The sequence below is a fragment of the Mauremys mutica genome, chromosome 12, assembly GCF_020497125.1.
Source record: "Mauremys mutica isolate MM-2020 ecotype Southern chromosome 12, ASM2049712v1, whole genome shotgun sequence".
NCBI classification, from domain to species: domain Eukaryota; kingdom Metazoa; phylum Chordata; order Testudines; family Geoemydidae; genus Mauremys; species Mauremys mutica.
Genome location: NC_059083.1, coordinates 77,176,805 through 77,405,434, shown reverse-complemented (window position 1 = coordinate 77,405,434; position 228,630 = coordinate 77,176,805). Strand labels below are relative to the sequence as shown.

Here is a 228,630-nt window from a genome sequence, read left to right as displayed (position 1 = left end):
TAAAAAAACCCACCTATTTAACTAACACATAATTGGGGAAAATCCTCTCTTTGTTTAAAGATTCAACGATTTCTCTTTCAGTTAGGTTAGGGATAGGCAACCTATGGCACGTGTGCCGAATGCGGCACGCGAGCTGATTTTTCAGTGTCACTAACAGGGCCGGCTCCAGACCCCAGCGCGGCAAGCACGCGCGTGGGGCGGCAGGCTGGGCCGGTGGACCTGCCGCAGTCATGCCTGCGGGAGGTCCACTGGAGCCCCGGATGACAGGACCTGCCGCAGGCATGACTGCGGAGGGGGCGCTCCTCCCGCGGCTCCAGTGGACCTCCCGCAGGCATGACTGCGGACGGTTCGCTGGTCCCGCGGCTCGGCTGGACCTCCCGCAGGCATGACTGCGGAAGCTCCACTGGAGCCGCCGGACCAGCCAACCGTCCGCAGCTGCGGGAGGTCCAGCCGAGCCGCACAACCAGCGGACCCTCCGCAGTCATGCCCGCGGGAGGTCCGCTGCTTCTGGGGCGTCTCCCGCGCATGACTGCTTGGGGCGGCCGAATATGTAGAGCCGCCCCTGGTCACTAACACTGCCCGGGTCCTGGCCAGCGGTCCAGGGGCTCTGCATTTTAATTTAATTTTAAATGAAGCTTCTTAAACATTTTGAAACCTTATTTACTTTACATACAACAATAGTTTAGTTATATGTTATAGACTTATAGAAAGAGACCTTCTAAAAAGGTTAAAATGTATTACTGGCACGCGAAACCATAAATTAGAGTCAATAAATGACGACTCAGCACACCACTTCTGAAAGGTTGCTGACCCCTGAGTTAGGTCTATAAAATTTCCCACTCCAGTTTTCCAATCATTCCTCCAGCAAATACAGAGGAGATCAGACTTGCCATTTACTGAAATCTATAAGGCTACTGAAAAAAAATCAACCATGGAGAAAAATAATTCTGAAAGGAGGAATGAAAATTATCCAGATCTTCCCTTTATGCATCATAAAGAAGCAAAAGGCAGGGTACAAAGACGTTTTCCCTTTCTTCAGGCCTGTATTCAGGAGTGCCCGTCACTGTTATTGCATTATTGATGTATAAAAACTAATCGTGCTTGTTTCCTTACATTTCCTTGACCTCTGTCTTCATACAAAACGTGGTATCCAGGCTGTCAAATTTTATTGTGAAGTCCTCTTCATATCATGGGAATGAATGGCTCTATTTAAAGTCCTATTCCATTCATTTTTTCAGGTGGTGTGTCAAGGTCTGACATACAATTTTTCAGTTACGAAGTTCTTATATTGAGTAACTATTTTATGGAGAGAGACTCTGAACTCAGACAGTCTTTAACCAGCTGGGTGCTCTTCTTAATGTCTTTATCTGACTCTGAAAAAACAAAACAATGTTACGGTATTTTCTTGAAGAGCAGCAAGCCTGCTTTTCTGCTGCAGTTTTATTCAGAGTGATCACGTGTGCTTTGGTTTTGTTTTCCCCCAAAAAACCCAGCAGTTTTCAATAACTGATATGCTGAGTAGTATATTTATATAGAATAGTTTGTAATAATGAGACAGTAGCATTAGCTACATTAGAATACTTTTTAAAACTACACCAGTATAAAAGTTAGGGTTTGATAGTAATGAAGAAGAACCTAAAACATTCTAGGTTAAAGGGGCCTGTAAGTGAATATGGAAGTTTAACACTGTTTTGAATGTGATCTTGCTTCTACCAGGGCCCTGATCCTGCAAAGAGTCACCTTCATGCTTAATTTGAGGTCAGTGGAACTGTTCATGTGCTTAAATTGTGTGTGTGTGCGCGCGTGCGCATGCAGGATTGGGCACAAATCAGGAATAAAACCAGTGAGAGCTGCATCAGGGCCTACGTGTCTCCTCCAAGCCACGTACAACCCAAACATACGTTGGCTTAAGTTAGCCTAGCTTGCGTAAGAACAGTCACGCTGCAAAACACTCAAGTGGCACAGAACGATTTTGTGCGGTGCGCAGAACCACTTAACTCGAATTTAAAACCGCACTTAACACAAGCTAGAGAGTTTTGTGCATGGACAGGAGTTGGGCTATGGGCCACACTGGAGTTATACCTCAAATTAACCCTGCAGTGAAGACGAGCCCTTAATTAAGAGGAACAGAAGGCACAATATAACGAGGAAGGGAATAAGTATCAACTTTAGCTTTTAGTTTCCTGTCTCTTGTCAGATTATTCACTTTTGCTTTGTTTTGAAAACGTCATTCCAAACTTCCAGATCAATATGTAGGGCTTTTTTAAAATCTTCTACTAAGTAAAAAACTGACAAACCCAAATAGCTGCTTATAGGTCTCTTCCAGGCTATCCAGTAAAGCCTTCGTATTGGACAGGTTTTTTTAAACTGCATATTGTATGTTGATATGCTGTATCAATGGCAGCTGGGTTAGCCTGCGTGAAAGCTGTCCTTGTAGTGTGTACAGCATGCTGCTACGGGTAGCAAAATGCCTCTCTTTGGAGTGATCATTCTCCACAATGAGGGTCAGCCGTGGTCCACCTGGGATGAGCAGAGACCTATGTCTACACTGCAATCAAGAGGAACATATAGACGTACCCAAGGTAGCTTTGACTGAGCCAATTTATTACACATAACAGTGTAGCCACGTTGGCATGGACTAGCCACCAGAGTATGTAGCCAGGGGCCTGGGCAAGATTGTGCTCAGCTAGCTAGCCTGAGCCACCCCCAGAGCTGACACTGCTACGTGGCTGTTTTTAGCAAGGGGATGTCTACGCTGCACCTACGCATAGGGGCAATTGCACCCCCTCAGTGTCTAAGCCCACTGCTATCACTCGGGTCCTCAAAAATAAATATTGTTGAGTGACCCTTCTTCAGCCAATCTAGCTGACATTCTTATTCTGGATGCAGATATCAATCTTAGGGATGCGTATTAATGGGAGATCCTTGGGGATGTAACTTTGATCTATTCCTGTGTAAATCTTGCCTTCTCCATCTAACTGATCCATTCCAGAAATTATTTATAAAGCGCCGTAGATTCTTCTTAGAACTTTGCAAACCACATAGGAGCACGTTCATCCCTGGTGTAACTTACTGGAATTACACCAGGGATGGATTTGGCCCCTAAGCAATACAGTTCCATGTCTGGGGAGCTTACACACTCAATTGGGACACAGTACAATCAAATTGTGAAGCACACTTGTGGAAATGCCTGGTGCAAGTAGATCAGAGATGGGATGAGCTCTTATTTTCTCTCTCAGCTGGATAAGATGCTCAAACTTTATTCTGAGTTTGAAATGGAAGAGGCAGTTCAAGGCAGCGTTTGCACCATGCTGATTGCTGAGGCAACTCTGTCCCAATGATCCCATGGAGAATTCCCACAGAGGCCAATGAAGTGAGGAGCCAGAGGCCATTTCGGCTTGTGCTGCATAGCAAATCTTAACAGTGGTGAACAGTTTGCCCCACCATACTGGAAGATAGGGATGGTGGACAGCAAATGGTCTCTTCCTAACTGAAAGGTGGGGACCACTTAAAAAAAGTCTGTTTTAAACAAAAGTAGGGCTTTTTTAAAAGTGGTTCCCACCTCCCAAGTCCATTACCTGCGTGTCATTTTAAATAATGAAGCTGCCTTTCATTATAGGAGTGTAAAAATTTACTTCAACAGTCTAAAGTTTTGTTTTGGGGGCTCTGAAAGCTGTACACGCTTAAAAGACTTGCAGCGAAATTCATGCTGTAACTTTTATATACAAAATATAGCGATACCAGAGGTATGAAGTCCCGCATAAAGGGTTCGGAAGGAACATAGCTATAATTATAAGCAGTGCTACTAGTCATTACTCTAATATGCTTTTTCCATACATTGGAAAATGTGTATTGTAGCAGATTTCTATACCACAGCTTGGTCTCTCTCCTCTTTTTCCTTCCAACATGCCTCTAGTGACTTAAACCATATTATGCAGTAGTCCCTTGGCAAATGGTATTTTTGCCATTTTTCGTTATGAGGGCAAAAATCAAAAAGATATGGCAACGTTCAATTAGCTGTATGCTTGCATAACTTTCTAATGTCCAGGGTGACTCTTTGGGAGGCGGGAGGGCAGGGAAATGCCTTAAAATATACCCCTCTTGGAGATCTTACATGCCAAGTTTCATATTAGAGAAAATCTTTACAACCAAGCAATAATTCCCTGAAATTAGGGGTTTATTGTGGAAATGCTGACAGACCTTTAACTAACATATCCTGAATGGCAGTGCTACAAGACAGTAGCTAAATTAACAGTGGCATGTGTGGCCTTCAAGCATTGCTGTAGCAACTTGGCAGCATTCTAAAATCCTAGCCAATTTGAAGATCTGTATTGAGTTGGGGGTTTTTTTCCTTCTAGTTTGTTTTAAATCCTTGGATTAAAAGTAGGTGGTCGGATTTGGAGGCGTACTAAGTGATATTCCTTTTGATTTTTCACTTCTTAGCTTTTGGACTGCCGCTCAAAGAACATCCACCATGAGACCATGCCAGGCTATCTGTTGTAATGCATTTTTCCTGTAGAAGGTGGAGTTATCTTTCATTGCAGTTTTAGCAACACTTTCTACATGCTCCTTCATCGCAGGCTTGCACATAAAAGTTGATACATCCCAACAGCATTCTGTTATATACCTTGGATGGGAAGGCACAAACAGAATATAGGAGCAAAACTTACGCTGCTGGAACACAATGAATAATGAACTGTAGAGGGGCTTTTTGCTGGTTAATGTCTTTTATTCCCCCATGATGTGTAACTTTTGAGTGGTAATGATGACTGCATTTATTTTAGTGCCGTGATGAATTCATTGTGCATAAAGTTTACTCACTTGAGTATTTGCAATGCATGAACTTAAGTACATATACGAGTCTTTGCAGGAGCAGAGCCCTAGGGTAGGTCCGCACTATAGCCGCACAGCTGTGGCATACAACCTGCCACAATTGCCAACTTTCATGTGGTAAATAAGCACCCCGACTTTCACAATAAGCCAAAAATCAAGCTAATCCCATTTCAAAACAAGCCAATCCCTAAGAACCCCAACACCCTATGTGACTAGATTTTCTCCCCCACCTCAGCGTGCAGTCTGGGACTGTGGTGGGCCCTCTGTGCACCCCTGACTCTCTCCTCCCCTTGCCCTGCATGCCCCCACGCTTGCCTCTTCTTGCCAGGAGCTGATCAAAAAAAAAGAAGCTACAAGCCCAACAAGCTTCAGGCCAAAAACTAGCCAACAAGCAACTCACAAGCCAATTAAGCCAAAAACAAGCCCAATTTCTGCGTTTTTTCCCACAGGTTTGGCATGTCTGCTTCCTGCGTCAATGGAAGCATTTTTTTCATCTGTGTAGTTAATCCACCTCCCAAGAGGCGGTAGCTAAGTCAGCGTAAGAATTCGTCCATCAGTCTAGCTGCACCTACAAACTAACTGTCGCACTGGGTGCAACATTTTTCACCGCCCTGAGTGACATAGCTAGATGGAGCTGATCTTTAAGTGTAAGCCAGGCCTTAGATTGTAAGAAAAGACCGTCTCTTACTACTGTGGAGTAGGTGCAATAGCAGGACCTAATTGTTGATGTGCATATAGGGCCTGATGCATCGACAGTTAACGTCAATAGACTCTCATTCACTTTAATAGGAGTTGGATCAAGCCTATGCTGCCGTAATGAGTTTAATATGCCAACTTTCCAACTAATTGGTACTGTACAGTAGTAATATTAGACACACCAGCAAACAGAAGACCTAGCAGTCTTTACATTTTAAAATAAAGGGACACGGCAACAAGATTGCTCTTGCAAAAGTATTGTCCAGCTTTTATGCCGACTCTGTCTGAACATCCTTGCATTCAGTTTCCCAAGGACAAAGCAGCAGAAGATGCTTGAAAATCCTCCCATCTTTAACTTCCACTCTAACTTCTATATAGGCACTGGTCCAGATTTATAATGCTGTTGTATCTTTGTCATTTTCCAGGATTTGGTCCTGTTCCCAGTAAAGTCAAGAGCAAAATTCCCTTTGCAAAAGTTACCCTGTCTTTTTCGTTTGTTTGTCTGGTTTGGTCAACATTTGTTTCCTCTCACCACCACCACCACCACCACCCCCCTAAATCTTTTTCAGCGGCTGTCTAAGGCCAGGTCTGTACTCAAAGGAGCCCCTCCAGTGCAAACACTTACTACAGTTACAGAAGAGTTACAGCAGCTTTGCCCCGCAGAGCCCCTGCTCAATTGAATTCTATGTCATCCCTCAGGGTGCTTGAGTGACTTTCAAACACAGTTGAAGAGCGGTTATTTTACCACTTACTCCTTTATACAGAACTAAGAAGTAAATGTGGATGTAAAACATAAATGTCTTGTTTATAAGCCCCTACTTAATTTGTAATATTGCTGATCCCTCAATATTGGGCTTCCACTACCATTTTGACAACGGGAGCCCTAGCTCTGAGTCCGGGCGGCCGACAACAGAAAATCGCAGAAAAGTATTAATGGACCTTATTACTGCAAATAACTAGGTCCATTTTTGCTTTTCCACGCTATCCCGTGGCTTGTCCACAACTCAGTCACAATTTTTTGACAATCATCCTGCCATTCAAGTAGGGCCTTACTTATTTGAATATGTGCCAGAGTCTTAAAGGGGAATCACTGCCAGAGCTCAGGACTTCCTGATTCTCAGCCTTGTTCCTAAATCACTGGAGAACATCTTTCATTGTATATTCCCCATGGTGGTAGCTTCTTTGATGTATTCTTAGCTATATACCCTACTTAACCAGGTTTCAGTATTGATTCTGATCAAGATTTGCTACTTGCAAAGTTCACTCAGTACATGAAACAGTTATCTCAGTCTCTAATCTTTGAGCTGAACAGCAGAAAGTGCAAATAAACGAACTGAGCAAGTGAGTGACATACTGCAGGAAGGGGTCATGGAAGGAGAAAAGGCCCTAGGAAATGAGAGAGGAGGACTGGTCTTGTGGTTAATGCAGAGGACCGAGTCATGAGATCTGGATTCTATTTCTGTTTTTCTTCTGAGATTTTTTGAGAGCAGAGCTGGGCAAATAGTTCAGAAATATTCTGCAAAGAGTCATTCCAGTTTTTTACACTTTTTGACTGTTTGTACCTGTTCTGAGTTCGCTTTCCACAGATATTCTAAAAAATGAATTTGTTGGCAGGAGTGTTTGCTGAAATGGCAATATTTTAAGGCAAAACTGCAGAAAGTAAATCTCCAACTTTATAAGCTAGAATAGTCACACTGGAAACTTGGTTTCTTTTGGGAGGCGGGGAAGCTTGTAGAGCCACAGAAATAAACAATGTGATGTATTGGTTCAATCAAAATACAGCTGGAATCTTCAGTATTGAAAATTTGCTAACAACTGCTTGTGAACAAGTGTAGGCCAATAATTTGCAAAAATCTATGATCAGTTGAAAAAACAGAGAAAAATACAATTTGTTGAATATTCTCCTTGCTTTATTTTTCTGTGACTTGGACAAGTCTCTTCATGTGTGTGTGGCTCAGTTTCTGCATCTAGATAGGAAGGATAATATTTCCCTCTATCTACCTCACACAGGAGTTGCAACTTAATTCAGGAACGTTTGTAAAACACTTTTGAGATCCTTTGTTTGGAAGGTGGAATACACATGTAAAGTGCAACAGTGAAGGCAAACACAGAATGGAAGCAGAATTGATATCTGAAACGCAGCCTGAGCTTCTGTATAAGAGGTCAGATATTTGATGACAAAGCAAAACAGTTTAGTGAATGTGCCTCCCTGTCACATAGTGTGAAGAATTGCCTTTACAGTTAGTACGATAAAGCGACTGTCCAAAGGCAGTGTGGATTTTGGATGACTGATACATGCAGGGAGGACAAAGGTCATGATGCCTGGGAAGCGAGATAGTCCAAAAAACAATGCAGATTGTAAATGAAGTCAAGCAAGTGGAGGAGCACTGTCAGCTAGCTTTGGTGGAGCAGAGAGATGGGACGTGCTCCAACAATATCTCAAAGAAGAAGTCAATGATTATTTGTATTTCCTTCATTTCCTTGCATTTTTATTGGAATATGCCACTTCCAGCCATCATCACCTTTCATGGGAATGAGAACCAGGTGGAAGGGAAAAAATAGTTTGGGACAAGCATAAAAAGGTAGGTTTTTTAGGAGAGCGACTTTAGCCCATCACTGTGTATGAGTGTAAATTTGGACTTTTAAATGCGGAGTTTTCTAAATGAGATTTTCACCAAAGAAATATTTCCCAGAATGGGGGTGGAGGAGCCACCAAGCTAGGTGAGGTATGAAGCACCAGTTGCAGGCAAACATGAGCAGGCTGCTTAATTGTTAAGTCTCAAGCTTTTTTTCTTTAAAAAAGAAAGTCTGTAGCTGTTCTAGTTGTAAAGAAAACCTTAAAACCCGGCCCGACCTGAGTGTAACTGATGCAATGATGTCTGAATTTGCAGAGAGCCTGAAACAATAGCTCTGACATGTGAACTGCCCCATTCATCACAGTGGTTGTGAACTCAGCCAGGATTATTTAAATGTCAGAATTGTTAAATATTCACAGCCAGAAGGAATGAGTGGAAATGTCATATTCTCATGATCTACATAGTCTACTCTGAATGACCGTTCAGATTACAACAGTCTTTTACAACAAGCATGTGTGAAAAGGGTAATGGGGGGTGCTTAGCTTTCAAACGTTGAACAAATGTTGCACCAAAAGATGACTGTTATGGACTCTTAAAGACCAGTAAATGAACTTAAGAATAACTGTAGTGAGGCGGGGTGGACAAAGAAATCTTCATTGCTTTAGAAGATCAAGAAGCTATTGAATGTTTGTCGAGAAGAAACTGGCCATCTGGAGGAAAGGATGCCACAAGAGAGCCTGCTAAGGAAAGCCAAAGTGATAGATGGGTGAAGTAGCAAACAAGAACACACTTGCCATACAGTAGAGAAGGTGACAAACAATGAACAATCATGAGTACTGGTGGCTTTTATGGGAGAAGAAGCCATCTGCTCTTTACTGGTGCGAATGGTGCAAAATGATATCATGGATTCCTTTGTTCTCCATTTTGAAGGCAAATGTAGGCTGTGGGTGCTTTTGCCCTTTGCAAGTCAAATAAATGGAGCTCCTGAGAGATAAGCTGCTATATCTTTCGTTTGATTTTAGCTTCCTTTGTCTTTCGTACTCTTACACATTTTCTCTTGCACCCGTTAGCGGTTAATGCACGTTTTCCCCGGTGTCTTCGTTAGTTTAATACCTGCCACCCCCACCCAGACAAACTAAAGCTAACACTGTGAAGTTAAGCCTGGAGATTTGGTTTTTAACCAGATGGCTGAGGAATTCTTGTAGAGGATAAAACCACCTATAAAGTCTTAAAGTAGATCAGGTCATAAAAGTGACAGGCGCCCAATAAATGAACCCCATTCACAATTTAAGTAGTCTAAGCAATAATACAATTTTAGAACTGGAAAAAATTGGCAGGTCAGAATAAAGAACTGAGTGCTTGGTAATGAGAGAGGACTATATTTGTTTCCTTCAACATAACTCAGACATGTAGGCTAAAGAGTGTGCTGCAAGCAAGAATATACCACTGTATGTATCTTGATTTGCCAAACAACACAGAGCTATGCCAACTCAGGGTATAAGAGCCATGAAGGATTTATTAGAATGAATGGCCAATTTCACTCAGACAGACAAACCACGGGGGGGTTTATGAAATTAGAAATCTTGTATTAATTTTTTACATATTCTATATTGCACAGTATCTTTTCTGTGACTATTAATCTGCCAAGATAGACAGAATGAACATGACTGACATTTTGTTTGTTAAACAAAACAAAACTTGAAATTCTCTAGGCTGCGAAAAAATGGATTGACAAGATGTAAATGCACGAGAAGCCCCAAGCCTGTATTCGGATGAATGCATGTTAAGCACACGGCTTTCATCACAACCACGCTTCCTTCTTGTGTGCTGTCGAGGGGGCATGTTCGTGACCGTGTGATGTTGTTGTAATGTGAGAGATTCCCAAGTTCAAAGGTAGCATTGCATCTTTGATTTTTCTACTCTGAATGTTTACATGGATTTTGGTGTGCTTATAGTTCAGCCACTAATCCCTCACTGGTCATTTTCAGTGACGGTTTCCCTCTTAGTCTATCATATGTATAAATAAATAGGCTTCTCTCCTTTTCTTGGTTAAATAATACAAAAACATCTATATATATACAATCTCGGGAACTCAGCTCAGCCTTCATTCACAGTCTTCACAGCCTTTTGCTCTGCACAGTCTGCATTGTTTTCATGGTTATCACAGATTTCACAAAACCATTCAAGCTCTTTGGAAGGTTCAATGACTTCTTTGTTTGCTGTGACAATTTAACTAAACAGATTTGGCCAAATAATAGTCTAATTTAATAGTCTGTCTGGTCAAATCTATGATCATGAAAGTAGAGGTGTTTTGTAATCCTGCAGCTGCATCCATGAGCGAGGACCTTCACACCCTCATGGGATATCATTGATGTTGATGTGGTGGTGATGGGGTAAACCTGCCTAGGTCTAATTGCAAGGTTGGGGCCTAACCACTGTGAAACGTACAAGGGCTGTAAGATATCCTGATTCTCCTCTCACTTCTGTTGGTGTAAATCAGGAGTAACTCCACTGATTTCAACCAAGTTGCCCTAATATAAAACTAGTGTGAAAGGAGGATGAACTGGAAAAGGGGTGACATAATTTGTAGATAAAACAAAATTTGTTTAGGTTAGTCAAAACTAGAAGACTGTGAGAGACTACAGATGGACTTAACAGAGTTTGCCAAATGGACAGCATAATGGTAGGTGAAATTCAGTGTGGACAAATGCAAGGTAATGCATGTTTGAAGGAACTTTGAGCTGCTAATACCTATTGCTGGGTTCTAAATTCATTGTGGCCACTCAGATTAAAAACCTAGGTATTGATCTAGATGCTAAGTAAACTTTTCAGTGTGCAGCAACGGGCACCAAAAGCAAACAAATCTAAAAAAATGGGATAGAAAACAATAAAATCTTACGTCATTGTATAAATCAATTGTACATACTTTATTCAGTTCTCATCACCTTCTCTCAAAAAGGAGATACAAATGTTTTGTCACCCGTCTCATAACACCTCTTATTTCTTCTTATATCCATGAAAAAATTCCTGTATGAGAAGAGTTTTTGAAAAGACTGGGCCTATGTGTGGAGAAGATAGAGGGACATGGTGGAGGCATGCAAAATAGTGAATAGAATAGAAAAAGTAAAATGGATGCTATTTTACCCCGGAAGGGGAGGGGTGGAACAGGAAGTACAAAGGGCGAGGCCCTTAGCGCAGTCAGGGCAGCTCCAGGGAGGGAGGCGGACGCAGACCGCCGGCTGCTCCCTCCAGACCCTGCTGCCACGCCAGGGGAGACCCTGGGCCAGGAGGAACCTGACCTGGAGGAAGGACTGGGGCTACCAGGGCTGCCCGCCACTGAGTACCCGGAGGAACTGGAGGAGCCTGACGCGGAGAGGGAGCTGGAGCTGCCAGCAGCTGAGTACCCGGACGAGCTGGAGGGACTCACTCAAGCAACCAGGTAGGAAGTAGCCAAGGGACAGAACTGCACAGTGCGGTGAGTCTGATTGGTCTGCGTGTTGCGGAAGGACCCCCGCTGACCCAGTGGCGGGACCCTCGCCCTGCCAGGGCCCTGGGCTGGAACGCAGTGGAGTTGGGTGGGCCTGCGTTCCCCTACCCCAGCCAACCCACCTCAGGGAGCAGAATCCCGACAACACTGCCGACCCTTGCCGGCGCCCCCCTGCCCGAGGGGCGCGCTGCCGACCCTTGCTGGCGCTCCTCCCTCCGCTAATTCCCCAGTGACAGAGGCGTGACCCAGGCCGGCCAGTGAGGCAGTAGCTCCCCACCTCCCCTTAGTGGCTCGGTGGGCCAACAGACACACATCACAACCCCCTACTCTCAAAATGAGTCCCAATTTACAAAAAAAATGTAAAAAACAAAAATCCTTTTCCATTGTATGTGGTCTTCTGTGCCTGTCTTCCAGAACCTTTCAAACACTTTACTCATGAGTGGTCTTAACGAAGTCAAAAGGACTACTTGCAGTAAGTGCTGTACTTGGTAGTAAAAATCAGCAGGGTTGGATCCTTAAACTCCCAATCCTGCAATGAGCCCCTTATGAGCACCATGTAGATGCTCCCATTTCATAGCTCTTTGCGGCATCGGCATATCAGCCTGTAAATTCTTTAGGATAGGGATGGTCTCCATTGCTGTGTGTGTACCACACCAAGCACATCTTGGGTGCTTTTGCTGTGGTGGTGTATGAAACCCTTGTTTATGTTGCTGGCACTGTAATAGGATCTGGAGGTAATTACTGGAGCCTCCTTTCTTTATGAATGTATTTTAAGAGTTTGTCAAGAGCTTGGAATAATATAGGTTCTTACATAATAAAATACTAATGTTCATGAATAAATAAAAGATTGACTTGAATGGGACTTAAGCATGTACTTAAAGTTAAGCATGTGATTAAATGCCTGGGTGAACAGGGGTGGACTTAAGAACGTGCTTAATGTATGCTTAAGCACTCTGCTGTCTCAGGTCTTCACCTCCAGTTTTCCCATCTTTAAAATAGTTACACACTTTTCCATTTTCACATCAGTGTCCTAGGCCTGATTCGCCACAGCCTTGTCTCTTGTGGAACCATTTATACTTGTACATAAGGCATGTAACTCGCTACCACTGCTGAGTGTGGAATTCTGATGTGGTATTTTACATCTGCTTTGCACAAGTGTAATTTGCCATATAAGGTGCAAGGCATTGAAGAATCAGGCCTAACATTTGAAAACACTCTAAAATTCCCAGACGAATAGTGCTAAATAAAGTAGAGATTGATGTCTGTCTATTTTCTGCAAGAACATTTATTTGTTTGGCAGCAGGAGGTAGCATTTTTTTAATATGGGTGTATATAGTAATGTGGTGTAATACAAAAGGAGCAAATTAACACTTTTCTAAAAAAAAGAAAATCGTCTGTACAGCAAGACACATTGGGAAAGAAAAATAATCTAGCTGCTCTCATCTGAAAAATACAAGTGTTTGTAAAGTGGCTAAGGGGTTCTCAAACTGGAGCTCAGAACCCCTCGGGGTTGCAAGGTTATCACATGGGGGGTCGCAAGCTGTCAGCCTCCACCCCAAGCCCTGGTTTGCCTCCAGCGTTTATAATGGTGTTAAATATACCAAAAAATGTTTTTAATTTATAAGAAGGGTCACACTCAGAGGCTTGCTGTGTGAAAGGGGTCACTAGTACAAAAGTTTGAGAACCACTGGGCTAACAATGACTGAATTTAGATTTTTAACAAATCTAGAAGAAACCACACGCAGCACTTTAAAAATCAAACAAACAAACAAACACAAAAAGCCCTTTGTTTTCTGTAAATGTGCCAAGCCCCTTTAAATGTACGGGACTCCTTCTCTGCTTCACTTTTTGACTTCTACAGGGGGTCCCCGTTATAGTCTCCCACTTATCTGTTTTGCATATCTGCCGCTCATCAGTAGGGGAACGTGTTCCAATTCACGTCGGTTCTGATCCGCATATCCATTGTTTGCAGTACTGTACTGCAAGTTGCAAACAACGGATGTGCAGACTGACGTGAATCGGAACATGGCTGGAGCACTGGGTGGGTGGAGCGCTTGGCAGAGCGGGGCAAACCTTGCACCCTGACCCCGTTCCCCGGCAGGAGCACCAGGCGGGCAGAGCGGGCAAGCCCCGAGCACCAGGCAGGGGAATGGAGCGAATGGAGGCCACCCATTTTCCAGGAGCCCCTGGCCATAACATCTATTTCTGCCCCCCCACAAGGCTGGATGGAGGTAGGGAGAGGCAGCCAGATCGCTCCTACCATTCTGCCCCCCAAGCAATACCCCCCACATGGGGCCCACCCAACTGTCCTCTCCTGCCTACACCACTGCTGTACCAGCAGGTCCCTGGTATACGTAGTTTCAGTATCCGTCGCCCTTTTCAAGAACACAACCCCGATGTATACTGGGGACCCGCCTGTATAAGCTTTTTAAAAATTCTACCTCTCAACAAGGTTTTATCTGAAAACAAATGTGTGTGAATTAATTCTGTGTGAAGAGGATAATCCCCTTTTCTCCTTCAAGACCCCACGGGCTGTAGATGCAACAGACCTGGTAGAGTCCTGCTGCAGGGCACAAGGGACAGGCTTCCTAGCAAAGAGGGAAGAGGTCACACAGGAAAGAGGCAGGGCTGTGTTTCTGCAACTACATAGATCCGCCAGTCATTCTCCACCTCCGTGTAAAGAGAGATCAACTTTCTGCTTGCTTTGCTCACCTCACAGAAAGGCAATTTGGACTATAGAGTTCTCTTGTTGAGAATACAATAGAGTTCTGCTTATGCTGCAATGCAGGTCTCTCCCCTCCCCTCCCTCTGTGAATGTAAGGTATTGGGCATGGTAGGAATGAATGTTTGTCTGTAGATGAGGATATAATTACAGTATACTATGGGCATTGCATGCAATGTATATATTATAGTGGTAGCCTCTGGCGCCCCTGTTGTTAGGGGTCCATTGATGTTCCATATCTAAAACTTGTTTTTCAGAGATTTTTAACTTTCCCATAAAAGTTTTTTATTTTGGGTTGAAACTTGCTATACAAGGGGTCACACTAGGATTGAACTTTCTGTTTATGACATGGGAGTTGGTTTGAGCATTTTAAGTTATAGGAAGTATTATATCTATTCGGCATTGGTGAGGCCTCATCTGGAGTACTGTGTCCAGTTTTGGGCCCCACACTACAAGAAGGATATAGGAAAAATTGGAAAGAGTCCAGCAGAGGGCAACAAAAATGATTAGGGGGCTGGAGCACATGACTTTTGAGGAGAGGCTGAGGGAACTGGGATTATTTAGTCTGCAGAAGAAAAGAATGAGGGGATTATACCTGTATAATAGTAGAACTGACTGCATAATGGAGAATTTTCCACAGAAAAGTAACTTTTCAGCAAAAATAAATAAATAAAAAACAAAATATTTCAGTCAAAAACTGAAATGTCACAGTGTTGCCTCCTGGGACGTGTAGTTCACATGCCTCACGCTCTCATTCTTCTTTACAGTGTGGCTCCCTAACTGGCCTGTATCTCCCTTGATACACTCCTGGTGAGTGGGAGGCTGTACTTCAGAGTAGAAGATAGGGCCCAGTCCATAGAGGAGAATGGGAGACATGAGGCAACTGTTGCCTCATGGGAGTTGTAATTCACAGTGGCATTTCTGGATTGAAATTTTTGGTTTGGGGGCTGAACATTTTTCAGTTTCCAGGTGTTCTGGTTCTTTGGTATTTTACTCCCCTCCTCACCCCACCCCCAAATATAATTTACTAGAAAAAAACGTTTTGAATGAAAAACTTATTGACCAGCCTCAATAACTACACACATTTTAAATTACACTGGTACATACTAAGGTGTAAACTTTCCCGTGTAGACAAGCCCTAAGCTATTCTCCCACCTCAACAAACAATAGAGAGCAGAGCCTATTCTGAATTATAGCTGAAGTCCATGTTGGTAGGAAATTCCTTGTTGAGTAGCTGTAGTCATAATTGTACTTTGGATGAAGTGTATGTATTTTATTATTTGAATGAAGTTTGAAATTGGGTTTGCTCCAAGGGTTGACAGCTTTGGGTTTGCGCCAAGGGTTGACAGCTTTGCAGTATTTGCGATATTATACAATTAAAATAATAACGAATGCTTTAGAAGTGTTGGTGCCCATGCTATGTACAGTGTGGTTTCAGTTTGCGTTCAAGCTATAGATGTTCAGTGCCTCAGTTAAAGCTGTCTTTTTCTTCAAAGGCACCAGCAGTTTTACGATCTTGTTCTTAAGTTTAATTGTTTGCAGAGATGAATCAAATGTGCTTGAAAAATGCAATATGTTTGCTTGGTATTCTTTTTTCCATGTGAGGAGCGGGAGAAGAGGAGACCCAAGGGGAAACTGTTCTCTAGCTTCATCTTCATTGTCGGATGCATCCAGTTCACCACTGGATACCTTAGTAGCAATGTGAAACATTCCCAATTATCTACTTTTAAGTGCTCGTGTTTTGTTTCCATTGGGAGGAATTTAGTTGGGAAGCAGCAGCAGTTTTTTTATGTGTTTTTCCATTGGACCCTAACAGCCCTGTTTTTATTAATTTGTACTGTACCCCATACTGATTTTCAGCAGACCAAAATCTAAGAACACCACCACACGTGCAAAAGCATATGACTGTAGTTTCATTCAGCCAAGTCTGTGGTCTGTTAAATGATGGGCCGCACAGTGATTGTTGTCTCCAAATGGAATTGGGACACAATGGGAAAGTCAGTTTTCATAAAGAATGTTGTTCCTGGCTGGCACAGTCTCTCATAACGATCCTTCATAGAAAGAAACCAAAAAGTGGCACTTCACGGTAATGCTTCAGTGACACAGCACAAAGTGAAAAATCTGGTCTATTAGCACAGTGCAGGAAAACCTGGCACCTGCTCTCTCCCAGCAAAGTTAAAAATACACAGAGGTAAGTTAATTAGATAATGATTTCTTAATCATGGCATCAGTTTGTATAACTTTGGAACACTTATACCCATCAATGATACTACCAATGAAGCCTTTTGTTTAGTAAGAATGTCAGACAGGAGCCTTCATAGACTGTAACTCAAAGGCTGATTGAGGATTAAATAACAGAATGGCCTAGTGGGGCAAAGGATCATAGTAGCCAAAGATGGGGAGATGCCCATTATGTCACAGTTGCACACCTTGTTTGGAAGGGGTGTGGGGGGAGGAACTGTAGCCTTCCTTGCATAGAGATAGAATCAGTTATTAAATCTGATGACAAGCGTGATCCTAGCCACTTCTGGGAAATCCTGTTGGCCTCAACTCCAGATGCTGAATGGAGGACATGGTGACGAAATAGGACTTTGCATTATCCACCCATAATTGGAGCTTCCAGTGGTTGCCTTTGCTTTGGTTTGAGGGGTTAGTTTGTTTTTTGAGTTTTCCTTTTAGCAAATTATGACTTAGCTTACTTTTTTAGTCCTATAATAATTAGTAGGCTCCCCCCCTTTAAATAATGATTTCCCTCCATTTATATCACAGGTTGGCCCTCTTTCCAGTTCTGTGTACGAAGGGATGGCTCACAGCCAATCTGGGATAACGTACTGGATCCACTATTCTGCAAACCACTATCAGCACTGCAGAAATGGTAAAGTTTGGGAATTGTTTGGTGAATGCATTATAAAATATCTATTCCCAATTTTTTCCCTTGATGGATTTATTTTTAATGTCCCTCTGTTTTCCTGGTCATTAATCAGATTTGCTTGATGATCCTATGGTATATTCATAGTTTTTTAAAGGCAAAAAGGGACTATCAGATAATCTTGTCTGACTTCTGTACTGAGCCTAATAGCGTGTGCCTATATTCATTAATTTATTATCTTAAGTTTCAGAGTGTATCTATCCAAAGTGATTGTACTGCCCTATCGCTGTAGTATCTTAGTGCTGCGCAGCCCCCCTGTGAGGCAGGGCAATGCTATTATCCCCATTTTATAGATGGGGAAATGAGGCACAGAACGGCTAAGTGATTTGTGTAAGGTCACTGAAAACCAGTAGCAGACTGGGGACTTGAAGTGAGGACTCTGAAGTCCTCGGGTAGTGACACAACCACTGGGCCATACTTCCTTTCTGTATGAGTAAACACAGATCCATAATTTGCTCTTGATTATCCTCTGTTGTGCTATGCTGCCATATGTCGAGATACCTTTCTTTGGTCTTGGAAAGCAATGTCTGTTCTGATATGTTCATTTTTGTCTTGTTAGCATTTTCTGTTTTTCTGCTTAGTAATATCAACTGATATTCTAAGTGCAGGACTTATTTTCTGTGTGTATTGCCTAATCCTATTGGGCCAGATTGTGAACCCTGTATTCCCAATGCAATCAGTTACTTGCACAAGTAGTCCTATTTACTTTAAATCATGGGACTAAATGTGTGTGTGTGGGTGTGTGTATGTAACAGCTCACCAATGGGAGTAAAGAGTTCAGAGTATGGTTCACTGCCATTTTAATATGCTAATAAAAATGTTATGGCTGAGCCAAAGAAGGGGAATTCAATTACTTTACATTTCCTTTTAAAAACACCTCATATTAGTTTTAGCTGGAAAACAACTATTTCCATACATCCAACATTGAGTTAACCAGGGGATAATTTAAGGATTGCATGCAACTTTCAGCAATTCCCAGTATTCCATGAAGAGTTATACACAAGAGCTGATACAATGAGAAAATGAAAGAAATGTCCATGAACAGCTTGTCTGGGAAAGGAATATTCCATATGTGCCACTGTATTTCAAAATTCCCAGGACAGCACAGAAATACTTAGGCTTTGTCTACACTACCGGGATAAGTCAACCTAAGTTATGCTACCCCAGCTACGTGAATAACAAAGCTGGAGTCGACATAGCTTAGGTCAACTTATTGTGGTGTCTACGCTGTGCTGGGTCGATGGGAGATGCTTACCTTAATCTTCTCATTCTGGTGGAGTCAACCAGAGAGCACTGTGCGGTCAATTTAGGGATAGCTCAGTGGTTTGAGCACTGGCCTACTAAACCCAGGGCTGTGAGTTCAATCCTTGAGAGGGCCATTTAGGGAACTGGGGTAAAAATCTGTCTGGGGATTGGTCTTGCTTTGAGCAGCGGGTTGGACTAGATGACCTCCTGAGGTTCCTTCCAACCCTGATATTCTACGTTAGCAGGTCTTAACTACATCCGCTAAATCGATTGCAGCAACGTCGATTCCCCGGTAATGTAGACATGGCCTTAGCCTGCAAATGTAGTGTGGTCTGTGGTATGTACTTCGCTCCTAATAGCAAATCAAAATATACTGAATAGAGCTCAAATGCTCACGTGTGCATTTTGAATAATATATTTGAAATCTGAGCTATGGCTAGTTAATTACAGAAGTTATGTCAAATGGCAGCAGCAGTTCACCAACAGGAGGGGTTGCAGCTCTGGTGAATCACTATGCATGTACGCTAGTCCTGACCATTAGCACGCTGACTCTCAGACAGTCCCTTCTTCCCTATCACCCACATAAATCTCTTTGGTTTTCTGACACCCTGCATCAGATGAAGACAGAAGGTCAAAAACATGAGGGATGATGGTGGGAAAACAAAGCCTGAAACTGACAGAATGAGAGTTTCTTCAACCCTCTTCTGAGGCTGTATTACAAACCAAGGGAACATACCTATCAGCTACCATTGAAGCTGTCAAATCCTGTCCTAAGGAGCTATCCAGGGTGTTAAACTGTTTCATCAGTCCTGAGTGCCTACAGAAGCCAGAATGAAGTGCTGCAGATTATCATCATACCTCTCTGAATACATCACACAAGTTCAGGAAAGCTTCTCAAACAGCCTGGATCTGCTCCCCCTATACTGGTCAACAAATAGCCCACCTGCATTCCCAGAGTTCAGTACCGTCACTCCTTGGTGTACTGAATGCCCTAAAGGAGTCTTGAGCCAAAATCTGTTAATCTCACCTGTGCCCTTCCTGAGAGAATCAGTAAGAACTGGTGCCGCTCTTGATTGAAATAGCCAACGTCTCATTCAGGGAAGAAATTTTCCTGTTCCTCCTCCAAACATACAGTAATGCAACTTAATTTACGTAAAAGCCTTTGGTGAGGGACCTTGTCAAAGGCTTTCTGGAAATCTAAGTATACTATGTCCACTGGATCCCCCTTGTCCACATTTGTTGACCCCTTCAAAGAACTCTAATAGATTAGTAAGACATGATTTCCCTTTATGGAAACCATGTTGACTTTTGCCCAACAATTTATGTTCTTCTATGTGTCTGACAATTTCATTTTTTACTATAGTTTCAACTAATTTGCCCGGTATTGACATTAGACTTACCGGTCTGTAATTGTCGGGAGCACCTCTAGAGCCCTTTTTAAATATTGGCATTATATTAGCTATCTTCCAGTCATTGGGTACGAAGCCGATTTAAAAGACAAGTCACAAACCATAGTTAATAGTTCTGCAATTTCACATTTGAGTTCTTTCAGAACTCTTGGGTGAATGCCATGTGGTCCTGGTGACTTGTTATTATTAAGTTTATCAGTTAATTCCAAAACCTCATCTAGTGACACTTCAATCTGTGACAATTCCTCAGATTTGTCACTTACAAAGGACGGCTCAGGTTTGGGAATCTCCCTATCATCACCAAAGGCTTTTATGTAAATTAAGTTGTCATGGGATAAGAGGGAAGAGCCTTTCATGAATTGAGAACTGGTTAAAAGACAGGGAACAAAGGGTAGGAATAAATGGTAAATTTTCAGAATGGAGAGGGGTAACTAGTGGTGTTCCCCAAGAATCAGCCTTAGGATCAATGCTATTCAACTTATTCATAAATGATCTGGAGAAAGGGGTAAACAGTGAGGTAGCAAAGTTTGCAGATGATACTAAACTGCTCAAGATAGTTAAAACCAAAGCAGACTGTGAAGAACTTCAAAAAGATCTCACAAAACTAAGTGATTACATTTCATTTGCCATTTTGTTGTGCAATGTGGATAAATGTAAAGTAATGCACATTGGGGAAAAAAAACCCCAACTATACATACAATATGATGGGGGCTAATTTAGCTACAACTAATCTGGAAAGAGATCTTGGAGTCATTGTGGATAGTTCTCTGAAGACATCCACACAGTGTGCAGCGGCAGTCAAAAAAGCAAACAGGATGTTAGGAATCATTAAAAAAGGGATAGAAAATAAGATGGAGAATATCTTATTGCACTTATATAAATCCATGGTATGCCCACATCTTGAATACTGCGTACAGATGTGGTCTCCTCATTTCAAAAAAGATATACTGGCATTAGAAAAGGTTCAGAGAAGGGCAACTAAAATGATTAGGGGTTTGGAATGGGTCCCATATGAGGAGAGATTAAAGAGGCTAGGACTTTTCAGCTTGGAATAGAGGAGACTAAGGGGGGGATATGATAGAGGTATATAAAATCCTGGGTGGTGGAGAAAGTGAATAAGGAAAAGTTATTTACTTGTTCCCATAATATAAGAACTAGGGTCCACTAAGTGAAATTAATGGGCAGCAGGTTTAAAACAAATAAAAGGAAGTTCTTCTTCACACAGCGCACAGTCAACTTGTGGAACTCCTTGCCTGAGGAGGTTGTGAAGGCTAGGACTATAACAGGGTTTAAAAGAGAACTAGATAAATTCGTGGAGGTTAAGTCCACTAATGGCTATTAGCCAGGATGGGTAAGGAATGGGGTCCCTAGCCTCTGTTTGTCAGAGGGTGGAGATGGATGGCAGAAGAGAGATCACTTGATCATTACCTGTTAGGTTCACTCCCTCTGGGACCCCTGGCATTGCCACTGTTGGTAGACAGGATACTGGGCTGGATGAACATTTGGTCTGTCCGGTATGGCCAGTCTTATGTTCTTATGTACTTTTAATTTTTTGCGCAGAAAAAAGCTTCTGCTGAAAAGTTGTTGCAGTTCTGCCTTATGCCCACCAGAGGGCGCTGTGGCGATGGAACAAAGCCGCTGCTGCCAGCCAGCTGGGGAAGAGAGAGAACCTGCAGAGCCTTCTTCCCAGCGCCTGTAGGGCCAGGTCAGGAGACAGACAGTATGGGGCTGCTGGCGGGGAGGGGAATCACAGACAGGGGCTCATAAGGGCTAGTGAGGGAGGACAGACTGGGGCAGGAGCTGAATGGGAGTGGAGGCACAGGGCCATGGGGGAGGGGTTGCAGGGCCACATTGGGACGGGGGAGTGGGTGTCTGAGCAGGGGTGGAGGGACACATGTGACTGACTGAATGGAAGAGGCTAGGGGTCAGCCAGGGTCTACATGGGCTGTGTCTCTCCTCTCCTTCCACCCCCCCAAAAAAACCCTGTTCCATACTTTTCCCACCCATATTCAACAACCCTCCAAGTTCACACCCAGGCTCCTTCCAAACAATTCTTTCCCTCTCCCTCAGCTCCTCCATTACCCCTGACTGCCCCAAGCCTTTGCCCTGCTTCCAGGGGTGGGTGGGAAATATGGTTCTGTATTGTAGTTTAATTGAATTATTACTCAGAGTTCTGTATTAATATGCCCAGTAAGGAATCTATTTGTTAAAAAACATTTTCTGAATCTGTTTTTGTTGCCTGGATTGGTACAGTCATACGTGCTGACAGGTATTTTGAAATAAATGACCAAAAATAATTGAAGCTAGTGCGATTATATTGTGTCACTTTAACAACCAAAATATGCAGAATTTGAAAATATTGTGAGCAGAATTTTTAATTTTCTATTGCAGAATTTTTAATCTTTTGGCACAGAATTCTCCCAGGAGTAAAGATCAAGGAACAAGACTTCCATTTTCCTAAACTTACCAAAGTCCAGGCTAACATTTATAGATTTGGGTCTTGGTCCTGGAAACATGTATGCTTCATAGGACTGATGCACATACCGTACTTAAAATTAAGCACGTGGATAATGTTTGCAGAATTGGGACCTTGGATGCCTAAAGTTAGGCACCTAAATTTATATTTGGATACCTAAATAAGTTGCATGAATTTCAGGGGTGCTTGAGCATTTCTCTCTCTCCCTGACTTCAGTATGATTTTTAAAACCAACCCTGACCCAGGTAAAATTATGCAAACTAGTAAAAACCCATGGTCTTTTGGTATCTTTCTTTCTTTGGTGAATTTCTGGTCAAGCTGTTAGTATTTTGTCACCATTTTTACAATATGTTGATGGTAATAATGGCATTTCTTGTTCCTGAAGGCTTGTCTACGTTTACCAAGGGGAGAGTTTAGGTAATCCACCTCCCTGAAAGGTGGTAGGTATGTTGACAGAAGAAACCCTCCCATCAACATAGCACTGTCTACACTGGGGCTTAGGTCGGTATAACTGCGCAGCAAGAGAGTTATACTGATGTAAGTTTGTAGTGTAGAGCTTAGAAAGAGGTAACAAAGTCCAGAGTGGTTTATTAGCTCAGTGTCATGGGAAAGATTCTGCAGTTAATGAGCTCTGGGTAGAGATGCAGGTTTCTTTGCACTCACTTGAACAGAAGCAGCATACAAACAGCATACAGAGGTTTGTTGAGCTATCTAAAATGATACAGGTTGGGCAGGGGGGGGATGTTGTGATGGTGTTTAAGGCAGCCAGGCCCTGCTTTAGGGGCACTGGTGGGCAGGACACCCCACCTCCCCCATGGGTCTGGCTATGACTTGGGGGTGGAGGGGAGGGGTTGGGGCAAAATGCCCCCCCGCATTAGCCTGAGGGGGCGTGGTGGGGGGGTTACCTAGGCAGGGTGCCCCCCAGTAGCTTGGGGGTGGGGGGGCATGAGGCAGGGAAGTTACAGGGGTGGGTGTAGGGCGGTTGCCTGGAGGAGGGGGCTGAAGGGGCAGGACCCGCCCCCAAGCAGCCAGGGCGGGGGAGACACGGTAGCCTGACGGGGGCTGTCAGGCCCGGGTGCCCCCAGCCCCTTGGAGCGGGGGAGGGTTGTGTGGGCAGAGCCGCCGCCGCCCGGCCCCGCCCCGGGGGCGGTGAGCGGCGAGCGGGGCCCGGCCCCTCCGCTGGCGCCGGGCGGTGGCTACGCGCTGCGGCCGGGCACTGGCGAGCAGGCGGGGCGGTGAGTGCCGCCGCGGGGGGCGAAGGAGGGACCCGCGCCGGGGTCACACGGGGACCCCCCCCTTTCCCGGCTGGGTGCAAAGCCCGCGGCGCCGGGGGGGCCGGAGCCAGCGATCTCCCCGGGGGGGCCGGGGACCCCACGGCAGGTGGCCTCGGGCGGAGCCTCCGTGCGTTTAAACGCCACGGGGGGTCTGGGGGGTGGGGAGTGTGTGTGGTGAAAGGGCCCTAAGCAGTCTGTGTGTGGGGGGGGGATGTGTGGTGGAAGGGCCCTAAGCAGTGTGTGTGTGTGTGTGTGTGTGTGTGTGTGTGTGTGTGTGTAGGGGGGGATGTGTGGTGGAAGGGCACTAAGCAGTGTGTGTGTAGGGGGGGGATGTGTGGTGGAAGGGCACTAAGCAGTGTGTGTGTGTGTGTAGGGGGGGGATGTGTGGTGGAAGGGCCCTAAGCAGTCTGTGTGTGTGTGTGTAGGGGGGGGGATGTGTGGTGGAAGGGCCTTAAGCAGTCGTGTGTGTGTGTGTGTGTGTGTAGGGGGGTTATGTGTGGTGGAAGGGCACTAGGCAGTCGTGTGCGTGCGTGTTATGCAGATTACAAATAATTGACAATACACTGATCACTTTGGCTCACGTCTCTCCTGTAATACTGTCTGATGTAGGCATGGCCGGTGGATAGCTATGTGTATTTGTAATGGCTAGAAGTAGAGAGGTAATAATAACCCCATCCTCTCCGCTGTCTATCCTGACGGTCCACAAGGCTCCATTTGTTTGTGTTAGTTGTGTGTAATACTTCAATGCTTTTTTGTAGAACCTGTCATCTGAGGACCTCCCTGTGCTGTGCAAACGCGCCCCATGAGGTAGGTGAATATCATTACCCCTATTTTACAGATGGGGAAATGGAGGCACAGAGGCTGGGGATGGGCTGTCAGGTCAAATTATGGGCCTTTAGTCACTTATAAAACAGAGCTAGCAGGTAGGATGCCACATACCCATTGGGGAGGAGACTGATGGCCTTTTCTGTATACATGTTGGTTTAACATTTTATTGTCCAGAGAGTGAATCCCAGATCTGCAAAGTAAGTGGCAGGCTAATATGCTGGACATTGGAACATTAGGGATGTTTTTGTTTTATATTTATTCACTCTTGAAACTCCCCCCACCCCAGTCCACTATCTATCGTAATACATCCATGCTATACTGTATTGACTGATGCTATAGAAAAAGAAGGGCGAGAAGCCTAACTGTAATGCAAGCAAGTGAAACTTTTCATTTCATCAGAGCATTAGCTACTATATGTGTTGTTACAGTCTCCCATAATTGTACAGTAAGCACTATGAAATGTAGTTTATGCATGCATTTTAGTTCTGATAGGCTTGCATAGAAGAGAGAATGTGGAGAAAAAGGGAATCAAAAATGAAAAATGGAGAGGACCAAGATAGGGCATTTTCCACAAGTTCACAGGCAAAGAAACAAAGACTCTGTCAGAGAGAGAACTTGCAGTTAGGAATATGCTAGAAGTCTCTGGGCCATGAGAGCATTTGGCCAGATCAGAGAGGAATAGGAAAGTCTCAGAGCCCTGAGGAAAAAAAAAGAGCCATTGTGTAAACCATTCTCTTAATGCAACTTGGTGGATTATATTTTGAACTGATGTTATCCTGCAATTAAATTGTCATTTCTATCTTGGAAATAAATGTATTGTGTTCTACCAACGCTGAGGTCCGGCTGACATTCATGAGAGAGAGAGAGATGCAGTTCTGAGGAAGAATTTAGTTCCTTATGTAAAATTCTTAAATCGAGCACTTAGCTTAAAATGTTTAGAAGCTGGCAGACAGGATGAGGGCATTTCCCTTTTTTATGGTCATCGTGTCTGATGCCTTCCTACAACTGGATGACCAGCAGGGACAATGAACTGTTTATCTCTTCATCCCTACATATAGTGTCATCTTTTTGTGCCAGGATTTTATTTTTCATTTGGTGCTGGCTTGGTTGTTGCTTTTCAACCACATTTCCAAATGAGGCTAGATTGGCACATTACTTTCAGCCTAAACAAACAAACAAAAGCTAAATTGTAAATGACTATTCTACAGTCTAGCATTTATTTGTTTTTTCAAGTAAAGTCAGTGCAGTTGATGGTGAAAGGCCATTTGGTGAAGAAAAATAATCTCTCTCAGTCCCCTCATCTTCTATTTTTTGTACTCTCCTTGTGCTGCACTGATATAAGCGTCCACCTCCCACATGTGAAAATAACGTAGGAAGACAGTAATTTTCTGGGCACTGCTTTGACTGAAACACTCCAGGGCCGGGTAGAGTAACTTCAAACCACTTTCTTTATCAGTGTTTGCAGGGAAGTCTAATATATTCTCAGCTGTCTGAAATGCAATTTTATTTCATGCACTTTTGTAGTTCTCCATGAGGACACTTTATAAGAGGTAGTGTTAAGGATTAATTTAATGCTTTTGAAGTTATTTTTGTCCCTTAACTAGAACTGGGTAATTTGGTTAACTACCCACTGAATGCATGGAAGTATTTTTACTATAATTGGTCTTAAATGACTATCTGGTTAAATGAGAACTGCCCAATTTATAGGCTACATTTTTATTGATCTTAAAAGAGAGTAAAGTCTCTGATGAAAGAGGGCATGCAGATTTAGTCCCCAGGTCTGCAGATCCACAGGAGTAAGTCAGCAGAGTTGCTTGGCAGCAGAAGTGTTTGCAGAATCTGATGACTTCTGTAATGTTTGAAATTCAAGAGCAGAATGTAAACAACAGTGAAAATAAATACAGCTAGCAATGCCTGTTGTCACAACAGTTTTTCATTCAGTTTAAAGTAGTTGACTTGAAAATCTCTAGAGAAATTATATCTGCACGTTTCCCCATCAGATCTAATTATTAACATAGGTTGGCCTTTAGAGAACTTTTGTTTTGTTTTTCTGTTAACAAAGGGAAAAAATAGTGGAGTTTAAAATATAAGGTGGATTTTTTTTTAAATGTGATGCAGCATATTCTAAATGGAATCCATTCAGGAGATTAGCTTTTCTGTGAACCTGCAAAAATGACCCAAATGCTTCAACTGAATCTGAGTGGATGGACCATTACAGCCTCATGTTGAAGTCAGTGGGGTACTGCACAAATGCAAGAGTCGGCCTAGATGGATTTGAATTCAGCATCAGGGCCTATATAAGCCGGAAGTAGTCTTGTTCCCCCACTCTAACCTCCATACAAACTTGATATATGCATCTGGCTACAAACAGGTTGTTTTACTTTTTGTTTTTGGTGCCACAAGCTAAAATAAATCATGTCAGCTTCAGCTTAATTGAGCCTGTTCTCTTGGTCAGATGATTTCTGTACTCTCAAAAGCAAGTTTCCATAGTTTAGCAGCATAGTTTAGTGAGTACTGTAACCTTAAACTACCTGGTGTCTAAAAGGACAGAGTCGATGGACATCGTTACTTGCACTTTGAATGTACGGCAAATATATATACATACACACCAGTCATAACTATAGAGCATGGACTATAAACCTAAATAATTATTTAGTTTTATTATAACTCTATCAACATTCGCGTTCTGGTGCCGAATTTGAGCGATGTCTATAACTGTTTACACCCTTTTAGTGGCAGAGCATCCCAGTGCTGTGGTCTCTATTACTTTTAAATAAGGTACTTGCCCAGTGTTCCCTTTCCTTTGGAAACTGTACATTTTTCATCAATCTATCGTTTTGAGTTGCCACTTTCTTACGTTGTCGTATCCCTCTCCCCTTTTCCTCCTAGAGGATAGACATATTTTTACAAGTTAGTAGCTAGGAGGATGTTAAACCATGATACATGCTTCACCCTCCTCTTAAGGATGCTGTGTCATCTCTTTATGCTGTCAGCCACCGTTGGCTCAAGGAGATAGGGAGTGAAGATGGTAATGCTAATCATCTAGAGTGGCTTATGTCTTTAAAGTGATATGCAAACATAAACCAATTCTCTTAACATCTCTGTTATAAAGGTAACTACTGTTGTTCCTGTTTTACAACTGAGGAAATGGAGACACATAGAGCTTAAGTGAATTGCTCAAAGCCTGACAGCAAGTCAGTGGCAGAACTGGGAGTAAAAATCCAAGAGTGATCTCCAATCTCGTGTGTAGTCTACTAGATCAGATACCTCTCTGAAGCTGTTTGTTTGAAGAATGTGTTCAGATCTGTTTCTCCAAAGGACAGTGATACCCCATAGAGCCAGCCTAACCAGGGGTCAAATTAAGGAAATAAGAATTGGTAGTCTTCCAGAAATTCACATATGAGATTGTACAGTTTTTATAATTTGATGCTTTTCTCTTCTTCCTTGCATGCCGTGATCATAGTGAAGTAGTTAACAAAGCTGCTTTTTATATTATCATTAGGTTTCAAAGTTACTGCACTATTGGCATGAATGGGAGTAGTTACCACCACCCAGAAGTATTGCTTCAGACTGTCTGCAAACACAGACACACACCTCATTGCATTATTTTATCCTTGGGTTTGAAGGTTTTTTGCATTAAGGCTAGAAGTTTATTTATTACTTTAATATGAAAACTTACTTGCTGGAATAGAAGATTGTATTCTCAGAAAGACATATCAGAATGCCAAGCTTCCATAAGGCAGCCCAGTGCGACATCTGTCTTGTAATTGAAATAATGTGTCTAGGGTGTGTATCTGTGCAAACTTCTTAACGTAATGTGGGATCGGGCTTAAACTGTTTTCCATTGTGTACCAGTGGTATAGAACAATATAATTAGCTGGCACATAGTTTCTCTTTTTTACATTTAAAAAAAAACCTGAATCGGTACGACTAATAGTTGTCACTTCAAATGCCTTTTTTTGTTTGTTTGTTTTTTAAAAAGGCTACTCTTGAAAAATGGCTGCAGAAACTGCAAGGGAGGCAGGGGTGTGGAGACAAACCAAAGCTCTTTTATTCAAGAACTACCTTGTTAAATGCAGGACTAAGAAGAGTAGTGTGCAGGTAGGTTACGCGGTCATTTACTGGCCTCTGTGTCTGTGTCTGATCATGATTGAAAAATTAGCTGACTTAGAAACAAAACTAAGCTTTGTTAAATTGTCTCTGAATATTGAAGGAATAACTGATTAGTTTGAGCTCAGGTCTGAAATATATTGGCTCCTTCAATCATCCTTGTGATCCTTTGGCAAGAAATGGTTTATAGAAATAGTCTTGCTGTGTGTCTCTGTGTATGAATGTGGTAATGTCAGTTTCTCTATTCACTTTCTAGAGAGTATAACTGACCAATTGGGGTAAAATAACATTACTTATTTTAGGGCAGAATTACATGTAGTAAAATAGTACTGATAAAGTACAAGATTAAGTTTAGAATGGCTTGTTACTGATAAGAGCAATTAGGTAATAGAACTGCCTGTTGGGGTTCCTGGTAAGAACTGTCCAAACAAATGTTTACAAATTGTTTAACTGATAATTAAGAATATAGTGTTGTTGAGAATAACATCATAATAATAACTTCAGAGTGCTATCTCATCATTCATCCCTGAATGTCAAAGCATGTTATAAAACATTAATGAAGCCTCGTAATACCCATTTTGCTGATGGGGAAATAATTGCAGGTAGACTGTGGTTCACCCAGTGTCAGGCTGCAGGAGAGTGGCAGAACTAGAAAGAGCATTCACAGCTATAATCCTCCATTTCAGCATATGAACTATATAAATACACATAACTCTGGAAGTCGGGACTGAAAGGTACCATTGTGTAATCATAACACGAGCCCCAAACTTCACCACAGAACAATAATACAATGATTAAAATATTGCACTGGAAGTATTTGTGATGATGTCATTTCTAAAATTTACCTGTTATAAAATTTTGCTTAACACCTCTATTGTGTGACGTACTTGGGTTTTTAGGGGAATCCACAAGGGTCAAATTGAGAACATTTAACTTATTTTTTTGCAAGACAATGCTTGGCTTGACTTGCTTAACTGTTCCATGACTGGAAATATATACAAGTTCTTTTTCATTTTCAGATAATGCAAATGTTAAGTTTATACCAAAAGCCAAATCATGTCCTATATAAGAGACCAGACACCAAAACATATGAAGCCAAATTCTGCCATCAGCTTCATCCATGTAACTTTGCCAATTTCAATGTAGCAGAGCACAGAGATTGCTCTTTGGTTTATAACTTTTTAGGAGTTGGAATGGTGCACTTGCATCCTAAAATGACTTCCCAAATTATCACTGCAGATTAGCAAAATCCTGTGGCTGCGTCACAGCAACAGCCAAGATTTGAAATTATTTATTTATGTAGTTCGATAAATGTGCAGGAAGCTTTACAATCAAATAATTTGAAAAGGACATAGTCACTTCTTGAAGCGTTTATAATTTAAGTAAAGGAGAGATTTTAATTGCTGACTTGGTTTTTGTTGTTGTTTTTTCAACAGGAAATCCTTTTTCCACTATTGTTTTTATTTTGGCTTATATTAATGAGCATGATGCATCCAAATAGGAAGTTTGACGAGGTGCCCAACACTGATCTTGGTACTTTAGATCGCTCCATGCTCTTGGACTTCATTCTTGGATACACACCAGTGACAAACATGACAAGAAAAATCATGCAGAAAGTGTCTTTTGAATACTTTGAAGATGGTATTATATTGATTTTATTCTTCTACATCTCATGTTCTTTTTTTATGTTTAGATGGAAAATACAATATTATTGTTTTGAATGGCTGATCAAACTTGTCCTCTTCAGGTAGATTAGACAGTATTTCTCCCCTCTACTGCTGAGATCTTGAAGGGGCTATGATGTCATCATTGTCTGCTTCAGCTGATGAGCATTGTGTGATGCCAGTCATGTGCTCAATCTTGCAGCCTTACCCACAGTAGTACCCTTTCCTCACACCAGTGATCCCACTGAAGTCCAGGATGACTCATCTGCATGAGGGTTTCAGGATTGGGCTTAGTATCAGACTAAAAAGATTCTACCTCACACCAATAGATTTACTGAGAGCGGTTGTATGGTAAATTAAGGAAGATATCAGTTTATTTTAACTAGGGCTTTCAGGTTTAGAGCCTGTGAGTACTACAAAACAAGTTGTTTTTAATGAATGTTTCATTTAGCACCATGCCAATATCTGGTTTTGAAACTGATTTAAAAAATACAGTTAAGTTGTGCCTCGTCTATAGAACTGGCACAGCTGTGTAGCTGAAACTGATTCTACCCTCAAAACCTCATGTGAACTTGTAGCTTAGATGGTACATGACTGCCAAGAGGAAAAGAATCACAGGTACCACGACCTGAAACTTTCATTTCTTTTTTTGGGTATCCTGATCTGCTGGTTTCAAGTTCTTTCTGATGAATTTCACATTTGGGAGTGATGCGTGGCTTCTGATCGCAACAATAAATGTTTTTGAGTCCCTGCAAAATTTCACTTTTCATTTTTAAAATGTATTTTCCTTTAAAAACTCATACACCTCTACCTCGATATAATGCAACCCGATATAACACAAATTTGGATGCAATGCGGTAAAGCAGTGCTCCCGGGGCAGGGCTGCGATCAAAGCAAGTTCAATATAATGCAGTTTCACCTAAAAAGCGGTAAGATTTTTTTGGCTCCCGAGGACAGCATTATATCGAGGTAGAGGTGTACCAAACTTGTCAAGTGCTGAGACTTAAATCCGTGCTCCATTGAAGGAAATGGGAAAAATTCTCATGAATTTCAATGGGACCAAAATTTGGCACTCAATACTGAAAACAAGTAGCCCTATTTAGAAATGACACAATCTTTGCTTAAAATACATAGTCCACATTTGATTGTTCTTCTCACACAAGCATTCTGATATAATTCTAATTTTTAATATTTTGCAGCTGTAATTACAGAAGAATTTTTCAGTGAAAAAGAATTGCAAGAGGCTAGTACTGTTAACCCCTCAAACTTTGTTGGTGTAGTTTTCAAAGATTCGATGTCCTACCAGCTTAGATTCTTTCCTGTTGCTGTCTCGCTGTCTTCTATCAATGTAGAATCAAGAGGTAAATATACATGCTTAATCTAAGGCATTGAACTTGAAAATTTGACTTACTTTTATTATGTCATCACATGTGATGCTAAGTGCAGACTTTGCTACCTCATGTGTCATCATGGGAAAGCCAAAGAGCATGACAAGTGGTGGCATTATCATCAGTACAATATGAAAGGGGGTGGGGGGGAACTGGTTTTTCACTCTTTGGGGTATTTTGATGCATAGGAGGTGGGGTGGACTGCATTATTGATAGGGAAACTCCCACAAAAAACTAGTAGTCATCTTCCTGTACTGGGAATGGTTGCAGGGATAGTTAAGGCACAAATGAATATCTGCGTTAGGTGAGCATCTTTATGTATTAGTAATAATTTGGTGGTATTTATAGAGTGACTTAATGTTACATGGTTCTTCACAAGGATGTAAAAAAAACAAGCGGTGAAAACGTAAGGCGATGGGAGTTTTTTAGCACCAGGATTTCAGCCTAAGTCCCTGCTTTGGGAAGCTCTGAAAAGTACAAAACAGCTTACAACATGAGACACTCTAGTGATAGCCCCAACATCTTCACCAACTCCTCCACTACAAGAGGGTGTGCTCTTGCAGATAAGCTTGTTTTCCTCTTAACTTTCTAAAAGAACACTGAAAAAATGTTCTTCAAAGGGTAAAGTGTAGACAGTCCAAACTTAAAAAAAAAGTCTGATTTCACACACAGCTTTTCACTATTAGAAGATTGTCTTAAAGTTGCATTTTAATTCTAGGAATGATTACCTGTGAAGTTAATAATTTTCCATGAAAGTGTTACGGTAGAATTCACAGTTCGGTTTCATTCTCACCAATTTGTTTCCTTGGCTTTTTCAGTCGATGTGCGAATCTCTTTTGGAATCCTTTTTGGACTCTCATAACTGCAAAACAGTTTGATTTTCATTAAAGTAACTTTGCAAGTTTCTGTCCATAATATAGAGTAGTGGTTCTCAATCTTCACCCCACAAAGTGGCTGAAAAATTATCCTATGATTGGTCATATCCTATTATCCTTGTAATAGTAGCCATCGGTTTGTGAAGTTGCCGTTGGCTTTATGTATATCTATCAAGTTTTATGTCTGCCTTAGAGAAAATGTCTTTTTATTATAGTTAGGGTGACCAGATAGCAACTGTGAAAAAACAGGACAGGGGGTGGGGGCAATAGGCGCCAATGTAAGAAAAAGTCCCAAAAAATGGGACTGTCCCTATAAAAACGGGACATGTGGTCCCCCTAATTATAACGCTTTAAATGAGATTTTGTTGTTTACATTTTTAACTCCAAAGAAGTTGTTTTTCCCCCAATTAATAAAGGGTTCCCTTTAGATACAGTATTTTACATCATGAACAAGAAACAAGTAACTCCAGGTTTTTGCTTTAAAATGTCTGTATTTTTCCATAGCCAGTTGTTCCAGTTTATCAAAGGGATGTGAATCTGTTACCTACTGGCGCTCAGGATTTGCAGCTCTACAAACTTGTATTGATGCAGCAATAATACAGGTAAATATAGATAAGTAAAATGAATAGGCAAAATTGCTTAAATAGCCTTTGCTTTGGTATTCTTGTAATGAGATTTTTTTGTCTTGTTAGGCTGTGTCTATGCTACAGCCTATGTTGGCAAAACGTATGTCGCTCAGTGGTGTGAATATTCCATCCCCCCAAAGCAATATAAGGGCTTGTCTACACCACGCAGCTTTTAGCGCTCCTGCAGACAAAGCTGCGTTCACACTGCCAGTTGCCTCAGCAAAACTTTTGTCTTTTGCAGGGCGGCTTTTTTAAGTACCCGTGAAAGACAAAAGTTTGTTGACAACTTTTCAGTGTAGATAAGACCTAAGTTAAACCAGTATAAGCGCTTATGTGCACAGCGCTATGTCAGCATAGAGTATCTTTCACCAGATGCGCTGCAGAGGCAGGGTGTATCTGTACAGCTGTGCTCCTGCAGCATTGTACTTAGAGACATGGCGTTAGTGTCTTAATACGAAGTAGGGTACTAAAATTGGTATACAGCTGATTAACAAAATGTTTCTGAGAGATAAGGTGGGTGGGGTAATATATTTTATTGGACCAGCTTCCAATAGATGAGAGAGACAAGCTTTCGATCTCTTCTTCAGGTCTGAGAAGGTAATTAAAGTATCACAGCTAAATAAAAGGTTGAACAGATCGTTAAACATAAGAAGTAACACCTGTTGTAAGAAACGTTCAAAATGAAGTGAGCAATTAACACCTCTGCAGTCAGAGAACAGTGTAGAGGTAATGGGTTACAGATTGTTGTAATGAGACATAAAATCAGTGTCTGTTGAATCCATGATTTTTGGTGTCTAACAGAGTTATGAATGTAAGCTCTGTGGCTCATCTTTTGAAGGTGTTGCTCAGGTGTCCTATAAGGATGAGGACTAAGAGGGCAGATATGGCGTAATTGTTTTGTGAGAAGCGTTCGCACACAGGTGATGTGTCTTCTATTATTTTTCTGCAAGAGCTCATTCAAGAGTGCAGTGATTGTCTGGTTTAACCTGCGTAATTGTTGTTGTTGGGGAATTTGATGAAGTACATCACATTTGATAGCCATGTGTAGGACCCATGGATCTTGAAAGGGGTGTTGTGGAGGTATTGATCACTGTAGCACTGGAAATATGTCTGCAGGGTTTGCAGCTGTTGCTATGATAGGGTTTGGTGCCGCTTCAAGTTGGTGTTTTCCTCGTCTGTGAGGAGCTTGCTTCTGATGATGAGATTGGCAAGGTTGGGGTGTTGTTTGAAGGCTAGAAGAGGGGGTTCAGGAAAGATTTCTTTCAAGATGTGTTCCCCTTCGATTTTCTTGCATTTTTGTAATATTTTTGCACCAACGAGTATTCACATCTAAAGGAATGTTTGTACTTTGTTAATGCTGCAACTCTGGTCTGTAACCAGATGGATTGTTTTAATGGATGCATACTTAATACCAGTCTGAGTGGTGATTGGTGGGAAGGCATGTGTCCCCCCACTGATGGATTTGTAAAGGGTTTGGGACAGAAGGCATAAATGAAACATATTTTTGGTAGCCAAGAAATTGGGGATAATATTTCTCATTCCACAAAACACATTTTTACTCCAGATATTGTAACTGTATGAACTGTATCCAGTGTCTGACTTAAGACCTAGCTATTAATGGGGGTTGTAGTTATTTATACAGAATGGAACTGTTCTTAGAGCTGTGCGTTGGTGATACAGTAAGCTTACACCTCATATAAATAAAAAGATGCCTAGAAAAATCTTAAATTAGTGAGTAGCTCAGACCCTAAGGACGTGAAAATGTTGGACTATGTATCTAACTTGCATACAGCTTTTACAGAACAAAAGTGACAGATATGGACATTTTGAAAAACAGCGTTACTCATCCCATTGCTTTACTTTTGGATTCTTTACACTATGTACCGTAAATAATCACATTGCATTGGTAATATCCGTGGGCAAATGTTAATAGCATTGAATGCAGTTAGTGCTTTGCCATAGCCCTGTTAACTTCACTTTTGGTGATTGCAATGGTTAATAGCTTGAACATAATGCCATTTTCTAAAATTCTTATTGGGGAGTGTGTAACAGTTGTCGCAAGTTGAGGTTTTGAGCCGTTCTGTAATAATCAGACATGCCAATCTGGACAGTGGGTACTGTGGTGTCCTACTAGCAAATGCCAACTTTCTCTAAAGGGGGTTAATCCAGTTGCGTATGCCAGTCTTGCAGTGGGATGAAGCGTCTACCTTGCTGAGCTGAAGTTCTTCATTGTTTTACTACCTAACATCTGTCCAACTGATAATAGGGTGGTAAGGATTGGTTTGATTTGTTCCCGGTCAGTGTTTGTTTTGAATTCTTTTCCACTACTTCTTTCTAGTTCTAGTCACTATTTGACAAATTCGTGCACAGGTCAGTCTCTTTATTAGGAGATGGACATCCCAAAGTTTTGTTCACTTGCTGTCTCCACCTTCCCATAAAAGGTCATGTTTCCCTACTTTTTGAACTGTGATATTCTGGGACTTGGTACAATTTAGGCCCAAGACTTACACACACACAAGCACCTATTTAAAGTCTCAGGGAATTCTGTGAGCCTACTTGTGTCAGTAAAGTATGGCATGTGTGTAAATGCCTCCAGGATTGGGTCTTACACCCAAAAAGAATTTACCTGTTAATGTATTTTGGGGTTTGTTTGTTTTTTTTGGTTGGTGGGGCTGTAAAATCCAAACTGATTAAAATATTCTTTCACTTTGTTCTTAGCTGAAGACTAATCATTCAGTTTGGGAAGAACTGGAATCGACTAAAGCTGTTATTATGGGAGAGGCTGCTGCTAAGAAAATCAGTTATTTTCCTCGAGCAGTTATTTTAATTTACCTAGTAATAGCTTTCTCACCCTTTGGGTACTATTTGGCAATTCATATTGTGGCAGAAAAGGAGAAGAAGTTGAAAGACTTTTTAAAGATAATGGGGCTTCATGACACCGCCTTTTGGTAAGTTAGTGTACAACAAAACTCTCGTTCTAGATAAAAATAGTAAATGTCATGTTATTTTATAATAAATGTTTAAAATTCATCAATTGGTTACTGTTAATCTTTTTAGGCTATTGTAATATTGATGGGAATGTTGGGCAAGTCTTGCTTAAACACAGTTGTAATAGCATAGTAGTTGGTGCCTGTTTGAAAATCAAATGTCACGATGATGCTTCATCTAAAACCTATTTCCATTACTCTTCTGCTTTATGCCACAGAAATGTAGGACTGGAAGGGACCTTGACAGGTCAGCTAGTCCAGTCCCCTGCACTGAGGCAGGGCTAAGTATTATCTAGACCATCCCTGAGAGATGTTTTTCTAACCTGTTCTTAGAAACCTCCAATGCTGGAGGGCTGGTCTACACTAGGTGGGGTATCGATCTAAAATACGCAACTTCAGCTACATGAATAGCGTAGCTGAAGTCGAAGTATCTTAGATCGACTTACCTCGGGTCCTCACGGTGCGGGATCGACGTCCGCGGCTCCCTGTGTCGACGCCGCTACCGCTGCTCGCTCCGGTGGAGTTCCGGAGTCAACGGGAGTGTGTTTGGGGATCGATATATCATGTCTAGATGAGACGTGATATATCGATCCCCAAAAAATCGATCGCTACCCGCCGATACGGTGGGTAGTCTGGACGTACCCGGAGATTCCACATATTTCCTGAATGGTGGTGCCCAGAACTGGACACAAGACTCCGGTTGAGGACTTACCAGTGCTGAACAAAGTGGAAGAATTACTTCTCATGTCTTGCTTACAACATTCCCGCTAATACATCCCAGAATTATATTTGCTTTTTTTGCAATAGTGTTACATTGTTAACTCGTATTTAGTTTATGATCCACTATAACCCCAGATCCTGTTCCGCCGTACTCCTTTCTTGACAATCATTCTATTTGTGCGGTTGAACGTTCCTTACTAAGTGGATATAAAGAAATCCCTCAAAATACACCAAATGCCTGATGTGAATAAATAAGATGCTGCGTGCATGAGCTATATTTTTTTCCTCCTTTTAGCTCAGTAACTCCTTTTTCCTGATGTTGAGTTGGACAAGTGACAGTCTCCCTTCTGCTCACATCAGTTCCAGTATGTGGATTGGATGAATACTGCTGTAGTATTATAACCTATCTGAGAGAGAAATCTGTGCAGAAGACATTTAGATTTTAAAGTGCATCTTCTTTAATGATTGGTACTATACCATGTAATGTCTATTCTTCCACGTCGTGGGTGTGCTCATTTTAATACAGTATGGTTGTAGGGGAACAAATGATCTTAGTTTATCTTTGTATGCTGTATCCTGCAAAAAACTCCCACAAAATATAATCCTTTTTTACTGTGAATAGCTCAATTGATTCAGTTGGATTGCTCTCAATAATAAATGCTGTTTGCATGATCAAGCCCTTAATTTAGAATATTAGCAGACTACTTCCCCCCTACCCCCAGTCACTATTTCTTGATACATGTGGCCAAGTCACTTCCCTTCTCTGCTTTAGGGAGCCCCTCTATAAAATGCATCCCTGCAGACATGTTACTTAAGGGCAGCATTTTGACAATTGGAAGCACTATAAAAGGGCTAATCTAGTGAGTTGTTAGCTAAGTAAAATATGTCACATTTCTTACCCTTGCACAGGCTTCATCTGTTCCCATAGAAGGAAATTTTTCTCTGACTTTTCAACAAGGTTTATTTTGTGTAGAAGAATATTGTATTACTGGACTGACGAGGGTATTAAAATTTAAGTAGCATTTTCTTTAATTATTGAAAGCTGCTCCTCACTAACCCTGTTTCAATTAAACAAGGGAATTAATTATGGAAATTACAAAATTGTAGCTTCAGAACAATGTTTTGCTTTATTTTGATGCAATTAGCATGAAAGTACATGCAATGATGCTTAGAATAATATTTGCACTTAGAAACCTCCTTTCCTCTGAGATTCTGGCACATTGTTTTGCTTCCCTTTTGTGCAGCATTCTGGAATATTAAAGAATTGTAACTTTGAATTATTCCAGTACAATACTTTAGTTAATCTAGGAATTTTCCCTGTTTTTCCTTTTCTTCCAGGCTGTCTTGGGTTCTACTGTACACAACTCTGATTTTTGTCATGTCCATTCTCATGGCAGTCATTGCAACAGCCTCGTCACTATTTCCCCAAAGTAGCTCCTTTGTGATATTTCTTCTTTTTTTCCTGTATGGAATATCCTCAGTAAGTGTTTTGTGAATTCAATTTGTTTGTGGTTCATTGAGGTCACTCTCTCCATTGTGCTTCTTCCCATCTGCTGTTTTTCCCCATTCTAGACATGTTTCCAATGTAGTTTTCCCTACCCCATATGGTAAACAGCTGCCTTTATCGCACCATTCTCTTTCTTCTCACAATTGTTTTGGGAGATTTTATGTAGCTTCTCGTGTCACATGTACTGAGCTGGTTACTTGAACCCCAGCCATTACCGTACCACAATATTCGAATGTACAGAAATATTTACTAAATCTCCTATGCTTTGAATAGGAAATACCACAGATGGAGAAATGTATTAAAATCCAATACCATGGGATTTTTTAAAGGTTTATTATTCCTGCTTATTTTACCCCACTACTTCACGTATGGCTGAGTCTCCCAAAATGCCAGCTACTGTGGTTTGTGGTGGTGGTGTAGCTGTGTTGGTCCCAACATATGAGAGGCACAAGATAGGTGTGGTAAAATCTTTATTAGACCTACTTCTGTTAGTGGAAGGGAAAAACTCTCAAATTTCACAGAGCTCTTCTTCACACAAGAATTGAAGGATATCATCAAATCTTTCTCCAAACAACTTCAAGAGAAGCTCTATAACTTCATACTCCACAAACCCACCCCAGGGACCTTCTGCATGCTCTGCAAGATACACAAACAAGGGAACCCAAGCAGACCCATCATATCTGGCCACAACTCTGTTACTGAGCAAATATCAAGATTTATAGAAACCATCCTCAAACCACTGACCATACAAAAGGGCAGCTTCCTTCAGGACACAACCGACTTCCTCCAGAAGCTATACCACAGAAACTATCCCTGTATACCAACATCCCTCGCTATTATGCCACCTCTGTCTGCTTCAAATATCTACAAGACAATGGACAACACTGAGCAATCCACCCGCAACACATTACCAATCTCATCCATTTCATCCTTACCCATAAGAAGTTTACATTTAACAACAAATGTTTTGTTCATACCATGAGTACAGCCATGGATACTAGGACAACTCCCCAATATGCCAACCTCTTTGTGGGCCACCTTGAAGAAGAATTTCTGGGAAAATGCACCACAAAAACATGTACCTGAAATACATTAATGATATTTTCATCCTCTGGACAAATGACCTGAACTCCCTGGGATTTCCACCACAATTTCCACAGCTATCACATGTCTGTTACTCTCTCTGTAGAACAGTCCTATGTCAGCATCAGTTTCTGGGACATGCCAAGAAATCTGTTATCTACAGCCAGGAACTCGCATCCCAAATAATATGCTCCAAAAGAGACAGGATACACACCTCAGCATGTTTAAACTGCCTTTACTAATCAAAGACACTCCACCAGAGAAGTAGATCACATCATAGAATGGGCCACCCAGATACCCCGGGAGAGCGTGTTACAGTACAGCAGAAAAAAAACCAAACACCAACTGCACAGCCCTGCTTGTCACCTGCCACCCTACATCATAACCTGTACTGGTTTCATCAAATGGGTACAACCCATTCTCAGCGGGGACCCCATCCTGAAAGAACTATTTTCTGAACCCCCTCTTTTGGCCTTCAAACAACCCTCCAACTTCACTAAACTCATCATTTGACATAAGCTCCCAACAGACCAGGACCCACCAACTCAAAGTGGCACCAAACCCTGCCAGAACAACGAATGCAAAATGTGCAGCCATATCTCCACTGCTACAATGATCAATGTCCTCACAACTCACCTTTTGAGATCCATGCGTCCTACACATGCCTATCACAGCATATGGTGTACTTCATCCAGTGCATCAAATACTTCAACAACAACTATGTGGGTGAAATGAGACAATCACTGCACTCTCTAATGAACTCACACAGGATGTTTTTGTCTTTTATCATTTTTCTCTCACCTATGGCAAACACCTTTCCCAAAATGATCACTCTGTATCTGACCTCTCAGTCCTTGTTCTCAACGGAAACCTGCACAATACCTTCAAAAGACAAGCCTGGGAACTTAAATTCATTACTCTGCAGCGCACTAAAAATCATGGCCTTAATAGAGACACTGGTTTTATGGCTCATTACATCAATTTGTCACACTCCTTGCTTCCTACTAACCCTCCAGGGTCCTACTATTACAGAGTTGCTAATTGTCCACCTCATGTTAATTGACTACAACATGCATGAACCCCTTCTGCTTAACAATGTGTCCCACCTTGTATATAGCTGGACACTGGCTACCTTCTCCACACCTGAAGAACAGCTATGTAAAGCCCTAAAGCTTGTCCGTTCAACCAACAGAAGTTGGTCCAATAAAAGATATTGCTTCCACCAACCTTGTCTCTCCCTAGTACTCCGGTTTCAATCCAGCGAACTGGTTAAGCACATTCTTAACTTCAAGTACATGAGCAGTTATATTGACATTAGTGGGACTAGTAATGTGCTTAAAGTTAAGCACAGGATTGAGTGCTTTGCTAGAATCAGGGCCAGAGTATTCAGCATCTTGCGTGATTGAGCCTCTAATGAAGGAAGAGTTCCAGTTGGCAGCATCCCAACACAGGCAGTCAAGACCAAGGGTCAAATCGGGCAAACCGGAGGCAGGGAGTAGTGAAGGAGTGCATAGTCAGGGTTGATACAATGGGCCAGAATCTGAATCAGGTTTCAGGGTCTGAGTCAGATGGCGAAGTTCAAAGGAAGCTGAGATAGAAGCCACCAGTTCAGGAGCAAGGAATCATCGGGGCAGCTCCAGGGAATCTGCATTGTTGCCTGGACACTTCCTGGCACGCTCCTTAGATTTATATAGGGCTGGGAGCCAATCAGGAGTCATGGGACTGCTGTCTGTCGGATCTGTTGAGTCGGGACTTCCCGTCATCTGAATCCACAGTGGATCCTGGGCTGTGGAGTGCAAGCTGGTTACAGCGGCAGCATGGAGATGTCAGCAAGAACACTACAGGCCTGAGTTCTCGACTCCTGGGGCCTTACGTTAGTTTTGTGCTGACTCTCAACTTCCCATGTCTTGTTTCTTCTAAGCTTTACAAAATGTTGTACTACGTTCCTTTTACTGTACAATTGTGGATCACTTGAATAACATTGTGATCCTAACTGAAGCTTGGAAATTCCACTTTATTACTATATGAATCTATACAAGTCACTTAGAGAATTTTAAACAATTGCAATATTATTTATTATAGGTTCTTAATTTATGATTGAAAAAGTTTAATAATGTGAAGAACATTGAAGTATGTCTCCCTTAATTTATTGTTTAATACTTCAGGTCTTCACTCTATGACATGGATAATATTAGGAAATCAGTTGTATTGTTGAAGGCCTATTTTTACCAAAAGAGGTATTGATGTTAACAGGGATAAAGTATTGGCAAAGCATTGCAATTATTGTAAAAGGAAAGTAACTTGTTCATTGAAGATAAAAATGTTAATTGCAGCATTTCTATGCCAGATCTCTTGTGCTCTGTAATGATGTTCTGATTTGTATTCTAGGTTTTCTTTGCTTTCATGCTGACGCCTCTATTTAAAAAATCAAAGCATGTGGGTATAGTTGAATTTTTGGCAACACTGGCTTTTGGTTTTGTGGGTCTCACTGTTGTCCTGTTGGATGATTTTCCAAAGTCTTTTGTATGGATTCTAAGCCCCTCGTGTCAGTGTACGTTCTTGATTGGGATTGCACAGGTAAGTAAACTGTATGTTGTTCTTTACTACCTTTGCATGCACAAACAAATGAAGAGTAACTTGATATAAGGTCTAGCTAAGATACTTATGTGGCTTCCATCACCATCACCATAGCCTTAATGTATTTGTCTTCACAATACCCCTGTGAGATAGGGAAGCATTGTTTTTTTTTCTCCATTTTACAGAGGAGTAGCTGATACACAGAGAGGGTAAGTGACATGCCAAGGTCACACAAGAAGTCTGTTGCAGAGTAATGAATTGAGCCTGGGACTTCCATGTGCCTGTCTAGCACCATAATTACTTCCTCTTTAAGATGTAACTTTTTTTTCCTATTTAAGAACGACTAATATAATGTAATGTATGTAACATTTCACTGAAAGCAGCTTCCGTACCAGATGACTGGAGGGAGCGAATGTAATGCCTATTTTTAATAAGGGTCCAGAGGTGATCCTGGCAATTACAGACCTGTAAACCTAACTTTAATACTAGACAAATTGGTTGAAACTATAGTCCACAACAGAATTAGCAGACAAATAGATAAACACAGCGTGTTGGGGAAGAGTCAACATGGCTTTTGTAAAAGGAAATCATGCCTCACCAATCTATCAGAATTCTTTGAAGGCGTCAATAAGCATGTGAACAAGAATGATCTGATCTATATAGTTTATTGGATTTTCAGAAGGCCTTTGACAAGGTCCCTCACCAAAGGACCTTCAGCAAAGTAAGCTGTCATGAGATAAGAAGGAAGGTCATTCCATGGATTGGTAACTGGTTAGAAAATAGGAAACAAAGAGTAGGGATAAGTTTTCACAAGGGAGAGAGGTAAATGGTGGGGTTCCCTGGTGATCTGTACTGGAACTTGTGGTATTCACCATCTTCACAAATGATCTGGAAAAGGGCTTGAAGAGTGAAGTGGTAGAATTTGCAGGCGATATAAAATTATTCAAGATAGTTAAGTTCAGAGCAGACTCCGAAGAGTTACAAAGGGATCTGACAAAACTGGATGACTGGGCAACAAAATGGCAGATGAAATTCAGTGTTGGTAAGTGCAGAGTAATGCACTTTGGAAAAAATAATCCCAATTATACATACAAAAGGATAAGGTTTAAATTAGCTGTTGCCTCAGGTCTTGGAGTCATTGTGGATAGTTCTCTGAAAACTTCTGCTCAGTGTGTAATGGCAGTCAAAAAAGCTAAGAGAATGTAAAGAACCATTAAGAAAGGGATAGATAATAAAATAGAAGTATCATAATGCTGCTTTATAAGTCCATGGTGCACCCACAACTTGAATACTGTATGCAGTTGTGGTCGCCCCATCTCAAAAAGATATATTGGAATTGGAAAAGTTATGGAGAAGGGCAACAAAAATGATTAGGGTATGGAGAGATTAAAAAGATTGGGACTGTTCATCTTAAAAAAATGATTAAGGAGGGATATGATAGAGGTCTATTAAATTATGATAGGTATGGAAATAGGCAACAGTTTAAAACACAAAAGGAAGGACTTCTTCACACAACGCACAGTCAACCTGTGGAACTTGTTGCCATGGGATGTTGTGAAGGCCAAAAGTGCAACTGGGTTTAAAAAAGAATTAGATAAATTCATGGAGGATAGGTCCATCAATGGCTATTAGCCAAGATGCTCAGGGACACAACCCTGTGCTCCGAGTGTCCCTGAATCTCTGACTAGTTGAAGCATCGGGAACTGGCCACTGTCAGAGATAGGATACTAGGCTAAATGGACCATTGGTCTGACCCAGTGTGGCTGTTGTTATGTAAGATATAACCTTTACTTGTCAAGTTACTAATACACTGCAAATATTTGTCTTACCTCAGTTTCAAATATTTTAAGTAGTTTAATATTTTTCTATAAATTTGTGAATTTTTTATTTTTTATTCATGGCCTAAAGCATGACTTTTTATAATTCCCTGCAACAAACAACTTAATATGAACTAAAATACTGTGTGCTGTTGTTTTTTTTCTTTTGAAACTAGCATTACATCTTTTTTGCATTTGTTACCATGACAACCGCCCACCCTTAGTTCTTATATAATATTACTTTGTAATTTTATTTTTGTACTGTGTTGTCATGTTTTAATTTCAGGTTGGTGAAAATGCAGTTTGTAGCATCTAAACTTTTTCATGTTGGTTTGCAGGTCATGTATCTGGAAGATTATGAAGATGGTGCAATATTTTCAAATTTAAATCACGGCCCTTATCCACTAGTTATTTCTCTTATTTTACTGGTTCTGGATAGCATGTTTTACCTACTTCTAGCTGTCTATCTTGATCAGGTCATTCCAGGTATGTTGTTTAGAATCTGAGATAAATATTGAACAGAACCACATAGATCCTGAATTTCATAACTTGAAATCTGGCAGCTTTGGGTGTTAAACACTTCTGAAAACCAGACCCTTAATTGATGGTTCTAACATACTGTATTTAAATAAAATGTCCAAGACACTTTGGTATATAGTAATGCCACTTTTGTGTTTTTTTTCTTTAACTTCATGTAAAGCAACACTCATGTCAAGCAAAAAGATGAGAAGTGTGTCTGTTAAATATTTAGAAATGTATTTATAAATGTTTTAAATATTACTTTAAAATATATGGTTTTTCATTCAAATACATTTTATTTTTCTGAAATATACTAATGAAGTGGGAAAAAACACAGATTAGGGTTTGATTCTGCTTGGTTATGTCTTGTTATATCTATTTTGTAGTCGTCTCATCTCAAAAAAAGATATATTTGAATTGGAAAAGGTTCAGAAAAGGGCAACAAAAATGATTAGGGGTATGGAGCGTCTGCCACATGAGGAGAGATTAATAAGACTGGGACTTTTCAGGTTGGAAAAAAGATGCGATAGAGGTCTGTAAAATCATGAATGATATAAAGAAAATAAATAAGGAAATGTTACTTAATCCTTCTCATAACACAAGAACTAGGGGTCACCAAATGAAATTAATGGGCAGCAGGTGTAAAACAAACAAAAGGAAGTATTTTTTCACACAACACACAGTCAACCTGTGGAACTTCTTGCCAGAGGATGTTGTGAAGGCCAAGACTATAACCTGGTTCAAAAAAGAACTAGATAAATTAATGGAGGATAGGTCCATCAATGGCTATTAGCCAGGATGGGCAGGGATGGTGTCCCTAGCCTCTGTTTTGTCAGAAGATGGGAATGGGCAACGGGATGGATCATTTGATGATTACCTGTTTGTTCCTTCTGGGGAACATGGCATTGGCCACTGTGAGAAGACAGGATACTGGGCTAGATGGGCATTTGGTCTGACCCACTATGGCCGTTTGTATGTTATATTCTTCTTATTGTTCCAGAATAATTTTCTTTCTTTACTGACCAAGTTGTTATCACAGTCTTTGCCATTGTTGTTCTTGGGAATTGTGTCTGTCCAAGATGTTATGTTAAATTATTGATGTGTTAATAAGTGTGACACATCTAGGAACAAATTTATTAATACCTATGAACATATTCCTCTCTACTGCATGCGTGAGATATTTCAATAGAAACTCCTTTGCCTCTGATCTTTCTCTTTATGACGTGTGTATTTAAATCACTCTTCTAAAGATCCTGATTCTGGAAAGTATTTAAGTACTTGCATAAATCTATCACTTCTCAGCAAAACACATAAGGATAAACTTCGCTGAATAGGGATGCTTTCCTTAATCAGAACCTTAGTGGTGGGTTTAATGCCAAGATAAGGACTGTGGCATGATTAGGTCCAGTTTTGGTAGCCAAAATTCAAACACCGAATCATATTTGCGTTTAACATTCAGAAGGCTTTCTTTCTTTCTTTCTTTCTTTCTTTCTTTCTTTCTTATTGCTTAGGTGAGTTTGGATTACGACGGACATCATTTTTCTTTATGAAGCCCTCATTTTGGTCAAAGCGCAGAAGAAATTACAAGGAGTTATATGAGAGTAGTGTGAATGGACTCTTAAGTTTCAGTGAGATGGTTGAACCTGTATCTTCAGAATTTCAGGGAAAAGAAGCTATCAGGTATAACTTCCTGCTATGGCACAGATTCATTGTCGCACTTCCCCTGTTTCGCGTGTGCCTAGGAATTAACAGTAATTTTCAATCTGTTGATTCAATTAGCATATGGTATGCATTACATCTAGTTCTTTACACATTTAAGTAGCAATTGTCCATTTTCTATGTAGCCACATTTTCCGTTATATGGATGTCTTCCAAAGACAACAAAGTTGGTTTTGGAAAAGGAAATGTTTACCTACTGTATGTCAATCAAATCAAACCTCCTGAAAATAGTTTTAGTCTAGGAGGATGAAGCAAAATGAAATCCAGGTTCTTTGGTTTCAGTGATGCCATAAGTGGTTTCAGATGCCGAAGTCAGGTGGGTTTACAGTTCAAGAAAAAAGTATTTCTCTGTTAAATCTTGCAAACTGGATTCAGATGGGTTTTGTAAATCCTTTTGGTATTCATGTGAAGAATTGCACATTCCACCAAAGCCACACAGGGGAGCCACTAGACTAGCTTTCCCAGGACATGATCTACAACAGCACCATAAAAGAAAACAGTAAAAGTGATCCATTTCCAGCACCTTTTGCAGTCCATGTGGAAAATGACATTAATTCTCTTACATCTGTACCTTCATATATTCCCAATATTTTAATATCAGTGTTTATTCTCAATCTCAATATGAGCTATTAAATCGCTGCTATTGTTATTTGCTGTTATGGTGGCATGATAGACATTGAGAAATAATCTAAATCTCCATTTTTCTTACATGGTTCCATTAGTCTCAAACAAAAATATTTGTGTTCAATGGCCAGAATCAGACTAATTTTTTTTTGTTAATGTCTCAAAAAATTGTTTTGAATAAATCACTTCAGTGTGAAGATCAGGTTTTTTCCCCAGATCTTCCTAAGATGGATCATTCTTACTCCTTGCCTCATTTCACATCAACCAACGCTTTCCCCTGAGTCACTGGTGTCAGCATCATCCTCCCATATTTGTCATCTTCTCACACAAAGATTTCATATCCTTTTCCCCCACCTTGCTCTCTACACATAGATCATACCTCCTGACTTCATCTGTACGTCCACTACACTTTCGGAGTTGAGATAGTTCTCAAAGATCTACCTCTGTCATGGTGCCTTTGGAGAAACTAGCTGAACTACCTTTATCTTAATACATTGGAGGCGTAATTGTGGGGGAGGACTTGGATTTCATATATCCTTCTTAGGAGAGAAAAACATACCAGGGTTAACTTAGTCTTACCACCACTTTGTCCACTCTAATAATACATTTCACCTCTTCTGTCTACCATCTGTCTGTCTCCTGTGAGATGACTGGGCCTTCTTTTCTGTTTAGAAAGTGCTAGTACATTGTTGGTGCCATTAGAAATAAATAACGATATGGGTTACTTAAAGAATTATTCAGCTGCCATGATAGAAAATACTGAAGTCAATGAGGAAACACCCACCCTGCCCCATATTGCCAGCACAGAGAGGCAATAATATAAACAATTCAAGCAAAAGATTGCAAAAAGATGTCCACTCTCTTGGTTTGCTTACATGTTTCTCCAACACATTTTGTGTGATTTCAGCATAGCTAAAAAATGTGTCAAAACCTTCCTGTATCAGCATTGCAGAGTTGTTCATCTTGATCTTTTTTTGCAAAAGAAAATGATATTTTTAAGCTCTTCTTTAATAAAATGGCACGTCTTCTTTCAGAATCAGCTGTGTTCAGAAAACATTCAGAAAAAAGGGTGAAACTGTGGAGGCTCTCAGAAGTAAGAAAATTTCTACCTTCTAAGCTTCGTATCAAAAATGGAAGGAGAAATAACCCATGAACTTAATGTCCTTTGTGCTTTTTCTTTGGGTGGGAGCATGAAGTGTTAAATATGGTTGTGTGTGTTCTCCCTCGTGCCTTTAGCCAGTCTGCCTGTAACTGTATGACAAAGGGGCTCGGAACAGACTCTATAGGATTTCCCTCCTCTTCAGTCCTTTTCCTTGTGGGGTGTCGTCTTTCCCTTCATTCTCTTAGTCCCCTTTTCTGTCTCCTAACTACAGTGAGTATGCACAGAGGAACCTCTTATTAGCTCCTGTGAGCTGGTGGAATGGGAGCCTCTAACTCGGTGGTTCTCGACCCGCGGGCTGCTTGCGGCCCAGTCAGCACACAGTCGTGGCCCATGTCACATCTTCAGAGCCATACAGGAAGTATATATATCGTGTGGATGTGGCCCACATAACACAAAGAGAGCTGCCTATGTGGCCCACAATGGTAAACAGGTTGAGAACCACTGCACTAACTACTTCTAAGCTCAGGTCTCCTCATGGGCAGTGCTCTCAGGGAATCTAATCCCCACTTTTATTTATTGCTGCTGTTGCAGTTTTACCAGGCTGTGTTAAAAAGTTGAGGTAAGATGTTCCTTGGAATACAGAGTAAATGCATAGCCTATATGTCAGTATTTTAATTTACTGCAGTGACATAAGCCTGTGCAGAATAACACAACAGATGTCATTAACTTCTTATTTCACTTGTTCCTTTCTTCTTTCTGGGTTAGGTTTATCCTTTGACATATATGAGGGTCAGATTACAGCTTTACTTGGGCATAGTGGAACAGGCAAGACAACACTGATGAACATTCTTTGTGGACTCTGCCCACCTTCTGATGGTGAGAATTCTCTGGCTTTAAGAAAAAATAGGAAGTGTGTGGCTGTAATCTACTAATTTTAATGTCCTTTTTTCCTTCCTTCAAAACCTGAGGCCACTGACGTTTGAGGATATTTCAAGTTACACTCCTTTTCTCAGGCTATTCTGAAATAGGTTAATTTTAAATTATACATACATTTTAATTGGTGGAGTTAGCCCGTCTATGCTGATAATCAAAGTAGTGGTTGGGTTTAAAAAACATTTCAAATTTTTTTTTACTCTTTGTTCTTTAGGGTTTGCATCTGTCTATGGACACAGAATCTCTGAAATCGATGAAATGCTCGATGTACGAAAGCTAACGGGGTTTTGCCCACAATTAGATATACATTTTGACGTATTAACTGTGGAAGAGAATTTATCAATATTTGCTCATATTAAAGGGATATCTCCCAATGCTCTGATACAAGAGGTAAGTCACTCAGGTAAAGATTCTATACAATGTGTATTCACTGTTTATTAGAATAGTTTTATTGATTGCATAATGGAAGTCGCTTTGCAAGTCTTGTTTACAATAAAAGATCTAAATACACTGTTTTATTGAAGAGGGAAAATATAGGAAGATACTTTAAGTAAAGATTATTGAATTTGTTCTAGAAGAACAAAATATTAATGGAACATCTAAATACTAATGCGTGTTTACAAACATTGGTCTCCTGTAATTTATCCATTCTTGGTAGGTTAAACTTCAAGGCCTTGATCCTGGAATAGACAGTGTGTTGACAGTTGGTACCGGGTTTTGCCTCCAGGAAGCTCATTCCAGGAAAGGGGCTTAAAAATGTTAATGACTTCTTTGTTTCGGTGTTCACAGAGAAGTCTGAAGGAATGCCTAACATAGTGAATGCTAATGGAAAGGGGGTAGGTTTAGAAGATAAAATAAAAAAAGAACAAGTTAAAAATCACTTAGAAAAGTTAGATGCCTGCATGTCACCAGGGTCTGATGAAATGCATCCTAGAATACTCAAGGAGCTAATAGAGGAGGTATCTGAGCCTCTAGCTATTATCTTTGGAAAATTATGGGAGACGGGAGAGATTCCAGAAGACTGGAAAAGGGCAAACATAGTGCCCATCTATAAAAAGGGAAATAAAAACAACCTCGGAAACTACAGACCAGTTAGTTTAACTTCTGTGCCAGGGAAGATAAGGGAGCAAGTAATTAAGGAAATCATATGCAAACACTTGGAAGGTGGTAAGGTGATAGGGAATAGCCAGCATGGAATTGTAAAGAACAAATCATGTCAAACCAATCTGATAGCTTTCTTTGATAGGATAATGAGTCTTGTGGATAAGGGAGAAGCAGTGGATGTGTTATACCTAGACTTTAGGAAGGCATTTGATATGGTCTCACATGATATTCTTATCAATAAACTATGCAAATCAACTTAGATGAGGCTACTATAAGGTGGGTGCATAACTGGCTGGATAACTGTACTCAGAGAATAGTTATTAATGGTTCCGAATCCTGCTGGAAAGGTATAACAAGTGGGGTTCCGCAGGGGTCTGTTTTGGGACCGTCTCTGTTCAATATCTTCATCAACGACTTAGATATTGGCATAGAAAGTATGCTTATTAAGTTTGCAGATGATACCAAACTGGGAGGGATTGCAACAGTTTTGGAGGATAGGGTCATAATTCAAAATGATCTGGACAATTTGGAGAAATGGCCTGAGGTAAACAGGATGAAGTTTAACAAAGATAAATGCAAAGTGCTCCACTTAGGAAGGAACGATCAGTTTCATACATACAGAATGGGAAGAGACTGTCTAGGAAGAAGTACGGCAGAAAGGGATCTAGGGGTTATAGTGGACTGCAAGCTAAATATGAGTCAACAATGTGATGCTGTTGCAAAAAAAGCAAACATGCTTCTGGGATGCATTAACAGGTGTGTTGTGAGCAAGACACGAGAAGTCATTCTTCGGCTCTACTCTGTGCTGGTTAGGCCTCAGCTGGAATAGTGTGTCCAGTTCTGGGCACCGCATTTCAAGAAAGATGTGGAGAAATTGGAGACGATCCAGGGAAGAGCAACAAAAATGATTAAAGGTCTAGAGAACATGACCTACAAAGGAAGGCTGAAAGTTGTGGCATCTCCATCTCTGAAGATATTTAAAAGTAGGTTAGATAAGTCTCTATCATGGATGGTCTACATCAGTGTTTCCCAAACTTGGGACGCCGCTTGTGTAGGGAAAGCCCCTGGCAGGCCGGGCCGGTTTGTTTACCTACCGCGTCCACAGGTCTGGCCGATCGCGGCTCCCACCGGCCCGGCCCGCCAGGGGCTTTCCCTACACAAGCGGCATCCCAAGTTTGGGAAACACTGGTCTAGACAGTATTTGGTCCTGCCATGAGGGTAGGGGACTGGACTCAATGACCTCTCGAGGTCCCTTCCAGTCCTAGAATCTATGAATGTTAATTAGAAAAATTTTAAATGACCAGTAATTTGTCAAACTATAACATCAGATTGCTGATAATTATGCCAGTTATGTTTTAATCACTGTATCTCATTTCTATTGACATGAAACACCTTTGTTGGTATATTTTTAAAGGTGCAGAAAGTGATGAATGATTTGGATATGCAGCCCATCCGAGATAACCAAGCTAAAAAATTAAGTGGAGGGCAGAAGAGAAAGCTGTCGATAGGAATCGCTGTTCTTGGGAGCCCAAAGGTAAGGGGGCATAACCACAGTACTAAGTTACTGCTTGTTCCGTATATATGCATGCATAGTGTACCTGTGCTCATATTACTTGGCAATTACAAGCAATGCAAATAAGGTGCAAAAATATGTCAACTGTTCCTATGTTTTCATACCAACTCTGGCTTAAACAGTTAAAATTCCCAAATTGAAGCATGCAGCCTTTACATTGCAAAGAGTTAACTGTGTTAGTGAATGTAGTAACTGGATTATATCATGCTTTTCTGTAGTAAATTAGCATAAAAAGTTGCACTGCATCTGGAATGGAGGGTAGTGCATTCCACCCTCTAAAAACAGTACAGTGTCAGAGAGAGCAGGCTCATGGCCTGAAAAAGCCATGCAAGCACCTGGGACATGACAGAGAGTATATGGTATTATCTGATTACGGAGTTAAATGGTTGCTATTTGTGACCTATAAGGTGTGATGCTCTTTTAGACTGGGTACATGTTTAAAGGCTGCAGTATACAGATGTGACAATCCCCTTCATGATTTCCTACCTTTTTAAAAAACATACATATTTAATTTCACCAACTATTGGTAAAAGGAACCAATGTGTCTTTTTACCATTGTAGTTTAAATTTATTTATAGTGGGAACTGAACGTATCCAGTTGTGAAGATGCATTTCTGTGACGTAGCGTATGATTTTTCTGTTTATCACAAATAGGTGATGTACTTGTTTAAAAGAAAGTAGTGATGATGGCTGTTTTGCATAGCTTTTAGTTGGTTAAAGTAAGACATTTTTCCCCACCCTACCTTTAAACATATAGAGCATAACTGCCCTTGAATTAATAGTCTCCCTGTGGGTATCTCAGATGTGACTATGGAGGGTTTGGATTTTTTTATTCCCTTTTTCCTAATCATTATGTAGGTTTTACTCTTGGATGAACCAACTGCTGGTATGGACCCATGTTCTCGACACGTTGTTTGGAATCTCCTGAAAAACAGACAAGCCAATCGGGTAACAGTATTCAGTACTCATTTCATGGATGAGGCAGATATTCTTGCTGGTGAGTTTTGCTGTGGCCCTTTGGGACATATTTACTGGGGGCTTGCAGAGTGTAAATTAGAATTGTATTTAGTATAGAAGGTGAACAGGTGCTCCTTCCACTGTCAGTAGACAGCAGAGTTTTCTCTCTTTAGTCATGCCATTGTTTTATGAGTAGATTGAGGGTCCTCAGAATAAAAACACCTGTTTTTGTTTCTAGATCGAAAAGCTGTGATTTCTCAAGGTACACTGAAATGTGTTGGCTCGTCTCTTTTCCTCAAAACCAAATGGGGAATTGGCTACCGCTTGAGGTATTATTTTGTAGTTTATAAGCCACCTTCATTGTGTCATGTTATATTTGCTTTGTCTTCACCTTAAGATGTAGGATAATTTTAAAATATCCTACTAAATTTTTAAAGATTTTATTTTTTTGACATTAGGGAAAGTCAGATATCACTTTCACTCTGTTTTGTTGTTCTGTTGGCTACACTTTCAAAAAATGGCAATGAAGAAACAAAGAGGTTTTAAAATACTCTGTATTTTTAGCATGCATATAGATGGATATTGCAATACAGAAGCTACAACAGCCTTGATCAAACAGCATATCCCTGGAGCCAGCTTGGTACAACAGAATGAACAGCAGCTTGTGTATACCTTACCTTTTAAAGACGTGGACAAGTTTTCAGGTATGATCACATTGTAATTCAGTGCTAAGCGTGTGTGTGTGTGTGTGTGTGTATATAGGGGGCAATCAGCTGATCATAATGGTACCTTCAGAGAAGTATGTATATGTACTTTTCTTTATATATGTACTTTTTCTGATGTTTATAATTAGACAGTGAAAACTGACAATAGTGTTGAAAATTTGTAAGCATGTTCTTTGCCTTAATTCCCAATCACAAATTCATTTCTTGGGCACGTGTTGACTAAGGCCTGCTCTACACCTAGAACTGAAATCAACCTAGCTACTTTGCTAAGGGGGTGTGAAAAATTCACACCCTTGTGAGACAGTTAATCTGACCTAAGCTACCGTATAGACTCGTCTAGGTTGATGGATTGACCTAGTTACCATCTCCTGAGGGTGGCTATATTACAATGGCAGAAAAACCCCTTTCGTCTCTATAGTAAGTGTCTACACTACAGCATCATAGCAGTGCTGCTGGAGCACTTGTAGTGTAGACATAGTGTTAGATCGATCCAGCTAAATTGCTTAGCGGTATGAAAAATCCACACCCCCTTAATGGCATAGATAAACCAACCTAACCCCTGGTGTAGACAGCAATAGTTTGATTTGAAGAATTTTTCCATCAACTTAGATACCATCTCTCGGGGAGGTGGATTATCTACGCCAACGGGAGACGCTTTACCATCGGCGTAGGTAGTGTCTGCAGCGGTGCAACTGCTGTAACGTTTCAAGTGTAGACAAGCCCTAAGACTGCTTTAGAGACTGTGTTCAGCATCTGGAGAAGAGGGGGTCTATCAGCTCTTTCTCCTAGCAGCTGCTGAAGGCAGCCTAGCCTTCCTCGACAGGAAGCCTGGTACGTTAACTGTGAGGTGAGGCTTTGGCAGTAAATACGTAAAGCAGAGGAGGATGGGTTTTAACAATGGAAATGCAGAGGACCCCCCTCTTGGTCCAAGATAAAGCTCTTATACTATGCATGCCCTTTTTGCTTTTATCAAATTGAAATAAAAATAACTTGGACCATTTTAACGTACAGATGGCAAAAGAGATACTAGCCATACAGAATCCGAGCCTGTTGTGAGCTGGAAAGGATATTGTGTCATCACAGGGAAATTTGCTGCTATGAGAGAGGGATTGTGGAACAAATATAATGGATTGAATCAAATCCCAGACAAAAACTGCTTTAAAATGGAGTTAAGGTTGAGAGTATAGATGTAAAATATATTGCAGGGATCTTGCAAGTTTGTTTGGGTGCTCTGACTTTGCACTTCCATACCATAATACTCTGCATGGAGGTAGGACATATAGAGTCAAATCCTCCTCTGAATCAGATGGAAGGAAAACTTGACTCGACAAGTCCTACCTAAGCGGTGAGTGCCTTAAACTCCAATCTAGAGAGTCATTCTATCTCTCTCTATGGTCCAATGAATATTTATTTAGTCATAAAAAGTGGAGCAGCTTCAACAGAAGAGATTGGTAGCAGAATGCCTATAGCCTGGTGATTAGGACCCTTTATCTGAGAAAGGGGAGATCTGAATTCATGTCTCTGCTCAAGAGTGGGAATTCAAACCTGGGTCTCCTACAACCCAAGCAACCACTGGGCTAAAAATTACACCGACACATGCAGTTTCACGGGGGTGTGTGGGGTGGGGGTGGGGGTAGGGACTGTGTGCATCTTTTTGTGAATAAACCATTCAGAAAATTTCACTGAGCTCTATTACTAAGATCACTTGGGACAAAGCATAGGTCTGACAGGTGCTACATTTCTTTAAGGACTCATTTTTAAATTAATTTTAACTCATAAACTATTTGATGGACTTACTTGTAAGTTCTCAAAAGATCGATTTTGGACTTGGAGAGTAAATGCTGTTGTTTTGGGGAGAATGTGCTGTGTTTCTCATACCTAACATACTGATTGAAGATCTGCTTTAAACGCAAAACTCATCTCAGCATTAACTATAGCGCCTTGACCTGGGTCTCTACAATTAACATATTGTACATATATTGTATGTATTCATTAAAGAGTCTCACCTTGTGGGGCACGCTATGGGTTTTTATTAAATCAGAGGCAATTCTGGTGGGCAAATGTAATTTTGTTGCCAAGCAGTCACATTATTTCACCTCTACAGGATTATTTTCTGATCTAGACACTCATTCACATTTGGGTGTTATTAGTTACGGAGTTTCCATGACAACGTTGGAGGATGTGTTCCTGAAGCTGGAAATTGAAGCAGAAATTGATCAATCAGGTGAGATGTAACTATATTAACCTTTTTCTTTGTGATTTGATTAGTTGTGGTTAATTTTTGTAAAATTGTATTGAGCACTTTTCACTATGAAAAGCAGAAATAATAACACAAATGGCCTATCATAGAATATTACATCAAACAGTATGTGACACTTAAGAACACATGCTGTTGTGGGCTCCTTGAAATACCCGACCAGAACAGCAAACAAAGGGCAAAGAGGTTGGAAAATGATCCCTGTCTGAGGTCCAGAGCTGTACAGGTCTCGTGCTGAACCTCTGTACAGGGATACAGGGAATGTCCTTTTTTTTTTTTTTTTTTTTTTTTTAAATAAGGCTGAAAGTTCAAAAATATACATTTCCCTATGGGATTTTGCACTTGCACTCAATTGTGGACACAGGAAATACAATTAGATTTCCAGCCACTTGATTCGAAAAATGTATTTGTACCTCTAAATAGAATTTAAATATCTAACCATCATTTATACCCACCGTTAATTGCACCCCATATGATTGTTGGTGTAAAGTCAGAGGCCTGTTTGAAATGCTTCTTGCTGTCCTTTAGGAGATTACTCCAAAAGTAAGCAATACCCTTCTAGGTTCTATGTTTAATAGATGAAAGTATCCTCACCTTTCTAGGCTGTGTTGTTAACTACAGGGTATTGAACTATCCTATACTCGGAAAGTTGTTTAGAAAGAGTTTAACAGCTGAATACTCCATGATATCTAGCACTATTGGTAGTTGCATAGGCTAAATTAATTAGGCTAATTAAAATCTCCATCTTTTGGGTGTATGCTGGTTGCATAGGGGATCAGAAAGGAGTTTTTCTGCTTCTGTACAACATTGCACAGTTTGTTTAGATGCATTGTATAGACTTTCTACCACCAACATTTGGCTACTCCTGAAGGCAGGATACTACATGATGTGGTCCAGTGACTTGATCAGGAAAGGTAAATCCTATGTTTTGTTTATATCCTCCTCTCTTTTCCTGCAGATTATAGCATATTTAATTCCCAGTCAGCAGGCGAGGAAATGGATACAAAATTGCTCGATGAGATGGAACAAAGCCTACTGATACTCTCTGAGACAAAATCATCTGCAGTAAGCAATACAGCTCTCTGGAAAGAGCAGGCCTCTACTATAGCAAAGGTTCACTTCCTTAACTTAAGACGTGAAAATAAGTCATTGGGACTTATGTAAGTATTAAGATGGCTTCCCGTTTCATTTACCAAAATCCATTTATGAGTGTCAGAAGTTCACATGCTTAGATATGTTTTAGTAGTTTGTTTTATACCTGTGGTGTTTAATGTAGCTTTTCATCATGGTTTTTAAACTGGACATTAAGATCTTTGAGTTGGAGGGCGTGACATTGGAATTAAGCTCTTTAGTTTATGGAGATGATGTCATATAACTGGCAGACGTGTTTGAATTAATCATGGGTCTCTTTGCTACCATGGAAAATCAGTGTAGTAGGCTTGAACTTACAGTGAAGACATAGTGGTTGCATCTTGGAAAAGGGACAGTAGAAAAAGTGTTGAAATGCAGAAGACGTAGAACAAGTGGAATCTTATATGTGCTGCTGAAGCTTGATCAGTGCCGACGATTCCACCAAGGATTAGGCTAAAAGATGTGGCTTAGCCATGAGTGCTGCACAGAAACAGATGAAAATACGGACTGATCAAAACATTATATTTGGTACCAAAGTGAATATTTATCACACCAGTGTACTAACAGTATTACTCTGGGGTCTGGGAGCAGCGGCATTAAATGAAACAGACCTCAGAAAGCTGCAGGCAGTAGTGGTGAGAGTTTTTTGAAAGATGGCAAGTGTAACATGGAATGATTTTAAGACATGAAGTTAAATGGCGGGGGGAGGATGTGAAATTAGGGCATGAGAGTGATTACAATAAAAAAGATTGCACTGGTGAGGACGCTGTAGAACAGGGGTTCTCAACCTTTTCCTTTCTGAGACCCCCCACAACATGCTATAAAAACTCCAGGGCCCGGTGCGGGCAGAAGGGACTTGAGCATCGGTATAGTTTGACTTCTATTTTGGGTGGGCAGGGATTTGGGCTCTGGATTTTAGCCATGGGGCCCCGCAGCCCCCGTGAAAGGGTTCATGGACGCACTGTTGAGAACCGCTGCTATAGAAGACAAACAGCTAATAGGATGCCAAAGACAATAATGCAAACACAACCAAAGTCAATCTGACTAGAGGCTGACCACTGTCTAGATGGTGTGACATCATATGCTGGCGCATGATCAGGCTGGGTTTATTGGAGGAACAAGCCATGAACAAGAATGAATGGTGATGCTGTGCTCCATATATAAGCATGGCTATCATAATACTTGATGCTGCTGATGAATATTTGCTTCCCTGGGTATGAGCCTCTTCTGTAGATAATACTGATGATACGATGTATGTACTGTTTTGGTTACGTTGCTGCCTGCTGTAGCCTCCAACATCACTTGCTTTTTTCCAGAGCAATTTTGAATTATGGTAAGAAGTCAGTAAAGAGCTTTGCCTTTTACATGTTTAGTTTTTGTTAACTGTAGTCTCTGAATGGAATCGAGGTGTTCGTGATTAGACTTCCATTAACCGAAATGATGATGTCTTTATCTATTGTGGGCCTGAGAATGACACCTGAGGGACAACTTGTTTTAAATAATATGAAAATAATAAGGATCAGTTTCCACTGAACTTTACTTAAACCACTTCATTTCTTTCAGGTTGCTGCTTTTTTTAGTGTTTCTTGTCATTCAGATTTTAATGTTCCTTATACATCACTACTTTAAAAACCCTGTGGTTCCCATCAAACTTTCCCCAGATTTGTACTTGCTGAAGCCTGGAGAAAAATACAACAAGTACAAAACAAGTCTCCTCCTTCAGAACTCCACAGGTGAGAATTAAAAAAAGCAAAGACAGTTCTAGTGGGTTACTGCTGTGTATTTAATACTCCAGCTTTAATCATGTCTTTTTAAATGTAACATCCCATTGGTGTGAGACGATAAACTATGCAGAACGCGAAGGGAGGTGGAATGTAGGCTGGATCTTCAAGAATGATCACTACAATGAATGGCTGCTGGTTGAATTTTTTTAATTTGCAATGTAGAGAACATAAAAGCATCTAATATTCTTTAAAATGGAAACATTCCAGTGTTAATCACTCATGGGTGATGACTAAAGCTGCATGAACCTCTATCCAAACTTGATTAAAAACTGCTGTCAGGAGCTATTTGATTAAGATCCAGAAATTTTTCAGTCTTTCCATTGGGTGGCATTCTGACTCTATATGCTGCTATGGGAATGAAAATGGCTTTCTTAAATGACCCACCCATGCAATTTAAGGGTGGGACTTTCAGAAGTTCCCAGCACTGATGTCAGTGGGAGCAGAGTTAGGTCAACATAGTGTAATTAAATTCCATATCCATCCACCCTTATTTTTTTAAGGTTTTGCTGGGTAAAGTCCATGTACCTCTAGTCATGACAATAAGAAAAACACATTGGTCCAATATCTTAGACACACACCATTTGTATACCTTACAATCTCCATTGTTTGAACCCTGTTTTCCAAAAGAGAGTAATATCCTATCCATGATAAATAACTCCAATTAAAACGAGTCTCTCTCACTGAAACTTTGATTATCCAAACTTATCCGTGTACTCCGTGATAGTTCAGAAATGGTTTCTAAAAATATAATTTACTTTAATTTGATGTACACAGGAAACAAAACTTCTTTTTTTTCCTAAGTTTTTTGTGTGGATGTTGAAGGAGGGAGCTGAAATCAAAACATAAGTACTATTTAAAATATTTGAAGAGTCTCTATACATGTAGAGAAACAACAGTAACTTCTCATAAGGAAGATTATATGGGGAAACTACTCTCTCGTTATCTTGATATAAATGCGTTCATAATTTCAGTGTAAAGTTTGCATGCAACGAAATACTTCTGTGATGAATAATCATGTGTGCTTCTTTATTGACTTATATTAGGATCAAATATTGATGATCTCATCAGTGCTCTCAGAAGCCAGCAGATATTGACTGAGATGTTCAATGACAGTGATTACATGTCAGCTGCACCCCACAGTGCAGCTTTAAATGTGTCACTTTCAGAAAAGGTAAGTAAGATGGGCATGTGTTGCGGTGCTGCTGGCCTTTTCTCCATACCTCAGAAGTAGTTTTTGGTGCTTTGTTCTCTGAAAGATGTTTTCAGGAGATGATACTATTGCTCATATTTAAATTAGGGCTGTCAAGCGATTAAAAAATTAATCGCACTGTTAAACAGTAATAGAATTCCATTTATTTAAATATTTTTGGATGTTTTCTACATTTTCAAATATATTGATTTCAGTTACAACACAGAATACAAAATATAACAGTGCTCACTTTATATTTATTTCTGATTACAAATATTTGCACGTAAAAAACAAAGAAATTGTATTTTTCAGTTCACCTAATACAAGTACTTAGTGCAATCTCTTTATTATGAACGTTGAACTTACAAATGTAGAATTATGTACCAAAAAAACTGCATTAAAAAAAAATAAATGTCAAACTTTAGAGCCTACAAGTCCATTCAGTCCTACCTCTTGTTCAGCCAATTGCTCAGACAAACAAGTTTGTTTATATTTGCAGGAGATAATGCTGACTGCTTCTTGTTTACAATGTCACCTGAATGTGAGAACAGGCATTCTAATGGCACTGTTATAGCTGGCATCATGAGATATTTACATTCCAGATGTGCTAAAGATTCATATGTCCCTTCATGCTTCAACCACCATTCCAGGGCACATGCATCCATGCTGATGATGGGTTCTGCTTGATAACAATCCAAAGCAGTGCAGACCGACACATGTTCATTTTCATCACCTGAGTCTGATGCCACCAGCAGAAGGTTGATTTTCCTTTTTGTTGGTTCGGGTTCTGTAGTTTCCACATTGGAGTGTTGCTCTTTTAAGACTTCTGAAATCATGCTTCACACCTCATCCCGCTCAGATTTCTTAAACCTTGGGTCAGGTGCTGTAGCTATCATTAGAAATCTCACATTGGTACTTCCTTTGCATTTTGTCAGATCTGTAGGGAAAGTGTTCTTAAAAATAAACATGTGCTGGGTCATCAGCCGAGACTGCTATAACATGAGATATATGGCAGAATTCAGGTAAAACAGAGCAGGAGGCATACAGTTCTCCCCAAGGAGTTCACAAATGTATTTAACGCATCATTTTTTTAACAAGCGTCATCAGCATGGAAGCATGCCCTCTGGAATGGTGACTGAAGCATGAAAGGGCCTACAAATGTTTAGCATATCTGGCATGTAAATATGTTGCAATGCTGGCTACAAAAGTGCCATGTGAATGCCTTTTCTCACTTTCAGGTGACATTGTAAACAAGAAGGGGGCAGCATTATTCCCCATAAATGTAAACTGACTTGTTTGTCTTAATTGTTGGCTGAACGAGAAGTAGGACTGAGTGGACTTGTTTTACATTTACTAAAGTTTTACACTGTTTTGTTTTTGAGTGCAGTTATGTAACAAAAATATCCATATTTGTAAGTTGCACTTTCACAATAAAAAATTGCACTATGGTACTTGTATGAGGTGAATTGAAAAATACTATTTTTGAATAATTTTTACAGTGCAAATATTTTTAATCAAAAATAATAATTTAAAGTGAGCACTGTACACTTTGTATTCTGTGTTGTAATTGAAGTAAATATATTTGAAAATGTATAAAAATATTTAATACATTTCAATTGGGACTCTTGTTTAACAGTACAATTAAAACTGCAAGTAATCGCAATTAATTTTTTTTCGTTTGCGTGAGTTAACTGCGATTAATCAACAGTCCTAATTTAAATTAGGGTGATAGTAACAGTTAAATATAGTCTGTGCTATGCACCTGAACCTCCACTATCCTCTCCAGACACTTAGGGTTTTTTAAGAATAAATTAATTCTAGAGCTTTTCAAATGTGGGGTAATAACACAATGAAGAAAATATTGCTTTTTGCCTGGCAGAAGATAGTTTGTCTATTAATAGACTGGAAATTTTAGCAAGGTAAACATAACTTCAGTATACTAGTAACATTAGCTTAGTAAAATTTCCATTGCACATTTTCCATATTTTAATCAAAAGTCAAGTGAGAACTTATTTAATTTGTTTTTACCTGCCTGCCAGTATGTAAGTGCATGGCATTATAAATCAATAATTTCATTTGTAAATTATCCAGAATGCTGTGTTTCCGTTCTATGTAACTGGGATGTGAAAACATGAATGGTACCACAAGTGATTAAATTTCTAGCTTAATATAAGGCTCATTCTTTGGTGTAATTGACATTGACTTCATTTAAATAAAAAACAAACCCTCAGATTTGCAGTCCTTCTAAACACCTCTCATTTAAAAAAAAAAAAAAAAAGGAAAATAAAAGATATTTTAGCAAATGCTAACGATGGATTAATACTGTAAATGAGGGAATTTCTTTAAATATATTTTACTTAAATGGTCTTTTTAATTAAACATCAAAAACATCTCGGAGTTTAATATATTAAATCTGTGCACCCAACATGGTCTCTTTTCATATTAGACTGTCAGCTCATTCTCAGTTCACCTTCGCAACTCACCCAAACTGCTCTTGCAACAACGCTCTAGTATGGAAAGAGAAGTGTGTGTATTGGAGTGCGTGTATTAATATGTAAATCAAAGCACTGTCTTTCAAGTCCAACGTGTGATCTGAAGTGGAAGAACATGGTAAGGTTTGAAGAAACATGGATTGTACCTCATGTTACTAAGAGGAAACAATTTGCAACATTAAAGTTCTGCCGTTTGTTCCCATTTCCTGGTAAAGTTAATATCAGATTGTTACAGAACAGGGGGCGGATCCCCAGCTAGTGTAAATTGTTATATCTCTGACTTTAGTGGGACTGTAACAGTTTATACCAGTTGACTATCTGCCCCCGTATGTCACAAGTGTTATCTGAGGAAGAGCGCTGTGTAGCTCGAAAGCTTGTCTCTCTCACCAACAGAAGCTGGTCCAATAAAAGATATTACCCCCTCCCCCCCTCGTCTCTCGAAGACCATGGGACCCAATCCTGCTGTAACAGCACTCCAAACAAGTATTAAAGTTAGCTAACAAACAACCTTGTAGCATAAAGTTATTTTCATTGGAATTAATTTGGTTAAGTTTCTGTCCTTTAGATTGTGAATATTTTTACTGCATTAGGATAAGTGTTAGTAACACTATGCTTTTAGGGAGTTCTATATTTTACAAAGGGTTTTTAATCTTCCAACGATATCTCAGTACTAACCTTCATGCTGCAAATTTAACACTGAAAATATTTTTCTTTGTAGAGCTACATCTTTACAGCTGTATTCAACAGTACTATGGTGCACGCTCTGCCTGTTTTGATGAACATCATTAGCAACCTGTTTCTCCACAATTTAAATGTGACTGAGAATATTCAAATCTGGAGTAACCCGTTCATTCAAGTAGGTGGATTTCAAATCAGGAGGTATCATAGGCTTAAAATTGCATAATTACAAAGGAAACAATAGCAAAATTGCAGTTGTGCATGCAGTTTTGTGGCTTTGAATATTGGGGCACTTCTTGAGGCTAGCCCTATATTGGAGCATGTGAAAAAATGTAGCTGTAAATCAAAATGATTCAATAAAGTTCCAAGTGTTAAGTGTTCCACCATTTTAAGCCTCTAAGGTAATGAAATATTGCATATAATGCAGTACAACTTTGAATTACAAAAATCATATTCAGATTTTTTAATATAAATATTTACTACGTATAATTTATATTATGGTGATGCCTGAGGGCCCCAATCCAGGGCACTCTACAGACATAGACAAGAGATGTTCCCAAACCTAAGGACACAAATAGAGCATTAGTAGGGGGTTGAAATGGGACACAAAAGCAAATTAGTATGGTGATGAACTAGCACAACTTTGTTAATTATGTACTGTAGGGCTGGGACTTTTTAATTGGTGGTTGGGGGTAGCAAGAAATGGAGTGGGAAAGGGAGCGGGCAGGAGGAGTGATCAGAGCTTGTCACCCACCTAGCTTTGATTAGACTGTGGTAGAGGTGCGTTGTAAGGAGGGATTTGGAACAGGATAAGGTAGAATTTTATCAGTGTTTTTCCCACGTATAAGGCACAGTCTGGGAGAAAGCACACAGTTGTCTAGGGTTGAACTAGTGGGCAGTAAAGGCTGGGAATGTTGGCGGAACGAAGGTGGAGGTCAATGTTTTGATGGGTTACTAGATCACCTGGGTGGATCTCAGTTTTGAAGGACTTTAAAGATAAAGACAAAGGGTGATATTCTAGTCCTGTTGAATTTAATGGGAGTTATGCCATTGACTTACCGTAATTGGGGCCAGGATTTCACTCAAGAAGCTTGTATATGATGGGGAGATGAACAAAGAGCCAGAAGAGAGACTCAAAATATGTGATAATGTGATGAGCGCAACAAGATGATCTTAACAGCAGAATTCTCAATAGACTTGAGAGGAGCAAGGTTGCAGTTATCAAGGATAGCAAAGAGAAGGTTACATTAGTCAACTATCCATTTTCTTTTTCTTCTGAATATATTAATTTTATAAACTGCACAAAAATCTACACAAAACTTTATTGCAGTCTTTTTATCTCAGCTGCTGTGCAAAAGGTCTTAACAGCTATGGAACTAAATGGTAATCAGTCCCGTCTATATCATAAACGTCACTTATCAGATAGAATAGGCTTGTGCATTGCCATACATGCTGCATATACAAAAATGATATTTTAAAGTTTTGTATGCTTTTATAATAAGCTGTAACTAAAGTGGCATTGTTAGGAGTCTAGGTACAAGAGCATAGGAAATCATGTTTAGAAACTTTAAAAAGAAAGTTTGAGGAGTTGTTTTTTGTCTCTAGTATATTCTAATTTCCCAGTGTTGAAGTCTAATTATTTTTCAGGAAATTGATGACACAGTTTTCAGACTGGAGGATTTTTTTCAAGTGATGTTACTAGGAATCATTGTAACGGGGGTGCCACCATATTTTGCCATGGAAAATGCAGAAAACCATAAGGTAATCTTCAGTTTGAACTATGCCGTTTGGGTCATTTTAAATCTTCAGTATGTAAACAAATGTAAAACCTTCTTCTAAGGTCATTACTGGATGACTTGGTAATGGTTGTTGTCTGGGACGCAGTGGTGGGATGATTTGTAGAGAATACAACAACTTCAGAACCAAGTGGTCTGTCAGGAATCCTCAATTTTCAAATAAATTTAAATGTGTCAGACTGTTTACTGGATGCACCTACCCCAGGAATAAATGTACGTAGGTTAAATTTTATATAAGACTAACAAATAGTTGCGGAGACAAATTATATGAATCAAATATGAATGTGAGCAGAAACAAGGGGTTTTGGCATATAGAAGAACTGGTTGTAGATTGGAGATGGAATTGGGCACTCTAGTCTTTTCATAAGCTACCACCAGCTGGATGCACAACTGAAACTAAAGAAAGTAGGATCATAGAGGGCACTCAGTCCATATTCCTACTGCGTGTTTTGCTTCTAGGCCTTCTTCCCAAAACTAACAAGTCCTTTTGTGGAAAAATGTGGATACACAGACCTCCTCCCCTGGCACCTAAAAATTGCAAATTGGAAATAACTCCAGTGAAGACACTGGAATGATGCTAGTGTAAAGCCTGTATATTTGAGAGCAGAATTAGGCCCAAGTTGTTTAAGCATTGATAAGAATTAACGTAACTGCCATTTGTGGCATTTTTGACACCTATTGTAATTTTTTTTTCCCTCTAACAGATCAAAGCTTACACTCAACTTAAGATCTCAGGTCTTTATCCATCTGCTTACTGGAGTGGACAAGCAGTCATTGACTTTCCTTTATTTTTCATTAGTCTTGTTCTGATGATAGGAAGCTTATGTGCATTTCATCGTGGTGTTTATTTTGATACTTGGAAGTTCCTTGCTATTGTAAGTCTAGTTTTATTTACTTCTCTGTTCTCATTAAAGTGCTTTATCAAAATGTATACGAAATATGACTTGTTCATTTTTGTTTGCTGGTCGGAAAAATTTCACCCAAACGTTATTTCACTGGACTTTGCCAGATCGCTGAAATCTAAATGTTTCATGGACGCCGTTCAGTTTTGGCAAAGTTCTGATAGAACCTGGCCTGCCAGGCAGATTTCTGTTAGAAACTTGACTAGCTTCCTACCAGCATGCCCACCTGCTAGGTTACTGGGGATTACAAACTTCCAAGCTGCCACTTTCACAGCATCCTGCCTGGCAGATTGACAGGGAGCTGAGAGCCCCAGCTCCCACACTTGGGGCTCCTTGATAGCTGAGGCTAACAGAGTCCCCGTTCTGGGGAAGCTTGCCAGGGTCCCCTGCCCTGGGGCTGAGGATCCCAGGCCTTCCAGGGCCTGAGCTTCAGGACCCTGGAGCTAGAGCTCTTCTCTTAGGTGAGAACTATGAAACTTTGAGTTTTCCTTTTGAGCTTTTCATATTTGGAATGCTGTCATTTGACTGTGGTTCCATCCCTTCCCTCAACTTGCCTGCTCTTGTTTTAATTTCTGCAAAAGGCAGTGAAATTAATTGAGGATGAGACTTGCAACACTTACCAAAATATGCATATCATTAGTGTTTATGTGAGTCCTAATAGTGCCACTTGAGAAATGATTTAAAGAAAAGATTTAAATTTAACTGAGAGATGGGACTTGCTGCCCTGCTTGCATTTTTTATCAGAAAGTTTTAATAGCACATATAATGCTGAGTACAGCATCTCAAAACAATTAAATTAGCTTTTAACTTACAGAGGATCAACTGGAGATGAAAATGTACTCTCAAAGTATTCAGGCATTTATAAAATAAATGTCAATAACAGGTTTGTACCCCTGGGTATACTGAATATTCTGACAGCACAGTATATGATGAATCTTTCTAAGACAGGATTTCTCAAACAGGGGTCGCCGCTTGTGCAGGGAAAGCCCCTGGCGGGCGGGGCCGGTTTGCTTACCTGCCCCGTCCGCAGATCCGGCCGATTGCGGCTCCTGCGGACGGGGCAGGTAAACAAACCGGCCCGGCCCGCCAGGGACTTTCCCTGCACAAGCGGCGACCCCTGATTGAGAAACCCTGTTCTAAAAAATGTTGTTTTTTTCCCCCTTGCAGATCTTCTGCCTTATTGGCTATGTACCATCAGTAGTGCTGTTCACTTACGTGCTCTCTTTCACCTTTAAAAAAGTGCAAAATGCCAAAGAATTTTGGTCGTTTATTTTTTCAATGGTAAGTCAGCCTCTTGTTGTATTTACTTAACTTTAAACATTTTCTCCCCTAAAGCCCAATCAACATTTTTTTCAGTTATCATTTTTGGAAAATAATTCCCTCATATTTAAACCATTTGACATTTCTCTAACTTGCAACTGAAAAGGAAATAAATTAAGCAAATGACAAATGGTTTAAATATGAGGAAATATACTTGCCAGAGCAACAGACACTTTTGAATAATTATACTCAGAGTGGAGTAAGATGAGGGCTTACTTGTGTCACAGTCTCTGGGCCGGCTATTCTTTCAGAGACCATCCTCCAGTCCCTCGAGTGCACCCCTTTCTGGTAGCAGGCCTGGCCCTCCACTTCTCTTTGGTGTAGAATGCTGCAGTCCAACCACTCTCCAACCAGGTCTCTGGGTTACACTTCTCTGGGTGCCAACCATGTTACCTAGTAGGTGCAACTGAGCCAGAGTTCTGTTTTGGCAGCCAGTGGTCAGTAATAATATGCAGAAGCAGTTTCTTCAAAACAAAGATGCTCCGATGGTACACGCAGCTGAGAGAAGTGGATTTAAAAATAACAAAGACCTATATGCATGGTGTCTTACAGGTGGCATTCCCCTAGGTAGGCATGACAACGTTGGTGTCCCCCATTCTCTCTGGGCGCCAAGTTACACATAACTTGCTCCCAGACCCTGGGTCTCAAGTCATTGTGTCTGTATGTCAGCCTTGCTGCATGCTGACTGTGTCCCTGTTAGCTTCCTGCTGAACTGACCACTTCTTCCTTCCGTTTCTGCCATGGCACCTTTTGAACCCTTCAGCGTCTTTTCATATCCTCCCTAGCCTTGAAATAGGAAAACATGCTAATTTGGTTGGTGCCAGCCAGGTAGGTTCTTTCCCCCAGTTGAAGGCTAAGTGGGTACCTGAGAAGCTGTCTCATCTGTGTCATTGTTTTACCCATCCTCGGTACCTTAACAACCCCCCATTAGAGCCTGCTTTAATGCATTGAGTCAGACAGCAATATAAAATTGAACAAGGAAACTGAGTCATACATAACATTCCTAAGAAATAATACAGACAGTTTTCTAACTTGTCACAACTTGTATTAAATTTATGACCATGTCAGTCTGTGAGATAAGCTTGGATAAAAATATGTGGTTTTTTTTCTTTTCTTTTCTTTTTTTTAGACTGCTTTGATCTCTACTGTTGTCACTGAAGTGGCATTCTTTATGAGATATTTCATGATAACCACCATTTTTCATTATGTGTTCTGTGCCTTCATACCAATCTATCCTCTTATCGGATGCCTGATTAGTTTTATAAAGGTAAGATTTTGGGGTATTGGGATGTTGGTTGGTTCCTTTTTATGAGGAATTTAACTTTAGAACTTTGAAACTCCCTTCAGGGGCCCCAGTACATGGGCTAGCAGAATACATAGCAGAAACAGAGCATTTGTTAAATAAATAAAGGCAAATTCCATGTCCCTCTGTCTGTGAGTTGAGCTGTTTTGATTACTGGGAGTCTGAAACTGACAAAATACATTGGTACTGATTCTGATCTCTCTCTTCTTCCATGTAAACAAGGAATGACTCCACAGAAGTCAATGGAATTGCACTGATGTAAAGCCAGTGCAAACCTGAATCAGGCTCATAAAGTATATAAATAAAATGTCTTAAATAGTTCATTATAATCTGCAATTAAATTTAGATGTAAAACGTAGCATTTGATGAAAAGTACTTTGTGTAAATATTTGTCACATTGTCAGGTATCACGGAAACACCTACAAAAGAATGAAAAATACCATGAGCCCTGGGACAAACTCTTGGTAGCAGTTATCGCGGTAAGCACCAGTTATTTGTCAGAAATGTTAGGAAATGTTAACTTTGAATGGAAAGCCACTTCCTAAAGACATTCCTGTTGTAAGGTGTTTAAGATTTTTATTTAATGCTTATAAGAGATAGTGGATTAACTACTGCCCTGCAGCCAAAACATGATTACAGAATAGGCAACAGCAGCGTAGGCTGCCCCACTCCCTCAGCTCAACACCTACTGCCCCCACAGTGTGGCTCAGCCCTACCCTTGGAAGATAAGACGGCTGGTTGGGATCATGGAAGAGTTCAATCTTTGTGTGTTCAGTCATTAACCTCCCTATTGAGTCTGCCAATGAGTGCCCAGTTGAGATGTTGTTTTTGTGATATAGACTCTTGTCTGCTAGGAACTGGACTGAAACATACTGGCTCATTTAACTGAGGCCAAGTTACAGCCTTCACGTAGTAATAAAGGGTCTGGCCTGTGACAGATTTGAGTGGATCCTTTAAAAGAGAAAGTTACCATATCCAGTTTACTTAAAATAACATTTTCCTCTCCTCTCTGTTCTGTTTTGTGGGCCAAACTTCAGAAAACCATTTCTGAAATATTAATTAAAAAGTACTGATTTAAATCATATTTCACTCTTAAATGACTCATTTATATTTTATATATATACCTGGAAGTATATTCTAATTATAACAACACATACCTCATGCCATATGAAACAGTTTTTGGAAATATACCCCTCTGACTTCCAATGGAATTAATTAGTGACATGGTTTCACTGTCATGGAGTCTGTCATGAACACCTTCATGGTGGGAGGAAATCAACATTTCATAGCATTCATCCCATAGACAACCATTTGGCCTCAAGGGACTAGAAATGTTTTGATTAACTGTAATTGTTTTTCTGTCCTAGCCTTATTTGCAATGTGTAGTGTGGCTGTTCCTCCTGCGATATCTTGAAGTGAAAAATGGAGGTAAATCGATAAGAGAAGACCCATTTTTCAGGTCTGTGTTGGTTAATAGTATCTCTTATTATTCTGTATTGAAAAAAACATCTCAAGATAGAATTAGTAGTACTAACTGGGAGTAGCTAATGTGCAGCAGAAGGCACGCCAAAGATCAAACAAAAATCCCTTTGTCACTGGAGTAATATGTCCTGTTGCATTATACTGATGTTTTAAAATTTTAGTATTCACTGGTTTCTGTAGCTAAGAATCAACAGGAAAGGGCTTTGTTTACATTTAAATGATCTGATTTTCTATGGTGTGACCTTGCAGTAGCCTTATTTTAGTGCAGTTTTTTGCTTATTCCCTTTGATAGCAATTCTTTTTAAGTGACAACTGAATTTTATTTTTTTAAAGACTTGTTTTCCACTGATTTTTTTTCTCCCCTTCACATATGGCTAATTGCATGAGTTTATTGCCTAACAAACACAAAGGACTTGATCTTTCTGTCCATAATTGGGCAGCTCTCCAGTGAAATCCCTGGGAGCTTTGTCTGTTTAAAGACAACTGGACATAAGTTAATATTCGTTCCTCTCTTTAGAACTTCTACAAAGATCAAAACATGGAAATTTCGAGATGATCCACATAATGAGAATGAGGATGAAGATGTAAAGGCAGAGAGATTGTGGGTCAAAGAAATGACAACCTGCCAGAGCTGTGATGAGGTAATTGTGTTGTGTAATTATGATTTAATCAGAGGGGATGGGGTGAGATCAGATAAAATTGCTGTCATTAAATCAACATGTGCCAGCTCTGAAATAATAAACTAATGCTTAATTGTAAATATTAGAACTAGATATTGGTTTTGTCTTCTGAATTACTTATATTTGAATTATTTTATATTAAAAAGATTCAGATGTGCAAATAGGATTCTATTTTTTTCACGTGATATCAGTGCTTATTTTCTTTTGTTTCCATTGCCTTCCTTGTGTGTGTCAATTTATTCCACTTACCACCTCTTACCCATGGTAAAACCTAGAATTATTGCCCTAAGAACAGCTCTGTGTCTGGCTGGGTTGGTACTTTTAGATTCCAAGTTAATGGGTACTCACACTTCAGGCTAGTAGGGATTAGGTTCCTCATGCCACTGAGATCAAGCCTAGAGGAGGAGGAGATGTGCTGTGTAATGTACATGAGCAACTCTGACAGCAATCTTGAGCATAATTCTGCTGCTGCTTCTCAATATTTGTTGTCTGTATAGGGGTCAGGTGCAGAATCAGACCCTTAAAACGGTTTTGCAGTGTATAGACAATGAGGACTTAGAAGTGAAAAACAGGGACTCTTGAGTGGAGATAATGGTGATAACCCCTACTTGTCCCTAAGAAAGAAGTGTAGTCATGGTGAAGCAGAAATGTAATGATTTACTAAGAAGACAGGATTATCTAATCTATCTGTCTAACCTCGGTAAATGTCAAAGAATAGTTTGTCCATTTGCGAGAGTGTTTTTGTCATTTATGTTTTAAAAAATAATTAATATATTCTCTTCTGTTTTTTAGAAACCAGCAATTCTGGTCAACAGTCTGCATAAAGAATATGATGAAAGGAAAGATTTTCTTCTTGGGAGAAAAATAAAGAAAGTGGCAACTAAACACGTCTCTTTTTGCGTAAAAAAAGGTTGGCATGAAATGAGTTACCATTGAACTACTATTTTTTCAGGAAAAAAAAACAGTTCCTTTTTGTTCTTGGGACGCATGGGTAACACTTCGTATGTCATTTTTATTTATTTATTTTTATTCAGGAGAAATACTTGGATTGCTAGGACCAAATGGAGCTGGGAAAAGCACCCTGATTAATATGCTGGTGGGAGACGTTGAACCAACTGCTGGCCAGGTACAGTATGTGGCTGAAAATGAATTAGGCTATCTATTTTTTTTTTCCTTACCATTTTGGTCACCAGTATCTATAAATAATTATTTGGTCTTTATAAAGACATGCAAACCCCATAAAAATACTGTTGAGTAAGGACTGTCTTTTCCACAGGTGCTGATAGGAGACTATTCTTTAGGATTGAACAGTGAGGATAATTCTGCTAAATTTGTGGGATATTGTCCTCAAATAAATCCACTATGGCCAGATATTACATTGCAGGAGCATTTTGAAATATATGGATCTATCAAAGGAATGAGTAAAACAGATGTGGAAGAAGTCATAAAACGGTAAAAACTAATTGCAGCATTTTTTGCTTGCACTCCTATTATAGCTGGGTTCTGTTTAATAGTCTAACAATAGCTGTCATAGGTTTCTTGTGCTCTGTTTTTATCTGACTATAGTAGGCTGCTTTTAGCAGTTTGAGCAAGAAGTGACCATGGTTTGGAAGGGAAAAAACCAACAATATGTAATGCCTTTGATTTTTATATACATTTTATTTCACCTTGAAAACATACAGCATACTCAGTGATTTCTAAGTGAGAGGCATAAGATCTAGTAATGTAAAAACTGTTATAAGGATTTTTTTAAAAAACATTATTAGAATAATTTTTGTAATTAGCAGAGTAATCAGTTATTTAACAATTGTACTAAGAGGAATGACAAAGCATATTTTGAGGGTTAATAATCTGTTTGCTTTCTTAAACAACATTCTCAGTGATTTGATGAGACAGATATTGTGCATTGGGTGTTTTGCAGCATTGCAAGGGCCCTTGAATTGAAAACCCATCTACAGAAAACAACAAAGAAATTAGCAGTTGGAATTAAGCGCAAGGTATGAAGATGTTTTTTTAAAAAGTTGAATTCAGTATTTTCATAACATGAAGCCTATTGTATAATCATATTTAACCTTCTTTCTTTCATGTCAGTTATGTTTTGCGCTAAGTATGCTGGGTAATCCCCAGATTACATTGCTAGATGAACCATCCACTGGTATGGATCCTAAAGCGAAACAGCACATTTGGTGAGTGTAACATTATGCCACACTTACAAGAGACTTTTTTTTAAAAGAGACTACATTGTAGGATAATATGGTAGTAATACTCTTACTCCAAAGCTCACAGTGGTAATATGTCATAGATTAATATAGGCAAAGTATTTTTTCTTCTTTCCAGTCATGTGCATAACTGTTGTTAGCATTAAGGACGGCTACCTCTGTGCATTGCCGAGAATCTAGTTTTGTATAAGATGCTTTCATCTGCATGTTGTCTTCACATCATTTGCAGATTAATTGCTTATTTCCCTTTGAAGATAAATCTTTCATTTGATTTATAACAATCAAAAGCATACATTCACAACTGAGTGCTGTCACAGCAACTTAAAATTCATCATAATTAGAATACAATGGACAAAAATAATAGAATCCTCCATAATATCACCCCATTGAGGAATAAGAAACCGAGCTCCTCAAATTCATCCTCTTCCTGCAGCTGTCCCTCCCCGGATGCCTAAGAAACTAGGTAGGCTTTGTAATGTGATGGGAAGGAGAGTTCGTTTCAGAGTTGTGGGACTCTCTTGGGGGAGCTCCAGTCTGAATTCCTCTGCTTGTCACCAGTGTGGTAACAAAGGATGGAGAAAGAGACAGTGCCTCTGAAAGCCAGGTAGCAAATCATTTTGTGTGTTTGGTACACAATATACCATGCTTGTCATAGTAATATCCATGAGATGAATTCCAGAGCCAGCTGACACATTGCAGAACCATGTGATAAAAGAATGTATTGTGCACATTTGATCATTGCAACTGCTCTTTATCCTACTAACCCATCTCTCCTAGAACTTACTCTGACAATCCAAACTTCTGAGCAGCTTCTTTCATCATTTTAAAGAAAAATAACCTACCAAAGAAATGTTTCCTTCTTTTCCCCCAAATTGTGACATTTCCTTCCAGGGCCCAGCATAGGCAAGATTCAATACAGGATCAGTAACTGCTTCTTTGTGCCTACACAGTATTCACTTTTCATTTTACATTAGTGTTTTCTTTTAATAATAAGGCTGTTGGGATTAAGAAACTAGTGGGCATCCAAATCCCTGCAAAATACTTACATTAATATGTTTGTATTGAGAATAAGTGAAAAGAAATAGATACATTTGCTTTTCTTTGCCCTAGAATGAAAAAAGCTGATGATGTGGCTAAGGATTTGTGTTAATTATAACTAAAGTATTATTTTCCCAACATGACATGTCATGTTAAAGGTAATTTGTAGCTGTAGTTATTATTTTTCATTAATTTTCAGGATGGCAATTCGAGCAGCATTTAAAAGCAAAGAGAGAGCAGCTATTCTGACCACTCATTATATGGAAGAGGCTGAAGCTGTGTGTGATCGAGTTGCAATCCTGGTGTCTGGACAGTTAAGGTATTGTAGACTTTAGTAGTCCAGGAATATTTGGAACTTTTGCGTAAAAGGAAACATGGTGTGTCTCGGCTTGAACACATTTATAGCATTAAAAAAGTACAGCCACATTTGGTTTCATCTCAAACCTCTCATAAAATAATCTAATTCGTAAAAAGAAACTATTGAAAACAGCTCGGCCTTTTTTCTTTTTGTTACATGACAAACAATATTTGTCTCAACAATCTGTAGGTGTATTGGTTCAATTCAGCATCTAAAGAGTAAATTTGGCAGAGGCTATTTCTTGGAAATGAAATTAAAAGAAACAGCAGACGTACAACAGGTGGAGTTCCTTCGCAGGCAAATTTTGCACATCTTCCCAAATGCATCTCATCAGGAAAGGTAAAAGTTATTAAATAGAGGACCGATCCTTACAAGGAAAAAATATATTTGTATTAATGCATGCTTCATTTTTGTCAGTGTGTTATGAGTAAGTAATTAGTGATGATATGTTATCCACATTTTAAATAATATATACATATATATATATATATATATATATAAAAATAAGCCTAAGAAAGAGAACATGTGAAAGCAAGCAAAGAAAAATACCTTTATTGATAGCAAGAACAAAAGTATGCTTGTGTAACAGTTGTGATGGTAATTTCCTTGATGAGAGTGACCTCTTTCCCACTCCAAGAGATTTGGATGGTACCCATAGTCCTGCAAATGCTGAAGGTAGCTCAGACTCTTCTAGGAGGCCTCAGCATTTGGCCCACATCCCTTTTATCCAGTCATCAAGAGTTCTTCCATAAATCTTCTGAAACACTAAATTACTTGAATTTCTGTCAGTGGATAAATGCAAACTCTTAACAGTAATATCTTATTCTACTTTGTTTACTGTTCACAAGGACCCAGGAAAAGGCCATCATAGAAATACCCAAAGAATTTTTTCAGGTGGGGCAGTTTTGGTGGAGATGTCAGTCTCAGAAAGGAGATCATATGGTGACAGATTTTCTATTCTGGATCTTTACCCCTGCCCTGGTCCAAGAAATTTGGGATGTAACAAACCTTGGAGTTTCCCTTTTTAAATGGACTAAACCAGGTGGTTGGGAGATTTTTGAGCTGTCCACCAAAGAGAATACCTGATTAGTGAGGACAGTGCAGATGATTCTGTCTCAGGTGCCAAAGAGGGGTGACACAGAATTTTGATAGTGTCTTCAAAGGAGTCCTGGCTGGTTCTGGCCTCTGTCAGGTTAGTGGACCAAATAATCTGATCCAAAATGGTAATTCCTATGTCCCTGTGTTACTATATGATTAGCTTGCAGTGCTTTGCTTACTCTTTTAGAAAATGAATTTATGCTCAGTCATGTGAAACTTTTTTCTTTCCTTTTGTTTTCAGCAATTTTGGCCTGGGAAAATATCACAGTGTATTTTATGTTTGTTTGTTTTTTCCCCCAGTTTTGCCTCCATTTTGGCATATAAAATTCCTAAGGAAGATGTACAGTCGCTCTCTCAGTCTTTTTTGAAACTGGAAGAAGGTAAGACCAAGTATTTGCCAAGCAAGCAAGGTAAATAGTAATCATTTTGCCTACCATGAAGCTGGAAATATTTCCCCTGATCCTATGTACCATGTAACATTACTCTTATTCAAATCTTTCCTCAAAATTCACTTGGTTTGGTTAGCTTTTTAATGCCAACCTCCACGCCATGACTAGTGCCCTTTTAACTTTCTTTCCTCATAACACATTAACTTATATAACCCTGCTGTACTCTTAACCTATGTACACAATTCAAGGTAAAAAGAACTAAACAGATGTGAATGCAACAAGGACTGGTTCAGTTCCCATCTCAGTGTATAAATACCTACAGTGGATGAATATATTTAATTCTAGAGAGTTCTTTAATCTAGCAGACACAGGACACAACAAGCTTCAATGACTGGATGTTGACGCTAGAAAAAATCAAACTGGATATAAGGTGCAAACGTTGAACAGTAAGGGTAATGATCCACTGGAACAGATTTCCAAGAGATGTGGTAGATTTTTCATTGTTTAATCTTTGAAGTCAAAATTGGATGCATTTCAAAAAGAGATGCTGTGGTAAATCAATGGCCAGATGGCATTTTATATCCTGTGTTATGTAGTTCAGAATAGATTAACATAATGGTCCCTTCTCGCCTTAACATCTCTGAATATGTGAAGTCAGTGGTGTTGATCAGACCCCAAAAGATGTTTTGTATCACTGTAACCTTGTCTTTCCCATATGCCCACCACCAAATGCACACACTTTTGTGAATCATTGCAATATTGAACTCAGATTGTATATTCCTTTTGAAAGAAACCCTTTTTGTATTTGTCTGAATAGCCACTTTCACAGCCCTGGCACTGTACAGATAATTTAAACATCATCCCTAGGAGTCTGGGAACTACCTTGTATTAGCATATCAGTTCAAAATGCCTGGACCTGAGTGGGTAAACGTATCCCTTTTTTTACAAGGCTATCAGGATATTGCTTGGAGGGGTCACTGGGTTTCTCAGTGGAAATGGAGAAAGTTTTATGGTGGTTGTAGCCTATCACAGAGGTAGGGCTTGGGAGTTGAGGCTAAACCCATAACAGTTTTTACTTGTGGAATAGGACCTTGCTGCACCTCATGCAGCCCCAAGACACCTTCAGAGGGTGAGCCTGACTCTATACAGGAGAGGAAGGTCTTGGGAGAGGATTGTGACTGGGCACGGGGATATCCCTATGCCTTTAAGGCTTGCAAAGAAAATAGGCTGTAAGGACCATCGAGTTGAGTGTTGATAAATATATTCCAAGGTTTAATGTTAAAACAGTTCCGTAAAGATGCAGCTAGAGGCCTTTACACGAGACGTAGTCTTAAGAGGTTGTTTTGGTGCTGCTGGATGGATGACACTGCCAGTGATTCTTTTCCACCTCTAATTCCTATGACTGTGTGGATGCCACCTTCCAGTCTTTATTCCCATTCCCTGCCACTCTGGAGAGAGGGAGACTGCAACCAAAGACCTGCACTAGTTGCTCTCATGTGGCATTGCATTGAGCTGGGCCATCTAATTGTAAAACTCCTCTGTATTTTTAAGTATCAGAGGGGTAGCCGTGTTAGTCTGGTTCTGTAGAAGCAGCAAAGAATCCTGTGGCACCTTATAGACTAACAGATGTTTTTGCAGCATGAGCTTTCGTGGGTGAATACCCACTTCTTCGGATGAGCTTTCGTGGGTGAATACCCACTTCTTCTTGCATCCGAAGAAGTGGGTATTCACCCACGAAAGCTCATGCTGCAAAAACATCTGTTAGTCTATAAGGTGCCACAGGATTCTTTGCTGCTTCTGTATTTTTAGTGAATTTAACAGTAGATATTTGAAAATATAGATTTAAATAAAGTCATTTTGAGGCATTTGATGATTAATTGTTTTTAAATGTGAATTCTTTCTAATCCTTTTAACAGCAAAACATGCCTTTAATATCGAGGAGTACAGCTTTTCTCAAGGAACCCTGGAACAGGTATAGGAAGCAAATTTTGTTTCATAATTGTCAACAAAAAAAGTCTGTGGATTATAGTTTTATAGGGTAAAATTTTCAAAAGTGCCTAAGTAAGACCTGATGTGCCATTTCCAAAATTGACATAAGCACTTAAGATCTCTTACTTACACACCTACTTTGAAAGTCAATGGGATTTATGTTCTTAAGTCTCCATTCTGAAGGATCAGTATACCTATTCAGATACTGGTGCAATAGGTACCACTTTTGTGATTCGTTTCTATGAATTTTCTTGGATTGGTAGGCACTCCGATCCTTGCAGTCTGAATGCTCTTACACAGAATACACTGTTGATGCCATTTTCATCCGTTTTAGGTTTTTGTGGAACTTGCTAAAGAACAAGAAGAGGAAGATAACAGTTTTGGAACCTTAAACAGCACGCTTTGGTGGGAAAGAAGACAGGAAGATAGAGTCATTTTTTGAGCTCTTTAAATACTGTAGGAGTCAATAGATGTACACTGCAGTTCACGTTTGTCTGGCTCGTTTGTTTGTTTGTTTGTGTGCTGAGTACTAAGAAAGCAGTTGAGATTGAGAAAAATATCTGACTAGGAAAAACAAAAATAATATTTGGAAACTTTTAGCATATTTCCCCTTCCTGGCCTTATCCATCAATATTATGCAAGTGTGGGAGTGCCTTTATTTGTGAGGACTCTCATTGCTAGCATATAATTTGTCTGTTTTTTTAAATTTCTGATCCACTCGCCTTACTCTGTCCTGTTTTGAAGCGAAATGATAAATAACAATTTAGTTCTTTATAATTTCCTGTTTGTTTTGATCAGTCTGTGCTCTGTGCTTCTAGAAATTCCAACCTTGAGCTTGTTCAGCTATTCAGTATGTAATGTCAATATATAATTGATCAACTCCAGGATCAAACTTCTGCCTTGCTTATCTTTCAAGAGGCAGCTTCCACCAAAGGCAGAGGTCCACAGAACCAGGACAACAGCACTAGAAAAGAGTCACAAAAGCAGAAGTCAGCAAAGAGGATATAGCAATGCCAGAAGTCAATGACTTGTCTGAGTTGGAGTAAACATGTAGCTATAAGGTGGATGTTCAAAGAAGGTCAATTTTGAGCTTGAACTGCCTGATAGTGTTCTGGTAAGCTTTATTGTCACATCCTCTGCATAAAATTCCATGTAGCATACATTGCTCTACAGAGTTAACTGCCTGATTCCAGGATTCATCGTGGAATATGATGCTGGTTAGTTCAGCCTAAATTGTTTATATGATACCAATACCTAAAATTCTGTTAACCTGTAGGCTGTCTTTAAATTCCCATTGGATCCTGCTGATCAAAATCCTGATACTCCTGTTTGGTATGTACAGTTCAGGTCAACTCTCCTTATCCAAAATAATCAATATAGTACAACAGTGCCTCTATTATGGATCCTGCTCCATCACCTAAATTCTTGAGTTTATTTGCTGTATCTCAGTTTTAAACTCCTCCTCTTTTGTGCTATGACCATACTGGTTAGTCTCTTCTCATCCTAACATTCCTCCAGTCCTATGCTGCTTCAGAGTGTGTAACGTGTGTGTTTTAACTAATCTCTGCCCTCTTTTGGGCTAGCACCTCCCCACTGATCAGTAGGCACATGATAGATATATAGCATAGTGATGAGGGACACAGCTGTCATTTCACAAACTTGCTTGGAAGAGGCCAGAGGCCCTTTTGCTTTAGTAAAAGATACAGGGGGGAAAGGAAATTCAACATTCATCACTAAATAGGGCCCTAACTTATATAATAAACTTAACTTGGGGATCCACTCAACATAAAAATATTTACACGTTAGTATAATATGGCACGTGGTTAATCGTTATGTACCTTTTTAATGCAAATTGGCAGGTGTAACTCTAATCAAGTTACCTTTGCAGGTTGCATAAAAATTTATCATGCATGCACTTGAGTTTAAATGTGGTTTGCAAAGATGGATAGGTTCCTTTCAGTCTCTATTTGTAAAAGCATGAACACCAAATGAATATATCTTTATGGAATTTGCATAAATGTGAGCATTTCTAATTGTATTCTTTGTTAAAACAACCTGTTTTATTGAACAGATGTTCTAACACATGTTTAAAAGGCATTTATTTAAATGTGTTCATTTTTTGTAACAGCGAATTTACAGGCTTATGCACCAATACTCTCTAATATATCTTTTTTGCGATAGTAATGAGGCAATACAATACATGTCCAGTTCACTGACAGTGCTTTCTTATTTCTATCATGCTCATTTTCTCTCACCATAAATCAAAAAGAGTAAGCTCAAAATGCAGATATTGTCTTGTCGATAAGAATACTTTTGTTTGCTTTCTGGCAAAATTGTTCTTTGAGAAGAAATAATAAGAGAGCCCATGTGTGGTTCTACATCCTCAGATCTGAGAGCAAATATTTATCCTGTTTGTGGTTTCAAAGAAAAATATTTTTGATTTAAAATTGAAAGAATTGATTAATCTAATTGGCTATTTAATCTGAACTTTTTAGAATCAAAATTCAGGTTTTTGAACAATCGATTGCATTGTAGAATGTATTAATTGAAATGCATTGTGCAAATACTCTGTATATCTGACGACACATGACACATAAGACATATCAGTTATATATGTTTACTTTAAGATTAGAAAATTCCTATCATCTTCCTTTCTGAAATGTTCAAAACTCAGAAAACTATGCTATAAATCAAAGTTTTATGCTCCCAAACATTGTGTCCTATTGGGCAATAATTAATGTAAAATTGATTGATTGCTTAATTCTGTCTGTGTAGGGTCCCGTTTATTTCAATGCAAGTCTTATAATTGACAGAGGGGGCAGGAGTGAGCCCGATATGTGTATAGTTTTTGCTTCTTTCTCTGTACATCTAGGATTGCATAGAATTATGTGGATCTTGTTTTCTTACATATTGCACTTGAGCCTGTGAATCCCATTTAGACCTTGATACCCTGCATGGTGCCGCTATGCTGAGTGGGAAGGGAGAGGGTGCATTATCTTTCAGGAGCTGGTATACAGTCAGTCTGTCCACTTTAATAAGCCATATATAGTGGAACCATCTTGCACTGAAATGTGGAGTAATGTAACTCAGTTTATATTGAAGTAGAATGATTATCTGCTGAATTGTTTTAAGGCACTGGCGGCCAAATTCTGTTACACTCATGGAATCCTATTGCTATTGTTGTAATGTATTTATTTAACATTTATATTGCAGTAGCATCTAGAGCAGGGGTCGGCAACCTTTTAGAAGTGGTGTGCTGAGTCTTCATTTATTCACTCTAATTTAAGGTTTTGTGTGCCAGTAATACATTTTAATGTTTTTAGAAAGTCTCTCTCTATAAGTTTATAATATATAACTAAACTATTGTTGTATGTAAAGTAAATACGGTTTTTAAAATGTTTAAGAAGCTTCATTTAAAATTAAATTAAAATGCAGAGCCACCCCAGACTGGTGGCCAGGACCCGGGCAGTGTGAGTGCCACTGAAAATCAGCTCACGTGCCGCCTTTGGTACCCGTGCCATAGGTTGCCTACCCCTGATCTAGAGACTGATGCCCCATTATGCTGGGTGCTGTACAACTGTATACTAATTGAGCTTACTACTGACTTAAATCAGTCGATTAAATTTCAGTGACAGAGCAGACATTTGTTCAATTTAATAAGGAAGTTTTTCTGTATCTATAACAAAGATGAGGGTGAGAATAATCATTACCCAGAGCTTGTGTTGATGTGCTATCTTTATCCCATTTATTCTACATATCTGTTTTACTCTGGTACTTTCTTTATCACTACATGATACCGCATTACCTCTGACTTCATATCTACTGACATCATATCCCATTCTTAAATTCTTAGGGTCTGATCCCAAACCCATTAAATCAGTGTACGTAGTAGGAGCCTTTCCATTGACTTCAGTTTCCTTTAGATCAGGATCATGCCCTTTGCATCAGAGCCTCAGTGAATGAGTAATAATCTGCACTACACATTCATTATGTGAATAAAATGTAATGCTTATGCCTTATATCTTGCCGACATAGTATTATTTTGTTGCTTTTCATCATCTTAAAGTAAACCTATTATATAGACTAACTTTACTTTTATAAAAGCATTGGGTAGTGTTTGCAGTCTTATTTGGTTAATATGAGAAATCTGATGTAGCATTGTTTCACTTTTTTCACATTCAAATACATTTTGAAATAATAAATCTAGTTAACTCTCACGCACCGGCACATTCAATACATATCCATTCCCAGTAGCAGATATAATAGATTCAGAAAAACACAATTGGCCAAAAGGATTGAAAAACTTAAAAATAATAATGAATCTTTTCTTTCTCCAAAAGGTCATAGATAATAGACTTCGGGAGATCCTCCATCCTCCTGCCTTTTGGGCAACTAGGACATTTGTCTTATTCCCAGAACCAAATTTTCTCCAGACGGTACAGGTTAAATTCCCATATCCTTATCTACAAACTTATACATGCTAATCATGACCTTCATGCTCCCTAGAGTTTAAGAATATTATTTTCGGGATGAAGTGCCCCAAATTGTAGAGTACTCCATCTGATCTCATTTTGCCTAGTCTCTAAACTCGTGTCATTTAGGTCACTTCTGCCTTTCACTGTGTTCACAATTACTCCAACATGGTGTCATCTATATTATTAATGTACAGTTTGCTCTTTCTTCTGATGTTTGAAAATACTGTGTTTGCCAGGTTAGGGCTCTTTGTTAGACTTGATGCCTCTTTCCAGTTTGATTCTCTTTCATGAATAATTCCTCTGTTGAGCTACAACCGTTCAAATAGTTTTGTATTCTATCAGAATAGCCAAGTAACATTGTTCTGACTTTTCTAATAGGGTTTGATTTTCTAATAGGTTTGTCACTAACTTTTCTATCAAAGGCTTTATTAAAATCTAGGAGAAATGTGCCCAGAATTGTTCTCATCTACACTGCAGTAACCACATTGATGGTTACTCTGAATTTACACAGATATAAGCGAGAGCAGAATTTGCCCAATTAAATCCACAACATATCTGGTGCCTAATAAATTATATGGAAGATCAAATATATTGAAATACAAGGAAAGACAATTGATATCAGCTTAAAACTTTAGGACTAAAATGTTATGTTTGCTCTCTGTGGCTTTTGTTGGTATTTTACTATAAATAATAAACTCAACCCAAACTGTACATAATAGAGAAGTAATACGCAACCTCAGATGACAGTATAACAGGAAGCCAGGTAGTTGTGGATTCTTGTTCCAGGTCTGACACTGATAATGCTGGGTGACCTTGGGCAATTAAATTAGTTCCCCGTCTATAAAATGAGTATAATACTTATCTATCTCACAGGGATGTTGGTAGGATCAATTAGTAAGAGTGAATACAAAACTTAGAAGATAAAATTGCTTTAGTAGTATTAAAAGGATGTATTTTTGTATTGGAGTTCTAATAACTCAGATTTTCCTCACATTATCATGAAAAATCCTTATTTAAAATATATTGTACAATTGCATATAGTTTATCTATCTGATATGTGCTATATTCTTTCGTAGCAGGAATAATTTTTATTTAAACATTGTTAACATTCTTTTAATGCAAATCCTGATATTAGTCATATGTTTTCTTGGGCATTTATGTTTAATTTTGTACATATGTTTATTTTTCTTTTATTATTTTGCTGTATTTATAAAACAATTAGCAATTCTTTTTGTTTTTCCCAATAGAAAGTGCTGTTGAAATAAAGATGGATTGGATTGCTAATGCTCACATCTTTACAACGTATCTGTTTTTCTGCTGTGCTAAATGTAAGGAATAATGGGTAGAATATTCAAAAGCGCCAAAATGACTTAGGAGCATCAATCTTGTTCATCTTCAATTGAACTTAGTCTCCTAAGTTACTTAGGGCCATGACAATGAGGTTGTCTGCCTGTGGTGCAGTCAGCCATTATTTCTAGTAGCTGGAAAGTTCATGCCTTCATGTCCTAAAGTGAATTTTCAGTTTTTACTTACTTTCATTTTTTGCTGTTTATTTAGTAACTATGAAAAGTGCTGGATAGCCACCCCTAAAGGCTGAGGTCCTCAAGCCACAGAACACGTACAACAAAGGCAGCAGCATTTCAAGTTTCTCCACATTTCCTGGCCAGTGCTCCTACATTTTGTTCTAGAAGGATCACCAGCTATAGGGGAGGGAATGCACTGCTTGTAGAGCAGCTGTAGGGTACATACCCACAGGGTTCAAATGTGTTTTGACTTGCCTAAGCAGCACCTCACTCTCTACACTGCTATTTATACGTGTGCTAGGGGGCATGCAGTGTATGTACCCTTCATGCCACCGTAAGGCGTGTGCTGTGTAGACATACCTTGGGAGAAGGGAGATAATTCGCCCTGGTCCATTTAATCCTTGTCCAGTTTATTGAGACTTCCAAAAAGCTTTCCAATCATGGTGATGTGATTTGTGATGTGTACCTCTAGGAACTGGACTGTGACCAGCATGTAGTTCACTAAACAGCCTTTGCATGATAACCTTCTGTCAGTGCCAACTTGAGCTTTATTTGAATGGATCTGTACCATTAGAGAAACAAGTTGTTACTAAATAACTATGATAGGTTGTTGCCCAAAGGTATGTGATGATATAAGGCCTGATTCTCCACTGCCTTGCACTTTGTGTAGTTGTTGCACCTTTTCAGGTGGATGTTTCATACTGCCTGTAAATCAGTGGAAATTATATCAGTGTAAAATGGTCTTAAAAGAATTGGGCCTTTGTCCTATCACGTTTTTTCACATAGGAAGGGGATGAGTTGAGCATTCTGTAGGGGGCTTAAAAACACAAAGCTAAATAAATTCAACTAAAATTATCAGTAACCTGTTCATTAATATGTAACTATAAATGGTATATGTCCTGAGCTTTATTTCAGACTTAAGGAAAACAAAGCCAACCATTAGAGAGCTTTTTTCTCCCCTGAATGTGAGAAGGAAAACTAAACGTCGTAAATAATCCACTTATCAAACTACATTTAACTGCAAAGGGAGAAATGGTGAATTTTAAAAAGGTGTCATTTTAAACAAATGAAATGTAAATGGCCACAGGATGGCAGTATCCTTCAAGAAATGAGAAATGCTTGTAGTGTGTTTTAAAGAGACCTTTATTTGCAAAAGCAACAGTGAAATGATAACGGTAGGAGTGAAGTATCAGAGGGGTAGCCATGTTAGTCTGGATCTGTAAAAGCAGCAAAGAGTCCTGTGGCACCTTTTTATACTAAAACCTAAAGGACTAAGTCTATAAAGTCTCCATTACTCCAAAACACTTTCTGCTGTGGTAGGTAGTCTTTTTCTGTCCTTCTGCATGACTCTCCAGCCTCTCCCAGTTCCTACCCTACTCACCCTCCAATAGTCATCAGGCTCTTCTGCCTTTGAAAATCCTGTTGCTGGGCTCCACATTTAATTTTAGAACATCCAAACTTTTAAACGAAGTGGCCCTTAGCGCGCCAGCAGGGAGATTCCAGGGTGGGGCTGGTCAGTGGAGAATCAAGGTGGTATTGAAAGGTTTAGGCAAGGGGGACAGCAGGATCAGGAGAGAAAAAAGTAGTTGTTTCTGGGATTGACTATTCAAAGGGAAATAGAAGAGTCAGGAGACTACTGGAGGCTCATGGAGTCAGCCATATGGGCCTCCCCACTGACAATCCTAGGTATTCCAGATGGAAAACACGTATTGGGCCTGCCAGTCTCATGGATCTTAAATATTTTCTTCCCATAACCTACCAGTCGGATACATTTTACCCATGACCCCCACGTTGTATCTAGTACCTTCTCATTCCAGTTTTTTGGTGAACTTCCAGAAATAAGAAACCAGCACCCAAGTATTCCAGGCACCGCTGAGGGCTTTACTGTCTCTCTGGCTTGGATTGGAAAGAGAGCTGCCCTTTATCTCACTGCTATGCATGGAGGGAGCAGGGGGTTCCACTGGCTGGTTTTAGTCTTCTCCATCATTTAAGGTCCTACAAGTAGGGAGAGGCTCCATTCTTTCAACTTTGTGGATAATGGCAGTTCCAAACTGTCTCCCATTCTGGCTGCTCCCCACTCTCTCAGTCTCCTCTTGTCTGTTTCAAATAGAGAAGTTGCATTTGCAGGGAAGGCTGTGAAGAGGCAACAGCAATTCTTTCTCAGTGCCTCTCGAGCGTGATAGCTTTACTTGCTCTCATGGTGCATTGCACTTGCGCTCTGCCTGGTACATGTGTATGCCTATTGATTAGGGTTGGCAGTTTACAACACACATGGTCCCAGATGGTGAAAGAATCATGCATAAAGTTCACCTTGTCAGTATTCAGCCACTAATGACCTAGAAGTGGAACAGATGAGCATTTTTATGAAGCTATCATCTAGGTAGGCTTCTCAGCCTTGAGCCTCATGTCTCCAGAGCAAATCGTGTGGGGAAACTCCCCTAGCTCTAAGATTTTTCGTTCTACGAGGTAGCTGTAAGCCAGTTTGAGGGCTCTCCTCTATTGAGCATTCTCCAACAACGGGTCCTTCAGGAGCTCTGGAGAGCTACTGCCATTTCTTTTTTGACTAAATTTCGCTCAGGATCTCCTGCCTAATGGTTCTAACTGCTTCAGCCTTGTGTCATCTGAAGAGTGAAGCTTCAGAACCTTTTTGGACACCATTTTGGTATCCTTTCATAAAATGTTATGAGGGACCCTGAGTCTTAGGCTTGAGACTAGGGTGCAAAATCTTTCATAGCTCTGAGTGATGTAGCTAGGAGTGAAAAACGGAGAGCATGATAGACAAAAAATTGAGTGAAACCAAGAACAAAAATATCAATGCAAATTAGTATCAGTTAATGTAATTAACATAGGGGCATTTTACGCTAACATTATCAGATCTTTCTTCAATAGAGCCATGGGGAGAAAAATTCCCTGTGCATAGATTTACCTGTCTCTGGTCGAAAAAAGTTTCCATTATCTGCCCCCCAAACTTAAGAGGCCACTTCATGTGGTCCAGAATCTATCTCGGGGTGGAGGGCGTTTCTTATACATATTTAATGTGAAGCCCTTGTAATGAGATGCCTCGCATATTGACCAACTGGATTATATCACAGTACCCTTTAATAATAAATGTTGATACAATGAGTGCCATCCTGCTGCCACTGAAATCAACGTGAAAGCTCCTATTGACTTCAGTAGAAGCAGAATCAAGTGGGTTTTTAATAGAAAGCCTTATGATTTCTTTGAGCCATGACAGTTTTGCAATATGGAATTATAACAGAGCTTGATGTTTTCACATATGTTGGTTTAAAATGTTGATCCTAGAAGAGGATCCTCGTTTTGCACAAAATCTTTCAAGGCCAGGACATTGAAAATAAATGTGAATGAAGGTTGTTTCACATACTCCTTTGGGTCATTTACAGTCTGATGTTTAATTACACATATGATAACTACTGAAAAATTTTGGGGAAAAATAGTATTGCTCTTATTGATTTGGTACTAAGTGGTTTGAAGCAGAGAGTGTCAAAATAATAAAGAATCAGGTGTCGGTGATGTTATCCCTTGGGGATGTCTTATATCCACAATTGTTTGTAAAGTTGTGTAAATCCCAGATAGTGCCCAGGGATTCTATTGAGTGAAATCTTATGAATGATGCAGATTACCACCCCAGTCTAATTATGATGGAATAATCATTATTCTTCTGGCTGTGTGGTCCATAATATTTCTTCTTAAAGTAAAAGAGAAAAGAGTAAAACGTTTCTAGGGACACTTTTGTTTATCGCAAACTCCCATGAAATCCAAGTAACAAACTGTTTGTGCAGGTGCTGATGAAGGGGAAAGATGCAGCTGTCTCTTACCCAGAGGAGGATACAACTGACTTCCTGAGCCACTGGCCTCAGGCGAACCCTCTCACTGGCCAGACCTTATTGTGCAAGAACATCTGGAGATTTATGCTGCCGTGAAAGGGAAGAGGAAAGAGGAAGCTGCCATCGCTATCAATCGGCACAAAGACAAAATAATGCCAGTTACGGTTTTGTATCTCAGAAGAGAGAGGGAGTGACAAAGGAGAACGTCACTGAAAACCAGATGGTACATCTTAACTGAGCTCTCCTGAATGCTTCTGAATCCCTCAGTAGGGGCCAGCTTCCCCCACGAGCACAGGGGAATAAATAGAACCTACTTCTTCGATTGTGCTGTCTCATGGGACAGTGTTTATTCACAGATCACCAAGATGTACCCATCATCAGACCATGAAATGTTCCTTTTATGACTTTTCTTTCCTCCTTCCCACAGAATGATGAAGGCTCTGAAGCTTCAGGAATATTTTTAAAAAACAGCCAGACAATTATCTGCTAGGATAACTAGAAGGGTGTTCTTGTATAGAACGTTGGGCCAGATTCTGTTCTCATTCACACCAGTGCTGCATCTGAAATAACTCCACTCAAGCCCGTGGAGTAGCTGCACATTTGTACTGGTGTGAAAGGAGAGCAGAATACGGCCTTTTGGACACTAACATGATTTTTCGTAACAAATATGGTGAAATCTCTATTTTGGAGCAAAAACTCAAGTTGTGTCTTGTGAATTATCTTTAGGAAAATATTATGGCAAGCTTCACAGAGTCCGTGAAAAATTAAGTTAGTAAGTTTTATGGGTCTGGACCTGCCCCCAGTTACATAGACAAGATTCTCATTGCTTCCCATGACCCAACAGACCTGGGAATGCATTTTGGTTCCTATAATTTTTGAAGGGAGTTTCTTCTGGATCATATAGAGCAGAAAATTGCACAGGATGTTTCTCATGTATTTAAATCAATTTCTTTAAGTCGCTGGACGCCAGTTGCAAAGTTAACCCAGAACCTGAGCATTGGTGTGTGCATGCGTGAGATTTATTTGTTGGCACTGGAAGGTGTTTGCCTGTGGTGGCAAATTATTTGCAAATCTATTTTGGATTATTTTTAGCCAATGTATTTTATTTTGTTGTACACAAGATACTTTCTCTGAGTCTCTCTTGCTCATGTATTATTTAGATCTGAATTAAGAGATTGTGTTTTTAAAAAGTGGGCCAGATCCTTCCCTCGCTTACCCTTTGACAAGACCTCTGGCTTCAGTGAAGTAGCCCAGGCAGAACAAAAGGCAGAATTTGGCTCCCAATGGCTTTCCTCCATTTTAGTTGTGTTTTGTACTGAGCATGCTGGGTAATCCGACAGTTCTGCTTCTGGATGAACCCATTCTGCACCACCCCTTACCTGGCCTCTTCCTGGGGCCTGGCCAAAATTCACTGCACTCCAATTATCCCCAGCTGGCACATTGCCCCGTGAGGATTGTTGCCTGCTGGCATAGAATTAATCTGCCCCCTGGTCAGATCTAAACAATGCCTATGGCCAGTGCAGGTCTACCTGTGAAACCGGGAGCCGTAACAGGCTTCCTGACACCCCATTGCCTAGCATCTGTTGAGCTTCATTTTTTCCAAAAATAAATAAAAGACATGTAATGGCAACAAATCTTCCAATTTTGTAAATTAAAGGGTTGTTCTTTCAAGAAAAATATTGCGTTCCATGAAACTTCCTCCCCACCCCCATAATTTTAATGCAGCGTTGAGACATGACATTCCTCTCCACACTCTGGGATATTATGATGAATTCCTTCCACTACCATCTGGGTGCAGAGGGGAGCCAGCCAGAGACTCCAGACAATAAGGGCAGAAGCTGCCAAAGTAGGAACCCCGGGAGCCCTGGGCATTCAGGGAACTCTTTGGACTAGATTCAGGGCTGCCCAGAGTGTGGGGGGGGCAAGTGGGGCAATTTGCCCTGGGCCCTGCAGGAGCCCCACAGAGTTTTTCAGGGGCCCTGGAGCAGGTCCTTCACTCGGGCCAGGACCCATTTAGTACTATGTACAGTGCCTCACAGAATGGGGTCGTGCAGCAAAGCTGTAACTCCAGAAAATTCCCTTATGGTCCAGATGGAGTGCTGCCTCAGTTTCCCCAGTGTCATCTTTGGCCTACTTCAGTCATAAGAGTGACCTGGCCTTCTAGCTAGACCACTTTACAGCATCACAACTCTACCTCTTCCTCACCAGATGCACCTGAGGCACTCGAGTCTTTCCTCTTGTCTAACCACAGGCTGATGCGCCTCCATCAACCCCACAGCTCTGAGGCTAGCACATTCCTTACTCAGAGGTTCAGGCAGGCTGCAGCTCTTCAGAGCCCGTGTCTCCGGTCAGACTTGCCACTTGACCCTGGGAGGAGCCTGTCAGCTCCTCTCCCCTTCCACCTTTTCAAGTCCTGCACCTGGCCTAAAAGGCAATGCAGGTGCACCCTGGGACAGGCTCCCTGGAGGAGAGTTAACTATTAAGATTGGTCTATATACCCTGTCGCAGGCCCCACTTTTGCTTGGCTGGCATGCACTAATGTTATGTGAATAATAATACATTTTTTTAATCTATGACCATAGCATTTTTGGCCTCTTTTTTACCATGCCTAAAAGCCAAGTCTCACTACTGATGCTTGGTGCGTTGCTCACGTTTGCTTGAGTTTTCATGAGCTACACAGTACACAAATCACCCTGGACGTGGCTGCAGCAAACCCCTTCTGGGCAGTGTCTGGATGCTGCTGATCTCCTCTAGTCCGTCCTCCAATACAGCCTTAGCTTCAGAACATTTTCTTTCGTTTTGTCCCAGGTCATTCTGAATACTTCTGACTGTGGGGTTTCTACCGTCGGCCTTGAGAACTTAGTGAGAAACTGATGTACACATCCCTAGTTTTCACTATTGAATACGTGCCATAGAAATCTGCCTCTGGCTATGAAAAAAATATAGAGATTGGATATAGTGCAGCTTTTTAGCTTAACCTCTATTCTATATAGATGAAAATCAAATTCGCTTTAAAAATATAGTGTTAGGGAAATTATTTGATGTGCCTCGTTTCCACATGATAAAGGGGGAAAGGGATTTCCAGCCAGTTGGAGTTACTTTACAGAACTCTGTTATATACAGTATTTTGCCAACAAAATTGTTGATCTGCTGAGTTCTGCCCTTTTACCTACGTCAGGGGTCGGCAACCTTTCAGAAGTGCTGTGCCGAGTCTTCATTTATTCACTCAAATTAAAGGTTTCGCGTGCCAGTAATACATTTTAACGTTTTTAGAAGGGCTCTTTCTATAAGTCTATAATATATAACTAAACTATTGTTGTATGTAAAGTAAATAAGGTTTTTAAAATGTTTTAGAAGCTTCATTTAAAACTAAATTAAAATGCAGAACCCCCCGGACCAGTGGCCAGGACCTGGGCAGTGTGAGTGCCACTGAAAATCAGCTCACATGCCGCCTTTTGCACGAATGCCATAGGTTGCCTACCTCTGACCTACATCAAGGCATCGTTGCACTACTGATACAGTCAGCTACTACTCTCACGGAAAGGAACAAGAGATTTTACAAGGCAGAGCTTGGTTTTTTTTGTTTTTTTTTTGTATTCAAAGTTTCAAGAGTTTCCTGAACCTAACTTTTGAAAGGAGTTTTCCTTCAGCTGCTAGGCAGCAATATCCTCTGTTAGCACTATAGAAAAGAAAACAATCTGAAGAACTGCCAAAGAGGAGGCAGCTAGTGAAGTAAACCAAAGTGGTCGTGTAAGCCAGGCCTTTTTGGCAGAGTTATTGAAATGAAGTGGGGGAGGAGCCCCAAAGAAGCATTCATGGAGTATCATTACAAGGATTAGAAAGTAACGGCAGGAAAAAGAACGCATCTGCATTATTTACAGATCCATTACAAGAGCAAGTATTCTGAACGCTGCTCAAAACTTTCCCCCTAAGGTAAGATCTCTATTTTTTAAAATTCCATTTGATGCCTCATGTATGAAAACATCTGGTAATTAAAGGCTCTAAAACTAACATTGTTCCAGTGTGCCCTGCTGTTTTGTTTACTATAAGCTTGTTTGAACTGCCTGATTAGCAGATGCAGAATCTTTCTAAAGTACGAAGTTTAAATTCTTTCTACTGACAGTTTTATTGCCATTTTAAGGCTTTGTTTATTTTTTCTTATTTGCGGTCTAATAACGACACATTAACAATTTTTCAGCTTTTCACAGAGCATGCTTTTCTGCAGCGTGTATTCTGGTTTTAAAAGAAGGCATCAGATTAAATATAGCATATATATAATATGTATAAAAGTGACCTGTTTCCTTTACATGTTTTTTAAAAATTCCAGTGAGGAGATATTTTTTTGAAAACACAGATGAAAATTCCTCCATGCCATTTTCCACCCTCTACTGCAGCATTGTGCTAATAAAGGGAAATGTCTGCACTAGGCAGACTGTCTCAGCATAGCTGTGTTGGCATAGCCCTGTAGTGTAGATGCAGCCTACATGGACAGAAGGGTTTTTTTCTGTCAGTGTAGGAACACCAACTCCCAAATGGCAGCTTAGTCTACACTTGGAAGTTATATCGTCATGGCTACCTTGGTCAGGGAGGTGAAAAAACCCACACTCCTAACTCAGGTAGCCATGCCAACATAGCCACCAGTGTAGACACAACTACGTCAATGGAAAGGTGCTTCCATTGATGTAGCTAATGGCATTCAGGGAGGTGGTATACCTACCTGGACAGAACAACTCCTTCTATCAGTGTAGACTGCATCTACGCTACAGGGCTATGCTGGCGTAGCAATGCCGGTTGAGTCTCCATAGCAAAGACAGACCTTACATTAGACTGAAGTGCTCGTTCATTGACTAAACTGCATCTACACTTGACAGTTATGTTGGCATAGCTCCGTGGGTCAGGGGAGTGTTTTTTCACAGATCTGACCAGAGCTTATGCTAGGCATAAGCAAAATAAGTAATTGTTTAGGGCCCCAAGCCACTCAAGGGGGCTCTCTACTCTGGGCAGGTCTATAGTACCGGTGAAGTTGATCTAATTTACGTCGCTCAGGGGTGTGAAAAAGCCCCCCCCCCAAGTGACACAAGTTTTGTGCTGTCCACACCAGTGTTATGTTGGCGGGAGACGCTCTCCCACTGATATAGCTTCCGCTTCTTGCCAAGGTGGAGCTCTTATGCCAATGGATGAGCGCTCCTTCACCAGACCAATGTAGTGCTGTAGTGTTGACTTGCCCTCTGTTTAACAAGTTTATTAGTATGTGTTGCAGGGGGAATCCCAAAAATATTCTTTCTTAGGGCCCCCAATGGGCTAGCACCGCTTCTGGCACTGACCCATGTAGCCATACTGATATAACTTTTGGGTGTAGACCAAGCATTGTCCTTTGGTGAGCTGGTGTTCCTACACTGACAGAAAAACTCTTTCTGCATCTACACTATATAAGCTATATGAGTGTAGTTTCTATAGTGTAGACATAGTCTTCGAGGTGGTCTATGGAGGAAGGACAGTAGAGGTGGTATTAGTAGCTGATGCCTTATTTTCTTTGCAATTCCCACATGAGTTTCAATTTTGTGATGTTAAAGTTGCAGGCATGTATCAGCGTTTCCAATGTATATTATCTTTCAAGAACACTGGCGTTTTAAAAATATAATTAGAAACCCAAGAAATGTGCCATAGAAATCTGGTAGGTGTGAAAAAAGAAAGAGATCTGCTATAGTGCAGTTTTACTGCTTGCCTTCTATTAGGATAGAAAACAACCAAGGAATTGAAAGATAAAATTGTACTTCCACATTACATGTAAATCATCACCACTAGATTAACTCTGCCCCAGAAGAATTGCTCTAATGGAGTATTCTCAGACTCATTTAGAAAGTACTGCACAGCATTATTTTTGCAGTTTTATGATTGGTTAACTTACTTGTCTCTTATAGATGGCTAAGAGAGTAATGGTGGGATGGTAATGTAAAATTGTTTTCTGCTGGCTCGTTTGCAGAGTGACGAAATGCATTTCTGGAAATCTGTAAAACTGCAGCCGACTTAATTTGGAAGTAAGTTTATTATAGCTACTCTGCAGAAAGCTCAATTCCAGCTATACAAGGGAACTGTTCTTTTGTCCTCTCCAAGTACAAATGTTGATTTTGTTATCTGGTGGAGCAGAGTTTGGATTGTGGTGGTGATTTGTCTGCAGTTATGTGGTTTGCTGTGGAAGTTAGAGTTTAACTCTGAATTGCCTGGGTTTCTGACTTCTTTTTTAAACTTAATCTTCTGAAAGAAAATTTTATACACATTGGTATGAGTTTGCAACCTAAAATTCTCCACACACAAGTGTTTAATGGTGAAACTTCTTTAATTTTTAAAAAAAACATCCACTCCCCTCATGAGAAGGGCCCTGTGCTTGCAGACGCTTAGATTCCTTGATCCCTTACTTGCTCATTCTGATTTGCTCCCCAAATCTTCAGTGCCATGATAAGCCTCCATCTCCTATGCACCAAATTCCATCTGATCCTACCCATTGGAGTCAATGGGCATTTTGCCATTGGCTCAGTGGGATCAGGATCAGACTCTTGCAGTCAGGTCTTGAGCAAATCACTTCACTTTGCTTCTATATTTGTTTCCCTGTATATAAAATGGCGATAGGACACTCATGTGAGATAAATGTTATGGGTTAGTTCATATTTGTACAAGACATTTAAGGATGTAAAGTGCTCTGTATTATGTATGTATTTATGAGACCGGCATAGTAGAGGAGGAAGCTTGAAATGTGGAATTAATTTTATAACCAAAGTTCTTGTAACCTTAGTTTTCTAATTCAACATTTCCCATGTATAAATATCTAGCAGCAAGAAGTTGTTCTACTAAGAGGTAATTTTTGGCCTAAAATGAGAGATGTATTCCATTATGAAATGACTGGAGTAATTTCTCACTGGAATAGCCTACCTCAGTCCTGCTCTTTCAGTTATAGTGGCATTCCTTCTGGCTTTAGTAGCAGAGAGAAGTTCACCTGTAATAATAATAATAATAATAATAATAATGAATAATAAAATAATGTGATAAATAACTTTAGTTTGTGCCACATTTTTGTGTACATTGCTACTTCAGAATAGCAAATCACATAAGCAAGAGGTGAACGTGTGATGTGTACTTCTATCTTTTCTCCTCCTTCGTTTGCACTATTTATCATCAAATTCCAAGTCTGAAGAAAAAAATGTTAACAAGACCAACTATATCATGCCAAGCGATCTCAAACCCCATTGAAATCAACATCAGGGGAGGGTGCCCAAGCACATTCCAGGATAGGTTCCTGGGTTAGCACTGAAGGAGCAATTAAACATCTGAACTTATTGCATCTGGAGCAGGCAAATGTTTTTCTCCCCACCCCCGCCCACCCCAAAAAAAGAAACCACAAACAACAACAATAGTAAGGGGAACCAAGCTGTGTAAGTGCATTTGGCATCATTTATAAGTAAAGTCCAGCTGTCCAGTCAGCAACATCTGGAAGCGATATTCAAAGGGAAAACAATGAAACGCATCCAAACTCCTTTTATTTCAGCTACGGACTTTTTAAAGGATCAGATGCAAAGATGTCTTATCCTGAGCTGTGCATGTGTCATGGTAGTTGTGGTGTTCCCTGGATATTAGAGAGACTAGGCAGGTAATATCCTTCATTGGACCCATTTCTGTTGGTGAGAGTGACTGAAGAAGAGCTCAGTGTGGCTTAAAAGCTTCTCTCTCATAGACTTATAGACTTTAAGGTCAGAAGGGACCATTAAGATCATCTAGTCTGACCTTCTGCACAATGCAGGCCACAGAATCTCACCCACCCACTCCTGTATCAAACTTCTAATTTATGTCTGAGCTATTGAAGTCCTCAAATCGTGGTTTAAAGACCTCAAGGTGCAGAGAATCCTCCAGGAAGTGACCCACCAGGAGAAGTTGGTCCAACAAAAGATATTCCCTCACCCATCTTGCCTCTGTAACTGAGCTCTAATGCTTGGAAGGTCAGGACATCTGTTTGTATGAAAGCATAAGTTAGCCATACCATAGTTGATTGCATTTTGGCTTTGTGATTGTAATTAGATCTAGGAGATCTATTATTTCACATATGTAACCCCTTTAGCATTTCACCAGTTACTCAGACTTGACTGATTTATGTGTACGTAGCTCACCCTTATGGACTGATCAAACAATTCTCTACAACTAGTGCTTTCAGTGTTCACTAGATGTGGTCTTTGAGATAGGCGATACTTAGGCGACCAAACATATTGTTGTTTCTGCTTCAATTGGATAACTCCCAACTTGAAAGGAATTTTAAAGACAGCAGCCAAACACTTCAAAGAAGATTAAGGTTGGAAGGGACCTCAGGAGGTCATCTAGCCCAATTCCCTTCTCAAAGCAGGACCAACACCAACTAAATCATCCCAGCCATGGGTTTGTCAAACCAGGCCTTAAAAACCTCTAAGGATGGAGATTCCACCACCTCCCTAGGTAACCCATTCCAGTGCTTCCAGATAAATATTCTCACAAACATGCATTAGTTACTCTTTCTCTTTACGTGACTATCATTGGGAACAAAAATTCACTCAAGAATGTCCCTGGGCTTGTTCCTGCAAGATGTGGAAATGCCTTCAACTCCTGTTGACTTCCATAGAAGCAAAGGGTGCTCAGCTCACAGCATCTTCAGGAGTTGTTTGATACTTTGCAGGATCAAGCCCTTAGTGAATAAGAGGAGCTGAATTCAAATTCAATACTGTGGTAGTGGTTTGAACAATACTTTTTTTGTCTTGCTCACTCATCTCTTTAATGGTTATTTAGGGCTAAATGCAGCACCCCTGCACATAATTCCAAATGATTTGAAGGACTGCAGGCTCTGTTTCTTAAAACTATGTATACATTTATAATAAACAGAAGAGTTTGACTTTAAATTTTAAATTAACACTTTTGTTTACTGGTTTGCCAAGATACGAAAATAATGATTTTTCTAGTTTTTTAAGGTTTTCTACCATTGTTAGGTTGTTTAAGAGTCTACTGAAAATTCAGAACATATTTTGTATTTCTTAGTACCATTTTGCATACCCAGATATACATGAATGCATAATTAGTAAGTTGGGTTTCTATTTTTCACATTACAAATATTGTTTGGTTTGAGGTCCTTTTAGGAAATAATACTTTCAAACTAAAAACAGCAGAATGCGTACACGCTTTTTCTGAAAGCATCAATATAATTAAAAATGAAGTACTACTGTATGTTGTTTAATTTCTAGAGAAAATTTTCTAGAGGAAAAAGTTAAGAAACCCCTGCATCTACAACAGAAAAGCTTTTATTATCCTTGTAGTTCTCCCCACTCCTCACATTTTTAGTAAGGGGAGAGCACCTGAAGTGAGTTCTTTAATTATCAGAGTCCTGGGAAAGGAGATGGTCTATTAGTTAAGGCATTGGGTCGAGGAGCAGAGAGATCTGAATTCAATTTTTCTGCCAACACAGACTTCCTTTGTATGAAGAAACCTTGGCAAGTCTTTGGTTTCCAAATCTGTAAAATGGAAATATTGCTTAGCTTGGTAAAGTGCTTTGGTATCCTTGGATGCAAAGCATTGTACAAATACAACTATTTTTTCTTTGATTTGTTCTATTAGAATTTACATCCTTTTGTTTCTCTGTCTAGATCCAGAAATGCAGAGACTTCAGAGAAATATGAGTGTGTGTCAGCAAACTAAGGCTCTCTTATGTAAAAATCTACTGATCAAATGGAGAACGAAATTGCAGACCTTTCAGGCAAGTACAAAAAGATAGTTTGGGAACAAAACAAAAAAAAGCTGGGTCATTTAAGAGGGTTATTCTCCCCTCCTCCCACCCCCCCACCCCAAAAAAACCCCAATTTATGTTTCAGAGAGTAGTAAAAGTGAGAAAATATTTGAAAAGCCCCAATTGTTGCAGTTTTTTGCAAGACTTTTGCACTCATCCTAGTTCTTTTTCTCATTGCTGCAACAGACAACAGCAGAAACTCTCTCACCTGTGGATTGTTATAGAAGCCACTCTTCATTTTTTAATAGTTGCTCATGGTTTTGTGGTGACACACAGAGCACCGTCTTCATATTATAGCCACTCATGTAAAAACAGTGACCTTTTTACGAAGAGTTGAGCTCTGTGTTTCATTGACCTAATAGGCAATATTACTCTTTGTATTTGCATTGCTGTAGCTCGGATTTTCAGGCATTAGCAGATGTGAAAGTTGTAAGCTCTGAATGATGTTAAAGTGACTATATTCTGCGACAAGATTTAGATTTTGCTGAAACTTCATTTTTTGAAGGAAAACTGTTCCATCTAAAACGTATTGACTGGCTTTATTGTTTATCTGATAATCAGGGAGGAACCATTCTCTCTGAAATTGTTGTTCTGTTCTCACTGCTCATTTACTCTTTTTCCATTACCCAGGAATGGATCCTGTCACTCCTATTTCTCTTTGTGCTGTACTTGGTATCTCTGTTCACATTAAATTACCGGCATCCTGAAGTGCCTCTGGCTTTCCTGGGACGATTAGATGACCCTGCCTATAATGCTACTGGGATTACAGTTGCTTATACACCCATGACAGACAGCACGAGACAAATAATGAATAAAGTGGCTTCAGACTCTGTCATGATAGGTACGTTATGCCCATTAAATATTTAGGTTTGTTATTATTTTAGCTACCGTACCTGTACTGTGTCTTAACATGTTCTGCTAGTACACAATATTCATAAGAACATCAGAACAGTCAGACTGGATCAGACTAACAGTCCATCTAGCCCAGTATCCTGTCTCCTGTCAGCGGCTATTGCCAAATGCCTCAGAGGGAATAAACAGAACAGGGCAATTTTCAGTGATCCATCCCCTGTCATGCAGTCCCAGCTTCTGGCAGTTAGAAGTTTAGGGACACCCTGAGCAATGTGGTTGCATCCTCCTTGAATATATCTACTGTAATTTTTTTTTTAATCCAGTTGTTACTTTCGGCCATCATTCTGTACCATTCATTGTCACAGATAGTTGTGTATTCATTATCCAATAGCTGTAATTTTCTCTGAATGCTTGTGAGTTTTTTGTTTTAGGAGGAGTGTTAACAAGCCATTCTAGTAACTAATTTTCCATTCCTGATGGATCATGCTAACAAATGTTCACAGTACAGCACAACAGCATCAAGGGAAACATACATTTATTCCCTTGTGGAATACTCCTGAAATTCAGTTTCATGAAAATATTTAGTAGCCTGATCCACAAGCAATGTTCTGACAAATGTCGAAGAAAAACTCAGTTCTCGCTTTTTGTTTGGGTACAGCAAAACCAAATACTTTATTATTTCTCCAGTAATTACCATGGAGGGAGAGAGTGCCATAGGACACAGGGTCCTGGACAGGTCTCTCAACTGGTAAACAATCACAGCAAGCCTTTATACCTTTTACAGACAATTTCTAACAATAATACAGACAGTAAAAAGCAACAAATACATTTTGTTTATACATAAGCTTCTCTGCTATCTCACTAGAAAAACAAGACTGCAAGACTGCATATTGCAAGGTCGTAATAACTTTCACACAATTCCCTCTGTCTTACATTATCTTGCTTCCTCACGTTACCAGGGTCACAGTTAACCTAACTCATGCTAACTAACATTCATTAAGATCTCTTTAAAACCTTGTTAATTATTTACTGGCTTCCACACAAACTTGACTGAACTTTAATAGTTCTGTCATTATTTTAGAAACTTCATTAACTGCACCTTAGAGTCCAGCAGTGATAGAAGGGGCTTCAGAAAGGAAGACAGTGGAGTTGAAACAATATATGCTTTCCCACTGAATACCTGATTATAAATTAAATTAATTAGCTGCTAGCTGGCATTGCAATTGACACGTGGTGCCAGGTTTGGCTCCTAATAAGAAATAAATAACTCAGATCAGAAACTTTCCTTAGAATGATATTATAAAACTATCTTTAAAAAATGATATAAAAAAACCTTTTGTTGACTGGGAAGCAGAGATGGGTCCTGTGCCATAAACCCGTGATCCAAATTTCAAACTCCCAATAATTAGAGTACAATGCGCTCCTTTTATAAGAATCACACCTAGCCTGGATAATTTGATTCTTATAAGCAGTTGATTCTTACAAGCAGAATTGCAAAGAATGGATTAAATCAACCACTACGTTTTAAACAACTGGCTTTTTAAATTCAATTGAGAAACGTCTCATTTACCGTAACTAAATTCTTTAGACTTTAAACATATTCAGCATGGAACAAAACCAACTTCTACCAACCATACCAACATTTTAACTGAGCAACATATTATTATTTATTATTACCCAATCTCTTACCTGGTGCTTTTTTTCAAGGCATTATTAATACTGTGCAGCATGTTACAACTTTACATGGAGCTATATATCTCTTAATGTAAAGATCCAAAGATACACATTTTAAAAATCTCTCACATAAACTGCAACAAACGTAACATACGAAAGTGCATTACACTGACTTTTAGAGTGTAAATATCAATAGAAAACAACAAAACAGGTGGTATAACATGAACGTTTATTTCAGCGTATCACCATATCTTCCTTTTCGAGGTGATGCAGGAGGTTAAAATCATTGAAGCCCCTGTACAATAGACCATTAGTTTTCATTGCATCCTTCATTTGGGTCAAGGATGGGATGATTACCATGTCATCATGAGAGTCCACCTCTGCATCCTTTTCAGATTTCACTTCAAATTGGTCTCTGAACTCAGTCACAATGTCATCATCAGAGACAGGTTGCATAGTAAAAGCATTGTCATCGATGTCTATCCACTCTTCAAATTCATGTCCATTGAGTCCTCTTGGTGGCTCAACAAGAATTGCTTCTGCCATAGTTGCAATCACCAGACCTCCTTTTTTCCAGCAATTGTTGAAGCACTGACGTCCGACCAGGCATTTGCAAGCATTAGAATGGCATCTGAAAGACTGATCTTCCTGCCCATCTCCACAGCAGGAGCTTTGTTGTTCTCATCATCATCAATGTGATGAAACACTGTGCAAGCCATTTGCTTATGGAAGTATGCCTTATCAGAACTGCCAATTCCCTGGTCACATGGCAGAAGGATAGAAGTTGTGTGTTTTGGGAGGAATTCAGGTTGGATATTCCTCAGTGTTACATCTTTCATCATGTGGGCTGTGCAGATGTCCACAAGTAGCAAAATCTTTGTCCTTTCATGGTCCCAACTTTTGATTCCAGTTCTTCAGCCACTCACCGAATAGATACCCCATCATCCAGGCGGATGACTTGGCAGCATAGTGGACTGGAAGATGTCTCAGATTTTTAAAACACCATGGGTTTTGACTTTTCCTGATGATGAAAAGGTCCTTTTTCTTATCAGTCATGGAACAGGCAACTAGAGCAGTAATTCTTTCTATAGACCTCTTTCCTCCTTTTTTATTGTCTATTTAAATGTGAGAGTGCCATCAGGCAGGGCTCGAAAGTAAATTCCACTTTCATCTGCATTCCAAATGTCTTCTTCAGCAAAGTCATGTCTCATTTTGATCCACTAATTTTCTAACCATTCTTCACATGATCTAAAGTCCGTGTCTTTGACTTCTCTCTTAAAAACAATCCCATCTTGTTTTTGAAAGCACTCAAACCAGCCAGTGCATGCCTTGAGGTTGGTAATGCCCAGGGTCACCACCAGTTCTTCTGATTTCTGCATCACCAACAGTCCACATAGGGGGTGGGTATTTCTCTCTCTGGCATTTCTGATCTGCTTTATAAACATGGGCTTGATCATAGGTACCTTGTCTGCCCGCATTGTTTTTTGTCTCCATTTTGTACAATGCTCTCCCTGCTTTAAGAATCTTAGACAATGTAAGTTGTGGAATGCCCAATTTCTGAGCTGCATATCTTCAGCTGGTCTTGGGAAGACTACTTCAGGACTCCAGAAGAGGGCATTTTTCGTCTGCAAAAAGCATCTTTCTTTTTCCTGCTATGTTGATCGACTCTCACATAAACGGCACAACTTGTTTTTTTTACACAGGGATTATGCTTTATACGTGTTACGTGCCCAAAAAACGCAAGATGTCATCAAATTCAGAACAGCTTTATTGGCTTATTACGTGTCGTTGCTCTTGACTGAATATCATATTACATGTAGTCAGTGTGCCCCTAAGTGATTCTTATAAGTAGAGTATTTTACCATGGTTAGTGTAGAAATGATTTTGTCCCAGTGGTTTTGATCACTGTATGTGGTTGATGCTTATATCAATAATTCTTATAAACGGAGTGTACTGTATTAGAATCTAGGTTTTCAGTCAACCCATTATTGAGATAAGGACCGGCTGCAAAGTTCAGTTATATATCTACATATGGATTCCACACTGTTTCTAGTAGAAGTTTGCAGGTGTTGGATCCTGGGTGTTTTAGTTTGGGAGTATTTCTATCTTTATGCAGTAGTTATTTCTAGATAACTCTAGGTACATTGCCATCTGTGGAGTAAAATACCTACCTCTTGTTGCATTCACAATTAAACTTAAGATTTTCTTATTAACTTTTTCCCAGCTAATCAAATTGAATGTGACCCAAAGCATCTACAAATATACCTGACCTAGAGAACAGAAACTCCGAGGGGAAAGACACACAGCTGGCAAAACTGGCTACATGTATAAAATTCCTGTGCTCACATTTTCAGTGTTGTAGTTATTGATCATCATGTTTTTTGTATAAACCACAGGTATAAAAACAGAAGTGATGGAAGATGAAAAAGCGCTGGAGGCAACATGGCTTTTGAATGAGAAAATTGTAGGGGTTGTATTTAACGATGACTTCTCCTATCGCCTCAGATTTCCTCCCAGGAATGTGATTGCTCCAAATGAGCATTTTGGAGAGATAGGTAATTAAAAATAAATAAATATGGCCAGATCCTCAGTTGGTGTAAATTAGCGTAGCTTCATTGAAGTGGATTTGGCCCTTAGTCTACATGATAGTCTCTGACCTAGAAAGAACCACCAATTTAAGTCTGTTTCATTGTTTGTAACAAAATAATAAAATCCAACAACACCAACATTCTTTTATAGATGGTAGAAACTGGTTTGTTTGTTTGTTTGTTTTGTTTGTTTTGGTTTGTTTGTTTTTAAATTGAGGATTTAGGCATATTCCTCCCTTTTACCTGAAATATTCCATCCCACTTGATACGTTACATTCCATTTCAGTCTTTTCCCGTGTCTCATCACATAGTGTCCATGCATGACAGATCAGCCTTGTGGTGTAGATTAATATGCGTTTTATACTTTACTTTTGCCCTGTAGTCTATTTTACACATCCAAATGCACTCCATATAAATAATGAAAATTACTAGCAAAATGTATCAACTGATGGTCGATGAGCACTGAACTAGCATCCTCAGGCCTCTGCTCTTTTGGGAGGCTATGTAGTGAAGTGAAGAATTGATTTGGTGTGGAGACTTTGTCTTCACTTTTCACCTTGAACCACAGTTGTTCAGGGCAGGAATGAGGCACTTAAGTGTAGCAGGGTGTGAAAATGCCTTCAGCACTGCAGACAATGGTATACCAGGTTTTTTGGTTTCTTCTTTGGTTTTGGGTTCTGCGTTTTTTGGCCAGCCAAAGATCGCAGTCAAGCAGCTTTTATTAGAAACTTTAAAAACACTAAATCATTGGGCATGTTGTAAACCATCTAAAGCATTAAAATAATATGCCCAGATCCTTAGTACAGAGCTGATCCTGTGCCACTGAAGTAAATGGGAGCTTTGACATTTCCCATGCACATTTAAGGCATTCAGGTGGGGAGCAGTGAGAAAAGAGAGACGCTGTCAGGTGTATCCACTGCAATGGGGTCTTGCTGTTATTACATGGGATGACGCTGAACGAGTCCAATACGCTGCTGATTCTTTGATATTTCCACTATCCTTGGGAGTTCGTTGCTTGCTGTTGTTGCAGAGTTGTTATTGTAGTACCATTAAATCTGAATTTCTTGACTTTTGTGGGATTAAAATTTCAACCTTGATATTGCATTAAAATGTTTGTTGTACACAGTTAAGTAATGTGCTTGACCTTTCATCTTTGCAGATTCTTGTTATAACTTTTCAGAATACTGTAACAGTCCAAAATATTGGTACAGAGGATTTCTATCACTGCAATCAAGCATTGATGCTGCTATTATAGAAGTAAGCAGAATTCTTGCACTGAAATTATTTTCTGTTTCTTCTTACCTGACCCTTAAACATTAAGCAAAACAAATCCTTCTGTGATCAGGGTTTTTTTAGTGCATGGAATTATTACAATGTAAAAAAAAAAAAAGTGATGGATCATCTTGTGTCGGGAACTTCTACCAAAGAACAAGGTGTGAAATAACTCAGAATCCCGAATGGTTTGCAGAAACTGACTACTTTTACTTTCATCTAGAAAACATGCACCCCTCCTAATCTCTGTGCAAAATTACAATCAGTTTTAAAAGTCACAAAATAGAAATGGTAAAACTTACCAAACGTATTGACACACACAACTTCCCATACCACCAGTGAAATGCAACTCACGCTTGCCCAGCAGCATGCAGCCCTAATCCAACTGGAACATCTAGTGGGTACGGACATACAGATTATAGCTGGATGATTATCTTTCAGAAGTAGCCACGGCCACTTTATATCATTTGAATCTGGCAAGGAGGTTTCAACTGTTCTTTCCACTATGGACCGTTGGACTGTAATTAATTCCTTTGCCATTTTGAGCCTACAGCTCCATTTGGGACTACATTTTAAATCCACTCAGAAGCTAAAGCTAGTGTGGAATACATCGGTCCATTTGGTAATTGGAGTATTTGGCTGCAAGCAGGCTCAACCAATGTGCTGTAATCTGGGCTGGATAGCTGAGGTTTTAGGGTAGGGTTGGTATTGACCTAGTCTAGGTTGGATAGTAGGAAACACTATTTCACTAGGAGGGTAGTGAAACATTGGAATGGGTTATCGAGGGAGGTGGTGGAATCTCTATCCTTAGAGGTTTTTAAGACCTGGTTTGACAAAGCCCTGGCTGGGATGATTTAGTTGGTGTTGGTCATGCTTTGAGCAGGGGTTGGACTAGATGACCTCCTGAGGTCTCGTCCAACCCTAATATTCTATGATTCTATGACCTCTAAAACCCTAAATGGCTTCAGACCTTCTTAAATGAGAGAATGCCTCTCTCCCAGTGCTATGCTGCTGCAGTTAAGATCTGCAGAGGTACTCCCCTCGACCCAAAGGAGGAGCTTTTGGAAGGCCGTTCTCTGTGCGGGCCTCTTTTCTTTGAAATGTGCCCCTTGTCCTTGGTCAACAATGACTCAAATCAGTTAAACTTCAGAGCATGCTGTATGGCGTCCCTTTTTAAGAAACCTGCTGAATGAGCAAATATTGTTAGGGATTGTGTGTCTGGACAGCGGATGGTTTGGTTTATTTTTGTGCTGCGTGGCTGTGTGTTATGGAGTTGCTATTTATTTTGATGATATATCGGTCTTGAAATATTTGGCAAGGGAGCCTAGAGCATTCTGAGAGGTGCCTCTTGTCATTTTAGAAAACGACAAAACATGACAATTGCTCATCTTACTCACTAAAGGTCTGAGAGAGTAGGTACGGGAGCCCTTGCAGCATGTTCCAAGGGCTAAAAAAATTGGGGTTTTTCAGATCAGCATAGGATGCTAATCTCAGAGCTAGAGTCTCACCTCTGAGAATTCTCTTCAGCCAGTCCCCAGCAGACCAAATGTAAGGAATGTTGTCAAGAATGCACAGCCTGATCTCCGCTGTTGGAATGATAAAGAGGAGAGGGGCTATCACTAAGGTAACCTGGCCTCAAAGTTTAGGGGGAAGATTTTAAAAGACACAAGTGGCATTTAGGCAGCTAACTCCCAGTTGCACCTTCAGAAACTTCCCCCTAGGTTCAAATTTGTGAATGCTCAAGAAAGAACCAATTCTTCATGATGGTTTCCATCTACTGAGATATTTACAGGGACATCCTTGACAAACCAGGCCTCAAGGCTTATCTCACGTCTATGTCTCATGGCTTGAAAGGTTTTGGCTGCAATACACAGTGGAAACCATTATAATTTCTAGCATTGGCATAGATTCCAAGGCCAGAAGGGACCCCTGTGATCATCAAGTCTGGCCTCCTGTGTAACGTGAGGTTTAAAGAGCAGTTGATGTTGGTTTATGCTTTAACTTCACCTAATTTCTTTTTAAAGAAACGTTATTTTTAAATGTTTTGGTTGTACATCTCTGCCCTGTTGCCGTTCTGTTCAAGTTCTTATTCTGCACCCATCTCCATTATGGGTCCTAGCACTGGATTTCGTTGCGTGCAACATTATAAACTCAGAGAGGGAGGTTGTCCGCTGAGAAATTTAGTGTTGTCAGTGTTAGTATTAAGACTAACGATTTTATTGTTATGTAATTATCTTGTATTGGGTACCTAGAGTGCCTAGAGGCCTCATTGTGCTAGCACTGTACACATATGTAATAAAAAGACAGTCCCTTGCCCCAAAGAGCTTACAGTCCAGGCATGTGCTCCCAAATGAATTAAAACCAGCAGGGGGAAGAGGAGAGGAGACCAAGACAACACTGAAATGATTGTTTAATATAATAAGCCGCATTCTCAGCACGTCAGTTTCCTAGCTATTGAGTGTTTTGCGGTAGTAGTGAGCTTTAAGGAGGGACTTGAAGGAGGATAGTGTTGTGGCTTTGCAGATTTATCATGCAGCTCCTCCTAAGAATAAGGGACAGCCTGGGAGACAGAGTGAAGGTGCTTGAGAGAGAACTGAGCTAGCGTATCATGAAGGCTGCCATTGCTGGGAGAGCGGAGGCATGTGGTCCTGGCTTGATATAACATACAAGAGGTGATAGGTTGAGCCGGGGGTAGGCCTTAAAAGATGGATATGTGGTGTTTGACAGAAGGATGAGAGAGACCCAGAGTAGGGAGGCAGAGAAGTGGTGATGTAATGAAAGCAACATGCTAGGAAGACAACCTCAGTGTCTGTATTTTGAGTAGACCTGAAGGGGGAAGTCTGCATTTCTCAAGGCCAGAAAGGAGAAGGTAGCAGTCATCAGAAATACATGATCTGTTTACAGCACCATTAACATTATTAAGTGACTTGTTATAATCCTGTACTATGACCTTATTTCATTACATAAAACTAAATTAAATGCTAACTTGAATTTTTTAGATGACGACAAATCATTCTGTCTGGGAAGAAATGAAATCGATTAGTGGTATCCGTATGGGATCATCATCTGTCATACCATCAATTACCCTGGAATATGGTTTTATCATTTTTATTCTTGCAATGTGTTTCTCTCCATTTATGCACTTTATGTCAATCAGTCTTACAAGAGAAAAAAGGAAGCTCAAGGTGTTGATGAAGACTATGGGGTTACAGGATGCAGCCTTCTGGTGAGTAACACAAGTAGCTGAAGTGCATAGGTTTACTGCCTTAAGTTAATAGTTGCCAAAATACATATATTCTTCAGTATTTGTAAAATGAATTGACAGTTTCCATCCACTTTCTCGCGGGCAGGAGGAACTCACTGAAAGAAAACAGCCAACCTCAATTAGATTGGCATCCCTATGGATAGCCTAAGCGGAGAGGCCAAGGACTGCGTGGACATTACCCCATTACCGTTAAAGGTTGTCCCTTCAGAATGTGATCGAGGTGCATTGTTTGGGGCAGTGTGTGGAATCTTGCTCTGCTACTGCCAGTATTTTTTTGAAGAGGATGGAGGCCTTCTTCAGTTTTCGAGGATGATATCCTAACAGGAACTCCACTGGAAAACTTTACAAAACAATGCAACTCTTAGGACTTGTGAACCTCTAGTTAATGAGCTGGTGCCCTTGAAAAAGTTACCAAATTGTATTAGATATTTTTTGTGCCTAACATGTATTTACTTAACGTCAGTAGGGACTATAACAGTGGTAAAGAATCCTGTGGCACCTTATAGACTAACAGACGTTTATAAGGTGCCAGAGGATTCTTTGCTGCTTTTACAGAACCAGACTAACACGGCTACCTCTCTGATACTTAACAGTGGTAAAGGGGATAAAAGTAGAAGAAAAAGGAATAAACTGTAGGAAGCTAAGCAGAGGTTAGAGAGAGCTGATGATATCATTGATTTTTGCAACCTGAAGGAGAGGCGATGTCATATGAGACCTGTAATAAGACAACCTGTGTGGAAGTCAGCTATGAATCTTTTCTTAAAAACCCTGGGACCCATTGTACCAACTAGATCTATGTATAGATCTCTTCTTCTCACAGGGCTGAGGGCTCAGACACTTCCAGGTCATCTTTCTCTCCTGGTCTTTAGACTCTGTGCATACACAGTGGTTGGTTGCAGTTCTGAACATCATCTCTCACTAGACTTATGGAAATGAGGGGGAAAATATAATACAGCCACAGACTGTAGTGTTTTCCCCTTCTCATGCTCTGCGAAGTCCCTGCCAGGTATAGGAGTCCTGGCAGCATAGTCATAGCTGGCCTGGAGACTCTCAGCTGACACAGATGGATGAGGCTTCCAAGCAGATGGCATTGCAAATCGTTGGTCCCCTGATATCTGTGGTGTTTGGGGCAAAGAGTACCTCCATTGGTGGAAAGATTAAGGAGTACAATCTAAGAAAGACCTGGCAGAACTCTCCTCCCCTTCAACCTTAATGCTCATTTCCCATGGGAGGGACAGATGGGTTCCCAAGCTCATTGTCTGTCAGTCTCCTTTGTATGATACCTTACTAATGTAACAACTGTATGTGAAATCCCTTCCACCCCAGGGGCACCTGTTCCAACCCCCCCGGGGTGAACACCCCCCCCCACAGGATATAACAAAGGGAGATATTTATTTACAGAGGGATGAGAGGAGAAAATCAACAAGGGGAAATATAGGGGGAGCAGTAGAACAGGGATGCTTCCAAACCAAGGCCCCACAGGCCCAGTGGTAGCACAGTCTGGAAGGGCAGACACTGAGCAACGTGTCTGCACACAGAGTTTGGGAGTCCTGAGCAAAGTTCCAGTCCAGTGGTGAGTCATTGGGGGCTCCTGGTTGCAGGGGCGGCTCTAGGAATCCAGCCGCCCCAAGCACGGCGGCATGCCTGCGGAGGGTCTGCTGGTCTGCGGCTCCGGTGGACCTCCCGCAGGCATGACTGCGGAAGGTCCGCCGGAGCCGCCTGCCGCCCTGCCGGCAAAATGCCGCCCCAAGCGCACGCTTGGCGCGCTGGGGTCTGGAGCCGGTCCTGCCTGGTCATCTTCGGTGCCCGCGAAACTTTTCCCCAACAAACCCTTCCGGTGTCCTCTCCTGCCGCTCTCTGCAAAGCCACCCAGAGCGACCACCTCCCCACTTAACTAGCTACAGCCTCCCTCCTTGTTCCCAGTGCAGAGTCACAAGCCCCAGTGCAGCTTTGGGCAGCCGTGATACTGGGTCCAGCTCCGGCCTGTCCTTCTCGGGCGATTCCCCCCTGGCACAGGGCTGCTCCTGGCTCCTGTCCTGGGCTGTCCCCAATCGGGCCTGTCCTCCTCAGGCAGGTTCTCCCTGCTTCACTTTTCCAGGGCCTGCTGACTGCCCCTCTCCCTCCCTGGAGTTTCCTTCCTTTTTTCTTACTCTCCCTCTCCTCCCTGGGAAAAAGATTTAAAGGGGCCATGCTCCCTAAACCCCAAAGGGATTACACTAACAATGGGATTTGCCATATGGCTGAAATCATGACAACAGTAATCAATTATCCAGAAAGATAACAATATATTTTCATTTTTAGGTTATCCTGGAGTTTGCTGTATGCTGTTTGTGTTTTGATTATGGCCAGTCTGCTGACAGCTGTCACGATTAATGAATATTTCTACACAAGCAGCTTCTTTCCAATATTACTTCTGTTTTTCTTTTATGGCATAGCATCTGTAAGTTGGGATTTTAAAATGAAATTTCTCCACGTTCTAAGTTTAAAATTTCTATGAGCCACATTGCTACTAGTCGTAGGGCAGATCGGAGAGTGGCCCAACACTGTAGCTTTTCTGTAGTCACAGTCATTGAAGAAATGATCTCTCTAAATCTCATTTCATCTCATAATTGGACATTATTTGAATTACTGTCCAAAGAATTTACAGACACTAGACTCTGTGGGCTATGGACAAAAGTGAATTTTAATCTCAAATCCATCCACGAAGACCAATTTTCTTTACAGAACTTTGAGAGAGGGAACATATAATGTCTGTGCCCATGGAATCCTATAGTTGCCAGTAAATAATGAAATGGTTTCTGTGCTGCATGCCACTTTAATTTTATGAAATAAAACTGCCCAAATATAACTCTTTAAATTTCCCCCTTCTTCCCCACTTCCATAGATAGAAGATGAGAGAGTGATTCCACTAGGCTCTTAAACGACAGTAGTCATGATATTGATCAAGATTTCCCACATGAACATGATTTGTTGGGGGAAGAGTCAACATGGCTATTATAAAGGGAAATCATGCCTCACCAATCTACTAGAATTCTTTGAGAGGGTCAACAAACATGTAGACAAAGGCATTCCTGTGGCTATAGTGTACTTGGACTTTTAGAAACCTTTGACCAGGTTCCTCACCAGAGGCTTTTAAGCAAAGTAAGCAGTCATAGGATAAAAGGGAAGGTCTTCTCATGAATCAGTAACTGCTTAAAAGACAGGGGAAAAAGGGTAGAAATACATAGTCAGTTTTCAGAATGGAGAGAGGTGAATAATGTGCTGGCACTAGTGGTGTTCAACATATTCATAAATCTGGAAAAAGGGGTAAACAGCAAAGTGGCAAAATTTGCAGATGATGCAGTCTGCTTTGGACCTAACTATCCTGAGTAATTTTGTAAGGAGTTACAAAGGGACCTCACAAAACTGGATGACTGGCAACAAAATGGCAGGTGAAATTCAGTGTTGACAAATGCAAAGCAACACACACTGGAAAATATAATCCCAACTTCACAGACAAAATGATGGGTCTAAATAGGCTGTTAGACAATTAAAGGAGGATATGGTAGAGGTCTATAAACTCATGAATGGTGTGGAGAAAGTGAGTAAGAAAGGGTTATTTACTCCTTCATATAACACAAGAACTAGGGGTCATCAAATGAAATTAATTAATAGACAACAGGTTTAAAACACACATAAGGAAGTACTTCTTCACACAACACGTAGTCATCCTGTGGCACTTGTTGCCTAGGGATGTTGTGAAGGCCAAAATTATCACTGGGTTCGAAAAGAATTAGATAACGTAGGAATAGCCATACAGGGTCAGACCAATAGTCCATCTAGCCCCGTACCCTGTTTTCTGACAGTGACCAATGCAAGGTGCTTCAGAGGGAGATAAGCTCATGGAGGAGAGGTCCATCAATGGCAATTAGCAAAGACGGTCATGGAGGCAACCCCATGCTCTGGGTGTCCCTACCCTCTGACTGCCAGAAGCAGGGAGTGGATGACAGGATGAATCACTCAGTAATTGCCCTGTTCTGTCCATTCCCTCTGGAGCACCTGGCATTGGCAACTGTCGGAAGACAGGATACTGGGCTAGCTGAACCCTTGGACTGACCCAATATAGCCGTTCTTATGTTCTTAATTATTTGACTAGAGATATATTTACTTGTGCAAGTACAAATATTATTTATTGATGATACTTGGTCACATACATGCATGAAAAGAGAAACCACCTGGAATTAACCATTTCTAGTGTTACCTAAAACTTGAAGGTTATCGTCTCCCGAGCTTTGACGTTACTGATGGATGTAGAACTAACCTGTTTTCTTTACCCTAATTGTTGTCAGCACCTTAATTTTTCATCGTTTTTCTGTGCCAAAAAGAGTATTAAAAACCCCACAAAATTATGTGAATCAGTGACAAACTAATAGTTAAAGAGAATTTAAGAAAACAAAAAACAAACCAACCAACCCAACAAAAAATTAGGCCTTCATTGGGGGCAGGGAGAGGGGTGTTACCTGAAATCTGGATGTGTATTAAATTAGTAGGTGAAGAAAATGGAACAGTCCCAGAAAATAGAGAGAGTTTATAAGTGAAATTGACTGAAACAATTGTACTAAAAGGACACCCAGCTACTATGTAAAATAAAACACACACACAATTAATATAATACCCATATATACCCTAGAGCACGGGGTCTCAATCTTTTTCTTTCTGTGGCCCCTTCCACCCCCCCCCCCCCCCCGCAGCCCAGTTGTGCCACAGCAACTGTTTTTCTGCATATAAAAACCAGAGCTGGCATTAGGGGAGTAGCAAGCAGGGTGGTTGCCCAGGTCCCCACACCGCTGAGGGCCCCGCAAAGCTAAGTTTCTCAGGCTTTGGCTTCCGCCTCAGGTGGCGTGTCTCAGGCTTCAGCCCCATACGGGGGGGCTTTGGTTTTCTGCCCTGGGCCCCAATGAGTCTAATGCTGGCCCTGCTTGGCAGCCCCCCTAAAACCTGCTCGTGGCCCCCCAGGGGGCCCCAACCCCCTGGTTAAGAACTACTGCCCTAGAGACCCTGAATATGGGTTCGTTTCAGTCAGGGCCGGCTCCAGGGTTTTTGCCGTCCCAAGCAGCAAAAAAAAAAGAAGCCGCAATCGCGATCTGCGGCACTTTGGTGGCAGCTCTACCGCCACCACTTCATTCTTCAGCTGCAGGTCCTTCACTCCGAGAGGGAGCGAGGGACCTGCCGCCGAATTGCCGCTGAAGAGTCGGACGTGCCGCCCCTTCCCCTTGGCCGCCCAAAGCACCTGCTTGCTGCGCTGGTGCCTGGAGCCAGCCCTGGTTTCGGTCTGAAGTGTTTACAGCAAGTCAAGTCATGAACGTCTGCGGATAGGCCACGTCCTACGGTGCTGCACAGGTGCAGTTCCCACTGACTGTAGCCTCTCCAGCTTGTCTCCTAAAGGCCAACTCTTAACTCAGTGGCTCTCCCTAGCATGTCCGACATAATGCGTATGATGCATTTTAAACCTCTGATGGAAATGTGTTCTGCTAACTGGAAGCTTCCTTATCTGCAGATCCACTTCTATTTCATGCTCAGCTCCCTCTTAAAGAAGCCTAAAGTCACCAGCTCTGTTGGAATCCTCCTCACCTTTTTCTCTGCATGTCTGAGCTTTATTACATTGGTGAAAAAACTTCCTGCACCCTTGGAATGGGCTTTTGGTCTCCTCTGCCCCTTTGCCTTTATTACTGGAATCTCAAAGGTATGGTGAATTATTTGGAGCACACATGCAGGAAAGCTGTAGCTGGTAGCTAACTGGCTGTCTGTGCCTGACAGTTGCCAGGCTAGGATACTGCTTATTATGTACGATGGTAGTATTTAACGGTGCCAGTGTTCTAATGCTGTACAAACACTGCCCCAGAAAGTTTGCCGCTCGCTAGTTTTCAAGTGTCCAGCAAGTGCAGTTTTCATGCATGCCTACACGTTGGTGAAAAACTGTCCGTTTGCTACAGTTTCCCCATATGAAGAAAGCAATCATGACATGTGAATGTAATTTGTCTGTACTGGGTTATATTGCCTCCAATAGAAAAGTCTGACATATGCCCCAAAATGATGATATGAGGTTGTATTTCGCTGGTGTGAATCTGTTTCTAGAGCACTTTTGAATGAAAGCTTACACACTCCCTCTTGTTAGTAGAAATGTGTTTCTAGTGAGGAAAAGAAACTAAAAGGAGGGTGGGGGGAATATAGTGCTGGACTTCCCAAAGCAACTTTGGATAACTGCGTTGCATAAATTTCATCAAAATTCTGACCTTATGTGCCTAGTTTTTCAGCTGATGATTCTTAATCTTTGTTTTTTTTCCTTTCAGATTTTACATTTAGAAAAATATGGAATAGGTTTCTATTTTTCTAACATTATGGAGGAATCATATGCTGTATTTACAGCCTATGTCCTACTGATTTTTGACAGTGTTTTATATATGCTATTGGCTATCTATTTTGATAAAGTTTTGCCTGGTAAGTATATTTATAATTAAAATTCGATATATGTTCTTTTATACATACACTTGCTCTTATAATTCTCTCTCTCTTCCCCTAGGCCCCCTGCCCCCACTTATTTCAAAGCAGTACAAGTAATGATAGAATAACACTGAACGAAGGAAAATGTAGAATTAGAATTTACCATCCCACATCGGGTGGATCCGCTAATGTCTCTTTCATCTGTAACTGGTGTTAAACAATATTTCCAGACAACAGACTATGGATTGCGTGTGGATTCCTAGATAAGCCCACATCTCATAAGGAGCCCCTTTGATCCCCTCTTCCTTGTCCTCTTCAACCAAGAATCAGCCTTCATATCACACTTTAGGTAGCCTCAACCTTTTAAAGTAAAATTAATAGAGACAAGCTATTAGCTTGTTGTTCAGATTTGGCTGATGTTCACAGCTGGGAATACTAACAGTCATATGAAATGTGGACCCTCGAATATGAAAATATCATCCAAAGCTGAATGTCCCACGGCTCCAGTACGTGCTCTCTGGCATCATACGCTGTACAGAACAGAGTTAAGGCAATCCAGAGCCCCTGCGACATGGCCCTGCTCCCCACTTCCAGTGTTAGCGGCATTCCCCACCCCTCCCTGTCCCCCAGCAGCAGAACCTCCCTTTCCCCCAGGGGTAGTAGCAAGTAAGGTCATATACAAAACTTATCCCAGCAGCCAGGGTGTTTCTGCTTGCCTGGGGCCCACTGCACTCTTTCCTCCTGCCATGTGCACAGTGGGTGAGAGCCCTCAAAGCAGTCCTGGAGCAAACCCCTGTTGGAATGGGTCAAACCCCTCACACCTATGGACTCAGGTGGACGTTTCTGCATTCGGTTTCCTTCAGGTCACATTCTCAGCATTTCCTTTGCAATGCCAAGGACTCAAAACAGATGTTTTTAAATGGTGTCTGAGATTCAGAGGTCATTAAATGATTGCAGGAGCCAGAGCCCTAAGCACAGCCCTGTAGTGCCTGTGCCTTAACCCAGCTCTGTGACGAGAGCAAACGAGGCCAGGGAAGCTAAAGAAATACTAATGATATGCTCCTACCTCTTAAGCCATTGCTGTCAGCCTGAGAAACTGGCCAAAATTATTCAACTATGTTTGGGAAATGTGATTTCCCCCTTCACCTTCCATTTTGCGTATGTAGGTTTTTTTTCTTCTCATGATAGCTTAAATCCTGAACCCAGCACCTGGTGCTAACAGCTAGGACAGCCACTTGAGAAATTAACCATAGGCCCGATCCTTGGGCTGAAGCTGCAGGACAGAGTCTACTTTAGCCTAATGATTAAAGTAACCTGAGGAGAGGCTTTACATGAACCGCCTGTGCAGAGGGATGGGTGGAAACATCTGCAGAGTAGTGGATTTCCGCCTGTCTCTTAAGTGCTGTTATGCCCAGAATGGATTCTGTAACACATGGGCGTGTGAACCCAACCACACAAAGCCCTCCTATTTTGCTGGAGAGATGTACCAGTTCTTCTAACAGTTGGTCTTTTGTGGCTGTAGAGGACTGGATTGGCTCAGTGCTGAAATCAATGATGAGTCAGATGTTTAAAGGTAATTGGGGGCCGCAAGATGCCAAAAGGTGCCTAATGGGATTTTTAAAGGCGCTAAGGGCCTAGGCACATTTGAAAATCCTGCTGGGTGCCCATCTGCATCATTAGGCACATAAATACCTTAAAAAATTTGATGCTTAGAAGTGTTTAATGCCATGAATGAGGCTTTAGTCTACTATGTCTGGTTAAACTAAAGATTCATCATCTTTGTTCCCAATTAGACAAATATGGTATGAAACATCCCCCTTTGTTCTGCCTGAAGCCATCATACTGGTGTAAAAGCAAGAGAGGTTATGCTGATAAGAGACCTGAAACTGAACAAAACCATGAACGTATCTTCAATGACAGCATGGAGCCAGTGCCTCCAGAGTTTGACGGGAAGGAAGCCATCAGGTAAAACTCTACTGCATATAAGAAGAAACCTATAGATTACATATGGTATCGGAGGATTAGCAGAGCTCACCTGCAGCTGTTGCTATCCCTGCTCCAGCTATCAATTTAGCTTTACTTCAGCCTACTCCACTTTCCCTACGTGGGATTTTTGCGAGAATACGTTCTTTCACAAAGCGCTGTTACCATGCAGATGAGATTAGGAACCAAATCAGGCCAGTCATACATGAACTGAGCCAAATTGTAAATTGGTTTTGTGATGCTAATTTTGTCCAAAAATAACTATGGTGGGGGGAACCCAAACTCCTTATATCTGCAACCTACTTCAGATCTGATCTCCAAAGCCTTCAAAGGTAAAAGGACACTCTGATGTAACGTTATATATTTATACATGAAGGAGCTGATCTTCCACCCTGTGTAGACATTGACACTTGTGAAAGGGGATTGTAAGGGTACGTCTACACTACCCAGATCGGCGGGTAGCGATCGATCTATTGGGGGATTGATTTATCCTGTGTAGTGTAGATGTGATAAATCGATCCCTGATCGCTCTCCCGTTGACTGCTGAACTCCAGCAGTGCGAGAGGTGGAAGCAAAGTTGACGGGGAAGCCACGGCGCGCCGCGAGGATGCAAAGTAAGTAATTTTAATTCGATCTAAGATCTAAGACTTCAGCTATGCTGAAGATGCGTATTTTAGATCGATTTCCCTGCCCCCCCAGTGTAGACCAGGCCTAAAAGGTTACCAGATGAGGTATACATTGCCTTGCACAGGTGTAAATTACTAGGGAGGTAGGGTGATCTAGTGGAGAGAGCACTGGACTGGAAGTCCAGAGACCTGAGTTCTATTCTGGGCTCTGCTGTTTGTTGACTGACCTTGGGGAAGTCACTCTGCTGCCCTGTGCCTCAGTTTCCCCATCTGTAAAATGGGGATAATGTTACTGACCTCCTTTGTAAAGCACTTTGAGATCTACTGAAGCAAATCATTATATATGATCAAGGTGGTATTATTTATTATGGCGCAAGGCAGTATTTACTCAATAATTGGAATCCAGTGCTAATGATAACTTGCTTCCCTTCCTTTAGACTCAACAATATTAAAAAAACATATAAAACAAAGAGCAAGAAAACAGAAGCTTTGAGAGGTATGAAAAGTTTCTTAAACCTTTTTGCTTGGATTTTAACTAAAAATGAACCCAATCAGTTCTGAAATCTTAGGGCTGCTCTTTTCTTATTGTGAGACGATACCGTAATTCTGCTTATCTGTACTTATTAACATGTAAATCTAGGGACATTGCAAATGTTTTCTTTGCAACATTTCATCCCTGTTAAATAAGAAGAAAAAATAGTAGCTGTCAAAAATGTTGAAATCAAAAGGTGGAAGAAGTAAAGAAGCCAAATTTGTATCCACCATGAGTGTTTGAAAGACTATCTTTACTAAGAATAAAAGGGAGTGAGCATTGTAGGAACAGAGTAAAGCAATTTAAGATATTTCTAAAAGTTATTACATCTGTCTCTCTTTTAGGGTGACCAGATAGCAACTATGAAAAAATGGGACCTATTTAAGAAAAAGTCCCAAAAAACAGGACTGTCCCTATAAAAACGGGACGTCTGGTCACCCTCGTCTCTTTCCCCCCATTGCACCTTCTTTACTAATATAATGAAAAAATTCTTGCAATTTTGAACCTGGTTACTGAAGATGTAACTCACATTATGGGTTCTGAATTTCTGACTTTGCTTATCTCTTCTTAGACAGAAATCTTATTTCTTTAATTGTCATGTTTGGCGCCTGGACACCAGACTTTGGTGATGGGCACATAGAAAGAGACAGGAAGGACTTAATTTACTTCACAAACTTTAATCCTAACATAATACTATTTTTCTACTAGGTTTGTTCTTAAATATTTATGAAGGCCAGATCACTGCGTTACTTGGTCATAGTGGAGCTGGAAAAACTACTCTACTAAACATCCTCAGTGGACTTTCCCAGCCATCAGATGGTACGATGATACACTTCTAAACTGAAAGGAAGAACGTGCTTGATTTCAAATTTCAGCGTGGTAGCCTTGTTAGTCTGTATCAGCAGAAACGAGGAGTCCTTGTAGCATTCCCCAGCTGCTCACCGCACTCGGCTCCAGACAGCCCCAGTTCCTGCATCAGCACAGCTGCGGCTCTGCCTCCAGCGCAGCTCCCCAGGCTGCCCCTCTGGCTGGTGCGACTCTGCTCCCGGCCCAGCTCTGCTCTCTGGGCTGGTCCTTTCTGGCTCTGTCCCCGGCCCAGCTCCAGCCCCTGCTCTCCCCTTAGCTCGGCCCTGCGCTGCCTCGGGCAGCTCCAGCACACACGGAGGACCTTAGAGACTAACAAATGTATTTGGGCATAAGCTTTCCTGGGCTAGAACCACTTCATCAGATGCATGGAGTGGAAAATACAGGAGCAGGTATAAATACATGAAAGGATGTGGGTTGCTTTACCAAGTGCGAGGTCAGTCTAACAAGATAAAACGATTAACAGCAGGATACCAAGGGAGGAAAAATCACTTTTGAAGTGGTAGAGTGGCCCATTACAGACAGTTGACAAGAAGGTGTGAGTAACAGTAGGGAGAAATTAGTATTGGGAAATTAAATTTAGGTTTTGTAATGACCCAACCATTCCCAGTCTTTATTCGGGCCTAATCTGATGGTGTCCAGTTTGCAAATTAATTCCAGTTCTGCAGCTTCACATTGGAGTCTGTTTTTGAAGTTTTTTCATTGAAGAATTGCCACTTTTAGGTCTGTTATTGAGTGACCAGAGAGGTTGAAGTGTTCTCCTGCTGGTTTTTGAATGTTATGATTCCTGATGTCAGATTTGTGTCCATTTATTCTTTTGTGTAGAGACTGTCCAGTTTGGCCAATGTACATGGCAGAGGGGCATTGCTGGCACATGATGGCGTATATAACCAATCCTTTCATATATTTATACCTGCTCCTGTATTGTCCAATCCAGGCATCTGATGAAGTGAGTTCTAGCCCACGAAAGCTGATGCCCAGATATATTTGTTAGTCTCTAAGGTGCCCCAAGGACTCCTTGATTTCAAATGTGCTTGGGTGAAAGAACAAAGGACACATCATCAATCTTTCTTTGTTCATGTGTACAGGTTCTGCAACTATATACAAGTACAAACTATCAGAAATAGAGGATCTGGAAGAAATTAGAGCATTATATGGGGTTTGCCCACAATTCAACGTTCAGTTTGAAGTTTTAACAGTGAAAGAAAATCTGCGAGTTTTTGCTGAAATCAAAGGGATTCAGTCCACTGAGGTAGAGTATGAGGTAAGTCAGGGGTTCTCAAACTTCATTGCACCGCGACCCCCTTCAGACAACAAAAATGTCTACACGACCCCAGGAGGGGGGAACCGAACCCTGAGCCCACCCAAGCCCTTGTCGCCTCAGGCTGGGGAGGGAGGGACAAAGCCGAAATCTGAGGGCGTCAGCTCCAGGCAGGGGGCCTGTAACCTGAGCCCCACTGCCCAGGGCTGAAGCCAAAGCCTGAGCCCCGCCACCCACCACCAAAGCCCTTGGACTTTGGTCCCGAGTGGTGGGGCTTGGGCTTGAGCCCCGGGCCCCAGCAAGTCTAACGCCAGCCTTGGCGACCCCATTAAAATGGGGTCGCGACCCACTTTAAGGTCCCAACCTGTTGTGTATTTGGTTGTCATGGTTTTGTTGCTATGGCAACTGAGTTAGATTATTATGGGTTAGCTCAACCGGTTTCAACCGGCTGAGAAGCTCTCTGTAGATATGTAAATAAAATGGAGGTTTTGGTTAGCTGCCTGCTCTCTGGCCTCAAGTGATTGCTTCCTACACGGGCTGCCCCAAGGATATAACACAACCCACAGTTTGAGAGCTGCAGAGGTAAGTATATGTTCACTTGGAAAGGAACTTCTACTTCACAGCATCATATTGGAAATGGAAAAGGTTCAGAAAAGAGCAACAAAAATGATTAGGGGTATAGAACAGCTTCTGTATGAGGAGAGATGAATGAGACTGGGACTTCTCAGCTTGGAAAAGAGGCGACTAAGGGGGGATATGATAGAGGTCTATAAAATCATGAGTGGTGTAGAGAAAGTAAATACTCCTCCTCATAATACAAGAACAAGGGGCCACCAAATGAAATTAACAGGTAGCAGGTTTAAAAACAGACACAAGAAAGTATTTTTTCATGCAATGCACTCTCAGCCTCTGGAATTCCTTGCCAGAGGGTGTTGCGAAGGCCAATACTCTAATGGGGTTCAAAAGGGCGCTGGATAGATTCATGGAGGATAGGTATGACATCTCAATCCGCGTAGTTTCTGCAGGATGAGTAGAACTGGAGGTTTCAGGAGTGATCTAGTTGAATGTGACACCTGGACCTCAGGAGCGCAAACCTGGCCAGGCTGCTGTCAGATAAACACAGGCCTCTCAGCATGTAACGTTGGCCTGTGGGCATGCTTAATCAAGATCTTACTACAATTCTTCTTGCTCTTGTTCTTGCTGCATCACTGTTTTCTGACAAAAAAGCATCCAGGACCAGCTGACAGACACACATGTTGTTGTGTAACCACTGTAGTTATGTGAAACGGTTACTTGCAAGTTTATATTTCGGGAATAATAGTACCCAAAAGCCTAAATATACCAGTCCTTGACATTTATTTTTCTGTCATTTTCCAGGTGCAAAAAGTTTTGAAACTGATGGATATTATCAACATTCAGGACACCCAAGCTAATAAACTGAGTGGTGGACAAAAAAGAAAGTTGTCTCTTGGGATAGCCATGTTAGGAGATCCACAGGTGAAAAGGAGTGGTCATATGCACAACTAGTGTTTGTATTGTATGTATTTAAACACAGTCTCTGCAAAGAGATCCTGCAAAGACTTACGCACATACTTATCTCTACACACTGTGAGCACTCTAGCTCCTATTGATTTCAATAGTACTCCTCATAGTGCGTAAAGTTAGATACATGAGTATATCTTTGCAGGATTGAGACCATACAAAATACATTTTCATGCCACTAATTTATAAACATCATCTCAAACAATATGATGTGTCCAAGGAGCAAGACTGGAAATATTCTGACTCCAGAATATTGACTGAAATTTACTTAACAAACAAAAGAAAGATAAATTGAGGCTACATCAATACCATGTTTAGCACAAACAAAAAGGATAATAAATAAATAAACTAGGAAAACCAGTAAAAATACAGACATAGGGCTTGTCTCCATAGACACATCCAGGAAAGTTAAATTGAATTAACTAAAGGTCTGGATTTAAAGTGGATTATTTAAACCATATTAAATCTCTGTGTGGACACTACCATTCAAAATTAAAGTGGCCTTAATTCAGTTTAGTTTAATTCACTTCCAAAGCTAATTAAAGCCACTTTAATTATGAAGAACAATGACCACACAGGGATTTAGTGTGGTTTAACCAATCCACTTCAAATTCATACCTTTAGTTAATTCAGATTAACTTTCCTGGATGCCCCCCATGGAGAAAAGCCTGTAGAGTTGCATTTTGATGTTAAAATCATCTGAAAAGAAAATTAAGGAGTAATAACAACTGAAATCTGTAAATATACCAAAAATTATTCATTGTAACTGAATCTGAATGCAATATTGCCAACCTCAAGTGTTTTGAAAATCTTGAGTCAGTTCCCAAAAATCATGCGTTTCATGTAAAAATCATGATATTTAAAAAAAATCTAGGGGTTCTGTTTATTTGCTTTCTGGGTTTTGCGCCATTAAGGTGCCCTCAGATCATGTTTTCTGTCATTTCCCTGCAACCAAGAGGGATGCAAACTTTATTAAAACATGGTAGCTGAGACTCTCATGCAGTCTCTTGACTCCAGCAGCTGGAGCTGTAAGAGAAACATCAATTTTCATGAGACTCGCACTAAAATCATGAGAGTTGGCAACACAGTGAAGGTCTGATTTCACTCCTGTCTGCAGGTTTTGCTATTAGATGAGCCAACTGCTGGATTGGATCCCCGCTCCAGACACTATGTGTGGACTCTACTGAAAGAACGTAGAGATGGTCGAGTGACTCTATTCAGTACCCAATTCATGGATGAAGCTGATATCCTTGCTGGTGAGACCAGCTTATCTCATTAGATAATAAGATTTTATAAGTAGATGAAATAAGATTTTATAAGCAGAGTTTTCTTTTAGAATGAACCTTGCTCAGGCTAAACTCTTAGGATGAAATCTTGGTACCATTGAATCAGTGGGAAAATTCCCATTGACTTTAGTGGTACCAGGATTCCATCCTCATTGCCTTTAATAGAAGTTTTGACTTCTAAGTTTCAATAAGGACTGAAAGGTTGGGAAGAAAATCTCGTTGAACTGCAATGAAGCAATTCAAGGCTTTGTGCTTCACTGATAAGTTGAGTTTCACTATATCCAAGTTCACCGTAAACTGGTTCTGCTTTAGAATCATAGGGTTACGAGGGCCCACATATAGTGTGAATTCATGTCCATCTGCTGTTGACTATTTATCCTGGGGGGGTGTCTTTTTTTTTTTTTAATTAAAATATATCATTTTAATAGTCCTCTGGTCAGAAATGTGGAGGCTTTGCTGCAATACTGAAGCACCTGTCTCGTCCTGCAAATGAATGAGCAACTCTGTAGTCCAGTTTGCTATCCTACCGTTTTCACTAAATAATTTCCCCTTTCATTTCCCGACATTAGCATCCTTCCTTTGTCATGCTCTTGATCTGGTTGCAGAGATTATTTTAATTCCTTCACATCTCTATTAACATTACAATAACATCTGAGATACCATTCTAATTCTGAATGTACATGTGGCTGTGAAATAGTCTTATTGTGTCATCCTCACCCACAGCAGCCCCCTTACCTAATGTCACCACAACCTCATTGTACGCTTTCACTGCTTATGCTCTTTGTAAGAGACAAGGTAGATGAGGTAATATCCTTTACTGGACCAACTTCTGCTGGTAGAAGGGACAAGCTTTTGAGCTTCATGGAGCTCTTCCTCAGGTCTGGAGAAGGTAACCAAGCTAAATACAAGATGGGGCAGATTGTAAAACATAAGGGATTCACACATGTTGTAGGAGACTGCTTAAAATGAAGCAGGCAATTAATACTGCTGCAGTCATAAGACAATGGAGGGTTAGTAGGCAGCAGGTGTGTTACAAATTGTTGTAATGGGGCCATAAAACTAGTGTTTCTGTTAAGTTCATGGTTTTCAGTGTCCAGCGTAGCCATGAATTGAAGTTCCCAGGCTCATCTTTTGAAGATGTTCTACAGGTTTCCTTTGAGAACAAGGCTTGGGAGGTCAGACATGGAGGGCTTGCTTTGTGAAAAGTGTTTTGATGGGGTGTTTTTTGTCTTTTATCATTGTTCTATGAGAGTTCATTTGCGAGCAGAGTAATTGTCTGGGGCATTAAATGCACTGGATGAGTTACGCCATACTGTGATAGGCATGTGCAGAACCCCTGGATTTTGAAAGGTGTGTTGTGGGGGGTATCCATCATCATAGCTGTGGACATATGTCTCCAGGTTTTGCACTTGTTGCTCTGTTAGGGTCAGGTTGCTTTCTGTAGTCCTTCTATTGCCCTTTTCCTTTGTCTATTTCACCCTTGGCGGTCTGTCTTTTATCATATTGCTCCTATTCTTGCAATGGTTTCCCATGTGTCCAGCATGCACCCCATCTGTCTTAATTCCTCTTTAAAAACCCACTTCTGCGGGTAATCCTTCCTAAATTATTCTCTTCACCTCTAACCTCTGCATGTCCATTCTTTCTTGAATGATCACTCCATGTCTTGTAACCAGCATTCTATGATCTGCTTATTAGATGCTGTACTTTAGATTCTTAATTTTATTAATGACTCAAGAAGAATTCATTCAGAAAGTGAGTTCCATTATATAAATGATTTTGTTTTTCTCTTTCTTTAGACCGGAAAGCTTTTATTTCACATGGGAGAATAAAGTGTGTTGGATCTTCTCTGTTTTTGAAGAAAAAATGGGGGATTGGGTATCACTTAAGGTATTTTATTTTATTTTGTTTGAAAATATTCCTCATAGTGCTAAATTTGCATCACAGTAGCAGAAGAAACGGTATTTCATTCCTATCCAGCAACATCTCTGGGAATTTAAATATAAATGCTTCCTAATATATCTTAACTAGAATGAGTATAAAAACTTCAAAATGTATTGAGCAGACTGTGTCAAAACATTCCCCCAACCTGGCACGTGCAATATCTATGCTTCCAGTTATGAAAAATAAATATATTGTTGCTGTTAACTTTATTTTTAAGGCACTATGATCTGAGATCACCTTTCATCTGATGTAACGCCTTGGGTATACAGACTCAGCTTACAGCCAATTAATTTGTTTTTTCTCATTATTGTACTGAATTCCTAGAATCTTAGTAATGAAATGTTCCACGAAGCAGATGTGATTCATTTCCCCAGGTAATAGCGCTGTTGGCTCAGAGGGCACTCCATCCTAAAAGTCATCTTTCTTTTCAGCCTGATCCTAAAATTCTGGGCATCTCTTATAAGATGCTGTGTACCCTCATCTCCTTTCAATAGGCACTGAGGGTCCTAAGCACTTGCAGAACTGGGCCCTTTGTAAGACTCTTTTTGCCAAACTCCTCCTGTGAATACTGTTAAATCGGTTGGTTATCCCTAACCACTTGTTTTATTACATTAGCCAACATATGAGGTTGGTATAACACAAGGAGTTGGTAACAAACCCTTCAATCCTTACTTAGACAAAATTTCCACTGAAGCTTTGTCTAAATAAGATCTGCTGCAGGGATTGGATGTTATTCCAGAGTAAGGACTGATGGATTTGGCTCTCTTGGTATATGACATCATAACGATAAATACATTGTTCTTGTGAAAATGTAAGCCTTTGCCTTCTTAATATGAACAGGATGCATGTCAGTGAGGTTTGTGACTGTGAGAGCATGATATCCCTGGTCAGACAGTACATCCCTGATGCCACATTCACAGGACAGAGTGAAAATGAACTGAGTTATACACTGCCCTTAGAAAATGTGGATAAATTTCCAGGTAATTATGTGTTTACATAATCCAGCATCTACCATGCATAGAATTATTTCTCTTTTTTCTGTTAATGTTGAGAGAGATTGTATCTGGCTCCTGAATTCCATCAGGAAGGTAACCTACTGATGATGAACATTTGCATAAGGAATTTTTTCCATGATTTTAGTCTCTCTATGTATTTAAGATCAAAATATGTGTTTTTCTTCCATTCATGAGAAAGTACGTAAAAATTGAACCTGACACAAATATTTGTTTGTTCTGTTAAATGCAGGGTAATGATGAAGGAGACTGAAAGGAATCAGTATAGGTGCTGGCACTAGGGGTGCTGGGGGTACTGCCACACACCCTGGCTTGAAGTGGATTCCATTATATACAGGGTTTACAATTTCGTTCAATGGCTTTTAGCAGCCTCATTATACAAATTGTTCCAGAATGCCTGGGAATCAGACTTTAGTTTCAGTTTAGTTACTTAAATTTTGATATTTCTTTGAGTCTGCAAAGGGCCAGAATTTTGAGTCCATGTGTCCTCATAAGAGTTCTACTACTTTTGTGTTTCCAGCTGGGCTGGAAATACTGTAAGCTCAGTTTGTCTTACCACATTTTGGCATTTACAGGTCCAGCCCTAGCCAGAGCCTGAAAATGCACAAAAGGTTGAAATTTGAAAAATAATGGTAGATGGGTAGATTAAACAAAGAATGAGGAGAACCCAAGAAAATAATGAAATGAAACTGGTTGGTGGGAAAGGCAGTGGTCCCAGTGAATCAGCTGTCTAAACCTTGCTGGGTTGTTTGTTAAGGCATAATAGCAGCTAAGAGTTCTAAGGACACATTTGAAAGAGGACAGTGAGTTGCCTTTGCAGATCGTTGCCAGGAAACTCCTCCCATGCAGAAGAGATATGTGCAAAGGTGACTGAAAATTTTAAAAGTGGACAATCAAAATTGGCACCTGGTATTTTTTTGACTCTTGAGCATATGTATTCCAGTAAAACTTCAAATCAAACTTTAAATACTCAGCAGCGTATTATCAAACATGAAGATTGATTAAAAATAGAGACCTGGTGATTTTGGTAAACCCATAGTTCTAATGGTTACCCTAGGATTAGAAGATAGGGTTAAATTCTGCTTTCAGGTACAGAAGCGAGTCAGGAATTACTCTGGATTTACATTTCTAAACCTGACAGCACAATTTAGCCCAGATAAATTTTAATTTTCTTATGCCTTCAAGGTACATGTGTCCTTCTGTCATGCAGATCTGTTCTGTGGCCTAGACAGCCACTCTGACCAGGGGATTATTAATTATGGCGTCAGCGTGACAACTCTGGAAGATGTCTTCCTGAAGCTGGAGGGTGAAGCAGCAACTGATCAAGAAGGTAAAATACTGGGTCAGCCAAGGAAAATTATTTTAAAATTCATCTTATGCTCTTTTTATGCTAAATATAAAGTCTTACCTTATGGGACATCCTCAGAGATAGAAATGACTAGCTAAAATTGCTTTGAATAGTTAACTACATTTTTAAACATGGCTAAAAACAATTGGAAATCCAAACATGTAGGACACAGAAAGAGGACTTTTTTCACTCCTGACTTGCTATCAAATATTAAATGGGTGATGAGGTAAGTGCTTATGTAATTATTTCATAAGATACAACAACAAAGAGGCAGGCATTCGATTTTTAGAAAACTCTGTAACATAGACTTCATTATGCAACTTATTTTGCAATGTCCTCCTGAATTGTCCAGGCAAGAATGTGTAGCAGTGCCCAGTTTTTAGATTGGATTGGATTTCTTAAAATCCAGACCTTAAAAACAGATACAAAGCAGGTTGATCCCCAAGACAGAGATGCAGAACTCAACCCACCTGGTTCTAGTCAGGCTCTTTGCAGACTCCCTGCTGAGAGGCAAGCTGCCACACTTGCCTGCAGAGCCCCCTTAGCCTGCAAGCTGGACCAGGAAACCCTTAAACCTGTGATCCTAACACAGTTTCAATATACCATCGTTTTTCTAATTTTTTTAAGTGATCTCTGCTAAGGATGCAAAAACAACGAGGAGTCCCTGTGGCACCTTAGAGACGAACACATGTATTTGGGCATAAACTTTCGTGGGCTACAGCCCACTTACGGCTACCACTCTGAAACCTGCTAAAGATGAAATCCCAAACTTTGGATTTTGTTTCAGTTCATAGAACTAAGGACTGTATCTCAAACTGATTTTTTTTTTACATTTCAGAAAATGTATTTATTGTTTCTGTCTTTCACTCAAGAATAGTTTATTGTTCTTATACTTTAACGGCGTCTAATAAAATTGGTGATGGGCTTAAAACTTTATGCATTTAGAGCCTGATCCTGCTCCCTGGAAAGTCAGGGGTGCAGAATCAGGCATGTAGGAGAGTATGCTAACCAGAGCACAGTGTGTACTTGTTCTTAGTGACTCTGATTTTCAAATCCAACCGGTCTATGTACACTTTGTGTCTGAGTATTATACATGTGTCTAGTCTTCTATTTGTTTATTTTAAATTAATACAGTGAATCCAGGTGCTATTCCACAGAGTGCTCCTAACTCCTAGGAATTCTATTTTATGAAAACACAGATTTCCATGAATGATGAACATTTCCTTTTGGAGGGGTCTCCATGGTGGCTTAGGGGTCTGTCTATACCTGAAACATCAGATTTAAATATGAACAATTCTACTTAATACTTTAACCTTCAGGTGTCCTTTACTAAAGTGTATAATTATGGGGGGAAAGCCTCATGAGTAGAAAACTTTAAGAGATCTCTGGATACAGAACAGTGGATCAGAGATGGATTTTCTGTACATCCCTTCAAGGTCCTAAAGTGTTTTCTATACTCCCCAAAGAGCCCATCTTAACTGAGATCTCTTCCCTTGTAGCAAACTAGAAGATAGTTATGTTCAGCCTGCCATGTAGTACTGGTCAGTAGTTGGTAATTGTGTGTATTCTTGTCCCTGCTAATGTTTCTGTTTTTATTATGTATAAACAGAAACATCGAGGAGTTACGTTGAACTATGTACTTTGAAAACTCTTTGTAGATTATGGTGTTTTCAGTGAGGAGCAAGCAGAAGAGGAAAGAGACGCCTTCTCTGCTGATGAAATGGAACAAGGTCTCCTGTCACTCTCAGACATAGGAAAGGCGACTGTAAGTGGCACAGCCCTCTGGAGACAGCAAGTCTGTGCCATGGCAAGAATTCGCTTTTTAAAGCTGAAGCATGAAGACAAAACCCTTAGATCCATGTAAGTGCCAGTGTTTCTGACTTGTTTAGGTGAAATCAGTCTGTGGGAGGATGTTCCTAGCACAGCTGTCTGTGGAGTGGGCTAAGATGGAACTTCAGGGATCAACTTCAGGGATCCACTTCCCTCTCACCTTGAATGTTCCTGGAACATTAAAACTAATTCAATCACCGCAGCGTTTGCTTGTAAATCACATATTTGCTCTAAATGATTCATGACCTAGAAAGCTGATCAGCCAGTGTTCCGGGAAAATGCCTACCTTGCCAATTCCAGCTACACAAAAGCTTCCCTCACTATGCATCCCCATCCCATTATTAATGTATTACCGGGAGTTTCTTGCACTGACTGATGTACATAATTAAATGAGCCATATGATTATTGGCGCTAGTTGTAAAGCCCATGTTCTTTCTTAAAAAAATCATTTTGAAATATAGTTTTATTTCACGGGTGGGAAAACGTCAAAACTAAAAGAATAAAATTTTAATTTAATCTTGGTATTTAAAAAAAAGTTTAAAAATATTCATTTTTTTCTCCTTTCATATTTTTTCCTTTCCCCATAGTGTCAATGAATGCAAAAGAATGAAACGTCTGTTTGTTCTTTCAACTTTTTATTGTTTCTTGTTTCTTTTTCCCCCTAATTTGTACATTTTCAAAACTTCTCCGACTTTGGAAAAAAACTGTAACTTTTCCAAAGTTTTAAGGAAGTTGTGAAAAGTTAGAACTGAAAGAGAGAAAAAGGAGAAAGAAAAGCCCTAGATATTCATTCTGTTGCATTCAATGGCAGAAATGAAAAAAAGGATAAGGAAAAAACAAAAAATCCTAAATTTAGAATCTTTTTGACTTTCTAAAAGGAAACTAAATAAAATATTTTAATTTAATTTTCTGTAGAAATGTCCTGTCAACGGGGAAAAAAAATCAATTAAACTCTTTTCCAGCAGAAAATCTTACTGTAAAAAACTTTCAACCAGCTCCTTGGTTATTACAGTTAGAATGGTTGGAAGTGTTCATTGGATCCCTTCTCCTCCCCCACAACCCAGGAAGTTGGAGGAGCATCTTCCATCAGGTGTCTTCTGAGGAAGGGATGGGCCAGTGGGTACATGTGTTTGTGCCTGGAGGCAGGGATCACCGGACTCCCAGCTTTCTTCCCTACACCCCCTGTAGAGGCTATCTGCTTCTGAGGTTCCCAGTGTTGCATATGATGCTGCTGCTTTGGCAATGGTGTCAGCTCGGCATTAGATGAGAATGTTCATGTTCAGTTGTTTTTTCCATGCTACCATAATTTTCCTGAGGAACACAAGCAATAGAAGGGAAATGGTGATTTACAAAAGTTTATATCTCAGCCAAACCTGAATGGAATTTCATGGGTCAAAGAAAAGGCACCTCTCTAACTCTAGAACTTTCTTCCTGCTGAATTTTAAAGGCCTGACATACACAATGGGAGTGTTACAGCTTTTCAAAATCAAGTGGCAAGAATCTTTTTTTCTTAATACAGTCGAAATATATGGGTTGCTACCAGCTCCCCCTACAATAATGCAACTTGCAAAATGTCTTGTCTCCAAACTCATTTGTGATCTGTTCTTCAATCTAGATTACTGCTGTGTGGACTTTTTATACTACCTATAGCTATCCACTTAATCATACTTCACTTATGGAAACAATTAAATTCTTGGGAGCTGTCCTCTGCTCTGTATTTTTTTCCTCCTGGAAAACAATCTCACAAGGAAGTCACAAGCCTTCTAGTCTTCAATGAAACAGGTGAGGGCAAAGCAGAAGAGCAAGGTTGGTCTTTTTCTACGCCACTGCTTTTAGCTTTGCAAGGAAATGTGATGGGGAGGGGGGAATATTGGCAGAGCAGATGTCATAGAGGGCAATCTAGGGCTCAACAAGGAGAGCAGCCCAGGGCAGGGTGATCTGGAGGTGGTGGCAAAAAGCTTATATTGGATGTGAGGCTGAATGAGAAGCCAGAGGAAGGCTCTGAGGAGAAGAATGGCGTTGTCAGATCATCCGGAAGGCAAATCACTTTTATAGTTTCATTTTGTATTGAACGAAGGAGGGCAATGTGTGTGTCGGCTACCTGAGAGAAGGATGATGCAGTACACCAACCCTGAGCATTCAAAAATCATGAGCCAGCCCTCAAAAAATCATAAGACTAACTTAAAAATCATGATTTTTTTTTTTACTTACTAAGAATTTAATATATATTTTTATTTGCTGTCAAGGTACATTTGCTTAATCTTTCCAGTTTTTTCACAGCAAATATGAGGGCTAGATACTTTAAAAAAAAATGAAAGCTGAGATTCTCATGCAGTTTGATTCCAGAGGGGCTTTAATAAAAACTACCAATATTGTGAAACTACCAATAAAATCGTGAGAGGTGGCAGCTCTGATATTGCAATATTTGATCATATAATGAGGCCCTGAATGAGAGGACAAAGGTGGAGAAGAAGCCCTGAGATTTGTCAAGGAAAAGCAGATTAGACACTCAAGTGGAAAAAGAGAATAACAGATTGGAAGGGTCCAAACTGGAGTTGGAGAAGGCGTCAATGCATTGGTTGTGGACTGTGCTTTTGGTGGACAGCAGGAATGAGATGGGATGGTAGCTGGAGAGGCAGGATCCAGGGTTTTTTGAGGACTGAGGAGACCTTGCTTATGTTGTGAGGAGAAGGAGCTATGGGGCACAGAGAGTTTGAGAAGGAAGAGGTTGTGAGCACGGTGGCAGCAATGAAAGCAAGGAAGAGGGAAGGAATTTAATTAATAAAGCAGATGGACATGAGATGGGAAACTTTGCGTTCAGTGACAGGAGAGAAGGTGTTAGAGAGAGAGACAGACGAGGTAGCAAAGGAGAAGTATCATAGGCATGATAGCAAGAGAACAGAAATTAATAGGAGTAAAACAGCTGAAATACAGAAGAATTAGGGCAGTAAACTAATTTAAACAAGCAGAGAATCAGCAGAGTAGTGAGTCAATTCATAATGCAAAAGTTTGGAAGCAGCAAGTTAACTAACTGTGGAGAAAATGCAATGGATTATTACACAAATGGTGTATGAGTTCTATAGACTTTATTTTATTATTATTTCTCTGGTCCCGGTGGGGACTTTACCAAAGACCCAAGGAGAACTTTTATTGTTAAAAAAAAATCTTCAGATTTTGATTTTTCTGCTGTTGCCTTCATACCAGGTTCAAGCATTCAGGACTTCATCCACGCTCTCGAGACTCAGAACATAATGCTGGAAATAGCAACAGGGAAAAATATCACAGAGAGGCTAATACATAATGGGGCTATACAAGTATCCCGTGAGCACCAGGTAGTGTGTCTCTCCTTTTTTCTTTAATAATTAACCAAGATGCCAATGTGGATTCTGTGGAACTTGTCTGAATGAAGCTCCTGATGGATAAGCGTCAAAGACATGAAGGTCAAACATAAGCCAAAGTGAAATTCACAAAATTGCAAAATAAACACATCAACATTTAATTCAAATATGGCCAGATTGTGGCCCTCCTGCATCCAGGAGAAAAGGGGCTTGAGGTTCCATGGCACCACTTCCAGTACAGGGGGTGTCAGGCTCTTCGAAGCCATTTTGTCCCCCTTCCTGAATTTGCGCTTGAACAGGACAGGGCAGAGCTGCACCGGTGCACTGGGAAGTGTACGTTGCACCAGGGACAGGCAGATCATAGCACACTCCCTCCTCAAAGTAGGGGGGAGATCAGAAAGGAGACTGCGGGCCTAGGATTCACAATCCCTCTTCAAGGCAGCTCCAGAGTCGGCTCCTTACACTGGGCAAATCACAGACTGAAGATGTAGACCATCTTGTATTAAATAATATGCAATAATCTTATATGGGTAAGCAAATGGGCTTATATTTAGCCAGGAAAGGCCTGATTTTGAGCTGGGTCAGTCACACACTTAATTTCTGTGGTTGCAGTTTTACCCTCGCAGTGAATTGTGGATGCATTTTATTGATCTGCAAAACCAGGCGTTGTCTCTAGAACTTGTTCTAAAAGTGGAACAGCACTTTATTTTAAATGCAAAACAATCTGATGATATGAGACTGTGACAGATACTGCAAACACATACGGTATCTTGTGAAATATGGCTTTAACTTTATAAATATTAACTGTATCTTTCACCCTGTCCTTGAAAGCATGAAAACTTCAGAGGCTATTGTATTGAGATGGGCCAGATGATATGGACAGTAGAATATTTAGAGGCCTTTGTGTCAAGGCATGCTAGATGGATTTGTGCATTCCTGGATCACTGGGCACGATTTCCTGGGGGATCTGGAGTCACTCAGGCTGTGTCTACACAGGGATAAAAAACCCATAGCTGGCCTGGGTCAGCTGACTCAGGTTTGTGGGGCTCGGGCTCCAGGCCTGAAACACTGCTGTGTAGATGTTCAGGCTCTGACAGGAACCCGAGTTTGGGACCCTATGAGAGTGGAGGGTCCCAGAGTTCAGGCTCCAGACCAAGCCCAAAAATCTACACAGACGTTTTTAGCCCCTTAGCCCAGGTCAGCTGACACAAGCCAGCTGTGGTCATGCCAGAGGTCTGTCATCCCTGTGTAGACGTACTCGAAGAGGTTGGTATTTTTCATGAATCATGCTGGTTACGCAGATACCCAGCCTTAGTAGCCCTCTCCCTGCACCCAGGAAAAAGGGAAGTGACCGTTTTTACCTGATTCAAGAGACCCAGGAAACATAGAAAATGGTCTGTGGAAAAATGTTAGGTTACAAAAACAATCAAGGTACTTCACTTTATTTTCATTTACTTCCTATTATAGGAGGAGGATGAAATAAAAAAGAATGAAAAACGGGGGTTGGGGGAGATGGGAGAGTGTTCTTTTTCTTGGCTGGGTCCCAAGCAGGGTCCCCAAAAATGAAGCTGAGCACAGAGCCCCACTAACTCTAAATCCGCCACTGATAGGAGAGGTGTAATGGTGCGCAGTGGTAAGCTTGCACAATTTATTGTCTTCATGGGACTAAACTGAGGAATGTTTCACTGGTCTGAATCTGTTTGTCCATATTCATGCTAGGTAAGCCTGACTTAAACTCAACCACATTTACTAATCTTCTGTAGATACAGGCTAACAAGCCTAGACTCCTGCCAACATATAGGCAAAACTAATTCTCGCATTCCTAGATTCATCTTGCACTGAGTGGGAATGTAAACTGTTGAATAGTTTTCCTGATTTCCCCTCCATTAGAAAACACCTTTGAACTTCTGTCTTGTCTTGCTTTTCTTCAGAGCTACAGGTTCACAGTTATGTGCAGCATAGAAACAATCAACTGCTTTCCAGTGCTTGTGAACATCATTAGCAATGCATTGCTGCGAACCTTAAATTCCACTGCACAAATTCGAATCTGGAGTCATCCATTTTTTAATGTAAGTGTCATAACTTCACTGCCAGGAATGCTTCTAATACATATGGTTGGGAAAGAAGTATCTAATTGCTCAATATGTGATCGGGTTTTTCATTAGGAAGCAATTTTGTTTTCTCTCTTTATATGTATAGGTCCAAATTCACCACTAGTATAAATATAAACTTTTTTTTTTATAGCAGAGTTGGGCCCACATATACAAGTGGAGACTTTGGCTCATATCCTTCTGTTGTGAAAAAGAGAACTCTGCACCATAGCCTGTGTGTAGGAGAACCTTTTCAGGGGTTCATTGGCCCTCCCTAGTCATGAGTCTTGAACCACTTCCCTTCTGGTGCCTCCCCCTAATCACTGAGTCTCTGGTGTGGAGTAGGAGGGGTGTATGGAGAGGAGAGGCTATGGGAGGAGACTTGAAGACACAGGGGACCTCCTTGTAGCCTGGTGTTTCAGACACTCAGCTGGGTGGTTGCAAAGCCAAGTTCAAATCCCTGTCCAATATCAGGCAGATGGGGGAATTGAACTAGCTCTCCCACATCTCAGATGAGTACCTTAACCGCTGGACTAAAAGTGATAAGGGGGCACCTCCTCCCAAATTTTATGACTCTAGACCTTTTAAAATACTTGGAAACAAAACAAATCAAGTGGAATGAAATGTGTCCTTCCACCTGAAACAGACTTTTTTGAATTTGTGGAAATCTTTCAGAATTTTCAGATTTGATTTGACCTAAACCAATTTTCCCCCAAATTTTTCTCAACTGCCAGCAAAGAAAAAAACCCAACTATTTGCCCAGCTCTGGTTGCGATACCCAGACTAATACAATGCAGATGTTTTCTTCAGATGTTTTCTGATTTTTTTTCGCCCCCAGGTGAATCGTCCAGAAATATGGGATTATTTTATTCAAAGCTATCTTATTTTTCTGCTGCTTTTACTTCCTGGTTTCCCACCCCACTTTGCAATGAACAGCATACAAGATTATAAGGTAAAATCCTTGAATTTTAGCAGACATTATGTAAGGGGAGGCCTGGAGAGCTCTCAGTTTCAGCACTGCATTTGGTTTGGGCTGTCACATTCTTACAAGGACATAGCTTGCAGAGTTCAGAGGAGAGAAATCAAAATACTAAAAGGCTTTGAAATTAACCACTCTGAGAAACAGCTAAAAGACCAAGGCATGACAGATCTAGAGAAATAAAACTGAGAGCAGAGGCAGAGGGATAGCTGTGTACAAATATGTAACAGGTCAAAGACAGGTACTCTCATGGTAGAAGAAGGCAGGTTTAATAGAAGAGAGGTTACATACTATATCAAATTGCAATTATAAAATTAGTTTGCGGGCAGATCAGATGGACTTTCAGTGTTTCTCAAATATGGCCACCTGAGGCTTTTCTTGCAGCCACAGCCTCCTGGGCTGTGATTAGAGGACAGGAGGCAGACCAGTGGCCGCTCCCCATCCCTGTTGCTCCTGGATGTCCTGTCTTGGTGTTGGTTACTGAGGCCAGCAGCAGGGGTGCTCCTCTCTGGAGTCCCCTGGTGCACGCCACTGTAGGAGCAGGCAGCTGATGAGTTCCCCACCTTTCCAGGTGTGGTGGGGCTCAGGCTTTGGGCTGAATAAATCTGCTATGAAAAGCGATACCTGTATGTTTGTTCATATCACTTTTCACAACAGACTTAACTAGCTAGCAATAAATAAATTGCAATTATTTGGACATATATATGTGCATATTTATTTGATTTGCCTAAAGCTAATTAAGTATTTTAGGAAAAAATGTGAGAGTGGCCACCAGCAAGAATTGGTGGCCACACTGAGGCCACCAAAAAAATTGTGCTGAGAACCTCTGGACTAGATGACTGACTTAGGCTATGGCTACACTTGCACTTCAGATAGCTCTCCCAGGGCTGTCCGTACTCCACCTCCCTGTGGGGAATAACGGACAGCGCTGGGAGCCGCGCTTCCAGCGCTGGGGCTTTGACCACACTGGCGCTTTGCAGCGCCGCAATTTGCAGCGCTGGAGAGGGTGTGTTTTCACACCCTGCTGCAGCGTGGCAAATTTGCAAGTGTAGCCAAGGCCTTAGAGGTAATTATCTACCAGTATGAAGGAATCTGTGTTCTGAAGTCTTTCACTGAAAGCAATAGAGTTGTATCAGGGATCTATCTAGCTACCTAGGTACACAATGGCTTCCATCATGGTAATGTCTGAGGGCCTCCCAAATATATAAAAATAGACATGACAATAACAGTCTCTCTCTCTCTTCCCCCTGTCCTTCCCTCAGTCTTCCCAGCCTGTAGGAAAAATAGCATGATTAATGGATAGCTTTCTGTTGGTGTGTGAAGAATACACTGAGGGAAAATTAAATCTGCGCGCATGATTCCCTGATGTATCTCTTTATCCATCTACTTGATTGTCCTATTATACACAGCATGCTCATCTAAACTGACACGAGATACATCCCTGGGTTTGCTTTAATGAATGCCGACAATCATAGCAAGACTCTTTGTTCTGGAGCTACCTTGTTAACATTTTTTAGACACCGGTTAATGAAGAATAAAAAATGAAAACCAATATTTCAGGGTACACTATTCAGATATTTCCACTGCCATCGGGGCAAGGAGGCAGGGAAAAGAAGCAACTAAAGAAGGAAGGAAGGAACAAATGGGGTGAGAGAGATAGAAGCGGGGGAAATAGACATGTGGACAGTGAGGAGGAGGAGGAGCAGAGAGCAGCAATAGCTAGAGAGAGTGAGAAAGGGGAAAGTCCTGTGATAACTCTACAGAGGAAGAAGAAATGGAGATTTGTTTGTACCTTTATTTCCCTGAGCCAATTCTGAACATAAAGTCAACTAATTGGAAGGACTGTTGTTGCTTTTAAAAACTCTCTAATAATACCTCTCTTTTTCCTTTCCTCTCCTAGATAAAAGCTCGTTCCCAGCTGCGGGTCTCTGGGCTCGTCCCTTCAGCCTACTGGTGTGGGCAGGCTCTGGTGGATATTCCCTTGTACTTGATTCTTCTCTTCTCAATGTTTGGAATTCTCTTTGCACTGAGTAACAAAATTATTATGAGTGCCGGTGAAGCTCTTGCCCTGGTAAATCTGATTATTTAGATAACTGAAAAATAATTCACCTTTGAAAACAAGAGAGGGAAACCCAAAAGATAAAGTTTCCCCCTCTCTCTTCACCAGGGAAGGGGAGCAATTAAACCAGTCAACTCCTGGCTTCAGAATTCATTTAAATTGTAATCCCTTGTGCCGGTTGGATCTTCAAGTGCCTGCACCCATAGGTCAGAGAAAGGCAAAGGGGCCAGTTTTTTGCCAGGCATTCATTTGAAAAGATTTAAATTTGATCCATGGCAAAATTTTGCCATTTCTGCCAGCAAGAATTCTGAATTTGCCCCAGATGCAAAAAATGGATTTCTCATAGTGAAATGAGATTCCTGTTTGTGAAAAAGGTCTTTTGTATTTCCCCTGGCTCTCTCCTCCCCACCTAGTAAAAAGAAAAATTCAAGATAAGCCTACAAGAGATTTCCCAACAAGTTCCTATTATGTATAAGTGTTCCCAGAATTGACACTTCTGGAAGTAGTTGTCAGCATTGCAATTTCACTTCTAGGAAACTGTGTCTAATTCCGTTTTAAGTTACACTGGTGCAAACCCAGAGTAAGCTCACTGATTTTAGGGATGAAATCCTGGACACAGCCAGGTCTGAGAGCAGAACTGTATATAGGACAGCAGGTTTTTCCCCTAGCAATAATAATCATGCAAGGAGGAACATAATACATTCCTAACAAGTAAATGGTCACAGGTTGCTTGTTAAAGAGCCACACAGTATGTAGCTCAGACGGGGCTATCGCATTCACAGGTGCTTAAATCTTTGTGCTGTTTGAGAGGAAAGATGGTCTAGTGGTTAGGACACTAGCCTTGGAGATGGGAAACCTGCATTCAGTTCCCTGCTCTGCCACAGACATCCTTGTGATCTTGGGAAAGTCACTAAATCTCTCTGTGCCTCAGTTCCTCATCTGTGCACTGGGGATAAGAGCTTTGCCCTGCCTCACAGGGGTGTGGTGAGGACAAATACATTACAGACTGTGAAGTGCTTTGAGGCCTATTGATGAAAAGGGCTATATAAGATGTAGGCATTTTTATTATTTGTTGCTCTATTTTTTCTTCTTCACTGTGTTGTGTCTGAGTTTCCCCATCTGTAAAATGGAGATAATAAATCTTAGCCTCCTTATAAAAGTACTTTGTACTTAATTGGGGGGGTTATCCCTTGATCTCAGTATTATTGTCATTTAAATTGAACTAGAGTGGTGTAGTATTATTTGTTCAGAACAGTTCACTTATCCCTAATGAGAGCTTTCCTCTCTATAGTTTACCGGTATTATTGGCTATGGAGCATCTATGGTCCTGTTCGTATATTTAATTGCCTTCACATTTCGAAAGCGATGCAACAGCTGTGATTTTTGGTCTTTTATCCTCATAGTGGTAAGCAAATGGCTAGATTATGTACAGCATGCTGTAAAGTTTATGAAACTGTATTTCAACTTTTGAGCGTTCAGGTGATGATACAACTGGAAACATCCTGTGCAGCTCCAGGAAATAGAAAATCACAGTCATCTTATAACAGAGACAGCTCTGTACCTTTAACTATGATGCATTATTCACATCATTTTCTTCTTTAATGTCCTCTCCAATCCTTTCTCTTTTGATACTGAAATTTCAAGTGGTTTGTGGCCCCCTACCCAGAACTCCCAACTCTCTATGGCTCCACATTTTTTGTGGTTGAAAACAGATTTTTTTTCTCCCCAATATTTTGCATGGGGTGAAATCTCATAAGCAAAATCTTTTTGTGTGTGTGTTTTTTCAAATGGAAATACAAAGTATTCAGTGGCGGCTCCAGGCACCAGCGCTCCAAGTGCTGCCGGTCCCTGTGAGGGCGGCAGTCAGGCAGCTTTTGGCAGCATGCCTGCGGGAGGTCCCCGGTCCGCCGAATCCGCCTCCCATGCTTGGGCAGCCTGCCTGCTGTGCTTGGGGCGGCACAAAAGCTAGAGTTGCCCCTGAAAGTATTGTTCTTGTGACCTGCCTTTGACTGTTAGAAAATCTTAGTCTGGATCTTGTAAACCACAATCTAAATAACAGCAACAAAAATCCCCCCAAAGTTGGTCTTGGGGAAATTGTACCACCCTGGATCCAGTCTTATTATTTCAGAGGCTTGGCCTCATAAACAAATTTCTTGTCCTGAATAAGGCTGGTTCAAAATTCTCCGCTTTAACTGCTTTTTGATGGAAAGTTGGTGATTTTGTGTGAGAAAAGTGTCTGCTTCACAGAGAAAACTTCTGTTCTTTGCAGCAGAAAATGACAGAGACATTTTATAACAGAGACAGTTTTATACCTTGAACTAAACCTGAAAATCAAAAAGATTTTGATTCTGAAAATGCTGCTGCAGTGCCTCATACTTCCATTCTCCTCATGGTCCCAGCTCCCTGGTCAGACTTCGGCTCCTATGATGCACTATGGCCATGTGAGCCGCCTTCCTTTGCCAAGAGGGGAGACCATGGTGTATGATGGGAGCTGTAGTCTGACCAGGGAGCCCAATCTATGGAAGAGAATGGGAGCATGAGGCACCTGAACTACGACTCCCTGAGGGTATTTCAGAATCAGAATATTTTAGTTTATTTGCTGAAAACTTGAAACTTTCCCCAGAGAGGAAGAAAAAATAATTCTGACCAGATCTAGCCTTGAGACATCTTTCTATGTTGGTCTGCAGGTTACTGAGTTGTAGCTGAATACACCTCAACTCCTTTGGTGCCTCTTGCAACCTAAATGAACTTTCCAGAGACACCCTTTTAAGAATTTTGTGTACTGCCAAGGCTAGACATGAGGTGCAAAGGCCCTAGAGAAGATCTTTGGTTTGTACATCCTGCAGTTCTGGATCTAAAAAGGTTCAAACATCACGTCGTTGTCATTTTTCTACAAGGTTGGGGAAAGGATCCCTGAGAGGAGATGTTGTTTAGATATCTGCATATTCACTCTGAACTCTCTAAAAGCTCATGGTAAAAATAAATAAATAAAAAATCAACAAGCTAAGATGTTCGCTGTCACCAAGCTAATTATGCTGCAGCTTAATGGAAGGTTCTTTCCCGGTATTTTATGTACTAGAATATGCCAATGTATGTAGTGATGCCAACGCCCTTGATTTTATTGGAAGTTTCATAATATTTGGTGTGTTTTCTTAAAGTCCCAGCTCCTGGAGTCATGTGATCACACGAGACTCTGTTTTAATTCAAAATAAAAGTAAATGTGTAACACTCACCATTGTGGAGAAAAGGTTGAAGTATCACACACACACACACGTTGAAGTATCTCTCTCTCTCTCTCTCACACACACACACACACACACACACACACACACACACACACACACACACACACACACCAAGCTCAAAAAAACAGAAGGCAAATAAGAAGAATCCAATTTTTAAAAAGTTCTTGATTATTTTTTAGAACCTGACTCATGATTTTGGAATGTGTAGGATTGGCAGTACGGCTTCTGACCGATAATAGGTGTTGAGGGTAAAAACCAAGTACACTCTAGAGGGCAATGGAGTGACAGAAGTGTTCCTCTCTCCCAAACACCAGCTCTAACCCATGACCCATGTGTTTTGTATTCAGTATTTCTAATAAGTAAGTTGTGCAGTAGTCACCATATAATCCAAAATGTTGTGTCATCCAATTGTTGGCAACAGTGAGCAAAGATTACTTTTTTTATCTAGTATGATTTACCTTCTTTCTTCTTTTTAGGTAACACTGGTTGTCTTCATTATTAGTACCATCACGTGGCTCACTTCCAGCGAGAAAATTTTCCATTATTGCTTCTCCATTTTGATTCCTGTGTATCCATTAACAGGTGTTATGGTCAGGTCTATAAAGGTAAACTATTGTACTATGTCATGAAGAAATTAGGTGCATAACTGGCTATGCTTTCTGGACAAACAAAACAAAGCTAATGGTTTCTCAGTGGGAAGCTGGCAGTAACACCCTGGCAAAGAGCTTTGTGGTTTCTCTAAGGCAAAGATTTTCAAACTGTGGTCCACGAGCTCCATTTAGGTGGTCCGTGGATAGTTCCCTCTAAGGTGCGTGCCTGGGCAGCCACACGTGAGAGAATGAAGGGCCACCCACCTAATTAGTGAAGCTGCACAGGTGTGGCTCTGCTGACTAGGTGCCTGGACCCTGGAGAAGACGCACATGTAAGGTGAAGTGGTGGCCTTGGGGGGAATGAGAGATAGGTGGGGAGGGGGTAGTGGGGTGAGAAGAGGAAGTGGGGGGGATTTGCAATGTGTAGGGCTGCGGCGGCCAAAGAGGTGACTTTCCCCAGCTCCAGGGCTGTGAATGCAAGGGAGAGACGGCCCTCCTTCCCAGCCTCAGCTCACTGGCTGCTGTGGTGGGGGAGATACTCCCCTCCTTCCCAGCCTCAGCTCGGTGGCTGCTGTGGTGGGAGAGATACTCCCTTCCTTCCCAGCCCCAGCTCGGAGGCTGCTGTGGTGGGAGAGATACTCCCCTCCTTCCCAGCCCCAGCTCGGAGGCTGCTGTGGTTGGGGGGAGAGGGAGAGACACCCCCCCACACACACTCCTTCCTAGCCAAGCTTGGTGGCTGCCGTGGCAGGAGAGACCCCCCTCCTTCCCAGCCCCAGCCCAGGGGCTGCCACGGTGGGGGAGAGAGGGCACATCCATTGCATTATAAAGGTAAGACTACTGATATTAAAATACAAGTTGTGTGCTTTTATTTGTAGAACAAAAAAATGTTAATTATTATTAAGGCTTTTTATATATATATATAACGCTTTTATCCAAAGTGCTTTACAATAGTTAGCTAACAGTACAAACAATGTTTGGAAAGATCCTTAAATGGTCCGCCGACACCCTCAGCAATTTTCAAGTGGTCTGCAAAAAATAAGTTTGAGAATCACTGCTCTAAGGGGTCTAATTTTGAAAATTGCCCTCTGCAATCCCCATTATAAGACTCTCCTCTTCTTCCCACTTCTCATCATAGGTGCTAAGGAGATAAAATTCTTGCACCTGATAGAGCTATTAGTCTTGGAAAGAAGAGTCTGATGATACTTGTATTTGGGGGTGTAACTATTTCCCAAATAGTATTAGGACACCCAGATTCCAAAATCTATATTTGCCCTTCGCTACTGTGAGGATTTTGAGTGAAATGACAGAAATGTTCACATAGTTCTGAAATATTTAATGACGTGTGTTTTCTTTCTTCTAAAAGTATTATATTAAAGTTTTACAGGATTTCTACTGAATGTATTTTTTCCATCCACAGATTTTTATAGAATATGATGTTTACGGTTCTATTGGCAATTGGGGATTCATACTCATATCTGTCTTTGCAGTAAGAAACAATTTGAATATTGCATTCTTATTTTGCAGAGGCCATGCATTCTAATGTGGTGACTATATATTGCATTTGTATAATTCCCTGCAGCTAGCAAAACGTACATAATGTGACAGATGTTTCATGGTGATATCTGTTGTACTGAGATAGAGTTTTCCAGTGTAGCCTAATGCTCATTGGCAGGAGAGGTTAGTCCGTAAACCCAGGACCTCATCTGTCACCTTATTAGAGAAGGTGGGACTGTTTGAGGCTTTTTACCTATGAGGAAGTGGGGCAAGAATATCAGACTCATTCCATACAGAGCAGAACTTAGACTGGATTTGAGGAGGCAGTTGAGAGGCTGCTGGCCAGCACCCAGTTACTGCTCGCCTGAAACAGGCTAGGGAAAACAAAATAAGCCCCAGATCATGCAATGAGCTCAGCCTTACCTTTTGCCATTGTGCTTATGCAATAAAATGTGATTTCTCTACTAGTGTCATCTGTTGTCATTTTATGCTTTCGTATTAGTTAATTCAAATATGAACTTCTTGTGCAATTTTAGATACTGTACGCTCCAACCGAATTGATAAAATTCAACCCAAGTCAATGGACTAGACTCTTATTACCATTTACTACATTCTCCCCCCACCCCCGCATATATTTTGCTCCGTTATTACCACCAGTTGTGCACCAGTGGTAGTAGCTATGGTGCGAAAGCTAGTGGAGACAAGGCGCCAGTGATTACTAACATTTTACCTCCATGCTGTCTAGGCCTGCTCTGAGCTGAGTTCAATGGCATGGAGGCTAAAACACTGGCAACTGACCTATGCCAGTTCCACCACCACTGCTACCAGTGATGGGAAGCACTGAGGGCGGGGGGGAACCTAGGATACCCACAGCTAAATAACAGGAAGATCATACTTCAATATGACTACTAAAGCTGAAACATTTTCATTTAATTGTTCTTTAGATCATATCAGAGGTAGCCTTATAGTTGGGGCGCTGCCAGCCCAAGGGCAAGAGGGTTTTATTTTGGCATTTATACATGAAATACATTAAGATTTGGGAGATGCACAGAATCTGAGCAAGTGGGGCCAGAGAAGTACCTGCGATGGATGGACGGATCCCTAAGAGGAATAAAGAGGTGAAGCAGATCAGGATGCCAGAGTGATCAATATGGAATAAATACCCACCTAGATTAGATAAGAGGGAGACGCAGGGAGAACTGAATTAAAATCTTATTTTGCCTCTCACATTAGAATTCTAATAAAACGAACCTAACATTAACCTAAAGTTAACATTAAATAGCCAGGTAGCAGCTCAGGGGGTGACTAGTACATGAGAAGAAGCCGATCCCTCTTTTAAGGCACTTTACCTAAACTGTAATTAAAATGTATCAAATACAATGTTGCTATTTTCATTCATGCAACATTGACTGTTTCTTCTTTTTTTTTTCAGCCTTACCTCCACTGTGTAGTTTTCATTTTTCTTCTTCGATGGCTGGAGGTGAAATATGGAAAGGTGGTTATGAGAGAGGATCCGATTTTTAGGTTTGTGCCCACACATACCCTTGCATGTGCACGTGTGCCCCCACACTTGGTCTTTTTTTGACAAAATATTTTCCACAGAAAAAGTTGATATTTTCAATTTTTCACAAAACATTTTGATTTTTTTAAAAATCCATGCATAGTTTCCATCAGGTTCCACATGATACATTCCCCCCCTCCCAAGTATTCTTGCTTAAAAAAAAATAGGAAATTACATACAACACATAATGTTGTTATTAATTTGTACTGTCATGCCTACAAGTCGCAGTCATGGACCTTGACCCCATTGTACTAGGCACAATACAAACACAAAACAAAAAGATCGTCCCTGCCCCAAAGAGAAGTGGTGTTAAGTTTGCAAAGTCACACGTTCAGAGGTTAGGAAAATCCAGTAAATAGATTGCAGGTGCACTTTGATACTGTCTTTATCTACAGGATCATGTACTATTTGTTCTTAAACCCTGCCTCATTCAGGGCACAGAATGGACAGTGACTAAGTCCAAGGACTATAAGAAGAGAGAGGTTGTTCTTTTATATTTCAGCCACTGGTCTGGGACATACCAGTGCTGGGTTCTATTCCTGGCTTCTCCACAGACATACTATATGACTGATGTTGGGCAAGGCTATCATAATCCATATGCAACAAGAGGGCTGAATTAAGGTCGTATGGGCAACCTTAATTCTGGAATTTCTTACCTTTTTGTGTGCTTGACTTTCCAAATAGCAAATAATAAAAAGCAGAAGCGTTGAACCAAACAGCCATTCGGTCTTGCTCTACTCATAATACATCAGTTGTGAACTAGGACAAAGGATATAATGCTGAGTTTTGAATCCTTTGATCGGTAGAATTCCCCCGAGGAAAGAGATCAGCCATCAAAATCCTGAAGAACCAGAAGAAGAAGATGAAGATGTGCAAGCTGAAAGGGCAAAAGTTAGGGAAGCAATAGCTTCTGAAAATCAGGAAGAGGTATAACTTCAAGTTGTCCTTTTCTGTCTGTCTCTTTACTCTTCCTATTGGTAAATTACCCACTGGGGAAAAAATAATAAACATCAATGCAGAAATCCAATGTTTATTCTCTTATATTTTTCTGCTTTCCAACTGGAATTAATAGATATCATCAGAACTGAGACTACAACTTCTAAATAGACCATAATTCTCTTTTGTTCTCAGGCAATCTAAAATGAATGATTTTTGAAATAAGGATTGTGACCTCTTCTCTTTCAACGTCAAGCACGTTTTTTTGGAGTTGAACTAATAATTAATAATGCAGCCTGTATAATAGCTAACCTGTATGGGCAGGAAAGATGGCCCGTGGAAAGGGCATTAGCCTGGGACACAGAAACCAGTTCAGTTTCCTGTTGTGACACAGACTTCCTCTATGACCTTAACCAAGTCACTTAGTCTCTCTGGGCCACAGCTCCATAACCATAAAATGGAGAGAATAGTACTTTCCTATAAAACAGTAAAGAGGTGTTGTGTGTAGAGTGTGAGGCACATGGATACTATGGTAACGGAAGCCATATAGTTACCTAAAATAGTAAAAAGCTGTATGGGATTAACATGACTGTCTAGTAGATTTCACCACTGTCGAGCTTTTATCTCATCTCTTAGCAATGAAAATTCAACACATTTCAGCAGCAACAAAATATTCAAAGAAAGTGTTCCAAATAAAACCTGTATACAGCAACCACACACAACAGGGAGAACAACTGGACTGTCTTTTATAGTGGGAGGGATTTGTTCTTTATAAATTCTCTCTCATTTCCCTCCTTCCCCAGAAACCAATTATCATTGTCAACGATCTGCGCAAGGAATATAAAGACAAGAAAGCCAGCTCGGTTTTTAAGAAAAAGAAGAAAGTGGCCACTAAAAATGTCTCTTTTTCTGTTAAAAAAGGTTAGAACCCAGGAATATTTTACTTTAGCTATTTTGATGATTGTCTGATTTGAAGGTTACACCTGTAGACCACTCACTCACTGGAACGTCTCAGTTCTAGACAGCCCTCGTGGAATTTTTAATGAATGTTATTTGATCACAGGTATGAGTAAAAGGTTTCTCTTTTGTTTGTTTTTTCTTTCGTGGTGAATATGCCTGATGATCTGTTAGGAAGGGCAAGTCTTACTAAAAATTGATGCATATTCATTCTAGGAGAGGTATTCGGACTACTGGGACCCAATGGAGCTGGTAAAAGCACAACTATCAATATGATTACTGGAGAGACAACACTGACTGCTGGGCAGGTAGGTGAAACGGGTTGGACTTTAAAATAAAGATTGGAGTGAAGAACCCACTGCTAATCCTAAACAATACATTAAGGGAAACAGAGGATACTTCCACAACTACAGCTGGGTGGGGGCGTGACTTGCAGTTCATGTAAACTTACCCTCACTAACTGTACTCTAACTAGCTTGTGAAAAATAGCAGTGAGTGCATACTTCAGCACAGGCTGCCCAAACAAGTATATACCTGGCGAGGAAAGGAGGTGTCAATCAGGCTTGTGCAGTGTACACTGCAGTTCATGTCTATTTCTAGCCTGAGTACAGTTAGTGGGCGTGCATCTCCACAAGCTGCAAGTCACACCCAGGCTGTGATGTGGCTGTGCCCAAAAGGATGTTTGGACATCAGCCCATAGCCTAGCACATCATGCTCTGAAAATCGTTAATGAAAATTATCATCAGTCATTGTGATTGACATAAGAACATGTCACTTGCAATAAGCAAACAAAACGACATGAACACTATTCTGTAGACCAACCAACGCCAGAACACTTGAAATGAAAGCCTGCATTCTATCCATACCCACTGTTATATTTGCCTCAAAATAAATTAAAAGTAAATAATTTCAGGAATGAATCTTGAACTTTCACTAATGCTGGAAATGGTCTTGTAAGTCTTTTTATTGGCATTTTTCATGGACCATTCATATTACAGGACCTGGAGCAAACATCTACCGCTATAGACCCTATCGAGCGAGAAAATGGCCTACTATGTAAGGGCCAGCTCTATTACCAGTACTCAGTGAAACTACTCAGATAAGCAAAGGTTGCAGATCAGTCCCTTACTCAGTAATTTTCCCTTGTCAACTGTCTGAAATGGGCCATCTTGATTATCACTACAAATGTTTTTTTGATCCTGCTGATAATTGCTCATCTTAATTCATTAGCCTCTTAGAGTTGATATGGCTACTTCCACCTTTTCATGTTCTGTATGTATATATATCTCCTTTCTGTATGTTCCATTCTATGCATCTGATGAAGTGGGCTGTAGCCCACGAAAGCTTATGCTCAAATAAATGTGTTCGTCTCTAAGGTGCCACAAGGACTCCTGTTCTTTTTGCGGATACAGACTAACACTGCTGCTACTCTGAAACCTGTCATCCTCATCCTGTAATTTTAACCCTACATGCTACTGATCACAAGATTACACATGTGCAGAATAACAGATTGTTTGTTCAGGTGCTGACAAAGGGGAAAGATGCCACTGCCTCTCAACGGCGAGAGAGCCCAACTGGCTTTCTAGGCCACTGCCCTCAGGAGAACCCTCTCTGGCCTAACCTTACTGTGCAACAACATCTGGAGGTTTATGCAGCTGTGAAAGGGATGAGGAAAGAAGACGCCGCTGTTACTATCAAACGGTATGGAGTTAAACAAATCAAGTTTTCAGTTCGTGTTTCATATCTCAGAACTATAAAGCAGAGAGAAAGTAGAATTTTGCTGAAAACCAGAGGCTTCACAGTCAAACTGCCCAAATGTCTTCCTCTGGTGATTTAGCCAAGAAAATAAGCCACCCAGATTTTCTCATTTAGGGTGAGTTAGAATTAAAATTAGTGTGCGTTAAATGCTGGATGTATCTGTGTCTAAACGTTAGATGGTAATGTCTGGCGCTGAAATGTGAAATTAGGGGGATAATCAGTGATGTACTGTCCACTCTCGGCAAGATGGAGAGGGTTTATAATAGATTGGTAAAAGAATGAGGAGTACTTGTATCACCCTTAGAGACTAACAAATTTATTTGAGCATAAGCTTTTGTGGGCTACAGCCCACTTCATCAGATGCACAGAATGGAACATACAGTAAGAAGATATATATACATACAGAACATGAAAAAGTGGAAGTAGCCATATCAACTGTAAGAGGCTAATTAATTAAGATGAGCAATTATCAGCAGGAGGAAAAAAAACTTTTGTAGTGATAATCAAGATGGTCCATTTCAGACAGTTGACAAGAGGTGTGAGGATACTGAACATGGGGAAATAGATTCAATGTGTAATGACTCAACCACTCCCAGTCTCTATTCAAGCCTAAATTAATGGTATTTAGTTTGCAGATATATATTTTTCTCCTGCTGATAATTGCTCATCGTAATTAATTAGCCTCTTACAGTTGATACGGCTACTTCCACCTTTTCATGTTCTGTATGTATATATATCTCCTTATTATATGTTCCATTCTATGAATCTGATGAAGTGGGTGGTAGTCCACGAAAGCTTATGCTCAAATAGATTTGTTAGTCTCTAAGGGTACGTCTACACTTACCTGCCGGTTCGACGCGGAGAGTTCGACTTTTCGAGTTCGAACTATCGCGTCTGATCTAGACGCGATAGTTCGAACTCCGGAAGCGCTGCGGTCGACTCCGGTACTCCACCTCGCCAAAAGGAGTTGGCAGAGTCGACGGGGGAGCCGCGGAGTTCGACCCCGCCGCGTCTGGACGGGTGAGTTGTTCGAATTAGGGTACTTCGAATTCAGCTACGCTATTCATGTAGCTGAATTTGCGTACCCTAATTCGACCCCCGCCCTTAGTGTAGATCTGCCCTAAGATGCCACAAGTACTCCTGTTCTTTTTGCTGATACAGACTAACATGGCTGCTACTCTGAAACTAATAGATAGTAGTATTAATAACAACAAATAATATAATTCCAATGATTAACAGAAAGATACTATCCTATTAGGAACAGCTTCTTTAAAAAGCTTCTCTTGTTTAGTTTCTGATGATTTTGTTGCTTAAAATAAAAAATTAGCAGACTTTCCAGAAAAAAATTGGACAGGGAAGCATGCTGAAACAGAAGGATTCTTTAGATTATGAAAAGACTTCAGAATGTGAGTTTTGGAAAGATTTGCACTCTTTGATGGGTTAGTGTCATTGCATGAACGTACACAGTCAGATAAGTTTATGGGCACATTAGAAAACTGAAGCATCCATATTTTTCAGCACCATAGTATAGATCAGGGGTCGGCAACCTTTCAGAAGCGGTGTGCTGAGTCTTCATTATTCACTCTAATTTAAGGTTTCGCGTGCCAGTAATACATTTTAATGTTTTTAGAAGGTCTCTTTCTATAAGTCTATAATATATAACTAAACTATTGTTATATGTAAAGTAAATAAGGTTTTTAAAATAGTTAAGAAGTTTCATTTAAAATTCAATTAAAATGCAGAGGCCCCCGGGCACTGTGAGTGCCACTGATAATCAGCTCGCATGCCACTTTCGGCACACGTCCCATAGGTTACCTACCCCAATATAGATCCACAAGAATTCTCCCGTGGAAGGGGGAAGTAAGCATTTTCTGGGGTTACACATGCCTTTTCCTTAGAAGAGAATAAATGGACAAAAAAAGGCATTTAGCAGAAAGAAAGCAACGCGCCTCCAAAACAAATCATCTTCAGTTGGTACCATCAGGAAAAGAACTAAGAAGAATGCTAAAACTGAGTGGCCAAAGCTTCACCAGTAGTGGTGGAGAAAGGGGAAATGGACATCTCCTTTATCAGTGGGGGCAGAGCATTGTGTCAGTCAGAGGAGAGCACACCTCGGGGGGTTCTGCTGAGAAGCCCAAATAATAGCGTATTGCTGGTTGCAGAGGGGGCATCAAGGAGATGTGTGCCCCAAGCAAAATCCATCAGGAATCCCTACTGAGAAATGAAAACTACCCTCTCCTCTCAGAACCCCTGTACTCTCTGTGGAAGAGGCTTCCTCCCAGGGCCCAGCCACCCCCACCAATGGGAGGAACCGAACCCACTCTTTCCATTGTGCTGTCAGTCTCAGGTAAAAGTGTTGAGCTGGGGAAAAACCAAATGTGCTTCTTTCTTTCTCTCTCTCTCTCCCCTCGCAGGATAGCGAAGGCTCTGGAGCTTCAGGATCATGTCCAGAAAGTGACTAGAAAATTATCTGCTGGGGTAACTAGAAAGGTGAGCGTTTGCGTTTTTCTTGGCTCAAACCCTGGGACGAATTTTGCTCCTTGTTCCCCAGTGTTGCATCTGGAATAACTCCACTAAGCTAGTGGAGTCCTTTTTGCATGTGCATTGATGTAAATGAGAGCAGAATCCAACCCCTCATTCTAAAATGAATTTTTGTTTCAAATATACAGTAGTAAAATCTCTGTTTGGGTGTAAACATATTGAAGTTATGGCTGGTAAATTATCTCCAGAAAATAGCTGACGTGTTTCTGAAATGTCCATAGTGTGAATGAAAAATGTCATTGGTAAATAGCGGGTCTAGTTCTGTTTCCAGTTACATGGATGAGATTCTCTTTGCTTCCCCTGAGATGGTGGGGCCCAAGCATGCACTTTGTGCTGTCTCACATCAAAGGGAGTTACGTCCATGTTGTCAGTAGTACAGAATGTTGCACAGTATGTTTCTCAGATTGTTCAGCTTCTTTAAATCACAAGCATATGTGTGTGTGGAGGGAGGAAATGACGTCCAAGCACTGGTCTTTCGAAGGTTGACGTATTTTTGGTTTGCTCTGAATTAGAGGATTTCAGAGTCCCGCATAGAAATGAATTTTATGCATCATTTTTTAAAGAAAACGAGTTACTTGCTCTCACTTACACCTGGGCACCACCACTGGCTTTACTGCAGTAGGCCAGGAAGACAGAACTTAGCTCCCAGTGTCTGTTCTTCATTTTAGGTGTGTTTTGCACTGAGCATGCTGGGTAATCCGGCAGTTCTGCTTCTGGATGAACCATCAACTGGAATGGACCCTAAAGGGCAAAGTCACATGTGGTGAGTAATCCCTGAACCAATTATTAGGCCTGTTTTTAACATCAGAACTAAATCAAAACAGCATAATAAAAAGTTGAGGGCTAAGACTTTTGAGATGGGAGTTTAAGCTTCTAAATCCACAACTGAGCACCTAAAAAGAGGCCTGATTTTGAGTAGGGGCTGCCGGGTGCTAAGCACTTTTGGAAATCAGGCCACTTATTAAAATACATAAATATGGATTTAGGAACTTAACTTCAGGCACAGGAAAATCTTGATGTAACCCTTTGTTCAGGGTGTTGTACCCCTCTATGCCAGGTTCACAGATGATATGATTCTGTTACAGTTCTCAGCTAGAGCACCTGATATTTTAGCTCAAGCTATAGTGAGCTCAGGCTTTTAGCTCTGGAGATTCCCCAGTTGTATCACTGGTGTCAACCAACATGTCAGTCATCACGCTGGCTTAGAAATTTAATCCCCTAATGGCCAAGATCCGTCTAGTGCAAGAAGCATTGGACAGCCAAGCAGATTAGTACCCTTGATGAGTCGCTTTCCTTCACAGTTGCCTGGGAGGTTGGGTAGGCAGGTATACACTGTGCCTTCTCTCCCGCCATCTGCGTTAGCATTGCAGGGACAGCTGCAACTTAGACTCTACAACTGATGGTACTATGTTTTAGTTTCATTGAGAATTCTGGCGGGAGCTTACGTCCCAGCCATTCGCAATCTGAAAAAAACCAGTTGAGGCTCAGTTTCAGTTCAGGGGATGGAGCGAAATGTAGGCTGGTATTTATTTTTCTCTGAGCTGGTTCATCCCATCCCTTCTTAGCACTGTTGTCTACTTGACAACTGTCTCCTCTGAAACCACACTATCCTAATTCTCACTGGCCAAAGTGAAACACGTTTCAGCTAAAGCAGGTACAAAAAAGAACTGAACAGCCCCTCCCCACTAAATCAGCACTGTAGCAAATCTTATTTCAGAGCTACCCCTCAATGGAATTTGGTCATAAATGGGAAGTTCAAAGTATTTTCATGTAGACATCAATGTAAGGTGGTTGTTAGGTTTTAAATACATTTCCTTTGTCATTTTGAGAGGGAAATACAATAGAAAAACTTGTTTGGCTCTTCCTCTGAAATAATTTTTGTCTCTCTTTTCAGGAAAGCTATTCGGGCTGCACTGAAAAACAAGGAGCAAGGAGCCATCCTAACAACCCATTACATGGAGGAGGCTGAGGCAGTGTGTGATCGAGTGGCCATCATGGTCTGTGGAAAGCTCCGGTAGGCTGTAACATAAATCAGCTCAATAGCAAGATAGATACTATAGAAGTTCTCAGGGAACAGGCAGATGTTGTGGATCCAGCCTCATTCATTACACCCACCAGGATGTAAATTCTCAGAGTATTTCCTAGAGCTCCCCACTTGCCCACCTTTCCCCCACCTCCACCCCACTCCCCGGCCATGCTATAATAACAACAGGGGGGTTGAGAATATTTACTGGAGCTCTGCTCTGGACAGCTCCGGCTGAATTTATTCCCTGACATCCACTAAGAGGAGAGGGTCTTGGAGGCAACACTCTTTGTCCATTACTAAGTATTTCCCACCGTGTTGCTTTCTTTGTCTCCAGGTGCATTGGTGCTGTTCAGTACCTGAAAAGCAAGTTTGGCAAAGGTTACTTACTGGAAATGAAAGTGAAGGACCCAGCGCAGGTTGATTGCCTCCATTTGGAGATTCTGAGGATCTTCCCACATGCAGATCGTCAGGAAAGGTAACTGCAAAATACATCAGGGTCCCGAACCCCCCTGAAGAGTTACTTAGTGTATCATTCCCACCACTGCAGTTTGGCAGCAAACGTCACAGCCTGAGCAAAGCTCTCTAGTTGGGAGAGATTAACAGGGTACGGTCCCTAGCCGGCAAGCTGATTAGAGACTGTCATTGTCTCTGGGCCATGCAATAAGATACGGAAGCTTCTTGTTCTTTCTCCTTCCCTTCTGGCCCCACACATGAGCCAGACACAGTTTGACCCAAAGTGGTGTCTACGAGCTAGACACAGGACAATGGATGCAGTTTCTTTTTCCCCTCAGGGTTTCCTCTTTGCTGGTTTACAAGATACCAATGCAAGAAGCACTGCCTTTGTCTCGGACGTTCTCCAAGCTAGAGGCAGGTAAGAAAGAAACTAGCAGCAGAAGGTTAGGCTCACTCGAAAAGGACTTGTAAAGAGGAAACTTTTTTTATTAACTGTATCTTCATTTCTCCACAGCCAAACGAACCTTCGGCCTCGAGGAGTACAGCTTCTCTTTGAACACTTTGGAACAGGCATGGGATTTCAGAGTTATACGCAGGACTCCAGGCCTATTGTGAAGGAATACGCAGGGGCAGTTTGCATGTGCTGCAGAATTTCCGAGGGAACAAAGAAGGCAGCACAGCACAATGATCGAACTTTGGAAGGAAAAAAAAAAGGGGGGGGAGGCGTTTATTGGAGAAAGATTCATTTTCAAGCTTCTAAAGGGAATAATTATAGCAGTGAGGGTCAGATGGTGGCCCAGCCTGGAGAGCCATGAAGAGGGTAAAAGGGCAGATGTTGCCTTCCTGTTCCCCTGCACTGGTATCCGCATGATGGGTAGCTGCATAGTGGGCAAAGCAGCCTCCGCTCCCGCTAAGGACTGGGCAGCACAACTACACTGGTGCACTAAGGGACAGCAGATATAAGGCTGGTACAGGGGTACCTCGACCTCCTGGAGCAGGGAGCAACAGGCAGACAGATCATGACTGAGCCACAATCTGCTTTGTGAGCTGCTCAATGCACAGGGCATGAGGCAAAGCCGTAACTCACTCCTGTGTGAGTGAATTAAAAGGGCGAACACCCCGCTGTGAAACCTCCCGTTGCAGTGCCTATCGGGCATCATGGTTTGAACAGCCCCCGTAAAGAGCCATCATTACATTCCAACTGCAGAGTTTGACTTGAAATCTGTGTACAGAAACATACATAGAAGTGAATCAAAATAAATATACAGTCTTAGAGAGGATGAAGGTCTTTTCCAAGTGTTGCTCCTGACCTTTGGCGAGCTGGTGAACAGGAAATCAGAGGGCACTTGTTGCTGCTCTGAAGAAAGCTGTATCAGCAGAAAACCTGTTTTCTGTGGTGTTCATCTTTGGGGCAATTGCAAACCCATGTGTTGCCTTCATAAAAATAGGAACAAATGTTTAATGTATTTGTTATCGGTGACAGCAAATAACCAGATTTTTGTTGTTGTCCATTTCAGGTGTTCTTAGAACTCTCCCGTGAGCAAGAAATGGATAATTTTGATATGGCTTTGGAAGGAACTTTTGAGTGGAAAAGACTTCACCAGGAAGACCTTTAAAAGGGTTTATATTTTAATCAGTATTCATGTGTATGATACAATAATGCACATATTCACGATCTTTGCCGCACAATAAAAATTCAGACTGTAGCTTTGCAGCTTCTGTACTTTGGACAAGGGAATAATTTTTTTAAATTAGCCCCTCTTTTGAGAAAAGAATATTTTTAAAGGTGAAGGCATTGGGGTACTCAAGGTGAATCGCTCTGCATACAATAGGTGTTCAAGAAAGTACAGGCCTGCAGCTGCGAAACAAGTCAGTGAACTTGACATATGGGTTGAGCTGGTTGCTATGGATGTGGAAGCATGCTTTGAAGTGAACCGTTAACTAAATATGGATATGCCTTTTTAGCCAGAGTTCTGTTCTGTAGTTAAAAAAAGCATCCTCAGCCTCCGCCATCCGAATGAGACTCTGGGCAGGGGCGGCTCTATGTATTTTGCCGCCCCAAGCACAGCAGTCAGGCTGCTTTCAGTGGCATGCCTGCGGGAGGTCTGCCAGTCCCACGCCTTCGGTGTACTCGCTGCCAAATTGCCGCTGAAACTGTGGGACCGGTGGACCTCCCGCAGAAATGCCGCTGAAGGCAGCCTGACTGCCACCCCAGGAACACACTTGGTGTGCTGGTCCATGGAGCCGCCCCTGACTCTGGGTCAGATCTTCAGCTCATGCAAAGCAGCATAGAGCTGTCAATGGAGCGGTGCCCGTTTATTCCCACTGAGATTCTGCCTGCCTCCTTTACAGATGTTATATAAACCATGCAGTGAGTGCATAGTGCTTTACGTGTTCGGGGTGTAACGCAAACTGTCCAACTTGGAACTGTTTGGTAGGAGTGCAGCAGCACAAGTGTCAATGAGGATGGCGTGTGCACCTGAGCAAGGCTAGTCAGGAAGCATAATCCGACTCCTCGCGCTCTCAAGCCCTTTGTGTGCTCCCTTAGGCTATGGCTACACTGGCGCTTTTCAGCGCTGCAACTTTCTCACTCAGGGGTGTGAAAAAAACACCCCCCTTAGCACAGCAAGTTACAGTGCTGTAAAGCTAATCCTCTCGTGGAAGTGGCGTACCTGCAGCGCTGGGAGAGCTCTCTCCCAGTGCTGGCGCCGTGACCACACTTGCATTTCAAAGTGCTGCTGCAGGAGCGCTCCTGCAGCAGCACTTTGAAGTTTTGAGTGTAGCCACAGCCTTAGTCTGAAGAGAGCAGGGTAGGAATGAGAGCTAAAGCCTCACAAACCCCCTGAGAGGTAAGTATTAGCCCTATGGAGGTTAATGAGGCAAAGAAAGGCTAAGTGACTTGGACAAGGTCACAGGGTGAGTTAGTGGCGGAACAGTGACTGGCGCTCAAGTTCCTGTCTCCATTCCTGTGCACTTTCCTCTGAAGGGAAGTGAATAACTGAGAAACACCATCACACAGCTTGGTGAGAATACTACCTTGGGTATTCGATATTTCATTATCTTTAACTGTAGAAAGACATTTAGGCCCAGATTTTTTAAGAGTGTTTAACACTGCAGGAGCCAATCTAGTGCACAGAAAGAAGTCTGTTTATATACAGGGCATCTTTCTATCTTTAATTATAAAATCTAAGACATTATGTGGTCATTTATTATGTTCCTCTCATTAGAGGAGAAGTCTGTATGAAGTTGAGCCTTCAGTCATAGGTGGGTGACTTCAAACACATGGCAGTTTAGTCAGTGGAGTAACTAGAAATGATTTAGCGTCCATAAGAACATACTTGTGCTCTGCTTGCTTACAATATCACTATCACGAGTCAAACCTGCGGCTGATTGGAGTCTGAACTAGCATCATATAGGTAGAAAATGTCATGTTCGTTTCATGGGAATACTTTATTAGTGCCCACTTGTTCATTTGCAACAGTTATAGGCATGTAGCAGCCTGCAGATTTAAGTGGTTTGTCTTACACTCTGTATGTTGAAACATAAAGAAAAGATGCCGAAACAGCTTATAAAATTCATCCTTTTCCCTGAGGGTTTCAGATAATTTGCTACATAAATCATCTGAGACCGTCCACCCCTCAAGTTGATTCTGTTGTGTACTACTCTGTTCGCTCTGTTATATAACAATATATTTTGTCAGCTTGTGCTTTTAGGTAGGGTGTGGTGACTCTTAACTTTTCAATGCGTTTACAATTGTACAGCCCTGCATATCTGCACAGCTTGGTGAGAATACTACCTTGGGTATTCGATATTTCATTATCTTTAACTGTAGAAAGACATTTAGGCCCAGATTTTTTAAGAGTGTTTAACACTGCAGGAGCCAATCAGTGGTTTTAAGTTCCTCTGTGCCAACATCCCTTCTGAAAATGAGATTTATGCTCCGAAATTAGTTAGGCGTTGCAATGCTGAGTACTGCAACACCTCAATACCTTTAAAAATCTGAGCTTTAAGTTCTACCTTGTGGAAGCTCTACAATTCCAACAGTTGGGGCACTTCCCCGACTCAGAAAAAGGAGGAGACAAAATTATGTTTTAAATCTCTTAATTTAAGAGATTACCTTTTCCAGATGGTGGGTTCATTCAGGTCAGCCGTTCTGGAGCCCCAGACTGTGTCGTGAAGATGGGCACATTCTAATGGTGGGCTCCAAAGCCCCAATCCTGACGGGTTCTGAATGGATCCCGAGAGTTGCTTAGTGCGTTCCACTTCCACTGGATGTATTGGACTGAGCTTCAGCATTGTTAGGGTCAGACAAAAGATTTTTATTCTGCCATATTCAAGGCAACGGGCCTGAGTCTCTGGCCAGCTTCATCCCCTTTGCACTACCTTGTGGTGCAAAAGCAATGCAATTTGGCCCCAATGTTCCTGCTAATAGGTGCAAAGCTGGCGTAGGTGGCTGTGGGGAGGAAGAGTGGCTAGAGCTCTGCTTGACTAAATAAAGCCCCTTGGGGACCATTGCCAGATGGTGAGCGTTAGAACAGACTGGGGCCTGTTCTAAAATGCACTCGGGCCGAAGCCGGGGGAAGAGAATTGGGGAATCTCAGCCTGCTGCCTGATGGCACCCCCAACATGCCCACTTTGCTGCACTCAGTGGAAACTAGCATGTCGGAGAACCTGCCCCCAATATTTCAATGCTCTGTGCTCCCTGCCCATCAAGCAAAAAGTTTAGCCCTATTTACCCAAGATATATTTATGTTTAGCTTTATTTTATCTTATGGCTTTCATTCTATTTCTGTACTCTATCAATTAAAGTCTGATTTTGTTGAAACCAGAGTACATTGTAAGTTTCTACCTGTATCATGTCTCAATGCTTTCCAAAAACACACTTCTCAGTTTGGAAGTAAACAAGGCATTTTACCCCATAAAGGGGTTTGCTCAGTGCAGTAGTGCTTCCTTGTGGTCAGATGTGGTGTAGCGGCTGTCTCCCCATATGGTGCCCCCTGCCCATGGTCGCTCCATCACAGCATTGGTTTCTCTTCTCACAACCTGACCCTTTGGGCAAGTCATACTTTAGTCCACCCCTTCTGGGATAGCAGAGGCCAACCAAGCTATCATCCAATGACCTTACAGCGCATCTTTCCTCTGTCTCTGGGCTCCACGTTCCTTACATCAGTGGTTCTCAAACTTGGGCCGCCGCTTGTTCAGGGAAAGCCTCTGGTGGGCCAGGTCGGTTTGTTTACCTGCTGCCTCTGCAGGTTCGGCCGATCGCAGCTCCCAGTGGCCGTGGTTCGCCACTCCAGGCCAATGCGGGACATGCTGGCCGCCTTTCCTGCAGCCCCCATTGGCCTGGAGCGGCGAACCACGGACAGTGGGAGTCGCAATCGGCTGAACTTGTGGATACGACAGGTAAACAAACCGGCCCAGCCCGCCAGGGCTTTCCCTGAAAAGTGGCAGCCCAAGTTTGAGAACCACTGCCTTACATCTCTTACCTCAGGAGCTGGTAGGGAAACCCAAGCCCGTCCTCTACTCTGAGTTCCAGTCCATGGACCCTGTAGCTGGCAGCCAAGTTGGCTCCCTCCCTGGACCGCTTCCTATATCTTCTATCCCTCAGGGAGTGACTGCAGCCTGTCTTCTTCAGGCCGTTTGCTACAAACCTCCAGGCTTCATAATCACCACCCAGATCCTCCTCAGCTAGGCTTCACTGAATTAAGCTTGGCTTTCTCACTCTCTCAGGTGTTGCCAGGTTTGGCATCTCAGGCCCACATTAACCACTTCAAGGCCTGTGTGGGATACACACTCACAGTTGCCAGGTCTGAAGACTCAACCTGTGTTGTGAAAGTCAAGCTGTGCTCTTTCTGGCTGATCTGCAGAAAAGGACCTGGGGATGACAGTGGATGAGAAGCTGGAGATGAGTCAGCAGTGTGCCCTTGTTGCCAAGAAGGCTAATGGTATATGAGGCTGTATTAGTAGGAGCATCGCCAGCAGATTGAGGGAAGTGATTATTCCCCTCTATTCGGCACTGGTGAGGCCACACCTGGAGTATTGCCTCCAGTTTTGGTCCCCCCACTACAGAAAGGATGTGGATAAATTGGAGAGAGTCCAGCAGAGGACAACAAAAATGATCAGGGGGCTGGGGCACATGACTTACAAGGAGAGGCTGAGGGAACTGAGGTTATTTAGTCTGCAGAAGAGAAGAGTGAGGGGGATTTGATAGCAGCCTTCAACTACCTGAAGGGGATTCTAAAGATGATGGAGCTCGGCTGTTTTCAGTGGTGGCAGATGACAGAACATGGAGCAATGGTCTCAAGTTGCAGTGAGGGAGGTCTAGGTTAGATATTAGGAAACATTATTTCACTAGGAGGGTGGTGAAGCACTGGAATGGGTTACCTGGGGAGGTGGTGGAATCTCCATCCTTAAAGGTTTTTAAGGCCCAGCTTGACAAAGCTGTAGCCCAGTGAGCCAGCTTACCTGTATTATATTCATTGCCTTGTTATTCTGCTTTATTATATTTAGTAGTAATGCAAGGAACCTACAGGCTTTTATCCTGTAAGATCTGGCTTTAGTAGATAGTGTGCGGCTTGAGGTCTATAATCTTTGGTATAGATAAACATAACTAACTCATAAGTTATAGGGAACTGAAAGTCGCAAGCAAGAGGGGGAATTTTGTCCCGGATACTGACAGCAGCCACCCACAGAACATAGCTGACACCAGCATCTGGAAGGTTCTGGAAAGACCTCTGACCGCAAAAGTGCCATGACAGCAAATTGGCATGTATGCTAATAGGGTAACATCATACATATACTAACCTATAGAAAATGGACACCTTAAGGGGAGGAAATACAAATAAGGACCTCTATTGAATATGCATTGGCCATGGCAGCATCCGCGTAACCTACTATAAAAGTAACATCCCAGGGGCAGCAGCTAGGTTGGGGAGATGTAGGCCTTGGGAGGGGCCAGAATGATGGCCACCGGGGAAGATGAGGATAATGACGGTGATGAGAAAGATAATGATTAAGTATGTAAGATAATGGTTAAGTAGGTTAAGAAAGATAAGGGTGTAAGTATGGACGTCCAAATGTACTTTCTGTATTATCTCTATCTGCCTTGTTAAGTTTGTGTGTGTATAATCTTTGCTGAAAAATTAATAAATTATATATTTGTAAATATATATAGAGAGAGTTCCTATGGTGTGGGTATTGCACCTGTACACATCAGGGTTCCCAAATTATATGATAATTTTACAATAATCTTACTGGGCCTGATCTTGGGACATGAACCTGTTAATCCTCAAGTTACAATTATATATACCCAACTTTGGGTCAGGCTACAAGGCCCTGGCTGGGATGATTTAGTTGGGGATTGGTCCTGCTTTGAGCAGGGGGTTGGACTAGATGACCTCCTGACGTCCCTTCCAACCCTGGGATTCTAGGATTCTATGACAAAGATTCCACAGACCACGTTCTGTCATTAATGTCGCCACTGCAAACCCCACTGTCATTTTATTTGGCCCTTGGTTATACTTGCATGCAACACCACTGAGCAGTTAATCCAACCGCATCCTCACTTATTTCAGTGGGTTCCTCTTTCAGGAGTGCTGTGCAGATGGTGTGGTAGGATCGTGGCTTAAATCACCAAACTTCTTGTTGCTGTCTGAGGAAGAATAGGGCCCATCTCACTCACATCTAGCTGTGTTGGCTCTGCTATGCTAACAGGAGTGTTAAAATGGATTCTTGTCTCTACGGTGGCTTGAGCAACCAAAAAATTGAATAACTTGAAGAAACAATGAAAAATGGCTAACTTTATGGAATAATAACTGCAAAAAATCCTATAGAGCCAGTTCTGCTTGGCCTTAAAGGGACCAGCAGTGACTCTGAATAGACGTGGGGCAAACCAGTGGAGTTAGTTTTCTGGGTAGAAGTGCATATTAGTACTACCTGACTTGAGCCACAGATACCATTAGCTGGTCCAGTTGCGGATGTGCACCTTGGGGACTTACTGACCTCTGACCTCAGGGGAGACAGGAACGGACATAGGTGATTGGTTGAGTACAACTCTTTTGAGAACCACAGAGATTGTGCGCTCTCTCCACAAACAGAGCCACAGAAGATATAAGAAGGATCAGAGTGGGCAGGGATAGCCTCTGAAAAAGGAGGACATCCCTGGCAGGGGCATGTTGGAAGATGGAAGGGGCATGGCTGGGGCATTCCTATAGCCCAAGATATTTCTGGAGGCCACAATAACTTACTGGTGCAGTTGCCAACTAAGGGCGAGCTAGGACAATTTTCCAGACTGCTCTAACCTATGCCAGGGACAGGTACAGTCCCCAGAAGCCCCCAGTTTGGAGCAAGAGCAAAGGCAGCATAAAGGCACTGCTTCACACTCACCCCCTTGAGTTCCTTTACTGAACTCAGCTCTGGCCCCGGGATGAATTCAACCCTCAATAGTCCCCTCCCCCACAACAAGGTTTCCTATTTGCATAGGGCCCAATCCTGCAAGCTTCCAAGTTCTGTCAAACACCACTGAGCTGAGGTCACTAAGCATTCCCAAAGAAGTGCTCAGCCTCTCACAGGATCAAGCTCATATTGACTTGTTGCTGTCTCAGACCAGATTTTTGGGCTTTGACCATCTTTCATGTAAGCTGAAAGGTGCAGAGGCAAAGTTCTAAGAAACTTTTGACTGTAACTTTCCTGGGAGTGTTCTCCCTTGCTAAGCTTGTTTGCGGTATTATGAGCAGTGGTGAGCTGGAGCAGGTTCCTACAAGTTCCCAAGAACCGGTTGCTAAAATTAGACCTCCGTGGAGAACCGGTTGTTAAAGGGCCAGGAGGTGGGCAAAGAACTCCGGTCCGCGGGCCGGACCATCCTGTTGCTCCCAGGATTCCCAGCTGGGGAGGCTGAGGCTCCCCCGGCCCTACCCCCGCTTCCCCCCAGCTGCAGCGTGGCCAGCCACCAGCACCAGCTGGGCAGCTCAGCTGAGCTCCAGAGTCGCTTTGAGCTGCCAGCAAGGTAACGGGGGAGGGGGCTGCAAGCTCTAGGGCTGCTGGGGGGGCAAGTGGGGCAATTTGCCGCAGGCCCTGCAGGGGCCCCTGGCCCCACGGGTATGTCTCCACCTGCCCCGGCCCCTCCCCCGCTCCCCCCCCTTAAATCAGAACTTTTTATAGGGAACCGGTTGTTAAAATGTTGGCAGCTCATCACTGATTATGAGCATAGCTGCAGTACTGCTAGCTAGGAGAGCTGGTAGTAAGGGAAGGGGAGGAAGAAAACAATTGAGAAATACGGAGAAATGGTCACGTGAACAGAGCATTTTGGCAGCATGACAGTTAAAAGGACACTGTTTCCTTTCAGTGGCTATTCTGAATAACTAGCTCACCCAGCTGGCATCAAAACCACTGTGCAGAGAAACAAGGAGAGTGTTTCACTATCTTCGCAGCCTTTTCCAAGTGTCCCAGGTTCCTTCTTCCACACAGGCTTTTGTGAAGGTGAGTTTATTTCTGCCTGTTCTGATTCTATGCTGTCTGAGCCCCTATCGTTCTATTAGTGTTCTTCCCTCTGTACAGTCTTTTGTGTTTACTGACACTGCAAATGATTTTCCTCAGGCATGTTTTGTTTGATGCACAGCTGGCTAGTAAATTTTTGACCAAAGGATTTTTCATCAGAAAATGGCAGTTTGTTGAAACTGGAACTTTTCATGGGGGTGTACCAGTGTTGACTAAAACTTTTGTTGGGAAAGGTTCCTCAGGTCCAGGATGGAATTTCTGGGCAAAACCAGAGAGAGTTGCACACCAGACCATAGTCTGGTGGTTAGGGATTCACATGGGTCATGGGAGACCCAGGTTCCAGTACTAACCCTGATGAAGAGTTATACAAAGTAGAATAGATTCAACAGGAAAGTTTAAGAGAGACCCACCCCAGAATAGCCACTGTCCTGGTGGTCAGGACAGTCACCTAGGATGTCAGAGAATGGTCAAGTAAGTACTTGAACCTGGATCTCCCTGTGGACTGCCCTAATCACCAACTGATTGGCTATTTGGGGGTGGGTGGTCTCTCTTTTTTCATGAAAATCTTTGAAAAGTCTTGGTTTCTACCTGAGTCAAAACAGGAAAAAAAAATAAAATTCTGAAAAGTTTTGCAGGACAAGACAATTGTTAACCTGACCAAGTCTAGTTTGAAGTTCTGCTGGTAGCCTGACATTAGCAGACAGCTCCTCTCAGGAGTCAGTTCTGATTCTAGAAGCTGGGTTTCCCTGATCAGCTGTATGTGCTTCGAAGTGTTGAGTGAGGCTGAGCAACACTATTGTTTGATGGAAAATTAGACTTTCAGCTAAACAATTTTTCCACAAAAACTTCACAAATGGCTGTCTGTGAAAAAGGTCAACTTTGTTTTAAACTCTCAAATATCCCAAATTTTTAATTTGGATATGCCACTGTGGTGCTTTCTGGGAGTTGAAGTTTGGGTGCCTCATGTCCCTGTTTTTCCTCTAAGGAGTGGGTTCCCCAAATGGACTGACATCTCCCATGATGCACCTGGGCCAGAAACTCCCACAAAGCACCATCAGAGCTCACCACAAGGGGGGGCTTTGGTGCATCATGAAGAGGCAGCCTTGCAAGAAGCCTGGTCCCAGAGGAGAACGAAACCATGAGGCACCTAAACGACAACTCCCTTGAGGCACTGCAGTAGCATTTCCAAATTGAAATGTTCAGTTTTCAGCTGAAATGTTGCTGATGTTGATTTTTCACTGCAAACTTGAATCTTTTTTTGAGGGGGGAGCAGTGCAAATTTCCAACCAGCTCTAGTGCTGAGTACCTCCTGAGTTATGCTGAATTCAGTGGAAGTGAAAGGTGCTTGGTGTTATGCTCATGGTCTGGTCCTAATAAATAGAGACAAGCATCCTTGTTGGCCACACCTCCTGCATATCTGTGGTTGATAGGTACCTCCCTCCTGTCCACCAGAACCACAGCTTCTTCTGTGAGAGGTTCCTTTTTCACCAAGAACCCAAGTCAAGTGAGTTTTTAGATGCCCTGTTTTCTGAGGATAGTTTCCTCTTTCCGGGACAATCTATGTTGAAATTCTCCAGAACAACATTCCAAGGCCACAACTGGCCTAATTGAAGCAAGATTTTATTAAGGCTAGAGAGAGAGAGATTCAGATTATAAACAAACTACGTTGTTTGTAAATCATAGCTAGTCTGAAAATTCACAACACACAACTTAGCTAGGTTCACTTCAGCTGCCTTTTGATTTCTTTGGCATGACTAGATGATCATCGGAGCAGATAGGTACCCTGAATGAAGATGTTTACAGAGCTATCCTCGCTGTTTCGTGTGTATTACAGTTATTCATTTTTATGTCCTTTGTTCTAGACCCAGATCTTGAAAGGTATTTAGGCTCCATTGGAAATTAATGGAAATTAAGAACCTAAATACCTTTGAGAATCTTGGTCTTAGTCACTTATATGATGCAAAGGTTTGTTGGAGCTTATAGCCACATCATAGTAGACTTTCAGCCCAATGTGTGCATCTTCCATCTGCTCTGGGTGTTTGTCTCAAAGGCAGGTGGTAGTAATTCTAAAGCATTCAATTCATGTAAAGAGATGGAGGGTGTGTTTTCCCTTTATTGTCTTATCAACAATTTTACTCTACATTAATTATAAATGAAGGGCACATTCCCAATAATCTCTCTCAAGCCCTTAACAGCAAATAGAAGATCAATGTACTGACTCTCCCATACATACATTTAAAAAAAAAAAAGACAATCCACTAAATAGTCTTGTTTCGTGTAAGTGTCTGGCATTACAGCTGAAAATAAGATGAGCTAATGACTGCCACCAGGAGGAAAGGGGATCTGAGTTTCCCTTTGAGACATATGGATGACAGACTCATTAAATGAAATCCAGATGCTCCAAAAGACCCGTCACAGATGACCTGCCCCCTGCCACATACCACACAAAGTGCTCCGTTCAGTTGTACCAATAGAAAAAAAAACTCTCTCTCACCCCGTTCCAGAAATGCTTCCTAGACGTCAGCGAGAGATCAGTGTGTGTCAACAAACCGGGGCCCTGCTATTAAAGCATATACTGGTGAAATGGAGGAAGAAAAAGCAGAGTTTACAGGCAAGTCAGAAGAGCTGGGGTTTGTTTTGAGGTTGGGGCTGGGCTTCACCGGAGAACTTGTACAACAGGCAGCCGTCATGGAGCCAGACTGCCCCACCCAAAGAGGACTGGTCAGAGGTAGAACAAAGCCCCACCTTCCCATTTGTAGCAAGCAATGAGGGGAGAGCATCCTTACGCATGGTGCAATGGCTAAGCTACAGCTGCTGCATGCTGGGAACTTCTAGGAAGCTTTGTGCTCCGCTCAAACACTGAGGCCCAGATCCCCAATGGTATTGAGGCATCTGGCTCCCACTGGTTTCAGACCTTTGACAATCTGGGTCTGAAGCTCTGCATGACCCACGACGTGGTCCAGTGCCATGAAGGCAAAGGCCGGCTCTCACTCTTCAGTTGCTATTGACTCTCTCGGTGCTCTTTGCATTTCATTGTCCGCTTGGCTTGTTTCATTACCAGGCTGTTCTCTGCTTTAAAAAAAAAAAAAAGTCTGTGAATTTAATACTCAAGAAAGTGTACAAGACTGAGAGACCTGAAATGCAGCCTCTGGTGGAGATGGGCCCCCAAACCTTTGACCTCCCATCCCTCTGTGTAGGATTGGCTCTGTGTGTCATTTCTACTCCACAGAAGCTGAAAAAATGGCATAGTGTTCTAAAAAGTTATATCCTTGGTGCCATTAAAAGGAATCTAATTGGCTAACCGGGGCTGTGACTGGGAGGGTATCAGGTATAACTGCATGGGTCAACGCTCACTCATCAATTGTTCCAAAAGTGCTTGAGCAAAGTCAGAAATGGCCATTCTAAATGCTCTCACTTGAGCTTTGACTGCATGCTTCACAGCACAGCCAAGGGGCGGAGTTTGCATAACACATATGCAAGTATGTAAGGTCATTCAGTCGGGAGAGGCTCTCCCAAAGCGTATGCCAACACCCTACAAGGGGATAAGCTCCTTCTAGGGGGCAGTACAGTTGCTGGTCAGGTGATTTGCATATGTGCTACCAACTTCTAATTTGCTTCACATTTTTATCTACTTAGGAATTGCTCCTCTCACTACTGATGCCTCTCATATTGTATATGGATATTATTAGTGGTTGGTACAGGGGATACCCTGAACTACCTTCGGTTTACCTTGGGCCTGTCAATTCGTTTAATACGAGCACATATGCAGTTCAGTATACACCAGTGACGCAGACTACCAGACAAATAATGCAGCATATGGCTTCTGTTTCCTTTTTGAAGGGTACGTTCCCTCCTAACTTTATTACACAGTTGTTGGTTTTTTACATTTCCTGTGTTTCATGAGACTTTTTACTAAAAGGTGTATTTTGCTTGTACTGAATATTTGTTAGCTATTAATCTCTAATGCCAGAGGATATGAGTGCCAGTCTGCCTGTGTGGTGCTAATGAATGTCATGGGGCAGATTCTCTCTTGTGACCATGTGCCACTCAGTGTAAAAAAGAGTATTTGGGGCTCTCCAGTTCTGATGGCCAGTCTGCACTGCTGTTGGCCTGGTGTTTTTTTTAAGAGCAGCCTTGGGGCTGCTTTAACTTACTCCGTTGGCCTAGGGATTTCTATATTAATTTTTCATTATATTTTTTTCCTCTGGCTCTCTCTGCTTCTGTTTTTAGTAGTTGCTCCATATTTGTTTTTCACTCCTCTCTTGAATGAAATGCTGTCTTAACATTCAAGTCAAACTTCCAAACCCACAATTTTGACGTGCTCTTAACATTAGACAAAACGAATCCGTTCTTCCCTAGTTTTAATGGTTTATTTTGTGACAGTCATCTAAGGTTTTGGTAGACAATAGGTGTAAACATGCACATTTATTTTTCTTATATATCACATGTGTAGATATTGTTGGAAACAACGCTGGAGAACAGACAGAGCTGGAAAGCACTGCTATGACATTCCATGATGTAATAGAGGTTAACTTTAATGATGCTTTCTCTTATGAGTTAGCTTCCCATGCATATTCTTCATTCCATTTGCAAAGGGACAATATGGATCATCATTCAGGTGATTTTTCCAATTTAACACAAATTGTGCATTTTAATCTTTTTAATCTTTCAATTTAATCACAATTTATAAAGGTCGACATGAGATTAAAATGTATGTAGGTATAAAATTAGTGTTCAAACAACTATTTTCTAATATTGATTCTCGAATATGGAATATCTGTCTATTTGGAATGGATTGTTGGGTGACTCTGGCCACAGGCATTCACAGAAGTAGCTAACTTGGTCAAAGTTTCAGCACCCAATGGCACCCACTCAGTATACTCATGAATAGATCTGTTTGGGACTCAGAATTCAGTTCCAAGGAAAATTCTGATTTTTTTTAAATATTCTCAATTGGAATTAAAAGCGGAAATTTCAAAATTTCACACAAAACAGAATTTGTGGGGAAAAAATTGTTTTGGCTCATTTGAAATGTTTTGTTTCTGTTTAAACTTTTTTGAATATTTTTTTATTTTATTTCAGAATTAGAGTTTAATTTTTTACAATTTATAATAGAAAAGAAAATAATTGGGTTTATAATTGAAAATTGGTCTTCTAACTGCTAATTGGTTTGATCATTGGTAATTGATCTAACTAGTAACAGGTTTGCTTCTGGGTTTGGTAAATCAGTATTGTAACTGGCATAATATAAAATATATAGAAATAAAATAATATAAAATAACATATAATATTTAGAAACAAGAAGTTATTTCAAAATAAAACATCAGTAAGGACCTTATTGAAGCACTTTCTTCCTGAATGAAATTTCATCAAAAATGACACATTTCCCCCCACAATGTTGATGTTGACAAATTGACATTTTCTGGCTGAAAAACATTTGCCTGGAAAATTTTTGACCAGGAACTGCCTGACAAGTCCAGTGTTCTATAAGCCCCAGTGGTGCAAGTATGGTGGAATGGTCCCGCCCCCTGCCCTTCCATACAGCTGCGTCTCCTGAGTCCTCCTGCCTGGCGTCGGTACAGCAGCGATACAGGACAGCCCTGATATCCTGGGAGCCACAGCGGCGAAAGGAGTGGAACTTGGGGCTGCCCGGTGTCCCCATGCCAGCAGCTCCTCCGGCGCAGCTGTAACCCCGTCCCAGCCCAGCCCCCACTAAGACTCCCCCGAATCATTGCCTAATGACCATTGAACACCCATGATATGGACATGGTTCTCAGCCACTAGTGACATCCAGTGAAACCCACCGAAGTCGATAGGAGTTTTTGCCATTAACTTCAGCAGGGTCAGGATTTCAGCCACAGAGTACAGTCTAACTGGGGGACCTACAGGTGACAGGTTCCACTTCTCATTGCTAATCCTCTGTGTCATGTAACACTCCTCCCCCACACCCCCACACGTTACTATTTTGCTTATTTTTTTTTTAAATCTTTCCTAAAGACAGCTGCTCTGGCTATATATTTGATGAGGACGTTGCTTGTCCTGTTAGTCAACAGTGGACTTCAGGATTTGTTCCCCTGCAAGCAAACATTGACGCTGCTATCATTCAAGTAAGTAGAGTCGGGCGCTTGAAAGTCAGTTCATTTTAGCCAGATTATTAGTATTAGACCTAACCAAAGAAAATCTCTGACCAAATACTTTACATGTAGATGGAGCTTTTTAGAGAAATTAGATGTATTCACATCCGTGGGCCTTGACGAAATTCACTCTCAGGTTCTTAAGGAACTAACTGAAGCAGTCTTGGAACCGCTAGCAATTATCTTTGAGAATTCATGGAGGGCAGGTGAGGGTCCGGAGGACTGGAGAAGGGCAAACATAGTACCTCTCTTTAAAAGGTGAACAAAGAGGACCCAGGGAATTATAGACCAGTCCGCCTCATTTTGATACCTGGAAAGATACTGGAACCTAATTATTAAACAATCAATATGTAAGCACCAAGAGGATCCTAGGGTGATAAGTAATAACCAACATGGATCTATCAAGAACCAATCATGGCAAAGCAACCTCTTTTCCTTCATTGACAGCATTACAGACCTGGTGGATAGGGAGAAGCAGTAGATGTGCTATATCTTGATTTTAGCACGGCTTTTGACACAGCCTCACATGACATTCGCCTAAGAAAACTAGGGAAATATGGCCTCGATGAAACTACTCTAAAGTGTGTAAATAACTGGTTAAAAAACTGCAGCAAGAGAGGTTTAAGTTAGATAAGAGGAAAAACTTTCTAACTGTAAGGATAGTGAAGTAATAGGTTACTAAGAGAGGTTGTGAAATCTATGTCACTGGAGGTTTTTAAAGAAAAGGTTAGATAAACACTTGTTGGGGTGGTCTAAATATATTTAAACCATTCTCAACATGGAGGGATGTACTAGATAACCTACTGAGTTCCCTTCCTGCCCTATATTTCTCTGTTTCTATCCATGCGAAATTACTGAGCACACCAAACAGGGTGCCCGTAAGTCTACCATAATTTGGTTCAAGCGCTGAATTGCACAAATGCTGTGAAAGGAAGGAGGGCCCAGTGGTTAAGGCACTAGTTTGGAGTGCTGGAGACCAGGTGTGATTCCCATCTCTGCCACAAGCTTCCTATGTAACCTTGGGCAAGTCAGTTAGCCTCCCCATGACTGAGTTCCCCATCTGTAAAATGGAATTAATAGCACTTCCCTATAAGTACCTAAAATAAACAGATAGTTTCTTAGAGCACTATGGTGAGCTGGTGGAAAGTGCTTGCATTTGCACACTAGCTGCAGTAGTTAAATATTCATTGTATTTATCTAGCACTCTACATTGTAAACCCAGTGTACAAGACATTAAATAATTCTTATGACACCCCCGTGAGGATCATTATCCCCTTACTGTTGAGAGAGACAGAGATTCGGTGATATAGCCAGATTTTAAACTCGTGACTGCCTGTTTCCTAAACCTGCGCACATTCCTCCAGACCCCACTGCCTAGGGTGACCAGATGTCCTGATTTTATAGGGACAGTGCCGATGTTTGGGTCTTTTTCTTATATAAGCCCTGATCACACACACACACCCCCGTCCTGATTTTTCACATTTGCTGTCTGGTCACCCTACCACTGCCTTCCAGCTGTTACAGTCTGACTGTACAAGTCATCATGTCTCCAGTGGAGCACAGTCAACATTGACTCTTACTCTACCTGTTGGAAGGGTGTCACCTGCTCCCAGCCCTGCACTCCCTTGCCAGTATGCAGCGTGTGAAGCCATGAATCTGCCTTAGCTCCACAAAGGCACGTGACAGAGCAAGCCACCCTTCACTGCATGCCTGCACACTAGCATATGCAGCCAAAGTACAGCACTCTGGCGTCTTCTCCAAATCTAGTGTAGCTGCACTGAGGGAGGCATAATTGGACTATCTTTGTGTGTGGCACCATGTTCATAATAATACCTAGCTCTTATACGGCACTTTTCACCAGTAGATCTTAAAGCGTTTTACAGAGGAGGTCACTATCGCTAGTCCCATTTTACAGATGGGGAAACTGAGAGATGAAGTGACTTCCCCAAGTTCACCAAGCAGGCTGAATCACAGTCTAATGTTCTGCCTGTCCACCAGGCCACACTGTCTCCACATTAAAGCTACTCACTGCCAGAAATAACACCCTGAACGCCGCCCTTCCAAGAAAAACATCCCGACGCTACCACCAGTGCTCCAGAGAGTTTAACACTTGGAAAAAATGCCTGCCATTTGTGTGTGCATGAACATACACACACACACCATGCCAACTCTGTGCCCTGAGGCCAGTGTGAAAAGGTTGCTGCTTTGGAAAACAGCAAGAAACATGGGGTTTTCTTGCTGGTGATTGAAATGTTTTCCACATGGCTCCCATCATCTTCCTTTACAGCTGCAGCTTCAAGATCTGGAGTGCAGGTGTGAACTCAGGCATCAGTGAGTGTTTGTGTTGAGAGAATTAAGTTGCCCTTTTCTCATCTTCCCTTAATTCCGATGGAGAAGTTTACAGTGAGAGAGCTCACATCCAGCTCTCACAGCCAAGAATCATTGACAAAATGTCACTAAAAATCTGTGGTCTTGGCAAATGAATCTAATTGGTTACTTGTTTTGTATTTTAGGTTGCATCAAACCACTCAGTGATGGAAGAGCTGCAGTCAGTCACTGCTGAACAGATGAGGCTACCTCCCTTTCGTGTTGTGAGAGGCATTAACTATGACTTTTTTCTTGTCTGCTGTGCAGTGGCACTCTCTCCTCTCATATACTTTATGTCACTCAATGTGGCAAAAGACAGGAGGAAGTTTAAGGAGCTGATGAAGATGATGGCGCTCCAGGATTTCGCCTTCTGGTGTGTGAAATGCCCACTTAACTATGTATGGCAGATAAATCCACTGGTGAATGAATATCTCACCGATGCAGCCAGGTGTTTAAAGTAAACTGTAAGAAGCTGGGAAATTCTGCTGGGTGAGCAAGATGTGTCCTCTCCATTTGCAAAACCTGAGAATATAAATGAAGCCCAGGTGTAATTCGTGTTGGCAAAGGAAGCTGCTAAATATAGGCAGTGCCTCAGAATTACCAGTCAGTTGCACAATGTATGAGAGTCAATGGAAGTAGCCAAATCAAATTGAAAGCCTTTAGTGTGTCAGGACATAACTGAATGGCTGCTTGTTTTTCTCTGCTTTATGTGAAAGGTGTAGCTCTTGCATTGTCATCGGTGCAGGCAAAGCAGTCCTTCCACAGGTCATAATGCAGAATTGAGCCTTACATACAAAGACAAGGGGCCAAACTGTCTTTCAGAGGAATTCCATTAGAATGGGTCCAAAAAGAATATTCAGGGACTCTTTCCTCCTCTTTTCCACCCCCACCCCCCCTCGTATTTTCCCTGATTTTTCCTAAATTCAAATGTTCAGGATTCAAAACATTTCAGTGTGTTCTAACTTGGTCATTGAAGCCAATGTGTGTCCATTATAGTCAACACAGTGTAGGCTGATTCCGTTTTGCTACTGAATGGTGGTACCGCTCTGTGATGGGGTGTATGGATCTTTCAGTGCCCCCTTGTGGGATACCTGGGGCATTACTGTTCCCTAACCCAGTAGTGTCCCATGGAGGAGACCTTACTGAGCTAGACCATGGCCTGGTAATTTCCAGTCAGGGTTCAGTGCCTGTTCAGGTAGACACTCCCAGCTGGGAGCTAATTATACACACACTCACCATAGTATTTAGACTCAGCACCTTATAGGAAGGATGGGTTATGCCCATGAGTAAGGTCCTACTTCATTTGTGATATTGCGGAAATTGCAGATCCTGCAATATTAGGCTTCCGCCGCAATTTGGATTTTAATTCGCTAACTTTGCACACTCCACAATTTTGCATACATTTTCAGTATGCAAATAGTACTGCACTAACATTCAATGCCTGTAAAATGTAAAAGGCTAAAGTGACTGGACTCGATTTCTATAGCAGTAGTGTTAAGACTTTTTGTCTTAATTTTACATTCTACCGGTCACCCTCTTTTTATAGTTAATGTAATATAGTTGCAGCAAAATGTCTGGTTATCAAAAATAATTAGTAGGCATGACATAGCACTTGAGTGTTTATATTGTTCCAGCAAATTTTTCTTGAACAAATAGGACCACTCTGGCTTTTCCAAATTACATTATTACTTTTCCGCAGTTTTCCAAGTCTTGTCCGCAACTCAGCTGCAATTATTTGAAGACCATCTTGCAATTTAAATAGGGACTTACCCATAAAAGAGGACGCAATACAGGTACACACAGTGACCCCAGATCAGGACAGGAGTTCTGAGGAAATATAGTATCAAGTTGCTCCTTATGTAATTTGGAGCTTTCTACTTGTAAAACAGCCTGGGAAGGGGTAGCTAAAGACTTCTGCCAAGTGGGTGTCAAACCCTGCTCTAAATTCCAACACGAAGTCGGTGATTTGTGCTCAAGTCTGAGCCTCCAGCAAATTTTCTCTCTCGCCCTTCTGTCCCTGGCCCTGCCATGAGTGTCTGGTTATATTTTTATAGCCATTTGTTTAGGATGCATGAACAGTTTTATAAATCTTTACTGTACAAAACCCAGAAATGCAAGAGTAGCCATTAGGAAAATGAACCTCACACTGTTTGCTTAGAGCAACATTATGCAACAATTTTTAAATTACTGTCTAAAACAAATGCATGTTTATGGGAAAGTATCCAGCTTTAAAAGAAATGAAGGTAAATCTGAAATCCATTGACTTCAATGGAGCCAGTTTTTTACTCTGTAAATCCTGGGAGAAATGTGGAAACTTCTTGGTCTGGAAGAATAGCCACAGTCAAAATGAACATTTTGCCCAGGATATCTTCCCTGTTTTAAAATCTTGCTATCATTATCCCAGCTAAAACTCTTGTCGGTAAACAGAAGATGATGGAAGCCGAAGGATGCATGCTGAGACACATCCACTCAAGATGTGTGTTTTACGTTCTCCCCATCTGACAGGCAAACTAGAGATCATATATTGCCCATAAACTTGGAGGTTGAAGTAGGAGACAGTGCAGACTACATTTAAAAATCAGTTCTGTGTGTTTCTGAGCTGTCCATCTGAGCTTGGTATATGGCCATGGCACTAGCCTAGAACTTGGGAAACATGGGTTCGATTCCCTACTCCACCGCAGACTGTTTGTATGACCTTGCTTAAGCTGTGTAGCCTCAGTTCCCCATCTGTGAAATGGGGATAACCGCACTGCTCTACCTCACATAGGTGTTTTGAGGACAAATATATTAAAGATTGTGAAGCGGTTTGAGATCTAGTAATGAAAAGTGCTATATAACAGTTAGTTATTTATGTATCATCTGTCAACAGTGTTGCACTTTCTATTTAGGTTCTTTTATCACCTTAATCTCTATAGTATCTGAGCACCTTCCAGTCATGCATTAAACAATATAATTAACTTTTGTCATGTATGGTTCATTCTTTTCCTCAGTACAGCTTTTATTTTGAAACACCCAATCACCAGAAAAAGGAGATTGTGTGATTTTTTTTGAGTGCCAATTGCGGTAAAAAGATCCATGTTCAGATTTTTGTTTTAAAAGATCCCTTACCTGTGTTACTAATATAACAAGGGAAATATTAAGACTGAAAGCATTTTTTATAAAATCAACATTTCTTTTTATTCTCTCTTGGTCTTTTTTGCATTTTATTCAGCTTGCATAATTAAATGAGACAGGTATATTTCAGTGGTGCTTGCGAGTTTCGTGTTCTGATTCTCATGCGCTATCGCAGTGTGGTGATTGTTTTTCCAACACTGCATGGGAACATCTAAGGGAAACATAAGTCATTTATTTATTTTTAATTGCATAAAAATATTTCTATTTCTATCATGGCATTAAACTCCCCTTTTTATTAAAACCTAAACTGTAAGCAAATGGTAAGTTGGCAGTATCTGTATAAAACATTATGGTGACATGTTTTGTCAAAGAAATTTCAATTATTATATCAAAGTACAGGCTTCTCTTCCCCGTCCCTCCTTTTTAACAGATTACTGCATGACCTCACATCCATCCATAAACCAGAAAAGTAATGCAATGTCTTTTGATTTTAGGTTCTCCTGGGGTTTGCTGTATGCAGGCTATATTTTAATTGTGGCAATTCTACTGACACTTATCATTAAATCTGAAAAATTTATATACCACACCAGCCATTCCGTGATATTCTTCCTTTTTTACCTCTATGGCATCTCTTTGGTAAGTTTTATTTTTCAGAAGAAGCATAGTTGTTTCCATCTCTGGATTTATAAAAAGTCTGGATTTAAGGACCCTTGGTATTGCCACAAATGAAACTTCTTGAACTGCGGGAGAGAGGATTGTGTTATTGACCTGGAGGATTCAGACAGCCTTCATACAGATACTAAATAGAGTCATATTTTCAGTTCACTCCGGGACAAAACTTGCTGGGCTCAGTTCATTTTCCCAATTCATTTTCAGCTGCAGGTTACATTCCTCATACAATTCAGTGCAAGCTTAGCCAAGACCAAAGCAGACAGGAATTTACTTCTGCAGTCCAAAGAATGATTGAGAGACCCTGGTTTGGGATCTCTCCACTCAAATAGACTTAATTTACGTACACTAAGTAATACTAAGGAGAATTCTGTACTGCAGTATTAGCTTCTTTGCTATGGTCTCTTGGATTTTAGGTTTATTTTTATGATCCAGTTAAACAAAAAGTGTTTTAAAGGTCTTGAGTCAAGTTCAGACCTATACACAATGCTAATTCAAGTGTAATGTCTGGAAGCTGTGCGGCATGGTTTGGCCTTTGTATGTTAGATACACTCAAGCTATCAAGTCATTGAAGGACATCTGGGACAACTGATGACCAAGATCATTAAGGCTCTGCTTCAGAGAAGGCAGCCAGCCAATCACCTTAAAACAAGTGTTGGTTCAGTCATTTCTATCACTGGTGGTTTGCACCTGAAAAAGTTCATTGGTTCTTCAGACTAAAAATACTGGTCAATTAATGAACAGGGCAGGATACTTCCAAGCTTTCAGAGTCAGGGCAACCCTGACATAAGATAAGGCCTTTAAAACATCCCCCGGAGCTGGTTGTTACCTCATCATTGTAGCTTTTCCTATAGTTGTTCAGTAAAGTTCTCCTGGATGTAAAACATCATTAGTCTAAATAACTCTCTTTTAGGTTGGCCCATCCTTCTAAGCACTTTGTCATGAGGGGTTATAGGAGTAATGAAACACCAACAGTCTTATAACTGTAGTACTGTACGACGATATTGTGATTCTCTGCGAAGCTGTTGCTAACAAACCCTTGGTCTCTTTCAGATGTCACTTGCTTTCTTACTAAGTTCTTTGTTGAAGAAACCTAAGCTCACTGGCATAGTTGGGTTCCTCTTCACCCTGTCCTTTGGAAGTTTGGGCCTTGCGGTGTTGTATAACCATGTTCCTGAACCTTTGGAATGGGTTTTAGGTCTCTTCAGTCCTTTTGCTTTCACGGCTGGATTTGTTCGGGTATGATACAGAATCATTTCCTCCTCATGCATCAGTCATTTAGGAAAGGATGAAAATTTTATCTGTTAAGACTTTTGGGTTCATTGACTCTTCAGAAATGCAGTCAGTGAAGGAAAGTTGATGGTGACACCCATTTCCTGGTGAAAGGGTTTGAGTCCTTCAAATCCAGTAATAGAACCTCAAGCTCATTGACTTCACCTCACCTGCCACGTAAAATTTCAACATCTTCTGGCCTTCATGGCCCTGAATAATTTAATTGTGCCTATCCTTTGGTTCTTATCCCTATTTGCCCTTATCCTCTCTATTCCATCCAACCCACACAATTAAGCAACCCCTTATTGTACTTCTCCATGGGCTTCCTCCACATAGCCAACTGCTCTACCATCCATTCGTATTCTTTCCCCTGTAAATGTCTGCATTATTTCAGATTCTACATTTAGAAGACGCTTTGAAAGGGGTGGAATTTTCTGACTTTTTGGAAGACTCCTTCCCAATGTTGGCATTTTTTTTCCTGTTGGTTTTTGATGCTCTTCTCTATTTGATGCTAGCCATCTACTTTGACAAAGTTTTGCCTGGTAAGTATGAGTCTGATTGCAATTTAAATTATTGTAAATGGTTTCATTGTTTTCCCCTTCTCTTGAACTATCTTCTGTAAATAATGTGGTTTGACTGTATTGTGGCCTACTGGACTGGAAATCAGAGGGATACCTGGGTTCTGTTTCCATCCCAGCCTTTGGCTGGCTGGGTGACCTTGGGCAATCATGTACCTGTCTGTGCCTCCCATCTGTAAAATGGGGATAATTGTACTTGCCTCTTTTCTAAATTGTTTAGCGATCTATTGATAGAAACTGCTATATAACAGTTAGGTGTAGTCATTATATCCAGCATCTATGATCCCATTCCACTCAAGCTCAGATTGATTTATTTACTGTTTTCTAAGCATATGTAACGCATTGGAGAATGACAGATCTCAGGACAAAGTCCTCTCCCACGAAACTAACACAGCACGGCAGTGTTAATGCAAGTTCCACTGCCTTGCCTTGCTTTGATAATATTCCAGAACGGCTACCTGTAGGGAAGACAGATTATTCATTCCATGTTCCATCTCTATCCTTGGCCTCCTGACTTGTTGACATTGCTAGAATGGGTACCATTTGCTATGATGATGGCACAAATGGCAATTTGGTGCCTAATTCTCTTTTGAGTTCAGTGATGCAAAACTGCCATTGGTACCTTAGAAAATGCGCCCCCCCTGCCCTCCCTCCCCTGCCCCCCCGCAGAAGCTTTATCACAATATTTCACTGAATAAAATGTTCCATTTTATTTTGGTTTAATAAATAGATAAATATGGGATGCACCATTCCCGTTTGTTCTTCCTGAAGCCATCTTATTGGTTTAAAAAAAGAAAAAGTTGTGTCAACAATGATATCCTAGACTATGAAGAATACAGTGACCAGGTCTTTAATGATCATGTTGAGCAAGTGCCTCCAGAATTTCGTGGGAAAGAAGCCATCAGGTATGGGCACTAGAGCGTGTTTGTTTGGTTTCTATCGTGTTAAGGCTTATATGAGTCCAATCACTAGAGAAATGTAAAAACTTGGATTTCTGTTTAATCTTCCCCATGAAGTAACCTGGACCTGATTCTCCAGGAGGCCTGTGCTGAGAAGTAGAAGAATCGTAGACTATCAGGGTTGGAAGGGACCTCAGGACCAATCCCCAGACAGATTTTTACCCCAGTTCCATAAAGGATTGAACTCACAACTGTGGGTTTAGCAGGCCAATGCTCAAACCACTGAGCTATCCCTCCCCCTGCAGGAACCCTCTACAGTACCTGCCTACCATTAGCCCAACCTGGGAGCAGAGTTTTAGGAAGAGCCTAGCCCTTCTATTCCGTTGTTAATTCAAACCTGTCTGCTTCTTTTTCAGTATCAACAATGTTAAAAAAACGTATAAAGGGAAGGACAAGATAGTGAATGCTTTAAGAGGTAAGGAGGGAAGCCTCTGAAAGTGAAGGTACCAGTGGGTATTTTATCCAAGCACCAAGCTACCCATGTGTCCATTAATCCCATGCCATCCCATGGGTATTTTTAGTCCCTGTGAGGCACCTAGATGCCAAGGTGATGGACACCATTTATAAATACAAAAATGAGATTCAACCAGGATTTTGATAGCTATTAATAATTATGTGTGAAAAAGGAACTTTTGGGGCCCCGGTACCCAGTTTGTTGTGGGTACTATTTAGCCCATTCCATTCTCTGGGCACTTACCCCACAAATCTGAACCCTCAATATAATATACAGGAAGCCCGTCAACATCCACAACCCCCCCCCAGCTCTCCTCAGAAGGGTGACAAAAACCGGTGGGCTCTCCAGCATAATGGAAAAGGTTAACAAGTCCTAGCTCTGGCATGCCCTGGGGGGAAGTTTCCAAATCAAGACCCCTCATGCAGAAATCCCCGAGCAGCTCCCTCCTGTTCACATTAGACGTGCTTCAGCTTAAGCAACTTTGCCGAGGTCTAGTGTGGTAATATTAGCTAGATTAATTACCCAGTTATCTGTAGTACCTGAAGCTTGGGGAATTTTTAATCCTAATTCATAGCCCTTCTCTGGTTTAAACTTCCTTTGCTTTACCTTATCACCAATACCATTTTTTTATAGGTTTGTTCCTTAATGTCTATGAAGGCCAGATCACTGCATTACTGGGTCACAGTGGAGCTGGGAAGAGTACGCTACTGAACATCCTTAGTGGACTTTGCCCACCTTCAGAAGGTAAAATTATCTAATGTCAAGCTGAAGGTAAGGTTATCAGTGTGTGATTTCCCCCCCCCCCCTTCTGGCTCTTTGAAGGAATGAACAGTTTATGGTTACATGTGGAAAGGCACAATAGATATGTGTGATTATGAGTAGATGGGAATACCCATGTGCTGTCAATGAGCTGGAAATGAATGTCACTTCACTAAGGAGCTCCTTGAATCTTCCTCTGAAGCATCTGATACTGGCTACTGTCAGAGATAGAACATTACAGTTGATAGACCACTGATCTAATATGGTAGGACAATTCCTATACTCCTGCATATTCATAGCAGGGAAGGGGGTGTGATGTCCCAGACTGAGGTGTCATTAGAGGTGGTTTTGGAACAAATTGATAAACTAAGCAGTAATAAGTCACCAGGACAAGATAGTATTCACCCAAGAGTTCTGAAGGAACTCAAATCTGAAATTGCAGAACTACTAACTGTAGTCTGTAACCTACCATTAAAATCAGCTTCTGTACCAAATGACTGGAGAATAGCTAATGTGATACCAAGTTTTAAAAAGGGCTCCAGAGGTGATCCCAACAATTACAGGCTGGTAAGTCTGACTTGAGTACCAGGCAAACTGTTTGAAACTATAGTAATGAACACAATTGTCAAACACATAGGTGAACATAATTTGTTGGGGAAGAGTCAACATGGTTTTGTAAAGGGAAATCATGCCTCACCAATCTACTAGAATTCTTTGAAGGGGGGTCAAGAAGCATGTGGACAAGTGGGATCCAGTGGATATAGTATACTTAGATTTTTAGAAAGCCTTTGACAAGGTATATCACCAAAGGCTCTTAAGCAAAGTAAGCTGTTATGGGTTAAGAGGGAAGGTCCTCTCATGGATTGGTAACAACTGGTTAAAAGATAGGAAACAAAGGGTAGGAATAAATGTTCAGTTTTCAGAATGGAGAGAGGTAAATAGTGGTGTCCCCGAGGGGTTGGAATTGGGGCCTATAAAATCATGACTGGTTTGGAGAAAGTAAATAAGGATGCTTTATTTACTCCTTCTCATAACGTAAGAACTAGGTGTCACCAAATGAAATTAATATACAGCAGGTTTAAAAGAAACAAAAGGAAGTATTTCTTCACACAACACACAATCAACCTGTGGAACTCTTTGCCAGGGGATGTTATGAAGGGTTAAAAAAAGAACTAGATAAGTTCATGGAGGACAGGTCCATCAGTAGCTATTAGCCAGGATGGGCAGGGATGGTGTCCCTATCCTCTGTTTGCCAGAAGCTGGGAATGGGCGATGGGATGGATCACTTGATGATCCCTGTTTTTCTCATTCCCTCTGGGGCACCTGGCATTGGGCACTGTCGGAAGACAGGATATTGGGTTAGATGGACCTTTGGCCGGTCTTACGTACTTATGTTTGGCCGGTCTTACGTACTTGTGTTTCCACACCCTGCAAACTTGTCCTCCTCTATCTTCTCCAAGCACAAAAGCTTCTATATCATGTACTAAGCCCAATTTCCTCTCCTCCTGTCCCAGAGACTCCCCTTATTTCAAGATGAAGAACACGGGATGGGTGAATTGGTTAGAATAAAATAAGAGTCAACCAAAGCTTTCTCCCAAAATTTCATCTGTTTCCTAAAGTTTGAAAATATTTGGTTAGCATTTGCATGTATGTATATTTTTCCTTTTTATTTTTGCACAGCCTTATATTATCAAAAGAAAGCAAAACATTAGCACTGTCTGCGAATCTGGCACACTGTACACAATACCTGGCAAATGATTTCTTGTGTTGGTAACATTTTAATCGATTTATTTATTTTCTTAGAACAAGATCATGTAAGAAAATTTCATCTGGTAAATTGGGTTAATGCTTTTGTGCGATACATACTAGTGGGTTACATCTACTGTGGAAGCAACACATTGCAAATATCCAGTTTTCTTTCATCCAGGTTATAAGGATAGATACTTCTGCTCAGATTTCATTAGCAATGTCTGACATACCCTGCATTCTAACAGCATGTTATGCTTTCTGTTCCTCATGTTCACCTTTGCAGGCTCTGCCATGATATATAAATACAAAGTGACTGAAATGGAGGACTTGGAAGAAATTAGGAAAATAATTGGAGTTTGCCCACAATTTAACATTCAGTTTGAAGTTTTAACAGTGAAAGAAAATCTAAGGCTTTTTGCTAAGATCAAAGGGATTCGGCTAAAAGAGGTTGAACAAGAGGTAAGTATGTTTCATATGAAAGATGACTGGCGAGAAACCTGGCCTTTGACTAGACTTAAAGGGCCAAATTTTCACACTGGTCTCTAACTTTGTATGCACCATTTTATAAGGGCACTCATAGAAGTATCCAAATGACCCCATTTACACATACAAATAGCACTGGCACAGTACACACACACTCCATTTGTTCTAGCAAATGATTATTTGTTTGCATTTGGACCTGTGAGTGATCCTGTAAGCGAGATCAGGGCCCCACTGTGCTATTGAAAGAGACAACCTTGACCCTGTCCCAAAGAGCTTACGTCTAAATAGACAAGACGGAGACAAGTTGGGAGGGGACACAGTGAGGTGAAGTGACTTGCCTAAGTTTACATAGGTGGTGGCACTTCCAGTCCAGTGCCGTATCTACTCGTCCATCCTGTCTCCCCAGGGCTGTCAGCACAAGGTCAGAGGCCAGGTTTGTACATTTATCCAAAAGGATCTGAAAGCTCAGGTAGTAACTCTGAGCAGGAGTCCTGGAAGCCTGGTAGGAGCAGCGGGGAGGGGGAACCCAAGGCCCTGCCCCTCTCCATGGCCCCATCTCCTCTTCCCTCTGAGGCCCTATCCCCCGGCCTGGCTGGAAGCCAGAGCCAAGCAGTGGTAAGAGCTACCAAGGGAGCTGAAGCTGCTGTGGGGAATCCCAGACCCCCCACCTGCCGTGGACAGGGGGCTGGGGTGCCTGAGGGTAGCCTCTGGTCCACATCCACACCCCCTGGGGCACACCCCCCAGGGCAGGTGGAGGGTCCTGGGCTCCCTGGGCAGCTCTTACCACAGCCCAGAGGAGGAGCAAGGGCAGGACCACAGAGAGGGGCTGGGCCACGTGACGGGGGGGGGCTAAGACCCACCTCGGCCCCCTCACTGGGCAGGGGCTGTACTTCACTTTGGGGGAGCTGGTCACCTCATCAGCTCCCGCCCCGCAAAGCACAGCCCCTGCCGGTGCCGCTCCATACAACCTGAGGCTGGCAGTTTGGGGACGGTGGGGACAACACAGCCCCCTGCCTCCTAAACTACACCCATGTTAACAAGTGGGAGGGCCATTGCCCCCCCTGCCCCCCCCCCCGGTTCTGGCACCCCTGACTGAGAAGATATGAATCATCAGATTACATCCTTCCCGTTGTTAATGAAGGTAATTTATTAGTGTGACCTTTCAAATGTTCTCTTTTATTTCTATTGTGGGGATAAAATCCCTTTTTTTTCAAGGCAGGAGCACATCTCTTGTAAAGGTAGAGTTACTCTCAGGGACCAAAAGACACATGGGATAAAACCCGCGGTGCCAAGCCTCAAAGCCCAGGTCAGTTGATTTGGCCTTGCAGGGCTCTGGCCGCAGTGCTAAAAAGAGCCGTGTGAATGTTCCCATTTTGGGTTGGAGCCCAGGCTCTGAGGCCCAGTGAGGGAGGAGGATCTTGGAGCTCAGGCTCCAGCCTTAGCAGAAACGTCTACACTGCTGTTTTGAGCTCTGCAGCCTAATCACTGCGCGCCTGAGTCAGTTGACCCAGGATCTACGACTTGGTGCTGTGTAGACACATCCTGGAAAGTTCTATTAGGTTAGTTTGCATGTTATCTGGAGAGCATGGAGGCTACCAAATGCATTATGCACCTCCATTATGTTCTTTCCTGAGCCTTAGGATTTATGGAGCACTAGGCAGTATTATTAAACTTGTGCCCCTATGCCCCACGGCAGCCCGGGCTCACGTGTTTATTTTAGATAAGGGGGGTCTTTTGAAGGATTTATTTAAAAAACCTTATGTCTGGAGATCCAAGCATTTAAGGCTAAAGATGAACACTCAGATTGTGCATCTAAAAATCGATGAAAGGTTTTTTAGAGATGTGATTTTATAATCTTCAGCAACACACTAATGAAATATTCTTAAAGCAAATTTTAAACCACGGTCCTGTAGACTAACAGGTTCTGAGTAAATATTACAGTCACGCACAACTGGTTTTGTCAGTAAATTCTGAAACTGATGGTCTATACCTGGGGTTGGCAAATGCCTGTTAAATGGCTTCATTACCCCTCGAATGGCTCTTTAACAGTTTCAATGTTGTGCTAATAGGTCTGACAGGCTGGAGGCTTTTTCACTTTTAAGTACTAGATCCCCACCCAGCTGTGGTGGGAGCCTGCAGGAAGGGTCAGAACGGGGATAGGAAGAGGTGGGCGGTGGACACTAAGATCCCAGGGTGCCCCAAATTTTTGGGTGCCCTATGCCCTGCTGAGCCAAGTCTGCTGCTTTATGGTGATGCCTGTGAGGGACAAATGCCTGACACCATCCATCCATCATGTTTTAGGTCTTCCAGGGAGAGGTCTTTTACATTCTGCTTTCATGGATCAAAATCAAAGATGACTCTTGCAGGGAAGCTGGTTAGGCATTCAGAGCAGATATCTGTGCCACCCATCTCTTAGGGACAATTGGGTGATTATTTGAGAGTGTGGGGGGACCTGGAAATCCACATTTCTCTCATTGTGCAATCCACACATTTCCAGCTTATGAAACAGCTCTGAAACTGATTACTCCACTACCAGATATTCCCTTTTCTATTGACTTTACAGTCATTGGCCAGGCACACAGAGTCCAAAGATTCAAACTATATCGTTTGGCTTTCAGCAGTAAACAAACAGTAACTGTTTGCATATTCGGTTTAGCTACAATATCCAGCAGGAAACTAGTTAGTGAAATCATTGAACATTTTGTTCATGTGTCCATGAACTTCCCACAGCAAATTTAAACCCCAGGATAATTCTACAATGAGTTTCAGAGAGGGTTTTCTGTGTCCTGTGTAACTGGTTTTGTTTCCAAAATAAACCTTTGTTGTTGCTGTGTATCTGCCTGTTAAATAAGACCAAATGAAAACATTGCGTTGAGCATTACATGAACATGTGTCATGTTAGCGAATTGAAACAATCTCAAGCTACAAATTCCTCAATGGTGGTGGAAGTTTCTGATAGCCACACTTGTTCAGTTTGTCATTAATTAGTTGTTTTATGGCCCTGACAAAGATTAACAATAATAATGAATCTGCATTTCTACAGCACTTTCACGGGAGTACTTTACAGAGCTTAGTGAGTAGTACCATACACAGCAATTTTGCAGTTGAGGAAACTGAGGCAGCGAGCTGTGATTTGCCCTGCAATGAAAACCAATAGCAGAACCAGGAATAGAATCCAGGTCTCTGAACTCCCAGCCTTTTACTCTAACCAATGACCCTGTATCATTAACAACACCTGACGTGGCACTTTGCAGAGACCTTCGTGTCCCACCAAACTAGGTCCCTCTTAAAACCTGACCTCCTTTCTCCAGTTCCACTCATACTACTACAGATCCACATGGCCTCTACACTAGAACACGCTGCCCTACAGTTAACATGTCTTTAACAGGAACCACATTCAGGTCCCTGAGTAAGGCAAGAATCCATGCATTAGGTAGGGCCTGGGATTGAGCAGCTGGTGAGATTGTTCACGAGAAGTCCCGGCTAAGCACAGAATCATTACTGGGGACCCCTTTCACAAAGCGAGTCTCTGAGTGCAACCCCCTTTATAAATTAAAAACACTTTTTAATATATTTAACACCATTATAAATGCTGAAGGCAAAGCATGGTTTGGGGTGGAGGTTGACAGCTCGCGACCCCCCATGTAATAACCTCACGACTCCCTTAGAGGTCCTGACCCCCAGTTTGAGAGCCCCTGATCTAGACCATGGCAGACAAGTGTTTGCCTAGCCTGTTCTTAAAAAACTCCAGTGAGGGAGATTCCACAGCCATATTTCCAGTTTGTCCAGATCATTTGGAATTTTAATCCTGTTCTTCAAAGCACTTGCAACCCATCCCCGCTTGGTATCAGCCGCAAACTTTATAAGTGTACTCTCCGTGCCATTATCCATGTAATTTATTCATAGATTCATAGATTCTAGGGCTGGAAGGGACCTTGAGAGATCATCGAGTCCAGTCCACTGCCCTCATGGCAGGACCAAATACTGTCTAGACCATCCCTGATAGACATTTATCTAACCTACTCTTAAATATCTCCAGAGATGGAGATTCCATAACCTCCCTAGGCAGTTTATTCCAATGTTTAACCACCCTGACAGTTAGGAACTTTTTCCTAATGTCCAACCTAAACCTCCCTTGCTGCAGTTTAAGCCCATTGCTTCTTGTTCTATCCTTAGAGGCTAAGATGAACAAGTTTTCTCCCTCCTCCTTATGACACCCTTTTAGATACCTGAAAACTGCTATCACGTCCCCTCTCAGTCTTCTCTTTTCCAACCTAAACAAACCCAATTCTTTCAGCCTTCCTTCATAGGTCATGTTCTCTAGACCTTTAATCATTCTTGTTGCTCTTCTCTGGACCCTCTCCAATTTCTCCACATCTTTCTTGAAATGCGGTGCCCAGAACTGGACACACTATTCCAGTTGAGGCTTAACCAGCGCAGAGTAGAGCGGAAGAATGACTTCTCGTGTCAACACCTGTTAATGCATCCTAGAATCACATTTGCTTTTTTTGCAACAGCTTCACACTGTTGACTCATATTTAGCTTGTGGTCCACTATAACCCCTAGATCCATTTCTGCCGTACTCCTTCCTAGACAGTCTCTTCCCATTCTGTATGTGTGAAACTGATTGTTCCTTCCTAAGTGGAGCACTTTGCATTTGTCTGTATTAAACTTCATCCTGTTTACCTCAGACCATTTCTCCAATTTGTCCAGATAATTTTGAATTATGACGCTATCCTCCAAAGCAGTGGCAATCCCTCCCAGTTTGGTATCATCTGCAAACTTAATAAGCGAACTTTCCATGCCAATATCTAAGTCGTTGATGAAGATATTGAATAGAGCCGGTCCCAAAACAGACCCCTGCGGAACCCCTCATTTATGAAGATAATGACCATAAAACTTTTATTCACAAAGTTCTATTAAACCAAAGTAACACCAGCCAGCAAAGTTCTTGGTCCTGTTCCATTCCTGCTGCTCAGCCGTGTGTAAACTTCAAACCGACAATAAAAATACAAACTAACGTTGTAGACGAGGCCACTTTTATGTCTCAGAGCTCTCAGTCATGGTCTCTTGTCAGCAGACCCCTCACTCTGCCTCCCATGGGAGTACCCCAGCCCCTTTTAAATGTACTGAGCTGAGCTTAGTTCGGCTCACCATGGTTGCTTCAGTGCAAGAAGGCATTTCCAGCTGGGACTATGAAACCCCTGCTGGGACTGAACCACTGCCCAACCCCTCCTCCCCCCACCCTCAAAAAAACCCCACAACAATGTCAGTCTCCGCAGGACTCCAATGGCAGGGGGCTACCCAGGGGACACAGAATGACTCTACACTGTACCTGTGTCTTTTCACATAGGAATGGCTATTTTCTTACAAAGTTCCCTAAGATGCCACTTCTGGATGTGCCGTTATTTAGTAATTATACCCAATACTGCCAGCCTCAAGTCTTCAAAACCATGTCAGACCCCACCCACGCCCAAAATGATGAGATTGCCTTAAAAGTCATCAGATTTTTAAAAGAATAATAAATATTGGGTTCTTTAATTTTGCTTTACTTTTGGGGTGGGGGAAAGGAAGCTGAGATTCTCATGAAATAATTTGATTTCACCAGCTGGGGCTTTAAGACAAATACCATATATTGTGAGACCTGCAATACAGTCTCAAGAATTGGCCACACTGGAAATTGTATCCCAGAATGACTGCATGGAGTTCAGCAAGTGTTTTGGCGTGTAACACTGGTTTCATAGTCAATTACTGACACTCAGTAATTTTTTGTAACCCAGTTCCTGTGCTGCTGCTGTGTCCAATGTGCTGTTTGGGATACAACAAATAGCTCTGAGGAAAATCTTAAATGACTAGCTTGAAACCAGGATGTTCTCTGTTCCCTAGGTCCAAAAAGTTTTGACTATGTTGAAAATAAAAGACATCCAGGACTGCCAAGCTGGCAGCTTAAGCGGCGGAGAGAAAAGAAAGCTGACACTCGGAATTGCCATTTTAGGAGACCCACAGGTAAGATTAACATCAACCTGTTGGTAGGGCACCCTGCTGAGAAGAAGGCAGACAGGCTGGTGAAAGTCGCCAGAAGCTGCTGATTTACTTTGAAGAGCTGTGCTTTTCATTATGCTATTTATTATCCGTTCGTTATGTGTATTGTCTTAAGCAAGGCATTGGAACCTGGTCACAGGCCATCACGGTCTCTGTGCCTGTCACGGGTTGCACCACTCACCGCTAGTCTGGTGCCACCTCTTGGTCGCTCCGGGGATTAGCTCTTGAGGTCGCCACCCCTTTGCATGCTGTCACACTGTCTCTGCAGCTCCTTTCTCATTCCCGGAACCCCGCAGCACCCTCTTTGTGACTCAGCCCTCCAGCTAGGTTACTGAACGTTCCCCCCTCTTGGGGTACACTCCTTCAATTCTCTGTCACTCCCACAGTGACCCAGGCAGTCTTCCTGTTCACTGCACCGCCGGTCTATGCCACGCCCTCGGTGGCTGGGAGGGGATCCTGGGCCTACCCTTTACTCGGGCTTTCAGTCCAGGGACCCTCAACCCAGCAGTTCAGGGCTTTCTTCTCCCAGTCCTCACTACTCCTTCCCTGGGCTGCTTCCTACCCCTCCTTGCTCTGGGTACTAGCTCCAAACGCTCCTTCCTCTTCCCAGGGAGTGACTGCCCTTTTCCAGCAGCAGCGTCTGTCTTTGCCAGTCTCCTGCCTTTATAGGGTCCGCCTGTTCCTGCCCAGCTCAGCCTGCTTGTGACCAATTCCCTGCTCCCTGACTCTTCTGCCAGGTGCAGCCTATGGAGTTCATAGGCCTACCTGGCCACTTGAACCCCGTCCAGTCCTGTGTGGTTGGTGGACACCCCATCACGGTACCAAACACTCATCGTGCCATGCCCCATACAGATTGGTGAGGCTTCTGGTCTCTCTCCAGAGGGTGCTACGCTATAGGTCACTGAGAGTCTTCTTTGGCCTGGCCTAGCCAGTTGTGCTAGCCAAGCCTGTACACATGCAGCGTAGGACAGCATTCAGGAACAGGGGCACGCTTGTTAAGCCTTTCTCTGTGACGCTCGCTGTAGCTGTGGCTCTGACCTCAAATGCAGTTTCAGTTTCAGTGCGGGCTGACAATGAACAGTGCAAGCTGAACCCCGCACCAGTGCAGTGTTGTGGGGTTCAGAGCCTCAGTCGAATCTAGGGGACCAGTCACGGGTATTAAGGTATGCATGCTGCCTCTTCTGGTCCAGAGATACTGGTGGCAATTTCACGTTGAGGCCCTGCAGAGGGAACCATGCCTGCATGGGCCAGGATCTCTTGCTTACCCAGGCAAGAATGCACCCAACGGGAGACGAGAGTAGGGTGACCAGATGTCCCGATTTTATAGGGACAGTCCAAATTTTTGGGTCATTTTCTTATATAGGCTCCTATTACCACCACCACCACCCCCACACACACCCTCTGTTCCAATTTTTCACATTTGCTGTCTGGTCACCCTAGAGGAGTGCACTTAGCATGTGTATAAATAGCGCTGTATCTATCGATTTAATTCTCTTTCCTTATTTGAATATAATGTTTTCCGCAGGAAGGGTTGGATTTAGATGCTTCAGTCCCATTAAAAGCTGGAACACTCCGCTAAACGTTCAGTCCTAAACGTCACACTCTGTGTTCCGGTCACAGAGTCTTTCGTGTGGCTGGAATTGAATGTCTTATTATTTCCCCCCTGGCAGGTTTTGATATTAGATGAGCCAACTGCTGGCTTGGATATCAGTTCCAGATACCATGTATGGAGCCTATTGAAGGAGCATAAAGCTAACAGAGTAACCCTGTTCAGTACCCAGTTAACGGATGAGGCTGATATTATTGCTGGTGAGCACTGGATTTCTCATTACCCGAGAGATAATGATGATGATGATGATGATGATGACAGTAACACAGATGTCATTTTCCGGGCCAGACATTTTCCAGTGGAACATTGTTCTGTCAGCAAATGCCAACTGGTCGAAAGGAAACCACGTTGCGGAAGTGTGTCCACTTTGACAAAATTTCATTTAGGAAAAAAATATGGAATAGAGCATTCTGATGATGACCTTTTTGGAATGGAATATTTCAATTTTCCAGTTTGAAAGGAATTTTCATTTCAATATTTAAAATTTTTACATTATGTAATATAAAATGTAAAAAGTAAATATTGGAATGAAACATTTTGATTTTATCCAAATAAGATGTTTCAGTTTACATGATTTTTTTTTTCCAGAATTGCATTTCAGTTTTTCTTTTCATTCCATTTTGGAACAGAAAAAAGTTCAAAATCTAAGAATTTCCCATGAAATGGAAAAGCCAGTTCCTGCCCTGCTCTCAATGTCATAACTTGTTCTGTGCTGACTGTTGAGAAGTCCCTGCTGTCTTTAGTACATCTGCTTATTTATAAGACAGACCAGGTCACTGAGGTAATATCTTTTACTGGATCAATTTCTGTTGGTGGAAGTAACAAGCTTTCACGCTTCGCAGAGCTCTTCCTCAGGTCTTTCACAGGCCTGAAGGAAAGCTCTGTGAAGCTTGAAAATATGTCCCTTCCACCAACTGAAGTTGGTCCTTCCAGTAAAAGATATTACCTCACACACCTTGTCTATCTCATGTCCTGGGACCAACACAGCTTCAACAACATTGTAAGCACTTTTTTATAGACACTTATGTCTCCCCTCACTCATTTTTTCTGTCTAGTGAGAAAAATTCTCCCATTTTAGCTCTATGGTACAAATTATTTTGTTTCTGTTTCTTTAGACCGGAAAGCTTTCATCTCCCATGGGAGGCTAAAGTGTGTTGGCTCGTCTCTCTTTCTGAAGAGAAAATGGGGAATCGGTTATCACTTAAGGTGCAGTATACCGAGCGTGTGTTAAAGGGATCCATTTTGAGTACATTTTGGTTCTATATTTCTTGGGGGGGGCAGTGAAGGGAATAATAGTCTCAATATTGTCAAAATTAATGTACACAGCACTGATGTGTGTTAGTTTTGTCGTTTTGTATATTAAGGAGCAGGAGTGGAATCTAATTTCTCGGCTATATTTTTATCTGTCTGAGTACTGAACATCTGTTAATTTTAGTCCTCTGACTGGTACTAAAAGAAAAAGATATTTTCACACATGAGTAAAAAAAATAAATGTGCAAAACAGTTTAATCATTCATGTCTAAAATAGGCATTGATTAACAATAAAGTATATAGATAACCAGAGGACATAGGGTTGGTTGATATTGTCCTTTCCCCAGCTTTTTCTCCATTGTTTATTTAAATTATTACTAAAGGAAATTCTCAATAACTTGAATGGGAACTTTGCCTTGCGTAAGAGTTGCATCAGGGCCTCAGGATTTGGAATGGTGGTTCTGCAAACCCTCCCTCATGTGAAGAAGTGCTGCCCAGAGAAGTCAGCATGGGTCACAGAATGAAAGGGAGTTTTGAGACTTCCAAGAAGAAATGTTTTACTGTTGATAAATCTCTGTCATTTAGCATTATGGGACCTGGCAAAAACTTTTTTTTTTTACTCATTTTTTTTCCCTAGCATTTGACAAATTGTACAAAGTTATTGATGTAACTGATCAGTTCAGTTATGAGGACTCCATTTGGTTTCCTATCCAAATATTTCATCCCTTCATATAAGAGAATAAGATCCCATGCTGCTGAGGACTATGTGCCTGATCCCAAGAGGTGTTTTGCTCTCTCAACCACAACTTAATTCAGTGATTCCTTTCTGGGGCATATAATGCAAATTGGGAATAACTGTTTTACGTGATATCGTCTAACTACACCCAAAGAAAGCCCCTCTACAGCTGTGAACTCTGGCAAGCTATTCTCTGTGATAGACTTCCCATATCTGACGTTCCTGTGCTTTTCATGCGCCTTTTATTTCTCTCAGGAATCAAATCAAATTCTCAGCTGCAGGTGGAAGAATGGCAAACCCTGGAGCTGATCCTGTAATTAGATTTCACTCCTGCTCCTACATCACATCTAGTATGTCAGTAACCTCTGGACTTCTCTGTTTGCTTGAGAGAAACAGAACATTTGATAGTTTAAACAGCTAACATTCCAAATGCCGAATAGGTATGTGATTAGAAGTCTTGTTACACATATGCTAGTGGACAATTAGTTTCTGAACTTTCTTCAAAAGACTTAACTTTTTCCAACAACTTATTAAGTGCCTGGCTGTACATTTCTGGATTTGTTGGATTGTTCCAGGATGAACAGAAGAGGCACAGTTACAAATATTTCCTTTTTCTTTCCTTTCCAGCCTACACATCAATGACTCTTGTGATTCTGCAAAAATGACATCTCTGGTCCAGCAGCATATTCCCAATGCTAAGTTATCTAGGCAGAGTCATGAAGAACTGATTTACATGCTGCCCTTTGAAAATGTGGATAAGTTCCCTGGTAACTATCACTTTGTAATTTAGGAGTGACTGTTTAGGATGTCATTATAGCAGAGAAGTTTCAGAACGAGTCTAAAAGACTCCTGGAAGAAAATATCCATACGTAAAGCTGTTTGAACTTTTTTTTTCTGTTAATATTTTGCCTTCATTATTTTATGTCAATTGTCTCTTAAGCTGAGCAACCCCGTTTTACCACATCTTTTTAAGGAAAAAGATAATTAACAGAAAGGGCAGGAGGAGACGGGTGGTGGTGGTAATAAAGTACGGAAGATCTGGTTTTCTGACACCTCTGTCACCTTTGGCAAGACATAGTTACATGATATGTTCCTCCATTTCCACACCTGCAGAGTCAAGATATAACAACTCCCTCACAAGGGAGCTGTGAGGCTTAATACACAGATTCATAGATTCTAAGACAATCAGTGATTATCTAGTAGTCTGACTTCCTGTATAACACAGCAGGAAAACTTCCCTGAAATAATTCCTGTCTGGACTAGAGCATGTGTTTGTGAAGGACTTGGAGAGCCTATGATGAAAAGTAGTGTACAAGTTGAAACTATAATTATTGTATTTTATTTTATTTTTTGAGTGCACACCTTCCCAGCGAGCATCTGTATCAGGTTGGTTGGATATCCACTCTCCATAAAACAGCCTGGAGAACTGTTTTCTATCACTTAACTGTTTAAATACCTAAATGCAGTCATGATGGAGGCCTAGGTGAATCCATATTTGACCCAAAGTATTTAGCAGCCCCTCTGTTCTTAAAGCTTAAAAATATGCAACTATAAGAATGCAACTGTTAGATATTTTTGTGTTCTAGAACTGTTCTGTGATCTAGACACTCATGTGTGCCAGGAGATTCTGAGTTACGGCATTTCCATGACAACCCTGGCTGATGTGTTCCTGACACTGGAAGAAGAAGCAGCAATTGATCAAGCAGGTAAAAAAGTCCAATACTGTCCAAAGTGAAGAGGATAACCCAGTCTTTACAAAGGCAAAATTCTCATTGAAGTGAATGGGAGTTTTGTCTAATAAGAGCAGTGGGATTTGTTCCAGTATCACGGATCAGATAAATCCAAATAAGTAACCTTATGGTATTTTCTGTTCCACTGAAAGCAACCCGAAGGCATCTTTCCTGATTTTTGAAACAGTTCTTTTCATATTTTTATAATAACTGCCTGGAATCCTGAATCTCATTCTGGTCATCGCCAATTAGATGACGGATCTCAAATTAAACAGAGCACTCCCAAACCTGCCAAAAAAAATTAAGCTCACTAGTGCCAGACACAGATGCTGATGTGACTCATCAGCGCTGCAACTTAGTAATGGTTTGGTATGTCCTGTCGGACTAAAAGCTTGAAACTTCAGCCTCTGAGCTGAGTAGCCATTTCCAAACCCAGTATCCAAATATTCATTTAGGGTCCTACTCTGATTTGAGAACTCAGATCAGGAGCATAATTTGCTATAGAGGGCAGTAGCACCTCTCCCAAACCTTGGTTTGCCCTCCCTCCCTGAATTTTCATATGCTGATATGCTCAACTTTTTCCCCCGCCCACAACTTTTCAGGATAGAATATAATTGCATATAATGTTCTACATGTGAACACAACTATGCCCCCTCCCTCCCCCCCCGCCCCAAGAGTTTTTCTAGAATTACTCCCCAGACTTCGATCCAGGATCGGGTGCCTTCACTTAAATGCTTACATTTGAAAACAGAGTTTTTGCACAGGGAAGTGCATCCCCTGCACAGGTGCTGTTGCTACCATAGGGAAGGGGCTTTTGGTTCCAAAGTGATTCTAAGACTTGACTCCAGTTCCTCAAGGTATGTCTACACTGCAATAAAACACCAGCAGCTAGTCTGTCAGCTGACTCCGGCTTGCAGGGCTCAGGTTGCGGGGCTGTAGAATTGCAGTGTAGCCATTCGGGCTTGGATTGGAACCTAGGCTTAGAGACCAATCCTGTGACGGTGGAGGGTTCCAGAGACCAGGCTTCAGTGAACATCTATCCTGCAATGTTACAGCCCCAAGCCAGCTGCTTGTGTTATTGCAGTGTAGACATACTCTCGGAGTTTTCCATGGTTGGGGATGTATTAGGATTCCTTTACAAGGTAAAACAAAGCTAGCTCCTTGTCGGAAGCTCCTGAGACAGAAATGGAATTTAAATATGGTAAAAATTTGAAATATGAATCTATTGGCCTTGGAGGAAATACAGATTATAAATCTTGGTGTCCCACTGATTCTGAGCTGCATTACATACAATTGATGTAACTACTTAATATTTTCACTTTTTATTTTTTGCAATTTGCAGTGAAAATGACACATCTGATCCTGCATCTTGCTGCTGACGCTGCCTGTGAGATGCTGAGCATCCTCAGCTTCCGTTGGCATCAATGGGAGCTGATGCACTTAGCACCCACAGAACTGGCCTAGTCAAACCAGACATTTCCCCATATGCCTAAACTTCATTAAATGCTGCATTTTGCTAGGTAGATTTAACAGAGGAAATGTCTGTCTAACCCAGGGGTTGTCAAACTGGGGGTCGTGAGGTTATTACATGGGGGGGTTGCGAGGTGTCAGCCTCCACCCTAAACCCCGCTTTGCCTTCAGCATTTATAATGGTGTTAAATATATAAACAACTGTTTTTAATTTACAAGGGGGGTCGTACTCAGAGGTTTGCTATGTGAAAGGGGTCACCAGTACAAAAGTCTGAGAACTACAGGGTCAATAGCACTTTATTGTCCTCAGACTCAAAACTGAGCCATAATTTAACCAAAATGTCTGTTGATGTCACATAACCGAAATGCAAATGAGGCCTGCCCCCCCCCTGTCATTTCCCCTTGCTCACTAGCAGATACTCTGTCCCCCGTGGAGCCTCTGTCCATCTGGAGTTCTCAAGCAGCTCTGGGTCACTCATCTCCCATTGCATCAACATGTGTCAGTAGTGAGCTTTTTAGGTCTTCCAGCCACTGGACTTGCACATATATTGTTCCACGGTTAATCAATGGTGACTGAATTTGTAATATGTGGCAATGAGATGCAAATTAAGTCAATTTGTTTGATAAATCATTCCCCTCCTACCCCGTTTATTTGTAATCTGGGATTGATTCCATGTTGCTCTTCAGTGAAGCTAAAAAGAAAGAATTTCGGTGTTCCAAACACCCCATGACAAGGGGTAGGCTTTAACTGGCCGATTTCTTTGCTCCTAGATTATGGTGTTTTCAGTGAGGAGCAAGCAGAAGAGGAAAGAGACGCCTTCTCTGCTGATGAAATGGAACAAGGTCTCCTGTCACTCTCAGACATAGGAAAGGCGACTGTAAGTGGCACAGCCCTCTGGAGACAGCAAGTCTGTGCCCTGGCAAGAATTCGCTTCTTAAAGCTAAAGCATGAGAGTCAAACGATTAGGTCCATGTAAGTGCCAGAGTGTATCTGATCCTAGATATGAAAAGCAAAAGCAAACTCAGACTGAACCTGCCAAAAAAAAAAAAAACCTGAACAAATTTCTCGCTGGTATTTATTTTGTCTGTCAGCACTCAAAACAACTTGCAGATTATACAGCGAATTCACCATAAATAACAAGCAGCTGAAACAACTTTTCAGCTCATGGTACCTTCACGAAGTGACACCCCTGGCTGGAATATTGTTTCTATCTGCCTGTTATTTTCTGTGGCTTTGCTATTCCACAGGAGACTTTCTTACAGCTTTGCGAATGAAATGTAATTTGGGGACTTGTTTCTTGGATTCCCTTGTGTTCAGGTAATTGTAGTAAGGTCACTGTATCAAAATGTACCAGCCGTCTGGGTCCCAAGGAAGCAAGAGGGTTACTTACTGAGTGAGAAAGCTCTAGCTCTCTCTGTACCAGGAATGTGAGCATTAATCAGCACAGTCAGGAAACAGCTTGGGCCTGTTAGCTGTCCGGAAGCAACTAAACAGAGTTATGAGCCAACAGAAAGGGGGTACTTTGAATATGTGAGAGAATCAGAATCATGTAAATCCTGCAAACTTCACTGTAATCTCACTTTGGCTGGAGAAGCTTTGCTTAAAGATTTGTGTTTAGGGGGGTGTGTGTTTTTCATACCACCCTCCAGGAAGAAGAGTTTAGAAACTTTTTTCAACCTATTAAAAAGCTTTTCAGTTTCCCCTTAAGGGAGAGAGGGTTCAAAACACAAAGGCTTTCTTGTTGTTTTAGTAGGGCAGCTAAACCAGTCTTCCAAGAAGTTTCAGAGACCATGTGTATCTCACCTGGAGAAGGAAGTCATCCCAGATCCTGTACTCTTCTGCATCTTGCTTTACTTTGCTGAGGAACCATGCCTAAGAGATAGGGACCTCAGGTGCAGGAAGGGAAGTGATCTTTGGGAAGGTAATAAAGGGAAGTGAAAGCTCTTCCTGAGCCTTTGCTCTGGGTCCCAAGACTATGTCTCCCTGATGCTGGGCAGACGGGAGCTCTGCTTCCCTCCCAGACACCAACTGACCAAATGCAGAGTGGCCCTATTGGACTCACACATGTTTTAAAATCACTACAGTAGATTCACCAGTCTAGGCAGAGGAGAGACTGTGCATGTGGTTTGGCCCATTTGACTTAGACATCATTTTAATTAGAAATGGGCCAAACCAAAATCATAAATCACCAAACCCCACATATGTGTCTGGATCTGAACTTTGAGGCCTGAGCACGTCTTTGATAATATAATTCTTTATTAAGGCTGAAGCTGGTTTGTCCTTTGAAAGGACAATTGCAGTTCTTGAGACTGTATTGTTAGAGCTGGTTGAAAATTTTCCTGCTGAACATTTTTCCATTGGAAAATGCCATTTCATCAGAATTGAAATTTTCCATGGGCACGTGTCAAATTGGATGAAATTTTGTTTTGCGGGGCCAAAAAACCCCACCAAAATAAAGCATTTCAAAATGCTCCGCTTTGACATTTTTGGAACGGAACATTTTTACTTTTCTCTTTCAGAATGCCCTTTTGTTTTGAAAGTGGACTTTCTATTATATTATGAATAATAAGGAAATCAAAAGGAAACATTTACTCCAAAACAACTTTTTGAAAACGTTTTGTGGGAAATTTCAAAATTGAACATTTTGCTCCCATTTGGAATGAAAACAAAATTTGAAATGACTGAATTTCCTGTGAAACAGACATTCTGGTTTCCCCCACTTATTCTCATTATTGTTTGAGGGAAAGAAGCAACACCGATGGGATAACATAAGTAGATACCAGGTTCTTAAATGACAGAGCTAATATAGAGAGAAATGAGTCTGATACCAGGTCTGTGAAGGGTGGTGGCCCCAGCAGGGTGAAGGGGTCCTGGCTGCCAGGCGCCAAAGTGGCAGCTAGAAGTCGCTCTACCTGGTGCTGTGTTTTTCTATAATCTGCCTAGGCAGCCCCATGGCCCAGTAAGAGTGGGGGGTAGCCATATCAGAAGAATTTCTTGTCACCCACCGTAGACATTTTCAAAGCTCTGCTCTTTCCCCAGGGCTTTGTCGCTTGCCTCTGGACACAGTCCCAAATTCTTACCTGTATGCCATCCTCAGCCTATTCCCCCCCCTCTCCCTCCTGCCATCCTTGCCCATGGCACCTCTCCCCATCTTCTGCTCTGGTTTTGCTCGCTGTCCCTGCAAGCATGGTTTATGTATGGTATGCTCATCAGAGCACTTGGTTGCCTGAAGCTTCTCCCTGCCAGGCATACCTCTGGGTTGAAGAAAGGATAGGCAGAGACCGGGCACTGTCTTAAAGGTTTGTGATCCTTCCACATCCCTGAGTTGCATGGCTAGACTTTTAGCTCTAAGAAGCCTGCAGGTTTGTGAAAATCAGTTGGTATGATGCCAAAAACATGGTGATAAGAGAGTATAAGCATCTTATTTTGATTTTCTAGCCAACTTGGCACCATGGATTAATAAATGGATGTATATTTTAACTCATCGCCTACTCTTCCATTTTAGATTACTGGTGTGTGGTCTTCTTATACTGCCTTGCCTGATCTCCAAGATACTAATTGATAAAGGAACTGTTGCCCGTACGATGAAGGTTTCACCTCAGATGTATTTTCTCCAACCTGGACAGCAGCACTACCGAACCCGTCACACCAGCTTATTGGTCCTCAATGATACAGGTGAGAAAAATGGAATTAAGAATGTCAATGTTGGAATCTACAACAGAGTACATTGTAAATGTCCTGTTGATTTTTTTTCTTTTGAAGAAACAGACAAAACCAGTACAGAGTTGCAAAGTATATTCCAGCTCTAAATCCCAGAGCATCTTAATAGTGGTTTCCTGAATAATTCATACAAGATCATTTTATTAATTAGTTTAGACCAGAACAACATTGATTGTTTGCACACCGCTTTGAAAATGTAAAGTGTTATAATCAGAGTCACTTGTAATCCACTATTAAATGGCTGTTGCATTTGCCATGATATCCATACCTTGCTGCATGAATCATCTCCAGATTTTTTTTTAATGATGTTTCTAATCCTCATGGTTCTAAAGTAAACCTTGGAAACCTGAATCAAGTGTAAGCTGTGGAGAGCAGACTGAATTTAATACCAAAAGAAACAAGATGGGCAACAACTCTGCTGATTAATGGTTCAATTAATGTTTCAGAATATTTCATTTAATAATATTCTGAGATTTCAAGTTTTCATTGTGATTTGAGACAAAAAGCAATTTCAAAATCTCGGAATTTCCGTCCTGTAGGAAATGAGATTTTTTTTACCAGCTTTATTTCTCACCATGCGAACTTCCTGATTACTTTGTGCAGCAAAGTAGTTTTTGCTAAGAAATACCTTCCTATTAAAAGGTCAGACCAAGCCTCCCTTTCAGAAATCCATCACTTGAAAAACATTAGACGTTTTGGAAGCCTAGTGATATGGAAGAATTTCAAAGAGCTTCTCTCCAGACTTTTAGCTTAGATTCATTCATAGATTCTAGGGCTGGAAGGGACCTCGAGAGGTCATCGAGTCCAGTCCCCTGCCCTCATGGCAGGACCAAATACTGTCTAGACCATCCCTGATAGACATTTATCTAACCTACCCTTAAATATCTCCAGAGATGAAGATTCCACGACCTCCCTAGGCAATTTATTCCAGTAGACCTTATTAAAGTGACATTAGAATTTTATTAGGAATGGTCCTAAGCTACATAATTCAGATATGGACACAGAATTTCTCACAGACTAGGGTGTTTGGATGGGATCTTCATTTTGATTTTGTCATTCTTGTGCTTTTACTATAAAAGAACCATATAAGTTCTGCTTTCTCTAATTTGTTAGGTTCAGACATTGAGGACTTCATCCATGCTGTGAAAAGTCAGAATATAATGTTGGAAGTAGCTAATGGGAAAAACATCTCAGATGGTCAAGAATACAATGGGGCTATTAAAGTATCACTTGTAGACAAGGTAACTGAAACTAAGTATATGTGACATTCTGTAAAACTTTACAACTCAAAAACCGCTGATGGAAAATGTTATGGTTCTTTATTATTATTAGAGGTGGATTCAAGCAGCAAACTTTGGATCTAGCCTTTCCTATAGTTGGGAGACTTGTTTTTGCTTTGGCTCATTATACAGAAATGTGTCTACAATGAAATCCAGATCTAGAGCTTACATCCAAACTTTGGCAACATCCAGGTCAAGGGGTTGGTTTATGCTCATCTCTAATTTATATGGTACCATGAATGTACATGATATTTTCTACAGTAGTACAAAGGAAAAGGTCTCTGCCTCAAAAAATAGATTAAGAGGATTTTGTTAGAAGAGCAATTTGAAGAATAATACATTTTAAAAATCCTTTTTGGGTTTTAAGCTAGCAAATGTAGCTGGTATCCTGAAAGTTTCATGGAGCAAGGTCAGCATACAACAATACTAGAGATATGAGGTTTTTAACTGTAAAATCTGGGCCAAATTCTATGCTCACTTACACTGATGGAATAAACTGAGGGGAAAATTTAACCCTCTGCTTTTTTTCAATCCAATTTCCTCAGCTAGCTAAAGTCTAGTTTTTAGCATGAAGACTGACTAATCTTTCATTTCTTCAGCATTTCAGATTTTCAATGATGTGCCATGCCAAGAGAATCAATTGTTTTCCAGTGCTTATGAACATCATTAGCAATGCATTACTAAGAAACTTAAATTCCACTAGGCATATTCAAGTCACGACTAGGACGCTCCCTATGGTATGTATTTGACATTCTGCCCAAGATTTTCAAAAGTGATTTGTTATTTTGAAACCTCAATTTTTGGATGCCCAACTTGAGAAACCTTAAAGAAGCCTGATTTTCAGAGAGCACTCACCCTCTGAAAATTAAGCTTCTTTAAAGGGTCTCAAGGTGAGCACCCAAAAATGGAGGCACCCAGAGCCACCAGTCATGTCTGAAAATCTTGCCACTACGTGTCCCCATGTTCTCTGTTTTATATAATTTGAGGTCCCTTTCACCTGTTCTCTTTGCCAAATTAAATGACACTAGCTCTTTCATTCTCTAGTCACGCGTACAATCAGTCCCTTCCAGACATTCTTGTCATCATCTTGCCTTTTTGCTGAATTTTCAGTCTGTGCTATTATATATCCCTTGAGCTGAGGGGACCCAAACTGTACACCTCATTCCTTACAAATTCAAACCTGTGTTTTACAGGTGGTGGTACCGTTATGTTTTCATAGAAATTAGAGCTAGAAAAGAACTGCTAAGTTATGTTATCCAGACAGTGTGGGACAAGTCTTTAAGTCAAGCCATTCCCATCTCTACCACAGCCAGTGCCAAATTGTTTCCACCTGTACATTTTCTAATGATTTGTCAAGTCTGGAGAGATGAATGGCCATTCCATCTCTATGTATGTTAGCCTCTGTGCTTGGGAAATTTCTGCTGGAGGGTGTGTGGATTCTAAGGTGGGGGGGAGGGTAATTATTTCCCAAGAGATGAGTTCTTCCAGTCCCCTAATCATTTTTATTCTTCTCTGCATTTGTTTCAATTTGTCTTCATCCCCCTGTCTTGTGGCTTCCAGAACTGAATGCAATATTGCAGGGTCAGTCTGAAGAGAAGTGGCATTGGTTGTCACCTCTGTGGGTGCCTTACAGAAAGGGGGGCTTTGAGGTTGCATAGACATGATGCCTCTGCAGATGCAATTTCAAGCCAGATGTTTGTAAAGCCACTAGGATGCTTTTGTTTCTTCTGCTGTATGTTGACATTATTTAAAATCTGTTCTATTATTATTATTATTTATAGGCATTACATAAGCACGTACGGCCATTATATGAAAACATATTGCCATTTTTGCTTACTGTTTTTTAGATGTCATCTGAGCGCGAAATGAGATTACTTTGGTATTCCATTATTTTAATGTCTGTTTTAGCTTCTGGTTTTGCACCTCACTTTGCAATGAGCAGCATAGGTGATTACAAGGTAAGAGTGGATACTTTGGGTAGGCTGTGTTTCTTGTTTTTAACAGTAGATCATTGCTTTTTCACATCTTGTAAAGATCTGGGGAGAAATCCAACCATGTCAATGTTGTTTCCCAACTGGAAGAACTGTGTGTGCGCGTGTGCGCGTTCGCTATTCCTCTGACTTCTCCCATTGGTTCTAATCCTACAAATACTTATACACATACTTCATGTGAGTGTGTGAGTTGTAAGATTGATTTCAGTAAGACTACATACGCAGTCAAAGCTAAGGAAGTGTTTGCAGCATCGGGGCCATAATTTGGATTATCTAAACTCATATCCCCTCCCGTAACAGAATTCTAAACAAGTATTTTTATTTTTTAATATCTATTTTTCCAAAATGTATTTCCCATTCCATCTCATTCAGTGTAACTATTTGACAATTGAGTGACTTCCTTCTCTTTCCTTTCCCAGATAAAAGCTCACTCCCAGCTGTGGACTTCAGGCATGCTCCCTTCAGCATATTGGTGTGGCCAGGCTCTGGTGGACATTCCTCTCTGCTGGGTTCTTCTCTTCACAATGACTGGGATTATGTTTTTAATTAGTTATGAACATAGTCTGACTCCTGAAATATTAGCCTTACCTTTGGTAAATTTCCTGTTAATAAACTATGTGGAAAATTCATCTTCAACAATAAAATAACTGGGGAAAATTGAGGTCTGACTTTTTAAAAATGTTATCCAAATACTCTAGGCTCTTGCATATCCTTCACCATCCTGGTATCGGAGCACCTGTTTTCTATTCTGAACTTTGGGAGGCTTGAAATCTTCATTAATGGACATAGCAAGTGCTGACCTTAGAGAAAGGTTTAACAGTCTTAGAATTTTCCTCCAGGGCAGATTGGCAGAGGCCCTGGAGGTTTTTCGCCTTCCTCTGCAGCACGGGGCATGGGTCACTTGCTGGAGGATTCTCTGCAGCCTGAGGTCTTCAAACCACAATTTGAGGACTTCAGTAACTCAGACATAGGTTAGGGGTTTGTTATTTAAGTGGATGGGTGAGATTCTGTGGCCTGCATTGTGCAGGAGGTCAGACTAGATGATCATAATGGTCCCTTCTGACCTTAAAGTCTACGAGTAGAAATCCGTGCCACCTCATTTTGTCAGTTGTCAAATTGACTGTCTTTTTCTGGAGAATCTCAAGGGTGTTGTACAGGAGCACACTGCTGTATCAGGAAAGATGGAGGGAGAAATGTGCCCATCATCTGGATATATATGCCTGATTTTTCACTGCACATTACCATAAGTTTGTCACTTTTTTTCAGGACAAAATTCAACATACATGTTCAGAAGGGATAAATAGCTGTCCAGTCTTAGCATGTTATTGGGTTTTCAGTTTGCAAGGAAGCTGTGTTCACTAAGGTACCATCCTTTTCCAGCTCCAATTCCACTTTAGTTAGGGTTAGATAGCACAAATGTTCCATCAAAAATGTCTGTGATACCATTTTTATTCTCTAAATTTGTGTTACTTATTGTGTGTGTTGGCATGATGCTCATTCTGATTCTCTCCATTCAGGTTGTGTCTATATTTGGCTATGCAGCATCCATTGTCGTCCTCACTTACGTGATCTCTTTTGCTTTTCGCAAAAGGAAAAGCTACAGTGACCTTTGGTCTTTTATCTTTATATTTGTAAGTACATGAATGGTTCGGGGGGTGGGGGGGCGTGTCATAGTGTCACTGAAGATCGGATTTTATCATAGTGACAATTACAGGTGGATCAAACAGAAAAAAATCAGAGGACATAATTCCGGGATGAAATCCCCACTTATGTTCAGCTTGCTATAAGGATAGGTGCCAATTTCAAAATTTGGACCTGGATCTGGCTTTGGATTTCAGATTCAGAGGTTAAGAGGAGCTCCTGCTTCCCACTTGTCTAGCATCTGAGCAGGACATTCCATAACTGCTAAGACACCTGCAGCTGGAGCATGCTCACTGGGGCAATGCTCTCAAGCTGATATCTTCAGAGAAGCAAAATTACATATAGATAATTTTCTCTTAAAGTCGACTAATTGGTGTGGGGTTTTTTTGTTTTTTGTTTTTTGTGGCTTTCTAGGTTTCTTTCGTGCTTAATGGAATTAATGATATAACCTATATGGACTTCATCACAACCATCCTCACTGCCTTGATTCCTTTCTATACGTTAGCTGGCTGTATAAGAATATTTGCACAGGTGCGTGTGGAACATAACAAACTCCAGCCATAATAAACTTTTTTAGTTTTAATTTGAAAAAGTTGAAACCAAACCTAAAAAAACCCCAAGGAGGTCGGATGAGTTGTTTGTAGCACACTGCCAAGTGCAGTCTTGCTAAATATGTACCATGACCTGATACCTTGGGTTAAAATTTCACACCAGTGTCATGATTCCTACCAATAATAGTTACCAAAATTCCCAACTCTACTGCATGATGAAATGCCACTTTGCATCTACAGAAAACTACCCGCATGACGAAATATTGATCCAAACAGCATATAATGGATGCAGCACTGCAGCTATTCACTGGGAAGATGGAACCAAATATGCAGGCCAAATCCTACGCCGTGCTAAGCATCTTTAATTCCCCTGGACTGCAGTGGGAATTTGCAGGTGCTCAGCCTGTCTTTGGAATTGGCTCTGTGGTGGTATTTTGTATCTATGAGCACTCTCCCCAAATGTAAGCCCTATGCCAATGACTGTAGTGGACTGGTGAAGGTCTGGTGCAGAGGAAACAAGGAGATAAAGGCAAGGAGGCAGCTGGCTAAGTAGCTGCACAGGTTGTTTTCCAAGGGGTCAATATGGAAGTAGAGTATGTGAGGGACTGTAATGAAAGGAAGGAGAGAGACAGAAATCAATGTGGAAGAGGAAGGTGGATGGGGAGGAGTCAGGGAGGCAGTAGGTCACATCTGCCTGGAGAAGAATGAGGCAGGAGGAGAAGTGAGATTGGAGAAGGGTTGAAAATGGCAGGAGAGGAGAAATCTAGTGGCTCTATGATGGTCCTTTGGAGATGACGCTGGGCAAGGGCTGTGGGAAGAGTGCCACCATCAGAGAGGGCAGCTGCAGACAGAGATGGAGGGAGGTAAAGGGCCTGTTGATGGTGAGCATTCCAGAGAGATGAGGGGAGAGAGGGTAAACTGGGGATGGGGTGAAGTTAGAGGTGAAGAGACTGGCAGAGCAGATGGAGGTGATGGCAGCAAATGGTGGGGATGAAGGGAAAAACAAGGCTTGGGGAAGGGTTGCAGGATGCAAGAAAAAGAAGGCAAAGAAGCAGTGGAAGGTAGGATGAGGGTCTAGTGGGGGTAAGAAAAGGTAGGAGATGGATGTGAGAGGGAGAACATAACAGTGGTGGGAGGAAAACAGGAAGCAAGGGGGTTAAGATGGAAGAGAAGATGGAGGATGTGGTGGAAGTGGGGAGGTTCAGGGATGCATCACCTCGATCTCTCATTGAGTTATAAGACTGAGTCCAATCATGCCAAACCAATGAAGTGCCAAGTAATTGTGCAGCCAAATGATAAACTGTAAAGCCCCTTTGAAACAGAGGTCTAGGAAGGTCCCATACACTCTCTCTAACAATGCCATAAGCATTGCGGTGAGCTAATGTGTGTTTAAACACAGAGGGATACATTCAATCTTATCTTACGTTCAAAGGCTGTAGGTTTTCACTTTTACTCTACACTGGAAAATGTTGCTGTTCCTAATCTATACATTGTTTTATCCTTATGCAGGTGTCATCAGAACATGCATTTTCCCCCTGGGAAGAAGATGAAGAAATGATGCTGAGCAGATTACACTTGCTAGCTAGCCTGGCAGTAAGAACCAATTTCCATTTCTAAGATGATGTGAAGTTTTCCTGTTTTCAACCCCCACCTCTTGCTGAATGGAATTTCGTTGCAGAAAATTTCTCACACTGCTGCTCTGAGATTTTAAAAAAGAAAAGAAAAGATGCTCTGCCCAGTCCTGTGATGTGCTGAGCCCTTTCAACCCCCCGCATTGACTTCAGGGGGAACTGAGAGGGCTTAACATCTCACTGGTAAGGAGGGGCCATCCATTCCAGCTACCTGAGGGGGGATAGTACAAGTGTTACCGTCCTTCACACCATTTTTCGTGTGGGCATGTGAGTACCCTTGTGCATCTGCCACTCTCTGAAGGCTCTCCCCACACTCCTGCATCATAGAATCATAGAAGATTAGGGTTGGAAGAGACCTCAGGAGATCATCTAGTCCAACCCCCTGCTCCAAACAGGGCCAAGACCAAATAAATCATCCCAGCCTGGCCTTAAAAACCTCCAAGGCTGGAGATTCCACCACCTCCCTAGGTAACCCATTCCGGTGCTTCACCACCCTCCTAGTGAAATAGTTTTTCCTAATATCCAACCTAGACCTCTCCCTCACCCTCTACCCCCGCAACTTGAGGCCATTGCTCCTTGTTCTGTCATCTGCCACCACTAAGAACAGCCAAGATCCATTCTCGTTGGAACCCACCTTCAGGTAGTTGAAGGCTGCTGTCAAATCCCACCTCACTCTTCTCTTCTGCAGACTAAACAAGCCCAGTTCCCTCAGCTTCTCCTCGTAAGTCATGTGCCCTAGCCCCCTGATCATTTTCGTTGCCCTCCGCTGGACTCTCTCCAATTTGTCCACATCCTTTCTGTAGTGGGGAGCCCAAAACTGGACGCAGTACTATGTGGCCTCACCAGTGCCAAATAGAGGGGAATAATCACTTCCCTCGATGCAGCCCAATATGCTGTTAGCCTTCTTGGCAACAAGGGCACACTGCTGACTCATATCCAGCTTCTCATCAACTGTAATCCCCAGGTCCTTTTCTGCAGAACTGCTGCTTAGCCAGTCAGTCTCCAGCCTGTAGCGTTGCATGGGATTCTTCCATCCTAAGTGCAGGACTCTGCACTTGTCCTTGTTGAACCTCATCAGATTTCTTTTGGCCCAATCCTCCAATTTGTCCAGGTCATTCTGGACTCTATCCCTACCCTCCAGCATATCTACCTCCATCCCCAGTTTAGTGTCATCTGCGAACTTGCTGAGGGTGCAATCCATCCCATCATCCAGATCATTAATAAAGATGTTGAACAAAAAACATAGCATCCTCCTCCTTCCTTCTTCCCACCACTATCTCCATTTCCCTATCCTTGCTACCTTGGTAGAACTGATTTTACCTCCCAAGTGAGTGCCTTAACCACTGAGCTATAATCCATCCTCGCTTTCTCTGGCAAGACAACAGAATCAATGTCAGAGCCAGTATTAGATCTGGGTTGTTCCTGCTCTGTCTCGTGTTCTGATCGCTAGGCCATGCCTCTGTCTTTTTTTGCACTCCGTTTATCTTCACACAGGATGCTAAAATCTGAAATTTTAAAGAAGTATTTGGGTGAAATCCCTGGCTCCACTGAAGTAAATCAGAGTTTCGCCATTGACATCAATGGATTCAGGCATTTCATCCATTGTCTTTTGCTTGTTTTCCAGCCGTACCTGCACTGTATTATTTTGATTTTCATTCTGCGATGTCTGGAGTGGAAATATGGAAGAAAAACTATGAGAGAGGATCCAATCTTCAGGTCTGTGCAAAACAGAATCTATACAAATTGAATTGAGCTTCAGGCTGAATAGATCAGGTGTTCATGACACAGGAGTTACATGTGGAAATCTGCCTCTGTATCATATGCTTCAAGGACACTGAGTTTGGTTTCTTTTCTCTGTAGAATTTCTCCAAGGAAAGAGATCTTCCGCCAAAACCCTGAAGAGTCTGAAGAGGAAGATGAAGATGTTCAAGCTGAAAGAATGAAAGCCGGGAGCGTGATGACCTGTCAGAACCAGGAAGAGGTAAAAATGAATAAGGAGAATGTGCATCCAACATGAAATCATAGAAGCATCGAAATGTAGGACTGGTAGGGACCTCAATAGGTCATCTAGTCCAGTCCCCAGTGCCTAAGGCAGGACTGTGTAATAACAGGTGTTTGTCTAACCTATTCTTTAAAACCTCCAATGACAGAGATTCCACGGCCTCCCTAGGCAGTTTGTTCCAGTGCTTAACTACCCTGATATGTAGGAAGTTTTTCCTAATGTCCAACCTAAATAATGACAATACATTAGTTGGGTAGAGGCATACTGCACATCTCCCCACATTAGCCTGCCAATTTCTATCAAACCTGACCTATGGAATGAGATGGGGGTTTAATCTCTGGCACTCCTCCATCTCTCTATTAAGATTGCCAATATTAAAGCAAATAGTAATGATTGGCTTTGTGATATAGACACCTGAATACTGGGGGCCACAATCTGATTTCATTTATGCTGGTGGCTCTTTTCAATTTTGCAGACTTCTGTAATAAAACATTTGCTGATGTCGCTGTAACTACAGCATAATGCATAGCAATTAGCCTGACTTTAAATCTGATTAATCTTCACCAGGCCTTCATTCTGATCCACCAAAGGCACAGTGCAGTTAAATGCTAGCTCTTTATATATTTCATTTTGCAGTAAAATCATCCATTTCTGCTTTGTGCTTATGCTATGCTAGTCTTCCTTGTCTTCCCCCTAGAGCCAGAGCACAAGGGAGCTGCTTAATCTTACTCAAGACTTTTTACGCAAAGATACCTCCTGGTCATGGGGAAAAACACAAGCTAAAGAGAGTTTCTCACGTATTAGCTATTTTCCTCTGGCTGACGTCACTGGCAGGGAGAAGAGATGGTGGCTCCATCCCACTGCCAGATCGAAAGAGCAGGTCAGCCTGTGAATTGGCAGAGCCCGGGCAGTGCCTCAAGCTGCCTCTCGACACTGGAAAACACTTACCAGGCTCTCAGTGTCACAAGCAGAGCTAGTCAGGAAATGGGATTATTTGCGGATTTTTTTGGTCAAACAACAGTTTTCATCCAAAAACCAAAAATTGTTTGGTTTCCAGTTTTCCAATGAAAAAGTGAAAATATTCAAGGAAATCAGACACTTTCTATGAAAGTTTTAATTAATTGGAAAGCCCAATTTGCCATCAAAAAGAAGTTTAGATGGAAAATTTTCAACCAGCCATAGTCACAAGCAGCGCTGTCTGGAAAGAGGGATCCCTTCCCAAGAAAAAAATTGCATTTCTGCCAGAAAATCATTCCAGCAGAAAATTCCCAAATGGCTGAAGTCACAAGTGATGTCCATAAGTGATTTTTCAGTAACAAGGCCACCAACCACAGAAGCCTCAGAAACACCCAACTTTTTCTTACCATGTGCATTTTCAGAGCTGGGTGTTGAGCAATAGATAGCTGGTTCTCAAATTGTGCTTAATAAATCCACAAGTCTGCAAAGATAATAATAATCAACTGTACATTTTAAAATGTCAGCAGAGGAAGGAAATGAGGAGGGTTTGTGATATCAAATGAATTCTAAGGAACAGTTTTCTTGATCATCTTTCATTCAGTTCTCAGCTTGGGCCATATCTGCTACATCCATATTTTTTATCAAAGTGATGGTGGTTTGCTTTTGTTCCATAGCGACCAATCCTTACCGTCAACAGTCTACGCAAGGAATACAAAGACAAGAAGGTCAGCTCCATTTTTAAGAAAAGGAAGAAAGTTGCCGCAAGAAATGTCTCCTTTTGCGTTCAAAAAGGTCAGAACAAACAAGTATATTACTAGAGGTTTGAAAAACAATGTTCTGCATTTTGTTTAATAGAATATTTAGAGCTTGGGAAAGTTACTGGATTAACATCACTGGAGTCTTCTATTTATCAGAGGTACCAAGCATGACAAATCAAGAAATTTTGGGTAGAGGCTTCTTGCAAGTGTCCTCACGTTACCTGGCTAATTTTTCTCAAACCTAATCTATGGAATTAGATGGGTGTGTAATCTCTGGCCTTTCTCTCCATCTCTCTGTTAAGATTGCCAATATTTATGTAAATAGTAATGGCTGATTTTGTGATATAGACACCTCAATACTGGAGGCCATATTCTGATTTCATTTGTGCTGGTGAATCTTTTAAATTTTGTAGACTTCTCCAGACTACTACTAACCGAGGTGGAATTTAAATCAGTGACCCAGGAATGCTTCTCTATCTCATCACCCGTTCAGAGATTTGAGTACATATTTGTATCACCAGCACAAATGGCAGACCATCAAGTGTATCAGTTTCAGGAAACATAAAAGCCTTCTGCACTGTATTCCAAAACATTTGCATGAGACACTAGTCCTGTAGAGAAAAACAGCTGCAATTCTTTGCAAAAATGTCAGATTTCCCTGGTTCTATTCCCTCTCTCTTGTAGTGATGCACAGTTGCTAGCAGTTCCAGTAGATGGTACTCATCTGTCCATTTTATTCTAGGTGAGGTTTTCGGGCTACTTGGACCCAATGGGGCTGGCAAAAGCACAACTCTAAAGGTGATCATTGGAGACACGTCCCTAACTGCTGGACAGGTAGGAGAAACCGGGGAAAGAGGAGAAGGAGCATTGTCTATTCTGAATGCTAACTGAAAGCTGAAAACTCCAGGATTATATCCCGGTCCTATTGAAATCAATGGGAGGATATCTATTGACTTCAATGGGTATATCTGCACTGCATCTAGAAGCGAGCCTCCCAGCCCACGCCCACAAACTCATGCTCGCGGGACTCAAGCTAGAGCACTAAAAGAAGCCGGGAGGTTGCCCGAGTTCCAGCCTGAGTCGCAACATCAAAATGACATCTACACGGCTATTGTTAAATTGGGAAGCTCGCTCCCAGATGCTAGGTACACATACCCAACTGGGCTAGGATCTCACCCTAAGAGTTCAAAACTTACAATAAACTACAATACGTTTCCAATAATGACATCAAAGTCGTGCAGCCTTAGTTTCCAAACATTGTCTTACACAGAGGGAAAAGCTTGACTTGTTGGATTTGGGTGCTGCAGCCTAATTGCTACAGTTCTGAGATGTGTTCATTCGTGTTTAATCATTTTTGTTGCTCTTCTCTGGACTTTCTCCAATTTGTCCACCTCTTGGACCTGCTAATACAGTACAATCTGATCAACAATCTAACACTGTTGCAAAAAAAGCAAATATCTTTCAGGGATGTATTAACAAGAATGTTGTAAGCAAGACATGAGAAGTAATTTTTCAGCTCTACTCTGTGCTGGTTAGGCCTCAATTGGAGTATTGTGTCCAGTTCTGGGCACCACATTTCAGGAAAGATGTGGACAAATTGGAGAAAGTCCAGAGAAGACCAACAAAAATGATTAAAGGTCTAGAAAACATGACCTATGAAGGACAATTGAAAATTTGGGTTCATTTAATCTGGAGAAGAGAAGATTGAGGAGAGACATAACAGTTTAAGTACATAAAAGGTTGTTACAAGGAGGAGGGAGAAAATTTGTTCTCCTTAACCTCTGAGGACAGGACAAGAAGCAATGGGCTAAAATTGCAACAAGGGAGGTTTAGGTTGGACATTAGGAAAAACTTCCTAACTGTCAGGGTGGTTAAGCATCATTGGAGATTTTTAAGAGCAGGTTGGACAAACACCTGTCAGGGATGGTCTAGATAATATTTAATACTGCCATGAGTGCAGGGAGCTGGATTAGATGACCTCTCGAGGTCCCTTTCATGAACATTGTAAATAATTCCTTCCTATTAGCTTACACCTAATCTTATAGCCCCATTCCTTTCACTCCTTCCCCACAGCATTACAAAAAGGAGACTGCATTTTACCTGTTTTCCCTGTCTCCCTTCCCCTGTTTGTGACTGTGCTGAAGTAGTGGGGGCATATCAGAGCTGAAACCTGCAGAGCCCTCAGCTGGGCCCTTGGTGAGGTCTGCAGATTCCATTATGAAGAAGAGTTTGTAAACTGTGTGAAGAAACACTGGTATCTCTGAGCCCAGAATAAACTGATTGTTTGTTCAGGTGGTGATGAAGGGGGCAGATGCAGCTGCTTCTCAGCCAGAAGAGGACACAACCGACTTTCTAGGGTACTGCCCTCAGGAGAACCCTCTCTGGCCAAATCTTACTGTTCAGGAACATCTGGAGGTTTATGCTGCTGTGAAAGGGATGAGGAAAGAAGATGCTGCTGTTACTATCAAACGGTACAGAAATAAAATGATTCCAGCCTCCATGGGGGTGTGGAGGGATGCACATTGTGTTTAATCACCTTTAGCGACCTCTGCACCCATGTTGTCCAAAGCTGTTTCTGGTCCAGCTTCTTTCACATTTGTGTATCTATGAAATAGCAGAAAATGTGGAGCTCTTTCCCTCCTTGCTCAGGTTAAATGAGATGAGAGCAGGGAACGTTTAAAAAATCCCTGTAAGGCATTTCATTGGGCACATAGGGCCCAGCTGTGAAAGCTGGAGTTTGCCTGGTCACTTGACTTTTGGCCACTGGAATGGGAACGACTAGTGTGGAAAATGGCAAAAATATGTTTGTACTTAGCAAAAAACGGAGAGGTTTTCTAATGACTATACAGGAAAATAGGAATTTCAGGGGGTTTCACATTTTAGGATGTTAAGGTTTGGAAATTTCATAGTGAAAAATCGGAAAGGTGGTTGTTTTTGTTTGTAACTAGTATCAGTTTGTTGTTGTTATAAGTTGTTATTATTTGTACTGTAGGAGGGTCCAGGAGCCCCAGGACCAGGGCTTGCTAGTGTTCTAGGGTACACACAGCATGTATTTTAATTTCCAAGACACACCCAGCATCTGTGACAAATAGGGGACACAGGAGGAAGGATAGCTGGGTGGATGGTTTTGAGCCAATTACATTTTAATAAATAAACATGCTAAAAAGTAAATAAGAGAAGCCATTTATTATCAGCTGACAATTTCACACAAGCATCATGGCTGAGGTCTCAGGAAGGGATTTGAAGGAGGACCGATGGCTTTTACTGACTAGTCTGGAGGGTTGAGGGGAGGAGTTCCATACATAGAGAGCTTTGTAGAAAGGCACGTGTGAGAGAAGTGGCTAAATGGGTGACTAAGAATGGCATTGTTGCTGGATAAGATTGGGCAGGGAGCGGGAGGATGGAGTGATGCTTTGTGAGATCACAAGGGTGGCTGTAGAAATGATGATGATATAACAGACAGAGAGGTTCAAGGCCAAGAAGGAGCAGGTCTCCCCTCAAGTGGCTCTGTAGGGAGAGAGATGACTGATCGGTTCATTTCACTTTTTCTCCCCACCAGGGTAGTGAATGCTCTGAAACTTCAGGAGCATCTTCAAAAACCAGCCAAGAAACTACCGGCAGGAATAAGCAGAAAGGTATTGATTTAGTTCTCTCCTGTGTTGTATGTTCTAAAACCCATCACTTCTTAATTAGAGTTTCTACCTGGACCCTCCCTGAAGGGTTCAGAAGGAAGAATTCAAGTTGTCTTTTCAGGAAGTTTGGGGATCTTTTTCCTTGCAAATGCTTTTGGCTTTGTGGGTATTAAGCCAGTGCTATTGGGTGCTGTCTAGAGTACACAAAAGGCAAATATTTTGCACTTTCTGTAAGTAGAGTTGCCATCTCAGAGGTACAAAAAACTGTGGCATCTGGAATGATCCTGAGCCTATAAAACGGGACAGCTGGTGGTGTGTACAGATTTCCCAGCACAGCTATCTCAAAAAAGGGACGATCCTGGGAAAACCTGGACAGGTAGCAAACCTATCTATAAGGCAGGGATAAATCAACCCTGAAAAGGATGGCTCAGTAGTGTCTAGAGAAGGGGGTGAACCATTCCAGGAAGATCCCTCTCAATCATTCTTTATTTTGGAATGGCAAGTGAAAAGGACCGAGCTGCCTCCAGTTGTATTTGTGTGCATTGCTCTATAGTTGGTGCATCCCTGCTCTGGATTCCTAATTAAAGATGGACCTGAACCTAAAACTCTGGATCCGAACTTCTCTAGAGTTCAGGGGTGTTTGAGGTTGAGGTTTTGGGTCAGCCCAGTAGAGAGAGAGAGGGATCATTCATGCAGTTCGGATCTGGAGCTGAAGTTCTCCAAAGACCAGGGGTATGAAGAGGAGTGAATTCACAATGATCTCTGGAGCATCTTGGAAAAGGAGAAAGAAATGTTACATATTGTTTCTTTAGCGGATTGTGAGTCACTGTGCAGTGTCAGAATCACTGGAGAAGCCTGAGTAGATGGTGAAGATGTCATGGGTGACATGCCTGACCTGCCCATTCCCTGCAAATTCAGTCAAAGCTTGTCGTCTTCATACCAGTTACACTCACCATGTGTTGACAGTCCCTCAAAGTGTATGGCACATTATACAAAAGGGGCTGCCCCCACTAAACCACCTGAGCCGTTCTAGCTATGACCGTGCTGAGTGAAAGGCAGTTACTACCAATGAGACCAGTTTAAGCTGCGAAGGTAAAAGCCACTGACTTTGTGGTCTCCCCCATCAGGTGTGTTTTGCACTGAGCATGCTGGGCAAGCCAACGCTGATGCTTTTGGACGAACTGTCAACTGGAATGGACCCCATGGGGCAACATCATGTGTGGTGAGTGCAGCTAACTGTCCGGAAGGCAGCATGGAAACCTGCTGTTCGAGTGCTCCTTGGGCTTGTTAGAGAGACAAGGTGGGGGAGGTAATATCTTTGATTGGGCCAGCTGCTGTTGGTGAGAGGGAAGAGCTTTTGAGGCTCCGGGAAGGAGAAGACCCCATGGAGGTTCCCAGCACAGCAGAGGAGTGGACCGCCTACTACACTCGTTACAGGGTGCTGCCTGCGCAGCAAGCAGCATGTAGTTTTGGGGGGCATGTTGGATGTGTTATGTGCCCTGGGAGGATTTGGTGCAGGGCAACCTTTGTATTCCCAGCAGTCAGGTTTTGCAGTGCTGCCTGACCTCTTAGTGAGCCATGCAAGTGAGCGAAAGTCTTCTGACAGAATCCAACCCTGTGGAAGCAGGAGAGATGGTCTGAATTTTCAGTCCATACTTAGTTACTCCTAGATCCCTCTCTCTGATTCACACTCATAAAATAGTCTGAAGTCCAAAGGGCCCTTGCTTTCAGAACAAATCATAGGGACCTTTTGGTTGTTGTTTGAATCCGTGCACTGTAGCAGATCATTACTTGTAGGGGGATGAGCAAACCCAACAAGGGGCACTTCAATTCTAAAGGTTTGGGTTCCTTGTTAGTGTGACCTCCTACCCTTCCCCAACCTGGACTCCCACCTGATTTACCTGTGATCACTCTGAAAATATCAGTGATCATTTTCTAAGCACAAAATAGACCAGACCAGCCTCAGTCTCTTTGCTTTCTCAGCTACCCTCAAGCTGCAATTATGTTTCTAACCTTCCTTCTCTTCTTTGACTGTGTTCTTCCTCCTCACTCCCCGCCAGTCTTTCCTCTCTGCCAGTCATCCCTAGCTCTCCACCCCAATGGCCTTGAACGTTGAAGGTTCAGTGATCATGCAAGTTCTGCTATTTTGATTACCTTATTAGTTTCTCCTTCAGTTGTAGGAGGAAAGTTACATGTCTTTGCCTTTTCTGGAAGTCAGAGCAGCAGTGCAAGAAAATACTCACAGGAGTTGTACGTTGCAAATCAAATGTATTTTTTTGGTTGCAGGACAGCTGTTCGTGCTGCATTGAAAAATAAGAAACAAGGAGTCATCTTGACAACCCATTACATGAAGGAGGCTGAGGCACTGTGTGACCGAGTGGCCATCATGGTGTCTGGGAAGCTCCAGTAAGCAGCAGCCGATACGTCAGAGGACTATAAGTGTCAAAAATTAATACAGCTTTGGATAAATACAGGGACCAACATTAAATATAGATTGGCAAAATTCAGTCGCAAAGCCATTGTTAAGTACTTGCACATTGCCAGTTTATTTTGCCAAGAGATACTGCTCCTTCCAAGGAATACTGTTGCTTGAACACAAAGTAAATGTCCTGCCTTGGAAGATGGATAGACTTAGGAAGAATCTGAGCTAATATCAATCCTTCCCCTAGAGAGCTAATAGAAAAACTAATGAATTCAACCACTTTCTTCACATCGTGTGGTTGCAATTACTAAAAGAGAGTCATGAGAACCACTGATGAGTGATCCACTTTGTGCTTCTCTCCTCTGCAGCTGTATTGGCTCCATTCAGTACCTGAAAAGCAAGTTTGGCAAAGGTTACTTGCTGGAAATTAAAGTGAAGGACCCAGAACAAGTTGATCTCATCCATGCAGAGATTACACGAATCTTCCCACTTGCAGCACGTCAGGAACGGTAACTTAAAAGAATGCCGGAGCCTTATTGACAATGCAAATGCTTCTGTGCTGCAGGGGTTACTTAGTGGGCTTGGATGCTATTTGAATTTGGATGTAATCGTCACAACAGTGGGCTAACTTAGAGATCTGAGTTTGTGTGTGAGGTGTATGAATCTCAGCATCCACAAAGCCAGGGGATGATAGGCTGGAGAGGGTAGGACACCAGCCGAGCCCATCTACAATACCTCCTGCTCACCAGTCCAGAATATGGCTTTGAAGAGTGGCAATTGGTTACAGCAATAGGCCCAGGAAGATTATTAAAAAGGATGAGTATTAATTATCATCAGGGCCAGAGGAAACAGTAATGAAGTTAGTATGTCCAATTCAGTATGCACACCTTATGATGGAACATACGCCTTGGGTCACTGATGGAGGGAGAGGGAATATTATACTGAAAGCTGGACAACACATGAACTTTCAAAAGAAGATTGTTAACGTTTTGAAAAGGGACATTTAGAAATTGTTCTACAAACAATTTTGATCAGTTTGATTAGGAATATTTTCCAGGCTGATGTCCATTATTTTAACTTATTTCTAAATATCCCATTTGGGGGTTGGACATTCCATACTAGTAAAATAAAAAAGATGAACTTTCCAGGGAACCAACCTTCTTTCTCTTAGTGGGATCCTTTTAAAATCATTCATCATTTAGAGTCTTCCTCTGTGACTCCAATGCAAAAGTAACCTGGCTTCCTAATATTTCTCTTCTGAATCCACTGATATTAATTTGAATAAGGATACAAGTTCCATGACAAAGTAATTTTACCATGAGTGGACATGTGCTTTCAATACTCCCGCTTCTCTTGTATGCATAACCACCGACAAATTATTTGCATTATGTTGCGTTAACATCCTAATGTATTAGGTGCTATATTGCAATATGCAGTCCCAACTCCAGAGAGCTAACCGTCTGAATGGCAAAAGCAGATGAAGGGTAAAGGAAAGGGATATGCCATACAAGCTGAATAGGAAGGCTGATGACTGCTATGTGTGTTCACAAGAGAGAACCCCATTTCCCATAGTTATATATTTTAAGATCAGAAAGAACCATTATGATCATCTAGAGCGGAATCCTGGATCCTTTGAAGTCATTAGCAAAACGCCCATTGACTTAGTACTTGTCTACACTACCGCATGGGGTTGATCTAAAATACGCAACTTCAGCTACATACTTAGATCTACTTATCGCGGTGTCTTGACTGAGGTAAGTCGACAGCTGATGCTGTCCTGTCGACTCTGCTTGTGCTTCTTGTTCTGGTGGAGTACTGGAGTCGACGGGAGAGCGCTCAGCGGTCAATTTATCGCATCTATACTAGATGCGATAAATCAACCCCCGCTGGATCAATCGCTGGCCACCGATCTGGCGGCTAGTGTTGACAAGCCCTTAGTCTGATCTCCTGCATAACACAGGAAATAGAATTCCAACCACTGATTCCTACATCAATCTTGTAACTTCTGGCTGAGCTAGAGCATAACTTTTAGAAAAACATCCAGTCTTGATTTAACGATTTCAAGAGAGGACGAATCCATGGCATCACTAGGTAAGTTTTTTCCAGTGGTTAATTACCCTCTTCACCACAAGTATGCACCTTATTTCTACTTTGAATGTGTCTAGCTTCACCTTTCAGCCACCGGAATGTGTTATTATAGGTGCTGGAACTAGGGGTGCCGGGGATGCTGCCGCACACCCTGGCTTGAAGTGGTTTCTGTTATATACAGGGTTCACAGTTTGATTCAATGACTGTCAGCACCCTCACTATACGTATTGTTCTAGCACCACTATTATGCTTTTGTCTGCTAGATTAAAGAGCTGTTTGCCACCCGAAATCTTCTCTCTGTGCATGTACATATAGACTGTGATCCAATCATTGCTTAAACATTCTGGTCACCTTCTACACGTTTCTTCTCTCAGGTATTCCTCTTTGATGGTCTATAAGATACCAATGGAAAATGTACAGTCTCTGTCCCAGGCTTTTTTCAATTTGGAGGCAGGTAAGAGGGGTGTTGTCAAATGTTGGAATCTCTGTAATACAACCGCATTTTAATCTATATATTTTTCTGTCAAAAAAGCTTGGGCCAGATCCTCTGTGGGTGTAAATAGGCCTAGCTGCATGAAAGTCTATGGGGCTAAGGCACTTTATACTGAGCTGAGGTTCTGGCCCTGTTGATGCTCTAAAATGTCATGACTGGCCAAAAAGGGAAGCAGCTGTCCCCATCCATTGTTCCATACAGCCAGAGATGGTGTCTCTGCAACGCGGGTGTCTTCAGGCTATTGGGAGCACTTCCAGACAGTTGCTTGCACAGAGGTGTTCTCTGCACCTCTCTAGGGTTAGGCCTGAGGAGAACTAAACAAAAAGGACTCACCACACTTGAAGAATCATTGTTTAAAATCATTAAATATGTTTGGGGGAGATTTCTAATGTGTGTTCATTTCTGTCCAGCTAAACGTACCTTCGACCTGGAGGAATACAGCCTTTCCCAGTCCACTTTGGAACAGGTACAGTGTGCTGTTTGTAATATTTCACAGACAGTAGCAAGAAAATACAATGTGTAAAAATGAACATATTTAACCTGGTAACTAGCATATTCTAAAGAATGTCAGCGTGGGGATCAGTCCAAGTAATAATGATCCCTAGAGCTGACACTGCACTTTTCATCAGGACATTCCAAGGTGTTTTACAGAGCAGGCCAGCATCATTATTCTCAATTTACAGTTGGGGAAACTGAGGCACAGAGCAATGAGATGATTTGCCCAAGGTCACCCAGCAAACCAGTAGCAGGGCCACAAATTGAACCCAGGTCTTTTGAGTCCCCATCCAGTGTCCTGTGCACTAGGAACTCTGCCTCCTAAATGAGTGTTATTAGTAAGTTGTATAAAGGTTGTCATCTCAGCACTGAGGTGTATGCTGTGTACCTGTCAGAAACACAGAACAATAATTATTGCAATGCCTTATGATTTGATATGGAATTTCTATTCAGGTGCAAATGACACCAATGTACAAGCATTCAAAACAGTGGTGATCAGTGAGTTTGCTCAATTGTAACTGATGTTAGAATTTGGTCCTGTGATGGTTTTTCTTCCCCACTTGAAATAATTCTGTTATCCTCTGATAGCTCACATCTTCTTGCGTTAGAGTACAGAAACAATTTCTCGTGCCATGTCTCTCTCTTCATTGCAACATCTTTTTGTGTCAAATCTGCCTTTTGGATTCTTGGATAAATAGATCTCAATCTAAAACAAAATTATTTGAGCACTTTGTTTCCAATTTTGGGAATTAATTAGACCCTTCCTTTAACTTTCACCTTTCAGGTGTTCTTAGAGCTTTCAAGAGAGCAGGAGAAAGAGGATTTTGATATGAATCTGGATAGTACAGCAGAATGGAAACTCCTTCAACAGGATGATCATTAAAGCTCAGTACCACAGTCCTATATCTCTGCTACAAACAATATCTGCATGTACAACTACATACTACGTTATACCCAGTACTAACAATGTATTATGCTAATGTCAAGAGAGGAAAGTTCAGCCAGTCATCATGAAAACTATTTTGTGATTACTTCCCTTTGGCTATGGCCACATTTCCTTTTGGAGCAGAGAAAATGTTCTGAGACATGGGGCTGCATTAGAAAATTGGCCAAGGACCGGAAATGGGGTTGGCCGCCAATAACAGAAGATGAGGGAGCTCACGGGCAAAATCAGTCCAATTTCAATACATCTCTAGTTGTAAATATGATAAAAGCAGAACTGAATCTTAAAAAGCCACCTGCTCAGAAATTTGAACTGATATCACATTTGTGACACAAATCACGCAAAACACATTACAGAGTTTTCAATTAAATACTGGTGGTGAAGTGAGTCTATCGGGGTGGCCAACCTGAGCCTGAGACGGAGCCAGAATTTATCAATGTACATTGCCAAAGAGCCACAGTAATACATCAGCAGCCCCCCATCAGCTCCCCCCACACCGCTCCCAGCACCTCCCACCCACCGGCAGCCCTGCCAATCAGCGCTTCCCCCTCCCTCCCCACACCTCCTGATCAGCTGTTTCATGGCATGCAGGAGGCTCTGGGGGGAAGTGTGCGGGGAGTGAGGGCACGGCAGGCTCAGGGGAGGGGGCGGGAAGGGGTGGAGTGGGGGCAGAGCCAGTGGCAGAACCAGGGGTTGAGCAGTGAGCACCCCCCGGCACATTGGAAAGTTGGCGCCTGTAGTTCCAGCCCCGGAGTCGGTGCCTATCCAAGGAGCCGCATATTAACTTCTGAAGAGCCGCACGTGGCTCCGGAGCCACAGGTTGGCCACCCCTGGATTACATGTATAAACCTGTCATCAGGGATTCATGCATTACAGGGATGAGCAATGCACAGGTGGTTGGATATACTGGGCCTGATTTTGCTTTCTTTAGTAGATTGATTATGGTTTTAGTCCTCTGGCTGCAGCTGAGATATTTAGATTTGCAGCAGTGTAAGTAAGAGACCGATAATCTCTGTCTTTCTGTAAGTGTCCTGGGTTTTTTCGGCTTCCCCTGACCTTATGGATAGAGGGATCTCTCATCAATGGAGCAACACCCTTAACAGTACAGCAGTAGTGTCATCTCTGTCGGTGAGCCCAAGTGCTTATATGGGACTAGAATCAACAATCTTCTACCCAGGAGATGTGATTGCTATTAACTGAGTCTGGTGCTTTTATACTGTTATCAGCAATTTACCAGAGTGATCTCATTATTGGAGTATTCTTTATAGTATTGGAGCTTCAGGTTACTTGCTACAAGATATGTTAAATATATGAAGAAGAAAAACGTTCTCCTCTCGGGTGTTAATGGTAGTACTGTTCTTCTGTTCCTGTACCTGCCAATAGGACATCAATAGAAGAGCAGAGCTGACGTCAAAGGGAGATTCTGTCTCTTCAGCATTATTTGTAGGAGACAAAGACAATGACAAACAATTAAAAAGCAATGCAATACTCCTGGCGCTACTGGTAGTTCTTGTGTACGAGTCATTGATAAATTACAAACTCCAGCTTTACAAGGATTACATTGTTTACAGTTTTAGTGAATAAAATCCTAATAGCTGGATGCATCAGCTGGAATTGTTACATGCCAGGGACTTTCTAGATTTCTCACTACTACTGGAACCTTAAATGCCTGCAACTGCCAGAAAAGCCATCCTTCATCGGTACCTAGCAACAGCACTTAAGATCCTTTGAATCATAACTCGGCCTTGCTGAGCCACACATTTGTGGCCTCTAAGCTTGACTGTTGCAATGGACTGTACCCTCCAAGCAACTCAGAATGACATTGTGTCATCGCCCAAGTGCTTCACACACTAGCTACCCATTGTACATTGAATCATACACAAGGACCTGGTATTGGTTTTCAAAACTGCTTCCCAATACGTTACTTCTCATTCTGCAATGACTAACTCCCTCAACAGAGAAACAAGGTGGGTGAGGCGAGTCCGTGTAAGCTCGAAAGCATGTTTCTCTCACCAGCAGAAGTTGGTCTAATAAAAGTTATTACCTCACCCACCTTGTCTCTCTAATATCCTGGGACCAACATGGCTACAGATCTGCACATGGTTTAAGATATACATTTTTAAGAGAACTACAACTCATGACAGTTAGTATACTTGTCTTCAGCCATCAAGTACTCCTACTGTGCATTACCCAGCATTAATGCCTAATGCCAGCATGTCTATATGATAGATTCTGAAAAAAAAAATTGCAATAAATGGTGACTCCATATATTATCTCTCTCTTGTATATAAAAGAAAATCTGGTATTAATCTGTAATTGTGTATGGCTCACAAAGATGCTAAATGTTCACCTTTGCTCTTTGGACTAGTGATTATATGATGCTGAAGCAATAGCTGAGATGACAAAGTACTCAAAGAAACCTATTAAATGTACTCAGACATGGCATGATACAGTAGTCTACTAATTAAATATCACTAAAGATAAAGTAACAGATGACAGGATGCTGGATGGAGACATGATCTCAATCCATACATGGAAAATTTAAAACCCCCCAAACATCCATCAGAGAAATAACATCAATTCTAACAATTGAACATGTTTAGAATGTGCTGCTCGAATGTTTGGCTGTGGAAAAACCATGGGGTTACTTCCCTCATCCCACTGGTTCTGATCTCACACAGATCCCACAAGCAGCAATGCCTGTGATCTACTGTCTTCCGAACCGTGATGCAATGTGCAGTTCAGCTCTTGGCCTGAGAGTAGCAGGGCAAATAAACCTTTCCCTGTTTAAAAACAAACCAACCGACCAACAAACAAACTACTGAGGTTTTTTAGGCAGCAAAAAGTAAAAACAAAAACACAGTTTTACTTCAATGGAAGATAATCTTATTCAGCTAGGCTGGGATTCTCATAAGTGCCTAAGGGAGTTAGGCGCACAGGACCCATTGATTTTCAGTGGCACTTGTGCTTGTACATCTTTCGGGAACTTTGACAGTCCCACCCTTAAAGCTGAGCCTTGTAGGAAGCCTTAACATAAATACTTGGGGTGAAATCCTGGAAATTGTAGTTTTGCCATTCACTTTAATAAGGCCAAGATTTCACCCATCGTTTTAAAGATTTGACACCCTCTCTCACAGAAAAAGTTTTCCACAAAACTTGCTCCTATGGGTTTCTCAGCCAGAATACTTTGTAGCAAGCACATGGCTGCCTAGCAAACTGCAGTGTTCCAGCTAATCCATCCCCCAAGCACTAATTCTTCTTACAAGATGATGGGGTTTTTTGCCAGTGCAAATTTGAGAAAGTGGCTGAGAAGGTAGGAGAACAGCAGCAGTGCTTGTTAGAGTGTCAGGCAAAACCCTTCATTGCAATACCAAGGAATACAAGGATGCATCCCCTTCAGGTTCCTGTGGTTTGTGACTTCTGGAATCCATTTAACTGGAAGCACTCCTACAAGTATCATGTTTCCCTAAAACCGTCTAGTCCAAGGGTTCTCAAACTGGGTTGGGACCCCAAAGTGGGTCGCAATCCTGTTTTTTAACGGGGTCACCAGGACTGGCGCTAGACTTGCTGCGGCCGGGGTCCCGCCGCCTGGAGCCAAAGCCAAAGTTTGAAAGCTTCAGCCGCAGGCAGTGGGGCCCAGGCTTTGGCTTCAGCCCTGGGTGATGGAGATCAGGTTACAGGCCCCCACCAGGGCTGTGGGGCTTTGGTTCCCTGGGATCAGGCAGTAATTTTTATCCTCAGAAGAGGGTCGCATTGCAATGACGTTTGAGAGCCCCTGGAAGGGGCCAGACCAGGTGAGTGAGCGAATATTTTTTTTTTATTGAACCAACTCCTGTTGGCGAGAGAGACAAGCTTTTGAGCTTACCCAGAGCGCTCCTTCACCTGGACCACGTTTCCTGTCGGCACTGGCAACCTACCACAAGTTTCCAGGAGATGGTCTAGCAGTTTGCCAATAAAGGGGCTTTCTAGTGTGTCATATGCAGCTGGGAACCTGGAAATAAACAACAGAAATTTGGTTGGGGGATTTGTGGCGGTTTAGCTGCGCCTGAAGCTTTGAGTTTCTAAACTTTTGGGTTTTATTTTTGATGTTTGTTTCTTTGCCCCCACCCCTTTTATTTAACCATATTGCTTTCCTTTTCCTCAACCCCTCCCTGCCATCCTCCAGTCTCTTTTGGGTTTGCAAAAAAAGAGAGTCTCCCTTAGTTGTTGGAACAGCATGTTTATTTATAATTCTCCCATGCAGTTCCACTCGTAAATTGGCTGTCTGCTCATGTTACTAACCTACTGATCTCCAAACGGCCAAAGCATTTTTTCTCAGGTCCATACAATACAATGCCAAAGCAACATAACTAGGTATGTCTTACTGTTTAAACCTGCCTCTTGCGTTCTATCGTTTATTTGGTCTGCACTTCCAAGACAACCAATGGCCTTTCCCATGTAACTTTTCGTACTGCATGCAGCTGGCCACACTTCCTCCTTAGTTCTGAGTCAGCATCTGAAAAAGTCCAGCAGGGACTGAGATTCTGTGAACCTTAATAGGGCGTCAAATGGAATTCATTCAATCAAAGCAGCCAACTACTCAGCCACCTGTCACACCCGCTGTGTGGTAGCTGGACAATGCAGTTCAAGAACAACCTCAATATTGAGGTGAAAGACAGAGAAATATGTTTTCTACTGATGAGAAGGTTCTACACCTTTGAAACTAGAAAATCCAACTGAATGCATCTCTGTCCAACTCCTGATACATAGCAATGCACCAGCGTAACTAACCAAAAAAAGCAACTGGACTCTGCTGTCTTTAAAACTAAAAATAGCTTATGCTTTTGCTTCAAAAACTGCACCTCTTCTTTTTAAAAAAAGAAAGGAAAATAACATTTCTGGAAGGCAATGAGTTATTCCCTGTCCTTTATAGCTGGGAATTGCTCAGCTCCAGATTATCTTCACAGTGGCAGCCTGTTTCTGCATTTTCCAGAGCAGATTTTGTGTGTTAATCAGAAGTGCATTGCTTAAGAGACATATGACCCTTCAGCAAGACGACTTCCCGCATTGGGAATCATAAATAGAAATGATGCCCCTGTTTCCAAGTTTGCAAATAACTTCATGTGCCCTGCAATGTGTCTCAGCCTCTGCACTGCTGGAGTTAGAGGAGTTTCTGAGAAGACAGATAACTGGGAGCCAAAGCCTTTCTTTTAATTTTGCACTGACTGGCAGGTTTCATTGATTCTGCCTGTGTACCCTAAGCTGCTTCAAGTGGAGATGGAGATTTGGCTGTGCTATTCCTGTAAAGGCAATGAGGGGAAACCAAAAAAAAAATGTCACGTAACCACTCTGAAAATATACCCATGTGCGCCGGACTGTCCTCCTGGACTTACCTGAAATGCACTCAGGGTTCACCACTGTTTGGGATTGTTTTTCTGGGATGGTTATTCACACTCCGGGATGGTAGCAATGTGTCTTAACACTAAAATATTTTATTGCCAGCTACTGTAATAATGAAGTAGAAGGGTCTGATCCTTATACTTGTGATGGAGTTATTCTTCCACCTACTGAAATAGAAGGAAAGGCTCCCACTGACTTCAGTGGGCACAAGAGCCTGTGCTGTACACTGAACTGTTTTGATTCCGTGTAACGGGGGCCATACATACTAGCCAGTACATAACAAACGGGAGAGCTGTACAGATATCTGAAGGGAAGCACGCCTTTGGCTATGGAAGAGTCTTGTATTCTGAAAGGAAAAAAGAACAGTCAAGCCAAATGGAATTCATACGAAAAAAATCCTATTGAATCTCGTATGGAAAGCGGGATGGGAGATATAAAAAGCAACCAGCTGCCTGCGCACATGGTTTCCTGGGATGGAGTCAGGGGAGAGAAGGAAAAATAACAAGAAACCCCAGCTGGGAGCACTCAGCTGGTCTAATCCAGCCAGATTAAAAGATTTGGGCAGATCAAAAAGGAAAAGCAAACTTTAAAACCTTGGCTAATCAGGACAGACGCTTCCACCTGCTGGGGAATAGGGCAGGCACAGCTGTGTTACTCTGTACTGAGGGCCTGTATTACAAAGGGTTGTGTGTTTCCTGTCTCTTTTTGCTGGTAGGTGGTCAGGTTACCCACTGTCTGGGCTGACATATTTGGAAAGGGTTGAAATATTCTTATAAACTAGCTATGAAAATCTGTCGGTTTCACCTTCCTCCAAACTTCTCTCCATTGTTCTCTCAGCAAGTGCTCAATAATACGTATGGGTGGAAGAATAACGCCATCACAAAGCCTTTGCTTGCCCAGAGAGAAGAGATAGACACTGGGTATGGCTACATTACCCGCCGGATTGGCGGGCAGCGATCGATCCAGCAGAGATCGATTTATTGTGTCTAGTCTAGACGCGATAAATCGACCCCCGGGCGCTCTCCCGTCGACTCCTGTACTCCAGCGCAGGCAGAGTTGACAGGGGAGCAGCAGCAGTCGACTCACCGCAGTGAAGACACCACAGTAAGTCGATCTAAGTACGTCGACTTCAGCTACGTTATTCACGTAACTTCAGTCGATCCCCCCGCCCCAGTGTAGACCAGGGCTAGGAGACTTATCCAGGGTCGCACAGGGAGTCTGCGGCAGAGCAGACAATTCTCTGATCTCCTGAGCCCCAGGCGAGCTCTGTAACTTACCACTGGATCACCTTTCCCTTCCATGATAGACCAATAGCCAAATATTCATTCAGAGACTGCCAGACAATGCACAAGTCGCATGTGCGGTCAGGGTTGGTAACAACTACTGCAACAAAGGCTGCAGCTCAGAGACGTAAAGGTTCAACTTGGATTTAGCATGACACAGCTTAGCACTTGCACCATTGCTTCATCCACCCGCCAAGCACCCTCTGCTTCCAATTGATGTTCAGTTACGAAAGATGCCCACTGACTTCAATGGGGGTTGGGTCAAGTCGGGTTGGAAGCATTCAGATAGTACAGTGATGGAATCTATACATTCATGAATCTCAGTAGATAAATCCCAACACTCTCTTGCAGTGCCACGGTAGCCTGTACCCTTTCACAGCACCTATGTTAACTGTACAGAACCTGGTTTTCAGCAAGGCCTCAATTCGGTCTCCACTTGTATACATACATGTCCATGCACAGTGTCCTGAGAAGGGAACCTAACAAGAAGGCCCAGCAGGCAGCACTCGGGTATTCCAATCTAGCCAGTTTAAAAATATTAGGCAGAGAAAAGAGGCAAAGCAGGGATCACTGAAGTGCATTGCCTGCGCACACTGTGGTGTGCAATAAATAGAGTTTATAGGCACACAATCCTTTTGGATAAAGAGGTTCCCACCTGTTGGTTTTTTAGGACCTGTGTTCATGCATGATAGATTCTCTTACCATTCAACCTCGGCCCAGGGGCAAATGAGCTGATGTTTGTGAGGACAAAGCTGCACAATCATAAGTGGAGGCCACCTTTTAAAAATCAGACCCACACTCGCTCCCATTTTGCCTAGAATATAAATTCATGAACCTCTATCATTCAAGCATGATTTAATTATAATGCAATAACTTATATGATCTCTCTTTTCCCTTCTCCTTAAGCTTTCGCTCTGCCTCCAGCTGGGAAAACTATCCTCCTCCCCTATTTGAAGAAAAGACTTTGTTGTTTTTGGCTGTTCTCTCCATCTCCAAGATTCTTCCGGCTAGACGCTTTTTTCATCTGCTGAGCTGTTTTAGGAATGCTTTAGGAATGCTCGCTAGAGAACTTTAGGGGGAACAATGCAAAGAAGAAAATATACCTTTTGCCGCTCTGATTGGTAAACTAATTCAGGTCCTGAAATGACTGACTTTTTTCCCATTTAAAATATGATCAAAGGCACCTGCCAACACACAGCTACGATATAATGGGGCAGGCTCATTGGATGTAAATGAGTGTCGCTATGCCAAGGCACCTCAGATCTGCTGCTCTGCTTCCAGAACTGATTTCCTTTGTCCGTCTTAAGTGGTTGGAGAAGCAGAATTGAATGATAATGAGTGAATGGCTGCCCAGCATCTGCTTTGCCTTATTTATCCTATGCTTATTTATCTGCTGTGTAGTGGGACCTTCCCGCCACCCCCCGGCAGCTTTTGGCTCAATGGGTATTTTGACAAATCTATAGATCTGTGGCAGCTGTTTTCATTCTTATTTCATCTTCACAAACTGGCTGGAGATAAATGCTCCCTACCAGTCCTATTCCTTCCAGCACTGCCATTGGGGGGTTGTACACGACCTTGTGTAGTAAGTGTATGTGAACAGATAATTGGCTATTCTTTTTCAGGGCACACCTGTATAAAATGCGACCTGACTCCTGAGCAGCTTTATATGGGTTCCAGTGCTGTCCTACAGAAAGCAGATCATGAGTTTACTTTCACCTTGACCTTGGCCACTGTTTTCCTTGAGCAAAGAGAACATGGCAATATAGTCCCTAGTGCGGGCTCACCAACGGGCTTGGGACAAAATGTGGTGAACTGGGCTGTACTTGGGTAACCTGGAGCTACTTTCATGCAGTATGGTTTTTGATAGGCAGGATGGTCTTGTGGATTTAGGGTGACCAGGGTCTATCTCCAGCTCTGCCACAAACTTCCTGTGGGACCTTGAACAAATCACTTAATCTCCCAGTGCCTCATAGACTTGAAGGTCAGAAGGGACCATCATGATCATCTAGTTTGACCTCCTGCACATTGCAGGCCATAGAAGCTCACCCACCCACTCCTGTAATCTCGCCTTCCTTCTCTGTACCATGCAAATAAGACTTCGGTCGCTCATAAGGTATTGTGAGATTAGGGGTATGGGTTTGCAATTGTGGTTAGCCTGGCCTGAGCATCTGTCAGCCTCCTGGCAATACCCCATAATAGAACTTTCCTTTTTCATCCGCAGCCCCATCTAACAGCCCCGAAATCTTCGGGCATCCTGTCTGGAGAGGATTACGTTCATGTGAACTAGAAACCTTTGAGTTAGCATCCGGAGCATCCACAGGGGGTGAGTTATAGAGCAGCTCGATGGTGTGCCTTGCTGTTCACATCACTGTCGTCTGAACTGCGGGGTAGTGTCGACCAGTGGTTCTCAACCAGGAATCTGGGGGCCACAAGCAGGTTTCAGAGGGTCTGCCAAACAGGGCCGGCATTAGACTTGCTGGAGCCCAGGGTGGAAAACCAAAGCTCCACCCCGTGGCTCTGAAGCCCAGGGCCCTGAGCCCTGCCACCCAAGGCTGAAGCCGAAGCCTGAGCAACGTAGTTTTGCAGGCCCCTTGTGGCATGGGGCCCTGGGCCTCTGCCCCCTAACGCTTGCCCTGGCTTTTGGATGCAGAGGAGCAGCTATTGTGGCACAGGTGGGCCGTGGCGTTTTTAGAGCATGTTGGGCGGGGGGTGGGCTCAGAAAGAAAAAGGTTGAGAACCCCTGGTGTAGACAAACCCTAAGCTGCAGAACTGAATTGGCTGGTATCTCCTAATGTTGTAAATGTTCTTTTATCAAGTCATCTGCCCAACCTGCTCTGAATATGTGTTCGGACTTTGTTTTTCAGACAGTCCGAAGAGTGACACTCCACCTTTCAGCTTCACTCCAGGGAAGAAAATCTTAAGGTAAACCCACCTGATTCTCTTCTCATTTCGTACCAGGTTTACCCTGATGTACCTCCATGGGCCCTCTGAGCGGGATCCCTGTCCTGCTTGTTTGGTGGATTTACATGTTGCTGTTTCTTTTAAAATCATGCTTGTTTGGTGTCACGTTCTGTAATGCAATGGAAAATGAATGTTCATAATTAGCAAATGTCTGCAGCTGGGCTTTTATTTTTTTAAGGATGAATTTAATGCTAAATAGGCCACTCTGCAGACCTAAATCCATAACAGGTGCAGTAACCAAACTTGTCCTACACACCTCTACTAATGTACCTCCAGCGAGGGCTGGATTAAGTTTGATGGGGGCCCGGGGCTGTTATGGTTTTGAGGCCTCTCTTTGCATATTCAATTTCTTCTATGTACTGGTTTACCGCCATCCCTGCGGGATGCCAAACACTCTGTTGTTAAAATGAGCTTGGTTATTTCAGGTCTGGTTTTTCAGTGTGATATACGGTCCAATTGTAAAACAGAATGAAAGTTAAAATGAACAAAACCATTTTTATTTCAGCACGTAACTGGTCGTAATACACATAGTGATACTATGGCTTTACTTACCCAGCGCAGTCGGTTTCAGTTACATTTTCTGGCAGACCAACTAAGGCAAGGGACAGATGTTGGCAGCCAAAGGGCATTTTTAAGAGCCAAAGGGCACTTCAAATGTTTGCTCTCAAGCGAGCCTGCCATCGGCTAGGGATGGCAAACTGTCCAGAGTGGTGTGCCAGTTCGTATTTATTAATCTCACAATAAAAGATTGAGTGTGCCAGTAGACAATATTCCAACAAAATCTTGCAAATGAATAATTACATGCACTGCTGTTAAAGCAGTCTGCTATTAATATTAATTCAATTAAAACTATGGAACTAAAATTAGAAGTTAAACTCACGAGAAATGAACGGACATCTAATTTCCCTTTCTTACGGCCTGAAATTTTGATACTCACCTCGCATGGCCTTTTTTTTAGCGGAAAAGTGCTGCACAGTACGCAACCCACAGCATTTCCTGATTGCTTTACCGTATCTGTTGAAGTGTCTGATTACAGGTGTACCACTGGACATCTGCATCTATCAACACAGTCCAGCGTGTTTAAACGTAAATGAAAAGTGCCTAAATTAAATACATGGCATGCTAGTAAACAGGGAAAATAAGCTGAAGTCCATCTGCCCAGCCTCATCAACTCAACCGCCCAGCCCCCATCAGTTCTGCCTCTAGCCCCCATGTGCCCAGCCCCCATCAGATCTTCCCTCTACCCCGCATCTGCCCAGCCCCCATCAGATCTGCCTTCTAGCCCCCATGTGCCCAGCCCCCATCAGATCTGCCTCTAGCTCCCAGCCCCCTCCCCCACCCCATCAGCTGTGGCTTCACCAGCCTTCCCTCTGCTCTGTAGTTCTTCATCCCCCCTCCCCTTCAAGCTCCAGGGCTCCTTCCCCCCGCCCTTCCCCCATCCCAGGCCAGCTGTTACAGGGAGGGAGGGGGGAGGAGAGGAGGAGCTGGGAGGGGCAGTGGAGCCACCCTGAGCTGTGGGGCATTTCCTGCTCCCCCAGTCCCTCCCGTGAGCAGGGATGTTTCCTCCGCTCCTCTCCCTGTCCCTCCGGTGAGGAGAGCCTAGGCTCCAGAGCACTCTGCTGCTTCCCGGGAGGCCTGAAGAGACAGCTGATGCCTAGCGGGGGGAACCCTTGCGGCCGGATCTGGCCTGCAGCCGCCAACGGAAGAATAATGCAGTAAATTATACATATTGGGGGGTAGATGACTCAAAATCCAAGGCCCTGGGCTGCAGCCTCGAGAGCCCCTGCATTACTCCAGCCCTGCTCCAACCTGACCCAACAGGATCCCCTGGCAGGATGAGCCTGCTTTTCCTTTGGCCTGTTGGCTCTCTGATGTAGCTGCCTGGTGGTTCTTGTTGTACTGCCAAATAGCCATCTTCGCCCTGGCCTTTAGCACTGGAAAAATGACCAGCTGGCAAGGTTTTTCTTTGCTCACTTGAAACACTTTGTTCTGCTCTCTGCCGACCCTCTCCTGATGATTGGTTTGCATACACTTTGTGCTTTAAGGAGAAATCTGTGTTGCTCAAAGGCCCATTGTATCTACCACAGCCACTCGGCTTTTCACATTTCTCTGCCTACAAGGAATCTGAACAAAATGTGAAACGGCAGCGTAAAATAAAGAGGGTATTATTAAATCCTAATAAATGGGCAGTCTCTTTTTCAATAAGACAGAATTCTCTCCACAGCCTTTCTACCCTTCACAAGTTAACTATACGTAAGACATGCAGAATTCTCAAGGGGCGAACATCCTGGTCATTATAGAACACCCTGTTCTGACTTGCAGGC

The 228,630-nt window shown here is 41.6% G+C and overlaps 2 protein-coding genes across 2 annotated transcripts; both read left to right on the top strand.

The window, feature by feature from the left end:
• The first annotated feature begins 21,480 nt into the window (after positions 1 to 21,480).
• On the top strand, positions 21,481 to 80,486 carry ABCA5 (ATP binding cassette subfamily A member 5). Its single transcript, XM_044983723.1, has 40 exons — positions 21,481 to 21,602; positions 24,406 to 24,454; positions 28,458 to 28,576; positions 30,022 to 30,226; positions 31,449 to 31,610; positions 33,017 to 33,114; positions 35,857 to 36,086; positions 38,184 to 38,325; positions 41,824 to 42,012; positions 44,168 to 44,315; positions 45,860 to 46,028; positions 47,726 to 47,784; positions 48,559 to 48,669; positions 48,941 to 49,116; positions 51,245 to 51,364; positions 52,262 to 52,400; positions 52,599 to 52,689; positions 52,925 to 53,064; positions 55,190 to 55,309; positions 56,301 to 56,502; positions 58,037 to 58,206; positions 59,301 to 59,428; positions 62,657 to 62,794; positions 64,264 to 64,377; positions 65,117 to 65,287; positions 66,482 to 66,595; positions 67,764 to 67,901; positions 68,342 to 68,416; positions 69,305 to 69,396; positions 69,937 to 70,060; positions 70,892 to 71,009; positions 71,134 to 71,225; positions 71,376 to 71,551; positions 72,021 to 72,096; positions 72,191 to 72,285; positions 73,556 to 73,675; positions 73,904 to 74,053; positions 75,113 to 75,192; positions 77,118 to 77,173; positions 77,525 to 80,486. The coding sequence occupies exons 3-40, from the start codon at positions 28,472 to 28,474 to the stop codon at positions 77,630 to 77,632; spliced, it is 4,941 nt and encodes a 1,646-aa protein (XP_044839658.1). The 5' UTR covers positions 21,481 to 21,602; positions 24,406 to 24,454; positions 28,458 to 28,471; the 3' UTR covers positions 77,633 to 80,486.
• A 10,291-nt stretch (positions 80,487 to 90,777) lies between these two features.
• Positions 90,778 to 217,201, top strand: LOC123347019. The gene is made up of 78 exons (XM_044984445.1): positions 90,778 to 90,966; positions 96,684 to 96,793; positions 97,454 to 97,664; positions 101,746 to 101,904; positions 103,097 to 103,194; positions 106,209 to 106,435; positions 108,776 to 108,914; positions 112,011 to 112,196; positions 112,804 to 112,951; positions 114,748 to 114,919; positions 116,001 to 116,059; positions 116,804 to 116,914; positions 118,048 to 118,223; positions 119,598 to 119,717; positions 120,880 to 121,018; positions 122,845 to 122,935; positions 123,830 to 123,969; positions 125,213 to 125,332; positions 127,009 to 127,210; positions 128,796 to 128,962; positions 130,385 to 130,512; positions 132,450 to 132,587; positions 133,447 to 133,560; positions 135,488 to 135,658; positions 136,938 to 137,051; positions 139,368 to 139,496; positions 140,899 to 140,967; positions 142,408 to 142,499; positions 143,343 to 143,463; positions 144,276 to 144,393; positions 144,646 to 144,737; positions 145,952 to 146,130; positions 148,602 to 148,677; positions 149,397 to 149,491; positions 150,623 to 150,742; positions 151,089 to 151,229; positions 151,546 to 151,625; positions 151,722 to 151,777; positions 152,725 to 152,821; positions 160,571 to 160,684; positions 163,207 to 163,313; positions 164,339 to 164,543; positions 165,156 to 165,320; positions 166,700 to 166,809; positions 169,350 to 169,576; positions 172,812 to 172,953; positions 174,040 to 174,225; positions 174,653 to 174,800; positions 175,567 to 175,741; positions 176,152 to 176,210; positions 176,883 to 176,993; positions 179,041 to 179,216; positions 185,127 to 185,246; positions 186,953 to 187,091; positions 188,007 to 188,097; positions 189,506 to 189,645; positions 190,465 to 190,584; positions 192,850 to 193,051; positions 195,585 to 195,754; positions 196,913 to 197,040; positions 197,679 to 197,816; positions 198,927 to 199,037; positions 199,490 to 199,663; positions 200,588 to 200,701; positions 201,126 to 201,242; positions 202,772 to 202,855; positions 204,518 to 204,609; positions 204,754 to 204,874; positions 206,527 to 206,644; positions 207,353 to 207,444; positions 208,903 to 209,081; positions 210,170 to 210,245; positions 211,370 to 211,464; positions 212,529 to 212,648; positions 213,033 to 213,173; positions 215,127 to 215,206; positions 215,656 to 215,711; positions 216,525 to 217,201. The coding sequence occupies exons 2-78, from the start codon at positions 96,692 to 96,694 to the stop codon at positions 216,621 to 216,623; spliced, it is 9,939 nt and encodes a 3,312-aa protein (XP_044840380.1). The 5' UTR covers positions 90,778 to 90,966; positions 96,684 to 96,691; the 3' UTR covers positions 216,624 to 217,201.
• Positions 217,202 to 228,630: the final 11,429 nt, after the last annotated feature.

Coding starts and splice junctions, on each gene's coding strand:
- ABCA5 (XM_044983723.1), top strand. CDS start 28,472: ATGGCTGCAGAAACTGCAAGGGAGGCAGGGGTGTGGAGACAAACCAAA. Junction 68,417..69,304: donor TCTTGGTAGCAGTTATCGCG/GTAAGCACCAGT, acceptor TTTCTGTCCTAG/CCTTATTTGCAATGTGTAGT. Junction 74,054..75,112: donor AATGCATCTCATCAGGAAAG/GTAAAAGTTATT, acceptor TTTTTCCCCCAG/TTTTGCCTCCATTTTGGCAT.
- LOC123347019 (XM_044984445.1), top strand. CDS start 96,692: ATGCAGAGACTTCAGAGAAATATGAGTGTGTGTCAGCAAACTAAGGCT. Junction 166,810..169,349: donor TTGACGCTGCTATCATTCAA/GTAAGTAGAGTC, acceptor TTTGTATTTTAG/GTTGCATCAAACCACTCAGT. Junction 179,217..185,126: donor TAAAAGAGGTTGAACAAGAG/GTAAGTATGTTT, acceptor TCTGTTCCCTAG/GTCCAAAAAGTTTTGACTAT.